Source organism: Siphateles boraxobius, unplaced genomic scaffold (genome assembly GCF_051911475.1).
Source record: "Siphateles boraxobius isolate OS27281-9 unplaced genomic scaffold, OSU_SipBor_1 86, whole genome shotgun sequence".
NCBI lineage: Eukaryota > Metazoa > Chordata > Actinopteri > Cypriniformes > Leuciscidae > Siphateles > Siphateles boraxobius.
The window spans coordinates 5,866,659-6,090,000 of NW_027509215.1; the positions used below are offsets into that span (position 1 = coordinate 5,866,659).

The 223,342-nt window shown below is 39.8% G+C and overlaps 3 protein-coding genes and 1 long non-coding RNA gene across 4 annotated transcripts in view; 3 read left to right on the top strand and 1 right to left on the bottom strand.

Annotated features, from left to right (window-relative positions):
• Positions 1-219: 219 nt before the first annotated feature.
• sema6ba (sema domain, transmembrane domain (TM), and cytoplasmic domain, (semaphorin) 6Ba) lies at positions 220-178,202 on the top strand. Its single transcript, XM_077222303.1, has 17 exons — positions 220-909; positions 83,785-83,908; positions 88,194-88,308; positions 92,504-92,564; positions 92,678-92,740; positions 121,179-121,277; positions 122,849-122,939; positions 123,251-123,370; positions 125,648-125,736; positions 129,288-129,505; positions 156,263-156,394; positions 156,898-157,047; positions 158,889-159,068; positions 166,395-166,535; positions 167,974-168,051; positions 168,616-168,674; positions 172,366-178,202. The coding sequence occupies exons 2-17, from the start codon at positions 83,803-83,805 to the stop codon at positions 173,280-173,282; spliced, it is 2,619 nt and encodes an 872-aa protein (XP_077078418.1). The 5' UTR covers positions 220-909; positions 83,785-83,802; the 3' UTR covers positions 173,283-178,202.
• Positions 178,203-186,347: 8,145 nt separating this feature from the next.
• On the bottom strand, positions 186,348-188,883 carry LOC143731223 (G-protein coupled receptor 35). Its single transcript, XM_077221911.1, has 2 exons — positions 188,762-188,883; positions 186,348-187,345 (listed from the first exon to the last, which is right to left on the bottom strand). Exons 1-2 carry the CDS (start codon positions 188,762-188,764, stop codon positions 186,464-186,466), a joined length of 885 nt encoding a protein of 294 aa, XP_077078026.1. The 5' UTR covers positions 188,765-188,883; the 3' UTR covers positions 186,348-186,463.
• A 13,478-nt stretch (positions 188,884-202,361) lies between these two features.
• LOC143731118 (uncharacterized) lies at positions 202,362-205,365 on the top strand. The gene is made up of 3 exons (XR_013200705.1): positions 202,362-202,554; positions 203,682-203,793; positions 204,465-205,365. It is a non-coding gene; the product is annotated as an uncharacterized LOC143731118 (long non-coding RNA).
• A 1,712-nt stretch (positions 205,366-207,077) lies between these two features.
• Positions 207,078-223,342, top strand: part of rorcb (RAR-related orphan receptor C b) — a 24,349-nt gene continuing 8,084 nt past the window's right edge. The window contains exons 1-4 of the mRNA XM_077222321.1: positions 207,078-207,387; positions 221,479-221,564; positions 221,806-221,947; positions 222,724-223,191. Coding sequence (XP_077078436.1) covers positions 207,381-207,387; positions 221,479-221,564; positions 221,806-221,947; positions 222,724-223,191 — 703 coding nt within the window. The 5' untranslated portion in view covers positions 207,078-207,380. The remainder of the gene's footprint in view (positions 207,388-221,478; positions 221,565-221,805; positions 221,948-222,723; positions 223,192-223,342) is intronic.

The window sequence follows — 223,342 nt, forward strand, 5'->3', positions numbered from 1 at the left end:
TACCGTTTGAGACATTGTTGAGATCTTTGCTAAATCTCTGAGGACGTGTGAGATTAACAGGATTTTTCTCAAGGGACAAATTGAGAATCATGATGGTCTCCATTTCTCCTCATTTAATCTATAGAAGAAACAATTGAGATATTAATTAGATCTAATTATCCGAGGGTGTATACGTTGCCTAACTGATTGTAGGTTATGTGTGTGTGTGTGTGTGAGGGAAGGAGAGAGAGATCCATCCCCCTCTCGGATGGTTAGGTTCCTCATTCTGAAGCCCGCGGATGATGCTCATGTTTACGCAGCGCTCGGCGTCTGACCGGTGGATGTAAATATCAGTTTATACGTCGCACAGACTGATTCATGAGCATCGCCAAAGGAACCGCTGGAGAGACGTTCCGTTCCAGACTGTAGGAGGATGTATGGCGTTATTAACCATCACCTAAACCAATTCCTCCTCAGACATTGATATCTTCATATGCACGTGAATCTTCTGCTTTTGAAAGGCTTTCAGCGGGCGGGCACACACTGCGCCGTGCGTCTTAACGCAGGGCTGCTCTTTTGGACCCGTGCCACGGTTGTCTGTCTCCGTCCGTTAACCCAACCACACCTACCCGTTATATCCCCACCGAATTGCAGCAGCAGCGTCCCCACACAGGATCCCGACTGATCCCGTCGCGAAAGGGACATTGTGTCTGAGTGAGAGGGTGGAAGAACGCGGATCCACTGCGCTATAAAAGCCTGGTGCGCACCGGACCCGTTCAGAGACGCCCGTGTTTTACCGATATGTCAGCCCGGTGCGCGTGATCGCTTTGGAGGAGAGGCAGGTGAAATTACCAGCTTTGTCCCGCATCCTGCGCCAAGAAGAAACGCATCACCTTGAGGATTTAAACACACCGACATCCAACTTACCAGGTGAGTCGGTCAGTCACATAGATTAAATGCAGAGTCAGAAATTAACTTTTTTTTATTTTGAAAATGAACAGCAGCTGCGTTTTGTCAGGGTTTTAATTGCTGATTGAATATTTTCCCATCACAAACACTTCGCTTCACCGTGTCTGATGAGGCACCAACTAAACCCATAACCATTGGCCTAAAATATTAGGAATTATGAAAAATACAAAAACAGAGGGTGAATTAGCCTCCATATTTTTTGCCCCCTGACTGTGGAGCTTTTTTGTCACTTTATCGAGCATTTCTTGCCCCGAGCTCTTGTTAATTTCTGACAATGATGCACATTATATCTTGTAGTTTCATCAAGCCAATATATCCACCTTCAAAAAACCCTGGAGAAATATTTATGAAATGGCAGTAACATGGGAAACCAAACTTAATGTGATTCATACGAATCCTAACTGGATACTGTCATTCTTGCAGGATTTATTATTATTTTTAAGTTAAAAATGTCTGTTTGTGATGTACTGGAATAATGTGATGCTACTGGGCAGTTAAAGGAAATCGGATGGAAGCAAAGAGTTTTTGATGAAGGGCATTCGTTCTATTGGTGATGGTACTTTTTGGAATTGTGTGTTCTGAATGATCAGGATAAGTCCTTAAAGGGTTTAGATCACCCAAAAAAATGAAAATTGTCATTAATTACTCACCCTCATGTCCTTCCAAACCCAGAAGAATTTTGTTCATATTCGGAAAACAAATGAAGAGCGTTCTGACCCTCCATTGACGGCCTACGCAACTACCACTTTTAAGCCCCAGAAAGACAGTAAAGACATTATTAAAGTAATCCATGTGACTACAGTGGATTACTGTAACACAATTTACCATTTTCTTTACAAAATATTGATCTCCAATGCACGTTCATGAGAGCAACATAACTCATGTGTGTTGATGCAAGAGCAGATGATGTTGAGTTAATGCGTGTTGGAGATTAATATTTTGTAAATAAACTTGAAAGTGGTAGTTGCATAGGCTGTCAACAGAGGGACGGAAAGCTCTCAGATTTCATTAAAAAAATCTTCATTTATTTTCCTGAAGAGGAACGAGTCTTCGATGTTTAGAACCACATGAGGGTGAATAATTAATGACAGAATATTCATTTTTGGGTGAACTAACCCTTTAAGATGGTTAATCAAGTAATATTTACATAAAGTACAATTAATAAATCCTGGAGTAATATATATATATAACTTTCTATTTGAATATTGTACAGGATATTGTAGGATTCCCAGGATTGTTTTATTCTTGGAGTCTTATTATTGGCTATAATGTGAAATCTTTGTATGTCTTATACTCAAATAATGTTTTGCTACTGGACATTTAAAGAAAATCTTAGATCCTATTGGTGGTCTGAAAGATCCAGTTTTTGTTTGGGTGATGTTTAATTTTCATTCCAATTATTTATAGGATTGCTTTGAAATAATGATGGAATTGTTCACATTCCTTTAGGAATTTTAACCAGGTGTATCTGGTTGATAGGGCTCTTTTTCTTCTCGTTCACATTTGGGGAGCCTGTCTCATAGTTCATGCATGCAAGATCCATATCTTGCAAAAGTGTTTCGTTTGCAGTTCGCGCACGTGCAGGGTGAGTGATCTGATGCGGTGTGGTTTCACTGGTTCATCGTTCTATTGTTGTGAATGCATACACACTCCAGGCCCGCTGATGCTTCATAATTCTGCGGCTCTTGCTGGTAATAAACAAACCTCTCAGGTGCCGGGCTTATGTAAAGCACGTTTCACATGTCAACGGAGTTCCTGAAGACAAAGCTTTCATATATTGGCTTGGAGGATAGGGGATCATTTCACCATGTGCTTTGGGATAAACATGCATGACTGAAATGCAATCGCCACCTGAATTCAGCCTTTGTCCTTTACGTTCTATATGTGATGATTGTCTGGGTTTGTTACTCTGGTAGGTTTGCATTATTTATAAGCTTAGTTAAGAGGAATTGGTTCCTTTGTTTCCAAGGAAAACCAACCATTTATAACTTAAACTTAACTGAGAGCAACCTTTAAAAAGCTATTGTGGTGGTCGTACCATGGTACAGTGAGGCTGTCAGAATTACCCGGTTAACATTGGAACCATAGGACTACCTTCACCAAAGAAGCTTTCAGAATGTTAACTTTTAATAGATTTTTTTAATGATGTCAAATGGTGTCAAGTTTATTGCAGTGTGTTTTATGCAGCTAACAATAACTGTCAATTTGTGAACATTATAGTTAATGAATAAGGTATCTTGAAGAACTAATAATAGACAATACTGTATGGCTTTTATTCATCTAGGTTAATGTTAATTTCTACATTTAATTTACACTTATTAAAATGTAATAACATTTCAAGTTGTATAAATCAACATTTTAGTCAATGTATTTTCAATAAACAATAAACAGTAGTATATTTCTAAATTAGCATTAATGTAAAAGGGCTGTAAAAATGTATGTATTGTTGGTCCATAATACATAATAGATTAATTATGATTTATTCTAATGTGTCAGTTGTATACTAACTATGCAGACAAGGGTTCAGAATACATATTGCCATTATTCAAGACAGACAGACAGACAGACAGACAGACAGACAGATAGATAGATAGATAGATAGATAGATAGATAGATAGATAGATAGATAGATAGATATTGACATAGATAGAGATAGATTGATACTTAGATAGAGGTAGAGAGCCAGACAGGGCGGACAGATAGAGAGACAGACAGATAGATGGATGGATGGATGGACAGACGGACGGATGGATAGATAGATATGTTATAGACAGTATCTTCTTCAGAAAGACAGAAATGTCCTACATCAAGGTGTTGTAAAATCAAGCTGGCCTTTAACTGCCTGTTGTTTTTCTTTTTGCTGACGTTTTTCTTTGCCCTTTTAGGCACTGCATGATTTATTCATATTATTTATTTATTTTGCCCATAGGTTCCATGACTTTGAAAAATAAATCATATGTAAGGACATTCTAGAGACTTCCAGGGGAGAACAGAATATTTAGATAGCCGATAACAATCACAGATAACAGTGGAAACGTACACTAGCTTCATGTTGTTCAGATGACATGAGCTAAAATGTTTGTGTTTGACTTCAGTGCACAGTAAATAACAACTAGATTTGTACATTTTTTAGCTTGCCTGTGCAAAACTCTCCACCACGATGCTAGAGTGATCTGGGTGGTTGCCAAGGTGTTGCTATGCATTTACTAAGGTGTTCAGAGTAGTTATCATGTTGCTTAAGATGGTTGCTAGGTGACCAATTCAAAAGAGCCTCTATCGTTCACCAAGCGAAAACCATAACTCTGGTCACGACTCACAAAGAAAAGTAATAGCCCCCTTTTTCTCAATAAGCAAAAGGATTGGATGATATAATTTATGTCAAGATACACAAAACACTCAGGGTTAGTTTAAATCACTAACCAAAAGTATGAGCAGTAGTGATAGTGATGTGTCCCTCTAACAAGTACCAATAGAGAGAAATGGAAAGAATGATAAGTTGAATCTGTATTTTGTAACCACACTGAAAAATAATTGGTGCAGGATTTACTTTGAAACAATTTTCACTCAGAGATTGCTATTACATTTCAGAAATAATTTAAAAGAAACAGCAAGTAACACATTTTTGTGTTAAATTTTTTTTTGCAAAACATACTCTTTATCAAGTTCATTTTCACAATGCATTTTGTTACGTGTTGGTTGCCTGCAGATTGTGAGATGCTTTGTTAGAGTGATTGTTATTCACAAAACTGGAAACGGTAATACGATTTTCACATAACTGTTTCCCTTTCCAAGATCAGCTGGCCGCAGTCTGCAGCAGACAGACTGAAGAGTGTGTGTGTGTGTGTGTGTGTGTGCAAAAGGAAGACCAAAGGATACATGGATTAAGCTGGAATTGCTGGTAAGGATTGATGGTGAATTTCTATGAGGAATTTGTTTGTATCTGTGTGTATTTGTTGGGCATAAAGGGAGGGTAAACAGAGCGACAGAGCAGGTCTGGATGTGTTGTGTATGAGAGGGTAAGACGCACACACACAGAAGTGAGACAGGGCTTGACTCTCTCCGACTGACTAGCCGTGAATAGCCCCCCTGTTATCTCTGCAGCACACAGACAGCAGCGCAGCAGGCAGGCCATGCAGGTGCTGCACAAAAATAGCAGGTGTCTGTTCGGGTTCATACACACAGTCCTCCTTCCCATCTCCCCTGGGGGCCGAGCACCCTTCACTGGGCCCTCCTCCTTCACACGCACCGTAAGCTCTAGTGACCAAGGGTGACTCTCGTGCTCTAGTGACTCTAGTGACTCGCTGTTGTCCGCAACTTGTTGCGTGTGAAGATCGGCCTTGTCCTTTTTCGTGGTCTGCCGACCGAAGGATTGCTCTCATAAGGGAGGATTTAAAGCTCAAGGTGTTATTTGGATGTGTGTGCATCTGTGTTTGTGTGTGTTACTCAGTCCGGAGGATGTTTTTTTTATTTCTCTTTCATCGCTCAGGAGAGTTAATTGAGTTCTCAGTTACGTGTCATTTAAAGCCTGCATGAAACGGAAGTTGCGATAGTCTATTGTTCCGAGAGAAACGGCTTCTAGAACAAGAACAAATGTAGGGCGGGACTTGGTTTTCTGCACATGGAATTGATTGGATGGTTGTGGTTTTTTATTGGTCGATCTCATGTGAGTGACAGGTTGCCCTCACCCTCGCGCCAGTAAACATGTCATCAGAGAAGAGAAGAGGCTGCGTTTTCACTTGGCATTAACATGCGACTTGGATCCGGATGTTGTCCACATACACATACACATTGAAAAGACAAGTGTAAACACGCTTCTGATCGGAATGTTATCCAATCAGCGTGTGTTAATGCCAAGTGCAAACGCAGCCAAAGATGTCGCTGCAAGAGGGAGGCGAAGTTATTTGTATTGAAGATTACGAGGGCACATGAATTAAAAAAAATAATGCAATATTCCATACTAATGAAAAATTGTTCATTTTCATTTCATAGTGACTTTAAGTATCAAGCAACTGCCAGAAGTCACAATAAAAATAGAAAATAGACACAAAAGTGACGACTTAAATTTTGGGATAATATAGATAATTTAATTTTAGAAGAATTTGATGGGAAATTTGATAAGATTTAATTGGTTAATGGATCTCTTTTCAAAGGAAAAAAGAGGTTTAAATTGTTTTTAAGGTTTCTAATTGGGAAAAAATTGCATGTGGCAACATTTCTTAAGTAACACACTGAATTAAACATTGAATTTTGAAGAAGCAAGAACTGAAATAGCATTTTCTTGTAAAAAGTTCTACAGCTATCTTTGTTTTATTTACAAATTTGAAGAATTATTCTTTCAGTGTAGTTTGCAAATCTACAAAAAAGTTTTTGAGGTTATAACATAGTATTGTGCAAGAAACTGCAAAATAAGTCTATATTTTTTGATAGTCTGTCCCGTAATCATAGAAATTGGTTGTGTTTTACTGCCACTAGGGATTATTTCAGCTGGAAAATGCAGTGAATTGTATGTATAGGTATGTTTTGGGAGTTTTGCAGATAATCTTTAAACATACGTGTCATCTCAATGCTTTCCAAGAGAAAAAAAATACTGAAAACTTCAGCATTGTAGAGTGAAGTCTTCATATGCTGTCTAGGAGTAGTTGCGATATTAAAGAAATGTTTTTCATTCTTATTGCAATTCATGGCTTTCTTCCTCTGAACACTTCAGTATTTTTAAGTTGAAATAAAGTAAAGCTGTTTTCTGCTCTATCGCTAGTTATATTTTAGAGGCTTTTGCTTTCAAATCCAATATGTTCCAGCTATCATGTCAGAGGCCAAGAATGGACTGAGATTAAATCATTAAGTATTGACAGACTAGAGTCACAGGGAGAGATACAGAATTATGGGAGTAGATACATCAAACACATTTAGAGAAAATTCATTTGACAGTTTATTGATCTTAATAGGCTTCATTGTTCTCACTATTTCCTAGAGATACCGCAATTGGTTAACTGCAAGGCAGTGATATTTTCCCTGGCAAGGCAAGTAAAACTTCCTTTGTGCTCGCAGCTTTGTATTCTTGTTCAAAATTCATATACATTTACGCTTGTGTCCAGTGGACTGCATCACATTCAATTGATGTTCTTAATCAATACTTAATCTGCTTCAATTATCTCTACGTGCCGTTTGAAAGTTCAAATGGGTCACCTTGAGTAATCTACGGCGCTAACAGTGAGCTGAATGTGAGCTAACAAGGTCCTCAGACACGGATCATTCAAGCCAGTCACGGAGTAAAACCAATACATCATATCATATCATATCATAATATAACAGATTGCACAAGAATCCAAAGCAGATTGCACAAGAATCCAAAGAAAGACAGAACTGTCAGAACTGACTGTTAGCAGTGTCCTGATAGGAAATGAAAGATGTTTGTTAAGTTTTGAACATTGGCTTGTGAATGACAACGTTGCCCATTAACTTCACCTACGCATCTGCTGTGAATGTTGTTGGATAATTAAGGTAAAACCTGTGACTGGTGGTGGAATGTTTTTCATGGTTTTCTTGTTGGTAGTTTTTGGGTAAATTATTCCTTTTAAAATATGAAAGCAAAATCTTTTACACACACTGTGACTAAAAAATATGTTGGCTCAACAAGGCAAATAATGCAACAGTTTGCATAAATTGCATAAATAGAGTTATGACAACTTCAAATGATTTTTTTTTTTAAACCAACAAACTATATTCAGTTTAGTATACTATATTCTATATTCAGTTCGATTACTCAAAAAAATTTAGCTCTGGAACCAATGAATCTTTTCTACTTAATCCACAGCTATCATAGAACATGCTAAATGAAACTTATTTAGCATGTATATTTATGAACAAGATGCTACTTGTCACTGGCATTAGCGCAGTCATTGCTTATAGAGTCAATGTACTGTTTACCTTCATGTCATCTTCAAAGCATGCTGGGAACTAGAAATCCACTACCCAATTTCCAAAGTTAACAATACAATTTCAAACCTCTGGGGCCAGTAAGAAGTTTTTTAAAGAAGTCTCTTATGTTCACCAAGGCTTCATTTATGGTCGTTACTGGAGTCCCAAACTACCGTTCAAAATGCTCATGCAGAAACGCATTTTCAAATGCATTCGTCCCCGAGATTTGTTTGCAGCGATCGACCTGAAAGACGCATACTCTCATGACTCGATTCTTCCTCGACACAGGCCGTTTCTACGCTTTGCGCTATCAGTACATATCAGTAGTATCTACACGAAAATCACAGAGGGGGCCCTTGTTCCCATGAGAGAATAGGGTGTTTGCATCCTCAACTATCTCGACGACTGGCTCATACTAGCACACTCTCGAGATCAGTTATGCGAACACAGAGACCTCGTGCTCAGGCACCTCAGCCAGTTGGGTCTTCAGGTCAACTGGGAAAAGAGCAAACTCTCCCCTGTTCAGAGGATCTTTTTTCTCTGTATGGAGTGGACAGAGGAACGTTGGTGCTGAACTGCTTGAACACGTTCAAAGGCAGGATGGCGGTCCTACTCAAATTCTTTCAGAGGCTCCTGGGGCATATGGCAGCAGCAGCAGCGGTAACCCCGTTCGGCCTGCTTCATATGAGACCGCTTCAGCACTGGCTTCACGGCCGAGTCCCGAGATGGGCGTGGCATCCCGGCACTCACCGGGTGGCAATCACACCGGCGTGCCGCCAGACCTTCAGCCCATGGTCAGACCCCTCGTTCCTGCGGTCAGGACTCTCCTTGGAACAGGTGTCCAGGCATGCTTTGGTATTCACAGATGCCTCTGCCACCAGCTGGGGTGCCACGTACAACGGGCATGCAGTGTCAGGGGTGTGGACGGATCCCCAACTGCATTGGCAAATCAACTGCCTCGAGTTGCTAGCAGTACGTCTCGCTCTGAGACGCTTGAAAAGGCCACTACTAGGCAGGGATGTGTTGGTCCGTACGGACAACACTGCGACCGCTGCGTACATCAAACCGACAAGGTGGACTATGCTCCTGTTGCATGTCGCAACTCGCCCGCCATATCCTCCTCTGGGGTCAGAAGCATCTGAGGTCGCTTTGAGCCATGTATGTCCCCGGTGTGCTCAAACGTGTGTCTGACGAGTTATCATGAGCTGTGCTTCCGGAAGAATGGCGACTTCATCCCCAGGCGGTTCAGCTGGACTCCTCCAGGTCTCCTCCCGTGTTCATACCCTAAACGAGTAGAAGCACCTAGAGGTCCGGCTCTGTCGGCTTGCTGCACCCTACTGTGCACCCTTTTTACTCCAGAGTGAAAAACCTGTTGAGTCCTCCAACACCCTCGCCCCGGACATGGCGGAACGTCCGGTTCCAGGCCTTTATCCGCTGAATCCTTGAGAACCGGGTCTAGGCTGGGTCCCATATGTGTGACCCTACGGGGATCTCATATGTGTATATTTTCTCCACGGTTGCTCCTAACGGAAGCTTGTGACTTTCCCTTGGGCTAAGTCACCCAGTATACATATGTAGTACAACCTTTGGGCTATTCCATATGTATTTCCCACATAACTCCTTGAAGAAAGTGGCTTCCGCTGCGTTCTTCTTCCTAACAGAAAGGGCACGCTTTCCCAGTGTTATCCAATATCTCACTGTATGGGTTATCACGGAACAACAGTGACAGATTCACTCTGTGTAAAGCCTCCTCCTATCGTCCTTCCAGGCAAGAAGGGATAGAGGCTTGCACAGGGCGCTGGATGGGGTGCAGCAGCTGTGGTGCTTTGGTTGGGATGCCTATTAGTTGGTCACGGCGTACGTCGAGAGACTGACTGATAGGGAACGTCTCGGTTACATATGGTAGGAGGAGGGAACGGAGGAGGGAACGGAGGAGGGAACGGAGGAGGGAACGGTGATGTACGTCCCGTCGCCACATCTGCTGCCGCCCGCCGGGGCGGCCAACTTATCAGGCTTGGCTCCTCAGCAAAAAACTGTTATAAAAAACCATAACAGAAAAACCATATGTAACCGAGACGTTTTCTATTTAAATATATATTTTAAAATTTTATTTATTCCTGTGATCAAAGCTGAATTTTCAGCATCATTACTCCAGACTTCAGTGTCACATGATGCTTCAGAAATCATTCTAAAATTATGAAAACCATTGTGCTGCTTCTTAATTTAGGTTTTCATGAGTCTTTGATGAATAGAAACCTTAAAAGAAAAATATTTATTTGACAAAAAGAAATCTTTTGTAAAATTCTAAATGTCTTTTTCAATCTATTAAATTATTCCTTGCTGAAGAATACATTTCTTAAAAAAACAAAAAGCTTTCTGACCCCAAACTTTTGAACATTAGTATATATTTTAAAGTGTATTTTTCTTACTTCATCGTTAGATTGTTTTATCTTGTATTAAACATAAATCTTACAATATAATGTGAGGTTTATGCATAAAACAAAAAATCTATTTGATAATGGTGTAAGAAAAACATTATCTGAAAATGTAAGTTTGGAATTTAATTTATTTATTTTCTGCTAGATGTGTGGGTTATATGACAGGCTATTAACACAGCGAGATGAGAGGAAGCTCTTGAAACATATCAGATTCTGAGCACTGCATATTCCCCAAAGCTCCACCACATAAAAGAGTGCACACAGGCCTGTGAAATCAAATAGACACAACCGGTCATAAGGGGCTCATTTAAAAGCAGTTAGCCACCAATTAGCTCTTAAATTTCATCAGCAGTTAAACACACAATGTTCCAGAATTAGCCTCCCAAAACTCTCGCAAATTCTTTATTTGTGCTCCAGAAAACTTTCATTGAAGTGTCACCCTGTACGTATATGTTTTTAATAATGTATTTTCAAAACCCACAATAATCGACATTTAGCACATCTTTAGCATTATGAACTATCATTTCGGAACATTGTGTTTTGACCAGTGAGGGTTTTTGCAACGCTCATAATGTTTTGTGGTGAACAAGGAGACCGTAACAGCCTGTGTAACTCTCACCTCCCTCTTGTTGGAATATATATTCATGCCGTGCGGCTGGCTGGCGTTGGGTAAACAAATAAAATGCTGTTAAAAGTAACCGACTGCTAGCACTGATGCAGAACGAAATATTACTCCCTTGCCTTGACTTCCCAGGGTGGCTCTATTGTCATCGGCGTGCCCAAAACCACAGGTTTCAAATTGTTTTTTGGGTTTCACCTATCAGGATGTTTCTTTGCTGTTTATTTATGACTGTTGTGTGCATGTTCAAAAGGTGCGCATGGCATTTTTGAATTGATTTCACTGCTAAAAAGCTAAATGGAATAATTTGATATTCTATATTATACATATTGAAGTTTGCATTTATGCGTTTTATTGAAATGCTTTGCAGGGAGGTTTTTTAGGGTGATGCTAAGTTAACTGGGATGAGCAAAAACAACGCATTCATAAGGAAAATGTTAGTTCTCAGAGGCTGCTTATATTCTTTACATTTATAATAAAATAAATACATAAATATCTGTTTTTAAGGAATTTAATATACAATTTTAGATTGTATTTGTATTTCATGTATTTCATTGTTGGGTAAAGTTACTTTTAAAAGTACTCCCTAAAAAAGTAACTAGTGTGTTAGTTACATTTTTGGGAAAATAATACACTACATTACTTTTGGGTTACTTTCCCCCATCTGGGCTGGGCTTGTTTGTTTTTAATAACAAAAAACAAAAAGTTGTATTTTTAGCAAAAGTAAAAGATCTTTCACACCATGGCCCTGTCCCAAATGGCACACCTCGAATGCACTTTTGGTCTGTTGGACTTACAATGGCTGCCGCGTGCACGTGTCCGTTAAGTCCATGAGACCGTAGAGTGTGTCATTTATCATTTTAGGTTTCAGAAAGGTGCTAAGCGCCCCCCTTTTTGCGGTCGATATGCGCCTCTCGATGCACACTTTGCGAGCTCCACATCAGACGACTTCTCGACAGTCAAAGTGGCATTATTTCACGAAAGTGCGGACTCGTAGGAAGGCCCATAAGTGGAATGATTAAAGTCGTCATGAAATGGAAGTTGAGATTGTCCTTTTTTCCTTATTGTGACGTATATCCGAGTCAAACGGCTTCTGAAATTATAAAAAAAATGTAGGGCGGGGCTTGATTTCGTCCTTCGGGAATTGATTGGATCGTTTGAGGTTGGGCGTTGCTAACAAAATGGAGGCAGATTTGAATGCCAGTTTACAGTCAGTTGTGGAGAATTTCTAGTAGGCGTAGATAGCAACGCCCTCTAGTAATAGATTTTGACCGAAAGAGAAGAGAAGACGTTTCGAGGGGGGAGGGAAGGGTAACGTATTTGATTAAAGATTATAAGGGTACATGAATTTTAAAAAAAGAATGACGAGCACAGATAAATCACTTATAATAAACACTACAATATTACATATAAAAATACGAGTGGTAAAATTTGATTTCATGACGACTTTAAGACTCAGGCTGAAGGAAGTGCAAATTCACAGCTGTACAATAGAGGGCGCAGCTCAAAGAAACCTTTCAGCTGTGCTGCCATTCTGGGTCGCAGAAGAGGAGTTCAACACTCCTACTTCAGCAATAAAACAACAAAAATATGTGATGATGTTTATCCAAAGTTATTTTTGCTAATTAGTATGGCCATCATCGAAGGTGAGCAGCAAAGACATTGGTTAAGAAAGTGAGATTAAATCTAACATATTTAATTATTGCAGGCTTTTGTAATAGTCTAAGTTTGCATTTCATTGTTTTTATTCATCTTGAGGAATACTTAATCTGTATTAGTGCAATTGAGATGAGTAAAAGCCTTCTCAGATTTAGTCTAGAACTACTATAATCATCATGTTTACGCAGCGCACACAACACCTCTGCACTTATTCCAGATTTCTCTCAACATGGCGACAGAAGAGCTGTCAGTCACAGTCACTTGCGTTACTTGTTTGAAAAAGCAACTCCGATATTTTGTGGTAAATTTAAAAGTAATGCGTTACTTTACTCGTTAGGCTACTTGGAAAAAGTAATCTGATTACGTTAACCGTGTTGCTTGTTACGAGTTTCCCCCAACACTGCGTACATGTATACATACATCAATTTCATTATTTTTTATAACAAATAAATAAGGCAGTCAATAATATTTTAATGTTCTATTTCTGTGGAATTTGTAGGTGATATATATAAGACAAAGTTGACAGTCTTGGGAGGGAGTATCTGTCTATCAAAGGCAATGTTTGTGACCTTGTTGAGCTCTTTTTTGAAACTCTACCGGAGACATGTGAGATTAATCGATTCTTTTTCTCAGTTGCTGGAGACTAGAGCCGAAGTCTCGTTCTGTTCTCTGTTTAACCTTTTCTAATGGGGCATCAGAATCATCACAATTTAAATATAAGATTGGGACAGTGTTTGATGATAATATGCAAAGTTGATGTTTCAGTATCATGAGTTTCTCTGTCAAATAATGTACCATTCTTGTCATTTGAGTTGTTTTCCCTGGAGTTGCTCTTGATGTGTTAATGCACGCTGAGAATAGCTACATCACCCAGTTATGACATGGACATGCGGAATGCTGGATGCCCCACCATGCTATTGTACGGCTTTTGGAAAACGGTTAATGCCCCTTTGAAAAGCGCCTGTGGCAGTATCTGCGAAGAAAGTAGATCACACAAGCTCGGCTGGAGAGGGGCATCAATCCCCTGACCTACTCCCCGAGACACCAGACATACAGGCGGTGGGGGGTTATTCTTCAGAGCGCACATGGCAGCGCAAAAGAAAGAGCGAAAAACTAACTCGGGTCGCTTTGATTCCAGTGTCAGTTCTGAAGCCATAACTTGATTAATGAGACGCGGTTGAATGGGCCTTTGAAAAGAAATGTCTTGAAATTCATCTTTTAGTTGTCAGATGTCACAGGAGTGTTTAGCTTCATGCCCCCCCCCCCCCCCCCCCCCCCGATGGGGAAGAAGAAAGTGAGAGGAATTAAAACTTTCAGAAGTGTGTGTGATGTTGTTTAAGTGGCGAGGAACACAGGAACATCTCCGAGGAACAGTGCACAATGCGATTTTGGAGAAGATTATGATCAATTTCTAGCTTTCTCTCACACACAGTCTTTTTGTTCTCCCTTGTTATTCGTTTTTTGTGGCATTTAGCGTTGCTTTGTTCTTTTCATTTCTCCCTGTGGTGCATGATTGGAAATTTGTCAGGAGCAGTCAACTCTGCAAACAGACTGCTTGCAATTCATTTTCAGTTTAAATGGCAAAATCAACACTGTAGGACAAAGCAGAATCATCCATATCGTCCCATCTCTTGTAAACATAAGGCACCAGAGCGTATCCATAAACTGTCATTTGATATTTTAAAGGGGTCATATGGTACATTTTAATATTTTTATTTCCCCTAAGGTCAACTTATAATGGTAGTAAAGTTAGTTAAATGGCAAAAACATTAATTATTAATATATATATAATATACAAAACCGTTCAAAAGTTTGGGGTTTCGTAAATATTTTTGAAAGAAGTCTCTTATGCTCACCAAGACTGCATTTATTTGATAAAAAAAAAAAAAAATCAGTAAAAACACTAATATTGTGAACTATTATTTCATTTTAAAATAGCTATTTTGTATTTTAATATTTGTTAAAATTCCTGTGATGGTAAAGTTGAATTTTCAGCAGAATTTTCAATTTTTCTATCCCCAATTTTATATATATATATATATATATATATATATATATATATATATATATATAAAATGTTTTAATGAACATTTTCCAACCTCTCTCTGACCCTTAAAGTAACACCAGGTAACTTTTCAACCTTCATAATATATTTCCAAGTCTCTTGTGATGGTACATCGACTTACAATAGGTTGAATGACACGTCTGCCATAGCCTGACGGGGTCTGTAGCGTTTTTAATCGTACTTTTAAACTTCGGGTTTCGGGTAGTAACCGGCGAACAATGAGAACTACAAAACTGGACTGCTTCACGGCATATACGTCACTTCCACCACCACCCCCACTTCCTTAAAATCGCAGGGCTGTCAAGTGTCGCGCATTGAGCATGACAGTCACTCATTTCGGTCTTTTGTCACGCTCTCCCGCCACACATTGTATTTCTCACGCTGAAAAACTATTTGTAATACATTTAATATGCCGCAGCGCCCAAAACTCTGGCCGCGCCGCTCTCACTGTGGAACAGGCATGAATTGGCTGTCTCCTCTGGTGTTGTTCGTCTGGTGTTGTTAGCCAATCAGAAAATAGCACTACTGTATCTGGGTAAAATTTAACGCAACAACCAATGACACCCCGTAGTCTGGGGTGTTTTTTTGTCTGCCTCACTATGTTATGGAAGCTATCTTATCCTCCGTTTATCTTCATGAATCAGGTAATGATTATTTGTCTTGCCTCAAGCTATAATGCATTTGTAAAATTTGCAGATTTATTTATGGTAGCTTGATATTATAATATTGACATTTATTTAATATGATATTTGCTTGATATTTAATATTGATATATGGTTATTATCTACCACTCAAACATTGCATTGAAGTATCATATAGATTCAGTAAAACGGTAACCAATAGCCTAGGCTACTATAATGACACTGGCTTGTAAACGTGATCATCGCGATCATTTGTCGTTAGAAAACAAATAAAACCCATGAAATTATATTCATATGACATGCTGAAATATATGCCACTGTACCTGGGATGAAGACATTTCACACGCGACGCAAGCAGAACACCTGCATGTGACCTCCTCCTACAGTGTTCAGGGCTATCATGGTTGTCAACAAATGCACGATGACGTTTACGACAGTAGTAGAGGACAATACTGTTTCCCAACTGTAGGGGACCCCGAGAGCAAAAGTTACCTGGTGTTACTTTAAAATTGAACGATCTGTTGTTTTGATGCTACACCTTTGATTTACTTTGCTGGTTTGCTCTGAGATGTAATACCCTGACAGTGATGAATATGAAGTCCCTCTCCATCACATTTCAAAATTAAGATTGGTTGCATGCATATGGCTTTTCATGTTCATGCTTTGTGTGAATAAAAGTCTAAATCTTCAATCTGTTCATCATATAAAGCGATAGTGTCTCTTCAGAAAATTTGGGCTAAACCGCTTGTTTAATATGGATTAGTTTTACGATCTCTTTATGAACTGTTTGAAGCGAAGTGGTAGGTGCGTATATGTAGGGACAGAAAGCTCTTTAAGAACTTATTTTTTTGTTAAAGATCTTTATTTGTGTTCTGAAGATGAACAAAAGTCTTTGGAACGACGTGAGTGTGGGTGAATAATTAATGACAGAATTTTCATTTTTGGGTGAACTATACCTTTAAATTCAACAGAGCAGATGATATAAATTGAAGCACTGCCATGTACTGTGTAAGATTTTTTTTCTTTTTCTATTCATTCTTAAGCAAGGTCAGCATAAAAGTGTCCATATTCATTTGAAACTCACAGAGGAGGTAGACTTAACCTTGGAATTGTTAGATGGTTTTGCAGGAATCTAACACATATCTCAAAGGAGTCTTTAGTGATTATTAAACTTCCATCTAATTAAAAGAGATATGCCAGTGAAAGACCCCATACAGACCCATTCCTTTAATTTGAGTCAAATTCATTAAAAGAAAAGCCATTTATATGATTGAATCAGGCTTTTTGTACAGCCTGCTTCCGTTTGCTACCCGCCTCCTTTTCAGCTTGATAGGAAAAAGCAGTCAGTCTTATACACGTCACTTGCTGTTTGGCATCTTGGACCACATGGTAATTATGCAGTATTCGATCATTTATCAATTCATATTTTTTATACAAATCACTTTCATCATCCAGCTGCATTTTCAGTATGTAAAATTTTACTGAATGTAATAGTTGCTACACTCTTAAAAATAAAGGTTTTAAAAAGGTTTTTAGAAGATTCCATTTTGTGTTCCCTAAAGAACCTTCCAGGTTTTAATAGTGGTTTTGTTTTTGGGGTCTTGTCTTTGGGTTTAACATCTGGATGTTTCGCCCCATTCTGTCAGTAACGCTCAGTTTAGTTCCTGTCTCTATGAAGCCCCTCCTTCCGAAAAGCTTAATGTGCTCCGATTGGTTGGCTGGATCAATGTGTTGTTATTGGTCAACCGAAATGTCTCGCCCCTTACCATAACCATGAGTTTCAACACACTACTAATGCAACTCAGACTGGTCTCGCCCCTTTATTTTGCATATGCCTTGGGCGGGAATTATTTAAATGAGCAATATTGTGATGTGTTTGTTCCCGGAAGAAAACCGTCCCCTACACAGTTCAGTTGAATAATAACATTTTCTGAGAATATCCTTAACTTAACAACAACACCGAAATAGGTGTACACAGTTTATCTGTCAATCAACTGCGCGTGAAAGTTGCATTCATTACTATATGATTTATATACATAATGTGCACAGAAAGCATCCCCCCCCCCCCCCCCCCAAACTAAAGTCCGTTGTGTAATTCGCACCCTGACCTTAGCAACTACCTAGCAACACCCTACCATCATGTTAGGTGCTTTTAGTGCTTTTGCATATAGACAAGCACCACTCACACTCTCTTCAGAAAATATAATATTCTCATAAGCAACCTCCGCCCAACCTGTCATTTGATTGACCGGTAATGTGTTTGGTAGGGGCCCATTAATCATTTCATCCGTCTGATGTGTTTTAGTGTGCAGGTGGTTTGTAATCAGACCATTTAATCAAGTCTGTCTCTCTTTCTCTGTATTTTTGAACCTCTCTAACACAGCTCTAATGCTAGTGCCTGCTGCATTGATTCAACCTACGTTCTGGTTACCAATTCATTTTGCCGACGGCAAGTCTCCTGGGGTTTGAGACCGCATCTACACTGGTCAGCAGCTCGATCCCTGCGGTCTATGCTAATGTCTGCCCATTGAAGACGGGGTCCTAGGAGAATTGCATAAGCTGACATCTGGACATTAACCTCTGATTTGAATTTCCTCCTGTCTTGACGACTGATGAGGTGTTTGCTGTGTCTTATTACATCACTTCATTCTTTATGTTGTGAATCAGTGTAATGTGAACACAAATTTGGACACTAGCTAGGGCCCTGATTCATTAAACACTGGTGTACTGATAACACAGTTACAAGTTTTTGTAACAAATTATTTTGTGCATCGTATACATACCCATATGTGTACACAATGTATTAGTGCATTTAAAAATCCTTAAATTAAAAAAGTGTGCATATATATATATATATATATATATATATATAGTTAATAATATTTCTAGGACTATATTCACTGACTGGAAATATTGTCTGGAAAGTTTTTGGTGTTTTTTTATTTTTATTTGTCAATGTAAATTTTTGTTAAACACTTTTTTAGGTATTTTTTACATTAAAAATGTTTATTTATAAATTAAAAATACAATACAAATGTTTTTGAAGAGTTGACAGACTGACAGAAATTGTTATTGAAAAGAATTGTATTTGTTATTTATGAATGTAAAACTTCTAAATGACAAACAAAAAAACATAACGTAATAAAAACAGATTTTTTTCAAAACTTATATAAAATGCTTTTCCCATTTGTTTGTTGATTACAATTATTATGCTTTGCCACAAAATATATTTGAAAAATCTGTTCCTTTGTGACAAAACATAACAATTATAATCAACAATGAAATGGTATTTCAATTTTTAAAATATGTTTTTATTACATCATATGATTTTTAAGGAGAAAATGTTATTGAAAAGAAAAGTATTTTTTATTTATAAATGTAAAACTCCTAAAAGACAAACAAAAAACATGACGTAATAAAAATCGGATTTAAAAAAAATTAAACTTATATAAAATGCTTTTCCCATCTTTTGTGGATTTCACAAAAATATAAATACCAAAAATATATTAAAAAATAGATTTCTTTGTGAGAAAACATAACAATTATAATCAACAATGAAATGAGAAAAGCTTTTATTAAAAAGTAAAAAAAATTTAAATAGGGTTTTTATTACATCATGTGTTTTTTTGGGTTGTTTGTTTTAGGTACATTGTGTGTATTTTTAGTGAGTATTTCAGTACACTGGAAGGATTTGGACATGGGACAGTCCTAAAAATGGCTCCCTGGGCTGTGTATTTAAAGTATAGGGACTGGATTGAAACACCTCTTGTTTAAAACACTCTCTAGAAAGGTTCATTGCTCGTGCATACGCACATTAGCAGGAAACGGTTAGGAGTCTCAGCATGTGTGTGTGTGTGTGTGTGTGTGTGGCAGCGAGCCGGAGCTTAACCTCAGCCTCTATCTTCCAGCCCTTTGCGAACACCAGCAGCGGTGCGCTTGTTGATAACATTTTCAGCACTGCTGACCTCACCAAGTTTCCTTGGCCCAGACATCATTCTCTCTCTCTCTCTTTCTTTCCTTCTTTTTAACCTTTAAATGGATGCTGAGGCTGCTGCTGTTGATCAGTGCTGTAAATGGAGCGTTTCACACGCCACTGTTTGTGGGGAAATGACAAATGCGCCCTCCGATCTCACCTCCAGAATTCAGCAGAATTCAGTCTATAAATGCATTCCAGAAGACCATCGATCATTTTTAGTTGTGAGAGTTAGAACAAAACATGCAAGCATTATTGCCTGTTTAATGTGTTTTATTACTCAATTTGGCTGTATAGCTTGCTGTTAAAAATGAGGGGCTTTGTGAGTTTTGAGGCTGTTATTATTGTTGTTAATGTGATTTTTCCTGCAGAATGTTCTTCACATTAGTAGCATGAATTATTCTTCTTTGTTTACACTGTGACTGGGTATTAGATTTATTAAAACCCAGTCACATTTTTTTTCAAGCAAAATTGCAAGAAAAAAAGTTTCTGATGTCAGAAATGTTTTTACAATTTTTTTTTACAAAAATAGATGTCAATTCAGTGTTCAAGAATACAGTTCGCCCATTAAAAACAAACACATTAAATGACCTCTTTAAAAGGAAACGTTTATGTATGTATTTATTTACATTACACATGTTTATTTATGTTTATTACACAGTATTTATTTAGTATAAGATAAAAATGTATTTAATAGAATCTAAATTTGTAAGTAGTCGTTAATTAATTATAATTACACATTTTATTGATGGAATATGTTAGTGTATAGTCAAGGTTTAACATAGCATTTTTAAATATCACTTTCACCCATACAATTAAACAATATGTTTTTGCCACTGTACCTTTAATACTTCTGTTAATTACTGTTTTAATTGGCTTTCTAAGCATTGATCCAATAATAACACTTTCCCATTCTTCATTTATACACTGTAAACTCGAATAAGTTGGCATATTTAAAAAAAATGTAAGTTATTTTTTTTAAGTTAAGAAATTCAGTTTACGTTAATTTATTTTGTACTTATACATTTTAATTTCTCTTAACTTTAAATATTTGAATAAGCTAATTCATACATTTAACTTAAAATTATCATGTAACATTTTTAGTAGTGGAAACGGCTATAGCTTTAATAAGGTAATTTAGTCATTGTTTTGACAGCATAGCATAGCAAAGCAATTGAATGATTATGGCAATATAGACCATTTAAATATATTTTACATATTTGTTATTTGTATTAGTAGACTGGTAGGGTTCGGATTAGAATAAGTTGACATAGTTGCAAAGTTACTTATAGTCAGTAAATGTCTGTTGGAGGACAATCACAATAAAGAGTTAGCAGATATTAAGCAGACAGTGTACAAATGAGAGTTAGTTGATATAGTTGCAAAGTTACTTATAGTCAACAGAATGTTCAAAAGGTACCATCAAAATAAAGTTTTACCAGAAACATTAAACTCTAAACCGCACTTAAAGGGGAACTTGGCAACTCTAGCTATTTCTTCGCTGATTTTCACTTTTGTTGTCGCATGTTTTCTCAACGAGCTCCCCCTACAGCTGTGGGATGTATATTTCACAACAATGCTGTAAAAAAAACTCACTTGCGGCCCCTCCTCCCACTTTCTACCGCTGCTCATGTGCATTTGTTATTATCGGAGCCGGCCAACTTTATCGTGTGGAGCTATGTCTACCGAGGTGGGTAATACATCATACACATTGAGGGCGACGTGTGTGTTTATGTCGAATTGGCGTAAAGCAGTTTGTGTTTCTCGCTCGTTCTCACTTCTCACGAGACTTCCTTTTTCCAACTTACAGGAACGTTAATCCTCATGTTGCAAGGTTGTTTTTTCCGCCTAGGATCGCTGGGGGGAGTGGGGAAAGTCACCATTCTCACCAGAACAGGCTATTAAACCATCCAAATGATTTCTAAACGGTTTTATTAAGTTGAAATAGTTGCCGAATTCCCCTTTAACATTAATCTTGCACACACAAAAAAAAACATTATTTAACACTTAGCATTTACTCGCCCTTTCGAGTGTCACGGCAAAGCATGCTGGGAAATATAAATCTCATCTCACTTTCAGTTAAACTTAAGTCTGTCTAAATTTATAAAACTCCAAACAATGTAACAATTCTGATAACTTAAAATGTGTCAGTCAAACGAAAAAGAAGTTCTAAATACTCAAAAAAGTTCATTTGATTAAAACAATTTGTTTAATTTAAGTTTACCCTACTCAAACCAATTAATTATTTTGATCATTAGGGTTTACTGTGTCATGTGTTTACATATATTGAATGCTTACTTTAAAATAGCAAGGAAAATTGTGTTTTTCATGTTCTGAGCCCTTTAAAGTCCAGCTCAAAGTCAAGTGTTAGGGGGAAACTTTCAGGTGGTGTAGAACATTATGCAGGAGAAATGTCAAAGTGTGGATTTACTACAGATTGTTCCCATCATCTGTAATGCTGTACGGCTCCCGCTCTTCTTAAACAGGATATGATGGATTTGTTTACAGTGGTGTCTCGCTGTGATAAGACTGCAGTCAGTCTCTGTTATCCTGGCATTCACTCTCCATGTGTGTTGATGATCTTAGCTCTTTCCTTCATCTCCGGATCCTTTGAATGGCACTCTGTCTGTGGTTTATGTCTCTGTAGAAGCAATCAGAGAAGTTAATTTGTTTTTTTATTTTCTTGGCAAATGTTTAGGTTGTTTGTTTTTTCCAAAAGAAAGATCGAATGTTTATCTTTCCATCAGATTAAAGCTTATTACACCCCTGACGGTCAGAGCGGTGAATGTTTTTCATGAAACTGACTCCTTTAAGACCTTTTCAGTCTTCTTGAAATAGACATGTTTATCTGACTATCTTAACTAAGTCTAGCTGAATGCAGCCTTTATGTAAGATTAATGGATGAAGTTTATTGATCTCAAAGGGGAAATTAACAAACATTCTGCTCTGACTTATGTAGAGAAAGTCTGGAATATATAAAAACACTACCATTCAAAAACGTTAAATGTTGGGGTTTTTTTTTTTTGTCCCTTATTAAAAACTGCAAAAAATGTTATATTGCGAAATAATATAACAGTTTTAAATAACTGTTTCGAATGTTATTTCTTCCTTTGATGCAAAGCTGAATTTTCAGCATCAATACTCCAGTCTGCAGTGTCACATGATCCCTCAGAAATTGATTTGGTACTTAAGAAACATTTCTTATTATTATCAATGTTGATTCATTGACACTTTGCATGCTGCAGTACTCTCAAATTTCCATCATTTCTTATTTACCATTTGATCCACGCATGCATGTCAAACCGACTGCAAGTTAGCTTTTGTTCTGTGAATTGGATGTGTTCTCAGATTCAGCTTCCGAAGACAACTGCACAATTCAAGCACTTTGACCTAAAATATTTACTTTAATATTTTCACACATTCACATGTCGGGTTAATGGTTATGTGACATGCAGGTTAACAAATAAAATATGTAATCTTTTTTTAGAGTTTTAGTTTTAAAAGGATTTCTTTTTCCTTTAATTTTACATTATGATTTAATTAATTAGCTTTTTATCAACAACCCCCTGCAGTTCCTTCACAAACCCCAATTTGGGAAACCCTGTCATAATATGTAATGTTTAATGCACTTCATGTTGTTAACAAAGAATTAAATATATTTTCTTTATCTTTGTATTATGTATAATTTTTATATCAATACGGTATGAAATAATCCTATTTAAATCTACACTCTTCGAAGAAAAGTTTCTATATAGAGCTTTAACGGGTTTAGTTTTAATTAATACATTTTGATTTAATTCCTTTTTTATTGTGCTTAAATCTTATGAATTAAAAAGCTTTTACAATTTTTTTCACAAAAAAATTAAGTATCCCGTTAAGCGCGAAAGTATCATTCAATCATTTAAAAAATTTCTCCTTATATAGAACCTTTTTGGGTAAAAGGTTCTTTAAAATTGAACCTTTTAGCCAAAAAGGTTCTATATAAGGAGAATTTTTTAAAATGATTGAACGCTACTTTCGCACTGAGTTGAGTTCTTATAGAACCCCATTGAGCCGTATTTTTCTCAAAGACGGTATGTGACAAAAGACTTAGGTCAAAAGTAATCTAAAACTAATTGAAAAGTAATCCGAGTACATTACCTAAAATGTGTAATCTAATAGACTATGTTACTAATACAATTTTCGTCATGTAATTAGTAATGAGTAACGGACTTCAATTTGTAAGTAATCTACCCAGCACGGTTTCTATGTTTTTCTATATGGGTAGGTAGATATTTGTATGGATCAAAGGATGGACATATTGATGTATTAGATGTTGGATTATAAAGGGATGGACAGACAGATTGATGAATGAATGGATGAACCTCATAAGGTCAGCGTGGTAAACACACAGGTGCCAGTAAAAAACAGCGTGTCTTGTCGGGGCTGGAGGGAAGTGTTTGCTAAATGCAGTTCACCATCTGCTTCCTCCTTACTCTCCTGGCAAACTGCTGCGGCTGTGTGAAACTTCAGAATACCAAAAGCATTTAGCACCTTATACGTCCTGCTTCTTTTCCGTGTTTACGGTGTGAAATTGTATTTGTAAATGCGTTATTGTGCGCAGCCAATATTTACGAAGTGTTGCAAAGTCACTTCCACCTACCATTGTCGTAATTAAACCGGTTATCCCGCACACTCAGAATGAGCTTTTGGCACGACCGCTGTAAAAATCAATGAAACTTGTTATTGGCTAGAAATATTTTTTCTCACATTAAAAGAGGAAGCCTAATATGAACATCAGCTTATAACCCATAAATGACAGTGGGGACATGAATTTTGTCCCTCGCATGTTTTAAAGACCTCCTGTGGGGACTAGTCACCTTCACAGTGGAACACACTGGCTAAATTTAGCCTCATTAAACGGGATTAAACACACAGAAATGTCAGCGTCTGAGGAGTGTTTTGTCCATAATGCTTTTGAGCATCACCAGAGGACGCTGCTTACAGAGGTGGAAACTGTGTAGCACAATTATATGGATCTCAGCAGACAGTTCTTCTTTCATTATCATCCCTTCTGCAACATGGGTGTTTCATCATTCCTTTTTTGCTTTGATTACATTTTTCTGTGTGAGGGATTATGGACGGATTAAGTTTAGCACTTCAAATGGTGCCGTGCGGCTCGGAAAGCATATGTGCGATGCTGCGGAGAAGAAGAGAGAGAGAAACCTGGCAAGGTGTCAGACTGTAAATGCCAGCTTGTTCATAATATCTGTTTGGGGGAAGACAGGTTTAGTTGAAGTATGCACAGACAGCTTCTCTTTCATGATTTTTTGTCACATTCATAAACTAGCTATCCCAGGCCTCTGTGTTCATTAAAAAGCTGTCTCATTTAGGCCCGTGAAGGCTTTCATTCATCCCGGCTGTCGTAGAAATGTCAAATCTTGTCATCGCATCCATCGCACAACTCATGCAGTCACTTTAAAAGTGACTTATCATGGAAAAACAGCATTTTCTTTCTTCTTTTAAAATACAAAAAGTGTGTAGATATACTTTCAGAACTCAAAGTTCCCTAGCAGATCTGAAAGATGTTTTGAAACTTTGTTGCATATCATTCAAAATAACTTTATTTGTGACATAATTAACATGACAATGACAGCTCACATTTACATATTAACACATATTCAGTGTTCCACAACTTGGCCCGTCCTGATGAACGAAACAGTGAATTAAATTAAAATCTTCCTTTTATATTATTTATTCTAATCAATTTTATTATTTTTTTCTTTGTCTTTTATGTTATTGAACAAGTTTAATCTAGACTTTCATAATATTAATTTCCTTTTTTTTCTTTATTATATACACCACCATTCAAAAGTTTGAGGACAGTGCTTTATTATAATTTTCTTTTCATATTTTTTTCTATTGCAAATAAATGCTGCCTTGGTGAGCAAAAGGGACTTCTTTCAGAAACATTAAAAATGGTTCTTTAAAGGGGTCATATAATGGTGCATGCACTTTTAGTGCTTGTACTGAAATGTGTGTTGGCAGTGCCTGTACACAACCATCATATAATGATAAAAATCCATCCAGCGTTTTTGTTTTAATCTCCTTATATGTTTTCCCCTGCCTCAAATTGAGCCGTTCGATCTTGTGACGCGACTAAATCGGACACCCGTCCCACGATTGTTAATTGACAGCAGCGTTTCAACACAGACCCGCCCTGAGCGAGCTGTCATCGTAGTCCGCCATTGTTGATGCACTGGAGCAGAATGGCATCTACCTAACACTGACATAACGTTACGCATCACTGACAAGCCTACACACAGCGTCTGTATCTCACTACTCTACCCTGCCAGTACATACAAAAATAGATCAAAGTGACATTACGGTAACCAACCATTCAGAAACGTCCTGTTCGAGCCTTAATTGTCGAACTTCTTTGGGGCCGTCATCTTGTTCCAGGTCCGACTCCGGTTCAAATTGGTCCATTCGCCATTCTTGTTTCAAAATATACCCTCAACTGTCAAAGCAACACTCCACGGGGTTGTGTCAAACCCCCCCCCCAAAGAACAGAGGGGCGAAGTGACCAAAGCTCATCCTCATTTAAAGGCATATGCACTGAAACGGCATGCTGAAAATTACAATCTTTCCCTCAATTAAGTGGACCGACTATTAAACCAAATGAACCAATTCATTACAAAGAACCAACTCAAAAATTATTCTCAAATTCAACTCACTGAAGTCAACAGCTTAATGGAAGGGACTATTTTCATGGAATATTGATGTAAATTGTGGTGTATTCCTCACACAAAATTATAATATGACTTCAGTAGACCTAAAATATAGCGCAGTTAGTCAATTCAACTGTTTTTATTGTGCTTTTTGGTTTTTTTTCTTGACGAGTCACTAGGGATGATATTAATGAAAAAGATCCATTTGAACATTTGTGAAGTTCTCCTTTTGTGTTCCACAGAAAAATGAACAGGTAATATGAGGGTGATTCAAAAATCTTAAATTCCCCTTTTAATGTTTTTCAGGTTGAAAAATAGCTAAAGGTGGTTGTTACAGCCATGTGTAGTGGACAGGGAAGGAATATAAAACACCACAGAATGTAGATTATGACTCCTTTAAATGAAATTGCAAATATGCAAAAGCATTTTCTAAGTTAATTCCTCCTAGGTTTGAAATAGTGTTAAGGAAGTCCATGTTCTTCATTTCCACTGGCTGCATTCGAGCAAAAACACACACAGCAGCACTGCATCCATTAACCATAGCTGCTGCTTAATGGATGTTGGCTGTTTTCAAGTTGTAGAGCTGGAAAACAAGTTCAGGTTATGACTCTCCACTGGGACCGTGGCAGGCAGAAGAGAGTCATTATCAGGCGGTGAGTGAAATACCGTTATATTCTCTCACATCGACTTTGAATGAGTCTCACTGTGAAGTTTAGCTGAGCGCCTCGCTTCATTTCAGATCCTTGCTGCGGGACATTTGCGACTGGGCTATAGCGGCGCCCGGAGATTGCGAGATGGAAATGGGTCTGCGAATGTCGGAGTGGTTGTGACAGTGAAAAGGAGCAGTTTAGCGGTTAGCTGATAGGCTCCGGAGAGGACCGGTCCCTGAGCCATAAGGAAAGTGGCAGAGGCGTGGAGCGGTTGCCTGGAGACGGGACGACGAGAGAGCAGTTTTAAGGTGTTGTGTGCGGGTCCGCAGGCGCTTTGAGCTCAGATCAGCTGCTGATGTTGTGCTCCTCCAAGGAATTTTAGGTTATGAAGGTGTGAGACAGAGATGCAAGCACAAGGGACGCTGTGCTTTATGGGTAAAATCTCACTATAGGCACCTTTCTGCAGTGTTTTGACTCCCAGCCCATCAAGGTGTTGAATTGAGTCTGACAGGTCAGTTCAAGCAGAGTAATATATTAGTACATTTCAATAAAATGATGCTGACCTTCATATCTGTGTAACTGCAAGTGTTATCACAGGTGGGCTGGAAACAGACAGCATTTACAGAGAGAAAACAAGTTTTTGGTTTTGCTTATTTGGGCCCTACGATACACCCGGTGCAATGCAGCGCCAGGCGCGACGCAAGAATTTATTTGCTAGTTTCAGCCCGACACAGTTATCATTTTCATGGCGTTTAAATAGCAAATGCATCTGTGCGCCCATGGGCTGCTGGTCTGAAAACCAGGTGTGTTCAGGCTCATTGATGGCGCGTTGTTATTTTGAGGACACTGAAATAGACCGCAATATTTTTTTGTTATTTAAAGTGCGCATTAGTAATATGAGCCTATAGGCGGATCCAAAACATGTGTACACTCTGCTTATTACACACACAGGGATGCGCAGCAGCACACAAACTAGACAAATCTTAAAAATAAAAGTATTACAATGTAAAAGATTAATATTGTGTACATAAAGATATGATGGAATCCGGTTTGTCCCGTAGATGGTCTGCTTGTGCGCTTTAACCTCAAGCACAAGCATCAAAGTTAAATAAAAAATTAAAACATAATTTTATTTTTTCCATGCTATAACTTTATTCTCAAAATTGTAACAAAAAAAATAATCAAATGTGACACTGAACAGTTACATTGTTTTGCATGTAGTTCCCAATAATAATACAAATAGTTTGATGTTTTCTAAAGAAAAGTTAATGTAAGTGTCATGCAGTTTGTTGCTGTGTGGTTGCTTAAGGAAATACTAAACTGTACTTATTTGATTGTCGTTGTTAATTTTATAGCTTGTGATACATGCTAAAATGTGTAGCTATAAGACATACACTAGTGTTCAAAAGTTTTGGGTCAGTAATGAATTAATACTTTTAGAGTCTGTTCACGCATGGCATGTTTGGTTCCTGCTCTGTTAGTGCGGTTCATTTGAAGAACGCTGCCATCCGATTCCTGGTGTGCACCAAACAAGTGGACCGAGACCCAAAGGAACTCTGGTGCGGTTCCAATGAAATATGAACACAACACGGACCAAAGACATGTAAATGAATCTAAAACGGGACATGATGTCACAAGATGTGACCCTAAAAAGGACAGAATTCTCAAGCATGCCTGTTTTTTCTCGTCATAGTTGCGATATTGCCCGTCACAGTTCGGTAACAGGCATCAGAACTGAGTCTCCTCACAGCAGATCTTCATTTGTGTGTGTGATGGAGAAATTCCTGCCACAGTTTTAAACTCTTCACGAGTTCTCAGCAGGTCAAAATACCATCATATGTAGGCTACGCATAAACAGCGAGTCCATTTATTAGTGATGTCTCGCATAAACAGCGAGTCCATTTAGTAGTGATGTCTAGAGACCGATTTCTGCTTTCTCGGACTTGTCTCGGACTTGTTCTTTCAAAGACTCGGTCTCGACTCGGACTCGACCCTTCAGAGACTCGGTCTTGACTCGGACTCGGCATAGGCGGTCTCGTCCCCATCACTACCATTTATCCCAGCACACAGCATGGTTTTGGATGTTTGGTAAGTTCCGCCGCAAAATATATGTGATAAGAGCAACCAATCAGGTTGTGAACATATCCCTATGCCTTTTGGTCCGGTGTTTAAAATGCCAATGTGAACATTAAGTGGACCAGGACTAAATGGTTTTTTTTTATTTTTTTCTGGACCAAATGAACCAAGCGAACCAACCAGACTAATGTTACATGTGAACACTGTGAATTGACGAAAAGTGACAGTAAAGACATTTATTATAATGTTACAAAAGATTTGAATTTCAAATAAATGCTTTTCCTTTCAACTTTTTTTTTCAAAGAATCCTGAAAAAAATTGTATCATGGTTTCCACAAAAATATTAAGTAGCAGCACAAATATTTTCAACATTTATAATAATAATAAGAAATGTTTCTTGAGCAGCAAATCAGAATTAAAATGCAGCTTTGCCAATACAGGAAAATATTACTTTATTATTATTGATAACAACTAGAATAATTCAACTAGAAAACAGTTATTTTCATAATATTTCACAAGATTACAGTTTTATCTGATTTGTTTATTTTATTAAGAAAATTGACAAAAGTCAATACACTGCTTCTGCTTCTCCACACAGAACTGTAAAACTGCCAACTCAATTTGAAACTCTTCTAGTCAGATAAGCAGAGACATGAATGCTAGTTTGTGAGCTATTAGTATTTTAGAGCACCATGTTGATTTGCAGCCATCCGGAACGCCTGACAGCTGAGAGCTCGCTGGTTAATTAAGTGATTTAAAGCTGCAAGATGCCAATCAGTGAGTCAGACGTAACGATTCAGTCGTCAGAGGGAGCATCAGCTGGAGATATTCTCAGGCTTTGAATCGTACGTACGGTTTCAAATGATGCAGAACTTTTGGCTGGGGATATATTTAGGAGCCCTGACTCTTTTACACCTACTATTACATTTACAGTACTGTGTTTTCTGTTGTCTCTAATGCTCTGCGTTACAGAGAATTGTCAAATACTTGCATTGGTGGTCGTTCCAGACCTGTTTGCATTTCTTTCTTCTGTGAAAAAAAAAAAAAGATTTTTCAGACAGTTTTGGTTCTCAGTCACTGATTTTAATTATAGGTAGGCCTATATATGTTTCTCAACAGTTTTCGGCAGCAGCGTTTCTACTAATAGCGAAACTGTAAGTGTATCTGCTTCAAGAACAGCAGCGTTATTACCTCGCTAGTGAGAAATGTAATGTGGTTTTTAAATTATTAAACTATTTTACTCATAAAATCATCAGAGCAGTGACATTAAAGTGTAGTGAAAATGAGCAGTGAAAATAGTGAAACAGGAAGTTTATTGAAACAGGAAGTTTAGAATATTTGATGGGGCTTGTCGTACCTTTTTTTATTATAATCAGTTTTAGTAAGAAAGTAGATTTTGTCCAATATTCAGAAGTTCAGTTTTCCTGTTGACTTTAAATGCATAATTGTTATTTTAGCTAGCACATATGTGACCTTGAAGCTAATAGACATGTAATTTAGATTTAATAAAGGTTTTAAATCGCAAATGTCTTTTTTTTAACATTGTATCTGGTTTGCTACATGTGTCATGAACAATCAGTAAATGTGAAGACTGTAATATTAATTCTTGTATTATTTTAGCTGTAATTAGACAGCTGTTTGAATGTTCTCACCTGTCAGATCTGCTCTCTTCAAGGTGGGCCGCTTCTCACTCTCACACAGAATTAGCCTGAGAACGGTGCGGATGATTATAGGTTCCGTAGCTTACGTTAATACTCATGCATCTCTCGCACTCAAATCTTTTCTGCCTGTCTCTTTCTCGCTGCTTTCCTGCTGTGATTGTGTATTCATAAGCACAGCTCTCCGTTCATTCGTAATAACACACTGATCCAAACAGATCAGGGAAAAACGGGCAGAGTGCAAGGAAAACAGCTGTTATGTTACTTACACTCAAAATCCTTATGTCAACAAACAAACAAAGCGTATATTGAAAGATTTAAACCTAGCAATGCGTCAATTGGAAACAGTTTGATGATATGATGAGATATTGTGAACAGAGGTTTTATTTACTGTATGATATAAGGTTTTAAAGGGATTCTTTTGTTTAAAGTCGGCATGGAACGGAAGTTGCGATAGTCTTTTCTTCCCTATTGTGACATATATCCGAGTCAAAGCTTCTTGAACAAGAAAAAATGTAGGGCGGGACTTGATTTTTTCCATCTGAAATTGATTGGATGGTTGTGGTTTACTATTGGTTAATCTTATGTGAGTGACAGGTTGCCCCGCCCTCGCGCCAGTAAACACATCATCAGAGAAGAGAAGAGATGTCTCTGCAAGAGTGAGAAGTTATTTTGATTGAAGATTAAAGGCCACATGAATTTTAAAAAATAATGCAATATTCCATAAAAAATAAGAATTGTCCATTTTTTTATTTTAACGGAGATGAACGAAGGATCTTATGGGTTTGGAACGACATGAGGGTGAGTAATTAATAACAGCATTTTCATTTTTGGACTATCCCTTTAGGCCTTGTCTGTGAAACTGTCCAATGAAGTCTGCCAAGGATACCTTTAAATGGATAACATTTGACAAATGGTTGTTACAGCCCAGAGTTATGATTTTGACAATAAATATGCAAATTGAGTAATTAAGAGTGCAAATGTTATGTTAATAAAAAGTTAAGCGCTCTGATTGCCGCTTTGGAGGCCCCCGGGGGTCCCGCCATCATTGTATCAGAAACATTTCGGTGCTTCACACACACACACACATATACACACATACACAGCTGGACTGAAACTGAAGGTGCAGAAACCTGAAGCTGTGGGCTAAATTTATTAAAAACAACATGTGTGATGTATAATTTGGACCTTGAATGTGAAGTGTGTAATTTCGGAACAATTAGTGGCACCAAATTGAATTGCAAAACTAGATTTTTACAGCTGAAAAAGAAAGCCTGGGTGCTTGCCTGTGTAATTCTCACCGTCACAATGAAGGCTTGACATTAACACCCGTTGAATTTCATATACACACTGTAAAAAGTGTTCAGTTTACTTACGTCCACTTAATTCCACATTACTTAATTTTTTTGGATTAAGCATGAAGTTTACTTACAACGAGTTTCCTAATTTTTTTAAGTTAAGTGTACTGATCGCTTTTTAGTGTAATTTATACATTTTTCAATTGTAGTCTTTTAAAAAAAAACAGCAAACAAACAGCGTTACAGAGCGCGTTTCGTCACTACCTTGAAAGAGAAGCCGCAGAAAGCTAGAAGCTAGCCATAAACACCGTGAGTAGTGACTTTTCCCTTGTCAGTGGTGTAAAATATGTAGTTGGATTGTTTCATGTAACTTAATTCTTCTCTCTCGCTGTGTTATGGCTTTTCTATGTGGGGATAAATGTGCTGGTTACGTTCGTGAGACAGCTGATTAGTACTCTCGTCATTGACCGTAAAACAGTTACAGGAATCACCAACCCCTCGATCTTGGAAGCATTTTAAGTCGATCGAGTTTCCAAAATCAGAGAAAAAAAGCCTATTATGTGTAGTAAATGGTGTCTAGGGGATGCGAGGTGCGCGCGCTGTTACAATCACGTTATTTTTGCCGCACGCATCTTTGGGCTCATGCGGACGCGTCCAGTATAAACAAGGGTTAACGCTTTAACCAGCTCAGCCACAGTAACAGCTCATATTAGCCAGCTAAACTTTTACTACCCTGTTAGAAAAAATATATAGTTGCATAGTTTCATGTGGTTCTTCTCCCTCGCTGTATTATGGGTTTGCTATGTGGGGAGAAATGTGCTGGTTACGTTCGTGAGACAATCAACTAATTACTATTATTATATTATATATTAAAACCCTTGATCCTCACCTGACTATGGCTTTGTAAACTTTATCCATGATGTGGTTTATAATGGACTGTGGTACAGAAACTTGGTTTACACTGGCTATTCTCTGCCGTCTCAGACGACGATATGTTTGTCCCGTTTTAGCCACCGTAGCTTCTTCGAAAGGGAGGGGTGAGCGGTGGGCTGAGCCCTTAGTGTAAACTCGCAACCGAACCGCTAGATGTCGCTAAAAGTCACACACTGCACCTTTAAGCATTTCACCTTAAAGGTATAATTTAAGTCACAAAAATCCAAAAGTTCAAATCCACCTTCATCCTTAGAACCAGAGAGCACCGCTTTTTTTAAATGATGGTGTCTGTATTTCCACTCTCTCTCTCTCTCTCTCTCTCTCTGACAGCGAGTGACACACAAACCCCGCCTCCCTTCACTCACTCATTTCATCTGCTCCAGATGAATATTGTTGCTGTTATACAGGTCTTGAATTTCAATGTGGGATTGCGCGTATTGCGCATAATTCGCACATAAACTACTAAATTGAGTTCTTTTTCACTGCCTATTGTACTTATTGCACTGTCAAATACACACAAAATAATGTCAAAATGCCGGTCTTGGCAAGTATTCATGTAAACACAGTCAGTTATGTTTTAAGTTTCCCCCAAAGCTTTAATTGAATCGCCCAAAATAGACTTTAGTCTTAAATAATATTTTAAGTTTTGTCTAATTCTAATGAGACAAATCATCTAATGATAAAAATCTAATGATAAGTTCTTTGTATTGTATTCTTGTAGTTCTGCAATAAAATAAGGTGATCAGACTCTGAAGTGTTGCACACACACACACACACACACACACACACACACACACACACACACACACACACACACACACACACACACACACACACACACACACACACACACACACACACACACACACACACACACACACACACACACACACACAGAGTAGGGCTTGCATGCTCCCCTTTAAATCACGAAATATACGCTGAATATTATGAAATGTTTTTGCGTTGTTTCACAATACTCAATCAATGCTTGAAAACTGAGGTTGGTGTCTCTAAGTATATGTGCTGAATCTTACATAAATAAATTACAACAATCCCGTGCTATGGCCAAAGCCATTGATACAGGCTGCAGCAGAAGTTTTTTTACGCTCCTATTTGAAGCTTCCGCTTTTCGAACGTGGAAGTGTGATAAAGGCCTATAAACCTTATTCAGAGCAGCGCCATGACAGGCATGAAGGTGAGGCTGTGAGGGATAAACTTACTTTCAATGGCATCCCTGTAAAAAGCTGTATTAAGCTCCGAGATAACTTATAATTTTCCACATCTCATGTTGTCTGGAGTTTTTTACTACTGAACAAAACAGTGTTTAGTCAGCAGAACAATCCAAAAACACATTAAATAACGTGTCTAACATTGAAGAGATGCATGTCTATCCATCACAGCCAAAGAAAGCGCTGCTGTGATTAAGGTCTAGAGCACGTCTCCTCTGCAAGGTTCATGATTTAAGGTTTTTTGACAACACCCCCTCCTGTAGTTTATGCTTTCTGGTAAGCAGATACAGTAGCTTGCTAGTTATTTTGCACATTAAATAAGAGTAGAATCATTTGTCCTATTTTGACATAAAATGACATCACCTTTAATTAACATAAGAGATGACATAATTTCATAGAGTTTGGCTGCAGCTGTTTAATTGTGTTAAATCTTGTGTGAGATTTGAAAAAAAAAAGTAGATTGCAACTTCCTGATTCATAATTCGTTTAACACCTTCATTTCGTATTTTTTTTAAGTTTGCAAGTTTGAGTATCAGGATGATGTTGCTCTTATTATCACTACAAGTCGTTGTGAAGTGTCACATCTGTCAGAATGTCTCACCTTTTAAATCAAACTTGATATATCTTCAAACTTCCTGTTGCTTAATTAGTCTGCCAGCACCTTTCTTTCTGTTTTTCTATCCTTCCATCTTTCTGGCTTTCTCGCTCTTGTTCTACAGTGTGTATGAGTATTTGTCTCATTGGTCTTTCTACAGAGCTCATTTCATCGCTCAATATTGTGTTTTGATGGAATATCACAGTGTTGTTGTCTCTGTGACACACCGGTGGGATATTGCAGGGCCTTTACAATGCTGCGGAAATGTATTTTTTTCACTTTGGAATGGCATCATTGTGACATTGTCATCCTGATCTTATGGCACACTGTCACTTTTTGATGGCTGATTCTGATGATTTGCTGTCAACAGTGAAAGACAAAGTGCAATCGTGTCTTGTATTTTGATGGGGACTGGGTTGGGAACAGGACAAACTGACATAAAAGAACATTATGTCAGGGAAGGTCTTGGACTCAGTTCGTCTGATGGATATTGCATGTTGTAATTACAAAAGCATTTTTAAAATAACAAGTTCAGGCATAATGGGGTCCGAAAACAACATTGAGATATATTTTTCAAAATTACTTTTTCTGTCTCAAACGACATGAGGGTAAGTAAGGAATAACTGATGACAGGCCATCATCAATAACTCTGTTACACCTCAGCTGTGCATTATTTTCAATAATTCAATAACCTGTAGTCAATTATTCCGCTTATACTAAGGTTACCACATCTCAAGACATTGTTCAGATGATGTATTTCAAGACATTTGTCAGGTATTTGTCCTTAAAACACTATTGCAGTTTTAGAGAGAAAGAGAGAGAGACAGACAGAGAGAGAGAGACTTACCTGAGTCTGTGCGTCTCTCAACAGTGTTCAGCAGCAGCGTTTCTATTAGTGAAACTGTAAGTGTATCTGCTTCAAGAACAGCAGCGTTATTACCTCGCTAGTGAGAAATGTCATGTAGCTTTAAGTTGCTAAATTATTTAAATAAGATTATTTAAATTATTTAAATAATTATCGAAATAAGATAAAATCATCAGAGAAGCGCTGACAACATGTATCTGTGCGAGTGTTTGAGTTTTATCCTATTGTTCATTGACTGTAATGCGATCAAAACCTGCCTGGAACTATTTTAGCCGTGCGTTTCCCTGAAAATAATTGCACACCTTAGAACATTCATCAACCAATCAGATTCAAGCATTCTGTGGTATAAATGATGACAATTTACTCTCACCGTTTACTATTAGCATATGTCTGTGTAGTTGTTAGTGTGTTATGAGTGCTTTAACACATTTTTAGGCATTTGTAGGGTGTTCTGTTTGGCTGCTAGGCTGTTGCTATGTTGTTAAGTGTTTTTTAGCATGTTGCTGCTTTTGCTAATGTTGTCTGAGTGGTCTTTAGGATGGTGTTCTTATGCTGCTATTTGAGTGTTTTAGTGTTTTGGGTGTTCTGAGAGTTTTTTAACACTTTTTTAGATGTGTGCTAGGGTATACTGTATTGTTGCTATGGCGTTTCTAGGGAGTTTTGATTTTTTTTGCATGTTGCTATGAGGTTATAGGATGTTCTAGTTTTTTAGCATATGCTATTGCTATGCATTTGCTAATGTTGTCTAAATGTTTTTAGCATGTTTCGATGTGTGTTTTAGTGTGTTCTGAGTGCTTTTAGCACTTTTCTAGGTGGGTTCTAGGGTGTTGCTCTGTGGTACCTAAAGTGTTTTAAGTGTATTTAGAATGTCACTATGTGCTTTCTGAGGTTGTCTTTGTGTTTTTTTTAGAATGTTGTTGTTATCCAGTAGTTTGAGTGTTCTGGGATGTTGCTAGGGTGTTCATGCTGGTTGCCAGGGTGTTGCTATGTGGTTGACAAGGTGTTCTGAGGTTTTTGCACATTGCTACAAAGATGCATGTATATAGGCTGAGTTTTTTTGTTGCTGTGAGTTGCTGGTCTTCTGCCAGGTGAAAATAATATGTTATTTTATTACTCAGAAATAAGTTGTTTATGCTTTTTGGCAAGTCATCCTTCAAAATATCTTAATCATTTTTGCACATTAATTAAGTGTAGAATAATTTTTCAAAATAACTGCTTTTGTGTCTCACAGAAGAAAAGAAACGTTGATGAACGATGACAGAATTCACTATCTCTGTGTAATTGTTACAAAGTCACTTTATTTGCCGGTCAGAAATCGCATACTTCCCTATTATAAAGTAGGTGAAAAATAGTATGTGACAAAAGAAGTATATCCAAAATTAACAGTACGCATAAAATAATTGGCGAAAAGTACCAGGATGACCTGCTACTTCCAGCGAGATTCTGAAGTGTGCATATGATGGACACTTTACTATCCCATGAGGCCATGGGAGAGGATTTGTGAATAGCAGTGAAGCAAAATAACTGACGCTGGTGGGTCACATGATAATGACAACATGGTGGATGTAGTACATCCAGATTACATTCATACTATATAGGACATACTTTTTTTTTAGCTGTCGTGAAGTAATTACTTATTCAAAATAAGTACCTACTCAAGAGAGTATGCGATTTCGGATGCAGCCAAAGTCTCTTCGTGTCTAAGTGGGCTGCTCTTGGCCGGAATAAGCTGCAATGTGGACCAGACTTGCTGAAATGTCAGAGAGAGCTATGATGGCATTCTTGGTTTTATTTGCAGTGTACCATAGAGATAAAGAAGGTGAGAGGACGAGAAAATACAATGAAATAATCGAAGAAAGCTACAGATACTGAGCATTCCTGCCCCCTGATAGCTTTCCCATTCCATCAGCCATAAAAAGAGTGTCCAGACCTGTTAAACCCTGCTGCACACTCGCCATACCAAGCAGTTCTCTCCTATGAAACTGCCCTGGGAAAGACAGAGAGCTAGATAGAGGTGAAGGGGTGGGCTTGCGCAGCCATGTCGAGCTGTTCGTCGGCCCCTTTAATTACACAGAAGGAGAAAGAGAGCAGAAAATCACCTGATCGCCCTGCCGTCTGCCAGCCAATCTAATGGAGATATACCCTGCTCATTAGCATATAAATTGGCCGGAAAATTGAAAAGTGCATTACGACATTTAGCTCCCACCCCAATAAAAAAATCCAGTATTGCCTTAAGTCTCTTTATACGGAGAAATGGGCAGAAAGACAAGCTCTTAAGGAAAAGAGCATGTTATCCAATAAGGCTGTCTATGTGATAAAATAAAGAAAGGATGTGATTCATTCATCAGCTGGTAATGCTGTTTGTGTGGGTATATTCTGAGTGGCACATTACCATACTACTCATACTATTTTAGTAGCATATTTATTCTAGTGCATAGTATGAATAGTTTTGTATGCATGGCATACCTGGATGACCTATTTCAATTGTCAAAATGTGCAGTAAACAAGTAGATTATACAGCCTGGAATTCTGTATCCCACAAAGCAATGCGCTTAACTGGATTTGAAGTGTTCAATTAATATTCCAAGAGATCTAACTTAGAATTATCTGCTCTGGACCATATCTAGAAACCAGAATATCATGACACCTGGGGACTTTTGACTCGGGACAGACAAGAACCATCTAGCAAGCACATGGAAACACTGTAAAACCACTTTGGTATAATGAAGGCAAGGTTTGCAAGGTTTTTTTTTTTTTAATATATATTATTTATTTATTTGCTTGGTGTCAGGATTATGTTCATTTTGGTTTTGCATTTATTAGTTTTAATTCTGTGCTTATTTCTGTTTTCTGTGTTTCCCTTCAGTTTAGCTCCCTGATGTTCGTTTCCATAGTTTCTAATTAGTTTCACCTGTGTCTTGTTCAGTTGACTGTGTTTGCCCTTGTATAGCCTATATAGCATTGTGTTTCTAGCTGTCTTGGCTGGTTCTTGTCTTTGTTTTGTGTGTGGATTACTCTTGCGATTCTCCGATGTTCTCCTACATTTTTAGTTTGATATTAAAAGTCGAGATGTGACAGTTAGTCAGATATTTTGTTAATTCTTTCTTTCGTTTTTTTCTTTTATTTATTTATTTATTTATTCATTCATTATTTTATTTTTTACTATTTGATTATTATTTTATTTATTTATTCTTTCATTAAAATGCTAAATAATATTTACTTCTAAGTTGATAGTTGGACAACATTAAACTACAAATTGACCATTCAATATTATGTCATGTAACGTACTGCCATCTGAAACGTTTAATGTTGCACATTACATAGACCTACTTTTTAACTTTTTTATATTAAGATAGATAGATAGATAGATAGATAGATAGATAGATAGATAGATACTGTAGATAGATAGATACTGTAGATAGATACTGTAGATAGATAGATAGATAGATAGATAGATAGATAGATAGATAGATAGATAGATAGATAGATAGATAGATACTGTAGATAGATATGTAGATAGATAGATAGATAGATAGATAGATAGATAGATAGATAGATAGATAGATAGATAGATAGATAGATAGATAGATAGATAGATAGATAGATAGATAGATAGATAGACTGCACAGTATGCAGTGTGCTGGTATTAGAAAGGTATCTGATGTCTTCGAGTCACTTTATCTAAGCCCCATGTGTTCAGACAAACTAACAGAAACACCATTACTGCAGCTCAGAGCTCGGAAAGGATTCCGGGTTTGTGTTTGCCACAAATCAATAAGAAGAATTAGGAATATGATGAATAGGCCCAGAACACAAAGTCAAGGAGCCAGATAGCGTGTGTGTGTGTCTGTGTGTGTGTGTGTGTGTGTGTGTGTGTGTGTGTGTGTGGATCGGCTGTGCAGACTGTCTCTCTCTCTCTATCTCTCTCTCTCTCTCTCTCTCTCTCTCTCTCTCTCTCTCTCTCTCTCTCTCTCTCTCTCTCTCTCTCTCTCTCTCTCTCTATCTCTCTCTCTCTATCTCTCTGTGTGTGTATTTGATTGAGATGAAGGTGACCTAGTTTATTGCTCAGCTTTAGTCCCTCTTGTTCTATTCAATGGGTTTAACTTCTCATCTGAATATATATGGAGAGAGAGCTAGATTGAGCGAGTGAATATTTATGTTGGTGTGTGTTTGTGATGACAGTTTGCAGGTGAGAGAGAGGGCAGACTGGGAGAGCACTGTTAGCAATAAGAAATTATGGTTTGTGTGTGTGTGTGTGTGTGTGTGTGTGTGTGTGTGTGTGTGTGTGTGTGTGTGTGTGTGTGTGTGTGTGTGTGTGTGTGTGTGTGTGTGTGTGTGTGTGTGTGTGTGTGTGTGCAGCGACACTGGCGTTCTTGAGGTGTCCTTAGCTGTCGCAGTCGTAAGGCATGACTGTGGAATACTGATTTCCAGTACCTTCCCTTTCTCTATCCCTCTCTTCCTCTCTCTCTCTTTCTGCCACTCATCTGTCTGATTGCATCGCAGCTGGAGTGTGTGCTGTCCACCCTCTTTAATACAGCTGTGATCCACGTGAATAGAGATGCATTCAGACTGACTGTTGCTTTTGAACATTTGCAAATGTTACTCTTCTTTGAGTTTTTTGAGCTTACAGGACGTAACAAGTTCTGTCTTTGAGATGCACACCATCTCCACAAGCCCATCTCCCTGTGAAATCTCAATTTGTGTACTAATAAATGTAAAGGATGTATTTTGGAGCAGGTAGCATGTAGTATGGCAGTATAGGGACATATGTTCTCGTAGTGCAAAGTATTGTATGTTAGATATTAGCATAGAAGTATTATAAGATGCATACTTTGAAAACCTGTGACAATAGTGCACCATTCAGGCTTGTTTGACATACTATTTTCAGTGTACTTTAAAGCTACTTTCCATTCAAATGTTTTGAAGTATAGAAACTGTAGAATGTATGTAGTGTGGCATATGATTTGGGATGTATATTTTATATTCATGGATATATGCAATAGGAAGGATATATGAAGTATGCAAATTCTGATTCAGCTGAACTTTCTATCCAACATTATTGTATATTATTATTATTATTATATATGCATGGATATATAGTATGCAAATTCTGAATCAGATGAACTTTAGAACTGATTCCGATGAACAGATGATCTAATGTAATATATATGTATACTGTACATTCATACACACACACACACACACACACACACACACACACACTATATATATATATATATATATGAAAGATTCAGTGTCTTGTTTATGAAGTCTGTTTTGTTGTTTTTTGTATATTTTTATTGTGAAAATAAAGCCAATAAATACCAAAAAATATAAATACCAAGAGCCAACAGGCACAAAAAAACAGCAATATTTTTTTTTAATTAAAATATCCATGCGCATTACCTCATTCATGAATAATAAGTGATGTTGAACCATATTTATCAATCATAAAAGCCCAAAATAATAATAATGTGTTTTAAATGTGTTCTGTCCTCTAAGTAAGACATTTAATTTACGAGCCAATTAATACTGTACACCGGTCACCTCACTTCCTTTTTGCTTTTATATGTATGACCGTTTGTTCGCATCTGTCTCTGTATATAAATAGAACGCTGAACCCAATAGTTTAATTTCAGAGTTGAATTTCAGTTGATTTCCCTAATCACCAGAACCGAAGAGCACTATAGACACCACTGCTTCTGCCTAACAGCTTTTATTGTTACTAAAGACAGGCATTCTATTTTATTACGCCTGTCGTACAGCACAATATTGCCCATGATTCCCTGTAGGAGAGAGTTAATCCACTAACTACTCACTCACTGTGTCTGGAAACGGAAACAGAAGTCACTGCAGGGAACAATGCAGCTGTACACACACACACACACACACACACACACACACACACACACACACACACACACACACACACACACACACACACACACACACACACACACACACACACACACACACACACACACACACACACACACACTCATACACACACAAACAAGCAACCGCGGTTCTTAACTAGGCAGTTAATCTGACGAGACTGTCAGAATGACACATGCAGAGAAAGGAGAGAAATGTCTTTGTTAAAAGGCAGAAAAACACATCTATCCTGCACAGTCTGCTTGAAGAGTGTGTCTGCTTCGAGAATGCCTGTTGCACAGCTAATCGCTTCACAATTTGTCTCACTTTGCGTTTGTAATGTATTGCCATGAAAAGTGTAGATTCTGTAATAAAATTGTTGTTCTCTTTGATCGACATGCCAAACTGACGCAACATTGATTCAACCGATGGTGTGAGATTAGGGCGGGGCTATCTGTTTGTTGGCCAATGGCAGACAGGAAGAGTATGAAACTTAAATCACATTTTAAACTCTATTTTAACAATTCCAGAAGAAACAAAGGATATGGAACCAAGGAACATTAAAAAAGGGATAGATAAGGGTTCTCTGCAGAATTCCTCTATTAAGTTACAGATTTAGGGCCAGATTTACTAACAGCTTGCACCAGCGCAAACCCTCTTTTGGCAAGAAAAACTACTGTCAGGATTTACTAAAGACACACATTGAAAAAGGTGCGCTGAAAAGGTGTAGACGGGGTTATTCTTGCGGCTGACCATATTGTATATGCATTTGTTGGAGTTTCCCTTTCAGACGCAACATTTATGGGAGGAGAATATTTAAATGGATCATGCAAGGTGATTTACTAAGGTGTGCGCTCATCAATTTTCTGGTGTTTGTACCATTATTTAGTGCCCAATAAAAGCATGGTTTAAACTAGACGCTAGTTTGCGCTGCTCTTGGTAGATTGTGTTGGTTATTATGGTTGGTCATCATGATCTGGTTGCGTCTGTGTTCTTTAATTTCAGCATCATCAGTAGATCAAGCACAAAACTTTACACTCCTCTTTTTTGGAATTGCACTCTCACGTTTATTTGATCTGTTTAGTAAATCTGGCCCTTAATGTGTTGCTTTGAGGTTACTATAGGGTGTTCTTGTTGGTTGCTAGGTGGTCACTTATTGGCCCAAGTGGATTGTATACTTTTACATCAAAAATACATTATAAATACATTTAATAATACATGCAAAGACGTATTATATTTTATATACATTTTTTTCCTTCCTTTTTTTTTTGTTAGGTCGGACTTCAAAATGTCATGTGGTGTAACTACCTCAAAATCACCAAAATTTTTCTGCTTTTTCTTTCTTTGGAAACAAGATTAAGATACACTTTAGTAAATATGTTATTACTTTTTACTTGATTGTTACTGTATAACACATGAGTATTCTTGAAAATAACAATATTTTCCAGACCATAAACATCGTTTAAGCTAAATTTTACCTTCGTTTTAAATCATTTTTACCTTTCTAGTCATGGACACTCTTATATTCCCTTGACTGTTAAAGGACAGCCAAGTATATTGGGACATGACCCAGGTCTTAGCAAACACAGAAAAGGCATATGCTCTTAATTTGAATATATTGTTGTATACTAATAATAAAACAATAAGCATGATGAATCAATTAATTGGTCCTGAATGTGTTATAATTTTATTGTATGTCTTTTCATTTGTTTCCGCTCACCAATTGGAGCATACGAGGGAGCTCAGCCAATCAGGTGCTTGCTCATTTAACTAATACAAATCAGTTTCACTGTACACTGTGGCAAATGAGAAACCCCAGCATCAGTGATCGATTTCACGCATACGTGTTTGATCGTCTGATAAGCAAATGATCATTAAGCATCTCCGTGTAACATAATTAAATCTCAGCTGGTTCAGCGCAGCCTCCTATGTAGCGGTTAGCCTGGATATCTATCTCGCTTAAGTACGGTTTGCTGTAATTGCTTTATAACAGACGCAATATGAAGTACGTGGTAACATGGTTCATTAATGACTTGGTTAAGAGTGTTTTTAAATGGTTATCCCCAGTCAACGTTTATGATATGATCTGATTTGACTTCCCTTGCGGTTGCCGTGGGGGTCTCGTCGTAAGATAATGAGTTGGCGGTTGCCATGGTTTCGGCAGGCATCAGGGATCGTCAAGGATTGCATGGCCTCAGGAGTGGAGCAGGAAGAAACCATCAACGTCTCAGCGGCCTTCAAATGTAATTATGTAGAAGTGTAATTATTTTGTTGCAAGGAAGGGAAGAGAAATAAAATGTGATTGTTTATAAATGTGTCTAGTTGAGGAGAAAGGAAATACCAAGTGTGGAAGGAGAACAGAAACTGTTGTTGATGGTGTTGATTAATGTCTATGTGTGTTCTAGATTGAACTTGAACCAAATCTGAATTAAATTGTCACTTCTTGTCACTACCGAATTTATATATGTATATATATATATATATATATATATATATATACACAGCTGCTGGTCATATAATTAGAATATCATCAAACAGTTGATTTATTTCAGTAATTCCATTCAAAAAGTGAAGTTTTGGATATTATATTCATTCATTACACACAGACTGCTATATTTCAAGTGTTCATTCCTTTTAATTGTGATGATTATAACTGACAACTAATGAAAACCCCAAAATCAGTATCTCAGAAAATTTGAATATTGTGAAAATATTAAACACACCTGGTGCCACACTCTAATCAGATAATTTACTCAAAACACCTGCAAACGCCTTTAAATGGTCTTTCAGTCTAGTTCTGTAAGCTACACAATCCTGACTGAGGAAGACTGTTGACTTGGCAGCTGTCCAAAAGACGACCATTGACATCTTGCACAAGATGGCGAGAAACAAAAGGTCAATGCTAAAGAGGCTGGCTGTTCACAGAGCTGTGTCCAAGCACATTAATAGAGAGGCGAAGGGAAGGAAAAGAAGTGGTAGAAAAAGTGTACAAGCAATAGGGATAACCACACTGTGGAGAGGATTGTGAAACAAAACCCATTCAAAAATGTGGGGGAGATTCACAAAGAGTGGACTGCAGCTGGAGTCAGTGCTTCAAGAACCACCACGCACAGACGTATGCAAGACATGGGTTTCAGCTTTGAATGTCAAAAATTGGATGAGAAAATAGTCCATATTACAAAAATCAAGCAACGCAAATATTAAAAAATGTGACATTAAAACGTATATAAATCCCCCGTTTTTCTAAAGTAACACTGTTCAAAAGAAAGACCCGCAGGTAGAGTTACAGCGGGACTCTCTTGCTTCCCCTGATCCCATTGAGTTTTAACAGACCCCTTAAAGCGTGTGCTGGGTTTAGTGGGGGTAATTGAGAATGAATAGGGGAAAGTAGTGGGATAGGAGGCAATGCCTCTGTCGCGCTATGATTGAATATGCTTGGTAATGATTGAATATGACTAGTTTGTGCGATAAATCACGCCTCTTGTTTTTGTGCATGTTTCCTGAATTGTTCTGAATGAACATCAATATGGCGTTAAGAGGAAGACTAATTAACATAACCATACACATTTTCACAACGATAACAACACAAACCCTGGCATGAAAACAATACATTTAACTAACTTTAGAGCCATGGATAAATTTTAGTTAATGCAAAAGAATCCTATTAAACAAACATCACATTGATCAAGACATGCTGGTCCATACCACAACACAACAGATACCAAACATTTCAAGTCATCTTAATTACAAAATGAACTAACAATTTGAGCTATGTTTTTATAAATCACATTTTAGCCAAAGAGGAATTTTAGCTGGTTTTAATGTTGAACCTTAAGCCAAATAACTAAGCCCGTGCACTGACTCAGTACAATGACAAATAAAGATCTTAAACCAATCCATAGTAATGTCCTTTTATTTATAGATCAAATGCAAATATGAATAGATAAAACTTATGTGGCTTAAATACTGGTCATCACATTGGCTCCCTGTTATTAAATACTTTTTGCAACCTCCTTTTACCTAGATAACAGCTCTGAATATTCTTCTATAATGCCTGATGAGTTTGGAGAACAACTGACAAGAGATCAGAGACCATTCCTCCATACAGAATCTCTCCAGATCAAGTTCATGTTGGTGCTTCTTCTCTTCAGTTCACCCCACTTATTTTCTTTAGGGTTCAGTTTAGGGGACTGGGACGGTCATGGCAGGAGCTTCATTTTGTGCTCAGTTAACCATTTTTGTGTTACCTGTTGTTCATGGCCCATTATACAATTTCTAGCAGAGGCAGACAGGTTTTGATTTTTTTATCTGTTGGTATTTGCTAGAATCCATAATACAATGTATCATAATCACCATGAACAAGATGTCCAGGACCACAGCAAAAAAAAATACGCTAACAACATATACAGTAAGATCCAGCAGTATATTTAACCGTATGGGGTACTTTTTATCCCTGTTTGCACCAAACACATCTGGTGGGTTTGCTGCCAAAAAGCCCTTTTTTTGTTTCATCTGACCATAGGATCCAGTCTTTTTTGGAGGAAAAAAAAGGAGCTAGGAGGATTTTTATTGAAACCCTCCCAAACAACATGATTTAGGGGTTGTTTGATATATATTTTTTAGGCTTTTTGACCCCCAAGACTCAAGTAATCTCTGCAATTCTCCATCTGTGATCCTTGGTGAGTCTTTGGCCACTCAAACTCTCCTCCTCAACGTGCATTAAGACAAAATAGACAAACGTCCTCTTCCTGGCAGATTCGCAGACACGTCCTTCTCTTTTTCGAAAAACATTTATTTCATAATGTGGTTTACCCCCCACTTTCAATTCTTTTACATCAATGAAAGGTTAGATTTTTGCCATTTCTTTTAATGAAAGATCAAAAGGATAAACTTTCACGGCTGGTACAATGCAAACAGGGGCGAGGACTCAAGTGCAGGAGAATGATCTTTAATTACAAAAGCACAAAACCCACGAGGGGGAAAACATAACTAATGAATACAAAATAACAACAGAACATGAAACGTGCTGGAGGATCACGGAGAACGGGAAACATTAGACAAAGCACCGACACAGAATGCAAACAGGAGGGGACTAAAAAAGGGAAACCAATCAGGAGGGAACAGGTGGATGAACTCAAAAAATAATCAGATAACTAGGGGGAGGGATCAGACAATGACACGAGCACATGGCCCAAAATAACAAAACACCCATGTGCAGCACAAGACAGGATAGGCATGTGACATAAACATTGCAGATTTATTTTTTACAGCCATTTTTGATCATATTTACGGGTGCCATTAATTCTGACCACAACTGTAGATATCAACGTTTTATCACGTCAAAATCAAATGTGAAATGGTTTTGGTGAAGTTAAAGGTACATCTTCGTGTCTTTGACCAGTATGACTGATGATCTAAAAATAAGTTAATAATCAGTTAGAAATTAGCATTAGTTCACTAATAAACTGTTTAAATTGTTACTACCTTCAGTTATTATTTTGGAACAAATGTAAACTGCTTAAAAAAACCTAAATGTATTATGTTTATTCTTTGTTTTTTTAAACATAGAACTTTAATTAGCCTACATAGCCTAAATAGATGATAGATTTGTATTTGGTCTTTCTTTTTTATGATGTAATGTTTAATTAACCAGAAAAATGTGACAACATTATATGTAACTGGGACATACATTTTTATTTAATTTATATATATATATATATATATATATATATATATAAATTAACATAGCTACTGTACTTGATATTTATCCAAATGAATCGATATTGAATCAAGATCAGAATCGAGTCACAGGCTTATTGATGAGTCAATAACTCAATAAAAACAGTAGGCTACCAGTTATTATATCATATAAACATTGTAACATAATTCTCACTCCAAGCTAAACTCAAAAGTTGACAGCCCACTATTAATTATTTTTATTTTCTTTGCATTATGATATGTTGAAATTTCAGGCAGTATGAACTTCTATCTGGATATCCAGATAGAAGTTCATACTGCCTGAAATTTCAACATATCATAATGCAAAAAAAAAAATAATAATAATGATGATATCTTGGATCTGGTTTAAAACCTGTGATGTCTTGGATCTGTTTTTTTTAGTCTTCCAAAAATACCAGATCCAAGATATCACAGGTTTTCAAAACATTGGCAACCTTCAATCGCACAGTAAAGCTGAGCTTCGTGCCATTACCTCCTCAGCCCATAGGCTGCCATATCCGAACACATATATGTGTCAAACAGAAGTCAAATATTTGATCACACATATGCTCTCAATGGGTGAGAATGAGACTGGCGGCGAATTATTTCTCTCTTCTCCAGCCCTGTTGAACATCGCTTACTGTTTCCACGGCAACAGAAGCGGAGGGGAAAAATCAGTAGGGAGAGCAGGGTAGTCATGTTGAAAATGTTCTTTTTTTTTCGTCTTATTATCTGTTGGAGTGCAAAAGAGGAAAAGGACTCTGATACCTGCGTTTGATTTCCAAAAATATCTTTTTGTAATACTAATAAACTCAAATCCCTTTGTAAGGGTTAGAGATTTGGGGCCGGATTCACGAAACGTGACATTCTTAAGAATAAAAATTTTCTTAACTGCTTTTTTCTCATTATTTTCTAAATTAAAGGATTAAAGACTTAAAGGATTAAGAAATCTAAAGAATTAAAATTTTCTAATAATTTACTCACCACCATATCATCCAAGATATTCATGTCTTTCTTTCTTCAGTCAAAAAGAAATTAAGGTTTTTGTGGAAAACATTCCAGGATTTTTCTCCACATAGTGATCTTCAATGAGGACCAACGGGTTGAAGGTCCAAATTGCCGTTTCAATGCAGCTTCTAAGGCTCTACACGATCCCAGCTGAGGAAAAAGGGTCTTATCTAGCAAAACCATCGCACTAGCTCTGCGATACGCGTTCACGGTTTCACGTATTACGTAATCACGTTGGAAAGGTCAAGCGTGACTTAATACTGACCCAGTATTTACAAAGCGAGTGTACAAAGACTAATTCAAACGGCCTTTACAAAAAAAAGGTAAACTAACAATGTCGTTTTCTTAAGATTGTTCTTAAGGCAAAAAATCATTGTAAATAATGATCACCAAATGTAAGATGTTTAAAGAATGTATTGGGTCGTTTCAAAAATTAAGCATTACTATAACACTATATAATATTACTACTAGTAAGCTACCATATGTGGACGATACTCTGAAGTGACACCGATAGATCACTAGCCAACTATGTCTCAAGTCTCAAGAGAAGCCAGGTTTACGCGATTATATTAAGCGATCGGGTGAATTATGTATATGATATTACCATGCCTTTCTCCACTGACATTCTAAGTTGTTCAAAGCGTTTGGATACTGATTTTTTTAGAAGGCAACTGTCTGTTTCTGAGATGGCGAACGGGAACATGGTCTGTGTAACATTAAAAAACATTTTGAAAGCAGCTAATCCAATTAATTACCGTTATGTGTCTGACGTTGTAGACAAGCCTGTATAATTCACTCTTCCACTTCTTCTTCTGAATCAATTTTTGGTTCAAACATATATGGCTGAATTAAACCAGTATTTCCACTTGCGATTGAGCAGCATTTAATACAGTAAAGTTGACAGAGTGGATCAGGTATTCTGAGCTGGTTTGAGTTAGTGGAGGCGGGGACTAATTAGCATATTCGTTGATGCACATATACTAAATTAAGCAAGGGTGTAGAGTTACATTCAAGCTATGAAGAATTTTTTTCACAGGAAAAAAAAACGTTTAAATATGTAATTTTGGTCACCAAAGATGAGCTTTAATGGATAAAATGATTGACTGCAGGAGGACTTTAAGAAGATTTCCGCGAATCCAGCCGCAGAATGTAATCTCTCACTTAGGGCAGTTATTTGCATATGTTGGTTGAGTGTCTTGCGAATGCAGCAAAAGAGAGAAGAGATCTGCATGCGAGCCAAATTAAAAGCCGTTGATAGACTTAAGCAATTAAGCAGGACATTAATTGCCTGCAAGCGGTCGATGACATTGAGCTATCCTTTCATACGACTCTCGCATCTGACAGGGATGGAGAAAGAGCAGAGAAGCATATAACCTCTTTTTCATTTTTCCCATTGTTTTGTGTCCAAATGTAATTTCAACACCGGCTGCCACCCGTTCTCCATCATAAAGTGTGAAATTTGCAAGTGCAGCCCGTCTCAGTGTCAGAACACATTTCAGGGGTTTCAGTTGGACGTTTTAGCAGCGAGATCACTTGAACCTGCCCACTCACCGTACGATTGGACCAATCTGTTGCCAGCTCACAGGCTCAACAACATGCAGGCGGCCTTCAAACTGTGGCAGGGCATCTGTGAAACAATGACTCGATAATAGGTTCCACTTCTGCTGGGAAATGGGTTTGACTGCATCCCAGCATGCAAAAGTACAGGTTTGTATGTGCATGTGTGTTAGACTATGTTATTGTTAAGTCATGTGTCAAGATTGGTAAAAGTGTGAGTCAGAATAAATGTTCTTGTGTGATATGCTTCTGTTCAAGAGGGTGGGGTCAGTTATATTTTCATTTTATTGAAAGAAATTATGCATATTTTAAAAAAATTATGTATTAAATTGATAAAAAGCAACATTAAAGTCTTATAATTTTACAGTAATTGTATTTATTTCAAACAAATGCTATTATTTTGCACATTCTAGTCGAATCATGAAATAAATGTATTGTGGTTTCCACAAAAATATTAAGCAGCACAACTGTTTTTCAACTTTGATAATATTAAGAAATGCTTCTTGAGCAGAAAATCAGCATATTAGGATTGTGTAATACTGAAGACGGGAGTAATAATCCTGAAAATTCAGCTTTGCATCACAGGAATAAATTGCATTTTAAAATAAATTACAATAGAAAACAGTTTGGTAACACTTTAGATTAGGGTCCAATTCTCTCTACTAGTTGCTTATAATCATGCATATTACTATGATATTGGCAGTTTATTAGCACTTATAAAGCACATATTAATGCCTTATTCTGCATGACCATATTCCAAAAAGTCGTAGTTAATAGTTAGTTAATAGTGAGAATTCGACCTTAATCTAAAGTGTGACCAACAGTTTTTTAAATTGTAATGTTTCACAATATTACAGTTTTTACTGAATTTTTGATCATAATAAATGCAGCCTTGGTGAGCATAAGAGATTCTTTCAAAAACATTAGAAAATCTTACCTACCCCAAACTAACAGCAATGTATATATTGAGAGATAGACAGAAAAAGACATGAACAGATGTGTAGGTGAGAACATTTCCTTATTGTTTCGCCCAAAAAAATTTAAATTCTGTTATCGTTTATGCTCCTGTCACAGTGGTGTTTGGGTTAGTTTGTTTTCTTTTCATTCACATGTCATGTGTCATCTTCACTGTCATCATCAGTTTAGCTCTATCACCTGTGTTTAGTTCATCATCATCATCATCATCATCATCATCATCATCATCATCATCATCATCATCATTTGTCCGCATGTCACAGTCTTTGTCCGATCTCAGTTATATTAAGTGTGTGTTGGTGCCTGTTCCGCTCTCCTGTATTTAATTATCATTAAACCTTCGTGTTGGAAAAATATCCTCGTCTCCGTCTGCCTTCCTGCAACCACCCTTGACAGCACCCTTATGTCACCTGTATAATTAGTAATTATCATAAAAGTTACCTATAAGACTAATGCACTATATTCCAAGTCTTCTGAAGTCATATGACAGCTTTGTGTGAGGAGGAATTGACATATTTTGTTATTCACTAAAATGATCATCTTTTCTGCCATAGCTCTTTAATATATTTTCAGTCAACTCCTCTCACAAAGCTGTTGTATGGCTTTAAAAGACACACAGAATCATATGGACTCCTTTTATTGTCATTTTATCATTGTTGATTCTCAAAAACATTGGTCTCCATCCACTTTCATTGCATGAAAAAGAACAGAGTGAACATTCTGCTATTACTTTGTGTTCAACTGTAAAACAAAAGTAAGGTTTGAAACGACATGAGGGTGTGTGCACAATAACAGAATTTTGATTTCACATCAATTATTTCTTTAATATCTCATTTTCCCCCTGCCTAGACAGCAATGTTGAATGTTGGAAAACAAAACTGAGACTTTATCTCCTTGTAAAAGACCTCAAATGTGTCTATTCTATAGTTGTAGACAGTATGTCAAACTGTGCTCAGATGCTGAGGTGTGTCTGAGATCAAATGTCAGAGATCTCAAACATTTCTCATATAAAACTAAATGATCTGATCTATGAAATCCACATTTGATGAATTGCTCCATAGCAGTTGTCTCATTTGTTTCAAAAGTTCTGTAGGAAACTACAAACTGTATGAAAAAACAAAAGAGAAAAAGTTGATACTTAACTGATATAACTATAAATGAGGAAAGGGGAAAGTGAAAGAGTGTTTGACATAGTCAGAATAACAGAGTCCAACTGTTAGCAGAAAAGTATGTGCCTCAGACACTGCGACAATCTCTCTCTCTCTCTCTCTCTCTCTCTCTCTCTCTCTCTCTCTCTCTCTCTCTCTCTCTCACACACACACACACACAGACACACACACACACACACACACAGCGAGACATCTCATCTCATAGGTGCCCTCCGGCAAACTACACCAGGAACAGAATCCTCCAGCTCTGCTGTTCCTCTCTTCCTCTGCCTGGTTTTGCACATTCATGCTTTCAGCTTTGTCTGCAGTCATTTCTGTACAGTCTGTCAGTGTTGTGTTTTACCCTCGGATAAGCTGTGTAAAAACTATTCGATATGTTGTCCAGTGATTCTCTAGTTTTGCTTGAGGAAATCTGATTTTAGGTTGTATTTAATGTCAATTTACAGTCCTTGCACATTTACATAATATTAAAAACAGTTGGAACTACAAAGCAGTGGTTAGTGTTTGTGCTCGAGAAATTGGTAAAAAAAAATTTTTTTGACTTCTTGGATTAAGTCAAGGCTGCATTGATTGACTGAAAATGTTGATCAAAAATACAGTAAAAACAGGGAAATATTATAATAATTTAAAATAACTGTTTTCTATTTGAATATATTGTAAAATGTAATATATTCCTGTGATCAGAGCTGAATTTTCAGCATCATTACTCCAGTTTTCAGTGTCACATGAACATGATGCGTCACAAATCCCTCTAATATGCTGATTTGCTTCTCAAGACACATTTATTATTATCAATGTGGAAAACCATTGTGCTGCCTAATATTTTTTGGAAACCATTATAAATTTGATACATTAATTGATGAATAGAAAGGTCAAAAGAACAGCATTTATTTGAAACAGAAATCTTTTCTAACATTATAAATGTCTTTACTGTAACTTTTGATCACTTATATGCATCCTTGCTGGATAAAAGTATAAATTTCTTTCAAAATAAACATTACTGACTCCAAACTTTTGAATGGTAGTGTGAATAAATATTGTATGGTAATGTTAGTCAGTTGTGTGTTAAATGTTTTAGTATCATTTCTGAATGAACCGCAGGTTAAACCCAACTCGATTGAAAGAAGCACAGAACACAGAGGAAGAGTGAATAACGCAGGAGCTTCCACCTATTAATCACTCGAGATTAACAAAACAGCCGCCGATATACATTCAGAAAGAAACAAAGCAGCTGATGACTTTGTTCACAATGAACCAGTGAAGCAAGTGTCAGGATGTGTGAACTGCATGATGTAAACACTGTATACGAGGATCCTGTGGACTCGACTAACAAGATACAGTAACGATTATCAGAAAACACTTACGACATTCATTCAAACGTTTCTTTCTTTTCTGGTTAGCGAGAATTACAGAAAATAGATTTTTTCTTACGTTTTTTTATTATTAATTTAATTAAATACTTTTTTTCTCAGCTTATTAGCTTATTATTTTATAAGCTTAACTACAGTGTGAAAATATTTATATAAAAATGTACTAAAAATATTTTCATGATATGTTATCACAACCTTTTTCTTTTGTCAAATCAACTTTGATAATTAATGTGGTTCAGATAACATTTTGAGTTTCTATTGATTAAACCAAAAAAAAAAAAATGTAAACCAATTTCCATTGTATTAACGCATTTTAAATTTCAATGAACTCAATTTAAGGAAACCAGGGAACTTACTTTTTTAAGTTAAACCAACAATATTTTTTTTCAGTGTAAATTTGGTTTTAGATTTATGCTTAAATTATGAAGAAAATTTTATTTTATTTTATTTATTTATTTTAGAAAAATGCTTAATTGAACATAAATTCTCTTCTCAATTTTGGCAGTTGGTGTGCATTGTTTTATTTAGTCAATTTTCTCTTGTTTAAAAGGTACCAGACTGATACAATGAGCCTCATTTATTACACATTAGCAGAAAGAATTGTGTAAATCATTGATTAGCCATGGTTTGTGAATGATTGACACAGAACTAATTTGTTTGTTATAAATGAGACCCACTGAGCTTTTCTGAAGTGGTTGCCATTGCTGGAATTCACTAAATAGTCACCAAAAAGTTCACAGCATTGAAAGATATTTCATTTTAGTTTTAGTATTTAGTTAAGATAGTTAACAGAACACTGCAAAAATCATATTCTTATCCTAATTTGTATGATAATCTTATTTTCCAGTTAAAATATCTAAAAATCCATCATCAAATTTACATGCATAAGTTATTGTTTTCAGAGAATGTATATTTATATGACTGTATTTTGTCTTAAATATAAACAAGTGAATTTTTTTTTTTACGAAATGCACATTTAGGAAATCTATGGAAACAAGCCTTAATGTCTCATGCAGTTTTGCAGAGTGAATGTTTTTAGATATTTTTGACTGGAAAGCATGTCAAAAACCCATTAGTATACTTTCTTCAGTGAAGTATCCATTAACATGACTCATATTTATTCTTAGACTTGATGTCAGATTTACCCATATTGACTGTGAAGGAAGCGATTTCTTTATTTTACTTTATTGCTGAGACCTCGTCCAGACAAGCTTCCCGCGCGACGGGCGTTTCGGGGAAGCTCGGGCTTTAATGGTTGCTGGGACACTGACACAGCTGTTGATTTTGTCATCGTTGTTTCGGTGTGATTTGGTGAAGTGCCCTGGTGGTGTATATTGTGCTGAGCTGCACTAACAGTCTTTGCAGTTTTGAGCCGAGAGGATTACAACAAACACTGCGGTCTTCCTGTGCCGTGATCGTAAATCAACAGGCATTAGGCCACAGTAGACAGATGTGTGTGTGTGTGTGTGTGTGTGAGAGAGAGAGAGAGAGAGAGAGAGAGAGAGAGAGAGAGAGAGAGAGAGAGAGAGAGAGAGAGAGAGACAGTCTGCACAGCCGATCCATCTGCAGCATTTAGCTGCTCTCTTTCTTTCTCTTCCTCTGCTTATTGCATTAAAGCAGTGACACACGGTCAACTAACGGTCCCTGGCTTTCCTTGGGACCTGAGGGGGATGTTTCAGTGTGACACAAGCTGCTGCATTTATCACATTTAGGTGTCTGAGTGGAAAACTAAGTTTAAAGTTAGTTTGAGGTTATGGGAAATGGTCTCCTCACAGCAGCAATTATTAACTTTTAAGAAACTTGTATTTTACTCAGAAATAAAACTTAAGAGGAAATGCAAATAATATACCAAAGGGAGAAATAATGTCAGCCAAAAACTAAAAGAATTATTAAATGTGTGTACTTTGTATAAAAATATAGCACCAATTTCCATCAAGAGGAGCATCAATTTTTGGTCAAGATCTTGTTTTGTCAATGCAAGAGTCCAGCACTGTGTAAAGTCTCCTTCAGCACATCCCAAAGTTTAAGTTCTGGACTCAGAGGTGTTGATTTATGTGTGAACATTATTCTTCATGCTTCCTCCCATCCATTCTTTCACAATTTGAGCCTGTTGAATCTTGACTTTGTCATCCTGGAATATGGCCATGATGTGTCCTCCTACATGGTTAAGAAATGAAAAGCTACACACTCCATCAATAAGGGTTAGAAGAACTGCTGCCAAACAGAACATGCTAAAAAAATAAGAATCACTGCAATAATGATCCAATCATTGACTAAAGCATTTGCCTGTTTAAATCCAAACTGCGACTTTTTTTTTGGTTTAGTTTTCCACACAGCAGCAGACTATGGTTGTCAGTCCTGTATTGTATCCATTAATACAGTTACATTCTCTTACAGTACAGTTACAGTACAGTTATGTACTGGAGTGACAACCGCATTGTATAACTCCCACCTGTACATTTTCAGGACTCACAACTGCATTCTCACACATTCTCTGCTCTGTGAACGGAACCGGACTGGATAAAGTTGTCTGTCACGTCAGTGCGAGACAAAGACTGAGACAGGGACTGAAGATAGTTTTTATTTTAGTTTCAGTGTTCTAAAGGAAAACTTTTAGCATATTAGTTTTTTTAAATTCTAAATGACATAGGCCTATGCGCGGATGTTCCCGTAGGAATCTTTCAGTCACATTTAGCTCACTTCTGAGGGCTGCTGTTGATTCATTTTGTCAGGAAATTATGAGAAAAAGTATTCTTTATGGCTAATTAATTTATGAATCAAATTCAGAAGGGACATTTTTTCATTGTCATTTGCATTCTCAGTCATTTGCTGTCTTGTTAGAAATGAGTAATTACCATTAATTGGATTTTCATTCACATGTTTTTATGCAAATGTTGAGATAAAGCATGAAAAGTGCAGGATGGAAACAACAAATTTCACTTGCTTAAAGTATAGTAATAGCGATGCCACAGCAAACACCACTTATGAAACAGGTTTGGACAAATTGCTTAACTTGCCCCAAACTCAAAGACATGACGAGACACTCAAACAACTCTCAGTGTTTGTATAGGGCTTACCTATAGTCGTCTCTACACATTAGAGCTGGACGATTCTGGATCTTTCAGGAAATCTGGAAACAAAAATTGCAGCTCTACTACACATTAAACTGGAATAGGAGAAAGTATTTTAATATTGAAAAAAAAAATAGAAATGCAAAAGGTTTTATGCTAATGGAAATGTTTAAAAACTTTAGGAAAGTGTTGGTAAGTGGATTTTTAAATAGGAGAGTTTACAAAGAGAGCCTGAGAAATGCATTAGCATGTGATAGATCACAGTTTAGTCTTCCATTGTTAGATAGATTGTGAGTTGAGTTGTGCTCACAGTGTAATGTCTATTAAAGGGTATTTATTTGAAGTCTCTCCCACCATCTACAGCAGAGAACATGCAATGAGACTCGTCTGCGACTCTATCCCGCTCTTCCTCTCGCACTCAGCTTGCGCTCTGGTAATTAGCCTCCCCTCATTAATTATTAAACGAAGTCACAGATCTGAACCCGTCTCATTATTTAAACATCACACTTACGACGACATTTTCTGATGACACATAAATAGGAAATGGAAAAACCAACAGGGAGCTTTTAAAATAGGGACTGACAGCTTGTACAGCGTCTGTGTGTGTGTGTGTGTGTGTGTGTGTGTGTGTGTGTGTGTGTGTGTGTGTGTGTGTGTGTGTGTGTGTGTGTGTGTGTGTGTGTGTGTGTGTGTGTGTGTGTGTGTGTGTATTGTCAAACTAACAGATCTGAAGACTGCAGTGCACATGAAGTCTGTATATGCAAGTTCAAATGCAAATCGTTAAGTTTGTTCTCCATGGTGATGCCGCATTCATGCCAAAGATAGATTGCCTTTCATCAACATGTCTATATGTGATCTTGACTGATCACGTTTCTTATTTATTATATATCGTATTCATTTGAGTTTTATGTGCCTGCGCATATTTACAGCTTGCTCCAGATTTTAAGCTGTCATAAATGCAAATGTTGCTGCACTAATGCAGAGTCTTGGCTTTTGCATCAGACTCTGGCTGTAGTATGAAAAAATAACCAGTGCATCCAGTGCAGCAAAACTTTAGGTTTGTTCATAATACATTGTTTTCATACGATGGTTGTTAGTTTCGTTTTTTGAGTTTAAAATGCCCCTATTATGCTACTTTAAACATCCTAGTTTTGTTTTGGATGTCTCCAAAACAAAATCACAATAGAATAACATTCATCCAAGGTAAAAAAAAAAAAAAAAAAACTCTTCAATTTTCATATAATATACATTGCACATCACCTCATTTCTCACAGTCTGAAACGTTTTGTTCGAAGATAAAGTCTCTCTAAATCTCTCCTTTCCGTGGGCCTACTCTCCTCTGATTGGTTAGATTGCCCAGTCTGTTTATTTGCATTATGCAAATGTTACATTGTTAGGTATGTAACATGACTGGAATTGCTAGCGACTCTTTTCAGCAGTTCAGAATCGGTTCTTTGTTTTGGCAGACAATAGCTTTATTTATTGTGCACTTTGATCTTTAAAACTTTGCTGACCTTTAACACTCACAAACAGCTATATTACACAGTGCATGAAAGGTAATATTCGAAAAGCATAATAGGGGCAATTTTTTAGGTTTATTTAGATTTTTAGTTTAGTTTCAGTGTTCTAAGGTAAAACTTTTTGCTTTTAGATTAAAAAAAAAAAATCATCATAAATGACATGATCGGACATTCCCAAAGAGAGTTTTTAGTCCGATTTAGTTTATATGGAAAAGATTAAAAATATTGTCTTCTTTAGGGCTAATTGGTTTGTACAATTAATTTATTTAGATGAAAATTTTTAAATAAATAATCTTTTAGAAACAAGTAATTGTTAACCAAGTTTAAATTCAGATATTTGCAAGTAACATTTGGGATACAGGCAGCATAAAAAAACAGTATACTTGCTGTCATATGACCTCTTACCTTACATATTTAGTTTCTTTTTTTATCAGAAAGAGCTTTATTGCGCCAAAAACAAGGAATTTGTATTGTTAAAAAGCAGATTAGAAGCGTTATGCCCATTTAAATAAATAAAAACATTTTTACACTCATTTTTTAGATTGGTAGTTTTGTGGGTCTTCCATCCGTACAGAAAATGTGTGTACAGTAATATCATATGTATAGTAGTATGCATGCTATTCCAAGCATAACTCTCCTTTTCTCTTTCTTTCTCTCACATTCTTCATTTCAGTCCTGCTTTTTAGATTCATTTTCATACGCTAAAGAAGTAAAATAATGAGAGAGCAGCAAAGATACGCAGAAGGATTGAATCTCTTGTCATTGAAGAGAAATAAAGCTGAACATTGATTGAAAAGTCTTTGATTGAAGGCTTGTCAAAATGAGCTGTTTCTGTCTGTATTGATTGGCTAATTTTTATTTGAAGGGATTAGAGGTCTAGACAAAAATTGCTTTCTGATTGCTTTATGCATTGTGATCGACTTTTGCTAGGAATGGAGTTGCTTTATGATGCCCACTCCCTGGTAGGCTACCTTTTGAACATTTGTGTTGTGAGTGATATCAGATCCTTGTTGCCATAACGCCCAAAAGACAGCTGTATATTTGAAGAGTTCAGATGCAAAAGCCTCTGAGTGCCATCTGAAATTTTCTTCTAAAATGATCATTTTTATCAAGCTTGAATATTTAAGTTCAGTAATTTCACTTAAATAGCAATGAAAATTACCTATTAGTTGTCATTTAAGTGAAATTACTGAACTTAAATATACGAGCTTGATAAAAATTATCATTCTTGAAGAAAATTTCAGATGGCACTTAGAGGCTTTTGCATCTGAACTCTTCATTTGTACAGCTGCTCCACTTCTGCAATAAAACAAATCTTACAGAAATACACATAAACTTAAACATACCTGCATTCTGCCTTGCTCATCCATCTACCTGCACTTCAAAATTTTAAAGGGGTCATGACTTGTATTTAATGTAGATTGAGGTTAGATTGTGTTCGCAAACCTGGTCTCGACTCGAGAGTGAGCTAGGAGCAGCCAGTCGTCGAGATAGATCAGGATGCGAACCTTGTGTTGCCAGAGTGGCACAAGGGCTGCCTCGACGACTTTCGTGAAGACGCGAGGGGAGAGGGCTAGCCCGAATGGGAGAACCGTGTACTGGTATGCCTGCACCTCGAAAGCAAACAGAAGAAACGGCCTGTGTCGAGGAAGAATGGAGACATGAGAGTACGCGTCCTTCAGGTTGATCGCTGCAAACCAATCCAATGGACGAATAAATTTGAAAATGCGTCAGGCTGTCAACATCTTGAACGGAAGCCTGTGAAGAGTTTGGAACAAGACGCGCAGGTCCAGGATTGGCCGTATCCCACTGCTCTTCTTGGGTACAATGAAGTAGGGGCTGAAGAAGCCGGACTTCATTTCGGCTTGATAGTACCCTTCACCAGTAGGGTAACGACCTCCGCATACATGACAGGGGCATTGCCACCCACTATGGTATAGCGGATTCCCCGGAAGCGGGGAGGAGACCGTGCGAACTGTATCGCATAGCCAAGACTGATGGTTCTCGTGAGCCAGCGGGACAGATTGGAACGTCTGAACCGGCGGCTGGGTGGCAGCAGCTGCCCGCGGGGTCAGAACATATGTTTGATCGGCTCAGTCTGCTTCTGGGCAGTCGAGAACCGTTTGGCAGAGTCCTCGACCGCGCCGCCGAGGAGGTCAGCCTGGGATATGGGGGAGTTAAGGAATTGGGCTCATTCTGCCTTGCGCATATATACAAGTTTAAGCCAGTTTAAACCAGTTTAATGTCTTTCCTGGACACACATGTGGACATCACCCGATCCAAGGAGTGTGCGGTCATCTTTCTCGCTCATAGAGCGAGGTCGGTAGCGGCACACAGCTCTTGCATGAGCCCTGAATCAGCCCTACCCTCATGCATTTCAGTGAGCACCCTGTTCTGGTAGACCTGAAGGATGGCCATAGCATGCAGTGAGGCGGCAGCCTGCCCCGCATCTCTATAGGTCTTGCCACCAGAGTAGACAAAAACCTACAGGCATTGGAGGGGTGCTTAGGGTTGCCACGCCAGGTGGAGGTGCTGTGGGGACACATATGTGTTGCCACAAAACACTCCACGGGGGGAACCCCAGTGTACCCTTTGGCCGTGGCCTCTGCGACGGCAGAGAAGGCGGAAGAGGAAGAAAGGAATTGAGGGCGGGTGCTGAGTAGTTTCAGCACGCCGCCCCCAAAAACCAATCATCAAGCCTTGAGCGCTCGGGACATGGCGGAAGGTTTCACACAAGCAAAAAGCATGGCTGTCAACTCTGGATCAGACTCGGCAATCCTGGCACACCCGAAGGCGGCAGAATAACCAAATCCTCATCTCCAGAGGACTCCAGCCCACCGGGTTGCAATGTGAAAGAGGTGTGTGTGGACCGAGGAGAATTCGTTGGGTTGGTCCACATCAGCTGCCTCAGGTCACCCGGGCCACCTGGCAAAGTATTCCTTCTCGTGGAGAGAATAGATTGGGGTGTGGATGACGGGAATCTCGCTCTACTGAGGTCATTGAGTCTCGACTGCAACATTGCGACGTTCATGGTCCCGCAATGAGAAGATGTCGCATCCACGAACGCTGCCTGGGCGTGATCTGATTCCAAACACGCTAAGCAGCGTTCATGCCTATCAGCAGAATAAATCTGACTACCGCACACAGAAATACACGGGCTAAGCATCTTGAAAAGACGTCCAACATGCAAGCTCTTTTTGTGAGAGGAAGGCTCGCTGCAGTGCTGCAGTGCAGTGCCCAGGGAGAAACACAGACGCTGTTGCAGACCACTGCACAGATCAGCAGGCAAGATTGTGAAACTCGCTGGAACACGGTGTCACACCAACACCGACTTGAAGCCGCTCGTCTTGAAGATTCTCGGAGTAAATCAGAGAATAGGCTTGAGGAGTGAAGAGGACCTCTTGGCTCTGAAGCAGAAACATAACTCGTGTTGCCAGCGTACTTCAATATATACCCACGGGGTGGGGCGGAGTTACGCTACGCAAATTCCGCAGACCCATGGCATTTCTTTGCCATTGGCTCGTTTTTTTAATACTCGAAGTTGATAGGCTTTCTAAGCGAAACCCCATTCGTCGTCACGACGTAACTCGTACTGACTATGAAAGGGAACTATAGTTATATATACTAAAATGCTTATAAGGTTTTTGGTCAAAAAATACAAATATATGTGGAATACCCTCATTTGCAGGCAAAGCATTATATTATATCACGTATGCAATAGTATGCGATGCAGCTCCTGTCAGACCCAATACAGTTGGCTGCTTCATCTTTCAACACGTTTCTTTGCGAACTCTCCTTTACACTGTGCCCCGCTTACAAAACAAATGCTCCGATCAAACATAATCCTTCAACGTAACCTATGATGACATTAAAAACCACCATCCATCCACTTGTTCCTGACGCTGGTATCCTGCTGAAGTCTCTACATAAATGAGCGAATGAGCTGTTTAAACTGGACACGTGAAAGCGAATGTTCCTTTACGCTTCCATCCACTCTTCCATTTGTCCTGTTGTCAGCAGACTCAAGCGCATAGTAGACCATTCTCTATCATTTAATGATAACTGGTTTTAATGACTCAGAAGTGAGGTAAATCTGACTTAAAAACTCCCTTTGGGAGTGATTCAAAAAGTTGGTAACACTTTATTTTGATGGTCCCTTTTGAACATTCTGTTAACTATAAGTAACTTTGCAACTACATGTCAACTAACTCTCATTAGAGTATTAGTGTACAGTCTGCTTAATATCTGCTAACTCTTTATTGTGATGGTCCTCCAACAGACACTCTTCTGACTATAAGTAACTTTTCAACTATATCTCAACTTATTCTAACCCTAACCCTACCAGTCTAATAATACTCTACTAATACTCTAATGAGAGTTAGTAGACATGTAGGTGCAATGTTACTTATAGACAACAGGATGTGTTAAAGGGACCATCAAAATAAAGTGAAACCAAAAAGTTTTATGCAAGTTTTATTTATGTCTTTAATATATGTTGTTTTTCATATATATACCTGTACATGAGACTGGAACAGTATTTTATTTTTCACATATTTAATTACTTAGATTGTCAGAGATAAATATTATTTGAAGTTCCCTTTCAAGGGAACCCGAGCTGCGTTTGAGACGCGGTGGGAACGCTCTGCGTGATTACGTCGTGAAGCACGTGTAAAATCAGTCCAATGGAAGCCCGCTACGACATAGGTGACGTCATAGACCAGGAAACTATAAAGCAACCCTGAAATCAGACCGCGATAGCTTCTGCACCTTCAGCAAGCGCTCTCTGTATATCTGTCCTTGTCTATTTATTGTTGTCTGTCAAGCCCAATATATCTATCATTATTATGGCGAGCAAGCAAGATTATAGACGGTGTGTTGTTCCCTGCCCTCGGGTGGGGACACACACATCAGCTTTGTGTTGCTTGTTTTGGAGTGGAGCATGCTCAGTCAGTCCTCGAGGGGGCTGATTGTGAGCATTGTATGAGACTATCTATGAAGACGCTCCGCTCTCGCCGATCGTTCTTTGAGGAGGACGGTACGGTTTGCGCTCCCCGCGCGGGTCCCACTGTTGCCTAGACACGGCGGCGACTCGCATTTTGGGTTTCGAAATCGGATCTGACAGCGTGGGTTGGGACGGGCCCCGCCCTATCTCAGCTTTCACCTGCAGATCCAGTGTGCTGCGATTTCCAGTTCTGAGGAATTGGTATCGTTAGTGTTTTGTTAAGAAAAAGTGAACAAAACAAATAAAAATATTAAGAAAAAGGCAGATGTTTGATTTTTCAATAAATAGGCAGCTCATAACTCTGTTGAATAAAGAGGAGCTTTTAAAAGGAGGCTTTTCTAACGCTGTTGCTAGTTAAATTTTTACTGGACAGCTGAACATTATGAGAGTGAAAATAAAAAGAGTTTATTAGATGAAATATATCTAAAAAAACAGGAAACTCTGTATCTCAGCCTCCTCGTCGGGGACTACTGTTTTTTCCCTATCTCCACACTGAGGTGTCGAGATCGTGGAATAAACCGGTTTCTATATTCTATATGTTTCTATATTTCTTTATGTGTTTAATACCCAAACGTCTAACTAGAGTAATGTTATGGGTATTAAGTATCATGGTATGACAGTGCATTGGATTATAGAGACGCTTGCGAGCTTTCTCTCTCCCGAGTCGGCGTCATCATTTTTAACCCCGACGTTACCCACCAGCCATCTTTAATAATAAATAAAATTTTATTAGGCAGTACTGGTGGGTAAAGTATTTAAGGACATAGATGAATGTGAGGATGTCAGCATTGACTCTATTCGAGAATATATATATATATATATATATATGTTTATATGTATAAGTTTTTCTGATATAAAAATAAAGAAAAAGAAAGATAAAAATGTCTGTTCTTCTGGACGCTCCGCTTTCAAGAAAACTAAACCTTTCAGCGGCGTTCCAGAGGTTTTTTCCTCACCTATCTATGTTCCTGAAGCTGGCATAGAGTACAAAGAAGAAGACCTGATGCCGAGGCTATCAGGCTTCTAAGGGTGCTCCCCTCCGGGGTAGGGACGGTTTTGAGAAATCGTTTCTCCTCGGCGCCCTCTGGGGTGCGACTCTCTGAGGAGGGTCGCAGCGCTGCCAGTTCGGTTGTTCCCTGCCGGTTCGCCGTTCAGGGCACCGAGGTGTCAGCGTCCCCATACGATCCTCCGAGGAGGGTCGTAGAGCAGTCAGTTCGGTCTCCCTGCCGGTTCGCCGTTTCAGGGTGCCGAGGTGCCTGCTTTTTCCTAGGATCCTCCGAGGAGGGTCGTAGGAACTAAGCTAGTTAGAGGTAGGCAAGATCTGAGGACTGTCGTCATCTCTAATAAAGCTTAGACAATAAGTCCAGTCGAATGAAAAAAAAAAAAAAAAAAGAGGAACGGTTTTGAGAAATCGTTTCTCCTAACGGCGCCCTCTGGGGTGCGACTCTCTGAGGAGGGTCGCAGCGCTGCCAGTTCGGTTGTTCCCTGCCGGTTCGCCGCTTCAGGGCGCCGAGGTGTCAGCGTCCCCGTGCAATCCTCTGAGGAGGGTTGTAGAATGGTCAGTTCGGTTGTTCCCTGCCGGTTCGCCGCTTCAGGGCACCGAAATGGTTGTTCAATCAAATCCAGAGGCCAGTCTCGAGAGACTGGTTCCCTTATCGGAATTTCTGGCAGCGTGGAAACTTCTGCCAAATATTTCTCTATGGGTCCTGCACATAATAGAAAAGGGTTACAGAATTCAGCTCGGTTTTCGTCCGCCCAGATTTCAAGGAGTCCTCCCCACGGTGGTGGACTCACAGCAGGCTCTGGTAATGGAGCAAGAAGTACTGACACTTCTTCGAAAGGGAGCTATAGAAAGGGTTTCTCCTCCCAGCAGAGAGTCAGGGTTTTACAGCCGTTACTTCATTGTTCCAAAGAAGGATGGAGGGCTGCGTCCTATTCTAGACCTGCGCCAGTTAAACAGCAGGGTTCAGAAACTCAAGTTCAGAATGCTTACACTCAAACAGATTGTATCACAGATTCAGTCCGAGGACTGGTTTGTCACAATAGACTTGAAGGACGCGTACTTCCATGTATCTATCCATCCTCATCACAGGAGGTTCTTGAGGTTCGCTTTCGGGGGCGAAGCATACCAATATCGGGTTCTTCCATTTGGCCTAGGTTTATCTCCCCGCACTTTTACAAAATGCGTGGATGCAGCTCTGGCTCCGTTGAGACTCCAGGGCATCCGCGTATTAAATTACATCGACGATTGGTTGATTTTAGCTCAGTCAGAGCAGGTGGCAGTTCAGCATCGAGATGCTGTTCTGTCCCACATAAAGAGTTTGGGGTTGCAGCTAAAAACCAAAAAGAGTGTGCTCCTCCCTGCTCAGAGGACCACTTTTCTAGGTGTAATTTGGGATTCGACCACAATGCAGGCACGCCTGTCTCCTGCTCGTATTTCTGCGATTCTCACAGCCGCAAAGAATGTGAAACTAGGCCAGTCACTCACTGTGAAACAGTTTCAGAGACTGTTGGGTCTCATGGCAGCTGCGTCCAACGTTATTACTTTTGGCCTTCTGTACATGAGACCCCTGCAGTGGTGGCTCAGGACCAAGGGGTTTTCTCCGAGGGGAAATCCGTTCCGCAAGATCAAGGTCACGCGGCTATGCCTTCGTGCCTTGGCCTTGTGGAAGAAACCTTGGTTCCTCACCCAGGGCCCAGTGTTGGGGGCTCCTTGTCGACGCGTCACGCTTTCGACGGATGCTTCCCTCACGGGATGGGGGGCGGTCATGAGTGGCCGCTCGGCGCAAGGTCTGTGGCAGGACCATCATTGTTCCTGGCACATAAATCGTTTAGAGTTGATGGCGGTATTTCTAGCACTCAAATATTTCCTGCCAGACCTGAGAGGCAATCACGTGTTGGTCCGCACAGACAACACTTCGGTGGTCTCCTATATCAACCATCAGGGGGGTCTGAGGTCACGTCACCTTTGCAAATTGGCCCATCAGAGACTTTACCCAGAAGTGGTGGAGTTCCTGTGGGAAAAGTTCGGTCGTGCTCAGGTAGACCTTTTCGCATCATCAGATTCAACCCATTGTCCCATGTGGTTCTCTCTAACGCACCCAGCTCCTCTCGGTCTGGATGCTATGGTGCAGGTGTGGCCGAGGCTGCACCTGTACGCCTTTCCCCCGATATCTTTGCTTCCGGGGGTTCTGGAGAGGGTTCGCCGAGAAGGGGCTCGTCTGCTTCTAGTAGCCCCTTATTGGCTGACCCGGGTTGGGTTCTCGGACTCTGTGTCTCTTCTGGACGGCTCCCCCTTGGAGATCCCAATCAGGGTGGACCTCCTGTCTCAGGCCGGGGGCACGTTATTCCACCCTCGGCCGGAGTTGTGGAAACTGTGGGCCTGGCCTCTGAGGGGGCCAGGGTCAGGGAGACCGGTCTTTCGACCGATGTTGTAGAAACCATTCTTCAATCCAGAGCTCCTTCCACGAGAAGGCTGAATGCGCTAAAATGGAAACTTTTCACCACGTGGTGTGTTGAACGTCAGTTAGATCCTGTTAACTGCCCTGTTGGTTCAGTTCTTGATTTTCTGCAAGACCGTTTCTCGGCCAGGTTATCTCCTTCCACCCTAAAGGTTTACGTGGCGGCTATATCTGCCTACCACACCCCTCTGGGGGGTACTTCTATTGGGAGAAACCCTCTAATTACTCGCTTTCTCCGTGGTACATTGAGATTGAGACCTGCACTGCACGCTAGAGCACCGGCTTGGGACTTGGCCATTGTACTCAAGGGTCTGGCTTTAGCTCCCTTCGAGCCCATCGAGGAGGTTTCTGAAAAGTTCCTCACTCTAAAGACTTTATTTTCTCCTTGCTATCTCATCTATCAAGAGAATTGGTGATTTACATGCTTTGTCGGTTGCTCCTTCATGTCTGGAATTTGCACCTGGTATGGTGAAGGCATTTCTCTACCCCAGGCCGGGTTATATTCCTAAGGTCCCACTGAATGTTGGGGGCCCAATAGTGCTGCAGACCTTCTATCCTCCACCCTTTAATACCCCTGACCAGGAACAGCTGAACCTGTTATGTCCAGTCCGGGCTTTAGATGCCTACGTTCACAGAGCTGCCCTGTGGCGTAAATCTGAGCAACTATTTGTTTGTTTTGGGTCATTCAAGAGAGGATGCCCTGCATCTAAGCAGGTTATGAGTAAATGGATAGTCAAGGCTATTTCATTGGCTTATGAAGCGGCCGGACAGCCTTCACCTATGGCTGTGCGGGCCCATTCTACTCGGAGTACGGCGGCCTCTATGGCCTTAATTTCGGGAGTTTCCCTTCTTGACGTGTGTAATGCGGCAGGATGGTCCTCTCCGCATACATTTGTCAGGTTTTATGACCTTGACCTCTCCATTCCTGGGGCGAGGTTGCTTGCTTCTTAGTGTGCGCAGGACCTCACACAGAACGGGCATTTGTCACTATGGCGTAGTGGGTATAGGGTTCCCACCGCGTCTCAAACGCAGCTCGAGTTCCCTTGAAAGGGAACGTCTCAGGTTACGTATGTAACCCTGGTTCCCTGATAGGGAACGAGACGCTGCGTTTGCCTGCCATACTTCCTGCATGCCCTGATCGACTTGCTTCAGGTTTTTCAGAATCTATCGCGGTCTGATTTCAGGGTTGCTTTATAGTTTCCTGGTCTATGACGTCACCTATGTCGTAGCGGGCTTCCATTGGACTGATTTTACACGTGCTTCACGACGTAATCACGCAGAGCGTTCCCACCACGTCTCAAACGCAGCGTCTCGTTCCCTATCAGGGAACCAGGGTTACATACGTAACCTGAGACGTTTTCATCGATCTAGAGAGCTGTATTTATGCTCTTAAATACCTCATATGATGTTAGCCATTTTGTTGTGATGTTCAGTATTAATAAATATTAGTTAGCAACAGTGGCTAACAGTGGCAGCTTCTGTCCCGAGGGCCTTCTGCCACCCACTATAAAACATCCCTCTCATAAAACAGCCCCATAAACGGGTTTATTATCCTCTGCTCCACAGCAGAGCACATTACTGCAGGCACACTGCTAGCAGCTCCTCCATCTGTAGCGGGAAATTGAAGTTCTTTAACCCAGTGTAACCCTGTTTCCTGCAGTCGTAATAGTTTGGTTTCTTGATGGGGTGGTTGTGGAGAGTTCTTTGAATTTTTGCACAAACACTTTCTAAAATGTTATCTGTGCTCTCACTGTCATTGATGGAAAAAGGATGCATTACCTTGCTAAAACCACAGTGCCACAGCAATATCAGCAGTGTAATTTTAGTATTATATCATATTATGCATAAATATTTTGAATCTTTTATTTTTATACTTTTTGTTTTAATTTTAATTAAACATTTTAGTAATTTTTTAATGTGCGTTTATCTATTTTTTTCTGTTTAGCTTTAATTTATATTTTAGTTTAAGTCATTTTAGTACTTCAACTTAAACTTAGTTGCTAAAAGTACTTTTTTCATCAAATATTTATATTTTATTTCATATTTATTTAAATTACCAAAAAAAAATGTATAGAAATGTATTAGTTTGAATAAATATGGCTTTTTTGATATGTTCCATAGTATTGAATAATTGCTATATATTAATCTAGTATAAAGAGACTATTATATATACATTGTACTCTGGTGTACTTTACCACAGTAAATATCATGTATCTATCTATGTCCAAAAAAATAGTAATAGTATAGTCATATTGTAGTTTCCTCCATAATAACTGTTTTCTAACAATATACTATATATACTATTAGATCCTATCTTTATTTATGATAAAAACTGTAAAAACAATGGTGTTTAGATGGAAGCTATGATTAGGCCTACTATGGTATTTTTTTTATAACCGGTTTTATTTAAATTGTACTACACTATTGCATTTCCTGTACCATGTCGTATTATCCGGATAAGGTTGCATAATTGTTTTGTTTTCCTGAAATATAAGACAATGCACATGAAGTGCTTGTTGTTTGTGCAAAGCAATAGAGGGCTTTTTCTTTTGTTTTACATAAGATACAGTGACAAGGATGTTAGATCAATGTAAGCGGTTTAGGTGTCATCTAAATCTGTAGCACTGATATCCTGTGTCTCTTGCTCTCTTATTCGTCAGCATGTGCCCTTGTGTCCTCAGAAACCAGCTGACTCTATCAAAATGTCCATGATTCATTTCCTTACTGTCTGTCCCACAAGACCTTGTGCCGAATGGGCTATAAACTCACGTTGCAGTGACATGCAGTGTTCAGATGGTGCTTCATTTAACTGCTTTGCTCCTGTATTTATAAAAACACAGGTCAAGCTTAATGTTAGCGCACTGGATGACATCCCAACTCACAGAGGACTCGGAAAACCCATTAAAATGATGTTCCAACCCTATGTGTCTCTCTCAGGAAATTGCTAAATCCTTACAAGTGTCTTTAAAGCTGCTACAAACTTGTACTTCCTGGCCCAATCCCTGTCTCTTTCATTCTTTATTCCATTAGTTATATTGTGAATCTTAGTATGATGGGTGGAGTGTGTGATTTAGTCTAGATCAAAGGCTGAACGCTGCAGGGATTAAAACCTTGTGGGCTTTTTAGGCTAAACGCGGTCTGCTACGAATCACTGCGGGCCTTTGACTAGCACAAATGCTAAAGCTAACCTTCACAAATTAGTCAATACACACTCTAATGAGAATGTTCCATCAATGTGTTTTAGTAAGCCATGTAATGAGAGTGTCTGGGGTCTAATTAGAACGCAGTCTGAGGATGGAGAATCTAGTCTTTCAACTGAATTCGTATCTGTTTTCATTTTCACAGTGAAACTGCCACCTTCTCATCCTGATTCTCTATCTAGATCAATCTATCCATCCATCCATCCATCCATCCATCCATCCATCCATCCATCCATCCCTCCATCCATCGTTCTGTCTGTCTATCTATCTATCTGTCTGTCTGTTGTTCTAATCTATCTATCTATCTATCTATCTATCTATCTATCTATCTATCTATCTATCTATCTATCTATCTATCTATCTATCTATCTATCTATCTATCTATCTATCTATCTATCTATCTATCTATCGTTCGTGCCAAAACAGTATGCCCCAATGCAGCTGGTCTGTGCATTTGCCAGTCATGATTAATCTCTATAATAGGTTTATCAGGAAGTTTGCTGTAGTCGCTATGCTGTGAACATTCTCTCGTTTATTGTGTTCTTCTCACATATGCACTACATAAAATGAAAGGGTAGTTATTACGATGTGCTTTGAGAGTCCAATATTACATAAAGTATATTAAAGAAGCTTACATAAGACACTGTGATTTAGACTGCAAGCTGTGCTGTAATATGACTTCATATATCATATCTGTGCCACATTAAAGCCCATATATAGACTCTAGCTTGTCCTCTTGAATGTAGAGGAGCATGAATTATATAAATTTAGACAATGACTGAGTTATGAATCATAACAGATGTGAGAAAGTAGCTGTCTGCTGGGACCTTTTTTAAGAGCAACACAAATTAGAAAATGTTTAGTGTGAATGACCGAAAAATAGGTGACAATAGACGATAGATGTGTGTGTGTGTGTGTGTGTGTGTGTGTGTGTGTGTGTGTGTGTGTGTGTGTGTGTGTGTGTGTGTGTGTGTGTGTGTGTGTGTGTGTGTGTGTGCATACAGCTTTACAGGGTTTTAATGGATTTCTACAGACGCTAAAGGTGCAACGTTGTTGTATACGTTTGGAGTATGCTGATGAGGAAAACAGTATTTGCATGTGTGTATGTGAGCGAGAGACAGCATGGTTGGCTGGAAAACTGATGAGTTTGCTGTTGCCTTTTTCCCTTCATTTGACAAGGTGTCTCATTAGTGTCTGTATATATGAAAACACGCGCAATGATGTACAAACATGCACAAATTTACTTTACTTAAAGCTACTGAGGTGGTACCGCATATACTAATACCAAGGTACTGTGATATAAACTAATTGTTATGTTACTTAAAGGGTTAGTTCACCCAAAAATGAAATTCTGTCAGTAATTACTCACCCTCATGTTGTTCCAACTCCATAAGACTTTTATTCATCTTCGCAACACAAATTGAGATATGTTTGATAAAATCTGAGAGCTGGCTCACTCCTTCATAGGCTGCAAGGTAATTTCATCAGCCAGGCCAGAACAGTTAGTAAAGACATTGTTAAAATAGTCCAAGTGACTACAGTGGCCAGGGCCGGAGTGGGGCCACTTTTCAGCCCTGGAGTTTCAGGCCTAAGACCGGCCCACTTTTTCCATGGTGGTGGAATTTGGATGAATAAAAGCAACAGTTCAGCTCTTACTATTGTGTAGTTTTTATTAATACCATGGTTCAACAAATAATGTAAAGGTTAAATAATAATTCACTTAAGCTGAGAAGTTAACAAAAAATAGGTCTTTCTTACATGAAATAACTTTAATTCATATAATTTACTCTGGTATCCTCTCTACCTGTCCCTGTAGTCATGGCCTCCTCATTTTTAGCGAGGGACTGCCATATCATCTGCTCAGAAGCTACAAAAAAATAATTAAGAGGTCATTTTTCTGCATACACAGATCAAGCTTGAGTTTTGAAGTCTATGAATCGCCATAGATTGGGTGATACAAAAAGGCAAATATTTTAATTCAATTTAATATTTTGCTTGTGAGTAGGTTAACAACGCTATAATCATAATTACGTTGCAGCGTTGCTTATGCTAATCATTACTAGGCCACTCTCTACTTACCAGTTGCCACTTGTGTTTGTCTAGGCACATTATGCCGCTTCCTCCTCCAATCCCTTTCTTTTTTTCAACCTGGCTTTTTCAGACCCTCCTGGCCTCTTCCTCCCATCCATCCTCCCTGACGCGTACCGTTACGGTAGGGCCGGCCCAGCTATCAGTAGCCTACCTAAGAAAACGTTTTGGAAAAGACGGGCTATGGACCCAACCAACTCTATTTGGGAGGATGGGAGAACTCCGTCACATGGTACAACCCTTGCAGAGGCTGCACGCTGTGGTGTCAGAATGCGGAATGTGTGTAGCCTAATTTAAGAGAAGATAGACTAACATGACAAATGTAAAAAAAAAAATAATAATAATCCTCGACCGGCCCAAAAGTGAAGCGGCCCACTGGGAATTCTCCCGATTCTCCCGATTACCCACTACGGGCCTGACAGTGGCTAAATCATAAGTTTATCAAGCGAGGAGAATACTTTTTGTGCGCAAAAAACGACTTTATTCAACTTTTAATTTTGAATAAAGAAGAAAATGAAAATGAACAGAAGAAAATGAATAGTTGAATACATTTTTTTTTTTTTTTTTGTGCACAAAAAGTATTCTCGTCGCTTGATAAACTTAAGGTTGAGCCAATGTAGTCACTTTGACTATTTTAACGATGTCTTTACTAAATTTTCTGGCCTGGCTGATGAAATTACCTTGCAGCCTATGAAGGAGTGAGCCAGCTCTCAGATTTCATCAAAAATATCTGAATTTGTGTTTCGAAGATGAACGTAAGTCTAACGGGGTTGAAACAACATGAGGGTGAGTAATTACTGACAGAATTTCATTTTTGGGTGAACTATCCCTTTAATGAATATCATGGTATTTACATGACAAAAAAATCACTGATGCATGTGGCATTGATTCACATCTAAACAAGATTTTTACATTCCCTGAAGAGCATGTGAGTAGCTTTTGTAAAAGGACAACTCACTGACAAGATGCTAATTTGTTGTCAGTGGTTGCCAGGGAGTTGCTAAGCGGTTGTGGGCTACACATCGAAGTTTAATGTTTAAGGTGAGCGGTTTGTTCACATCACTAACCCTAAGTATTGCAATAGTAATAGCCCTTGCTTTAGAAAGCACCACTATATAACTTGGTAATTTTTATGTGAAGCGTTCTGTGCAAATATACAGCAATTCCTCATGTACACTCCACTCTCTTCCCCTTCATCCGTCCATCCATCTGTGTTTATGGATGTATTATTCTGTATGACTCACCGTATTTGACTCTAATTTGAGTGAGTCCCGTTGGTCTCCGGCTGGAGGTGACAGACCTGCGTTAGAGAGAATTCTAATGGGCTCATCACAATCAGCACATCATATACACGGTTTGAAATTCTGAACACTGATGATTCCTATTGGAAAATATATTACTGAATAAATCTGCTTCTAAACACACATAATGGATCCGTAGACACATTTAGAGGGTTATTCCACCTAAAACGTGTAAATGAGATTTAAATGCTTCTGTGGAAAGGACGATTTTCAGCTATATTTTTGTCAGAAATATTCTTAAAAAGTGTGTGTGTGTGTGTGTGTGTGTGTGTGTGTGTGTGTGTGTGTGTGTGTGTGTGTGTGTGTGTGTGTGTGTGTGTGTGTGTGTGTGTGTGTGTGTGTGTGTGTGTGTGTGTGTGTGTGTGTGTGTGTGTGTGTGTGTGTGTGTGTGTGTGTGTGTGTGTGTGTGTGTGTGTGTGTGTGTGTGTGTGTGTGTGTTTCAAGGATAAAAGAAAGGCATAGATTTAAAATGTCACGAAAATGGAATAAATGATGACACAGTTGTAGTTTTTGCCTTGGGTCCTATTTGTGGAAGTGATAATGAGTGTTTTCATATCTAGGTATTGTTTTTTTTCTGACCGTTTTGATTATTGACGCTTTCACCAGTGGTTTCCAGTTTCCTGTTTGCAGCTTTAACTTTGTTTATGTGTGAGTCCCTCGGTCACTGTTCGTTATTGATAGGGATTTAAAACGGATACAGAGTTAAAGGTAGAGGCTAGCAATAGCAAGATTGTTTTTAAAGCATAAGATCCCACCCTCCCTTCAGAGTGTCTCCATGATATATATATATATATATATATATATATATATATATATACAGGTGCTGGTCATATAATTAGAATATCATCAAAAAGTTGATTTATTTCAGTAATTCCATACAGAAGTGAAATTTGGATATTATATTCATTCATTACACACAGACTGATATATTTCAAATGTTTATTTCATTTAATTGTGATAATTAAAACTGACAACTAATGAAAATCCCAAATTCAGTATCTCCGAAAGTTAGATTATTACTTAAGACCAATACAAAAAAAGGATTTTTAGAAATGGTGGCAACCTGAAAAGTATGAACATGAAAAGTATGAGCATGTACAGCACTCAACACTTAGTTGGGGCTCCTTTTGCCTGAATTACTGCAACAATGTGGCGTGGCATGGAGTCGATCAGTCTGTGGCACTGCTCAGGTGTTATGAGAGCCCAGGTTGCTCTGATAGTGGCCTTCAGCTCTTCTGCATTGTTGGGTCTGGCGTATCGCATCTTCCTCTTCACAATACCCCATAGATTTTCTATAGGGTTAAAGGTCAGGCGAGTTTGCTGGCCAATTAAGAACAGGGATGCCATGGTGCTTAAACCAGGTACTGGTAGCTTTGGCACTGTGTGCAGGTGCCAAGTCCTGTTGGAAAATGAAATCTGCATCTCCATAAAGTTGTTCAGCAGCAGGAAGCATGAAGTCCTCTAAAACTTCCTGGTAGACGGCTGTGTTGATCTTGGACCTCAGAAAACACAGTGGACATACACCAGCAGATGACATGGCACCCCAAACCATCACTGACTGTGGAAACTTTACACTGGACTTCAAAGAACATGGATTCTGTGCCTCTCCACTCTTCCTCCAGACTCTGGGACCTTGATTTCCAAAGGAAATGCAAAATTTACTTTCATCAGAGAACATAACTTTGGACCACTCAGCAGCAGTCCAGTCCTTTTTGTCTTTAGCCCAGGCAAGACGCTTCTGATGCTGTGTCTTGTTCAAGAGTGGGTTGACACAAGGAATGTGACAGCTGAAACCCATGTCTTGCATACGTCTGTGCGTGGTGGTTCTTGAAGCACTGACTCCAGCTGCAGTCCACTCTTTGTGAATCTCCCTCACATTTTTGAATGGGTTTTGTTTCACAATCCTCTCCAGGGTGCGGTTATCCCTATTGCTTGTACACTTTTTTCTACCACATCTTTTCCTTCCATTCGCCTCTCTATTAATGTGCTTGGACACAGAGCTCTGTGAACAGCCAGCCTCTTTAGCAATGACCTTTTGTGTCTTGCCCCCCTTTTTTCAAGATGTCAATGGTCATCTTTTGGACAGCTGTCAAATCAGCAGTCTTCCCCATGATTGTGTAGCCTACAGAACTAGACTGAAAGACAATTTAAAGGCCTTTGCAGGTGTTTTGAGTTAATTAGCTGATTAGAGTGTGGCACCAGGTGTCTTCAATATTGAACCTTTTCACAATATTCTAATTTTCTGAGATACTGATTTTGGGGTTTTCATTAGTTGTCAGTTATAATCATCAAAATTTAAGTAACACTATGTAGTTTTTCAACCTTCATTATATATTTCCAAGACCCTTGTGATGGTAAATCGACTTACAATAGGTTGAATGACACGTCTGCCATAGCCTTACAGTGTCTGTATCGCTTTTACTGGCACTATGTAACTTCGGGTTTCGGGTAGGAACCTGAGCACAAAAAAAACTACAAAATTTGGATGCTTTACGGCATACGTCACTTCCCCCACTTCCTCAGATTCTGACGTGAGAGCCCAACTAGCGTTTGATACCCGTCTGTATGTAGTTGTCATGACCGAAGGAACAACTAAAAGGAAGAAGGCAAAGGTTTTGTCAGAGGAGACTAAAAGAAGAAAAAGGGAGAGTGACAAATTAAAAGACCGGACGAGGATCACTATTGGAGGGAGAGCAAGACAGTTTGAAGACGGTGAGAGTGTGCGTGCGCACGACCGGCTCTCTCTCTCTCTGCTCGTTCTTTCAGTAACATGCACCCTGTCACAAGCGCAGCAGTCAGTCATCTATAAAGTGTTTATACATTTATAAATAATCAGGGAGTCAGGGAGCTGACTATCGTGCGAAATGTAAAAGGCTGAATAACATGGCCTGGCCATGTTACGGAATCTATCTGGTCCTCCATTTATGTTCATGAATCAAGTAATGCTAGTAGAGGAGCGAATTATCAATCTGGTAGCTACACTAACATGCTAGTTTACGATGGTTATGATAAATAATCTTTCAGGATAACTATCCTAATGTCTGCAGGCTGATATGTTTGTGTATTTATTTTTCTGTTGAAAGTGTCTTGCCTCTGGCTATAATGCAAATCGATTTTCAAATTTGCAGATTCATCTATGGTAGCTTGATATTATAATATTGACGATATATGGCTATTACCTACCACACAAACATTGAATTGAATTAGCATATGCGTTATGTAAAACAGTAGACAATAGGCTACTATAATGACGCTGTCTTGTAAACGTGAGCTACTCGATCTTTTGACGTTTGAAAAAAATAAAACCCATGAAATTATATTCATATGACATGCTGAAATATATGCCAATGTACCTGGGATGAAGACATTTCACACGCAATGCTGGCAGTCTGCCCGCGAGAACTCAAGACAGTATCGGCTTGTCAACAAATGCACACGTGTATCGCCTGGTGTAACCATGACAGATTTTACGACAGTAGTAGAAGACAATACTGTTTCCAAACTGTAGGGGGACCCCGAGAGCAAAAACCGCAAAAACGACATAGTGTTGCTTTAAAAGGAATGAACACTTGAAATATATCAGTCCGTGTGTAATGAATGAATATAATATCCAAATTTCACTTTTTGAATGGAATTACTGAAATAAATCAACATTTTGATGATATTCTAATTATAAGACCAGCACCTATATTTGAAATAAGTCTCTTATGCTCAACAAGGCTGCATTTATTTAATGAAAAATACAGTAAAACAGTAATATTTTTTAATATTATTAAAAAGTAATTTATTTTCTGTGATGCAAAGCTGAATTTTATCATACTCCAGTCTTCAGTGTCACATGATCTTTCAGAAATCATTCTAAAATGCTGATTTGCTGCTCAGGAAACATTTCTTATTACTATCAATTTTGAAAACAGTTTAATATTTGCTTAATATTTCACAGAGGGGCCTCAAGATTTCTGTTTCTCCATTGGGCAGAACATATATAACCCTCCTTTTAGCGATGAAATCCATCTTATATGATTCCTGTATAACTGCCTCATTAGAGATAATATAATGGGAACAGGGCAAAGCAGCAGCATTGTGTGGTACAGTATGTATTCTTGCCATTTCCTCCTAATCTGTGATATCTCACTAGGTTATCTCACTCCATTCACTATTCCTTCATTAAAATAACAAGAACGTTGCCCTCTCTCTCCTTTCCTTCTCTATAAAACACAGAGCTGCGGTTGTTTCCACAGCATTAAACTTCACCTACCACAGACCATGTAAAGAGGTCACCGGCGGTGAGGATGAAGCTCGCGGAGAGATAGCACAGACCCTGCTGAGATATGACATCCTGTGTGTATTTATGGAGGCCCGAAAGCAAGCCTCAAGGGGCACGATAGGAAAATATCGAGGTCTCCTGGTTTGTGTTTGAATGCCACCCGACACTCTACGGATTGTTTGCGGACAGCAGGGCGTCTGTGTGCCAGTCGCCGTGGTTTGTTTTATTTGTCTGACAAATGTTGAGGTTCGACTTTTTGACCTGCAAAGATGTGTTTTGGAAGACTTCAGACTTTTTCGCAAACGACTAGAAGGAGGTCATTGTAATTATCAGAAGGGCATTGATAGAAGAATCAATTATATTTTCAGGTGTTTATTTGGTTTTAGCTAATCCTGAGATAAAGTGTTCCAATACATCAGATTAATCTGGTGATCTTGAGTGTGTACGCTAATGGCGCTGAACTGTTTGAACAGCCCTGTCTCAGCTATGTTTATCTATGCACCACCTAAAATGTCTCTTTGGATGTTATCATGTGTATATGACACAAAATAACAGTAGTATGGTGAGATCATGTTATGGATCTGTTCCAAACAAGCTGCTACACTGCCGAAATAGGCTGCTGTCTTCAGCATCCTTAAAAGGTCCTCAAAAATGACTGATTTGGAACACTCTTCACTACTTGACGAGAGCCAAGGGAATAGGGCATTACTGACTCATGTGTTAGTTTGGGGAGGAAAAAATATTTTTTAATTTTCATGTATGCAATTATATAGCATTGAGTAATAATTTCCATCTTAATTAAAACAGAATGGAAATTAATTAAATGCATAAGCCGTGAAAATTGTATACGTTTAAAACAATATTACAGTTAAGTAGATGGCAAAGCAACTTAGTTTGCTCAAAAACACAGCAAAAATTGCATTGTGAAATATTATTACAATTTAAAATAACTGTTTTGTATTTGAATATATAATAAAATGTAATTTATTCTTGTGATTCAAAGCTGAATTTTCAGCATCATTACTCCAGTCTTCAGAGTCACATGATCCTTCAGAGATCATCCTAATATGCTGATTTGCTGCTCAGGAAATATTTATCATCCATGTTGAAAATAGTTGTGCTGCTTAATATTTTTGTGTAAACCTTGATAATAATAAAAAAATAGGATTCTTTGATGGATAGAAAGAAAATAAAACAGCATTTATTTGAAATAAAATTCTTTGGTAAATGTATTTTCTGACACTTTTGATTGATTAAAAGCATCCTTAAAGCAGTCCTATTATGCCCTTTTACAAAGTCTTGATTTTGTTTTCGGGGTGTACTAGAATATGCTTTCATGCTTGATTGTTCAAAAAACACATTATTTTTTTGCATATTTTACATTATTACAGCACCTCTCTCCAGAGTCTGGCTCGAACGGTTCCTGTTTCGATGAAGCCCCTCCTTCCGAATTACATGTGCTGTGATTGGTTAGCTGTCCCAGTGTGTTGTGAGTGGCACTGCTTAGCGTACGGGAAATGCCCCGCCCTTTCATAACCGCAAGTTTCATTTGCTCAGGTGTAAATAAGGATGGTGTCAATTTCAAACCAATTCAAGCCTGATTCAGACTTAAGAATGTTAACAAACAAGAGGATCGTCCAGAACTGATTTCATGCACAGACTTTGCAAGCACAGATTTCATAGGGCGTTTCAGAGTGGTATGGATTTTTTTTGCGTAATTTATACTCAATCATAATACTTGTCGGAAAATTCTGGTAATAAAAACAGTCATCGATCACAAAACTATGGTTAATTTGTCTTTAAAAAGCGAGAGCTTACAAACGCTACAGTAAACACTATATTAACACTAATGTTGGCTAGCAGGAAAGCGTAGCAACCACATAAAACTGGGGTGGGGTGATGATGGCGCAGTGGATAAGACACATGCCTTTGGTGTGAGAGACCCGGGTTCGAATCCACTGTGAGAGAGAGGCGTGCAACCTCTGAAATATAGCAATTGTAAGTCGCTTTGGATAAAAGCGTCAGCTAAATGAATAAATGTAAATGTAAAACTTATAATTGGAACTGTTAATAGAAAATGCAACAACAAATAATAAGACATACTTACAATTTGTGATCCACAAACAACAGATTGTCCTGACAAAGTGGGAACTGCTCCATTTCAGGAGAAGCTTTCATGCGTAGCCTGAAAATTGTGCTCTCTTAGGTTCTGGAAGCTGTTCTCCATTAAACGTGCAGCACACAGATAAACGTTGGGGTTACGATGTTCAGGAACAGTTCTTAAAATAAGTTTTAACCACTCTAAGTTCGTCATCCTTAGGAAGGTTAAATAAATGTGTTTTGGAAACAGGGTTTCTCTTTGACATAGCAACAACACTGTATTCTCTTTACTGTCTTCTCAACACTTCACAGGAAAATCCGGGTTTGGACTACAGTCCAAAAGGGCCGTTCATTGTAGTTCTTGAAAAGTGGATTCTGTTAAATAAAATATCTCCCTTTGGAGTGGGCTTTGATCTTTGAAACCTTGCAGATCTTTTTATGCTCAAACAGTAACATTACACACTAACTAAAGTTGAAAAGGTAAAAAAGCATAATAGGACCCCTTTAATAAAAAATATCAATTTATTTTTTCTTAATTTTTTTTTTTTTAACTCTTACTGACCCAAAACCTTTATATATAGGAAATATATAGTGGACACTATAAGCTTGGCCTCAATGACATTCCAGTCATTGTTTTCTGTAAATGTTGCCCACGTCATTTGCTTTGGACGGGCATCTGTGAGGGATTTCCAACCACTGTGTATTTGACCGCTGTTTAAAGCATTTCATTTTAATGGCTGTTAGCGCCGTCAGCTTGCCAACAAAGACTTGGATCGTCCCTGTGTTATTCAGGGCTTGTTACTGAGTGTGTGAGAGAGGAAGGAAGCGAGAGAGTTTGTGAGGTGTGTGTGTGTGTTCCATTAATAAGGAACAATTGAGGTGGTATCACTGCTTATTAGGTTTAATTTAAAGCTATCACAAAACCTAATGTGTCTGTGGCTCGGTCACGACCTACTTAAACTAAATTACAGACGCATTCTGTACTAGAGACGTGCTCTCTGCTGCAAGACCCGATGGGAGGATACCTATCCTGACCTCTGACCTTTCCTTCGGGCACGGGGGTTCAGTCTGAAGTGGGACGGGGGGATGAAGGAGATTAGTGAGAGATGGAGGGAGAAAGAAAGCAGTTGTGAAGGCTCTAGACAATGAAGGGTTTCTTTGGGAGATATAGTGAAGCATTTAAGAGCTCTCTGTGCCACCAGTTCTTTTGTCCTTTTAGTGCCCCTTATAAACCGCTTGTAAACACACACACACACACACACACACACACACACACACACACACACACACACACACACACACACACACACACACACACACACACACACACACACACACACACACACACACACACACACAATTTTGTTAAATATGATTTTGTTTATCAACTTAAAGGGGTCATGACATTAAAAAAAACAGATTTTTATGCAGACTACCATTCAAACGTTTGAGGTCAGTAGGATTTTAATAAAAAATATACTTTGATTCGGTAAGGGTGCATTAAATTGATCAAAAGTAACAGTGAAGACATTTAGGCTATGTTATAAAATATTTGTACTTAAAATAAATGCTGTTCTTTTGAACTTCTATTAATTAAAGAGTCTCGAAAAAATGACAGTTTATATAATAATATGAAGCACAACTGTTTTCAACTGATAATAATAAGAAATGTTTCTTGAGCAGCAAATCAGCATATTAAAATGATTTCTGGAGTCATTATACTGAAAATTCAACTTTGATCACAGGAATAAATTACATTTATAAATATATTAAAATAGAAAAAAAATGTAATACATTTTTACTGTTTTTTCTCTGCATTTGATTGAATAAATTAAGCTCAGTCCAATCAGACCATTTACTGAAATTAATCTGCACTAGAAATCTTCATGGATGTAACTGCATATTGTTTTGTGATGACAATATAATGCAGACTTTGCAAAAGATTAATATTGAAGGGGTTTTGAAATGTACTATACTTGACAACTGAAAGTTGCATCGTTTTTCATTTCATATGCAAAGAGTTTTAGCCAATTAAAACAGAAGTCATTTAGTACTTTACATTATTTTAATACCTAGGGTTGGTGATTTGTTCATTTGTCCCTAACCTCAAGTTTGTGCTGCAGTAATTGTGATGTTTGTCTTTGCAGCGCCGCTGTACATAAAACCGTGATCTGGCCTCTTTAAAGTAATGTGTTTGACAATGTTCTTTGTTTTATTTGTGTAGTGGATAAACATTGTGTCTGTGTGCATGTGCGCCTTGTGCTAATGGACTAATAGAGTTGCTCATTCTCTCTCTAATGACATTGAGATTCATTATGAATTTAAATCCTCAAAAGGCTGCTATTCATTTGGAAACTTTTCACCAAAGGCATCTAAAGTTCTTTCCGATAGTTTCTCATCTCTTTCATTACCGTCATCCTGAGAGATGTCTTAATTACAGTATTCATTGTTTCATTTCATTTAAGTGGCAATACATGTATTTGTTGAACAGGCCTGTTGAAAGTAGAAGAATGGATAATTGTGAGAGGTCTCAAACAAATTCTCACCGTTGCTGTCATGAAAATGCTACAGATCAGGTTTTTTGGCTTTAATTATACAAATACAAAACAAAAGCGTGCACTTCATGGCGGATTGCTCAAAGTGGATAAAAATTACTTAAAACAGAAAATAATATATCAAGTCGACACACCACATCTCTAAAAATATAAAAATTTGGCTAAAATCACCACAAGCCGTGGTGTGCCGACGTTATAATATATAGGTATTAGGTATTAATAATGAAATTATGTCTTTCAGACAATACCCTTTAATCGCATATCCATGGACTGCCTTAGTAATATTTTTATACAATTATTACTCGAAACTGCAAACTTTTTTCTTTTGGATGTTTTTGTTTTGTACGTTGTTGAAAGTAATATTTTTTATAATTAAATGAATACTTGTATTCAGCGAGTATGCATTTAACTGGTGAAAAGTGACAGTAAAGACATTTATGTTTTTACAAACGATTTCTATTTCAAAGAAATGCTGTTCTTTTAAACTTTCCATTCATCAAAGAATCCTAAAAAAAAAAAAAAAAAATCACAAAAATATTAAGCAGCACAAAATTGATGAGAATAATACATTTTTCTTGAGCAGCAAATCAGCAGTTAGTAAAATGATTTCTGAAGGATCATGTGACATTAAAGACTGGAGTAATGATGCTGAAAATTCAGCTTTGCATCACAGGAACACATTTTTTATAGAAAACACTTTAAATCACAATAATATGTCCCAGTATTACTATTTTAATGTATTTTAGGGTTACAGTAAAAAGGTAAAACACATTTCCACTGATTTCTTCAACATTCCCTCTTGATTTTAAAACTGATCAGCATCTTTCTACACCCTAAAAATTATTCTTATGCATTCATATTCTTCAAACACTCAGTTGTCTCTTTTGTCTAAGCATCCTTACCCACTCCTACACGTCATGAAAAAATAAAACAAACTATACTTGCTTTATGATGAAAGTCAAAAGTCTGGTTCTGTGAGACTGTTCAGATTATGTGATGTATGTTGCTTGACCATGGTTCACCCTGTTGCATGTGTGTTTGTGTCAGTAATATACTGCAGTGGGAGGGTTGACACGCGCTCATAAATTATCCAATTACCGCAACCATGCTGTGAAATAAAGAAAGGAACAGATGAAAAAGGATGTGTGGAAAAGAAAAGAGCAGATGGTGGCATCGTTCTGGAAGCCACTGGCCACTCCTTCCTCCACAGACCCAATGAAAAAGGTGCTGAAGATGAATTGCGGTGTGTGTCTTTGAGCGTGTGTGTGTGGTCTCGGGACGGTACGGTAATTGAGGGTTGTCGGTGAAAGAGAAGCCCTCAAGACTCTCATCTGGTTTCTGTCCGAAGGATGAACTGATTGTCGGAGATGAAAGCTTTTGTTAACAGTTTTATGCCCCACTTATGCTCACTCGTAGACAAACGGTTTCCTAACACCCGATAAAATCGTGCAAGTCTGTTTTGCTTTACAGACAGGTATTGTGGTTTTTGTAAGCAGTATGTTCCTCATGAAGTGCCCAAATAAATGCCAAATGTCAAATAATAAAGGGCTTCTGTTTTGCCTCACACTCATTTGGAGTCATCTGTGCATTTAGTTTCATTTCAGAATATGATGCTATGAAGTAATTAAGGGAACAAAGCATGACTAACACTTAGGATGTTGGATACTCCTTTGTATCATTAATCATTTTTACCTTTATCTTTTCAGAGACTGGTTGTTTGTTATATTATTAGCTCCGAAATCTGATTTGCTGCCTACCCCGTAGTGTTGGGTTTCATACGAATTTAAACAAATCCGATTCTGTTTATCGATTCCGATTCTTATTGATTCCTTATTTCAATTTTATTTGATTAATGTTAATTACACAAATGGCAGCAGGAATATTACACTGCTGTCACTTTAAGAGCTGCATGGATCCAATATACTGTTATGAGTTTTCTTTGTCAACATGTTTCTGTTCTCTTCAGACATAACTAATTGTGTTTATGAGGATATTTTGACATATTTGTGTTTCATTTGTCCGTTCACTATATTGACTATATTGGAATCTGTGATTGTTAATCAAGACTCTCATGATTTCACTATTTGTGTAACTTTTAACAGAATTGGTGTCCATAAATAGCGTTAAAAATCAGTCATTTAAGAGGTTTTATGTCTGTTAGGGTGCTGAATTACAAGGGTGCTGCTTATGTAAATCACAGCAACTCACTATAGCATTGTGGTGTGTTATTTTCACCATTTTACTTAACCATTTATTTTCTCCTGCTTTCACAGCTCTGGTGTGTCGCTGCCATGGCGACCCTGACCCCCTGCTTCTTACGGATTTTTGCTGTCCTCCAATTGGCTGCCTGCTCGTTTCCAGAGGAACCTGGCCCTTTAATCTCCGCCCCTGCTGAGGGTAAGCACACGCCCCCTCCCCAATTACACTGTACCAGTTTAAGCAATATCTGCTGGTTCGTTTTCAGTTGGACATACACTGTACGACACATTTATGTTCTTTCATGCATGCTCATTTAGAGCATATCAGCATAATCAGCATTTATCTCATAAATTAGCTTTGAGACTTTGCCTTCCAAAAAAATGCACATCAGTTGAATTTCAAATGACTGTGCCAGGTTTCATGATTATGAACATCATAAGAAAAGTTTTCTGTGCCACATTATATATATTATACTTCCAAAGTCCAGTGCCAGTGGTCCATATGATAAATTCATAATGTGAACACATTTTTTTTCAGTGAAGCCTAATATATGATGCTATTATTTTGATACAGTAAATACCATTATATATGTATATGTTTTTGATATTTTAGTCTTTCAAGTGTAAAAGCTAAAGAATTATGACTGTAGGACTTACCAAATTGGCCACTAACTAAACCTGACTTGCTCTAATAAGGACTTAATTGATCCTACCTGGTGAGGGGAGTCTTAAAGGGTTCACTCAAAAAAAAAAAAAAAAAATTTCTGTCATTGTTTACTTACCCTCATGTCATTCCAAACCCATATGAAATTTTTTTTATCTTCGGAACACAAATGAAGATCTTTTCGATAAAATTGACAGCTACCACTTTGACGCTTCAAAAAGTCAATAAAGAGATTGTAAAACTAATCCATATGATTTGAGCGGTTTAGTCCAAATTTTCTGAAGAGACACTATCACTTTATATGATGATTAGATTTAATTTAGGCTTTTATTCACATATGAACAATATCAACTCACACATCAGTTATGGTAAACAAGCTCAAGCATGTTCGCTTGATGTGCGAGAACCAATGAGATTCATTCTTGTGTTACGCAGCACGTTTGATCTTCAGCAATAACCAATAAGGTTCAATCTTGTGTTACGCTGCACGTTTGAGCTTCAGCAAGAACCAATGAGATTCATTCTCGTGTTACGCAGCACGTTTGAGATTCAGCAAGAACTACTTGAATGACTTCAGGGTGAGTAAATGCTAAAAACATTTGGGTGAACTATGCTTTTTTAAAAACTACTCTACATATACTAGTTTTAAATGCATAAACTGGTATTTTACAGAAGTAATGTGTTATGAAATAGATTTACATATACAAAGTTGGCCTGCATCATTAAAAAAAAATAATCATTAAGATTTTGATGTTTGGCTAACTGCACTAAGAGACCATTTGGGTTGCATGAGATGCACCTCAACAGGTTGCAGCATAAGAAAAAATTAGAAACTCTGTTAACTTAAAGTTAACCCCTTTACATTATCGTATAATTCACACTCCACCCTTACATGTGGTAAAATCACGGATTTCTTGTGGTTATGTTAAAGCTTTTACACGGCATGCTGCGCTACCACTGTTATGAAGCCATTTCCAGACTGTTCTTTTAAATGTACATATGTTTGACATATGATGTGTACATGTCGCACTGTTTGTAAATAGTTTAGCACGTTAGTGTTCATGGATGGATGAAATACACCATATGGCTGCAATCTTTTTAAAAGCCTTTCAACATAATGGTGCTGGAATAACGAGACTGTGGATGTGTGTTCGAGTATACTAGGGGTTGTATTCCCTAGATCCCACAAATCAGAATCAGTGATATTGATGAACAGCCACTCATGCATCTCTAATGATTCAGTAGAGACCAGGGGTTAAAGTTCATCCAGCACAATGTGTATATGTGTGTATGTGGGTCAAGTTTTGTCCCCTCAAGGATAGTTAAACCTGATTTCACCTACGTTGTAGGGTCCTGCCAATGTTTGCTCTCTGCAAGGGAAACGCCTTTGAAAACATACTAAATAATGTCTTAATGAGGAAGTAAAAAAAGCAGAAGGGTTTATGTGAGGAGTAGATTTAGAGGTAAAGAACAGAAGATATCATTAGCTCAGAAGTCAGTGAAGATAGAAAAACAAATGTGTGTCTGTCTGTGTGTGTATGAATCAAAGTGAAAGTGACCTTTTTAAAGGTTTCCCGCTTTTAATTGCACTTTCCAAAGCACACAAACATTTAAACACTTGTGAAATGCGTCCAAACAACTAAAGGCAAAACAGGCCAGCAACAACAACAGTATCTCTATCCTTCTCTCCTTATTACAGTGAAATTAATTACTTGCAGAAACTGTAAAAGAATATTATCAGCATTCAGTAAATATGTGGGTGTCCTCAGGCTTCTCTGCCCTCAGACACAGAATGCAGATCCGTCTCTGTGCGGTTTGAGGACACATTCCTGTTTGTTGGGGTTTTTTTCAGTGGTAATCTGTTTTCTAATTGTGTTTAACCTCTTTCCACAGCATTTGGAAAGCAATTTTCCTTATCTGAAATGTGTGAACGCACTCTGAACTGCTAGCGACTCTATTCAACAGCATTTTATGCAGGAGCCTTTTGGGGGACACAATATGAAACTTATCAGCTTTGCTCATGAATATTAATTATGCGACGGGACATTGGCCCAGGAGTCCTAACTGATTGTCTGGGGAGGTTGCATTAGCCATTGCAGGATTAGCGCTTACTCTGTGTGCATCAGTATTATTTTATTGTAATTTATGTAATATTTTCGTATATATTAATATTTTGAATTAGCATTTATTTTTATATTTTCAGTTTTCATTTTAATTTTTGTTTAAGGTTTAGTAATTTTATGTGCTTTTTTTAATTTATTTTTTATATATATTTCCATTGAGCTTGAATTTATTTTTATTTCAGTTTTAGGGTACGTTTACAAGACAACGATGTACTAAATACGGTAAAGTTTTTCCTTTGCATTTTTCTCGTACAGACGACAACGTTGTCAAAAGGATCCTCGTCCACACAGATCCGTGAAAAGTTAAAAACGCTGTATTATGTTGCCCGGCCAGTAGTCGGCGATGACACTTGTAAAGAAACTAAGCGTCTATAGTCTGAACACGTAATACGTATGCGCATGACATTCCCATTTCCACAAATTCACATTCTTGTTGAGACGATTACGGTATAGTTTTTTTTTTTTTCAACTTGCACTTTGAAACACGTTTTGAAAAGTTCGCGTTTTCAGGCACCCAACACGCTGGCCAAAACCGTGTTTAGTTGAAAACGGTATTGTGTAAACACCCCCTTACTTAAGTAATTTTAGTACTACAAAACTTTTGCTGTTCTAATTTTTGTTGGCAGACAAAGTTGAAAGTTGACAGAGGTCATGTGAATTTTTTCATGGATATCCTGATTATGGGGACTGGGGGTTGTCCAGTTCTAAAATCATAAAAAAGTATATATATGTAATATATACATAACATATGATGCATTCATAATGTGAACAAATTGTTCTTTATAATCATTCATTTTTACAATAAATCAGTTCAGAAACTAGTCTAAATAATTAATTCATTAACTGATTCGGTTCAACTCACTGATTCAGTGATTCAGTCTGTTAACAATTCACTGTAATGGATTATCAGTAAGCATTGATGTGTATTCCTTTTTCTCATAAAAAGCTATCACATAACTTATGAAGTTGTATATATCAATCTTCAACGCATTCTCATCCTTTGGCGTCATATTTGACGCCATATGACAAAACGGCGAAATACTACGCACATGGCACCCTTTATCGTCAATATAACACGCACTGTGATGGGTAGGTTTAGGTGTGGGGTAGGGTCTGCGTCTCATATTCACGCTAAAGGATGCCAGTCAACTTTATGACGCCTTGGGTTCGCGTGTTATATTCACGCTAAAGGGTGCCATGTGCGTAGTATTTCGCCGTTTTGTCATATGGCGTCACATATGCCGCCAAAGGATGAGAACGGGCTCCAATCTTATGATGCTTTTATGGTGATTCCTTATTTGTTGTAATTGCGTATAGTCAGAGCGACCAGTATATTATGAAAAAAAGAGAGGTTTTGGAATGATATGATGGCGAGTAAATAATGACACAACTGTTATTTTTGGGTGAACTTTCCCTTTAGAACGACTTGTTGTTGGACTCTGACACAATGATGTATGTCTTTGTCCTTTATTCCTGTCTCGGAGGTCTTCTATCTCTAACTCTTCTGGGAAAGTGATGGACGCATTCCTATCTGTGGTTTAGTGTCTGTTTCATCCATCTATACTTCATATTTTGGCTCTTTTGTTTGAGTGCCCCTAATGTCTCTCTTTTTTTCCATCTCAACAAGTCATTTTTTCCCCACATTTTGACATCCCTGTTACCCCCTTCTGAATTCTCTCTGTTTTTTTATCTGTAAGTGGTGAGGCGATATCCAGTGTTTGTGGGCCGAGCGCATCGCTCTTACACCCGTCAGGAGCCGTTGTACATTCAGACTGTCCTGAAAGTCAATCGTACACTCTACATTGGAGCCAGGTAAAGTCAACATGCATTCACAATGACTCAACATACACATTTAAAATTTTATAATTTGTATGATAATTTTGCATATTGCACATCTTGAAAGGGCAAGCAAAATTGCACATACTGTACTAAGGAACAAATATTAAATCGATTAATTCATGCACTCATTCGAGATTCATTCACTCAGTAACACCACCGTATTTGGTTTTACTTTATAGATTAAAATGACATGAATATAATATCCTCTCTTTTATTAAAAGCTTTCTGTTTCACTAATCCACCTCGGTACCTAATTGGTCTTAATCAGAAGTGACAAGTTATACAATGAGAAAATGTCATTACCGTTTTCAAGCTCTGACATGAACATGCATGTCCTAATAGCTCAACACAATGCGCCAATATAGCAGCATGTTCTTGACACACTGTCAATGTATGCATGTGGAAATCTGTGTCCAGTTCGACTGGTGTTACATTTAGTTTCATCTTTGAAATCCTTTACATGGAATCTGCCTTCAAAGTCCGAGCTGGGAGGATTTAGACTCTCAAGGGAGTTTGCATGTGGTCCTGGTTAGGCAGTGGTTGAAAGTTAAACCTCTGTTCGCTGACCTTTAACCATTACACAGTCAAGCAGCTTGAACGCTTGCTCTCTATCTCTGAAGCTAGAGAACAAATATAGTCTGTCTTGAGTTTCTGAGCTCTTATAAACTCTTTTACACATTCTGAAAAGGTGGAAACTCTGATAAACCAGTTACTTTCACCACAGAACTCTGAGGCTGACATCTCTAGAGCTGAGAACTCAAATTTAAACTTTCTTATAGACAGGTTGATGGATTTGTTTGATCAAAACCCTTTAGTGCTTCAGTGTATTAGGTGTTGCTAAAATATATCTTTACTTCACAGAAACGTTCTGTCTCATCTCGGTTGGTCTCATGATTTCGGCTGCAATTTGATTTGCATACTTCTAATATGCACTACACTGTACTTCACTGGCAGTGGGAAAATATTCTTAAGTATGTAGCAAGACAGCAAATCAGAATTGGTTATTGCTTCAGAAGTTATTGCTTACATGACAGTGTTATTTTAGTATTTTTTATACTTGACTAATTCATATTTAAAAATATTAGCTTATATTTTTATATTTGTTTAGTTTTCATTTTAAATTTAGGCTAGTAAAAAATTTATTTTATATAATTTATTTATTTTACATAATTTTCAAATTTCAAAGTTGACATTTTTCATCCATTATTTATATATTTTTTTCATATCAACTTTGTTATCGGAAACAGTTTTAGTCGCTATATTCACTTGTTGTCAAAATATTAAAGGGCACCTATTATGCCTCTTTTCACAAGATGTAAAATACGTCTCTGATGTCCCCAGTGTGTGCATGTGAAGTTTTAGCTCAAAATACCCAACAGATCATTTTTTACAGCATGTTTAAATTGTCACTTTTTGGGGCTCAGAAAAACGCAGTAGTGTGTTCCTGCACAACCAGAGGCTGCAGTTTCAGGACCACAGTTCTAGGACCTTATGGCGCTTTTCCACTGGATGGTACGGCTCGGTACGGCTCAGTACGGTTTGACTCGGCGCGGCACGGTTCGGCTCGCTTCGCTTTTCCACTGCGTGGTACGACTTGGCTCGGCGCGGCACGGCTCGGTCCGCTTTAGCTCGGTTGCTTTTCCACTGCAGTTAGTACCGCTTCTAAGTGGGTGGGATTATGACTGATCGTTATAGTTTATCCGCTCCTCGGCAACCAACAAGAGGAACGTCTGCGGTTCTCGTCCACTGACCACGATTCAGCCATTTCTTTTTTGGAAGTTTTTTTTCTTCAAGCAAGTCAAGCAAGTAGTTTTAAAACATTGGAGGCTGTTACTGGCTATTTAAATCTAGCGGGTTTGATGTCTCGCAAATACAGTGATGCTGGTAGTGACGATTCCGTCTGTCTGACCAATCAGTGATCTACAGTGCTTCCACGTCACATTTTAGTATCGGTACGGTACGCTTGGAACCTCAACAGAGGTGGTACCATTTAAAGCGAGCCGAAGCGAGCCGTACCGTACCGTACCATGCAGTGGAAAAGCGCCACAAGTGAGCCGTGCCGACCCGAGTCGTACCGTACCATGCAGTGGAAAAGCGCCACAAGTGAGCCGTGCCGACCCGAGTCGTACCGTACCATGCATGCAGTGGAAAAGCGCCATTAGTTCCAGAACCCTAGTTTTTTGTGACAGCACTACCTACAGAACTGGATGATATATTGGCGGCTGCAGTTTCAAGACCACATTAATCGGTGGTTTAGTTTGTACATAGTATCGAGATCTACCTATTATCTTAAGTCTTGTTAAAAAAACAAAAAAAACAACAACAACTATTCTTTGGACCTAATGTGAATTATTTTAACAAATAAGAATATGGAATAGAAAAGCTCCTGCAGCAGGTGGATTAGAGCAACAAGTAGCATCAAGCTACATGACACAATTTAAAAGACTAATATTACACTTTTACTTAGGCCTAAGTATTTGTATCATATTCTGGTCATGGTTTAAAAGGGTTTAAAATGCGGTTTAAAAGTAAAAAAAAGGATGTTGAAATATGTTATATTTAGAATTTTTTATGCAGCTAATGGCTACAATTTGCTTAGCATGTATACTGCAAACATTCTTTATTCATGCAAAAAATACCCCAAATTGCATGAAAATCACACACAAACCACATATACTCGAAATCGTGCATTTATTAGCTTCTTGTTTCAGGTGAAGAGATGCGTCTTTAGCTTTGTTATCACAGAGGTCAGAATGAGGAAGTGTACTCAGAACGCATCATGCAGAAGGGCAGGATTATGGTCACATTGAACCAAGTGAGATTATTGACAGCTGTACAGCGAATGAGAGAGCGCTGAGATCATAACTGAGCAAATCAGGAAGAGGAGAGACAGAGCTCGCTGTGTTCGCTTTTCGAGCACTTCAGATCGTATAATTCAGTGGAAAATGAAAAGAAATGTTATTCTGTATGACGAAATAATTTACAAATATGTGATGATAAATCATTATTTCTCCAAATATGCGCAGCATTGGACTAAGAGTGCTGACGGATGATGTAGCCTACTGTATATTGCATGTATGTGAACACAAATAAACCGGAGAAGACGTGAATGACTGCTTAATGAGTAATGAATTCTATTCAAAACAACGTTACAGATTAATAATTTTGCACTCCTTGCATAAGTTAAAAAATGAATATCACTGCAAACCATCTGTTTATAAACAGTGGTCAAATATCTAAGCTGGAGTCTTAAATCTTAGTTTCTAATGATGCTTAGTTTGCCCAGATCAAGTAAGAGTGTGATGTTTTAACGAGTAATGAATGTTGAACAACAATAATCTTGGGTCGTCTGTGATCTTTCCCGCGAAAGGGGTTAAAATTAGTGTTTTTGGTGATCGAGTTCGGTAGGTGGCGCTGTCACAAAATACTAGGGTCCTGGAACTGCGATCCTAGAACTGGGGTCCTGAAACTGCAGTCTCCGGTTGTGCAGGAATACCCTTCTCAGTGTCTGTCAACATTTGTGGGCCTGGCCTGTGGCTGATGTGACGTCACACCAGCACCGTGGCTGAAAACAGGACGTTGGGAGACACTGCTTATGATTTATGGGGATAAAAAAAAAGGAGTGGGTGGATTTTCATCATTATAGGGTGGTTGTGTACACAAATTGCCAACACACATTTATGTTATTTATCCAAACACCATGTAAAAGTGAATTTTGCATAGTAGGTCCATTTTGAGATATTAAGGTTTGTTTTAAGATGATAAGTTCAGTTAAGTTCATTTTTTTAACCCAATTAGTAATTTTTTCCCCTCTCTTTTTAAGCATAAACCTCATTCTTTTTTGTTAAATTGCTGAACACAATAATGTAATGAGCAGGGTCTATTTAATAAGAAGACATATTCACTGAAAACAACTGTAACAACGTGTTTTTGTGTGTAGTCTAAAGCATACTCTATAGTTTGAAAATGATGTGAATTGGGATACAATATTTGTGTTAAATTAAGTTCCATTTTCATTGTTACTGATGGTCCGTGTGTGTGTGTGTGTGTGTGTGTGTGTGTGTGTGTGTGTGTGTGTGTGTGTGTGTGTGTGTGTGTGTGTGTGTGTGTGTGTGTGTGTGTGTGTGTGTGTGTGTGTGTGTGTGTGTGTGTGTGTGTGTGTGTGCAGAGATGACCTTTATCGAGTGGAACTGGACCACGTATCTGGAGATGAAATGTTCTACAGCAAGGTGAGCTCTTGTGCTGCTCTCTGTCTCTTACACACACATAATTGCATGTTTGAACACTTCGCTTACCCTCCCATGGATGTGGGTGATGATTTTATTCCTTTGTCATTTTGCAGAAAAGGACGTGGGAATCCAATAAGAATGATATCCGCATCTGTAGAATGAAGGGCAAACATGAGGTGAGCGTTCAGTGGCAAATAACACAAAGTTTTTTCACGTTTCATGGCCTTTTTAGAGCTATCTGTGTGGAGAAATTAATTCAAAGCATTTTGAGTGATTTACTTGCCAAGAGCTGGATGTTTCAAACCTGTGGCAGAGCTGGATACAGTCTCATATGAATCATTTTTTCCCAGAGAGTAAATGAAATAAACTCTGGGATTAGGTTTATATTTGCAGTCTCACAAGAGAACTTCACTTGAGCCTCTCTGCGGATGGTCTTAACCTTATTACGGAGGATTACTAACTGTGGATGTTATTGAGGGATGTAGATTTTCCAATGAATTGCTTGTTTTTAATTTCTACTGTAATTATTAGATTAATGTTACTGTCAATTTAGCTGTCAGTTACCTTTTACTGTATGACTCTTGTTGTGTTTTATCACATATGCTATCTTTTTCTTGTGTTAATGTGTCTCTTATGTTGTTGTGTTAAATATTAATTTGATGCGTAAACAGCAAACACTAATACAAATCATGCAGCGTACGGTGTTTTTTTTTTTTTTTTTTTTTTTTTTACATTTACATGCATTTATTCAAAGCAACTTACAATAGAGGGGCATGCAATTTGTCAAAGAGCTAACAGTATTCATAGTATACAATGCCAGGTTTATTTGGAAAAATGTACACATGCTTCTTCTGCACATCCTTCAATCAAAGAAATAATATCCAAAAATAACTAATGTGCGCAATACCTGAAATTGGGCAAAACAGTTTCTCTAAAAAGTTACTCTACTTTAGTCCACATTAATTTACCACTGCATGTGGTATTACAATACATCAATATGAAATTTAAATTATGGGTTTTTATTCTCTAGGCAAACACGCCACTATTCGGAGTTAATGAGGCTCATTGTAGAGTGCACAGGATTCATGTGTTTTATTTTCCTGCTGCAATTACCATAGTGATACCGTTGACGGAAAGCTGGTGGTAAATGTAATTTTATTGAAAGGCAATATTCATGTAGTTTTGAGTGTATCACATACTGGCGTCTCCATTGGAAACAGTTTTGTCTTTTATTCAGCTCATTTGGACCTGACAGCTCCTGCAGCAGTTCACTTAAGAAGCTCAATAATGAGCGATCGACATGCTGGTTTGGTAAAAACAGAGGTTACTCTATTATTACACAATGAATGACAGCAGTTAAGATTTTAAGAAGGTGATTTGCCACATTATTAGGAAACATGGCCTTTGTCGCACAGGATCTGTTAAGGGATAGATCATGATGACACAACACTCTTAAAACAAAGGTTCTTTAATGGCAATCAATGGTTCCATGAAGAATCTTTAACATCCCCTTTTCATAAGTTGGAATAAAATGGTTCTTTTAAAGGGGTCATCAGATGCCCATTTTCCACAAGTTGGTATGATTCTTTAGGGTCTTCATGTAAAGTTTGTAACATACTTTGGTTAAAATTACTCAATGGTTGTGTAAAACAACACCCTTTTACCTCTTCAAAAACAGCTCTGTTCACAGCGACCCGTTTCGGTCAACTCCATCCACCTTCCATGGGGCATGTCGACACAAGACACGTAAAGTGCTGCATTGGGGGACAGTATAGAAATGGCTGAGGGCGTAATACGGGAATATGCTCAAATATGCTAATACAGGAAATATGCTAATACGGGACAGTCCGTCAGTGGTCGTGGGTGGAGCATGAGCAATATGACATCATATTGCTCAGAAAATCGAAACGGCTTGATTATTGAGAGTGTTTAGGCTTTTTGAGGATTAAAAAAAAGGAGTGAAAGGATTTTTTTATTATATGGTGGTTGTGTCCACACATTTCAAAGACACATTTATATGCAAACACCATATAAAAGTGAATTTAGCATCCAATGACCTTTAAGAACTGTTCACTTAAAAGTTCTGAGGGGAATCAAAAATGATTCTATTATGGCATCACTACGAATTCAACCTTTGGAACTTTATTTTTAAGACAAACAACCAACTAGTTGATTTAATAAAATAAATTAAAAAAAATAAAAACAAAATCAGTATTATAATGTGCATTTGGAAATGCAACATGTGCCAACCATCTTCCCTTACTTGTTATGATGAGAAGTGCTTAAAAACTGACTGTTGTCAACAAATAAGAATTTTTAAGGGTTTTCTGCATTTTGTCCACCAAAATAAAAGCTTGGCGATTTGAAAATAAAGAAATCAAGACAATATAAAATAAACATTATATTATTTTTCTTAAATGCTTGATTTTTTTTATTTTACAGTGAATTATTACAATAGTAATATTTCTTATGTTGTTTAATATTTGTATTTAGAAATAATACTAATTATTATTATTATTATTTTATAGTCATATTTAGTAATATCGTCCTGGTTGCGTATGCAACCCACCGTTCCCTGAAGGAGGGAACGGAGGACGTAGTCGACGCCGACTGAAATGGGATCACGCTAGGGAGCCTATCGTCTTCAAGTATTATTGAACGAGCCAATACACATTGGCGTGCGAGATTTGCATCTCACACTCCGCCCCGCAGCGCGGGTATAAATACGGAAGTGGATGCACGCACCATTTGCTTTTCGCTGAGGAGCCGAGCGTAACTCGGAGTCAGCGGTGGTTCAGCGGTAGTGGCAAGGGGACTACGTCCTCCGTTCCCTCCTTCAGGGAACGGTGGGTTGCATACGCAACCAGGACGTTCCCTTTCAGTCGATAACGTCGGACGTAGTCGACGCCGACTGAAATGGGATCAACCATTGAAAACGCCACTAACGCTGCCACCTTCCAGTGCCTAGACAAAAGGCTTCTGATCCTCCCGACGTTCTAGCGGAAAAGGACAGGGCTTAGGCCAGGAAGTCGCTGCTGTTCCACAAGACCCACTCAGTTAGACTTGGTAACACTGGGAAAGCGTGCCCAACATTGGAAGGAAGGGACGCTGCGGAAGCCCAACCAACCCGAAAGGGGGGGGGAAATACACATATGAACTGGGCGGAGGGCCGGGCAGTATAACATATGGAATGTCACTGGGGTGGCTCCAGCCTAGAGAGGGGGGAGACACACCAATTTACAGTGACGGCAGGACTCTGCCAAGGGAAAGACACGGGCTCACCTTGGGGAGCCGTATCGTGGAAGAATACACATATGGGGTCGCCGTAGGGACCGCAACATATGGACCCAGCCTAACAAGGGTTCCACACTGCATACGAGTGGTAGGCCTAACACCAGACGTTCCGCCACGTCCGACGTTGGGGGGGGTACGGAGGAGCTCAACAGGTTCCGGACAAGGGAATTCCACCGGAGCGAAATGGCGCACATATCCGGTCCGTAAGAGGGGAATGGCGCAGCAAGCCGACACTGAACCGGGGCTCACGGTGTTACTGGCTTCTATGAGAAGAGAGCACACGGGAAGCAACCGGCTCGACACGTAGGCTATAGAATCTAGCAAACGTATTAGGTGTCGCCCAGCCCGCAGCTCTACAGACATCTGTCAGCGAGGCACCCTGCGCCAACGCCCAAGAAGCGGCAACACTCCTTGTGGAGTGAGCTCGCAGTCCGGGGGGACAGGGTTCACCTTGGGACTCATACGCCAAGATGATGGCATCCACTATCCAGTGGGCCAACCTCTGCTTGGAGACAGCCTTTCCCTTCCGCTGACCTCCATAACAGACGAAGAGCTGCTCTGAGGTCCTAAAGCTTTGCGTTCTGTCCACGTACAAGCGCAGGGCGCGAACGGGGCAGAGAAAAGCCAGGGCTGGGTCTGCCTCCTCCGGGGGCAGCGCTTGCAGGTTCACCACCTGGTCCCGAAAGGGGGTGGTAGGAACCTTGGGCACATATCCAGGCCGGGGTCTCAGTATAACGTGAGAGTTAGCCGGCCCGAATTCCAGGCACAATTCGCTGACCGAAAATGCGTGCAGGTCCCCTACCCTCTTGATGAAGGCCAAAGCAAGTAGGAGAACTGTCTTTTGGGACAGAATTTTTAACTCTGCTACCTGCAAAGGCTCGAAGGGCGGTCTCTGCAGTGCGGTTAGCACCAGAGATAAGTCCCAAGAGGGTATAGAGGGGGGGCGAGGCGGATTCAACCTCCTCGCTCCCCTCAGGAACCTGACGATCAAGTCATGCTTCCCCAGGGATTTCCCGTCTACTGCATCGTGATGTGCGGCAATAGCGGCGACATACACTTTGAGGGTGGAGGGGGACAGCCGACGCTCCAAAGCCTCTTGCAGGAAAGAAAGAACGGAAATGACCGAACACCTTCGGGGGTCTTCTCCTTGAGAAGCACACCACTCAACGAACAGTTTCCACTTCAGGGAGTAAGCAAGCCTCGTAGAGGGGGCTCTCGCTGACGTGATGGTATCTACGACTGCCTGTGGTAGACTACCTAGAACCTCCGCGTCCCGTCCAGGGACCACACATGGAGTCTCCAATAGTCTGGACGCGGGTGCCATATGGTGCCCCGTCCCTGAGAGAGTAGGTCCTCTCTCAGAGGAATAGGCCAGGGAGGAGCTGTCGAGAGGAGAAAAAGTTCGGGGAACCAGGTTCGGTTGGGCCAATAAGGGGCAACTAGCAAAACCTGCTCCTCTTCCTCCCTGACTTTGCACAGTAGTTGTGCAATAAGGCTCACTGGGGGAAACGCATACTTGCGGAGGCCCCGGGGCCAGCTGTGAGCCAGTGCATCCGTCTCGAGGGAATAAAACAACTGGCAATGGGACGAGTCCGGAGAGGCAAACAGATCTATCTGTGCGGCCCCGAAGTGGTCCCATATCAGCTGGACCGCCTGGGGATGGAGCCGCCATTCTCTCGAGGCCACAATCTGTCGTGAGAGCTCGTCGGCGGCACGATTGAGCAGGCCAGGGATGTGAACGGCACGAAGCGACCTCAGATGCTTCTGACCCCATAGGAGGAGGTGGCGGGCGAGTTGTGACATGCGGCGGGAACGTAGACCACCTTGGCGGTTGATGTACGCAACGGCCGCAGTGCTGTCCGTCCGGACCAGTACGTGCTTGCCGAGCAGCGTCGTCCTGAGGCGTCTCAAAGCAAGGAGCACTGCTAACAACTCGAGGCAGTTGATGTGCCAATGCAGGCGGGACCCCGTCCAGGTGCCAGCTACTGCATGCCCGTTGTACGTGGCCCCCCAGCCAGTGTTGGAGGCGTCTGTGAAGACCACAGCATGCCTGGACACTTGTTCTAGGGACACACCGGCCCGGAGAAACGAAAGGTCCGACCACGGGCTGAAGGTTTGGAGGCAGGCCGCGGTGATTCTCACAGGGAGCGTGCCTCTCCGCCACGCCCACCTCGGGACTCGGTCGCGAAGCCAGTGCTGGAGTGGTCTCATATGAAGCAGGCCGAGCGGCGTAACTGCGGCTGCCATATGCCCCAGGAGCCTCTGAAACTGTTTCAGAAAAACCACTGTTCTGCTCTTGATAAAATTCAGGCAGTTCAGCACCGACCGGGCGCGATCCTCTGTGAGGCGCGCCGTGTGTTGGACCGAGTCCAGCTCCAAACCGAGAAAAGAGATCCTCTGCACAGGGGCGAGTTTGCTCTTCTCCCAGTTGACCTGAAGACCCAGCTGGCTGATGTGCTGGAGCAGCAAATCCCTGTGTTCGCATAACAGCTCCCGAGACTGAGCTAGTATCAGCCAGTCGTCGAGATAGTTGAGAATGCGAATGCCCTGCTCTCTCATGGGAGCGAGGGCTGCCTCCGTAACTTTCGTAAAGACACGGGGTGACAGGGCCAGCCCGAAGGGTAAGACTTTGTACTGATACGCCTGACCCTCGAACGCGAAACGCAGGAATGGCCTGTGTCGCGGCAGGATGGAGACATGAAAGTACGCGTCCTTCAGGTCGATCGCTGCAAACCAATCCTGGGGACGGACACACTGGAAGATGCGTTTCTGCGTCAGCATTCTGAACGGGAGCTTGTGAAGGGCCCGATTCAGGACTCGCAGGTCCAGGATTGGTCGTAACCCACCCCCTTTCTTGGGTATAATGAAGTACGGGATGTAAAAGCCGGCCTTCATATCGGCTACCGACACCGGCTCTATCGCGTCCTTCGCCAGCAGGACCGCGATCTCCGCGCGCATGACAGGAGCAGATTCGCTCGACACTGAAGTGTGGCGAATGCCACTGTACCTGGGCGGACTCCGGCGGAACTGAATCGTGTAGCCGAGCCTGATGGTACGGAGGAGCCAGCCGGACGGGTTGGAGAGCACTTTCCAGGCCTCGACGAACCGAACCAGGGGGACCAAGGGTAACACAGGCATACCCGGGGTGGGGCAGCGCGGTGGAGGGCAGGGACCCGGCTCGGAAGGCCCGTGGGCGGCCCGAAGCGGGGTCTGAGTGAGCCGTGCTGCACTTACCTGTCTCCACGGGGCAACAGAGGACGGGAGAGAAGGCGGATGACCGAGTCCTCGACCGCCTCGTGTTGCGGGCTGGCGAACAAGAGGGGGCTGGGGGGAGCAAGGCTGTTCCACAGGGTCGCAAGCCGCCAGCCTCGCCCTCTTGGGACCCAGGGACGGAGAAATTCGCTCTTCTGACAATTGGGGTACCACTGGACTCCGGAGAACCAATGGTGGAACGGTAACCATCTGAAGAGTTAGTCCCCCCATCCCTGGGTGGCCTGTCTCAGGAACGTTTCTGACACTCGCCCCCTGGCTGGGCGGTGACTGAGACAGACTGGGCGGCCTGCCTGCTGCTGGTTCTACGCTGGGGCCTGGGTGAAGGCTGTTGCGGAGACCCCACGTAACCGGAGGCAGCGGCAGGGGGGCGCCCTCGGCGACGAACGGGCGGAGAGACTATCCCCGGCGGCAGGGTGGAGGCAACAGCGGGCCGCCGGGATAGGGTGTGTCGGGGAGCCTCCGTCCGAACCTGGGTGGCAGAGAACTGTTGGGCGCAGCTCTCCGCCACGTCGCCGAACAACCCAACCTGGGAAATTGGGGAGTCCAGGAACCGAACCTTGTCCGCATCCGCCATCTCAACCAGGCTGAGCCAACGATGGCGTTCCTGGACCACCAAAGTGGACATCGCTAGACCGACCGCACACGCCGCGACACTCGTACCCCGGAGGGCGAGGTCAGTGGCGGTGCGGAGCTCACTCACGAGCGCCCGGTCCAAACTACCCTCGTGCATGTCCATGAGTGTTTTGGCCTGGTAGACCTGCAACAACGCCAAGGCATGCAAAGAGGAAGCGGCTTGCCCGCAAGCTCTGTAAGCTCTGACCGCCAATCCTGACGCGAACTCACAGGCCCGCGAGGGGAAACAAGGATCCCCCCCCCAGGATGCAGCGGCCGTTGGACATAAATGAGTCGCAACAGACCGCTCCACTGGAGGGATAGCCTCATAACCCTTCACCGCTCCTCCGACAAGGGTAGTGAGGGAGGAAGAACTACTCAAGTCGTTTTCAGCAGTAAAAGGTGCCGTCCACGACCAAGTAAGCTCTTCATGCACTTCGGGAAAGAAGGGCACTGGGGCGGCGGGCTGAGAACCAGCACGGCCCGCCCCGAGATACCAATCATCCAACCGAGACTGAACAGGACACGGTGGAGGGTTCCACTCGAGCCCGACAGCCTCGGCGGCCCGTTTCAGCATAGCTGATAACTCTGGATCCGGCTCGGGCAACATTGAACTCCCGGAGGGAGACAACGCAGCCGAGTCGTCATCTCCAGACATCAGCTCACCCTCCGATGCTGCAATCGACATCCTGTCCCCCAGGGGAGCCCCGAGTGAAACCGCTGGCCCACCCATTACAGATGGACCAGCAGATAACACCGGAGGCTCCAATGGTAGCAGTGGAAGGGAGGGGTGAGGAGCCCACAGGGAATGGTTACCGGGCGGGACATCCAACACTACCCTCCGGTCACCCATCCCATGCAGCACCCGGGGGTGGGGCATGGCAATGGGGACTCGCTCTCCGCGGACGAAGGCGAGTCTCGCCCTCAACACTGCGACAGTCATGTTCCCACAGTGAAAACATGAGCTGTCCACAAAAGCTGCCTCAGCGTGCTGTAAGCCCAAACACGTGATACAACAATTGTGACCATCAGAGAGAGACAGGGAACGACCGCACCCAGAAACGCACGGGCGGAATGACATCTTGAAAAAGACGCAAACGCACCCGTGTTGCTCTTTTAGGAAGTGAAAACCTCTCACCAGTGCCGGAGCACACAGGGGAATGACCGCGGCAACACTGACACAGGAATGGTGCACCCTGTGCCAGTGAAGCACTCACTTTCTCGCCCTCAACCGACCGTCAGACAAACAAACACAAACAGAAATTTGGTTGCTGTGAAAACAGCAGTTGAGAGCTTGAAGCTCGCGATCACCGCTGCACTCGCGCTGTAACCACCGACACCAGGAGAGACTTCCCAAAGAAGCGCCAACACATTCGCTCGTTGTACAACAACACTCTTCAGATCCAGACATGAAGCTCGGCTCCGAAGCGAAAGGCAAATGGTGCGTGCATCCACTTCCGTATTTATACCCGCGCTGCGGGGCGGAGTGTGAGATGCAAATCTCGCACGCCAATGTGTATTGGCTCGTTCAATAATACTCGAAGACGATAGGCTCCCTAGCGTGATCCCATTTCAGTCGGCGTCGACTACGTCCGACGTTATCGACTGAAAGGGAACTTTAAAGTCGATTGTTATCAGAAAAATCGCAATTCAAAATTGTGCAACCCTAAGTCGATTAGTGAGTATACTGTATATTTTAGCAACATGGCATAATGCTTTCCTTTTAGTCATGGGTAGTTTAATTATAAAAAAGGCTACCACTGCTATACATTTACATTTATTAATTTAGCAGGCCTTATAGCAAAATGGCCACACAAATTCAGACATCTTTGGATTTTGCTTTCTGCATTCATTCCTTTTTTAATTTCCTGCCTGGGGTGTTGCATTTTTAAAGGAATAGTCCACCCAAAAATAAAAATTATGTCATTTTCTCACCCTCAAATTATTCTAAACATGTGTGAGTTTCTTTGTTCTTGTTGAACACAAAAGATATTTTTGAAGAATATGGGTAATTAAACAGTTGTTGGTCCCCATTGACTTGAATGATACAAGTATGGGGAAGCCAATGGGAACCAGAAACTGTTTGATTACCAACATTCTTCAAAATATCATCTTTTTTGTTCAACAGAACAAAGAAACTCATTATTTTTATACTATCCCTTTAAGACAACATGAAATGAAAAATACTTTTAAATCGCACCACGAGACCCCTGTGTTCTGCAACCTAATTAGTTGATTTTGAAAATATGTAGTTTTTTTCCCCCAAATCCCTTGATCTATCCTGCCCAAATAGTTCTCCTCAACTCTTGGTTTATTATTCTCTTTAAATTGAGGAGATTGTGAAGGCCTGTTTTCTGAGCTGAAGTTGGGCTGAGTTCAGTTCTCATGTCCCAGACGCGATTGTGTCTTTCTTTGATGTTTTCGTGATAAACCTGTTCTCATTCTACAGTTTCAGAGGCTAATTACCTTCTACCTTCTGCCCACCTTCATAATGTAGGAGTCCTGCTTTCCCGCTCTTTCGCAAACCAGGGCGTTTTAATAGATGTGCATGACTGCAGGGGAGAGTACTTCAAGGGACTGAGTGTCAAACCTGGACAAGGATTATTGTTTGGCAAGAGGGAGCTTACAAATTAGACCTGTCTGCCACCCACCCACATGTTCCCAGAAATCTGAGACATCAAACACGCACCTGCGAATCTCTGCCTCCGGCACTTTCTGCAACAGGGTCTCACTCCCTCTCCTTCTTACTTTTTCTTTCTTGCCCTTTCCATATTGTTTTTGTTCGTGATCACTAATTGCCTCATACACTATAAACTGTTTTTTCACAGCATTCTTCTCTAATTGAATGAGATTGACAGAATATTAGAGCAGATGGACAGAAAAGGAGCAAAAAAGGCCAGAAACACTTCAGTTTGAGAAACACGTCCAATTACCCGTCCTTCTGTCAGATATCTGACCGTACACCTCCACACACCACTGATATCAGACTGCTGATCCAGGAGCCAGCTTTTGCATTTCATATGCTCTTGAATAAGATTAGATGGACTTTAGAAAATGCTGTCAGATGAAATGTGTTCGATCTGATCTAGCATGTGTTCCTTCAGTAATTGTGGCCTTGCTGCTTGATTTAATCCAAAATGGTTATATTAAGGCATCACTGCGAAATCAACCTTTGGAAGTTTATTTTTAAGACAAACAGCCAACTAGTTGATTTAGGGCAACTAGCCAACTAGTTGATCAGTATTATAATGTGCATTTGGAAATGCAACATGTGCCAACCATCTTCCCTTACTTGTTATGATGAGAAGTGCTTAAAAACTGACTGTTGTCAACAAATAAGAATTTTTAAGGGATTTCTGCATTTTTTCCACCAAAATAAAAGCTTGGTGATTTGAAAATAAAGAAATCAAGACAGTATAAAATAAACATTATATTATTTTTCTTAAATGCTTGATTTTTTTATTTTACAGTGAATTATTACAATAGTAATATTTGTTATTTTGTTGAATATTTGTATTTAGAAATAATACTTATTATTATTATTTTATAGTCATATTTTAGTCATATTTTTATAGTGGATTGTTATCAGAAAAATCGCAATTCGAAATTGTGCAAATATCTGACCATACACCTCCACACACCACTGATATCAGACTGCTGATCCGGGAGCCAGTTTTAGCATTTCATATGCTCTTGAATAAGATTAGATGGACTTTAGAAAATGCTGTCAGATTAAATGTGTTTGATCTGATCTAGCATGTGTTCCTTCAGTAATTGTGGCCTTGCTGCTTGATTTAAGCTGACATGATTTGATAATGAGGGAGGAAATTCAATATCCTTTGGTGGAGAACAGTGACTGGAACTAAAACCCTCATATCTCGATCGATGTTAGTTATCGAAACCACACATAAAAAACCCGCAACACACAGTAGACACTAGTTTTTCGCATAGCAGAGCTCCTCTCCTGCACTGTACGACTTGACAGACAACTACATGTCGGGCCCTATCGTGCAAGTGTTTTTTGCTAGTTTCAGCTCGACACAGTTCTGTTTTTATTCCTACTTACCGCCAGAGGCAGTGCAAAGCACTAGTGGATAATCGCTGCGCCATCTAGATAGATCGAGAACAAAAAAAAGTCACGTCATGACGCAGACCAAGACGCGAGGATATAAACCACGGCAACTCGGTGCCCAGCCACTTTCACTTTCTCGCTTTTGATAGGTTGTTTGTTTTCACGCGCTCTACACTATCATCAGGACGGATATCTTGAATTATTTTTCTTCATTACGTGAGTGCATACGATTATATTTGTTGTTGTGTCGGCGATACCCTGTGCTTCACGGTACTATCCGGTGGCTGGTTTCGATCGCGCTTAGGTAGCTTTCACCGCAAACCTATAACGTTATATCTGTTTTATATAAATATATACGTATATTTATATTATCATATCTTAGATTCATTGCAAACTCGCTGTTTTGCTAGTTATTGAATGCCACGCGGTTCTATCCGAAGGCAGACCTGACTTTTCTTGTGAGAGCGTTTCATGTTATAGAATTTTCGGTTCTATCCGAAGATTTTTCCGAACTGCTGAGTGGGTGTTATTACAGTTTTAAGTGCCTACGTTGCTAACCGAGGACGTGTTATTGATAGAGTCATGGATCATAGCTCTCTCATCTCCATTTCAAGTTGCAAATTGTGTCCGAAAACGCTTCTTCCCGACGACAGACACGATCGATGCCCATCTTGTTTATGCCCATCATCTGAAGGAGGCCCTGACTGATCCGTGTTTGCATTGTAGTATGCTACCGATGTCAGAGAGACAGCTTCGCCTTGCTGAGTTAGACATTAACTAGCCTGTTAGCCTTGCACAACAGCCGTGACATGCTCAAAAGCATCGCGCGTCAGCAGCTGCTGGCGCTCCTCCAAGCAAGAAGAAATCTGTACTACAGAAAGACACTTCAGAACAATTTTTATCGAAGACTTCTCTCTCTCTCGAGAAATGATGGAGATGAAATGTCTTCTTCAGTCTCTACAATCCCCAGTGTCGGCCCCACATACTGAGAACACACCAGTAGATGAGATTGATTTCCAACCCCTACATGGTATGGATTTTGAAGCTCCCTCCATGAGCGCTCATTGCCGCTGGTGGTTCGCGAGAGCCGAGACGTCCTGCCCATTGGGACAGGATGCTTTAGTCCATGAGTGGCCGAGTTGCCTGTTGTATGCGTTCCCTCCATTTCCACTTCTGTGGGAAACATTACATTGTATATTCCTATACAAGCACAGGGTGCTTTTAGTCGCACCTCAATGGCCAGCCAGGCTATGGTTTCCTCTCCTTCTGAGTCTGTTACAAGGTGAACCATGGCAGCTTCCCATCAGACGGGACCTTCTTTATCAGATGCACGGCTGTGTTTGGCACCCAGATCCAACTCGTCTTCAGCTCTGGGTTTGGCCCTTGGGTTCAAGGAATTGTTTCTTGCAGCATCTATTTGATGACAACAGGGTGGCCTCCACTTTAAAAGTTTATGTTGCTGCTATATCTGCTTATCATGACAGTTGCTGGTGCTTCCCTTGGGTCTCATAACCTTGTTTGTAGTTTTCTGAAGGGAGCGAAGAGTTTAAAGCCCGTTCGTTATACTCCTTTTCCTGTGTACGACTTACCGCTTGTTCTAGAGTCCCTTTGTACACCACCATTTGAGCCATTGGCTGTTGCGGATATTAAGTGGTTGTCCTTAAAAGTGTCTTTTTTGTTGGCCGTTGCTTCCACTAAATTTGTTGGTGAACTTCATGCCTTGTCAGTGAGTGAATTGTGTTAACGCTGGTTAGCAGAGGATACTGAGGTCATTCTTCGGCCTAATCCAGCCTTTCTCCCTAAAGTTTTGTAACCACAATTTGTGAATTTGTCAAATGACGTGACTTTGTTGTTATATTCTTCTCGATCTATCTAGCTGGCGCAGCGATTATCCACTAGTGGTTTGCACTGTCTCTAGCTGTCATCCGGAATCCACAGAACCACAGTTACATACGTAACTAGCGTTTTCCTTTTCGTGTCCTGCACCACGTTGTTTAATTAGCAAATGTCTTTGCGCCCATTTGTATGCTGGTCTGAAATCAAGGTGTGTTCAGGCGCATTGCTATTTTAAGGCAACTGAAATAGACTGCGCCATTGACCAATGAAACCTGGTCTAAAGTCAATGGCGCAATATTTTTGGGGTTATTTAAAGAGCACGTTAGTAATGTGCTCCTATAGGCCGGGCCACAACGCGCATACACTTTGTCCCTTAGATGGTTTGCTCCCGCACTTTAACCTCACGCACAAGCAGATCCATTTCCTCGCTAGAGAAGCGTTCAGTTTTTCCGCTTGCAAATTCCGCCATTTAAATAGCAATCTTCCATGGCAGAAAAACTGAACTGGCTTTTAAAGGAAATGGGAGATGAGACTCTGATTGGTTTATCGCACGTTATGCCCAAAACACCCATTATTCATCAAAAGGTAACTAAACCCCTGGTCAGAGCCTGACTCCACCCACTGGCAATATTTTAAAAATGCTGGAAAAGTGGGCAGAGCCTGAGATGCATCTCTTTGTATGGAACCTGCCTACGTCACCAACAACCGCTGCGTCACGAACCACCGCAACCACCAATAGGAAAATTCAACTGCAGTAGCCACCGTTCAACCTGAAGAGGGCAGCACTCAGACGTTTTTAAACCATACATTGTAGAATTAAAACACTTTAAACCCAAATGTCAAAAAATTTACTGGAATCAATAAACAGCATTTATGAAGCTCCATTCTTACAGATCATTAACTAAAAAAAGTTGTCTTAGTCTTTAGTTACCCTTTCAGAGAATAGGGACTAAACTTAAACTAGCAAAAGTGGATTCAGACACGGCCAAAGTGCACTTGCGCCGTGCGCTTTAGACCATGGGCTTAGATCGTTAAAATAGGGCACGTCCAGTCCGGTTCTGTTCACACAGCACGTGTTTTCAGAGAATGCGGTTGTGAGTCCTCAAAATTAGGAGTTGGTTATAAAATGTTGGTTTTAGAATGCGGTTGTCACTCCAGTACATAAACAAACTGTTTGTTAATTTAGCTGTATTAAAGCTGCAGTAGGGAGTTTTGAGAAAATGTTGACTTAGCCTGAAAATTTGAACAAGCACAACTTACAGCTCCCCTGCTCCCCCCCTGCTCTCTGCTGCGCTACAGCCCTCCCTCCACAGCTCCTCCCCCACAGCGGAGCCTGCACGTTCGTGATCCTGTTCGAACTCATTCATCAAAATGAACAAATCTTTTTTCGAGTCATTTCGTTCGTTGAATGAACGAAATGACTCCAAAAAAGACTCGTTCAAAATTAACAAATCTTTTTTCGAGTCATTTCGTTTGAACAGGAGAGTCACGAACGACGGTACGTGCTCGCGCTGTGCAAGAGAGGGGTGATCAGCGCGTACACGAGCGTGATTGACACTGCTAAGACATTCCTCCTGGCTCTGATTGGTTGTTTCTGACCGGGAGCGGTGTATTTCTGCCAATGGCAATAGGACCACAGGGCGGAGCCAGAGGATTTTGATTTTTTCACAGATTATCTGTCTCATATTCTACTGTCAGGACATCATGTCAGTTTTAACAAATATTTGTTTAAAAAAGTTACCTATTGGAGATTTAGGAACTGACAACTGTATTCTGCTGCTGTGTGAATGTGGCCAAAGTCACCAGTTCAAATCCAGTCAAAACAGTTTCATCATAGTGTTGACAGTGGTGCATTAAACCACAATAACTTCTTCAGAGGTACATAAATTGATCATTCATAATTCATATGAAGGGTCTTCAGATGCAGGAGTTATTATGGAGAATTATTGCATTTGGCTGTCTCTCGGCCTGCTTTGATTGGCTTTTATGAAGCACAAGATAAACAGATTTCTACAGCAACAACATCGTGACTACAACAAGATCACATCTGTCTCCTGTGATACTCCTATAGGGTGTGTGTGTGTGTGTGTGTGTGTGTGTGTGTGTGTGTGTGTGTGTGTGAGAGAGAGAGAGAGAGAGAGAGAGAGAGAGAGAGAGAGAGAGAGAGAGAGAGAGAGAGGCATAATAGACACACACTGCCTCTCGAGAGTCTCGGCAAGTCGTTTTTACTCGCTTGAAGGGCACTGCAGGAAGAGAACTGTATTTGTATGGTCGTTCTGAATGAAAATGAGCAACGGGATTCCATCATGAAGGATTCACTGAATATCTTTTTGTTCAGTCCTGGAGAAAATTTTATTGCTCAGATATTGCCATTTTACAGCTCAAGGCACTTCATGGGTTTCATTGAATTTTGTAACAGATGTTTTGCCTAAAATGTTTTAGGAGTAATAAAGTTGACACAAATGAGAAATTGCAGGGAGCTATAAAGCTAAGTAGGTGAACCCTTTGGATTTTTGCATGCAGTGAAATTCTATCTAATTGTCAGCTCTTAAAATATAGTCACAACAATCTAAATAAACTGTGAATAAACATTCACAATTGCTATTTTAAAAGTTGCACATTTCATGTTTAATATTTGCACATACGTTTAATAATTTCATTTGTGATTTCTCTCTTGCGTATATTTCAGAGAGACGAGACTGTGTCTAAGCACTGAATGTGCAGTTATCCATCTACAGTATATCTTAAAGGGGCAGTAAGCGATTTCTGAGAACGCTGTTGAAAGCAGACCGAGCAGCACAGCACACTTGTGGCCAATCAGCAGTAAGGGGCGTGTCCACTCATGATAGGGCAGGAGAGAGAGTGAGCAAGAGAGAGATTTGAAAAAAGACTGTAGAAAGAGAGATGGTTGAGAGACATTAAAAAAGAGAAAAGCTCAAAGGAATATCACTAGAAAAAGAAGGGTTATGATCAGGCAAGAGCTTTATGACCTGTGTTAATATTAGAAAAGCTTTCCAGTGCTGTAGAGACTGAAGCGTGAAGACCTGAAAGAGGTTGTGTTGTTTCTGCTCCATATGTGAGTGACATTAGCTACGTTTACATGGACACCTTTTGGTGGAATGAAATCAATCCGATTGATGTATCCGAACACGGTGTTTACATGAACGATAAATAAAGTAATCGGCTTGATGTGCGCGTTTATATGTCACAAGCTTAAAATCGGAATAGATTTTTTGACATGCGCACACTGCACGAATATACTGCCTCTGTTAACACATAAATATTCTCCTCTATTGGTTCTTTATTTCTTTAAAACAGCAGGCTTAATATTTATCCGTCTCTGGTCAAGATTTGGAGACAATGAGCATATTACGTTTTGCCGTGCTGCTCATATTTATCACTCAGTAAAACCCCGCACCCAAAACCAGTCGTCTGTGGATGAGAAAGAGTCTGAAACAAGGACTGGTGGGAGTCGTGGGACGTTGTCCTGGTCCACTTCACAGACGCTGAGTGAAATGAGAATTTTAGAATAACACTCATTTAGATGACACTTTATTCAACAGGAAGAACAGCTCGTTCCGTGCGTCATACGTCATTATGCTATTTCAACGTCATTACACATGCACAATCCTTTCAATTTCGGTTTTCAATCCGATCAAGTGTTTACATGTTTTCTCGATTGGATTACAAAAGGAATAAACCACCCCTTTCAATCCTATCGAAATTCCAATCGGATCATGCTCAATCAGATCGATTAAGGTGTTTACATGAAGGTTTTTTAGTCCGATTGAGCCGTCGATCCGATTCTAAGGATCCATGTAAATGCAGCTATTGGTTTTGCTGTTTCACAGAATCAAGATATGCTGTTGTTGTAATGCTAGCTATAGTAACAGGACGGTTTTGAGTGTCATTGTTTGTCTGCTGTCGACTATCAACCTTCCTTGTCGTTCATTTGTCATCTTTGCTTTATTTTTTTGTGAAGCATTATTTTTCTTCGCTTTAGCTATGATAAAGAGACATCCACTCTTGCATTTGGGAGTAGAGCAATGAAGGGAACGGTGTTTCCCTTTCCAGGGAACTCGAGCTGCGTTGAGACACGGTGGGAACGCTCTGCGTGATTGCGTCGTGAAGCACGTGTATAATCAGTCCAATGGAAGAGCTAGACGTCATAGGCGGGCGACGTCATAGACCAGGAAGCTATAAAGCACACCTGAAAACAGACCGCGACAGCTTCTGTGCCTTCAGCAAGCGATCTGTGTATTCTGTCCTTGTCATATTTATTGTTGTCTGTCAAGTTGCAATATATATATATATATATATATATATATATATATATATATATTATGGCAAAAGAGAGCAAGCAGCTTCGTGTTGTTCCCTGCCCACGTTATATCATGTGTGGGGACACACACATCAGCTTTCTGGTACTATTTGGGAGTGGAGCATGCCACAGTCAGTTCTCGAGTGGGCTGACTGTGAGCATTGCGAGAAGCTGTCCGTGAGAACGCTCCGCTCCCGCCGTGCGTTCTTCGAGGAGGACGGTTCTGTTTGCGCTCCCCACGTGGGCCCCGCTGTTGCCGATGCACAGCGGCGACTCGCATTTTGGGGTTCGCATACGGATCTGACAGCGGGGGTTGGGACGGGCTCCGCCCTATCTCAGCTTTCACCTGCCAGATCCAGTGCTGGCGATTCCAGTTCCGAGGAATTGGTATCATTATGGTTTTGTTTAAAAAAAAGAGAACAAAACAAATAAAGATATTAAGAAAAAGACAGATGTTTCAGTTTTCAATAAATTAATAAATAAGTCAGCTCATAACTCTGTTGAATAAAGAGGAGCTTTAAAAGGAGGATTATCTAGTGCTGTTGCTAGTTAAATATTTTCTGGCTAGCTGAACATTATGAGAGTGAAAAAGAGAGTTTATTAGATGAAATATATCTAAAAACAGAAAAACTCTGTATCTCAGCCTCCTCGTCGGGGACTGCCGTTTTTTCCCTATCTCCACACCACACTAAAGAGGTGTCGAGATTGTGGAATAAGCCAGTTTCTATTTTATGTGTTTAATGCCCAAACGTCTAACTATAGTAATGCTATGGGTATTAAGTATTATGGTATGACAGTGCCTCGGGTTAAAGAGTTGCTAGCTTGCTAGCTTTCTCTCTCCCGAGTCGGCGTCAACATTTTTAACCCCGACGTTACCGACCAGCCATCTTAAATAAATAAAGAAAAATATTATTAGGCAGGGCTGGTGGGTAAATTATAAAGACATGGATGAATGTGAGGTTGTCAGCACTGACGCTATTCGACAATTGCGTCGTGCAAAAACAGATAAACTATACTGGGGAGGGACGGATTTGAGAAATCGTTTCTCCTCTGCGTCCTCTGGGGGGCGACTCTCTGAGGAGGGTCGCAGCACGGCCAGTTCGGTTGTTTTCCTGCTGGTGGCCACGGAGTGATATATTTATATATATATATGTACGTTTTTCTGATTTAAAAATAAAGAAAAATAAGATAAAATTATGTCTGTTCTTCTGGACTCTCCGCTTTCAAAAAACTAAGAAATAAACCATTCAGCGGCGTTCCAGGGGTTTCTTCCTCACCGATCTAATGTTCCTGAGACTGCTGGGCGGAGCAGTCTCGGTCTACTAAGCTCCTCGCAGCACAGAGTGCAAAACGAGCATCGCCATTTGGGTCCTCCACAATCGAGGGGGACTTGGGTGGCGGTAGCAGTCTAGCCAGTTAGAGATATGCAAGATCTGAGGACTATTTATCTCTAAAAAAGCTAGGACAAATAGGGTGGTCCCCTCCGGGGTAGGGATGGTTTTGAGAAATCGTTTCTCCTCGGCGCCCTCTGGAGTGCGACTCTCTGAGGAGGGTCGCATCGCTGGCAGTTCGGATGTTCCCTGCCGGGTTGGCCGTTCAGGGCGCCTAGGTGTCAGCGTCCCCATACGATCCTCCGAGGAGGGTCGTAGGAACTAAGTTATTTAGAGGTAGGCAAGATCTGAGGACTGTCGTCATCTCTAATAAAGCTTAGACAGGAAGTCCTGTCGTAAAAACGAGGCTATCAGGCTTCTGAGGGCTCCTCCGGGGCAGGGGCGGTTTTGAGAAATCGTTTCTCCTCGGCGCCCTCTGAGGTGCGACTCTCTGAGGAGGGTCGCAGCGCTGCCAGTTCGGTTGTTCCCTGCCGGTTCGCCGCTTCAGGAAACCGTAGTGACTGTTCAACCAAATCCAGAGGCCAGTCTTGAGAGACTGGTTCCCCTAGTAGAATTTCTGGCAGCGTGGAAACTACTGCCACATATTTCTCGGTGGGTCCTGCACACTATAGAAAAGGGTTCAGAATTCGGTTCTTGTCCGCCCAGATTTCTAGGGGTCCTCCCCACTGTGGTGGACCCCGAGCAGGCTTTGGTTATGGAGCAGGAAGTACTGACACTTCTGCAAAAGGAGCTGTAGAAGGGGTTCCTCCTCCCGGCAGACAGTCAGGGTTTTACAGCCATTACTTCATTGTTCCAAAAGAGGATCTGGGGTTGCGTCCTACTCTAGACCTGCGTCAATTAAACAGCAGGTTTCAGTATCTTAAGTTCAAAGTATTCTTACGCTAAATATGATTGTGTCACAGACTTAGAGGTAGGCAAGATCTGAGGACTGTCGTCATCTCTAATAAACCAGTCCTCAGTCCGAGGACTGGTTTGTCACAATAGACTTAAAGGACGCTTACTTATCTATCCATCCTCCTCACAGGAGATTCCTGAAGTTTGCTTTCAGGGGCGAAGCATACCAGTATCGGGTTCGTCCTTTCGGCCTAGGTTATCACCCTGCACCTTTTACAATATGCGTGGATGCAGCTCTGGCTCCTCTGAGATTCCAGGGCATTCGCGTATTAAATTATATCGATGATTGGTTGATTTTAGCTCAGCCCGAGCTTTTGCCAGTTTAACATCGAGATGTCGTTCTGTCCCACATAAGGGGGTTGGGGTTGCGGCTCAACACCAAAAAGAGTGTACTCCTCCCAGCTCAGAGGACCACTTTTCTAGGTGTATTATGGGATTCAACAACAATGCAAGCACGTCTGTCTCCTGCATATATTTCTGCTATTCTCACAGCCGTAAAGAATGTAAAACTAGGTCAGTCACTCACTGCAAAACAGTCTCTGAGACTGTTGGGGCTCATGGTAGTTGCGTCCAACGTAGTTACTTTTGGCCTTCTGTACATGAGACCCCTGCAGTGGTGGCTCGGGACCAAGGGGTTTTCTCCGAGAGGGAATCCGTTTTCGCATGATCAAGGTCACGCGGCTATGCCTTCGTGCCTCGGTCATGTGGAAGAATCCTTGGTTCCTCGCCCTGTGCCCAGTGCTGGGGGCTTCTTGTCGACGCGTCACGCTATCGACGGATGCTTCCCTCACAGGATGGGGGGCGGTCATGAGTGGCCGCTCGGTGAAAGGTCTTTGGTTGGGGCTCATGGCAGTTGCATCCAACGTAGTTTCTTTTGGCCTTCTGTACATGAGACCCCTGCTGTGGTGGCTCATGACCAAGGGGTTTTCTCCGAGGGGAAATCCGTTTTTGCATGATCAAGGTCACGCGGCTATGCCTTCATTCCTCAGTCATGTGGAAGGACCTTGGTTCCTCGCCCAGGCCCAGTGTTGGGGGCTTCTTGTCGACGCATAATGCTATCGACGGATGCTTCCCTCACAAGTCGGGGGCAATCACGAGTGGTTGCTCGGCGAAGGGTCCGGACAACACACTGATGGTCTCGTATATCAGAGCAGATATCCTGTTGAGGCAGGGGCTGTGGCCGGGGAATGGAAACTTCACCCCGAGGTGGTGGAGCTTCTTAGGGAGAACTTCGGTCAAACTACAAGTCGACCTTTCTCATCGTTTGTACAATGCATTGCCCTTGTGGTTCTCCCTCACGCATCCAGCTCCGCTTGGACTGGATGTGATGTAATAGGTGTGGTTGCCTCTACACCTATATGCTTTTCCCGATATCTTTGCTCCTGAGAGTTCTGGAGTTGTGGATACTGTGGGCTCAGCCTCTGAGGGGGCCCAGCTCATAGATTCAGGTCTCTCGACCGAGGCCGTGGAGACCATACTCCGGTCTAGAGCTTCCTCCACGAGAAGACTAAATATGCTGTTCTCTGCCTGGTGCAGAGCACGCCTTGTGAATCTTGTTTCTGCCCCGTGGGTACAGTACTTGATTTCTGTATGAAGGTTTCTTTACTGGGTTATCTCTGAGGAGAGATCCTTAATTTCGTCTTCTCCGTGGTACATGAGGCTGAGGCCTGCACGTACTTGGATTTGCACCTGCGATGGTGATAGTATTTCTTCACCACAGGTCGGGTTGTATTTCTAGGTCCCTACTAAATGTGCGGGTCATTTGTGCAGCAGGCCTTCTGTCCTCCACCTTTAAAACCCCAGATCAGTAAAAACTTAATCTGTTACGCCCTGTCCGGGCTTTGGATGCGTATGTCCACAGGGCTGCTCAGTGGCGTATATCAGAACAATTATTTGTCTGCTTCGGGTCACCTAAGATAGGTTGCCCGGCATCTAAACAGATGATGAGCAAGTGCGTAGTTGAGGCTATCTCACTTGCTTATGAAGCGGCCGGACAGCCTTCACCTATGGCTGTTCAGGCCCATTCTACAGGAGTATGGCTCCCTCTAGGCTTTAATTTCGGGTGTTCCCCTTCAGGACATTTGTAATGCGGCAGGCTGGTCCTCACCACATACATTGTCAGATTTTATGACTTTCACCTCTCCACTCCTGGGGCTAGGTTGCTTGCTTCTTAGTGTGTGCGCAAGGACTTCACACAGAACGGGCATTTGTCTTTATGGCGTAGTGGGTATGGGGTTCCCACCGCGTCTCAACGGAGCTCGAGTTCCCTTGAAAGGGAACGTCTCAGGTTACGTATGTAACCCTGGTTCCCTGAGAGGGAACGAGACGCTGCGTTTTCCTGCCATACTTCCTGCATGCCTTGATCGACTTGCTTCAGGCTTTTTCAGAAGCTGTCGCGGTCTGTTTTCAGGTGTGCTTTATAGCTTCCTGGTCTATGACGTCACCCGCCTATGACGTCTAGCTCTTCCATTGGACTGATTATACACGTGCTCAACGACGCAATCACGCAGAGCGTTCCCACCGCGTCTCAACGCATCGTCTCGTTCCCTCTCATGGAACTAGGGTTACTTACGTAACCTGAGATGGTTTGTTCATTTCAAATATCAACAGTGTTTCTCAGAAACCCTTTAAACAAGGGTTTCCCAAATGGGAACCCGCAAACCCCTGGAGTTTCACAAGGGAACTGCTGGGTATTTGTGAATCGTTAGTTAATGAAAAGCTAATAATAAATGAAACCTAAAAATAACAAATGGGGCTGCATAATTAATCAAAATAAAACTGAAACCCGATATATTTTATCAAGTAGTGATTTTCAAGTCAAAAGCTGTGATTTATAAATATTTGTTTTGGAACTTGTAGTGTTAGTTTGTTCTTGTAAAGAGTGAAACCAAGTGTGAACACCCTTAAAAGTAACTATTCTCATTTGCAGTAGTCTTTGTTATTTTTGTCTGGGTGTCTCATTAGCAATATGAGACATTTTTATATGAAATCAAACGTTATATCACAATTGAAATACATAAATAATCACAATATAATTTTTGCCAAGTTGTGCAGACCTGTATAAAAATAATTTAAAAATAAAGTATTTGCTAAAAACAGATATTTTATCTGTTTTCTTGCATGTCATTTGACAATTAACTGATACTAGGGATCTGTGACTGTATCATTGAATAATTTAAATATTAACTAACTTAACAGAGCTTCTGGTTGTAAACAACAACAACAAATGTTTTATTCTAGCTTAATACACTCTTTTTATCAACATTTGAATATGGGTAAGTTTCATAAAAAAGCACCATTTTGAACAAAAAGCTTTGTTTTAAAAATGTATTTTTTTTTCAATTCATAGATAAGCAATGCTTTTATCGCTTGTTTCTGCTCCTTTTTTGCCTGTTTTTGGATCCGAAGACTCTGTACTCTTGCAGAAGATGTGTAATAGCGCTGCCTACATCTCAGAGGTTCGGCTGACAGAACAGTCTGGGAGCCTCTGCCTTAGTGAGTGATTTTGGTGCAGAAAGAAGCGAAGAAGCAATTTGAGTGGGAGGAACGGGAGCGAACGAAGACATGCAGAGAGAACAAGGAGTGGTGGAGAGTGAGGACGGTGAGAAGAAAGGCAGGAGAGTAAGGGAGGAGAAGACAGACTTTGATCAGAGTACAAAGGAGTGGAGTCTGCTGGGGTGCGAGAATGTATACTGCCATGCCGCGCGTTCTAATCTGAAGAATAAATCTTGACACTTTCTTGATGGTGTTTCACAGAGACCTGAAGCAAATGTGCTCTTCCCCAGAGCGAAACCTGCTTTTTACACTTCAGACGGGCGTACGGATCGACCTGCTCACAATCCTGCATCTCTGATGAATTCAATTTTACAGTTTATGAAGCGGAACGTAAGATCTCCCCACCCCTGCAGAGAGTTTACAGCGCACTGACACAGCTGGGCCGTTTTGCTCACGTTCAGCTGTTTATTGTGGACCAGTGAGACAGCAGGGAGTCCTGACAGGAATAGATGGTGCTAAAGACATTTATTAAGTTTCTTAATTTGATCTAGTTTTCATCAATTTTCTCAGCATCTAAAGCAGAGTTCCTTTCCTGCTGATGTAACCAAGGCCTTGTGGGCAGGGAAATATAATATTAATCAACTATATGTTTATTTTGAAATCATTTTTAATTTTTTGCCAGTTTTGCCTGTTCTGTGGCATTCTGAGTGTTTTTTTTAGCTTTCATGGGTGGTTGCTTGGGACGATGGCCCAAGATGGTGAACGTGATTTCACCAAGTACCTTCATCTATGTTCCTGGATCAACATTACAATCAACCAATCAGATTTTAGGGACAAGTTTACAGTTTATGCCAAGTTTAGGCTTACAATCAGGGTTGTGCTTCTACATCAGTGTTATTCACTGTAATATCCCTCCCATTTTAGGGATAACTTGTGGGTAGGGTTAGCTTTAGGGGTAGGGATAGGGTTAAGACAAAATTTCCAGACAGGATCAAGAAAATATGTTGATCCAGGATGCCTTACTTGGCAAAATCACAGTAAACATATGTATAGATATGACGTAGTTCAGGATTTTTTGCCTGTTTTATCACTCACAAGATCAAAAAAAAAATGTCTGTAATTGTGGCGCATCACACATTACAAGATCTTCTTAAGATTATCATGCCAGATAAGCACCTGAAGCGGATGTAAACAAAATGGATACTGTGTCGCTGCAACTGGCTGTAGACATTAAATGACGAGACATTATAATGGCAGCAGTGGTGTTGCCGCATTTCGACCAGCTGTTCCTCCATCTCCGTTGTCCACTGGACCCATAGAGCTGTTTCACGGTCGCATTTTTTAAAAAATGATGTCACTTCCAAACTTCTTGTAGACTTGTCTCTCATTGGCTATTGTGGAAGTACTGATGTAATCATAGTCGTCCTGATTTAAAATCATCAATATCAAACATGTGTCTGATGTAAATGCCTCATATTACCAGTTAATCTCGGAACATTGGAACTGACCAATGCCCTGGACACGATTTTTATCTCCAAATACTGGGATGGGTAAACCGGGCATATATCGGCCTGAAACTCCTGTAGTCTGAGCCTGGCTTTACTAGTCGTCTTGTGTAAAATAGCAATAGTCTTTTACAATCCAATCAAGAAGATAAAATGTCAAAGTATAGAAGTTAAATTCATTGTTGATCCACATTGGTAAAAACTATAAAAAATGATGTATTTTGCTGCCAGGCCAGTAGTTGGTGATGTCACTTTGTAAAGAAACACTATGCACCTTTAAACTGAACACGGAATACACATGTGCATGACCTCACCGTTTTCACAAATTCGTCAATTTTTTGTAGTTTACATGTAGTTTACAATGTAACGGTATCATTTTCAAAGATGTGCACTTTGAAACCCATTTTCAAAAGTTTGCATTTTGCAACGCTGTTGTCGTGTAAATGAATAGCCAAAATGCATACAAGGCTTTCAGTTGGAAAACGGTGTCATGTAAACGGTCCCTTAGGGTGAAGATCAGCTGGGTTTTCATCTAATTGGTGGGTAATTATGGGCAAATTGTTGCCTAATTTTGCCACTGTTATTTGCATTGTATCCTGATGACCACCAAGAAAAACACAGAGGGAAAAAACTGGCATTGTTGATGCGGGAATGTTAGAGCACCTCAATACCTCAATCTTTCACAGCATCCAGGTGGAAATACTCACGGTAATAAGAGGTGAAAGGTTGCGTTATTTTATATGCTTAGACACACACTCTTCAGCTTATCAAAAATGAAAAGATCCCTGTCTGTTCTTACAGCATGCACACACATGCTGTAAGTTGATCTATCAATAGGGAGTGTGTGTTTAACGCTGTGAGCAGCTTGAATGCATTTGTAACGACACTTAGATCTACATCTCTTGTGCAAACACACACACACAGTGAAAGGTGGACTTGCATCTGTAACAACACATAGAACCTTGGCAGTCCTGCTAATCACCTCAAAGAGCCTGACCTCAGTGTCGGCCCCCTCGGGTTTCAGCTCCACCAGGGGGCCCAGCCAAACTCAATGGGCAGAGTGGTGAATGGGCCCTATGGTGGAGCTGCGTGTTGGGGCCCACATGCAGAGGTTTCAGCAAAATACACAAAACCACTTCAAAACGTTCCATTGATGTCCATCATGGAACAAAGACATTCCTGATTCATGAGTGTTCGCAGCTGGTTATCCAGTAGGACTGCTTTTATAGCTGGACTCACGTCATGATGCATTCAAGTCCAACTACTTCCTGTTTCTGTGCTACACAAAGATATGCAGCACCATTGTGCCTATTTTGTCCAAATACAATGTAAAAACCAGGAAAAAAATGTTTTATAGGGCAAGGGTCTTCAACCCGGGGTCCGCAGCAGTATAGGAGGGGGTTCTTCAATTAAAGTTTGATAAAAAAATAAAACATGGTTAAAAACATCACAAAAGTCAATTTTAAAATAAGCACCCTGAAAAGAAAACAAGAGCACCCTCAGGTTATACTGTAATAATATAATATTATCGGCGAAACAGATGCTCGTGAAATTTTCCTATTTACAGCTTGTTTTTGCAGCGGTGAGAAATGTAGCCAATCACAGACATGTTTGTTGATCTCTTGAACGCGATGGCCAATCAGAGGTGTTTAAGTTAGAATCCACTCGCCACTCAAACGCCGGAGTTTTTGTTCATGTGCTGAGTTCTGCTCGCTCTCGAGTAAGAAAAAAATTATTATTATAAATATGTAATATAAATAAGTAAATGCAAGTAAGATATTCATTATGCAGTGTGTGTAGACAATTTTATTGATTTTATTGGAACGTTGTGAGATTGCGAACTGAGATGAGTGACAGCATTTTAGTGATTGTAAAGTGAGGCTATATAGATATAATAATCTATTAAATAAAAGTATTGTTTTTCAAGCTGCTAAGAGGACTGATGGCCAATTACATGCTGCAAAGTTTTGGAAGTGACATCTTCACATAAATGCAGGGTTTACTCTCGAAAGTGCAATTGATATAGTGATACTAGCAAGGGACAAAAGTATGGCATGTAAAAATAGAAACGCGCAATGTAAATGCAGACTAATAGATTACTACATAAAAATATTTGTATCTTTAATTTTTTTAGATTCCATTCCGATTATTTGTGAAAGTAATGATTTGCAAATAATCTTAAATGTCTCACTACATTGCTATTCTTGTAATGGTGGAGCCGTTGCTAACACAGAACATCTGCACTTTAACCCACACTTATTTACTTATTGATTTGATTCTTAATTGTCCAACTGACAGTAAAATTAAAATGTTAATTTTTAATAAACTTGTAGCTAAAGTTCAGGTAAATGTTTGTCCATCTGATTAATAAAATATAAATGTATGACGGCAAATCCATTAAAATTATTTACAACTGCAAACAAGTGATGAATTGGGATTTTTATTGCATCGTGTTGTTTATTATGATGCATAAATCTTAATTTTAACAATAAAAGTATTAGAGTGATGCATGTGCAACAAAAACAATGTACATAATTCTGATCTATTGTCTTAACATTATATAACTTATTTTTGATTATAATATGGTTAGTTTCTATTAATATTGAAGGCTAGCCTATGCTTAATATGTAGCTTTGTTTGACAGATTTTGTATCGGGGGTCCCTGTTTCATGGGGTCCTTGCCCTGAAAAACTGAAAAATGTTGTGGGCTCTGTGACGGAGCTGCAAGCTGGGACCTTCTTATCTAGTGTCTGTCTTGAAAAACAAACACAGTTCTCAAAATAATGATGTCTGGGGGAAAATGACTTGTGAAGCTGTGTAAATATTTACAGCCTTATTCTTTTGTCCATCTTATTCTATATGTCTGACCCATTACACACACACACGTACACACTAAGTTTTTGTTTGTCTCTCTCCTACACTAAAATTTTAATTAGTATTCAGATAACTTTGTTAAATGACATGAAAGCCAAATGCTGCCAAGTCATTGTTATTCAAAGAAGACCAGCCCGGCAAAACAAATACACAGAGTTTGAAATCATTTCCGCTGTTCCACACAATAATTAATAGGAATAGTCATTTTTATGTATATTGAGATAACATAATTATACAAAATCTCAATCTCTCTTTCTTTCAGTTTTAATCGCAAAGCTTTTTGTTTATTTCCAGACCTCTCAGAACTTTGAAGCCTACTCTATTAGTAAAATGTTGTGTGGAATAAGGACAACAGAGCAAATGAAAAATACAATTAATGTTAATAAATATTAAATATTAATAAAGATACATATATTTTAATATAATATATTTATCTTTATAAATATTTAATATAATTATATTTTATTTATTTAAATTAAATTATATTAAAATATTTTGTTAATTTATTTTATTGTATTTTATATTATATATTATTTTACTTTCATTTATTACATGGTACATCAGACATGGAATCATAATACCACAAATCACATGTATCATGTTATTCCTATAAAGTACTTTGGAAAGTATAGTGAAAATACTATAGTATAAAATATGGCACTCATTCACTACCATGGCAAAATATTTTATTGTATTATATTGTAAACAACATAAGCAATCAACAAATTTGTCAACTAGAATAAATATTGTAACAAGGTTTGTTGATAAGAGAAGAAAGAGGCGGTAACCGGAGATCCTCACGGAGACTGCCGCATAAACTAAAATAAAGCACCAATGTAAAGTCCCACGCCTGGTCCTCTCTTGCTTTGCACTGTCAGCTTTTATCCTTCCAGAGTTCCTCCGTGGGACTCGAGACCGGTGTGGTGCAGGTGACGCTCATTTGCACGCTCACGCTCCGTTCCCACAGCTCTCGGCCCGCCCTGCTTGCCACAATATATAATAGTACAAACAAGAGTAAATTGTTCTATTTCTCTCTGTTTACCTCAGGAGGAGTGTCGTAATTATATTAAGGTGCTGTTGAGCCATGATGGAGGGCTGTTCGTGTGCGGGACGAATGCTTTCAACCCACTGTGTGCCAATTACACGGTGAGTGTTCCTCTGTGCCTGCAGACTTCACTGGCTCCCCTGTGTTTACCCTCAGCAAACATGTAGAGCATGTAAAGAGTAATATTACACAAACATCACAATATCCAGTTCTGTTCATCCTAAAATATGTAGAAGAATTTCTACTGGAGCTGTTTTCATTTTTAGCTTGGACAGTATGTATGTATGTGTATGTATGTATGTACAATGAGAGATTTCAGCTGTAAGTTGATTCTTTTTTTAATTAATCAATCTACCTTGAGCTCATGAAAAAAAATGTTTTGCGTATTTAAGTACACTGAAAAAAGAACCCGTTTTCAGATATTGCTAGTACATTTTACCATTAATGACAAAGAAATAGCAAGTTACATATAAATATGAAATCCTTTTTTAGAGTGTATATAGTGTATACACTGTATATAGAACCAGTTATTTTTTCATTACTAAAAGAATAAAATTTGATAAATCGGTTTGATCACATTTCTTGTTATTCCCGTTGCTAGTCAACTTCGTAGCAGTGCAATACTTTTTATAAGAATATTATCATATTCTGCATTGATTGCAACGCGTCTCACCTACTTAACAATTTTTTCCCTCATTGTCCAGTCATTAAAAAAGGCTTTTTGAATCAGTTCAACTGAATCATTAAAAATAATCAGTTCATTAGAATCCATGGATTAACACTAATGAAAGAGGAACATTGATGGAAGTGCAATTGACTTAATTATTAAAACTCAATAAATGGATGCACAAAATTACAGCAAAAGAGTTCAGAGGAGATTATGTTCATTTTAAGCGTTTTGTGTCTGAATCTGTCAGGAACATGTCTAAATTATATGTCACCCCAAAATCAAATGTTAAAAAAATAAGAAAATCTATTTTGCATTAAGAAAATGAAGCATTAATTACCAAATAATGTATTTTCTTTAGAGAGATAATGACTTTGGTTACCACTTTTGGTAACATTAATGTTTTTTAATATTGCTAATATTAGTTAATGAACCTCAGCTAACATTGAACTTTTTGAACTATTGAATTGTTCATTGTTAGTTAATGTTAGTTAATGTTTTAACCAATGTTAACTAATAGGGCCTTATTGTAAAGTGTTACCAAATATTCAGTTAGTCATTTGATAATTAATGCATCATTTTCTTAATGCAATATATTTTCTTTTCTTTTTTCTTTGGATTTTGGGATGAATTTTTCAGGCCACTTCTCACATTTTATAGTTAAACCTTAAAGTCTTTGTTTTTACAGTATATTTCGTAATGAAAGCCATACTGATTTATTGTTTTATATATAAAATTGAGAAAACCCTTCTGAAGACAGGTTTTTTGGGGTTGGTTTTAGTTGTGAGATAAATAGACACACACTGAAGTTGCGTTTGAAGGGTCCATCTCTCTCACACATGCACACACTCACTCACACTCTCTACTGTTGCTGGAAGCGTGTTGAAATGATAGCAGCACTTGTGAATGTGTTTGGAGATATGTGTGGTTTATAACAGCTATCATCCTCTCAGAGAGTGTCATATCCCGTCCTCACAAAGAGTGTGTGTGTGTGTGTTTGTTCAGAGAGACACTCTGGAATTGGTTGGCGAGCCCATCAGCGGAATGGCCCGATGTCCGTATGATCCCAAACACGCTAATGTGGCTCTGTTTGCAGGTAACAGGACACATTTCTGGCCATGTAACGACTCTAACATCTAACCTCACATTATTCACATAATGCACTGATTTTTTTTATCAACCTTTAATCTCTGATAATAAGAGCCGTACACCCAGTAGATACACAACATAATATTTAATATCGCCTCATTTATAGTTGTTTTAATTTGCCTCCATAAATGTGTTTAACAACCTTTTCCTAACATCGTTATGCTGAAGGACTTTTCGCTTTGCCGCATATATCATCATGGCACAATGTCGATGCTCACTTCTGGTCACTGACCACTGACCTTTGCCCTTTGCCCTCAGAGGGCAGCTTGTTCACAGGGACAGTTACTGACTTCCTGGCCATCGATGCTGTCATTTACCGCAGTCTTGGAGAGAGTCCGGCCCTGCGCACAATCAAACATGATTCCAAATGGTTCAGAGGTAAGGTTTCATACAGTATATGTATGTATATATATTTTTATTATTATTAAATTATGACAACCCTCTGAATAGTTTTAGCATGTTATTGAATATGGCCGTGCTAATGTATTTGGTCTGATTATTGCTGCTGCTGCAGAGCAATTATGGATATGCTGCTACTGTTAATAGATACACAGACACGCTGCTGTGAGCATATAAGATTTCTCACTGCTGCATAAATAAACATTCATAAATCCCGTAGCAGATCTAGGCAGGTGGACCTGGAGGGTTTCAGAGAAACTCGCTACAGGTACGCTACAGGACTAGCTTACAGCAAACAATGAACCAGACTATTTAAATGTATGGAATATCATTGGCTGTAGGATCAGCAGAGGCCAATCAGCTCCTGCCATTTGGTAGTGATGTGATTGCTTGCAGATTGCATGTAAAGCATCAGCCTGCGCCCCTCTAGAGTTTTATGTTTTGAAACGCCCCCTTTAGTTTTTTAAAAAAGAACAGAAATTATGTTTTATCATGCTTAATGCACTAAAAATTAGAGCTTTTTCAGTGCTTTTAGCTGCCACAATAAAGAACACTCCCATTCAAAAGTTTTGGGGTCAGTGATATTTTTATTTTAAATGAATTAATACTTTTGAACTCACTGATCAAATGTGACAGTAAGGACATGTATAATGTTTGAAAGAAAAAATCTATATAAAATATATCTGAATTTTATATTAATCAAGGAACCTTGAAAAATGTGTCACTGTTTTCACACACAGAACAACTGTTTTCATCATTGATAATTATAAGAAGAAATGTTTCTTACAAAATCAGCATATTAGAATGATTTCCAAAGGATCATTAAAACATTACATCTAAAATAAAAAAATACTTAAAATGATCTTTATTTGGGGCCTTTTCTCAGTAAATATTGATTAATATGCAATTAATTGTAATTTTATTTTTTATTTTGTTTTTTAAATAAAACTTTCTAAAATGATTCAAATAATTTGAGAAGAACCGATCATTTTATTTAAATATTTTATTGGATGTCTAAATTGTCCCTTTGAAGTGAACTTTTTAAGTTACTTGGACTTGTACTGTACAGTTCCTGTTGGTTGAGTTATAAAAGCTCTGCTCCATTTAAACAGTGTTTTGTGGATTTGCAATACTACATATTTTCAAAATCACCAGTCTGTTTGACTATTTTAAAGAAACCCTGTATAATTAGGCTGTTTCATGTCTATTAACTAAACACAGTGCGTTTTAACATTGTGATATATGGACATTAAAGTTGGCCTTTCAATAGGACAACTGACAGATAACCAACAAAGACATTAGCTAAATAACTTTTTGTTACAAAAACTATCCACGAAAACCAGACACCTGTTATGCATTATAACAGGAACATTGGCATCTAGATGACTAGTTGACCATATTGACCCATTCTTAGTTAAAACACGTCCCACATGTCCCCTACTGGTTACTTCACATGAATAAAGACCGACAGAAACTGGGTTGACTTGTTTAGTTGCTCATGACAGTGTCAACACTATATTTAAAACATTTTTTAGTGATACAGCAAGTCAAACTGTTTTTCTGTGCTAATGCTCACATAAACTGTCAACAGAGCAGAAGCTGCACTTAACCTGGATTATTCCTTTGAAGTTGTTTCAGGAATTGTTTAATAAAAAGGATTGCTTCTTTGTCTACCTGTCGGTTTGAAGTGGGGTTTTGTTTTGTGGGTTTTAAAATAGTTTCTGCAAGCAGTTCACACTGAATTTTGAGTGTGATTTCACACCAGACACACAGAGAGTGCTAACAAAACCAAATGGGAATGTTTTTTTTTTTTTTTTTTTTTTTACCTGACTTGTTTTTCACAAATATGCGAGACCTCGTTGCCACGGTGCTTTCGGAGCCTCATTCAGGCAACAACGTGGATGTGTGTATAATTTAGAGCTCTCTGTTTGAACTTTGAAGTTCCCCCTTGAACTTTCAAGACCCCCGAATGTCCTCTCTTCACTCTCTTTGCTTTATTTAAGAGGACATGCATGTTTTATGAGGACTATCTCTGCCTCATTCACTTGTGTTTGTGCCGTTCTCTCGCTGTATATCTCTTTCTCTCCCTGCCTCCCTTTGGGACTGTGCATACAGTATGTTGTTTGTTCAGATTAAATGTCTTTATAATGAGTTATGAGTGTTTACTTATTTGAGCTTCAATTTCACCATAGGACACCCTCAGACTGTTGAGAAAGACTGTTGATGAAAGCCTGTGTTTGTGTGTGTGTCTTGCAGAGCCTTATTTTGTGAGTGCCGTGGAATGGGGACCTCATATCTACTTCTTCTTCAGAGAGATGGCCATGGAGTTCAACTACCTGGAGAAGGTGAGAAAGAAATATACAGCTGGACATTTACATGTGAGATTTTTTTTAATGATTTTGAAAGAAGTTAGCTTACTTTGGTCAAAAAATAGAGTAAAAAAACTGTTATATTGTGAAATATTATTACAATTTCAAATAACTGTTTTGAATATATATTAAATTGTACTTTATACCTTCGATGGCAAAGCTGAATTGTCAGCATCAGCATCATTACTGCAGTCTTCAGTGTCACATGATCCTTCAGAAATCATTCTAATACGTCTTATATAAAATATATAAAATGTCTTATTATTATCAATGTTGAAGGCTGTTGTGCTGCTTAGTTTTTAAACCATGATTTTTTTCAGGATTCTTTGATTAATAGAAAGTTCTAAAGAACAGCATTTATTTGAAATAAAAATCTTTCGTAACAATGTAAAATTGTAAATAGGCTTGTCAAATGTCCCGGTACTACTGGTACCAGTCGGTACAAAAACGGTAGTATGTGTGTACAGTACTGGTAGTACAGAGTATTGGGCATATTCAGTGCCTGCTGATAGACGCTGCTTTTAAACACCCCTGAAAACACACAAGGTTTTGTTTGGTTCAATGCGAATCCTTTCATTATAAGCAACAAAGTGTTAACACGATGTAATTAAGAGATTTATGGTACAATTAAGACTTTCCTTATTAAGGTTTTCCTTATTATAACGGGAGTTTTGGCGAGAGTGCAGAATTCAGTGAGCTTACACTTTCCAATAAGGTCCCATTAGTTAAGATTAGTTAATGCATTTACTACTTTTAACTAATAATGAACAAACAATTATTTACAATCTTTGTTAACGTTAGCTAATAAAATACAACTATTAATTGTTAGTTCGTGTTAGCTCAGGTTCATTGAATAATATTACCAGATACAAATTCTGATTTTAATTATGTATTAGTAAATGTTGAAATTAACATTATCTAAGATTAATAAATGCCTTAGAAGTATTTTTCATTGTTAGTTCATGTTAACTAAAGGCGTTAACAAATGGGGCCTTGTTGCAAAATGTTAGCCCCCCAAAAAATAAAAATCCCTAAAACAACTTTTTTTTTAGTTAATGATCTGTAAGACTGGGGTTTTATTAATGCTGTTCATTAATTCGAGTACATTTTTTGACATTTGGATATAAAGTGTTTTAATTCTATATGGTGTAAAAACGTCTGAGTGCTGCCCTCTTCAGGTTGAACGGTGGCTACTGCAGTTGAATTTTCCTATTGGATGTTGTGGTACTGCCTGATGTAAGCAGGCACCAGCTCACCACGCCCGGCATTTTTCAAATATTGCCAGTGGGTGGAGTCAGGCTCTGACCAGGGGTTGAGTTACCCTATAATAATGCATAATTAATCAAGGTTGTAAGATCATAACATGCAAATTAATATGTGACTGCCCATGAAAAGCCAATACAGTATTCAGGAACTTGACAGTGCCCTGCCCTGTACCAATGAGAATAGAAGAACAAGAGGCGAAACTTCTTCGGTAGCGCGGCCGCCATTTTGGGGTGAAAATTCCAACTGGAGTTACAGGACAACAGCACAGGTAACAGTTAATCCATCATTAAATACACATTTGAGGTAGTTTTTTCTTGCTTTATTGAGTATTTCCATGGTATGAAACTTTACACATTTATTACTATTATTAGTTACCAACTCCACTAGGCCTGAAATATATTTTGTACGTTTTACCCATACAAAAATGTAATATATGGCCATATATGTTATATTTTAAATAGCATGACATCTATATATATATTTGACTTATCTGAGAACACAATATAGCCTATGCCTGCAACATATATGAACATTTATGTGTCCAAACATGTGAAGAAAATATTTGAGTTAACCTATATAGGATACCATACTGTAGCTATATCTGCATATATTATAGAGTATAGTATTGGTTTCTTACATATATGGACAACATTAAGTATAAATATGTGACATATTTGTTTCCCACATATTTAATAAATGTATTTAAACATACATGCATGTGATACTGATGCATTGAAATAAGTAAAAATGCATATATACATATATGCGTCTTAGGCCACATATATTTAAGATTTATGTGCATATACAGGAAAATATATGGCACTTCCAAGAAAACGGCCATTTTTGCTATATTGTTTCATATGTCTATGTGTTTTATATGAATTTTGCATATATTCTCATATAGGCAGCAGACATATGGGCACTGACATTAGGCTATATATGTAATTTACTTATATATGTAATTTACTTATATTACTTATATTTACTTATAGTGGGGTGGTGATGGCGCAGTGGATAAGACACATGCCTTTGGTGTGAGAGACCCGGGTTCGAATCCACTGTGAGACACCAATGTGTCCCTGAGCAAGACACTTAACCCATAGTTTCTCCAGAGGCGTGCGACCTCTGAAATATAGCAATTGTAAGTCGCTTTGGATAAAAGCGTCAGCTAAATGAATAAATGTAAATATTGACATATATTACATTTCTGTATGGGTAATCCCCTGGATCATGCTACAAACATGATGATCTTATAGAACATGATGGACTGTGGCTGTGTTTTTTTGTTTACATAGTCTTGCTTTAATGGTCATTAATATAAGATAGTAGCTACTGCAAAAAAAAAAAAAAAAAAAAAAAAACATTTGACTGTAAAGCTATTTTATTACTGTTATATTGTCCAACATTCCCAATTATCTGATATAGCATGTCCTTTACTTACTGTTATATGTTAGTATTAATTCAGTGTTTGTAATACTAATACTAAAGGTTTTGTGGGAAAAAAGTAGAACACTTGTCTAAGTCTGTGTAATAAACTGTTAAAAGGGATTTGATGATCTTGTGATTGTACGTTATTCTGTGTTGTCATAATTCAGTTTGGATTTGATCTTTAATGTAGGCTACTTAAAAAAAAAAAAAAATTCAAAGCAGCTGATATTGCCATAGCGACAGCAAAAGTGGATGGGAAGTGATGGGAAGTCCGGCTCTTTTCAAAGAATTGGCTTTTAGAGCGGCTTGTTCGCGAACGACACATCATAACCAGTGGACTGCCGAGGTGCTTTCACCCCAAAATGGCGGAAGCGCAGTGCTGCTGCTGGGCGCTGGTGTTGCAATGGAACGTTCTATTGAGTTTCGCCTCTTGTTCTTCTATATTCTTTGCCTGTACTCAGAGCTCAGCCAATCATAACCTGGATAATTTACATATTAAAGGTACAGTGTTGTAAAGGTCCAGTTGCAAAGAGTGTCCGAGAGAGCTTGGATAATGATTGAGTAAAACTAAATTATGACTGCTTTTGGCACAAGACACCTTTACTGACATTATGAGTGGAATTCTGGGGGAGAAAAAAAATGCTACAGTAGTGCAGAATATGGCCCCTTTAAGTTTTTACAGTATTGTCAAAAGACTAAATTCTCAAGATTGAAGTGTTGGGTTGAAAAGCAGTTCTCCAGTGAATCGTCACTTTGATTCTGGCACTGAATAGAGTTTGTCTGGAGTAAAAACTGATCTGTTTTATTTTTGAATGTGTTTGTGTATGCGTTAGGTGATGGTGTCTCGCGTGGCACGTGTGTGTAAAGGTGATTTGGGCGGCTCTCAGCGTGTGTTAGAGCGCCAGTGGACGTCGTTTCTGAAAGCACGTCTGAACTGCTCAATCCCTGGAGACTCGCACTTCTACTTCAACCTTCTGCAGTCCACCAGCCCCATCATACGCATGCAGGGCAGAGACGTCATACTGGGGGTCTTTTCAACACCCTCAAACAGGTACACACACTCATCATACAGGATGAATATTAAAGGGTATGGTGGGATCATTTGCAGTATAGTGGAACGATCTGTGTGTGTGTGAATGATGAATGCAGATGAGACAGTAATGTGATTCAACAGCCCTGATGCAAATAAGGACAAAAACCTCTGAGAAGGTTATTTCCTCAAATCATATTGGCACCATTTATTGTCTTATCAGTTTCCTTTCCAGGATGTTTCCGGTTACTATTATTTGTAAAGCACTGTAAAGGTGAATTTCTCTAGAACATGTCTGGGCCATATTTCACACTACAATCTTGTGAATTATATTTATGTATTTTATTTATCTTTTGTTTTATTAATTCATATTTTTAATTGATTTTAATTTCTTAATTATTATTTATTTGCATTTTTTTTATTTATTAATTTGCATTTATTTATTTTTGTTTATTGTACTTTATTTTATTATTTTACTTGACATGACATTTAAGCACAAAAAAATTCCAAAATCTTTAGTAATTATACGGTTATGAGAATGAGATTTTTTACATTATGCTAATGAGGGTGAAAGTTCTTAACTGTAATTAAAAGAATGTCCTAAAATAGGCTTGTTTTCCTTTAAGCAAAATTGTATTTCTTTTGGTGGTGGTGGTGAAATATGATCTGGACATGTTTTGTGACATTCGCACCGTAAATGTGTAAAGATTAGGAAACTAAATTGAAGGGAAATGGAAAGCGGTTCTACACACGCACGTACGTTCGTTCCTCTGTGATTTAGCTTCTTATTAGTCTGTTTTGAACCCGAGCAGCACGAATGAATCCAATTTCAAGGCAATTTGGATTTTGTTCTTTTGATAGTCTGCCTAAAAGGGCTTTTTTTTCTCTCCAGAAGAAAGACAAAGCGAAGAGTTGTGAGAGTTTGATTGTCTCAGGGAAAAAGACTGTCTAAAATTCAGTAAGCACGGATGTTAATAATCGCCATAAACACATTTTAGAATTGGGCAAATCACTGATTTGCTTTCCAGAGGGTTGGAAATGGCCAGCTCACATTGTGCTGTAGAATACAGTAGCAGTTGTGACATCTGTCAAAATGTGCAAAGAGAGCGAGAGTCAGAGAAAGTGAAGTGCTAGAAACAACCTTTGTGTTTGTCTGTATACATCTAGAGAAATATGCACTTTCTCCCATTCATGAGTAATATGAGTGCACCAACTTTCTATGTATAAAGTCTTGGTAGCACTTTATTTTACAGCCCTGTTCCTTGTGTACATACTATGTACGTATTATAGTAATTACAATAACTAGGTGCTAACCCTGAACTTACTTTCAGTTAAGGTGTAGTTGTAGTTACGTTATATTACACAGTACAGGTAAGTACACTGTAAGGAAGGAAACATAAGGGCGCATACTGTAATATAAAGAGCAATCAAAGTCTTTGTTCTAACTCTCATTTGCTGACAGGCAGGTTAATGACCACCAGAATTTGTTTATGATAATTGTCTCACAAAGTACCATGGTATTACCATCTGATGCCATAACTACGACCACAGACTGATTTGCACGCAAGGTGAGAGATGAAACACTAGAGGTGTGTACACTGACATTTTAAATCTCTGTGGAAACTAAAAGCTCTCAGAGCAAATGGTGGCATATCAATTCAAAAATCCAAAATGAGTATCTAATACTTTAAGAACTCCACGTGTGATTGAAACATACACTAGATGTAAAATGTTGTTGTATCACAGAGTGCTTATATAGTTCCACAGCATACCTGGAAATACCTCAGAATAAATGATCACTGGAACAAGGGAAAAACTAAAGATTTGACGTTGAATTCCACATTGAATTGAACACGCTGCTTTGGCACCGCATGCCTACTGAAACAACACAATTTTTTTTCCCACTTAAAATAAATCCCAATAGAGAATAGATATTTGCATACTGTAGACCCAAAATAAAGGGATAGAGAGAGACGGAGAGATATGGCAGAAGATACTGTACAACAACCAGCCAATAATCTGAGCTTGTGGGTTTATGAAAGGGAATGAATTGGTCTGTTCTGAGCTAAATGGATAAACAGTCAAGTGCATCATAAAACCAGCCCAAATGTTGTTCTATCAGCTCTTTGTGTCGGTCCCGAGAGCTCGTAACACACTGTAAGAGCTCTCACTAGTCTTCCAGGCACCACGGGTAAGTGTGCGTTCAGTATGATATACTGCAGTCCATCAGGCAGATGATGAGGGCTGTTTTCAGTAGATTACCTCTCATTGTGTTCGTATGATTAGAATAAAAATGAGCTTCGTCATCAACTTCCAGTGGAATATTTTTGGTGTTATATCTGCTCTGCTAGATGTAGTCATTTTTTCACAATAGGAAAGAGCAAATTCCAGGACAGCTGTTGAGAAAGGAAAGTGGTCAAGATTAATGAGAAGTTGGATGTTTGAGGAGAAAATGTCTTGAAATGGAAACGTTTTCATACTTTTGTGCCAACATTTTCTGAAATATAGAATTATTTATTTGTGTATTGTGGCTGCTATTGTTTTTTTTGTTTTGTTTTTATTCTCTCCATGAGAATAAATAATAACACAATAAGCCACGAGAGGCTGTCCTTAGGTAAATCATGGTACAAATCACTGTAACGCACAGCCTTGCCAACCTAAACTCCGCCTCTTACAGTAGTGGCCATATTGATTTTGAAAAGTACAGTATTTAATATTTTTCCCCAATTTTGCCCAATTCTTACGAAAATTGGCTCAGATGATCTTTGGATCGAGCCGCACAGAAATGGCTACACCGATTTGGTCACACTTTAGGGTCCAATTCTCACTATTAACTAACTATTAACTACAACCTTTGCCTCAATAAACTCCTAAATACTGCTTATTAATAGTTAGTAAGGTAGTTGTTAAGTTTAGGTACTGGGTAGTAATTGGGTAGGAATAAGGTATGTAGAATAGGGTCATGTAGAATAAGGCATTAATATGTGCTTTATAAGTACTAATAAACAGCCAATATCATAGTAACATGCATCCTAATAAGCAACTAGTTCGTAGTGAGAATTGGACCCTAAACTAAATTGTTACCACCAATCTTTGTTCAAAAGTTATGATGCCCTGAACTAAACGAGGTTGGTGCAAAATTGGTTCAGAGGCTGAGTCTCGGACAAACTTTGATCAATCGAAATGTAAATTTGTATGCTTTATCGGAACCAGAGCCGGACCACAAGGGCACTTGGGCCAGTGCCCAGGGGCACCAACTATTCACAAACACTAGGGTGGCACCACATGACACAAGCTTTAAAAATATTTTTCGTAAATTGTTATATTATTGACTGAAATTCTTGAAAGACCATACATAACTCATTTATGAACACTAATTTAACAATAATAATAATAATAAATTATAAATAAATAAAGATTGCATGACCACTATCACTCCCCCCTCCCCAATCTGTCAGTGTTGAGTTGGTCAACAAGTACGCGCAAATGTGTCATTTTTTTAACGGCTACTGAAAATGAATCTAAATCCAAAATGGACAGACGTCAATTGAGTGGTTTTGCAAAAAGAAAGTTAAAGAAAGACAAGGACACTAGACGTTTAGCTACAATTCAAAATGTTCCAGGGATCGAAAGTTTTTTTGTGAGAACATCACGGGAATTGCGATCACTAGCAGCGCTGAGTCTGACGAAGCTGGAGCTAACTGTGGAGACGGTACCAAAGAAATGGACTTTGGGGATGTAGTTTACACCTTTGCTTGCGCAAAATCGAGGAAGAAGCAGTTCTGCTAAACTTCATACATGAAAACGTTTTACCAGATTTAGTGCTACACTTATTGTCCCTTATTTGTTCCCCACTAAATAAAGTTTTTTTCCACTAAATGTTCAGAATTTATACAATTATTGTGCACTTGTGATTTTTCTAAATTTTACTGCTGAGTTACCCATTAATCTAGTTTATAATGAAAGTTTTGTCATAGATTATGATCATATTTTTTTTGATTTGTTGTTTTTCTTTATAATGAAGTTGTCTGTATTAAGTAGATTGTGTTTAACACACAAAAGAGTGATTCCCTTTCAAAGGAACTCAAGCTGCGTTGAGACGCGGCGGGAACGCTCTGCGAGATTGCGTCATGAAGCACGTGTATAATGGAGACGTCCAATGGAAGAGCGAGACTTCATAGGCGGGTGACTTCATCGACCAGGAAACTATAAAGCAACCCTGAAATCAGACCGCGACAGCTTCTGTGCCTTCAGCAAGCGATCTGTGTATTCTGTCCTTGTCATATTGTTGTCTGTCAAGTTGCAATATATATATATATATATATATATTATGGCAAAAGAGAGCAAGCAGCTTTGTGTTGTTCCCTGCCCACGTTATAGCACGAGTGGGGACACACACATCAGCTTTTTGTTACTATTTGGGAGTGGAGCATGCCACAGTCAATTCTAGAGGGGGCTGACTGTGAGCATTGCGAGAAGCTGTCCGTGAGGACGCTCAGCTCCCGCCAGGCGTTCTTCGAGGAGGACGGTTCTGTTCGCGCTCCCCGCGCGGGTCCCGCTGTTGCCGATGCACGGCGGCGACTCGCATTTTGGGGTTCGCAAACGGATCTGACAGCAGGGGTTGGGACGGGCTCCGCACCTATCTCAGCTTTCACCTTCCAGATCCAGTGCTGGCGATTCCAGTTCCGAGGAATTGGTATCGTTAGTGTTTTGTTTAGAAAAATAGAACAAAACAAATAAAGATATTAAGAAAAAGGCAGATGTTTGAGTTTTCAATAAATGAATAAATAAGTCAGCTCATAACTCTGTTGAATAAAGAGGAGCTTTAAAAGGAGGTTTATCTAGTGCTGTTGCTAGTTAAATATTTTCTGGCCAGCTGAACATTATGAGAGTGAAAATGAAAAGAGTTTATTAGATGAAATATATCTAAAAACAGAAAAACTCTCTGTATCTCAGCCTCCTCGTCGGGGACTGCCGTTTTTTCCCTATCTCCACACCACACTAAAGAGGTGTCGAGATCGAGGAATAAGCCGGTTTCTCTTTTATGTGTTTAATGCCCAAACGTCTAACGAGCTGTGCCACAAGGGCATTGGATGGGATGATCCACTGCCTGAAGGCTTGAATATACGGTGGGAGGAGTGGGAAACCGGCCTCCAAGTGTTGAAGGCAATTGTCATACCCCGATGTTATCACCCTCGGAACTTTGGGAACGTTGTGAGAGTGGAACTGCATCACTTCTCGGACGCCAGTGTGTCCGGTTATGGTTCTTGCTCCTACCTTAGATATAAGAACGAGAAAAATGAGATCTACTGTTGTCTGGTTATGGCTAAAGCAAGAGTCTCACCTACAAAGTCACCAGTATTCCAAGACTGGAAAACTCTCAGCAGCAGTAACAGCAGCTAGGATGAGTGTTTTGTTAAAGGCAGAGCTTCAGATGAAAATTGACCAGGAATATTTCTGGACAGACTCTCAGGTCGTTTTGGCTTACATCAATAATGAAGCAAGAAGGTTCCACGTTTTTGTGGCAAACAGAGTTCAGTTGATAAGAGAAACCACCAATCCAAATAATTGGCACTATGTTGATACAGCACAGAATCTGTTGACCACGCTTCCAGAGGCCTTCGTGCAGTGGACATTGCATCAGCTAGTTGGTTACTGGGCCCAAAGTTTCTGTGGCAAGGCGAAGTGCTTCCAACACTTAAACATTCTGTGGAGTTGTGTGTTGGAGATCCCGAGGTAAAGTTGGCTCAAGTATGTGCAGTACAGGCCAGTGAGCAGATGGACGTCTTACATCGACTGGACCGGTTTTCCACCTGGACCACACTTCTTAAGGTGGTTGCTAGGATTAAGAGGTTGGGGTCAAAGGTAAAAACTAGCAATACAGTGACTGTTGAAGAACGCAGGAAATCTGCGGCCGTGATAATAAAGCTTGTTCAGCAGGACTCATTCCCCAAAGAGTTGAAAGCGCTTCAAAGTAGAGGGGCAAGTGAACAGTTGTCTGAAGACTAGTCCTCTTTTTCATCTCAATCCCATGCTGGTCGAGGGACTGCTTTGTGTCGGTGGGAGGCTTAAGGGGTCAACCCTTAGCCCGGAACAACGGCATCCAATTATTCTCCCTAAAGACAGCCACATTACTAACCTGATTTTGTCGTACTATCATGATCAGGTCTGCCATCAAGGCCGAAACCAAACCTTGATGGAAATTCGGGCCAATGGATTTTGGGTCATTGGTGGAAGCAAGGCAGTTGCTAAGTTGATACATAGATGTGTGCAATGCCGTAGACAGAGAAGACCAGCCGAGGAGCAACAAATGTCTGCATTACCTGAAGAACGGTGTGAAGTTCCAGACCCCTTTTCATTTTGCGGGATGGATTTTTTCGGCCCATTTCATATTAAACAGGGTCGTAAAGAATGTAAGCGATATGGTCTTATTTTCACATGCCTGTCTTCTCGAGCAGTTCATATAGAAATGCTGGAAGAGCTATCCACAGATGCTTTTATTAATGCTTTACGTTGCTTTATCAGTCTTAGAGGTGCAGTTAGTCAACTTCGTTGTGATCAGGGAACAAACTTCGTGGGAGCTGCCAATGTGTTTAAAGAAGCCCTCAAGCAATTTGATATGAATGCACTTGAAGCCTTTCTAGCTGAGAAACAGTGTGAGTTCATTTTCAATGCCCCTTCAGCTAGTCATGCCGGTGTATCTGGGAGCGGCAGATACGCACCATTCGGAATGTTTTGAATGTTACTATCGGTCAGTGTCATGGAAGACTTGACGATGCCTCTCTAAGAACTCTTCTTTATGAAGCAATGGCTATTGTGAATAGTCGTCCTTTGAATGTTGATGGCATCAATGATCCAAAATCATTGTATCCTTTGACTCCGAATCATCTCATCTTAATGAAGTCTAAGATTGCTCTACCACCTCCTGGAAAGTTTGTTGAAGCGGATCTGTATGCTGCAAAAAGGTGGCGTTGAGTGCAGTATCTAACTGAGCAGTTCTGGATTCGTTGGAAGAAGGAATATTTGTTGAACATTTCCTTGAGACAGAAGTGGCATGTTCCTAGTCGTAATTTCAAAGTAAATGACATTGTCATAATCAAGGAGGATACAGTTCCAAGAAACGAGTGGCATTTGGGACGAGTTGTGGAAACCACAGAAGGGTCTGATGGGTTAGTTCGTCGGGTCAAGGTTCAAGTGGGAGAGCGGAGGTCCGCAATTAAAAGAGACAGTTCTTCTAAACCCTCAATTATTGAACGGCCTATTCAAAAACTAGTACTTTTGGTAGAAAGAGATTAAATTATTGTTGTCCTTTGGGGAGGAGAAAAAAAAAAAAGGGGAAAAAGAAAAAAAGACGACAATTGGGAAATGAAAGTTTATTTAAATTAACTGTACTCGCTTAACCGTTTACCAAGGAGCCTTAGAGGGTTGCAGTGTGTTTATTGTAAACTAAAAATCATGTATGATTCACTGTTGAATATGCTGAAGGGATTGTCAAATCATAAACACGATTTGGTGGGAGTGTAAGTGGCCGTTTGCTTTGCTTGTGTCGTTCGTGTGATTTAGTCACGTCCGGGTAACAGACGCGCCCCGGATATAAGCAAGCTTAGTGGTTCCGTTTGTTAGAGAGACATCCACACCGGAGCAGGAAGTGTTTGGCGCGTATAGCATGTTGTCTAAAGGAATGGCGAGGATTAAATGAAGTTTCCCAACCCTCTGTTTGATGCAGGGCTGGACTGGTAATCTGGCATACCGGGCAAATGCCCGGTGGGCCGACGTCCTTTTTGGGCCGATACATCTTATATTTTTATTTTTATTTTTATTTATTTTTTACGGCCCAAAAAACTCGTACATCGGCAACCCATTCGTTTTGTTTTGCTTAATTGACGGCGCTGGGTTAGTGCCGATGTAATGCATTGGTCAAAAAAAAAATCATATTTTTTTCCAATGACAGACCGGCCCATGAAACACTTAGATCAGCGGCCCATTGGTTGTTTTCTTGATTGACACTGGGCTGGCCCAATCAAATCTTGAAACACCTCCCCCTTTGTGCTTTGAGTGAGCGTGCAGTGTCAAGTGTACTGTGTATCTGTCTATAGTCTGAGAGATGGAGAAGAAACGCAAGGAATGTGCAGAGAAATAGCGTGAAAAATAGATATAGGCCCTTCAAGCAGACGCTGTAAAATGTGTCAAAGTATATGCGTTTTCTTCAGCAGCAGGAGCTTCATCAGCTCCAGTGGCTGATGAGGAGGATAGTGAGGAGGATCAGGAGAGAGATGAGAAAGTGTAGAGTCTGTGGTAAGCAGAAATACTTTTTAAAACACTTTGGCTATGAGTGTAGGAACCCATTACCTAGTTACGCATTATTTCCACATCTGCATTGTTGACGATTACAGCAATTTACTAGAAGTTTAATGAGACGCGTTTGTATCCATGTTTTCCGCCAAAATAAAAGCTTGATGCAGTTTCCGTCAAAATAAAAGATCATGTGCTTATCTCTTTCAAGTTTATAAATTAGTACAAAACTAATTATGAAAGTTTTCTTTATTTTTCAGTGCATTTGTTTTACAATATATGTCTATTAGGCTGTCTTGAGATTAATTATAACTATTATTATATAGTAGTGTAATATAGTAAATATAGTTTTATACTAAAAGAGTTTTTTTTTTTCTGTGTTTAATTTGCACACTAAAAATGGGTTGGAGCTTTTAATTTTTAACTCTCAAAGTGCACCAGATTGATGAATTTAACATTAAAATGCACACAATTTTCTTAGGGGGGGGGGGGGGGGGGGGGGGGGGGCATGCCCCCAAACCCCCCTAGAGGGACAGAGGTCCACCCACCACAGTTTTACCAAAGATCCTGTGGGAAACACTGGTATTGCAATGCCAGTGCAGCTTATAGCTTGTTTTTTGATGCATCGCTGCGGAGTATAGTTCAATTGTATTAATAAATTACAATTTTGTACTTATTTCATCTGTTAATTCTCACTCGTTCCTACTCACTCATTACATGCCATTAGTGGTTTTCATGAATAGGAGTTGAACATTTTCAAGGGCGTGCAAAGATGGGTGGTGTTTATGATCATATGTAGTGGGCCAGTCTGTGCCAAAATGCCAGGGCCGATTTTCTGTCCCAGTCCAGCCCTGGTTTGATGTTTGTACCCTTGGTAAGCGGAGCGAGGTAGGTGTGTTTTTTGTTGTTGTTGAGATCGTGAAAATTTGATTGTGTAATTTTAAATCAATGGAAGATGTGTCTTTGCGTGTATTGTAAGATTTATTGTGATTTTGTGTGTTTTAGTTTCACGGTGCATGACAGAAAAATAAAAGATATTTGCACCGGTCGAACTCTACGCTGGTTTATTGATGCCAAAGGCTGCTACAATAGTAAAGCTATGGGTATCACCCAGCGCTGGTGGGTGAATTATAAAGACATGGATGAATGTGAGGTTGTCATCACTGATGCTATTCGAGAATTGCGTCGTGCAAAACAGATAAACTATACTGGGGAGGGACGGTTTCGAGAAATCGTTTCTCCTCTGCGTCCTCTGGGGGGCGACTCTCTGAGGAGGGTTGCAGCACTGCCAGTTCGGTTGTTTTCCTGCTGGTGGCCACGGAGTGGTATATTTATATATATATATATATATATCTTAGCTTTCAAAAAACTAAGAAATAAACCATTCAGCGGCGTTCCAGAGTTTTCTTCCACCCAATCTAATGTTCCTGAGACTGCTGGGCGGAGTCTCAGGAACGGAGCCGGTTCGCCCGCTACTAAGCTCCTCGCAGCACAGAGTGCAAAACAAACATCGCCATTTGGGTTCCTCCACAATCGAGGGGGACTTGGGTGGCGGTAGCAGTCTAGCCAGTCAGAGATATGCAAGATCTGAGGACTATTTTATCTCTAAAAAAGCTTGGACAAATAGGAAGCCCTGACGCCGAGGCTATCAGGCTTCTACAGGGTGGTCCCCTCCGGGGTAGGGATGGTTTTGAGAAATCGTTTCTCCTCGGCGCCCTCTGGGGTGCGACTCTCTGAGGAGGGTCGCAGCGCTGCCAGTTCGGTTGTTCCCTGCCGGTTCGCCGTTCAGGGCACCGAGGTGTCAGCATCCCTATACGATGCTCCGAGGATGGTCGTAGGAACTAAGTTATTTAGAGGTAGGCAAGATCTGAGGACTGTCGTCATCTCTAATAAAGCTTAGACAGGAAGTCCTGTCGTAAAAAAAACAACAAAAAAACGAGGCTATCAGGCTTCTGAGGGCTTCTCCGGGGCAGGGACGGTTTTGAGAAATCTTTTCTCCTCGGCGCCCTCTGGGGTGCGACACTCTGAGGAGGGTCGCAGCGCTGCCAGTTCGGTTGTTCCCTGCCGGTTCGCCGTTCATGGCACTGAGGTGTCAGCGTCCCCATACGATCCTCCGAGGAGGGTCGTAGAACGGTCAGTTCGGTTGTTCCCTGCCGGTTCGCCGCTTCAGGGCACCTTAGTGACTGTTCAACCAAATCCAGAGGCCAGTCTTGAGAGACTGGTACCCCTAGTACAGTGGTCTCCAACATGGTGCCTGCGGGCACCTGGTAGCCCGCATGGAGTCTCTGAGTCGCCCGCTGAGCACGTTCTATAAATAGCCTGAATTGTAATCTTTCATTTCGCTTTTTTTTTATTATTATTTATGATGGCATAAAATGAGAAAATAACTAATGGTAACATTTCATAATACCATTAAAACATAATAAAATAATTTGAAATATTTAGAATCTGCACGTCGAGGAGGTTTAAAAAAAAAACCGCAACGTAACTTCTGTGAGTTGAGGCGGTCGCGGGCAGACGGTACATACATAAGATAAATTGAACTATAAAAAAGAAAAAAAGATTAATTATGGCTGATGATGCAGGTCATGCAAAAAAGAAGACGACTTATTATTTTAACGAGGAGTGGGAAACAGAATTCCTCTTCACTAACGTTAAAGATAAAGCTGTATGCCTCATCTGTGGAGCTAGCATTGCGGTTGCCAATGGTCTATGGCAGGGGTCTCCAACACGTCGCTCGCGAGCTACCAGTGGCCTGATTGTGCTCAAGTTCGTTATTTCAAATGTAGGCGGCTCATAATTGAAGCGCTCATTTTTTCCAGGCACAGCGAGATGAAAAATCCATTAGCTACTAAAACTTCTTTGTCATTGTGGAGAGCGCAGTGCATGGTTGCATAGCAACGACAAACGCCACGGGAAAATCAGACCGAATTTTACTATTAATAATGAAAGATAAGCTAATGTGCATTGTGAACGTCAGTAATTTATCTTTTTTGACTCATTATTTTTATAAAAATGATTTTAAGGCTGAAATATGCAAGCTTTTTATAAAAAAAATTTTGTCAAATCTTTATTATAACTTGTAGGCTACATGTTAGTAGATAAAATGTTGCAAGACACTCCTTTAAAATCTGACCATCATTTTTAATGTTATTATTTTGTTTATGTAAACAAAAAATGCAAATGAATTCTAATTATATTTGTTATTTGCTGTTTTTCGACATAAACCTTGGTGAATTGATTTTATTGTGTAGTATTAGTACTTTTTGAACAGGATTCTGTGATAACCGTGATCAATTTGGTCACTATAATCATGAAATTTTCATGCCATTTCATCTCTAGTTAAGATGCACTGTAAAATCAACTATAATTATGTGTTTTTACAGTATAATATGCAAAGTACAATTTTCTTTAAAAAAATTAATCTCTGATTCTGTTCTTTTCTCTGACATTTAAGGGTGACATATATCGTTCTACAAAAACTAGTTGTTAATATGAGAGTTATGAGACATTATTTAAGAGATGTAAGTATTGTATTAGCCTACATGAGTAGCTCTCGGCCACTATCTTTTTTAAAAAGTAGCTCTCAAATGAAAAAAGGTTGGAGACCCCTGCCCTAGTAGAATTTCTGGAAGCGTGGAAACTACTGCCACATATTTCTCGGTGGGTCATCCACACTATAGAAAAGGGTTCAGAATTCGGTTCTTGTCCGCCCAGATTTCTAGGGGTCCTCCCCACTGTGGTGGACCCCGAGCAGGCTTTGGTTATGGAGCAGGAAGTACTGACACTTCTGCAAAAGGAGCTGTAGAAGGGGTTCCTCCTCCTGGCAGACAGTCAGGGTTTACTGCCATTACTTCATTGTTCCAAAAGAGGATGAGGGGTTGCATCCTACTCTAGACCTGCGTCAATTAAACAGCAGGTTTCAGAATCTTAAGTTCAAAGTATGCTTACACTAAATATGATTGTGTCACAGACTCAGTCCGAGGACTGGTTTGTCACCATAGACTTAAAGGACGCTTACCATCCTCATCACAGGAGGTTCTTGAGGTTTGCTTTCAGGGGCGAAGCATACCAGTATCGGGTTCTTCCATTCGGCCTAGGTTATCCCCCCACACCTTTTACAATATGCATGGATGCAGCTCTGGCTCTTCTGAGATTCCAGGGCATTCGCATATTAAATTATATCGACGATTGGTCGATTTTAGCTCAGTCCGAGCTTTTGGCAGTTCAACATCGTGATGTCGTTCTGTCCCACAGGAGGTTGGGTTGGGGCTCAACACCAAAAAGAGTGTACTCCTCCCAGCTCAGAGGACCACTTTCTAGGTGTATTATGGGATTCGACAACAATGCAAGCACGTCTGTCTCCTGCACGTATTTCTGTGATTCTCACAGCCCTAAAGAATGTAAAACTAGGTCAGTCACTCACTGCAAAACAGTCTCTGAGACTGTTGGGGCTCATGGTAGTTGCGTCCAACGTAGTTACTTTTGGCCTTCTGTACATGAGCCCCCTGCAGTGGTGGCTCGGGACCAAGGGGTTTTCTCCGAGGGGAAATCCGTTTTCGCATGATCAAGGTCACGCGGCTATGCCTTCGTGCCTCGGTCATGTGGAAGAAACCTTGGTTCCTCGCCCAGCGCCCAGTGCTGGGGGCTTCTTGTCGACGCGCCACGCTATCGACGGATGCTTCCCTCACAGGATGGGGGGCGGTCATGAGTGGCCGCTCGGTGAAAGGTCTTTGGTTGGGGCTCATGGCAGTTGCGTCCAACGTAGTTACTTTTGGCCTTCTGTACATGAGACCCCTGCAGTAGTGGCTCAGGACCAAGGGGTTTTCTCCGAGGGGAAATCCGTTTTCGCATGATCAAGGTCACGCGGCTATGCCCTTCGTGCCTCGGTCATGTGGAAGAACCTTGGTTCCTCGCCCAGGCCCAGTGTTGGGGGCTTCTTGTCGACGCATAATGCTTTCGACGGATGCTTCCCTCACAAGTCGGGGGCAATCATGAGTGGTCGCTCGGCGAAGGGTTCGGACAACACACTGATGGTCTCGTATATCAGAGCAGATATCCTATTGAGGCAGGGGCTGTGGCCCGGGGAATTGAGATTTCACCCCGAGGTGGTGGAGCTTCTTAGGGAGAACTTCGGTCAACTTAAGTCGACCTTTCGCATCGTTTGTACAATGCATTGCCATTTGTGGTTCTCCCTCAAGCATCCAGCTCCGCTTGGACTGGACGTGATGTATTAGGTGTGGTTGACGCTACACCTGTACGCATTCCCGATATCTTTGCTCCTGGGAGCTCTGGAGTCATGGATACTGTGGGCTCGGCCTCTGAGGGGTACCAGCTCATAGATTCAGGACTCTCGACCGAGGTCGTGGAGACCACACTCCAGTCCAGAGCTCCCTCCACGAGAAGACTAAATATGTATTGACATGGAAACTGTTCTCTGCCTGGTGCAGAGAATGCCTTCTGAATCTTGTTTCTGCCCTGTTGGTACAGTACTTGATTTCTGTAATGAATGTTTCTTTGCTGGGTTATCTCTGAGGAGAGATCCTTAATTTCGTCTTTTCCGTGGTACATGAGGCCAGGCCTTCTGTCCTCCGCCTTTAATACCCCAGATCAGGAAAATCTTAAATCTGTTATGCCCTGTCCGGGCTTTGGATGCGTATGTCCACAGAGCTGCTCATTGGCGTTTATCAGAACAATTATTTGTCTGCTTCGCGTAACCTAAGATAGGTTGCCCTGCATCTAAACAGATAATGAGCAAGTGGGTAGTTGAGGCTATCTCACTTGCTTATGAAGCGGCCGGACAGCGTTCACCTGTGGCTGTTCAGGCCCATTATTCAAGGAGTATGGCTGCCTCTAGGCTTTAGTTTCGAGTGTTTCCCTTCAGGATATTTGTAATGCGGCAGGCCGGTCCTCACCACATACATTTGTCAGATTTTATGACCTACACCTCTCCACTCCTGGGGCTAGGTTGCTTGCTTCTAGTGTGCGCAAGGACTTCACACAGAACGGGAATTTGTCTCTATGGCGTAGTGGGTATGGGGTTCCCACCGCGTCTCAACGCAGCTCGAGTTCCCTTGAAAGGGAATGTCTCAGGTTACGTATGTAGCCCTGGTTCCCTGATAGGGAACGAGACGCTGCGTTTATCTGCCATACTTCCTGCATGCCATGATCGACTTGCTTCAGGCGTTTCAGAAGCTTTCGCGGTCTAATTTCAGGGTTACTTTAGAGTTTCCTTGTCGATGACGTCACCCGCCTATGATGTCTCCCTCTTCCATTGGACTGATTATACACGTGCTTCACGACGGAATCATGCAGAGCGTTCCCGCCGCGTCTCAACGCAGCGTCTCGTTCCCTATCAGGGAACCAGGGTTACATACGTAACCTGAGACGTTATCAGTTCAACACGAGTTATAGAAATTCGACTTGATTTTTTTTTTTAAACTTTGCTGGTAAAATTATTAGCTAACGCTACGGAGGCCATAATATTTTTGACTCATGGCTGAAGTTAAGTGTCTCAAGCTCTCCCCAGGTTGGCAAAAAATTCATCTCAAAATGCATCAGATTGATTCTTTAAAATATGGATTATTTAAAATTTTCTTACGGCGGACCATGCCCCCGGACCCCCCTAGAGGGGCAATATCCTTCTCACCTTTTCCACCCCTGCCCAGTTTTCAAGCCTGTAAAGGTAAGAAACCTGATAGATTTATTATTATTTTTGGGCAAACGTGAATTGACGCTGTCAATGAACTGATGTACATTTGGATTTGAGACATTTGAGTATAGTGCTCACTGCTCATATGCCTACATGTATGTAGTTGGACAAGTAAGTAAATTACATTTGAGAAATCACCTTGATTATGTCTGAAGGTTGAGGTATAGTGCCCAGGGGCACCACACTGTCTTAATACGGCCCTGATCGGAGCCATGATCTGAGGGTCCATGCCAAAGTTGGGAACAGCGCCACCTACAGGTCATGAGATCTGAAAAATTGCTATTTTTGGTTATTAACTATCGAACAGTTTGGCAGAAAATCATGGTCCGCCATTTTGAAATTTGTTATAAATTGCAGTATATTTTAAACGATCTGATATATTGGCACACAATTTGGTATGGTTCATCGACAGCATGTCCTGAAGGTCCCTGGAAGTTTGAACACAGCGCCACCTAGTTCCCTTTCGAGGGAACTCGGACTGCGTCGATTGACACTTTGGGGGAACGATTGGTGTTGCGTGATGACGTAATGTGTGACGGCATACAAGCGGAAGCTATAAAGGACGCCGGCAAACATGAGATGTCAGCTTTTTGTTTCAGATGTTTCAGCCTCGCACCTGTTGACTTTCTTCTTGGGTTCGAAGCCAAATATATTGTGAACGACTCGAATCCCGCGTTGCCGAGGCAGCGTGTGGATTACGAGACCGTATAGCCTAACACAAAACAGTATTGTCTGGTAATTATGGCTTCATTTAATTTTAAGAAAATAAAATGATGAAATATTTCTGACTTTTGAATATCGGAAGTTAGATATTTTAATTCAGCCTAACATTCAGACCGTGTTTCACTAATACAGTGTTTATGGCTACATTTATTTCTGAGGAATTAAAATGATAAGCAGCGAACGCAGGCTTGTGGCCATGCAGTGTTCCATCTGCACGTCAAAAATCATTTTTCGATTCTTCCCTGCCGGTCCTCCTCTTCAGGGTATCGAAAACGAGACAAAAATAACAGGGCTATCCCCCCGTGGAGGGACGAGCGAGAATTACTCTTCCGCGGAGCCCTCAGAAAATCGATGTTTGTATCCAGCGTCAAGTGCGCTTCGGGACACATCGTTTTTCAGCGAATACGCGCTGCAGTGTCCGCCCCAATGGCTTGCGGCCAGGCAGCGCTCATGTTCGCCCATCGGAAAAGGTTTTCTAATATTCCCTGCCGGTCCACCGCTTCAGTGTGTCGAGAACGAAACCGAAAGAGCCTCCCCTCATGGGAGCCCTTAGGAAGTCGATGTCTGTATCCCGCCGTTAAGTGCGCTTCGGGACACATCGGTTTCCAGCGAACGCACGCTGCTCTGTCTGCCCCACAGGCTTGCGGCCAGGCAGCAATCGCGTCCGCCCATCGAGAATCGTTTTCGGTCAAACCCTGCCGGAGATTTGCTTCAGGGGGTCGAGAACGAATCCCGATTGGTACCCGAAGCCAGGCTCGAGAGCCTGGTTCCTTTGGTAAAATATTTCGATGCATGGAAAAATCTCACAAATATTTCGCCTTGGGCCCTGCGCACCATTCAAAAGGGGTACAGGCTGCAGTTCGGTTTATGCCCACCAAGGTTCAACGGGGTGGTCTGGACTGCAGTCAACCCAGTGCAGGGTCAGGTATTGGAACAGGAAGTAAACTCCCTGCTGGTAAAGGAGGCTATAGAACATATGTGACCAGTCACGGAAACTAGGGACACAAGTCGGTTCTGGGGCATTTTGAGTTATTCATAGATTCTGAGAGTGTAATATCCAAGCTTTCCAACGATGTGTAACATGTGGAAATCTGATAATATTTGGAGAAGTTGTGGCCATTTTAAAGTAGGCACTTAAAAAAGCTCAAAGAGGAGAAAACGAGCTAAAGATTGTGCAGTTCTCACCTGTCTCTGCTGCTGGGGGTGACAATAGGGCTCATTTACATCTCATTTAGATAAGCCATACCCCCTGTAAAGCTCCTCCATGTGCTTTACAGCTTTTTTTACACTTCGAATGAGTGCACTTCTGCCGCACTAGGCGAAAAACAATTGTGCTGCCCCTCTATTTGCAACGTACCAGCAACAACACACAAAGACCAATAATGCCATATAGCCTGCATATAACGCGAAACCAGCAACAACACATAAAGACCAATATGCCATATACATATAACGCAAAACCAGCAACAACACACAAAGACCAATATGCCATATAGCCTGCATATAACGCAAAACCAGCAACAACACACAAAGGCCAATATGCCATATACATACAGTATAACGCAAAACCAGCAACAACACACAAAGACCAATATGCCATATACATATAACGCAAAACCAACAACAACAAACAAAGACCAATAAGCCATAGGCCTACATATAGCGCAAATAGTACGCAACGCTCGTGTGCCCAAAATGTCAACAATATTAAAGTTTATGTAGGAGGCAAATGCCAGCTGGCATTTTTCTTTAAGCAGTCATTTCTGCAATTTTCCAAATAATCACATTTCACCTCCTCAAATTACTGTTGCAAATCTCTTTACACCACTTTCTTATGTGCGTATACACACACAAATGAAATGTCCGCAAGCACATTATATCATCAGCAGGTTCAGCATCTTAAATAACGACTAAAGAGCAAATGAAGCTTAACTTACATTTCAGAAACACGCACGGCAGGCCTTCATCGCAGCAGCAAAGGTCTTAACTGCATCCTCTATTTCGATTCTCCGTCACATATGAAACAGCCAGCCACCGCTGTCAGCGAGCCGAGCCGCCGTATTGAAGCACTGAGGGCGAGCGCGCTGCGCCCATACCTCCGGTTCAGTTTCCCGAGCCCACGAAGTGCGGCGAAAACATTTTCGGTGTAACTGCCAGACGGTTCATCTCGTCTGCGACAATCTTTGCGGCATCCATCTTCATTGAATTTTGATATCAGAGAGAGCTGGCCAGAGCACAGCATAATAAGTAGCCATGTGGTTGACTTGGAGGGCGGGGGCAAAAGCGCCGGGTTATTCAGTATGGAAATACACACAGACAATGACACGCCACGCCCCTACTGCATGCTAGAATCTCCGAAAACAAGCCGATTTCAACCTCAAAATGTAAGCTTTTGAATATACCAATACTGCTATCTCAAACATGGAGAGGCTTCTTCGTGATTTCAATTAACAGATTCTCCAAAAAATTGAAAATCACCAATTTTGAAAAAAAACTCTTCTTTCTCATTTTGCTCGAAAGTTGTGCTGCCGACTTGTGTCCCTGGTTTCTGTGACGGGTCACATATTCCTCCACCGGACAGGGAGTCTGGGCTTTACAGCCGCTACTTTATAGTTCCCAAAAAGGATGGGGGGTTGCGTCCAATAATAGATCTCAGACACTTGAATCGTTCTCTGAGGAGATTCAGGTTCAAGATGCTCACTATTCCCATCATCGTGAGTCAAATTCAACCCGAGGATTGGTTTGTCATGATAGATCTAAAGGACGCATACTTCCACATATCCATCCTTCCATCTCACAGGAAGTTCCTGAGGTTCGCTTTCGGGGGCGAAGCGTACCAATATCGGTTCTTCCGTTCGGCCTAGCTCTCTCCCCACGCACATTTACCAAATGTATGGATGCAGCTCTAGCACCGCTGAGGCTCCAGGGGCATCAGGGTACTCAATTATATCGACGAATGTATTATTCTGGCCCAGTCACTAGAGCTGGCGGTTCGGCATCGAGATGTCGTCCTCGCCCACATTCAAAGCCTGGGGTTGAGACTCAACACGAAAAAGAGCGTGTTGACACCAGCCCAGAGAACCACATTATTGGGAGTGGTGTGGGACTCGGTCACGATGCGGGCACGACTGTCTCCTGCACGAATCGAGTCCATTCTGGCCACAGTGTCCAGGATAAGCTAGGCCAAGCCATTACTGTGAAACATTTTCAAAGAGTGTTGGGGCTCATGGCGGCAGCGTCCAGCATTATTCCATTTGGCCTGCTTCACATGAGGGCCCTCCAGTGGTGGTTGAAAACCAAGGGGTTCTCCCCGAGGGGGAACCCGTTCCGCATGATCAGGGTTATGCGCAGATGCCTTCGTTTCCTATCTATGGGGAAAAAAGCTTGGTTTCTCTCCCAACGTCCAGTGTTGGGAGCGTCATGTCGCCGGAAAACCGTTTGGACAGACGCCTCCCTAATGGGCTGGAGCGCGGTCATGGACGGCCGCTTTTCGACAGGCCTGTGGCAGGACCATCATTCCTCCTGGCACATAAACTGCCTGGAGATATTGGCAGTGTTCCGAGCTCTGAGGAGTTTCCTGCCGGGCCTCAAAGGTCAGCATGTCCTCGTGAGGTCCGACAATATGTCGGTGGTGGCCTATATAAACCATCAGGGGGTCTGAGGTCTCGCCCTCTATGCAGACTGGCGCATCAGATCCTCCTGTGGTCCCAAGGGAAACTGTTATCTCTAAGAGCAACGTATATCCCAGGGAGTCAAAATCAGGGAGCAGACATCCTGTCGAGACAGGGGCTGAGGCCCAGGGAATGTAGACTCAATATCTCAGAGGTTCGGCTCAGTGGAAGTGGACTTATTCGCGTCTCGAGAGACGATCCACTGTCCTCTGAGGTTTTCCCTCACTCACCCAGCCCCGCTGGGGTTGGATACCATGGTGCAGACGTGGCCGAGGCTGCGTCTGTATGCATTTCCCCCGATCGCTCTGCTCCCGGGAGTTCTAGAGAGGGTCCGTCGCGACGGGATCAGTCTACTGCTGGTAGCCCCGTTGTGGCTGGCCCGAGTATGGTTCTCAGACATTGTATTGCTCCTAGACGGCCCTCCGTGGGAGATTCCCCTCAGGAGGGACCTGCTATCACAGGCAGAGGGCTCAATGTTTCACCCTCAGCCCGAGTTATGGAAACTGTGGGTCTGGCCCCTGAGGGGGCACAGTACCTAAAGGGCGGCCTATCAGCTGGAGTAGTGGAGACCATACTCAGCTCCAGAGCTCCCTCCACGAGGAAATTGTACGGCTTAAAGTGGAATGTCTTTACCAACTGGTGTAGAGAGCGTGAGGTGGATCCAGTTAAATGCCCAGTGGCTTCAGTTCTGGAGTTCCTTCAAGATCGTTTTTCCGCTGGTCTTACCCCGTCCACACTCAAGGTGTACGTGGCTGCCATTGCGGCTTTCCCCTCTCCTCTGGGTGATGGACCTCTTGGGAGACAGCAGTTGGTCGTACGTTTCCTCCATGGGGCCTGGAGGATGAGACATCCGGCTCGTTCCAGGGTTCCCACATGGGACCTGGCAGACGTTCTCGAAGGGCTGGCCGAGGCCCCCTTCGAACCATTGGAGTCGGCTGAGGCCAAGAACGTTTCCCTGAAGGTGGTTTTTCTGTTGGCCATTACCTCTCTGAGGAGGGTAGGAGATCTCAAGGCGCTCTCTATATCTAACGGATGCCTGGAGTTTGCTCCGGGCGACATTAAAGCCATCCTACATCCCAGGCCGGGCTATTTGCCTAAGGTGCCATTCAATTCGGCACGGCCTACGGTTCTGCAGGCCTTTCATCCTCCACCTCACGTGGCGGCGCATGAGGAGAGACTTCATCTGCTCCGTCATGTCAGAGCTCTAAAAGTCTATATTCAGAGGTCCTCTTCATGGCGGAAGTCAGACCAGTTGCTGGTGTGTTTCGGGTCGCCCAAGAAGGGTCTTCCCGCCTCCAAACAGACACTCAGCAACTGGATTGTCCATGCTATTTCTTTGGCCTACCAGGTGCGCAGTTTGCCTTCACCTTTGGCCGTGAGGGCTCATTCAACCACGAGGCATGGCGTCCTCTAGAGCCCTTCTCGCGGGGGCCCCGATCCAGGAAGTCTGCGATGCAGCTGGATGGGCCACCCCTCATACCTTTATTAGGTTCAATAGCCTGGACATTCCGTCAACACCTGGCACTCTCGTGCTCTCGTCCTATGTATGCCTGTGAGCAGCTTCACACTAGGACAGGCAGGGCGCGTTGTGCCATAGTGGGTACTCGTTCCCCCAAAGTGTCAATCGACGCAGTCCGAGTTCCCTCGAAAGGGAACGTCCTCGGGTTACGACTGTAACCCTTGTTCCCTGAGAAAGGGAACGAGGACTGCATCCCTTCGCCACGCCTTCCCTTGCCTGGGAGCGCTTGCTTCATCACAGAAGCTGACATCTCATGTGTGCCGGCGTCCTTTATAGCTTCCGTTTGTATGCCGTCACACATTACGTCATGACGCAACACCAATCAGAGATTGGCTTAGTTTCATTCATACTTCAGAGGCGCTACGCTGAGGGGCGTTCCCCCAAAGGGTCAATCGACGCAGTCCTCGTTCCCTTTCTCAGGGAACAAGGGTTACAGTCGTAACCCGAGGACGTTTTCCAGAGATATCCAGGTTTTTTGGGGGGGTTTTTTGCAAAAATATATAACTTTTGAAAACATTGTTCAAATCTTTTTTCTTTATGTCATTATGTTCCTTCGTTTATGCCAATTCCGACGACATCTCATTTGTCATTTTCCAAAATTTTGTTTGCCCGCCATATTGAAGTAAAGGAAAAAGTATTTGTTTTACAAATTTTGTCCAATTTTGTCCAAAATCAGCTCAGATGATCCTTGGACCGAGCCTCACAGAAATAAGTAAACAGATATTTGATACTTGCTACCGTTCCCGAGAAATAACTTTCTGAAGTTGACTTTCACTGCACTTCATTTGTTGTCTTATGTTAAATAGCTTAGCATGCCAATCAGAGGCCATTCCTTTTAATGTGGTTAAACATTAATTAATTAATTAATCAGGTTAAACATAATTTACGTTAGTGGCCAAGTTATTTTAGCTTGCTAATTGTTTAATATGCTAACTAATGCTTTGACATGCTCATTCTTACCTTGAACACTTGAAAACTCCTTGTGCATAGGGTAGGGCAACTGCTAGGGCAAGTAGGGCAACTTGCTAAGCTACAAGCCCCTGAACCTTTCAGGTCGTGGGTTTGAATCATGTGTGGCACATGCCCAGACAGGTACTGTGGCCAGAAATGGTGCAAGAAGTTGCATCTGTTCCAGACATTGCTTCTTTCTGAGAATGATCTAATCTGAACTTATTAAATATAACATGCAGTGCAGTTATATACAAAAATCTGAATAGTATTTTGTCCTTTTGTGAGTCACATTGTAGAGCATTTGACTGTTCAGTGTGATGAGCTTTGATGTGCTTGCTGTGATTGTTGTGCTTGCTGTACATGCTGAATTTATTGTGCTTACAATGCTTGCTCTGCTTGGGGTGCCTTCGGTGCTTGGACCCACATTGCTGCTTGCGGATAAATGTACGATTATTATAATACACATAATAATAATCACAATACAGAAATACTATTGTACAAAAAATAATGTGTTAATAAAATGGCACAATTCTAACTGTATTTTTTTAATACCTTAAATCAAATTTTCATTTCATTTTCATATTTTTTGGCAGTAGTTTTGCATCATCTGAAAGGAGAGCTATTATGTACTTACTCTATAGTTATGGCTGAGCTTCTATGCCAAAGTACAAACAGCATGAAGTCCCTCCTGCTTTCTGCCGTGTCCATTTTTTTCCATTTAGTCCTCATTTCTCAGACCCCCGTCGTGTCCTTTCTCGAATGGACGCGAGAGGCTTCACTACAGAGCTTTGTGTGATGAGGTGATCTTGGCCCGTTCACCTCAAGCCCACTGGGCTGGTCAGTTACACAGGCACAGCGCCAGAAAGCCTTTAAAGTAGTGGACGATAGGTGACCAGGGCCGCTTGCCAGAGAGAACAGGGTGAAAGTAGAGCTCGTTTGTCTAGCTTGAGGTTTACAAGGCTGTAGATCACTACATCTGACAGCTCATTGGCTGGATTAGAGTTGGAGGCCACAAACTTCTAACGGCTTATTGGCTTAAGTGGTGTTCTCAAAATGGCTTCCATTGGGACCCCGTCTGCCTGTGTCAGGCATTAGCTGACAACGCATTTTATAAAAAAAAAAGTTTTTTTTTTTCGTTTTTCGTTTTTTGTTCATATTTTTTAATGTTTTTAAACTAAGTCTTTATATTCACCACGGCTACATTTATTTGATGAAAGATACAGTAAAAAAAAAAAAGTGGAATATTATTACAAATTAATAGTAACTGTTTTTTATTTGAATATATTTTAAAATGTAATTTATTCCTGTAATGCAAAGCTGAATTTTTAGCATTATTACTCCAGTCACATGATCCTTTAGAAATCATTTTAATATGCTGATTTGCTGCTCAATAATAATTTTGTATTCAAAATATCTTAATATGTACTTTAATTTTGTGTTCTGCAGAAGAAAGAAAGTCATACAGGTTTGGAACAACGTGAGGGTGAGTAAATGATGACAGAATTTTGATTTTTGGGTGAACTATACTTTTATTTATGTAAATAATATTATGTTTGTCTCAGAAAGCACTACTAAAAAGTCACAGTGTGCCATCATGGTGTTATTCTTTAAATCACTTTAATTTTTACAGTCACCTTCTGAGATAAAATGAGTGAGCTGTCAGTGCACTAATGGCTCTTGAAGAACAGCACTGTTTGTCCCTTTATTCTTTTAAATAGTTGAGGTAGTTATAAGGTTGTGCTACTCAGGGAAGCACAGGAGAGGTGGTAAAGGAGACGGAGAGGAAGATGACATCCATTGACATCTCTGTTAATTTGGTGTAATCTTTGGCACAGATGTCCTCCATAAGGGTGGCAGGCGGCGGGCTCAGGCCGATCTCCAAATCAGTCCATTAACACCATGCCCACTGCGCCGTTTCTGTCCATCAATCTACGTGCATTTTCCAAATTTTCCAAATGAGACCCTTCATTCCCAAAGCCCTTCAATTACCAGTAGCCCTTATTTAACAGATCAGACTCCATATTTTCCGTGTATCTATTAGTGGGGAATATTAGAGTGGAATTGAGCAGAAATGGAATGATTAGAGTTGAATGAGAAAACCTCATCACATCCGAATGCGATGATTGCTCTGCAACTGTCTTATCTACTTCATTTTTATTTAGTCACTATGTGGAAGGTGGAAGGATTCTGTTCTGTCATTTGCGCTCTCATTATTATCAGGATAATGTAGCTATTGTGTTAGCTCAAGCTTGTATCAAAATTATATTCCCTAAATGATTCTATTGGTTTCCTTTTCTGTGTCTGATTATAAAAATGCAGCCTGTTAATCAGACACAGAAAAGAAAACTATGAAACCAGTGCTATGTAATCATAAGCTCTAAACCTAGTAAGCTGCCATTGTCCACCCAAATATGAAAATTCTGCCATCATTTACTGAACCTTGCGTAGTTCCAAACCTGAATGACTTTTTTTCTTCTTTTTTTTTAATGCGGAACACAAAAGAATACATTTTTAAGAATGTTGATAACCAAAAATCTATTTATCGTCTGTCTATGTACAGTTTCTCATCTATCGATTGTTCTATCATTCTATTTATCATCTATCTATCTATATTAATTTACTGTATGTATATAAACTTCCGCAAGTCATGGGTCACAGGTTTTTGAGGATGAATTATTTAATGGATTTAACAAAGGTTTCAGGGTTTGTATAATCTATGTCTATGTAAGACAGTTTGCTTTGTTTGAGGCACTCAAAACTCACTTTAAATTTGTTGGAGATGCAGGGAATTGGATTTGCCACAACACTGACATTTAAATAAAGGACATTGAGGTTTAGATCATTTTCAGTCCAGCATTGACCCAGTATTGGCCAAATGCTGTCCAGCGTTGGCTCAGCAGGTCTGGTGTCAGGTGAGGGGTGCAGGCAAGCCCTCTCACTCCAGTTCCAGCGGGACACCAGACAGAACTCGCCAAATCTGTCACCGCGGTCCAAACACACACGTTCTCAGAGCAGCTGATGGGACCATGTGTGACCTCAAACCCAGCCAAACATCCTGCTCCTGTGTTTTACAGTCTCATTCTGTTGGTTTCCTCCTTTTTCTTTTCTTTTAACATGTTGTTATTATCACACTGATTTCTGTAATTAACCCCTTGTTGATTTGCACATGTTTGGGCTGCTGTTCTCCTTCCAAACATATCGTAGAAGATAATGTCATTATGGATTTTTTCTTAGTTAAGGCTTTTTTGCAAAAGAAAAGTGAAATTGAGGACAAGTAAAAACCTATCAATTTATTATGAACGAGTCAGAACAGTCTGAAGGCCTGGCCCAATTGGTGGTTGTAGCTTTAAAGCTATATTTTAGTCTAAAAAAAAACGAAATTATATAATTAAAACAATACTCCCATTATCTAATACTTGCCTTTTAGAAGGTACCTGCAATAGAGGACATGGTTAAAATAGTAGCATCTGCTCAAAACAAAACAAAAAAACAAATATAATTTCCATCTTTTAAAATGTATAAATCTAATATAATAGGAAATTTAAATAAGAGTTTGTTTAGATCATTTTACCCGTATAAAATACATTTGAATAATGTTTTATATTACTAATCAAACGTTCGGTAAGATTTTTAAAAAATCTTTTTTTTAAAAGTTGCATTAATTTGCAAAAAAAAAAATTCTGTCAAAACCGTAATATTGTGAAATATTATTATGATTTAAAATAACTGTTTTGTATTTGAATATATTTTTAAATGTAATTTATTCCTGTGATGCAAAGCTGAATTTTCAAAATCATTACTATCTTCAGTGTCACATGATCCTTCAGAAATCATTCTAATATGATGATTTGCTGTTTAAGAAACATTTCTTAGTATTATCAATGCTTCTTTGATGAATAGAAAGCTGTAAAGAATATCATTTATTGAAATAGAAATCATTTGTAAAATTATGAATGTCTTTATTATCATATTCAATATATATTCAATGTATATATACAAAACATCAATTATTTAATTAATTTTAATGTAATTTAATGAATCCTTACTCAATAAACCTTATTAATCAATTACCATTTAATTCACTACTAGCCTTTTGATAAGATTTGTTGTTTTGCCTGAAAGCTGAAATCTGGACAGATAAGAGGATCCAAGTTTCCTCAACAGTCCATCTGACCTCCCACTGTTTGGAGAGAGAGACAAGCTGCCCTGGAACACATGGTGAACACCTGCAGACCAGAACACACACACACACACACACACACACACACACACACACACACACACGTACACACACACACACACACAGCCATTGAGAACACTTGCCCATCATGGCAGGTCATTTTACAGTTTCCTTCTGTGTTTGACTGATCTACGATTTCCTTTGTATTTTAATGCGCGTCAAGCTATAATATTCTGCTGATATATGTTTTCTCTCAGTTTTTAGCTTTTAAAAGGAAGAATTCACCCAAAAAAATACAACTGTCATCCTTTATTCACCCTCATGCATTTCCCAAGATAGGTATTTTCTTTCATGAAACAGAAAATATTTTGAAGAATGAAGCTCCATTAGACTACAAAGCACCATGCAAGTGCCATAAATCAGTCCATGTGTGTATTGTTATATTTATACATAGCCTGTGTATAAAATAGCTTGAATTTGTACTTGAGCTTTTATTAATCTGATGTGAGTGGCTGTCGAGACACTATAATGAGATGCTGTAGAGGCAGATTGGTCGATTAGTCTGTCAGCTGCAGTAAATCGAATAGTCCTGTTGTGACATGTCACTTTGGCTTAGGGTAACAGTGTGTGTGTGCTTCTGTGTGACTGTCTGTGTGTGTATGCGTGTGTTTGAAGTGTTGTTTGGATCAGTGATGTGTCTTGACCCTTTTGAAACTCTGTGTCTACCCAGCATCCCCGGCTCGGCGGTGTGTGCGTTTGACATGCAGCAGCTGGCACGTGTATTTGAGGGCAGATTCAAAGAGCAGAAATCTCCAGAATCCATATGGACACCTGTACCGGATGAACTGGTGCCGAAACCCAGGTATCTTTCTATCTTTCTAGTATCTATCATGTTCTGTCTGTCGGTCGTTCTCTCTGTCTGTCTTGTTCTATCATTTATCTATCTATCTATCTATCTATCAATAGTCTGTCTGTCTGTCTCGTTCTGTCTGTCTCGTTCTGTCTGTCTTTCTTTCTGTCTGTCTGTCTGTGTGTCTGTCTGTCTGTCTGTCGTTGTTCTGTCTGTCTGTCTGTCTGTCTGTCTGTCTGTATGTCTGTCTATTTCGTTATGTCTGTATCTATCTGTATGTCGTTATATCTATCTCGTTCTGTCTATTTCTCTCATTCTGTCTGTCGTTCTGTCTATCTATCTCTCTCGTTCTGTCTGTCGATCTATATATCTGCCGTTCTCTCTGTCTGTTGATTTGTCAGTCTATCTGTCTGTCTGTCGTTTTGTCTATCTATCTATCTCGTCTGCTGTCTATCAAATAGTGAATGTTTGGTTTGGACATTTGAATCGTGAATGTGGTTCTTTTACTTTTCTAGACCTGGAGGATGTGCTGTCCAGGGTTCGAGATTCAGCTCCTCCAACGCCCTTCCCGATGAAGTGCTGAACTTCATCAAAACTCATCCTCTGATGGACGAAGCAGTTCCTTTGCTTGGACACAGACCCTGGATTGTCAAGACCATGGTTCGGTACGATGCATACACCTACGGAACACCGAGAAATCTATCAATAAACCCCAGGATGATTGTTATATGAAGTGTGTTGCTGAGATCTGAAAAGTTGAAGCGAAGTTCTCAAGGCCTCCTAAAAGCTGTGCTGTTTTAACTGAAATTGGTTGAAATCTCAGGAATCAAAGCCCAAGCTCTGCTGTAGTATGGCTAATGTTAGCAGCACTGATACTCAAAGGACATCATTCTGTGAACAATCCTGTTAAGAGCGCTGCTAGAGTGTCTCTCAAGGTTAGTGGGGGAAAACATTAGTTAAAATATAACTCCAGTAGTGCTTCTGCAGAGAGTAATTACCTGAGGCCTTCAGACTCAGTACTTGTGAGTAACCGAAGAAAAACTTCTCTGCAAGGAGAAAAAATCAAGCAATAAAACGTTTTTTTAAATTGTATTGCAATGGCCACTGGGTCCTTTCACAATAACTAGAGATAAATTGTCACAAAGGAGAGTGGTACTCTGGTGAGGGGAAAAAAGGTGGATATTTGATTGATATTCAAGTGCCCGTATTATTATTTTAAAGGTTTCTAATTTAGTTTTGGAGGTCTTCTACAGGTTGAAGGTCTTTGTTTTTAAGTTTTACATGCATCCAGGGTCAAAAACTTTCATTTTCTCATAATATACATGGTAGCGTCAATTCTTTTCTCACAGTGTCTGAAACAGATAAAGGAATCAGTCTCTCTAACTCCTACTCTCAGTCTCTCTAATTCTACTCTGCTCTAATTGGTCAAATGGCTCAGTCTGTCATGACCGGTCTGCCGGTTACAGCGCATGTCGGATGTATAACCAAAATTCAGCTCCAGATCATTCTCAGCACTTGATACACAGTGATACAAACAGTAACAATTAGTTTCCCCATATCAATTCCAGTGAAGTCCTCAAGTGCATGGATTTGCTTTCACAGCACAGAAAAGTGTCTTCTGGACATGTCGACAACACAAACTAAACTTTGCCAGGCCTCCGCTACATCTCATCTATAGTGTTTAAGGGCAGGTCATCAATGAACACAATAGGCTGGAATAATGCAAATTGCATTTTAATGGCTTGAAGAAAAATAGTCAGCTCAGGTTTTCAAGCTTACAACAAAGTAGTAGAAGTACATATAAAGTAAAAGTTGGTGTGAGCTGTCATAAACTCCTCTGTGTTTGCGCTTTTTACTGTAATCCAAATTAAAGTCTCAACAGAGAGAGTATTTACAACTCTAATCTCTCATATCCCTTTTTAATTATTTCTTAAGCTGTCTTAAGAATTATACACCAAGAATTGTTTAAAACAGATAGCGTCAGTGCTAAAATCTAAATAGTTTGAAGCTTTTGTACAATAAATGACAAACATATCTGTGACCATCAGCTAAGTTAAACACAAAATCAAAATAAGGGTTTATTTACTTTCTTAATACATGTTCACAATTCATGAATGTTATTGAAAAAAAAATTCTTTACAAGCTTTATTCAAAATGTAATAACTTGATTTTACCTCTGAAAGGACTCTCTTATTTCTTAGACTCCTAACTAGGCCATGTGGGTTGGAAAAAGGGTTAATTTTTTTTTTCGTATTATATATTATGTTTCTCTTGGAAATATATCACTTTATGGTTGCAAAATGGGTTGCAAATGCAATTTCATGTTGGTTTTAATGCACTATTTTATTTGGCTACTGTAAACAGCTTACACTTAGGATGTTAACTATATTCTTGGCTGAACATTTGTCTTTTATTGTCTTTCATCATACTGATGTTGCAACTGTTTTATAAAAGCAATAAGCTTCTATAATGTTGTGCATATTGCTTTATTTTCCTACCTTTTAAGGTACCAGTTGAACACTATGGTGGTGGACACTGAGGCAGGCCCCCACCGCAATCGAACTGTGGTGTTCCTTGGATCCACCAGGGGAACCGTTCTCAAGTTCCTTATCACACCCAGCCCAGAGAACCAGTACTCCAACACCAACACCTTTCTGGAAGAGCTGGAGGGCTACAACCCTGAAAGGTGATGAGATTTCTTTGCTTCAAACACTATTGTTTTTTCAGGCACTGTTAAATTTTGGTCTGTATTGCTTGCTATTGCATGCTTGCATTACTTTTCTTCTGTCAGACTAGTGGTAAGAAAACATCCAAAATATACATTTACACGGTGGCCGAGAGAACTCAATGTGCTGCAACTGAAAAAACACATGCAAATAGAAAAAACACAGGGAAATTAAGAAAACATTCTCATTAGTCTGACAACACGTGCTGAAAATCCTTACAACGCAACCAAATACAGAAGCGTGCTGCAATAGCACACCATAACACAAACGTTTCAAGGGCACCCCAACAAGTCACAAACTGGCTGGAACATGCTTATTGTTCAGTGTCTACTCATAAGTGGGGTTGTCGATGACCTGCAAGGTAAGTTTGTTGTATATTTTAACGTCCTGATTGTATGTGTGTTGTGAGTATTTGCAGCATGTGTTGTCAAACTGATGAAGATGTTTTCTTAATTTGCTGGTGTTTTTTTCTATTTGCTGGTGTCTTCTTCAGTTGCAGCGCGTTGAGCTCTCTCTGCCGCCATACATTCAAAGGGATAGTTCACCCAAAAATGAAAATTCTGTCATTAATTACTCATCCTCATGTCGTTCAAACCCGTGAGACTTTCATTCATCTTCGGAACACAAATGAAGATCTTTTGAGAGATGAGAGATTTATGTCCCTCCATAGACATCAACATAACTACCACTTTGACGCTTCAAAAAGTTCATAAAGATCGTAAAAATAATCCATATGATTCGAGTCCACATTTTCTGAAGAGACTCGATCACTTTATATGATGAACAGATTGAATTTAGGCTTTTATTCGCATATAAACATTCATCAACTCGCACATGAGTTGTGGTAAACGGAAGATCAAGCATGTTCGCTTGACGTGAGAGAACCAATGAGGTTCATTCTCGTGTTACACAGCACGTTTGAGTTTCAGCAAGAACCAATGAGGTTCATTCTCGTGTTACGCAGCACGTTTGAGTTTCAGCAAGAACCAATGAGGTTCATTCTCGTGTTACGCAGCACGTTTGAGTTTCAGCAAGAACCAATGAGGTTCATTCTCGTGTTACGTAGCACGTTTTGAGTTTCAGCAAGAACCAATGAGGTTCATTCTCGTGTTACGCAGCACGTTTGTGTTTCAGCAAGAACCAATGAGGTTCATTCTCGTGTTACACAGCACGTTTGAGTTTCAGCAAGAACCAATGAGGTTCATTCTCGTGTTACGCAGCACGTTTGAGTTTCAGCAAGAACCAATGAGGTTCATTCTCGTGTTACGCAGCACGTTTGAGTTTCAGCAAGAACCAATGAGGTTCATTCTCGTGTTACACAGCACGTTTGAGTTTCAGCAAGAACCAATGAGGTTCATTCTCGTGTTACGCAGCACGTTTGAGTTTCAGCAAGAACCAATGAGGTTCATTCTCGTGTTACGCAGCACGTTTGAGTTTCAGCAAGAACCAATGAGGTTCATTCTCGTGTTACGCAGCACGTTTTGAGTTTCAGCAAGAACCAATGAGGTTCATTCTCGTGTTACGCAGCACGTTTGTGTTTCAGCAAGAACCAATGAGGTTCATTCTCGTGTTACGCAGCACGTTTGTGTTTCAGCAAGAACCAATGAGGTTCATTCTCGTGTTACGCAGCACGTTTGAGTTTCAGCAAGAACCAATGAGGTTCATTCTCGTGTTACGCAGCACGTTTTGAGTTTCAGCAAGAACCAATGAGGTTCATTCTCGTGTTACACAGCACGTTTGAGTTTCAGCAAGAACCAATGAGGTTCATTCTCGTGTTACGCAGCACGTTTGAGTTTCAGCAAGAACCAATGAGGTTCATTCTCGTGTTACGCAGCACGTTTGTGTTTCAGCAAGAACCAATGAGGTTCATTCTCGTGCTACGCAGCACGTTTTGAGTTTCAGCAAGAACCAATGAGGTTCATTCTCGTGTTACACAGCACGTTTGAGTTTCAGCAAGAACCAATGAGGTTCATTCTCGTGTTACGCAGCACGTTTGTGTTTCAGCAAGAACCAATGAGGTTCATTCTCGTGCTACGCAGCACGTTTGAGCTTCTGCAAGAGGTTTGTTCTCGCACGCCAAGCAGGTTCGGTTGAGCTTCAGTTTATATTCGCTGATCAATGTTTATATGTGAATAAAATATTAAATTCAATCTGTTCATCATATAAAGTGATCAAGTCTCTTCAGATAATTTTGACTAAACCGCTCAATTTATATGGATTAGTTTTTGCGTCAAAGTGATAGTTGCGTGGCTGTCAATGGAGAGACAGTAAGCTCTCGGATTTTTATCAAAAAGATCTTTATTCTGATCCGAAGATGAACAAAAGTTTTTCGGGGTTGGAACAACATGAGGGTGAGTAATTAATGACAGAATTTGCATTTTTGGGTGAACTATCCCTTTAGATGTTTTTTTTTTACACTTTATCTATGCCCACATGTAGATTTCTATTAAAATACATATTGTACCCCAGTTCGTTGTTATGGGAAGAAGGAGACGAGAACCGGCGAACGTTCAACAATTTTAATAATAAATAATTAAACAAATACAAAAACGAAAGTAAAGATGGCATTCCCTCACAATCGACTGCCGCCACACATAATAAAACAAAACATTAAATAAAATAGTCCAGGCCTGGCCTCTCTCGATCTCCACTGTCGTCGCTCCTCCTTTATGCTTCCGCTCCTCTGTGAGAGATACGAGACTGACCTCCCATGGCCCTCGACCTCGTCCTGCTCGCCACACATATGTTAAAGGTCGGTTTCTCGAAATTAGTTTTTTCGTACACTGAGACAGGAATCTCCACTTTAGCAGCACATACATACACTAAACCTTTCCGTTTTATTCCTGTTGAGGTTTTTACAGAGAGGTTTGTTAATATATAATTGCCTGATATTTATTTAACATTTAATTACCCCAAAAAAATAGTGAAAATCATGTGAACCTGGCTTTAATCAATGTTCTGATTTCTGTTCTGAAAATGTATGCATATTTAATTATTTAATTAGAGAATGGCTCATTTGCATATTTAAACAACAAAACTGCAGCACGTCCTTAAAATAACAGAACGATATCGTCCGCTGGTGTGGACGTTAATATAGTTATCGTTATAGTCATCGTTATAGGTATGAACGGACCTTAAGAATACGACATCTCTAGATGCATCTATACATCTCCTGCCTTCCTGATAAGAAAAACTTGTTTCAGTATTTGGACACAGACTTTAAAAAGTAAGGAAGGGAGATCAAGTTGTTTTTGTCCTTAGCGTCTTTTAATCTGCTTCCAGACTGAATTTATTTTGAAAAATCCTTTTTTATCAAGCAGTTTCCCACAGTTGTTTACTCTTGTTGACGTTTAGCCCTGGATTAAAAACTTTCGCACAGTCAAAGAGAAAAAGATATTCAGTATCAAATGCAATGGAAGGAATAAATCCATGCTTTTCATCCACAAACAAGCACACAGCACCTCTGAAAATGTCCTCAAAAGCAAACGGAGGTAAAACGATTCAACAGGATTTCTGATTATTTGAGTGTGTGTGTGCGCTCGCGCGTGCGTGACTCTGTTGCGAGCGTGTGACACTCTGATGGATGAAAACATCGCTGGGGTTTTGAAGATGAAAGGCAATACCTGTCTGGAGGAAGAACAGAGAGATGCATGCTGGGACATGAAGGTGAGTTGTGTGGCGGTTGAGATAAGGTTCTCAGTAGGATGCAGGGCTCGCTGAGAAACACACACACACACCTGAAACAAAGAGATCACTGTGTCTGCTTGACCTTCTGTCTTGCCTCAGGTGTTCTCTGGATGACATCCAAAACTCTCACACAACTTCCTGTAATGCGTCTCATTTGTCTTTGAGCTATTTATCAGTATTTAGATTACATGCTGGATATCTGTGGACCTACTGTTGAGGAGCTTCTTTGAGACATCGTAATTTAATCAAAGATGTTGCGGTAATGTAATGCTTTATTAGCAGACAGTTAATGTGTGTTGGAAACAAACCTTTGACTTACAAACAAACTTTGACTTAATATTTTAGTGTGTATTTTTTGGGCTGATTGCCACTTTTTATAGACAGTCACAGACCGTAGAAAGAGGACAGGAGATTATTGAAGAGAAAGAGAACGGGGGAATTTGATCAGGAAAGTTGAACAAAAGTTGGACAAAACTCAGATTTTAAGAATTTGCCCAATTTCAGTTCATGAGTTGGAATTTGAATTTACGGAATTACAAGTCATTCCATGTATCAAAAATTGTCTGGGTACCACATTTATTATGGTGTTAATTATCACAGGTTTCGTGATTAAATTCGGTTACGATTATCATGTCAACAATTCGATTCAATATCACGATGTGTTGCATCCTCACTTTTCAATATTACTGCACATGCCTACATTTTCGTCAATGAATATAAGCAGTCAGATATGTGAATTCCCTTATTTTTTTGTCGGCTCCAAGAAAGTATACTTACTGAATGTAGCAGACATCAAACGCAACTTAAGTCTGAACACACACTCGCACGTACAAACTCTTGCTCACACGCTGTAAATTTTTAATAGTGTGTGCATTTTTTATTACTCGCTTTTGTGTTTCACCTCCGCCATTTTATACTAGCACGATGCACATATGTGACGAACAATGCATCGCAATGCATCGATTAATCTCAACACCCCTATTTATCATTATCATGTGACCTACCAGCGTCAGTTGTGTCGCTTCACTGCCATTCATAAATCCTCTCGCGTGGCCTCATGGGATAGTAAAGTGTTCATCAAATGCACAGAATTAGTAGGTCATCCAGGGAGTTTTCGCCTACCGTTCTTCAAATACTATGTTTTTGGACATATTACTCTTTTAGCATACTATAGTAAGGAAGTATGCGATTTCAGATTCAGCAATTGAAATTCAATAGGTAATGTATTTTGAGAAAAATAGTCTAGACCAGCGTTTCCCAAACGGGGTGCCGCGGCACCCTGGGGTGCCATCTGGCGAGAGCAGGGGTGCCGTGTAAAAACTCCATTAAACATTTTTAAATTGCTAAAATGTGTAAAAAAAAATAATAATAAATGTATCATCAATCTCGCATCGTCGGAAGCGTCTAATAACAACAAATAATGCACACACATTTAATAAAAAATGCAACTCATAAGTTTTCTGCGTTCGTTGATTTGCGGGGGTTCCGCATGATTTCATTCTCGTGCTTCATTCCCAGCGTCCACACATAAAGCGGCCTCTTTTTCATGGCTTGTTGCGCTTACGGCCAAATACACACGAAACATTGTCACAACGTCCGTCTTGCCGCATATTCACAAACACATCGGTTATGTTCGTGCTGCTGTCAACGGTAACGCGTGCGATTAATGTTTTTCAGTTTTACGCGTTAAAAAAGATTTAAACACAATTAACGCAGCATCCGTTTTTTTCTGTCATCCTTTGGCTAGCCTTACATTATATAATCACGTTCTTATTCATGCAAATGCTTTTAAACCATGCAACCGCGAAAAGACAAAAGAGAACGCGCTGTCTGTGAATGTCCTGCTGACACAGGACGACGCGCATCGCGTGCCAGAATCGACTTCTCTTTCGTGCTTGAACGAATAATAACACACAGTTATGACAAAATGTCCGTTTTGTTGAGTATCCTCATGAGAGCAGTCTTAAATTAGTTAAAATCTTAAATTAGAGTTGTGAGAAGATGGGACGCGTGTGAGATAAACAAGTGCAGCAGTGACAACAGAATCAAAGAACAGGTAACAGAGAAAATTACTCACTGCTCTTGACTAAAGAACGCTTGTAGCTTTAATAAGGATTCATCTATATTTAATTTATTATTTATGCAGTGAAGACTGTAAAGTGTTTGATAACTTTATTCAATTTCTGTGTATTTCCTGACATCAGTAGCAGTATTGGTATCAGTGATACTGGGCTTCATTCATAAAAAAGATGCCATTAAACCATTATTTAAAATATACTGTCTTTATGTTGTTTATACATTAATTTGGAGATTAACTGTGAAATTATTACATTATAAAATATATTAAAGACAAGCTATCTTGTGCAATTATAACAAAATTATCCCAATATAAAAACACAAATAGGCCTACACTGAGTGAGCAAACATTTAGGTGAGATTTGCAATGGTAATTGAGCAATGTTTTGCTGAATTATGAATAAAAGCCTTAATTAAATATGTCATCGTGTAAAGTCATCTCTGCAGAAGAAATTAATGATTTCCTAGACTTTAAATGGATGGACAAAAAAATTGATAATATTAAAAAATATCTATATGACAGTAGGCCTATATACGGCAGTTATTCCCTGTGGTATTGAAAATCAATACATTTCAAGGTATAGTATCAAAGTAGTATCGTGACAACACTAGTGTAGGGTGCCACAAATTTTTTTAAATTTTCAAAGGGTGCCTCGACTGAAAAAAGTTTGGGAAACACTGGTCTAGACCATAAATTAACAGTTTAAAATTTAGGGAACAAATATACTTTTATTCAGGAAGAATGCATTCAATGAATTTAAAATGACAGTAAAGATTCTGACATTGTTACAAAACAATGGAAATGTTTTTCAAGGAAATGCTGTTCTTTGAATTTTATATTCATAAAGACTCCTGCTTCAACATTGATAATAAGAAGAAGAATTATTCAGCTTTGCCATCACAGGAATAAGTTACATTTGATAATATATTTGAATAGAAAACAGTTATTTAAAATTCTAGCAATATTTCACAATATTACTGTTTGTACGCAATTTTTGATCAAATAAATGCAGCCTTAGTGAGCATTCTTTTAAAAACATTAAAACATCTTACCAACCTCAAAGTTCTGAACAATAGTGTATGTTAGTGAAGTTTCTTTTTACCCTCTCTCTGACCCCTTTTTGCTACTGTACCTTTTAGACTAAATGTAAATGACATATACAACATGTAGGTTCTATATGTAAATGACCTTTGTAATGATTGGCTAACCTCTTCGCATGTGAAACGAGTTTGAACGTCTCCGCCAAGCTGCTGAGTACGGGTGGTCTTACTGTATGTTAATGACCTCGTGTCTAATGGAGACGCTGATGTGAAGATGTTGGGTTTTAATGAGTGTGTGCATCCGTGTTCTAGGATGTGTTTAGTTGTAAAAGTACAGGAGTGGTTGTATTAATGGTTTTTGTGTGTGTGTGTGTGTGTGTGTGTGTGTGTGTGTGTGTGTGTGTGTGTGTGTGTGTGTGTGTGTGTGTGTGTGTGTGTGTGTGTGTGTGTGTGTGTGTGTGTGTGTGTGTGTGTGTGTGTAGGTGTGGCGATGACTCTGTACAGGCACGTCAGCCTCTCTCTCTGACCCTGGACAAACCCAGTCACACACTCCTGCTGGCCTTCCACTCTTGTGTGGTGAGAGTGCCTGTCGCACGCTGCCAACTGCACTCCAGATGCATGAAGTAAGAACACACACACACATCCTCAATCTGTACACTGATTAAACACACTCACATTCACACACACGCTCTCATTTTCCATCTTAAAGTAAACTGTGCCACCCAAACGCACACTGCTTCATCAGCGGCTTTGAAATTACTGTGACCCAGCTTTTACAATTTCCTTCAGACAACACACAGTTCTCCTGGCCCGTCTCCCATATGGCACATTTGGAACGGTTTCTTCCTGTGTAGCAGTAAAGCTCTGGTGTAATTCAGCCGTGATTAATGGTAGAGTTTTTGATTGAGTCTGCTGATGCTCTCTCATCTTGCGGGACGTGGTACAGTGAGCGCACTCATACCATCTGCACCAACTCGAGTCTTTCCAATCCACTTTGTACGTCTGCAGCACCATGTGCTCGTTTAAATGACTCCTGCACCAACACATCATTTTACCATGGGTGGCACAAACCTCATTTCCCTCCATGCACAGACTCCCATAAATAAATGCATTGCGTTAAGAATGCATTGTGTTGTTTAATATAAAGTAGCAAATCATAATTGTGAAATGATAATTATGTATAATATTTCTTTATAAGCTCTTTAAAAATATTTTCATAAGAATATTGAAGTAATAACTAAAGAGTTGTCAAGAGTAAAACATCCACATGCATATGAGATTTTTTTTCATTACAGTAATGAGGGAGACGTAATAGTTTAAATTGAATTATAAAAATATGAAATAATTCAAAATAATAAATACGTTAATAATAAAATAAATTGAATAATAAAATAAATTAAGCATGTATTGAATATATATATATGCAGAAATCATTATATTTTACCTTATAGTTACCTTATATTTACTGCAGAAAGCATATTGTTATATTATTCCATTTATTTTATTCATTAATTTTATTTTATTTTATATTTTATTACATATATGTCAGCGTTGGTTGCAGCAGAGATGATACAGGATCGAAGTGGAGCAGTCTTCAACTTTAATATTCACAAAACAGAATCTCAGGAACGGCAACATGCTCAGGAACAGAACAACCAACTAAACAATGTTTAATAGCTAATATACAGGCGTTAGCAAACACTACTAAATGTGAACGTGACCAGACTAATAGTGAAGACTATATAGTGAACTATACAAGGTAATTAATAGAACACAGCTGGAACAAATAAACAAATGATGTGAAATCAAACAAAGGAAGGCATGAACTGAAGAAATACAAACTAAAAGTCCTTGAATTGATTAAAACTGAATATAATGTTGACAATATAATTGCATTTAGAAGAAGTGAAACTGGAGAGCTGGAGAGATAGATATGACAATCAGAAAGTGAGAATGCAGGCGTGTCTGTCTCTCGCTGTTTTTCTCTCGGTTTTGTTTCCTGGAAGTCGGTATAGTCCTCTTTAATAACATTGTAATAACATTGTGTGTGTGTTTGTGTAGAAACTGCATTGCGTCCAGAGATCCATACTGCGGCTGGACCAGAGGAAGTACCTGCTCACTCCTGCGGCCAGGCACCAGGTCAGATAGAAACCATGAACATCCTCTACACAAATATATATGCTTGGCAAAAGCGTTGCAAGCATGCGGGCTCATTGTACATACCTAACATTCATTCAAACCTCAACTCAAGGGGGCGATAGAGTTACCCTCAAATTTCTGTACCATTACCGTCAATAAACGCAAATGATTTTATACAGGTTTCTTGAACACTCATATAGCCAATGCTGATGTGTTAATGTTTTGGTAGCGCCACAGTGTTTGCATGCTATTTTGGGTAAGAAGTACTTTAATATAAAAAATACATTGTAAACCAGATGTGCTATTTTTTAGGTAGCTATCTAATAGTGACAGTTTAGTTAAATTGCTCAGTAAAAAAGTCTGCCATGACACTTGTAGATCTGAAAAAGAATCACAGTCGAATGTGTTTTGGATTGTGTTCGGACCTATTTCTGAATGCAATAATGCATCAAATTGAGTTTGCATAACTAGAAGCGTTTATATTCACTTGCATAGAATGCATGTCATGTATCTAATCTGTGAATTTGCGGTTTATGTTCAAATACGTTTTCTCCTGTTTTACAGATTACCTTTCGTGCAGGATGTTGAATATGGAAACACCTCACATCTCGGAGACTGCGACGGTGAGTTTGTGAACCTGTTTAGGATGTGCCCTTTAGCTTCCCCAAGAGAAATCTCTAGAAACTCCTCAACAATACAGAGAAGATACGGTCTGGTCTGGTTCGAGAGGTTTGCTTAAGCAGTCAAAGTCACAAGAAAGTCACAGTTTGGAGATGGAGGAAGATAATGAGAGAGAAAACCAGCCTTGAGTCTTTTCTTTTTAGAAATTAATTAATTCCTTTAACGTGAGTTAGTGACAGTGTATACATTGTTTAAAAAGACAAAAGATGGTTTATATTTTCTAAACATTCAAAAGCTTAGATTCGCAGTAAAACCGCTCTAAATGGCATTTTGCAAGGCTGGCAGCATATGAAACACTCACTGTCAATCTCTGATGTATTCATGGCTCAAACCGCTTCCAGAGTTCAGATTTAGCAGAACGTGGAACAGCAGTGAAGTTCTCAAGTCTCTTCCTCAGGAGCACTTGAACATAACAGACTGCTCAGACAGAAGCAGTTATATATTGCTGCAGGCGTATAGGTTTAGCTGAGTCATATGAGAGAGAGAGAGAGAGAGAGAGAGAGAGAGAGAGAGAGAGAGAGAGAGAGAGAGAGAGAGCACAGAATAAAATTCACTGGCTTAGTACGCTACTGCTTTCAAGGAATCCGTCTCTGTGAGATAGTCCCAAGATAAAAATGGAGAACAGCAGCAGAATTGTTTGGATTGCTAATGTCTACACACAGTTTAGTTAAGGAAAAGAATGACGGCCGTATCCTACTTTTTGAAGTAACTTCCTGAAGTTTTTAGGAGACACAACTGGATTTTGAGAGTGATTTTGGGTTGAACCAATGGCATAGAATCAATAGCGTGGCTACCGGGGCATGTTGTCACACTATATGTGGTAAGTTGTCACAATAGGAATCTGCCATTAAGAATCTATTTTAGGCTGTTTGGCTCATTTTTAACAGTTCAGAATTTAGACAAAACAACTTCAACAGTATGAATCAGTATGGTTTGTATTACTATTATTTGAAATTGTAATTAGTAAATTACAGCATATAAATGTGACAACTTGACAAAATGTAAAATCTTTTGCGATTGGACTTTTGACTCATACCCCTGAGAAAACATGAGTTATGCGTTAGTGAAAAACGGAAAGGGAATGAACAGAATTAACATGGAGAACAAAATCAACCCGAACATCAAGAGGCAAAAAGGGAGCTAATTGAATTGATCATTGAAGAGAAATTTAGGCACATTCATAATATAACTGAAAATCAACCCATAGACGCGTCTGTAAAATGTGTGAAATGATTTGGGTTTCAGATGTGACTCCGAGTCACAGGCTCATTAAACTCAGCACTCCTGTTAAAACAGCACCAGTCTGCCGGTCAGCCATCCTCTCATCTACATCAAACGGATGTCTTCTTCTGTCCACACTCTCTCCATCCATCGCATAGAAGTTCAGTCATATTTTAAACTTTCTGAGATGAGTGTGACACTGAATGCCAAAACAGATCAGAAGAGAGATAAAGAACTGAGTTTGTTCAGAGGGTGTTTGAAATCACTCAGTTTGATGCTGCATGCTGGAGTTTGACAGAAGCCATATAGCCATATAGTTTATCCAACCATGAACAGTGAGTTATTTTCTCTTTGTTTTGTCAAAATTGCTGAAATATACTAATTTAGTGAATATACAGTATCCAACTTTTTAGAGGTTTGGAGATTTTTTAAATGTTTTTGAAAAAAGTATAAATATAATTTATTAGGTGATGGCAAAGCTGAATTTTTTTAGCATCATTACTCCAGTCTTCAGTGTCACATGATCCTTCAGAAATCATTCTAATATGCTGATCTAATTGCTGCCCAAGAAACATTTCTTATTATTATCAATGTTGAAAACAGTTATGCTGCTTAATATTTTTTTGGAAACAATGATACATTTTTTTCAGGATTATTGGATGAATAGAGAGTTCAATAGAACAGCATTTGCCATCAAGATATAAATAAAAAGTTAGAAAATGCAAGCTACAATCCAGCCCTTTAACTAAAAATGAGTTAGACATCCTTGGACTAAGACAATTATACTATAAATTCAAAGAAGACAAAGGTTTTAGAGAAAATAGTCTGTGGTCAGGAGATTTCTGTCTCTCTCTTTGAAAGGATTGCTACACTCCTGAGAACACACACATTACAAGCAATCTTGTAGAAGTATTTTAGTCTTTAAGAATGTTCAAATGAATGTTCAAGGAAACAAGATATTGAGCAAAGGGTTCAATTGTTGAGTGTGATGTATGCAGCAGACTCATGCTGTTACAATGAACAAATGCGATGAGAGCTGAGATTCCCAGCTGAGAACATTCTTAATGGCAGGAAAAAAAAGGTAATGGGAGAGAGAGAATACAAGAGGAGATCTGAAAATTGGGGTTTGTGTATGTATGCATGTGTGTTTATATTCCTTTGTGTATGTGCATGTGGGTGAACAGACATAGAAGAAATGTGCTCTGTCAAAGAGTATATGTTGTGTATACTGTTGTGTATTTGTGGTAATGCCATGTTTTGGTGGCGGTACTATAGTATTCATAGAAGGGTTGCACACAATATTTGTTAATAAATTGAATGAGTGAGCCACCAAACAATGAAAGGTTCACCTAAAAATTATCATTTACAGTACTCCCCGTCATGTCATTTCAAACATGTCCATCTTCTTTTGTGGCTTACAATAGAAAGGAAATCTTTTAGACTGGCATGAGGGTGAATAAATGATTAAAGGATTTTCCTATTTGGGTGAACTTTTCTTTTAAAATTCCTATTACTGTCAAGCCATTTACTAGTTTGGATACTGAGGTATAGACGCAGAGTCTGACAGCTTTTCATTTCTGAGACAGCTAACAGCCCACACATAAACGGCACTGCTAGAAGAGAGATAGTCAACGTGAAGAAAGCCAAGAAAGGAGATAATAGAGGAAGAGAGGTAGACTGAGAAAATAGAGGTTAAAACCAAGGACATCTTACAGGGAACAGCAGAAAAAAGAGTACAAGAAATGCTGTTAAAAGAAAAGAGAAAGGCCAGTGCAATGCAAACGCCAATTCGAAGAGGAGTGATTAGAAAGTAGGGTATTTAAAGCTTGAGTCATCAACTCCAAAAATCGCTGTGTTCTTTGAATTTGCCGAACAATCTCTCCAGACCTATCTTGTTATAATGTTTCTTACATCTACGCACGCTTTCAGAATAAAGCTGAAGTGCACAGGTTACTTATGGCCGGTGTTTGACATGCAGTATTCACTGCTAGGACTTTTAAGTGTAAGGTTTATAAGGTCGTATTCCATCTCTTGTACAGAGCGACCCTGTCTGTGTCTACTAAAACACACACTATATCTAGTCTACTGAATTAGAAGACACTGTAGGCAACAGTCTCTTGTTTTTTGATCGATTGTTGGGGCTGTAATGTACAGAAACTCAATAGATCAATAGCACACAGCTTCATAAGTCAAGAGGAGCTACTTTGATGTTTTTGTAAGCTTTTCAAGTGACAATTTTTAAACGGTTGGCCTTCCTGAGCTTAATCATATCAATAGTTGTAGATGTTACAGTGGTTTTTAGAAGTCCTAAAGCTGATTCCCTTCAAGTCGCTAAAACACATACAACTTGTGCAAATAAATTGCAAGTTACTATTTTGGGAATTGTAATGTATTTTTCTATCTTTCATGCAGGTCTGTTACGTGAGAGCTTTATGGATGAGCCTGAAAGTCTTGTTACTTTGAACCTGCTAGTTGTTGCTGCAGTCTCTGCATTCTCCACCGGGGCGGCACTCTCTGGTCTGGCAGTGTGCTGGATTATGGGTCAGAAACACCGTCACCGTTCCCATAGTAACACTCCGTCATCCAGTAGTCAGCGGAAGAGCGAGAAAGAGCGTTGCATGATGGGACAAAGCAGGAGCGGCTCCGTGATGAGTGTATCCCGGCACAGCGGCACAGACCGGCCGCGCTCACAAGGTGAGACACTCTTCGTCATGCCCAATGGTTGGGTCAAAGCGGGCGACTTGGATCCAGGTCTACTTCCCACACCCGAGCAAACTCCTCTGCAGCAGAAACGTGGGCTACGCCTGTCTGATTCTGGATCCAGCTGGGACCAAAGTCAGACCTTCTTGAGCTCAGTTGGTACCCAGTGCCCACCTCCACCATCCACCTTGTTTCTCAGCTCTAAACTCCTGCAAGGAAATGGCAGACGCCACGAGGAAGCCATCGAAACCGGTATCGACCGCCAACGCTACGTCTCCCTCTCCAAGTATCGGGATCAGGGAATACGCCCAGGCACTCTTCTTCGCAAGTCAGCAGGCGAATACAACTACCCCATGACTCCCCAAGACTCCCCCGACCGGCGGAGAGTGGTGTCGGCCCCCAGCACCCAGATAGAGTACAGCGGAGAGCCTCTTCGCTGGACCCACGAAGGCTACATCTTCAGCAGCCACGGCATACCTCCAACGGGCCATCACTACACCACGTCCTCACAGCATCCCACGGGACTGACGCGCTCCGTGCTTCATGGATCCCGGGGGCTCATCGATCTGGCGGACTTCAGCCACCTTCTCGGGAAGGGAGGGAGCGATCGGACGCCGACAGGCCAGTGAATGAAGAGAAGCAAGGATGCAAGTAGCAGGAAATTGTAGAAACGTAAGCGGCTGAAACCTCACGTGGACTGCAGAGCGCAATCTGGCCAACCACAGTAGCTCACTGTAACTCTCTCTCTCCCTCTCTCTGTTTTTTTCTTTTCTCACCTGCTTGTCATCCTTTTCCTCATTTGTCTGGAACGGCTTGCATAAGGACGAGCCAAAACGGACCTCACTGACTACAGGAAGAGTGGCCATTTCAACTGGAAATACCTCTTTCTCTTCTTCTCTCTCTTTATCACTCACAATTACACAAATATGTAGGCAGAGATATGCTTTTCCCAGTAGCTCTCATTCTTGCTGACTGACTACGAGTGTGACTTACCAAACCTTATTGCCCCTTTATCAGATGGAGGAAAGAACCATAGCCATCCTGAAGACTATCTATATTTGAATATGTTCACACCTAGACTCTCTTTAGCAGGTTACCCTTTCAGCAAATTTGTAAGTTTGATATAACGACAGCATTTCATTTGGGAATTGGGACAATTGTTCAATACAAATACAACCGAGAACCCAATAGTTCTTTGAAGTAATGACTCTGTAAATGGTGGTCAGTCTCGTCTGATTCTGCTCGATACCAAACTGAGGACACCTTATTTACATTAGTGTAAATTTTGTAGGAGCAGATTTGGACAGATGGTCCGGACAGAACTGGTCAGAAGGAAATATTTGGATCAGAACTTTCGCTTCGGAATTGCTTTTCTCCCTTTTGCGTTACTGATTTATAAAAAAAAATATAACTTGTTGTAGTAGCCCATCAAATTTACACTTTATAAATAACATAAATAGCAGTGTTGTAGTACTCGAGTCTAGACAAGAGCAGACTCAGACTCAAGTCTGACTAAAGTCCGAGCCCAAGACCATATATTTATGACTAGTCAAGACCAGTTCATTTGAGTCAAAATGCTCCTGAAAATTTGGGCTTGGACTTGGATATGGTGATGGTCTTAAAAATATTTTTTGCATATTAAATGAAAAAGTAGGAGAAGCTGATTATATAGCCCAAAATAACATCAACTGTCTTTCTCCATCTGCGATGCTTTTTCCATTACAAACGCTTGTGTGTGACATCACTTCTTGTGGGCGGGGCCCCGTTTGCTTTGTAAGATTTGCGGTACACCATTTGCTCTGATGCATCACTTTGACCAAAATATATGGATGTATGGATCGAAAAGATGTTTCTTTTGTATGCTTGGAAATTGTGTTTCTTTGTTGAGTGAGCTGAGGCATTTATCTCAGTATTACCTCAGCCCTGAATTCAAACTTTACAAGAGAGAGAGACGGAAAGAGAGAAAGCTTTGGTCGGATGAGTTTCATGGCCTCAACCACATGAATTTCTGTGCAGCTCTGTGAGTTTTATCAGAGGACACTCTGAGAATTTATGAACACGCTGGATTCCAAGTTTTTTGTCTTTTTGTTTGGTTTCTTCCTTTTTGTACAGTGAATTTTTTACACAATATGTTACACTTAACATGGAACACAGAACTGAGGTAAATACACCCGCTGTTTTCTAGAAAGACACGATTAGAGACAGAGAAAGGAAACTCTGTCCTGAGGACTCTTGGACTTCTTCTTGAAGATGCTGTTTCACCTTTTATTTCTCCTGAAGTCTGAAGGAGAGCAAACGAAAATGCCAGAGAAGAGGAATCACATTACGTGAACTAAATGGTCTACAAAGTCAAGAAATGGCATGTGATTTGAAGCCAGTTATGTTATTGGATGTGTGTCTGTGAAATAATCATTTTGTTTATCATATCCATCATAATATATTTCCCCTCCTTTTTGTATTTATTTGTTTTGTTTTTTAGTTATGAAAGTCCTTTCAAAAGTTCTAGATCATCAACACAGATAATGGATTAGTTGTTTTCAGTCATGTACCTGGGAACTGTCAGAGTGAAATCCCTGTGTCCTTAAGTCATTGTGTCCCTATATGAGAATACTAAAAGGGTAGCATAATCAAATCTACACCAAAAGACTCCCTGTTGACTCCCTGTCTCTGTTCCAAACCCTAGAGCTGCCTACCTAGACAGCATTAAAGGTTGTTAAAACAGTAGGGTGAAAAACTATTCTGCCTTGCCAAATTCGAAGACAGTTTAATCCAAGATGACAGACAGAGTACATTGATGCATCTTGTAGACATTTTTACCTGAAGTGACTCAAGCCCTATTTGGACGGGATTAGTTTTACATGGAGAGGTGTGGTAAAGTAATTATTAGTTCTGTCTAAATGTGCCATCTCAGTTATAATTTCGGACAATGTTAGTAAAGATTATTGCAACTTTTACCTTTTGTAAAATGGTCCAGAAAAAATACCTCAGGTAATGCTAATCCCGTGTGAATAGACTTTTTTAAATGTAGTTGTCTGCGTTTTTTCAAGTATGGAGGCGCTTGAAGAAGCATTCAGTTTCGTTTTTGGCGGTGGGACAAGTCTGTGGTAAACCTCAAGTGTTTTCCGCATACAGTACAACTCAGATCAAACAGAAGGACGAAAGCACTTGTTATATAAACTTCTTTTAGCTTTAGGTAAGTGCCTATTACCAACAGAATCCAATCAGTTAATTAATGGACCGTTTGACTGGACCAAACTGCAATATCAGGAAGCAACGTAATACACACATCACTACAGGAAGGTGACAGCAATGCGTAAATTACATTACTCCATCTACACTTGTAAAAGTAATCCCGTCCGAATAGGGTTTTTATATTGCATATATATATTTATCAGTTCATGCATTCTGTGGGAATCAAACTCATGACCTTCGTATTACTGGCTCCATGTTCTGCTGTTTGAGCCAGAAGAATGCTTTACCTCAGTCCTAAATTCAGACTTTATAAGACAGATGTATGCATTTGGCAGATGCTTTTATCTGAAGCAACTTACATTGCATGTAAGGAATACATTTTATCAGTTCATGCATTCCCTTAGAATCTATTAATGGCCCAATTAATGGAGTTTCTGTCTTAGAAGATGGTTTCAAAACTAATTTTGAATAAGATTCTGCCTTTAAAAGACAGTAGGAGGCTCACTAGGGTTTGGAAAAGAGCCTCTTTCTCACCAACTTCATCTTTCTGCATGACCCACGCACCCAAGTGTCCGTCTCCACATAGGCTAGCTTTGTTATTAAATGTCTAATAGCATCAGTCTGCGAGATATTGAAAGCAGATGTCTGATTTGATGAGTTGCCACACACACTTGAGTTCACTGGAATGCATTTAATAATGGTGCTCATGCACCTGCAAGATGTCTCTTATTAAAAGCATGTGCTACATGCATCACTTAAGCAAACTCCCCATCCTAGAAACCATATGCCTTTGATGATGCTCTCAGAAAACACACTCCTGCAGTTGTTTGCTGCGGTCGGTTGAACATTGATTAGCTCATAAATCCAGCTGAAAGGAGAGTCATGGTTGATTGCACTGTCTCTCTGTGTGTATATGTGTGTTTATGTGTTTAAATTACTGTGTGTATGTATTTCTGTCTCCTCTCTTCAGCACTAGAGATACACCCGGCAGGAAATAGGATCCATAACATAGGAAATATATCCCGGTATGCAGGAAATGCAAGGATATAGCCGCTTACCTGTAGGTCAAGGACACAAAAGCAAGTAATCAAGCGCAGGAAGTAGCAAATGCCGCTAATATTCTGATGTGAAAAGCACATGTGGAGAAAGAAAGAAGATATCATATACTTTCAGCTAACATTTCAACTAAGTTTCAACTAACTTCTCAATCTTCAAAGAAATTGTGCCATATCCATCTTCAAAAGTGTTTGCCAACAGAAAATAAAATCGCTAAGTTTGCTAATAAGCTACAAAGATGCCAAAACAAGTGTTTCTTCAGAGTGTGACTTGTCACGCCGTTCGTGCTTGATACCTCAAAATTTGCAGCTTATTGAGGTGTGCTTTTCTTTTTCTAAGTGCTCAAAGTTTAGTTTCTCGCCGTGTGGATACATAGCAACATAAACCACATAGCTATCACATATTTTCTTTTAAAAAAAGTATAATTCTTAATTATCCTTTTTTTCACAGACAAACTGCCTTTTCCACACATTAACTTGAAAATTCAGTGCCTAAAGCTTATTTCCTTTGTAGCAGGAAGTCACTCGGTGTAAAATGGTTTTCAATTTCCCTGACTTTATCCCTCACAATATTTTTCTTTTTCGTTCGGATGCTTTCTGGTGTTTTTATGCCTTTATTGCTCTAAGTGATATTGAGTGACATTGACTTTTTCACACAGTGCCATTTGTGTTAATTCTGGTCTATTATTGTCAAGGAAAGTGTTGAATGTGCTGTGAATGTATTCAAACGATTTTCCCCCATACGCCTTCCTTTCATAATCTTGGATCATGCTTCAACAAGCACAATATTGTACAATAATCAAGGCCAATAATGTAAGTTTGACTTTTTCCTCTTTTGTGTTCCACAAATGATCACATTTATTGGTTCTCACAGACTTTGCAAAGGATGAGGAAGGATTCTTGATCTCTTGATAACGACTGGAGGAAGCATTTTGAAAGACAGTGTATTTGGCGACGCAGATTTGCCTTCGACGTGAAGGGCTGTGTGTAAGACTGAATCAGTGTTACGTTGAGTTGTTTATTTGACTCAGCTGCTCTGTACATAGCTCAAATCCTGAGTTTCACCCCTCCGCTGGCGATGATGTAGTGTCCCTGTGTATAGAAGTCGAGGGGCAGTATACAGTGATAATTGTTTTGTTCGTTGGTTGGTTTTTAAATAACCTCACCTGTATAGAAGTACACACTTATACATCCAGTATCACACATGAACACACACGACTCAATACTGGAGCACACACTTATTTTCAAACGTCAATCAACATGGAGATTTTATCATTCTAATAAACACATTTGATTGTTTGACCTTTGTCTCTGTGAAATGTGTTATGATTCCTGTGTCTCATTTTGCAGTGAGGCTTAAAGGAATAGTTCACTTAAAAATGAAAATGACAGAATTTAAATTTTTAAGTGAACTATTCCTTTAAGTGGTTGCCAGTTGCCTAAGATACTAGGTTGTCAATTATGACAGACTTTTACAAGCTACTGTATCAGTATGAAACACCCATAGAGGCCAACTAGAGACTATTTATTCCAGCAGAATGTTGGCATGCAATGAATTTTCTTTAAATAAAAAAAATATATACTTTTTTAAATATTTTATGTTTTCTAAAAGTAATAGGCTCACATCCCTTTGCAAAATGAAATATATTTTCATTGTCCTCATCATGTATGTCTAAAAAAATAAAAGATAGAAGATAGAAATCATATTAGTTTTAATCATATTAGTTTTTCACTGTTTGGTTTGAGTAGATGTTGCCATTTTTCATGTCTCAAGGTTCTAAATAAAAACAGGCGATTTATTAAGCAATATTTAATTGTTTTCCAACAAAAAAAAATTTTAATAGGTAATAAATGTATAGGATTTTTGGAATTATTCTGGAGGATATTTCATATTATCATTTTCCATCCTGTTAGTCTTTTGTACAATCCCTTCAACAAAAATCAAGTTCCTCAGTGACATCATCCTTCAGGAAGTGTCATCATTTTGGAGGGAAAACAGCACAAACACTAGTAAGCAGCAGCCATGGATTTGATTGCATTCAGTGATGCTTTGTGGTTTTAGTTGTTTTTCTTATTCCATTCAGTTGATCAAATTATAGAAATTGGTATCAACATTTAAAAAGATGATTCAATAGATATCAAAATGAATTTTCTGTAAGATAACTCTTAGTCCCTCACTGGTAATGGCTAACTTTAGTTGTTTATTAGGCATCCTGTTAGTTTTTAATTAAAAAGTTTGTGTGTTTGTGCATATAGTTCTGAGTAATGTTTACACATGATCATCAAATGGAAAGGTTGTTGTTGCCTTCACTTGCAATTTCACAGAATGCACATTGATATTTCACAGAGCATCTCTCTGTTGCTATGGAGAACCATGTCACCATAGCAACATCTGTGCATCTAAAAGACTAGAGTGATGTTGTTTTGAAGGATCACTACTTGGAAGTTAATTAGACGCATCAACATATCAATTACATCAGGCATTTAGCATCAATGCAGTTTAATTTGACTTATTCATGTCCTTTGCCTCATAATGGATAGGCCAATTAATAATAAAAATAAGTCAAATGTGTAATGTATGCCTACTATTTGATGTGCTGCAGTAGCCTTTTTTTCATCTTAATAAGTCAAATTCATCATCCCCTAAAATCCCCTTGCAATTTTGAAGAGAAAAAAAGGTGGTAAAACAACAAATTGACAGAACAGACAGGTCTAAAAAAATGTCTCAAAACCAACTGAGTTGCCTAAAATACTGTGGTGGTGGTGGTGGTGGTGGTGGTGGTGGTACCATGGTACAGTGATGCTATCAGATGGTAAAACCAAAATACTTTGATATGCCTACTTTAATAAAGATATGGTTTTACTATGTTAGCTTACGTCTTCAAAACCATTGTATCACCATGATAGTATGCCCAAAAATCATGGTTGTACTAATGATATGAATTGTTTAGGTACTCTCTAGGGATGATGTGGCATTTAAAATTAGGGCAGTTTTCAGTTTAGATGACAATATAGAGTAGCTCGCTGTCCATACTGCCACGTCCATATTGTATGAGCACGAGACTGCAGAGGCAACGCATGTGAAATACAGTCGATGACCACTAGAGGGCAGATTAACCTCACATAACATCTCGTGCAAACCGTCTCAGAGCTGAAGGCCTGTTGAATGAAGGACCAACCCTGAGAAAATTACAGAAGGGATGTTTATTTATTTACTAACAACTAACGTTAACAATAAGCAATATGTTTGTTACAGTACTTATTAAGCTTTGTTAAAGGGATAGTTCACCCAAAAATGAAAATTCTGTCAGTAATTACTCACCCTCATGTTGTTCCAACCCCATAAGACCTTGTTCATCTTCGGAACACGAATTAAGATAATTTTGATTAAATCTGAGAGCTGGATCACTCCTCCATAGGCTTCTAAGTGATTGACACTTGCCAGCCCCGAAAAGTGATCAAAGACATCGTTAAAATAGTCCAAGTGACTACAGTGGCTCAATCTTAAGTTTATCAAGCAATTAAAATACTTTTTGCGCGCAAAAACAAACAAAAATAACGACTTTGTTTCAACTATTCATTTCCTTCTCTGTTGGCCTCTAGTCAGTTAACGTAGTGTAATTGAGTAGAGCTACGTCACACTATTGGCCGACGCTGGTCACGTGGGTGATCCGTGTGATGTACAACAACAGAAGCTTACGCTTTTACACTAGTGAACTGACTGGAGGCCCAGAGAGAAGGAAATGAATAGTTGAAAAAGTCGTTATTTTTTTTTGTTTTTGCGCACAAAAAGTATTCTCGTCGTTTGATAAATTTAGGATTGAGCCACTGTAGTCACTTGGACTATTTTAACGATGTCTTTAATAACTTTTTGGGGAACAAGTGTCAATCCCTTAAAGGGTCATTCCACCGGTGGAGACATGAATATGTATTGAAAGTGGGTCATATATGTAGTAGAATAGTATCATTAATTTCTAATTTGGGACCTTCTTGGCCGATAAAAGGCAGAAAATGACTTTTTAGTGCACTAAAAATTCTTATGTAGACAACAATCCCCATAGTGCATTGCAATGCTCAGCTCCGCAGACCACTCCCACTACAGTAGCCAGCTTAACTGCAAGATATTTGTGCAATGAACCTGCCACGTTAGCGTGTTAACAAAATGAAAATAAACTTACTTTACAGAAAGACGACCATTTGACCCTGTAGGCTTTGGCTGACATTGCCAGTTGACCGTAGGTATTCTAAAGTAGGTCTCCAGACGCCGCTATCCATATGGGGTGCGAAACTCGTGTGAGCAACAACACACACCTCCGTGTCATCCTCCGATTCCGTAGCACCACTGGAATTCTCGGCAGCATACAGACTCTTGTTCTGTGTCCATTGGCGCACAGTGACAGCACAGGCACCACCAATCTGCCCCAGCTCGAGCCATTGCGGGCTCCTCGTCCGCGGCAGGCAGACGCGCATCCGGTTCCTCCATAGCCCTCAGCTGCTCGTCGCTATACTGTGGCTCATAAAGGTAGCCACGAACATCCGTTTCTACCATAACTTCGTCAAAATCCAGATCCTCCATAATGCATCCGCCTGTGTATTCAGTACCTTCGTCCATATTTTCTAAAAGTTTCTCCCGGTGAAATCAAACGCACTGGCACTGATCTGATAGGTCTGTTAGCGCATTAGGTCCAACCCCCTATGGGCGGGTTTGAAAGGGTGGGAACTAGTGCTTGTAGTCTTCACAGAAATCCCCCCCTTTTACGCTTCCTCCTACAATGACGTAAAATGACGATTTTTGCATCATTGTAGGAGGAAGTGAAAAAGGTAAATAGAGGATTTCTCTCGTCTCAGGGGAAAATGAAAGAGTGTTGCACGACCATTCAATAGTATGACTGGATTTCTAACAATGGAAATCTTAATGCAAATGGGTGGAGTGACCCTTTAAGAAGCCTATGGAGGAGGGATCCAGCTCTCAGATTTAATCAAAAATATCTTAATTTTTGTTCCAAACATGAACAAAGGTCTTACGGGGATGGAACAACATGAGGATGAGTAAATACTGACAGAATTTTCATTTTTGGGTGAACTATCCCTTTAACATTATTTTCTAGTAACGATACAATACCCTAATGTCACGATTCGAGTTAACAAATCACAATACTAGCTCACAATATGATATTATTGCGATATACTCCAAGACATGTGGTAAAAGGTCAACAATAAATGTTTAAAAAGCTAAATTTGGTATTACATTAGGGGTGGAAATGAAAAGGCTTGCTTGGACTTGGTGAAACCCAAAGCACAGGACAATGGTGACACCAGAATAAAAATATTCATGATTCTGAAGCTGAAAATACAGAATTATTTTAGACGAATATGCTTGCACTCTTGTCACTGACTAGATATTTAAAATAATGTAGGCCACTTTTTACTGGTAACACATAAGACATGTAGCATTATCAGGACCCACTAGTATTCCCCCATTGCATTATCATACATTATATTTAACATTATAAATAGTAGTTTAATGTTACAAACACTAAAACTTTGTAAATTTAAGTTTGTTCTCACACACTAATTTTGACTAAACTATTTTTTGAACTAAAAATTATGAAGAACTGCAATGTCACATGAGCTTGATTTAGTTGATAATAAAAACAACAACAAACAAATGTTTCAGGTTTTTTTTTGTTTTTTTGTTTTTTTTGCAGAGTATCCGAGAAACTCGTGTTTTATTGTGATTCATCACTCCACACACACATTTTCTATATTCTACCAAAACCTTAATTCTGACTTTTCTGAGATTGCAAATTGCATTTGCTTAAATTCAGCACATTTCCTGATCAATAATTTTTGGTTAAGACTGTTAAAAGCTTAGCCTTATGTTTAGCCATTTTGGGCTTGGCCCATTTTTATTTATTTAATTATTGTAATTATTTTTAGACAGCATCAGTGATTAAGATTAATAAATACTTTAGATGTACTTTTCATCGATAGATCGTGTAAAGTATTGTTAGCAAATGGAACACATTCCCTTTATTACTTTTTCACTTCATCATGTTAGAACAAATAAAGCTAGAATAAGTGCAGAGGATAATCATTTAGACATTTTATTTAGCATTCATTTCATATTTTCACAAGAATATAGGCTACTGTGGTGGTACCATGTTATGCATACCAATACCATGGTGCATGGGATCTTCTTTATGCACCATTATTTAATAGGAAATGTGAGGTAGTTCCAGTGATATAGCAACACAATCTCATGAAAGTGCGCATCTATACCACGAATGTTATTTCTTGTGCCAATTATACGCCAAAAATGTTTTTTGCGTGCATATGCTACGAACTGAAAACCCCTCGGTTATGATTAGGGGTTCGGAGTTCGTGCGTAGCTATTACACGCCATAAAATGCGTATCGTATGCACGCGAAAACTGCGTATCATATGCACGCAAAAACTTTTTTTGGCGTATAAATGGCACGAGAAATAACATTCGTTGTATAGATACTCACATTCATGAGATCGGGTAAATCGGTAACACTTTACAATTAGGTCAATTAGTTAACATTAGTTAACTACCTTAGTTAACATGAACTAAGAATGAACAATACTTCTTAAGCATTTATTAATCTTAGTTCATATTAATTTCAAAATGTACTCTATAGGTACTATGTACTTACATTGAAATTAATAATTTGATACAATGGACTTAATGTGTACATACATGTTTTTACATTGTACATATTTTGAAAATACCTGCGTGTAATTACAACTGTAATTAATGTATGTAATTACATATTTATTTACACAATTGACCCTTCCCTTACACCTTAACCCACCCTTAAACCTAACCAGACCACCACACCTGACCCTAACCTTACCAGTATCACACCTCAATAGCAGCACAAGTGTTTTACAATACAACATCAACACAATAAGTACTTTGTTAAAGTGGGACCTAATAAAATATTAAAATCATAGGTTGTATTTGTTAACATTAGTTGATCCACTGTGAACTAACATGAACAAACAATAATAATATTATAGTAATTCATTACACTTATATAGTGCTTTTCTCAGCACTCAAAGCGCTTTAGCCTACATGGAAGGGAGAATCTCAAACCACCACCAATGTGCAGCATCACCTGGATGATGCTACGGCAGCCATATTGCGCCATAACGCCCACCACACACCAGCTTACTGGTGGAGAGGAGACAGTGATGAAGACAATCAGTATAATTGGGGATGATTATGAGGCCATGATGGATAGAGGCCAAGGGGCAAATTTGTCCAGGATGCCGGGGTAACCCCGGAATCCTGGACAAATTTGCCCCTTGGCTACTCTTTTGAAGAACATCCTGGGATTTAACATTTCATCCGAAGGACGGTGTTTTTTGACAGTATAGTGTCCCCAAACCTATACTGGGGCGTTAGGTCCCACACAGACCACAGGGTGAGCGCCCCCTGCTGGCCTCACTAACACCTCTTCCAGCAGAAACGTAGGCTGCATTTACACTGCAAGTATAATGCACAGATCCGATCTTTTGACCAGATCTGATTTTGGGGATTTTTTAAATTACTGCGAAGTTGTCACCTCATTGCTGAGAAATATAATGTAGTTTTCAGTAGTGAAGCTGTTTTATTTATAAAAGTCACAGGCAGAGGTTGAAAACTAGCTCTTGAATGTTTCGGTGTTTGCGCAATTTCTTTTTTTTACAAAGATAAATATAAAGTTCCTACCTTAATGAAAAGCTGTGAGCGAGCGCACACAAAAAGCTATCTTTGTGAATAGAGGGGTTTCACCGACATCACATTCTGGGCGGTAACACGGATGCGCGGCCATTATGGAGGGACTCGGATATAAACAACAGCATGGATTGCACTGTGTATGTACTACTGAACACATTGTTACACTAATAAACCATGGAAAAACACGTGGAAGCCGTGAAATCATATAGAGAATGACTTAGTAGGCAGGAAAGAGCGCGAAATTGACAAACTAAAGTTAAAATGTGGTATCCGAACGAGCTAGCTTCTCTAGCCCTTACTGCAATTCTTCCTTCTATTTCTTATCCTGACATAGTATACGTTCAGATTGTCAGTCCAAAAAAGCACATGAAATGTGGTTTGAAATCCTATTCAAATCAAATATCAGGACATCAGCTAGCTTAAGTCTGAACGCTCTGATCGGATCTCACGTGGTAGCCTATGTGACTTTCTCACGTAAAATATAAACGTCAGACATTGTTATAGGGAACATGCTGAAAGTCGCTGCCGAAACAAGGCTGTGTTGTTGCAAAGTGCCGGATGAGCAGAAAATTGTTATTTTTGTAACCGGCGCAGACAAGAGCGCGGAAAAAAAGCTGTATATACAGTAACAGCCTCCTGACGCTACAGTTCTGCATCAGCTCGAGACGCAGGACTCCAGCGCGGAGGCTACACATTTCAATGTTGTAAAATTTAAATAAGACAACATCTTTATTGCAAATGCAAACCTCTCCATCAACGCAACGTCATTGCCATATTGCCAAAGAGCTGCATGATCACACAAATCAGATCTGAACAGTTGCGATACACAGTGTGGACATCATTTTAGATCAGATTCAAATCGGATACAAAGATAATCGGATTTGGACTGACAGTTTGAATGTAGCCATAGTTAACTACGTCAACATTTTAGCCATAGTCAATGCTTCATTTAAGTTACACATGGATGATGCAGTACCTCTCTCAACCACAAACGCCTTCTTTCATCAGTTTTTTGCACTCTTTTCTTTAACTTTTGGCAGTCTATAGAACTCAAAATGTTTTTTCCCGGTGCGACCGATTAGTACACCAAAACTCGACCATTTTTCAGCAGCAATAATCAGCCAAATTTGCGAGTCCGTTCAGTTCAGTGGCATTGTTTACGTTCAGTACCTCCAAAATGGCCGACTTCCGGATTGATGACGCGTCGTGAAACCCCTCTATAAACGTGTCGTCCTCGCTTCAAAGGGAAATCGGATATGCGTGTTTAGACGTAGGTCGGATGTCCAGATATCGGAAATGATCTGATTTAAAACCACATTTGCAAGTGGCTCAGATCGGATGCGAAAAAAAATTGGATCTCATGCGGATTTTTGTGTTTAGGCTACACGTGGGCAACCAATTCCGATCTGTGTCAGATGTGAGTATAAGATCGGATTTGTTGTGCCAGTGTAAACGCAGCAGGAGGTTTCCCATCCGACCAGGCTCAACCCTGCTTAGCTTCAGTGGGCAACCAGTCTTGGGCTACAGGGTGATATGGTTGCTGTCAAACAATGAACAGCTGTATTTTTATCAACTAAAATTAACAAAAAAATAATAAATACTGGAACAAATGTATTGCTCATTGTTAGTTCATGTTAGTTGATACAATAATTAAATGTTAACTGATGAACCTAATTGTAAAGTGTTACCGTTAAATCTTTTATCTGTTGTATATAAACCTTTATTTTATGGGGTTTCTCACATATGGCCTATGACGGACCTGCTTCAATCTATCCATAGATTAAGCAGGCTTTGCTTTGCTGACTTTTAACAATCAGTATGAACCTTGCTCTCTTTTATGTACTCTTTTTAGAAGAAAGTAATACCCAATAGAATCCAGACCGCAATTGGTAATAGCGATCCACTCGGCCACATCAAGAAACACATTCACAAAGTTTTTGCCAGAGTCATCATATAAATATTGCAGTAAAAGACCAATGTGGACAGGTGTGAAGCAAACTATGAATGTGAACATGTTTGCGGTGATAACAGCAGCAATTTTTTTTCTTTCCACTCTATCCCTACCCTCAACATGCCGAAGAGATCTGGCCAGGATGTAGATGGTTTGTGTGGAGCAAAATATGACGATGACTACTGGTATAAGATACCCTAGAATCTCCAAAAGCAAGAAAAAAGTTATTTTGAGCTTTAATCTCAGCTTTCGGTCATAACAGCTCTCTAAATTTTCTGGGAGAAGGTCTTCGTGGTTACAAGCACAGATCACCGCTACGATCACCCAGATGATAATGCACTCTGTTGTGGCGATAATCTTACTTTTGGGTGCCAGTGCCTTGGTCAGAAACGGAAACCTGACGGATATGAACCGGTGGATGCTGATGGCTGTAATGATGAAGATACTGCAGTACATGTTGGAGTATTGGGTGCACAGCAGGAACGAACACAATATGCTCGGGTTTATTGGACAGAAGGCCTCCATTATCCTGAAGGGAAGAAAAATAATGGCCAGGAAATCGGCAGCCAGCAGGTTGATCATGTAGATGTGCGTGTCTGTCCAGCACTTGATGTGACAGAAGATGTATAGAGCAGTGATGTTGAAGGAAAATCCCACTATGAAGACAAGTATGTAGGCCCCACGTTCAAAGAGATGGAGCGATGCATCTGGGTGGTTCAACGATGAACTGCAGTTAAAGTCAATCTAGAAGACAACCAGTAATATTGTATGAAGGGTTAGTAGTTATTTCAGTGGGGAAGCAGCTTGCAGAGGTTTCACCAAACCCAACATAAAATGATGTGAATGTCATTGCATTACACACTAAATATTAAAATACATTTAGTGGTTTCTGATACAAAGGCTGCTGATACTTCACTTTTCTTTGTAATTCCTGCTCATTCTTCCTTTAGAGAAAATGTCAACCCTTCTCTGAGAAATACATTCTAATCAAGAGTCTAGTCAACTGTTGTTTCTGTGGTTTTATTGGACGTGTGAAATCAGTTCTTCTCAAGTTCACATAGCTGTAGTGGAATAGTTTATCACATTAAAGGGATAATTCACCTAAAAAATGTACATGGAAGTCAATGGGGCAACTGTTTGATTACCCATATTCTTTAAAATATCTTCTTTTCTGTTAAGCGGAAGAAAGAAATTCATACAGGTTTAAAACAACTTGAGGGTGAGTAAATGATGACAGAATTTTCCTTTTTTGGGTGAACTATCCCTTTAACTATGAACATGCTCCACTAACATTTCACAACCTGAAAGTGACCAAATACATTTCGATGAACAACTTTTTTGTGTGTAATATCTAGCTTGAGAATGTGCTTTCTGCTAAATAAGTACCACATGGTTTGATATTTTGTTTTCTAATGCAATGATTTTAACAAATATGGCTTAAGCATCTAAATAAGTTTAGCGCCACTGTACAGAGTATACAGAGCAAAGTGCAAATAAGCATGGTGAAACATTGAGCTTGCTACAACAAACCCTGTGGTTTGATTGGTCACGTAGGCCCATCTTTATACGCAGAAGAGGAAAGGAAGTGTAGAACAGTGAGCTTAGACACAACTTTAACAACTAGATCTAGGTTTGTAATGAATAATAAGTGGATTCGCAAAAAAAGTGCTTCAATTGTTTATGATATGATGTTTTGGTGTAAAATTGTTTTATATGATCAGGTAATTTGTAATATTTAGCATGTAAGTAGTATGTAATATTTTTCTTTAAAGCCCTGAATACAAAAACATAGCATGTACAAAGTTTTTAATGATCTCACATTTATAATAATAAGTTTTGCTAGTATATTTTTGTAACAGTGTGTATGATTACATTCATAGAGAATTGTTTTAAAATTTGTTAAATGATTTTAGTGTTTATTGTTATTTTTAATAACTCTTTATTTTTATTGTTGGTGCTATATAAATGTTAAAGGCATAAATAAGTATATAAATAAAATTGACACTGGCATTGAAGTTATCATAATCAAAATAATTCTGTAAACTACTCTTGATCAATTAAACTCTTTCCATTACAAATCTTCAGTTTTCATGTTAACGAAACAAAAATATATTTCCAGTTATTCCTTCATTTCCATGATTAACAGCAAGATCAACTCACCATAGTTCACTGCTTGTTCTCTCAGCACCGCTGCTTTCAATGGTGTGATAAGTGCTGTGTTTTAAAGAACTGAAACGTGTAAGTCGGCTGTGTGTTGCGTGACCTGACAGCGTGCGTGTATCCTCTGCTGATGCTGAATGATGTGGTGAGTTCTGATTGAACTGTAATGAACTGTAAGATGTCAGAAAGATCACCTAGACTTTTACTGCTCGTTACAGTTGTTCCATCCGAAGTTCTGGTTACATGCAATTCTTACATGGTTTGCCATATGATGTTAATTGGAAAAAAGAACTTCCCTTGTGAAATGCAAATGCATGGAAAAACATTTGTGGTGTTTGCTCATTCAACACTCCACCATGACGTTTAAAGGCAGAGTAGGCGATTTGTTTCTGAAACATTTTTTCAGAACTGTCTGTTTCCTTCCTGTCAAAATATGTATTTCCATACCTCCGTTCACCTGCTCAGTGCACATGCAGACGTCACACATTATCAGCGTTGGTTAAGAATGAAATAGCTAAAATTAATTCACACCTCTACTATTGAATCCAATGTACCATCAGTGCTCGGATTCACTTACATGGAGCTGTCAAGTACAACTTCCAGTCTGTCGGGTCAATTAAACGCTATTGGCTATTTGAAAGGGGGGAGAAGCCATTCAATATGTCCCGCCTTAGCTTCCTTTCAGTGGAAATTACGTCAACGCATCATACAAAGCTGTGCATTCCAAGGCACTTAAGTGGGCCTTTAATATAAATCTTTTTTTTTGTGCTATTTTATTTGCAAACCGCCCTCAAATCTTGTAGATTGTTAATATAATGAGTTTATTTAGTGTCTAGTGAGTAAGTAATAGAGCAAGGAATACAATTATTTCTTAAAGCCGGCATGAAACTGAAGTTTTGATAGTCTTTTCTTCCTTATTGTGACGTATATCTGAGTGAAACGGCTTCTCGAACAAAAAGAAAATGTAGGGTGGTACTTGACTTTGTTCATGGGGAATTTATTGGTTGGTTCTGGTTTGCTATTGGTTGATCTCATGTGAGTGACAGGTTGCCCCGCCCTCATGCCAGTAAACACATCATCAGAGAGGAGATCTTGCTGCACAGATAAATCATTTTTAATAAATACTGCAATATTGAATATTCCGTAAATTAAAAAAAAGAAACAAAAACAATTGTCCAATTTGATTGTATGGTGACTTAAAAGATATTGTGAAAATCAGGACGTCTGCCAGCATGACAGTCTGGTTTATTCATGTCAACCTCGTACACAATGTACACATGTACACTTTCTTTTCTTCTTTAAATTAGTTTGTCTTCTTGTCTCTCTCTCTCCCTCTCTCTCTCTGTTTTCTTTCTTTATTTGTTCGTGTACCATATTGTAGTTTGAATGTAGTGTTTTTCCAGTTTTTTTCCAGACCACTCTTTTTATTCTTTCTCAAAATTGCTTTTCTTCGCATCTTTAGAAATCTCCAGGGGACGAAAAATAGATAGATAGATATGTATTTAAAAAACACATTCTAGGGTCAGAGTCTGGGGTCTCTGTGATTGAAAAAGGGTAAAAATGAATGGCCGGTTTCTCTCTTGCTGGAATGGTCTGGACGGCATATTTTTTTCCCTGATGGAACATCCAAAGTAGGTCAGCTAAACACTTCTGTTGGAGAATCAGGTAGGAGACCGGGGATAGTTGCAACAGGGGATGGTTGCAACATGTCATTTTTCTCCAACCAGAAACAAGCTAGATGAATGACACTCACACTGCACATGCTCAATTGGATGTGACGTACAACTACTTACGCTATCACACTAGTGAACTGACTCGAGGCTCACAGAGAAGGAAATGAATAGTTGAAATAAAGTCGTTATTTTTGTTTTTTTTGCGCACAAAAAGTATTCTCGTTGCTTGATAAACTTAAGATTGAGCCACTGTAGTCACTTGGACTATTTTAACGATGTCTTTAATAACTTTTCGGGGAACGAGTTTCAGTCCCTTAGAAGCCTATATGGAGGAGTGATCCAGCTCTCTGATTTAATCAAAAATATCTTAATACGTGTTCCGAAGATGAACGAAGGTCTTACGGGGTTGGAACAACATGAGGGAGAGTAATTACTGACAGAATTTTCATTTTTGGGTGAACTAACCCTTTAAGCTAGTATGGTTAGCATGTATCAAGGTCAGTTGTTTAGCTAGCACATGATGTTTTATCATGGCTGACAGGAACAAGGACAGTTGCAACAATGCATAAATATAAAAACAGACCACATAGCAGTATTTTTAACATTTTTTCCTAAGTTTTTACTTAAATATAATATAGTTCATCAAGTTGGAGCAAGGACAGGAGGTTTATGTTTATGTATGTGTGCATGTGCGCGCACATGTGCAGATGTCTGTGACCATGTGTAACATATTGTTAAAATGAAAAATGATAATATAAAATATAGTTTTAAAATGTTTTACATGACAATAGGCTAAATAAAAGTTAATTGCCTCACAAATTGTTCCATTCTTCCTATGCCACTAAAAGCCTACTGTATTTTATATCAATTTGAATATATAACATTTGCACAAAAGGCCTACTCATCTAGACAAATCTATAATTGTCATCTAATCAAAGCGGATGAATAAATAACACTGTAATATTATTATAACTTACATTTTTGATAATAATAATTTTGCTAACACTGACATATATTGTAATATATTGTATTTGTAACATGTTGCAACCATCCCCAAACAATGTTGCAACTGTCCCTGGGCCCGGGGTCAGTTGCAACATCTGACTCCTTACATTCAAATGCAAATTGTGAAAAATTTAGATTCTGTAATTATCTCTAAATGGTTTAGACTATTATCATACAGATGTAGGTTTATTGTTTAAACAATTCATTTGTCTAATCCAAATTGTCTCTGAGTAACAGAGACAAATGCAAAAAGTGTTGCAACTGTCCCCGGTCTCCCCTACATAAACATGCCTGTATCAAATCAATCAAAACTTTCAATGAAGCTTTACCGATTTTTTGCAGACACATTTATTATATTACCTTGAATTAAGGTATGAATTAGAAATGTGAAAAAATCTGATTAGCTGAAGCTTTTTTTCAGCTTTCAGAAGCTCACAAAGCTTCTGTATCTCTACAGTGGTTCTTGGTTCCTTAGGAGTATATCTATCTTGTATGAGGAAAGCTCATTGTGGGACTGGCATGTAGTGGCTATAATTCTGTACCAAGGCTGAATTTTGGGAAAAGCATTTCAGATACAGTACTAGGGACCACTAAGGCCTATATCAAAGCCTACAAAAAGAAGCATGTCATGGGACCTTTAATAAACACCGGAGCTTCATAGCGAAGGATTTTAGACATAAAAAATTGTTGGTAAAAGCAGGAACTTTAGCAAGTTCTGTTCAGCAAACTTTTTTCAGACCCTCTCTTCCTCTAGAGTTTCCTTTTTACATGTGTGTGTCATGTTTTTGTGTTTCTTTCTTTGCATATGATCTCCTTGTGTCTTCTTGATGTTATCTTTGAGGAACGTCTGTCTGTCTATCTGTCTATGTATCTATTCTGTCAATCATTCCTCTGTGCGTGTGTCTGTCTGTCTGTCTATCTATCTGTCAACCATTCCTCTGTGCGTGTGTCTGTCTTTCTGTCAATCTATCTATCTGTCCGTCTGTCCATCCATTCTTTTCACCCTCATATGGTCATGTGGTTTCATTTCCTGCTAATATGCTATAAATGTTTTTTCTCTCTCTCTCTCTATCTCTATCTCTCTCCCCCAAGTGTTTAGTGCTGTGTGCACGCTGTCAGAAAGTGTTAAGAGATTACCATATATGCTGTGGCTGCTGCATGCGCCACTCGCTGTGAATACTGATTCTGAATCTTACATCAGCTCATGTGCTGTGTGAATATGCTAAGCTAGCACTAACACTGCAGAGTTGTTATGTAAGCCCTGACCATCGAGACTCATTAAATCTCTCTGATTCTCACCAATGATTCTCTCTCTCTCTCTCTCTCTCTCTCTCTCTCTCTCTCTCTCTCTCTCTCTCTCTCTCTCTCTCTCTCTTTTATAGAATAGTGGGAGGAAAAATAAATGAAACTGCGTAACCTCTGAATGACCTCCTGAAGTCTGAGAAAGCTCAAGACGAGAGCGCGAGAGAGAGAGAGGGAGAGAGGAAACACTGAAAGTGAGAGTGTCTTGTTTAACTGAAAGTGAGAATGATGGTTTTAAAAGGAAGTAGATTAGCTGTAACCATGGACACCAGCTAAATGGAAATATTATGTTTTTCTTTTTTTGAATGATGGGTTGGTATTGTGTGAACGAAGGACAGGAGGGCAGCAAAAATATAGAAAATATAGTGTTTTAGAGTGACAGTAACTATATGTTTAATTGAGTTAAACAGGAAGAGAGTGTGAGATGAATTAGAACCCATTGTGGTCTTTGTAGGGGTGAGACTGGGCCTGTGGGAGGTTACAGTAAAATTAGGTCACCAAACAGAGAGTTCTGTCATTTTTTTAGTTCATCTGTACATTGGTGTTGTTTCGCTTTGATTTCAAAGTATTTGGATGATATTAGATACAGCTGCTTTCTTTCTTTCTTTCCTTCTTTACTGAGTCTCTAAAGGGACATGGTGATAAAAAAAAATTATTAGAGGTTATATGCTGTTAATATGAATCAAACAAGAAAAGAAAAATTGAAAATCACTCACTGCTCTTGATTGAATAACTTAGTAGCTTTAATAAGAATACATGTCTTACTTGAATGCTGCTGTTAAATGCTCTGGTGAGGAGATAAACATGCAGACTGTGTACAGCTCACTCAGGGCGGGTCTATGCTAATAAGGCAGAGTCCGTCAGCAGTCGTGGGCGGGACATTTATGTTCAAACACCATGTAAAAGTGAATTTTGCATAGGTCCCCTTTAAACGAGACAGAGTGTAATGTAGAGTTTGCAAATACATTTTTGTTGAAAGATGAAGCAGCCAACTGTATTGGATTTGACAGCAGCTGCATCACAAACCCTAAGTGATTTAATAATACTTTGTAAAGGACGCTAGGCCTAATATATGGATAATGTTTTCAAAGCACTTACTCTCGTGCAATACATCCAAGGTAGGAAGGCATCAATACATCCGAAATCCGATTCCAATGTTACCTTCACTTCCTGTCTTCCGGGATAGCCTACCTTTATCTGAGCAATTTTTGAAGGCAGCATAAACAATTACATAAACGCTATTAATATGATAAATAAATGTAGGCTACATTTATAATGAGCTTTTAAAAAAGTGTTTGTGTGTGTGTGTGTGTGTGTGTGTGTGTGTGTGTGTGTGTGTGTGTGTGTGTGTGTGTGTGTGTGTGTGTGTGTGTGTGTGTGTGTGTGTGTGTGTGTGTGTGTGTGTGTGTGTGTGTGTGTGTGTGTGTGTGTGTTCCCGGAATGTGTACCTTGGATATTATACAATTTGCATACATACAAAAGTTGTGAAAAAAGACGTTTCCAACTCTGACTTTGAACCAATTCTGTAAAATGGCCCTTATATTAGAATATTAGATTTTAAGATTAGAGGACAAATTACATTTTAATGATTTTGCATTTACTTAAAAAACGTTTGCGTTCATTTGAGAAAATTTCTGTTCACACACAAAAGGATTGAAATAGCCTATATTTTTCGTCCCAACTCACATTATTTTCATCACCAGTTTAGCGAGTAAATGCAATTTAGCGAGTTGTTTTTTGCGATAAAGTTCCGTACCAACATTCTTCAAAATAGATTATTTTTTGTTCAGTAGAAGAAAGATATTTATATAGGTTTTGTTCAACCTTTATAAATTGAGTCCAAAGTGTGCATCGAGGGAGCATATCTGACGCTCCCGAACACTGAAACCTAAAATGACAAAGGTCCTGTCCCAAATGGCACACATATGCACTTTTGGTCTTGCTGCCGCGTGCGCATGTCCATGTCCACACCGTATAGGGTGTCCCATTTGTCATTTTAGGTTTCAGAAGGGTGCTCATGAGCGCCCCCTTGCGGTTGATATGTACCCTCAATGCACACTTTTGCAGAGCCCGCACTGATGCGAGCTCCACATCAGACTTCTTCTCAACAGTCAATCTGGCGTTATGACTTGTAGGAAGACCGTGAGTGTTTAGGGTGCCACTTGGGACAGGGCCACACCCTACGGTCTTGTGGACTTAACTGACATGGACACACGGCATTGAAAGTCCACAAGATCACAAGTGCACACATACCATGCTGGCTTTTGAGTAGGTCAGAGGAACACAAACATAACTATATGTAAGGAATAATTGATGCGGGCTGTTGAACGCATCCCTGAAGTGCCAGCCTCATCAGCCCTGTGAAGGCCTCATGGACAACTCAACAAACTCGTCTCCATACCGGCGTGATGACTTCGACCCCCAACCAGATGAACTGGATAAATATTGTGAACGTTCTGATCCCATCTGTCTTCTGACCTATAATGCTGCCTAAATCATAATCATACACTGTTTCGTTCGTTGACCAAAGGAGGACTGGCCTCCTGACTGAGCCTGGGTTCTCCTAAGGTTTTTTTCTCCATTCTGTCACTAATGGAGTTTTGGTTCCTTGCCACTGTCGCTTTTTCGCCTTTCTTCGCCTTTGTCGCAATTGGCTTTTGGCTTGCTTAGTTACGGACATTTAATTTTGTATTTAACAATCCTATTACAACATTATTTTCCTGTTATCTCTGTAAAGCTGCTTTGAAACAATCTGTATTGTAAAAAGCGCTATATAAATAAAGGTAACTTGACTTGAATTATTAGAAAAATAATGCACACCCAAGGTGGTAATGTGGCCACGACGCAAATATAATAATAGCGAAACTGTAGGCTTTACGTTGTTAACTATTTTACTGATAGAATCATCATAGCAGCGCTATGATGACAACACGTTTCTGTGCGAGTGTGTCTGTACTGTATGTGTGTGCTTTTGAGCATTATGCTTTTCCATAATAAATAATAAAGCATGATTTTGTGGCAAAAAAACATGGAAATAATTAGTCGTTTTGATCCTATTGTTTACTATATTTATTTGCTGGTCAGTGTTGCTGTGGGTTTTGGTTTTTCTGCTCTTGTTGGCTGTAAAGACCTTTGAAATAACTTAAATAATTTGGCGAAGTGATATGGAACTATAATGCGGTCAAGACCTGCCTGGAACTACTTTAGCCGTGCGTTTCCCTAAAAATAATTGCACACATTAGAACATTCATCAACCAATCAATATTCAAGCATTCAAAAGCCCCATAGTATAAAGAGAAAACAAACAGAAAGAAAGTAAATCATAACAAAATATGAGGATTAATATACAGCTGTGATTTTTTTCAGTGGTATTTAGGTGTTAGTCAATTCTATCTGTCTCTTTGAGCTCTTTAGTGTGCACTAACATGAAGGCGACATGTTGCTGCTAATCACCCAATCCCTGCTGTTATGGGTCAGTCTCACATGGCAAGGCATGCTGGGTGACTCAACGGCAGTAAACAGGCTCACTAGCTCACCCGTTTTCACAGCAACACCGTCCCTGCCCTTTCTACGTCTTCTCAATGGCTCCGCAGGCATCTGCTTCCTCTCACCAGCCGGAACATTTGTAGGGAAATTTGCCTCACAAATCAGAGACACATCACTCATGCGTGTTTTTGTTCATCTTGTTGGTGACGTGTGATTATGTTCTTTGCCAAATGGGTCGAAATTCTATGATTCTACTTGTTTTTCTCTTTCAGTTTTTCTAGATGGGTGTGACACATGTCCTTCCTGACATCTGTCATTTAGTATTTACAAAGCAGGCGTATTGTTCACTTTGAAAGGTACAGGTAGAAGTAATGTCGTTGTTGACCAAAGCCACACATGCCAGTCATACCACAGATATCCTACAACAATACTTTCTCATTTAAATACTCCTGGTTTCTATTTGCATTATAACAATTTCTGTTGAAGGTTGCAATAGGTGGTGGTGATAGAAATGTGTTTTTCCCTCTCACATCACTTTGAAAATGGAAGGTCTTGGTGTTTTCTCACTTTTATGTTCAGGTGGTGAAGGACAGATCATTCTATGACAGTCAAACTAGCTGTTGTGAGATGGGTTTGGCTATAGCTAGCAAATTGGTGCATGCCCGCAAATAACAATTACATAATGTTCTGATATTTAACAAGTGTGAAGTAGGTGTAGTTTTGTTTAGAGTTTTTCCCCAAAGGTGTGTCAAAGCTACATTGCTATTGCTTTGTGTATGGACCAGGCTTGTTATTGATGACTAAAACTAAAATCATTAAAATGGTTTTCATTAATTTAATAAATTTAAATATAAATATTAGATCAAAATGCCCTTAAACTTATAAAAACTTAACTGGAAATGAGAAATGTTGCTTTAGCAACAAAATTAAACAAACTAAGTTTAATAGAAATATTTAAAGGGGTGGTTGATTATTATTTCACTTTTAACTTTAGTTAGTGCGTAATGTTGCTGTTCGAGCATAAACAACATCTGAAAAGTTACAACGCTCAAAGTTCAAAGCAAAGGAAGATATTTTCTTTTAAATAAATCGTTTTTTAAAGGGGTCATCGGATGCAAAATTCACTTTTATATGGTGTTTGCATATAAGTCTTTGCAGTGTGCGGACAAAACCACCATACAATTTAAAAAAAATCCATTCTCTCCTTTTTTTTTATCCTCAAAAAGCCTGACTACTCTCAATAATCAAGCCGTTTGGATTTTCTGAGCAATATGACGTCATATTGCTGCTCCGCCCAGGACCACTGACAGACTGTCCCGTATTAGTATATTTCCCGTATTAGCATATTTCTGCTCTCAGCCATTTGTATACTGTCCGCCAAGGCAGCACTTTATGTGTCTTGTGTCGACATGCCCCAGGAAAAGAGCAGTGGGGTGAGTAGTTGTGAGTATCATTTCACGAGTTTACATGTTATTGATATCTGATGTAATATTATAATGCGTATTTGGCTTGCTGTCCGGGGGGAGGGCTCCGAGCTCAGAATTCGGCCCGACCCCAGAGTACTCCCCCCATGACCTTAGAGATCATAGGTATCTATGAGCGGACCCAGCCGAATGGTGAAGGGGTGGTGGTGGGATGCTGAGAAATTAGTCATGAGACAGGAGGTAAGGGAAGGCTTTATTTATACTGGCTTCTTCTTGTGCTGATTGGATGATTACCTGAACATGCTCCTCCCGAACTTTGTTACATAAAACTTCATTTAAAGAGACATACGCCGAAACGGGTCGCTGTGAACAGAGCTGTTTTTGAAGAGGTAAAAGGGTGTTGTTTTACACAACCATTGAGGAATTTGAACCAAAGTATGTTACAAACTTTACATGAAGACCCTAAAGAATCATACCAACTTGTGGAAAATGGGCATCCGATGACCCCTTTAAGGACTACAACAAATGGCTGGTAGGGACTACACTACATTCCCCCACCCCCGGGAACACGTAGTCCATGTTGACAAGAGGAAGAGTTGTTGTAGTAGAGCACATTTGTGAGTCTGCTCATGCCTTCGCATCCGTCTTTTCACATGCAATACAGTAAGTAACACAAATACAATAGCATAAAACTCTGTAGGAATCTTACAACAGTTCCCACACAAGAGACTTATAGTTTATCATGACAGAATATGCTAATCAATGACTTGAAGATAGTTAAAGGGATACTCCACCAGTTTTTCTTATTAAACTATGTTATTCCCTTAACTAAGACGAGTTGATACATACCTCTCTCGTCTCAGTGCGTGCATTATATCGCTCTGTATTGCCGCAAAACTATGTTAGCACTTAGCTTAGCCCATGCATTAAATATGGGCCAAGCAGAGAAGCGACCAAACACTTCCACGTTCTTACCGGCTCCCGCTTCCTCTCCCTCTGACATTTCCGTCAATACAACGAGAGGAAGCGGGAGCCGGTAAGAGGACTTTTCACGAGTGAAGATATTATTGCGCCAAGTCGAAGTGCTCAAAAGCACTTGTTATGGTATTCCGCCATACAATATAGTCATCAATTTTAAACGCTTAGAAAAGCGCAACGGTTTATTTTGTGTCACCAGCCCAGGTCAAGTTACACTACTCGAGTAACTGTGTTTACATAGGGAAAACGTGGAAGTGTTTGGTCGCTTCTCTGCTTGGCCCATATTTAATGCATGGGCTAAGCTAAGTGCTAACATAGTTTTGCGGCAATACAGAGCGATATAGTGCACGCACTGAGACGAGAGAGGTATGTATCAACTCGTCTTAGTTAAGGGAATAACATAGTTTATTAAGAAAAACTGGTGGAGTATCCCTTTAACTCCACATCAGCAACAAATTCATCCACTAATCATTCAGAAACGTCCTGTTCCATTCTACATGTTGTCACTTCTTCTTGAGTCTCTCCATCATTGTCAGACTCCGGTTTTAACATAAAAGGCAACAGTTTCTTACATTTTAGTGCTAGTCTGCGTGAGGCTGCTAACACACACACACACACACACACACACACACACACACACACACACACACACACACACACACACACACACAACACACACACACACACACAAGCAGCAGTTAATTTGCATTTAAAGGGACACATGCGAAACAACGTTTTTACTGACCCTCAAAAAGAGACAATTTTAACATGCTGTACAAAATTATCTGTGGGGTATTTTGCGCTAAAACTTCACATACTCTGGGGACAACAGAGATTTATTTTACATTTTGTAAAAAGGGGCATTATACTACCCCTTTAAAAAACTGCAAAAGCACAAAAAAAACTAAAACCTAAACTATAATTAAAATTAAAATTAAAAGTAAAATATTTACATAAAAGCAAATTCAAAATAATAAATATTATAATAGTCTAGCTATATAAATAATACTAAAACAACACAGGTATTGTCAAGTCAAGTCAAGTCATCCTCATTTATATAGCGCTTTTAACAATGTAGATTGTTTCAAAGCAGCTTTACAGAGATAAACATATAATTTAAGGTAACAGAGATTGGTTTGGTTTTATAGTGGTTCTTGAAAAATGTTTTTTCCAGCTAAAGTTAGTTTTGATTGATTCACTTCCGTCTAAATGATCATTTGTTATTAAATTAGGGGCCGCTAAGACGACACCGTTCTCTCCAAACAGACTTTAAACGTGAACCTGTGATAGACGCTGATGGCTTTCACATGCGCATTAAGAATTGATTCTATAGTTATGTATTATTGTCACAATCCTTAGTCACCAGACCAGTCACCTCAGCACACTATGTTTCCCATAATCCTCTCTGGCTACCACCATTGCACACTCAACAATTACCACACCTGTCTGCCATCAGCCTCATCAGTCCTTCCATAAAGGCCAGCACCAAACACAAATGCTTGTCTGGTCTCGTCATTCAACCCTCTACGATCTACCTTCCAGTTACTCACCTTTTTACATCCCATGTGTGTCTCGAATAAACTCTGTTTGGAAATTACCTTTGTCTGCATTCTTCTGTTCCATGACAGAAGACCAGACCTTAGGTGGATAATGCAACTCGATTTGCTGTTGTGGCTCGTGAGAGCCTGGACTTTTTTTTTTTACAGAGAAATTCTGCCTTCTTGTTGTTACCAGCCCCTTTGACGTAGAGACCCTGAAGTCCCAGACACCTATGGGCTGAAGAGTGTTTACCCCCAATCCAGAACACATCCAAACACAGAGTCCTTTCCACCACCATCAACCACGGAGGAGACGTGTTAGCCCCCCACAGACAGAGAGCTACCACCCGCTGCGACACGGCAGCCAGTGCCCGAAGATAAGAGGTCAGCGCGGACCCTCGTCCCAGAAGAGGAACGCCCCAGTGAGTCTGACCAGGGGTGTGAGCCCACAACATCAGTGGCCGAGGGTATTTTGGTGGATTCTGAGACTGAAGACTGGCTGATTGACTTCAGTGTGGGAGTATCGTCTCCCACACCACTTCTGATTTTTCATAGCGGTTCCTAGACAGTACCATGGACTGAGGGAACTTTTTTCCTGTTTCCTTTGAACCTTCCTCGCTGCTTCCTCGCACATTCGCTTACAATGTGTTGTTACATTCATACCTTCATCTGCCTTCGTCACTGCCGTGCTCAGCCAGTCCTCCGCCTCTGCTGGAAGTTGTCAGCTCTTTGCCATCTCCTGCAATGCCAAGCACTCACGTCAAGCCTCAGGTCCTGCAACCACCATCAGCGCCTGAGCGGATAGATTCAGTGGCTCAGCCTCCGGCCTGAGATCGTCTTGCTCCATCTCAATCCGTTGATTCCACCAGACACCCTCAGCCTTTCGACTCTCCCGGGTTCCCTCATCCCACCGGCTCCCCCTTTGTCAGTCGTCAAACCACCTCCGCCACGGACTTGCGGATCTTCTTCTACACTCCGTTCCTCCAACCCTACGGCTGCAGTGGGCTCCTCCTTCCCTTCGGGTACGCCTCGGTCCTCCATCACACAGGCATCGCCTCAGTCCTCGTGCAGTCTGGCTCCTCCTTAGAAAATCGTCGCCGCGGCATTGCCTAGGCCTCCTGTGCCAGCGTTGTCTCTCTGCTCCATCGACTCTCCGTCTGCACCCTGGGATCCATTGGCTCCGCCTCCGTCGGTCGTACCCTAGTAGAGGTCAGCCTCTATTCTACCTCGGATCCTCCCTCCTTCGACACTGCCGTGGGCTGCTGTCTCTGGGCTCTGGGTCTGTGCTTTCATCATTGCTGCCGGGCTGTCATTGCCCATCTGTCACCATTCCTCCGCCGCATGCTATCACATCCCTTCGCCTGCTCCTCTTACCATCCCTGCACCATCTTCACGCCCTCCTCCGCCTTCACCTCTTCAAGCCGTGAGGTCGCGCCTCCTGGGAGGGGAGAGTATTGTCACAATCCTTAAGGCCCTTACACACAGAGATTCCGGAAAATACACGGATAAAGCGACCCGGGATTTGGCCCGGGTTCGTCTGATTTTGGTTCATTCACACTGCCAGTGATTTTCCGGAATCAGAGAGTGCGTTCACACACAACCCGTAAAAATCCCGTAAAGACACGTGACATCGATGTGACATGTAATGTCTCACCAGCGTCTATAGTTTGCTTATGAGCTGCGATTTCTCTCTGGAGAAACCACGCTTGTGCATTTTTTTCTCTGATTCGATCATAAACTAGCACACTGCGTACCGTTTCACTAGCCTGCTTTCACTTCACTTCAGCGTCGTCATTACGACACGGCATTGATTACAGCTTTTGTTCACACAGCGCGCATTCCGGGACTAAATGTTACTAGGTCCCCAACCCGGCATCGATCCCGGCATCAATCCCGGGTCGTGTTTGCGTTCACACAGAAGGCGTTATGGCAATTTCCCGGGATCAACGCGCTGTTTGAAAGGGACTTTAGTCACCAGACCATTCACCTCAGCACATTTTCCCATAATCCTCACTGGCTACCACCTGTGCACAATCGACAATCACCACACCTGTCTGCCATCTGCCTCATCAGTTCCTCCATAAAGGCCATCACCAAACACACGTTTGACTGGTCTTTTGTTCAACCCTGAACGTTTACCTGACGACCAACCTGTGGATACTTAACTGTGTGCTTTCGTCTGTCCAGTCTTCTGTCTTCCTCAGTCTTCAGTGATCATCTCGTCTTCAAGCCATCCTTTTAGTCACCTGTTATCTCCGCCTGCATACAGATAAGAACAGTCATTACCCTGCAAGTATCATCTCAACGATCTACCTTCCAGTTACTCAACTGTTTACATCATGTGTGTCTCAAACTCTCTTTATCTGCGCTCTTCTATTCCACAACAGGTATGGACAGAAATAGGCATTTTTGCTAGCAAAATAAAATTTCTTATGCCAATTTTCCTTTACCATCTATACTAATAATAATAATTATAAGTAGTATTGTGGTTATCATAATTAATGAATTATTTTCTATTGGCCGGGATAGCTAAGATTTGATCATGTTGCTATGCATTTTGGTTGTTTTTAATATCGCTCAGGTGCTGAAACACTATAACGTTTTTAAAGAGCAAATTAGAAAAATTAAATGGGGAAATATACGGGTCAATAGACGCCATTTGTGGGCACACAATGAAGATCATAGGCTAGCATATGCAAATGTGTTACATTGTTATATGTAAAAGTAAGTGAGACTTGAATTGCTGCCGACTCTTTTCAGTGGTTCAGAATCGATTCTTAAATAAATTTAAATTTTAAATAAACGAAACAATAAATTTACTGCTCGATCACTTTGATCTTTAAAACTTTGCAGACATTTCACATTCACAAACAAGATATTAAACAATGCATGAAAGGTAATATTTGAAAACGCATAATAGGGTCACTTTAAATTAAAAAATAGATTCTGATAGTGATATCTAAAGGTGGCCCAAGAGACAAAGTGGGGGAGGGAAACAGGAACAGAGAACATAAGATGAGAGAGTGTGTTTTCACTGTCACAACCTGGTAGTGTGTTGCCTGGAGTCACATCAGATAACCAGGCTCAAGCCAGTGGAGATTAGAAAGCTTTTGAAATGGTGGAAAAGCAAGGGATTAGAGGGAGCGATGGAGGGAGCGGGATTAGGGCACAATGCGAACACAGGATCAAACATAATCCCTGTGAATGCTGAAACCTCCATCTTGGTTAGGGAGAGCGAGAGTGAGGATTTTTGACCCATTGAACATTGGACCCATCAACAATGAGTTTATGATCCGTCCGTTCACTCCTCTCCTCCGTCCGTTCACACACGCCTCTGTTGCATTGTTTGTGTGTTTTTTTAATGCATTAATATTATTTGTTTTAGGAAAACATTATTAAACTATAGATTTAAATGTGAGTGGTTGTAAAACTCGATAGCAGCATGTTGCTATGGTTCCAATGGTTTTCTGGGTCGTTGTTAAGTCATTGGTATGGTTTTCTGGATAGTTACTAGGTGATTGTTTACAGGCCCAAGTTAAAAAAGCCCACCTCCATGGTATTCTGGTTCCTAAATGTTGTGTCCCTCCTTCAATGCAAGTCCAGTTATCTTCCATCAGGAAGAAATTGTAAGTATGAATGCCTCGAAAAGTAATGACACACATAAGCTACATGATTTGAGGTATCATTCATGTCCAAAGCACAAATGGTTCTTCTGTACTAGAACAAACAGATCATTCCCTTTACATTCTCTTTCCATCAAGCAGAACTGAAAGAGGTAGCATTGTCTTTTGAAAGAAAACAGCACGACTTTAATCAAAGAAGATAAGTCAAATAAGTATATTAACAGATTATTTTAGGGGATCATTTTAATTTTAAATACTTTGTTTTGTGGAGATGATGTTGTGGTTGATAGATGTATTTTAAAGTTATTTTTTAAAAGTTTTGTATATTTATTTATCAATTTTGCATTGAAATTCTGTCTGATGTATTTACATTGTTACTTAATACTTAGACTAAGGGGTTTGTTTAAATCAAAGCGTTGGCAAATAACTATTTTAATATTATACACAGTACTTTATATCTGTAAGTGCTTGTCTTACTGATCAAGAACAACCTGCTTTATTGACCTTTTGTAACCAAAATAGATTTTAATGCATTGTTTATTTGCAGCGTCACATCCTGATTCATGTTTTACTGAATGTGTTTTTTTAAATGTGTCCATCCCCAAAACATTTTATTATTCTTAATATCCATCTGTCATGAATCATAACTGCATTCTCTCTCACTGTTTCTACAGATAAAACCTGATTCGCTCAGCCCTGCCCCCAACGCTTTCGATAACTCTGCGTTTACGTAGGTTTAGGATCAAAATGTCACGGCTGTTGCTATTAGTTACCGAACACGCATGAGGGAACACAGGAAAGGTTGAATGAAGAGAATCGAACGAGCTTAACAACCAAACAAAAGATGTAATAGTGGCGTACACATTTTAAACTCTTGGATTTGTACTGAGAGTTTTCTGTTATGATATGGCTGGATTATCTTCTGCAACCATGATGTTTATTGTATGAAATAGACAGACATATGAGTGGAGAGATGAAAGACAGAGAGTAGCAGCAGGTCAGTCTGGTGAACGAATAGAAATAAATAGATTGAATCAGAAAAAAGGCAACAAAAAGAAAAGGAGAAGAGCAGATCCTCCAGGGCAGAAAGCCTTGAGATGGACGGGAGAAGCGGACATGGATGAAACAGTCATAGAGCGACAACAGCGACGGATGGGGGAGGAGGAGGCCAAACAGAGAGCCGCTTTGAGCGGTTGTTCCACTAACCTATTTACTGTAATCTTTGTGTGTTTCATAATAGCCCTGCCAGAGAATTGCATAATCAAGCTCTAACACTTGCACTCGCTGCTTGTCATTGTCATTTAGGATTTTGAAAGGTGCATAAATCATATGCACATGGAGGCACATGTATTTTTTTGTCTTACATATTGGCTCATAATTTGGTGCCCAGACGCTTGAATTGTGTTGGAGCATGGAACACAAAAACAAGTTTGATTGGTTGATTGATTTTTATTTCTGGATCCAAGACATAAAACAGTAATCCAAAGGATAACATGCTGAAGTAAAATACTTATTTCCAGCACGGTCCAATAGACAAGAAGCAAACAAACGAGACTAACTAAATAAAAAAAATAAAAAAAAACTTACACTATGAGGAGGGGGGTAAAAAGACATCACGTAAAAACAAACAAAATAAAAAACAAAAACGCTGTGAAAACTCTCCAATTTATCAATAAATATTCACCTTGTTCCATAAAAGTTTCTTGACCTGTGTTTTAAAAATCCCTCGTGATGATAGGAGTTTTGTAGCAGAAGGAAAGTTTGTTTGTTTTCCTGTCAGGAATGAGTCTGTGGTTGTCTAAAATGTTAAAATGTGATTCATATATTTTCTTTTGCAATATAAGTGATTGATTTTAGTTCTTAAGCTATAGGGTTAATGCCCCCCCCCCCCCAAATAAATAAATGAATTATGAATAATTAGCCTGTTCAAGCCTCCGGCAGGCCTTCAACGATTACATGACCTCTGTCATAACTATCGGACCAGCTTGTATTTATACCATATGACTGAGGGATTTCTTTTGCCTGGTTTGAATAATAAAAGAGCCATTTTGCAGAACAGTCCTTCAAATGTCGCTTTAATGGGTGTTTGGGGGTGTGCATGTAGGAAAGAACTGGCATTGATTATAGTTTTAAACACATCCAACATTTAAATGTGACATTTATAATGTTTCCAGTTGTACACTGTAAAATGACTCTGTATAAAATACTTCATTCACTATAATTCACTGAAATATATAGAAAACATATGCTGTTGGATGGAATATAAATATTTTATGTTACCAACTTAATTATTTGTTGGTCAGCCAACATATTTTTAAAAACTCTAATAAATCCCTTTATTTCCTGTTTAAAATTGACTTAAGACATAAGTTATTTGGCTAAAGTTTGACTAAAGTTATTTCAACATGCAGAGCTTTGCATTATGCACAGACCCTAAACTTTTATATTCAATTATGTTTTTTGAATAAAACTAGTTAATTTAGATGTTACCAAATGATGCATATTTTTAGACAAGTGTAACCAGATCACACTGCATTACAATGGAGGAATACCATACATAAGCCCTTAAACCCTGCTTGCACTTTAATTAATGAATTATATGCTAGGACAATATATTGAGGACTTGTGTGGAGACGTGTATGAAAATGACGAATCTGTAAATATCTTTTTTAAAGCTCTATTTACTACTAGATACCATGATTTTTCAGAGTTTTAAAGGGATGGTTCACCCAAAACTGAAAATTATATCATTAATTACTCACCCTCATGTCTTTCCAAACCCGTCAGACTTTCGTTCAACAAAAGAGGTTTGTTCTCACGCGTCAAGCAGATTCGACAGAGCTTCTGTCTATGTTTGCTGATCAATGTTTAAATCTGAATAAAAGCCTGAATTAAATAGGCTATATTCATCATATAAAGCGATTGAGTATCTTCTGAAAATTTGGACTAAACCGCTCGATTCATATGGATTGGTTTTATAATTTCTTTATAAACTTTTTGAAGCATCAAAAGGGTAGTTGCATAACTGTCTATGGAGAGAAAGATTTCAGATTTCATCAAAAAGATCTTCATTTGTGTTTCGAAGATGAACGAAAGTCTTACAGGTTTGGACTGTCATTTTTGAGTGAACTATCCCTTTAACTGGATTAAATAAATCAAAAATTACAGTCCAGATGCCATTTGTCCTCTGGGACCTTCTTTACTTTAAATTAATATGTATTTCCGAATTCAGTGTGAATTCTAGTCCTACCTTAAGAGCTGATTGGATGCGCGTCCCCGTGAGTAGTGCGCGCCGCTAGTGAGATCATGTGAGAGTCCACGCTTCTGAAAGTAGGTTAGCAGGGTAGAGTGAGAGGAGAGGGAGGACGACGGGTTTCATACCGCGCCATAACACACGTCGAATGGGACTTGAATTTGTTGCTGAAAGTGAAGACCTTTAGACACGCGCATTTACTTCTTTTTTCTTTTCTTAATAATGCTCACAGTCGGAGTTGAAAAGTTTAATTCGGGTAGCTGTCTCAAGTTAGCTACTTAGTTCGAATATATTTCTTCGCCAGTGAACTTTGGAGACTCAAGAAACTACGATCAAAATGAGAGGTAAGATGTTTGTAGCATTGTATGGCATGAAACTATTACATTGGCATTGCATATTACTTTTAAATGGTCTCTAAACATTTAGCCATATAATAATGCAGGTATGTTTTCATGCACAGATTTGTGTGCTGCTGCTTCCCTGTGACATTTGCCACGCGGGCAAATTACTTTGTTACTTTGTAACGCGTTTAAATGTTCGTTGCCATTCCATTCTGTGTCAAATGTTACAATGAATAGGCAGATGTCAAAAATTAGTTTGGAATTCTGAAGCAGAATGATGAAGCTTTCAGCGGCAGGTCGTGATGCTGGCTTGTGTGACAGGTTTTATTACATAATGAGTGTAAAAGTATTATTATTTTCTCCTGTATGAAGATAAGCAGTAATATATCCTCTAAAAAATATTGATACAACTTGCATTCGGTGAATAAAATGTCTCACACTATGGTGACGCATATAGTCTCTTTAAAACTAAATATTTCTGCTGAACGCGCTTTGTTTTTGTAATGTCAGTTATATCCTCGCCTTATTCGGTTCTCGTGATACTGTTGTGTGTAAATGTTCGGTTGCGTGTTGTTGTTTTCGCAGGGCAGCATGGCCGGCTGTGTGAGCAGCGCTCAAACCTGCTGTTCCACTGACCTAGTTATGTCATGAACATTACACAGCATTCACAGGAGGGAAAGAGGGACGATAGTGCGCGCCCGAGAGAGAGAGAGAGAGAGAGAGAGAGAGAGAGGGGGGGGGGGGGGGGGGGGGGCTTTGCTGGAGTCGTGTAGACCCATGTGGTCTGTTATGTGTTATATGGACACCGCACCTTCATCTCCATCATGAACTTGAGTTTGAACTTGAACTCCGTTCTTGATACAGAAAATAACCATTTATTAGCACAATCTCACCAATTTATGTAACATGCATGCAATGCGGGGAAATGCTGTTATTACTTATCATCAACATCTGTTTTATATAAACAATTTTATAATTATTTGGCAACAACAAATACACTAAGTAAAAAATATACTAAAATTGTCATTACTTAATTTTTTTAACGGAAATATGGGTACACTTTATTTTAAGATGTCTATGTTACAGTGTAATTATACGTTTACGTACCTAGTAATAATAATTAACTACCTGTACTTACTATAGGGTTAGGGTGAGGGTTTGGTTTAGTATACTATCATTTTTACTTTTACTATAATTCATAGTTATTTATAGAGTAACTACATGTAACACGTGTAACAAGGACACCGTAAAATAAAGTGTTACTGGAAATATTTACATTATTATATATATTGTTTTGTAACAAAAAAATGATGGTTAGTGACAGTGCCAAAACTGGCCAAATATCTCCATTTTATTTATTTAGTTAGTTATAATTAAGTGAAATATATAATAATATTAAATTATTATAAGCAGTATAACAATTATTTAAAATGACAAAGTTTCCAGCTTAATATCATTAAATTAATGAACGTTACTACTCTCATCTAAACTAGATGAGTAAATAGTCAACATTCTCTTGTGCTTATAGGTGAAAGTGCAAAAATTCTGATGAAATGTAAAAATAAATTTCTCAAATGACAACAGTCATGAGGGGTAATCAAGATTACAGTTTTGAGCAATTTGTTATTTCCTTCAAAGAGTTTTTTCACAATACGTCTGTTTGAAAAGTCTGAACAAAAAGAGTGGGTAACACTTTATTTTGACTGTGTCCTTGTTACATATGTTACATGTACTTACCATACTAATAACAGTAAATTATGCATAATTGCATGCAACTAACCCTCAACCAAATCCTAATCCTACTCTAACCCTATAGTTTGTACATGTAGTTAATTTTTTTTATTACTCAGTACTAAACACGGACACACCTTAAAATAAAGGGTAACCAAAGAGTGTTCTTTAGCTTGGCTTCTTAAAAAGAACGGTTTACCTTTTACCTGGAGTTGAGCAAATATTAAATAATTTCTAGTGCCCCAAACTCTTTTTCTGTAAGTACAAAGTGAGGATTTTGTCTCAACCATTTTGTTTGCTCTCTGGACAACAGTTAAAGCCAGTTGCAGACGTACATGTCCGGACATACTGTCGTGAGGTGGGGCTGTGTTTAAATATACACAGCGTGGTTCATGTTCACAGGGTAACGGGAGGACAGGAGAGCTGTAGCGGATGATATATACTGAAAAAGAGCAGATCTGCACTCTGTCAGGAATATTCTTTTAATGTAAATCCTGGAAGTTTTGTGTAGTCTGTCTTGTGTCATTGGTCTTAACGTACCTCTAATCCCCTCTGTTCTGATTCAAGTCTTTCACGAAAATTATGATAATCGATTCACATCAAAGAAAACGCACACAAACAAATGCATGCATAAATGAATCTGTTTTCCCATTGAGAGCCATTAGATGACATAAGTGCAGTCTTTAAAGTGACCTTTGCATGTATGACCTTAATTTTATGAGGATCAGACGGCAGGAACATTTGGCAGGAGTCTCATCAAAAGTGACTCACTGACACACTGACCGTTTCACACACTCATCAGTCTTATCAGAAACTACTGTTTACTTCTGTTCTGTCTGCGTGAAGCCGACTGGATTTCACATCGCTTGGGTGAAACTCAGGATTTATTATGTAAAATATGTGGGGTGTTAAATCATTGTTCTTTACTCTGGCCTACATATGCCAACCATGACGGGAGACACACCATTCGTGGAAACATTGTGATTAAAAACATGACTACACCTTATTACTGCGTTTGTCAAAATAAAAAATTACACGTTTGACTAAATTAAAAATTTTACCTTTTACTTTTTCCAAGTTTATGTAGCGCCATTACTCCAAGACTTTTAAAAGTTTAAGGTTGTTCTTGTGATATTTGTTGGGTCAGTGGCTCCCCTTGCATTATCCTTAACGCTTACGGTAAAAATCGGTTACGCACTCCTATCTAATCTAATCTGCTGTCTTGTGTTATGTCACCACAATAGACTTTACTGCTTAACACAATGTTCTGTACTCAAAGATGATTGCATTATGGTCCGCAAACACAGATAACAGAGGCTGCTTCTCAAAGTAGATTTGAACCATTTTCCTTAATTGCTCTGAGTCTGCACGTAAATAATTAAATGTTTCATGTCTGTCTTCATTGTTTAATTTTTTGTCTGTGATATCACACATATTTAGAATATAAGGGACTGTGGAATAATAAAGCATTATGATCCCTCAGTGATGCTAATATGAAACAGATGAGAAGGCCTGTATTAGGTATTTTGGGGTCATATTATACTTCTGCAAATCTTCGGTACACAGGACTTGTTCTTGCTTTTGAAAACTGCTAAAAGAAGTGCAGCAGATCAGAATGGAGTCAAATGCAGGTCTCTTGAGAAATTTTGCTATTTTAAAAGTTCCTAATTTTGTTTAGGAGGTCTCCTACAACAGAGTTACGTGCATCAAAGGTCAAAAAATGAAATATACATTGAACATCACCTCATTTTTTCAAAGAGTCTGAAAACAGTTTGTCAGGTACTCTAAAACCCTCCTTTTCGAGACCCTGCTCTGCTCTGATTGGTCAGTGGCCTAGTTTGCTGTGATTTGCTTTTACAGTGCATGTCGGAAACGAAAAGTCCATTATCATATCTGAATTTCAGCTTCGGAGGCTTCCTTGGCACTTGATACACAGTGATACGAACAGTAACGATGGCGTTGGTTTTACCGTATCAATTCTAGCGCAAGTCCTCATCCCTTTGAAGAGCTGCAAAGTGGATTCACAGCGACATCATGAAGCAAACTCTTCCAGGCCTCAGCTACAACTACAGTACAGTCCCTCCCTCCATTGACAGGCTACGCAACTAACACTTTGTCACTTCAAAAAGTTCATAAAGAGATCGTAAATCTTATCAATATGAATAGAGACATTTCTGAAGAGACACAATCGCTTTATATGATTATTTGATTAGGCATTTATTCTCATAAAAACATTGTCAGCAAACATACACAGAAGCTCATTTACCTTATGGAAATGAAAACAGCTAATGTTGGACTGATCTTAGTCTTCTTCCCTGAAGCACTTCCTCACCACTAGAGCTTCTTGGACAATCTGAGTTTAAAACATGACAACAATACAAGTGTCAACTTAAGACTAGTAAAATTATGGAAGGGAATTATTATTACATTGACAACAAGTTAACATGAAGAAAAACACATGCATACAAACATACCTGTTTTGCCTTATCAGCATCTACTGTATGCTAAAGTTGGCGCTCACCCTTTCTGATTGATTTTGCACTGCTCTCTCTGTCTCGTTATGGTCAGTTGAAGAGAGTTAAAGAGTTTCAGTGCGTGTGCTGGGGGTTAAAGACCTTGTGGGTGACTCTAACTGTGCGTTCACACCGGACGCGAATAGCGCGTCAAATTCGCGTCTACCGCGTCTAGTTTGACGCTTGACCACTTTGTGTTAATTCGCGTGTCAAGAGAGAAACTGACGCGCGTAAAAACAAAAGTTTGAAGCGAAATTTACGCGCGTCACACGCGTCAGAATCGAAACCCGTTGGCGGCCATCTTTTTTATGTTGATCGAGCATTCATCGGAGAGTCACCCCTCTGTATTTGCTCTGGAGAGCAGAACGGCGGCGTAGGGGTAATCGTCGCCGTATTTGTGTCCACCAGACCCTTCGAAGGCGAACCCAGTGTGGCGAGTTTCACCATTGGCTCGCTCCAGGAGCTGCGCCTGGATGACGGCGGCTTTCAGCGGTACTTCCGCCTGTCCCGCGCCCAGCTTGATGACCTGTTGTCCCGCATCGGAGCGAGGAGCACCCTCGCCCTCATCCACCTAATCTGTCATTTGTTTTTGTTTTGATGATAAATGGAGCCAGCCTCCAAAAGTGATTAATCTGTCCTGTGATTTTTCTCTCTCTCTCGTACAACACTGTCCAGACACGAACTTATGCAGTATGTTGGTTGTCTTTACATTAATAATATTTCATATATCTAGATATGGAATAAATAGCATTCAATACAAAATGAATATGTCTCATATATCGAAATCAAGTTTTATGTGATAAAATATTTGCTCTGTTGTGCATTAGAACCAGTCATATTACAAAATAATTTATTGAAGCCTCCAGATACTTCACCACATGACAGCAGCATGCAGCTAGGCTCCGGATTGGTTAACGCGGCGCGAATTGACGCAGAAGTTCAGATTTTTCAACTCGGGCGGCAGACGCGAATTCGCGTGAATGCACAAATAGCACTAACTAAATCATTCGCGCGTAACGCGCTTAACGCGCCAGCCGCTAAATTCGCGCCATTCGCGCGAACTTGACGCGCGAATGAGGCGAATTCGCGTCTACCGCGCCGCGCTCTACGCCTCATTCGCGCCGCAGGAATTTTTTACGCGCGTAACGCGTCTTTGCATTGACTTAACATTGAAATCACTCGCGCCTGACGCGCTATTCGCGTCCGGTGTGAACGCACCATAAGAGAGAAAAGCAAAACATTATTTTTATGTTGTCTTGTCTCTAAAGACATTAATTCAAACAGTGCTACAGATAAACTTTTACACTAGCATATTGAAAGTATGGAGGCCGTGAAAGAATGTCTGAAGTGTTATATATATATATACAGGCATGCCAGCAGAAATAATTTCTTCCGGACATCTTACAGTAAAGTATAAATGTGTACTGGAAAATGTTCTCTTCCACATTGGTGTCTGTGTCAAAGACTTGAAGAGCTGCAGTTCTTGCAAACATGAATTTGCTGTTAACAGAAAAGTCAATTTAACAATAGCAATAATATAGACATTTCAGGGTTCCCTTTCAAGGGAACTCGAGCTGCGTTTGAGACGCGATGGGAACGCTCTGCGTGATTACGTCGTGAAGCATGTGTAAAATCAGTCCAATGGAAGCCCACTACGACATAGGTGACGTCATAGAGCAGGAAACTATATAGCAGCCCCTGAAATCAGACCGCGACAGCTTCTGTACCTTCAGCAAGCGCTCTCTGTATATCTGTCCTTGTCTATTTATTGTTGTCTGTCAAGCCCAATCTATCATTATCATGGCGAGCAAGCAAGATTATAGACGGTGTGTTGTTCCCTGCCCTTGTTATATTACGGGTGGGGACACACATCAGCTTTGTGTTGCTTGTTTGGGAGTGGAGCATGCCCAGTCAGTCCTCGAGGGGGCTGATTGTGTGCATTGTATGAGTCTATCTATGAAGACGCTCCGCTCTCGCCGATCGTTCTTTGAGGAGAATGGTTCGGTTCGCGCTACCCGCGCGGTCCCGCTGTTGCCTAGACACGGCGGCGACTCGCATTTTGGGGTTCGCAAACGGATCTGACAGCGTGGGTTGGGACGGGCTCCGCCCTATCTTAGCTTTCACCTGCAGATCCAGTGTGCTGCGATTTCCAGTTCCGAGGAATTGGTATCGTTAGTGTTTTGTTAAGAATAAGTGAACAAAACAAATAAAAGTATTAAGAAAATGGCAGATGTTTGATTTTTCAATAAATGAGCTCATAACTCTGTTGAGTAAAGATGAGCTTTTTAAAGGAGGTTTTTCTAATGCTGTTGCTAGTTAAATATTTACTGGACAGCTGTGAGAGTGAAAATAAAAAGAGTTTATTAGATGAAATGTATCTAAAAAAACAGGAAAACTCTGTATCTCAGCCTCCTCGTCGGAGACTACTGATTTTTCCCTATCTCCACACTGATGTGTCGAGATCGTGGAATAAACCGGTTTCTATTTTATGTGTTTAATACCCAAACGTCTTAACTAGAGTAATGTTATGGGTATTAAGTATCATGGTATGACAGTGCCTTGGATTATAGAGACGCTTGCGAGCTTTCTCTCTCCCGAGTCGGCGTCATCATTTTTAACCCCGACGTTACCCACCAGCCATCTTTAATAATAAATAAATTTTATGAGGCAGTACTGGTGGGTAAAGTATTTAAGGACATAGATGAATGTGAGGATGTCAGCATTGACTCTATTCGAGAATATATTCGAGAATATATATATATATATATATATGTATATATATGTTTATATGTATACGTTTTTCTGATATAAAAATAAAGAAAAATAAAGATAAAAATGTCTGTTCTTCTGGACGCTCCGCTTTCAAGAAAACTAAACCTTTCAGCGGCGTTCCAGAGGTTTCTTCCTCACCAATCTATGTTCCTTAAACTGGCATAGAGTGCAAAGAAGAAGACCTGATGCTGAGGCTATCAGGCTTCTAAGGGTGGTCCCCTCCGGGGTAGGGACAGTTTTGAGAAATCGTTTCTCCTCGGCGCCCTCTGGGGTGCGACTCTCTTAGGAGGGTCGCAGCGCTGCCAGTTCGGTTGTTCCCTGCCGGTTCGCTGTTCAGGGCACCGAGGTGTCAGCGTCCCCATACGATCCTCCGAGGAGGGTCGTAGAGCAGTCAGTTCGGTCTCCCTGCCGGTTCGCCGTTTCAGGGTGCCGAGGTGCCTGCTTTTTCCTACGATCCTCCGAAGAGGGTCGTAGGAACTAAGCTGTTAGAGGTAGGCAAGATCTAAATAAAAAGAGGACTGTCGTCATCTCTAATAAAGCTTAGACAAGAAGTCCTGTCGAAAAAATAAAAGGAGGGACGGTTTTGAGAAATCGTTTCTCCTCGGCTCCCACTGGGGTGCGACTCTCTGAGGAGGGTCGCAGCGCTGCCAGTTCGGGTGTTCCCTGCCGGTTCGCCGCTTCAGGGCACCGAAATGATTGTTCAAGCAAATCCAGAGGCCAGTCTCGAGAGACTGGTTCCCCTTATCTCCTTTGAGATTCCAGGGCATTCGCGTATTGTATTTTATCGATGATTGGTTGATCCTAGCTCAATTTGAGCATATGGCAGTTCGGCATCGAGATGTCGTTCTGTCTCATTTAAAGATGTTGGGGTTGCCACTCAACGCCAGAAGAGTGTGATCCTCCCAGCTCAGAGGACCACTTTTCTAGGTGTAATATGGGTTTATCTAGGCCAGTCACTCACTGTGAAACAGTTTCAGACTGTGGGTCTCATGTCAGCTGCGTTCAACGTAATTACGTTTGGCCTTCTGTACATGAGACCCCTGCAGTGGGGGCTCAGGACCAAGGGGTTTTCTCCGAGGGGAAATCCGTTTTCACATGATCAAGGTCACGCGGCTATGCCTATGTGCCTCGGTCATGTGGAAGAACCTTGGTTCCTCGCCCAGGCCCAGTGTTGGGGGTTTCTTGTCGACGCATTATGCTATCGACGGATGCTTCCCTCACAAGTCGGAAGTGATCATGAGTGGTCGCTCGGCGGAGGGTCCGGACAACACACTGACCATCTCGTAAATCAGAGCAGATATCCTGTTGAGGCAGGGGCTGAGGCCCGAGGAATGGAGACTTCACCCCGTGGTGGTGGAGCTCCTATGGGAAATCTTTGGCCAAGCTCAGGTCGATCTTTTCGCTATGGTTTTCCCTCACATATCCAGCTACTCTCGGACTGGACGCTATGGTGCAGGTGTGGCCGAGGCTGCACCTGTACACATTCCCCCCGTTATCAATGCTCCCGGTAGTTCTGCTGGGGTGCGACTCTCTGAGGAGGGTCGCAGCGCTGCCACTTCGGTTGTTTCCTGCCGGTTCACCGCTTCAGGGCGCCGAGGTGTCAGCGTCCCCGTGCAATCCTCTGAGGAGGGTTGTAGAACGGTCAGTTTGGTTTTTCCCTGCCGGTTCGCCGCTTCAGGGCGCCGAAATGATTGTTCAATCAAATCCAGAGGCCAGTCTCAAGAGACTGGTTCCCTTATCGGAATTTCTGGCAGCGTGGAAACTTCTGCCAAATATTTCTCTATGGGTCCTGCACATAATAGAAAAGGGTTAAACAGAGTTGTGGAAACGGTGGGCTTGGCCTCTGAGGGGGCCCAGCTCATAGAATCCGGTCTCTCGACTGAGGTCGTTGAGACCGTCCTTCAATCCAGAGCTCCTTCCACGAGAAAACTATGTACATTGAAATGGAAACTGTTCTCTACATGGCGTGGAGAGCGTTTTTTAAATCTTGTTAACTGCCCGGTTGGTACAGTTCTCGATTTCCTCAAGACCGTTTCTCTGCTGGATTATCTCCCTCCACCTTAAAGGTGTTCGTAGCGGCTATATCTGCTTATCACCCCTCTCTGGGCTTCTTCTCTTGGGAGAGATCCTCTTATTATTTGTTTTCTCCGTGGTACATTGAGGCTCAGGCCTGCACTGCAATCTAGAGCACCGGCTTGGGATTTGGCCATTGTACTTGAGGGTCTGGCCTTGGCTCCCTTCGAGCCCATCGAGGAGGTTTCAGAAAAATTCCTCACTCTAAAGATTATATTTCTCCTTGCTATTTCGTCTATCAAGAGAATTGGTGATTTACATGCTCTGTCGGTTGCTCCTTCATGTCTGGAATTTGCACCTAGTATGGTGAAAGCATTCCTCTACCCTAGACCGGGTTATATTCCTAAGGTCCCACTAAATGTTGGGGGCCCAATAGTGCGGCAGGCCTTTTATCCTCCTCCCTTTAATACCCCAGATCAGGAACAGCTTAACCTGTTATGTCCAGTCCGGGCTTTAGATGCCTACATTCACAGAGCTTCTCTGTGGCGTAAATCTGAGCAATTATATGTTTGTTTTGGGTCACTCAAGAGAGGATGCCCTGCATCTAAACAGGTGATGAGTAAATGGATAGTCGAGGCTATTCATTGGCTTATGAAGCGGCGGGACAGCAGTGGCGGTTCTAGAGGGGGGGCCAGGGGGGCCCGTGCCCCTGTGACAACAAGCTTGGCCCCCCTTGTGGCCCCCCTAAATGTGGAGTGTGAAATATTTTTTACAAAACTGTTTTTTTGCTATCGTTGTATGCGTATTATTTTTTTTTATTATTCTATCTTTGTGGATTTGCTTGTTCACGTGACAATTCGCATCACATTCGCGGGAATCGCGGCAGAATAACGTCTGTCTCCTGCACGCGAGAGAGGAGAGAAGGAGAAAGCTGGTCAGTTGCAAGTTCATTCTTTATGTGCGTATCGGGTGTGCGATATGCATTGTCTATTATGATATTGTAATCAATGTTTTAACTGTATACGAGGCACTGTGAGCTGACATCGCGTTTATCTCTCGTCCTTTCACTGCTGTGTGCGGTTCATAGGCTATGTCCCCAAATTAGTTTATGTCTTATATTTATATCACATTATGTTCTTATATTAGAATATCAGATCAGCAAGAGTGCCGTTTTCCCGTGCACAATTGCAACTGTGATATTGATGTTTTACAACAGTTAAATTAACAATAAGTGAACATTGGGAGTTACTTTTTAGACACAATATTGTCAATATTGTTTGTTTTCCCTTTATTTCGCCGACTAGAATTTCAAAATGAAACCGTAGCAGAGTCTCAATGCAACAGACAGCGATGATTTATTGACTGAAATCCGCGTTTTGAAGGAATCACTTGCTCCTTTCCTGAATGAATCAGCCGTTTGAACGAATTGGTTGAATGAATGAATCCCTCAACTCACTTATGAAGACCGTGACTTGCCGCCGCCTACTGGCGTTTTTAGTTTCATATTTAAAGTACCCTTTAATTAGAACATTACAATTAGAAATCATTTCATATTTAAATATTGATTTAAAAAAAATCTCATAGCTTTATTTATGCAATTATAAATGGAGTGTAAATATATTAATGCCGCTTCTGTGTCACCTCTGCACTGCAAAGATGGATATTGATTAAATTATTTCATTTGACTGGTAACAGTGGTACTGTATAATTATTGTATAATTAAGTATTATTGTATAAATAAGTATAATTACTGTATAATTTGAATGTTAGTATTTGACATAAAAGGTGATTCATAACTCTAAATAAGTTTAGAAAGAATGTCCATATATAGGTGAAAATGCCCCTGGAAATCAATTTAAGGTGGCAAATTAAATTAATAAAAAATGAATAAAAAAATTAATTTCGGTCCCTGCTGTTAACTGACCACTGCATAGAATATTAAAAAATATGAATATCTTTGTAAGTCTGCTGTCAACAACAGGCCTAAACCAGCCATGGCACCAGCACAAAAACACAATCAGTAAAATATCATCTAATTATCAACAAAACATTGAAAATATTGAGATATATTTTTGTCAATATTGCACACCCCTAATGTACGGTATGAATTTTGATTTCTTCAGGTCTTAAAAAGCCTTAAATTTGACTTTGAAAAGTGTGCAGGAACCCTGTAAACGGTTAGTAGTTACCTAGCAAGTCAGTTATTTTCAGTAAATGAATTCATACGCTTCTTGGTCCCCATTGCTTTTGCTCTATAGTTCTCACCAAAATGAAGAGAAAGAAGGACATCATGTCAATTACAGTTACTGTGACTAATACTGAATATGTAATGCAAATGTAAAAATATAATGGAAATGCAAATACATTGTTGAATGATTATAAACATGGTATTTTGCCTGTTAATGCCTGCAGTGCAGTGCAGAAAATGATATGACAACAATAAGGTCTAAATGTAACTGGCCCCTCTAACAGCACAACTGGCCCCAGCTTGGCCCCCCCAGTTGAAATGGTCTAGAACCGCCACTGCGGGACAGCCTTCACCTATGGCTGTGCGGGCCCATTCTACTCGGAAAATGGCGGCCTCTATGGCCTTAATTTCGGGAGTTTCCCTTCTTGACGTGTGTAATGCGGCAGGATGGTCCTCTCCGCATACATTTGTCAGGTTTTATGACCTTGACCTCTCCACTCCTGGGGCGAGGTTGCTTGCTTCTTAGTGTGCGCAGGACTTCACACAGAACGGGCATTTGTCACTATGGCGTAGTGGGTATGGGGTTCCCATCGCGTCTCAAACGCAGCTCGAGTTCCCTTGAAAGGGAACGTCTCAGGTTACGTATGTAACCCTGATTCCCTGATAGGGAACGAGACGCTGCGTTTGCCTGCCATACTTCCTCCATGCCCTGATCGACTTGCTTCAGGTTTTTCAGAAGCTGTCACGGTCTGATTTCAGGGCTGCTATATAGTTTCCTGGTCTATGACGTCACCTATGTCGTAGTGGGCTTCCATTGGACTGATTTTACACGTGCTTCACGACGTAATCACGCAGAGCGTTCCCATCGCGTCTCAAACGCAGCGTCTCGTTCCCTATCAGGGAACCAGGGTTACATACGTAACCTGAGACGTTTTTCATATTTGACTAGAACCTAAATTAATATTTGCACACAATAAAGCTTTTAAAAACCTGAAAACATCCCATGTCAGCTCATGGCTTAAAGGGATAGTTCACCCAAAAATGAAAATTCTGTCAGTAATTACTCACCCTCATGTCGTTTCAAAACTGTAAGACCTTCGTTCATCTTCGGAACACAAATGAAGATTTTTTTGATGAAATCCGAGAGCTCTCTGACCCCACATAGGCAGCAACGTAACCACCACTTTCAAGGCCCAGAAAGGCAGAAAATGGTCCATGTGACTACAGTGGTCCAACCTTAATGTTACGAAGCGACGTGAAAATGTGGACCAAACCTTTGCAGGAATCCACTCTTGCTGTGTGATGAATGAAGCTTAAAAGCAGGGAAAGTGAAGTAAAGGAATAGCGGTACTAGTGGGTTAATTTGTATTTACTTTAACGTAAACAAACAATTGCAGATGAAGCGCACATGTCAGACACGTCTCATGAACAGTTCTTTTCATACTCTGCTAGAAAATATAAAATCCATCTATCCATCCATCCATCATAGCATATTATATAATATATAGACTTTGTGTCCATGTCATTTTTTTCATTAATATCAAGATTTCAGTTTAAACATTTATTATTAAATATATTAAATATTAATTAATTTAATAATAATAGTAAGGACAATGTAAATATTCATATCCAATTTTATTTATACAGAGTATTATCTGGCCAAAATTTTTTACATTTAGTTTGTCTTGTGTCTGTTCTTAAGTGTCAATTCTTATGTGTTCCTGTTAAGACCACCTTAACAGAGAGAAGGGAAAGGCCTATTCAAATGACATGCACTGGGGATCCGCCCACAGCCGCCCTCCCCTTTTCACTGACAAAGTATGTCAGTAGGACAGCGAGTCCACATGGGCTTACAGCCAAGCCAAATTGAGCGACATTTAGAGCCGACCAATCGAAGACACATCTGCCCGAGCATCAACCAATAGGCTGTCAGAAGTGCCAGGGAGGCGGAGCATCTGCATTATTAGACTGAGCCGCCCTGAATGGCGTGTTTGTGGAATGTTTGCAGACGAAGGTTATATAACACTACACAGAGAGCGGTACGGGAGGGGCACCCGAGGGCTTACAGATTTTTCCATTGCATGCCACAGTGTATCTTGGTCATTGCTTTCAGCTGACAGAGCTAGAAAGACAAAATGGAGGATGTTGTTTTTCCTACTGAGCATGTTGTTGCAAGCTTAGTTTTTTCCATGCCACCACTACATGCAAAATATGCTACAAAATATAATTTTTATTGCATAATTCTTGTGTAACTGTACAACAAAGCATATTTATTTATTCATTCATTCATTCATTCATTATGCCCTTCAGTTCGTTAATTATTTATTTAATGTAATTAATTAGATATATATATGGGTAGTTGTGATGTTCATGATGTGTTTTTTCGTCTATAGTAATATTTCAGGTTAAACCGCTATTATTAAAAAGGTACATGAATATAATACAATGTATTGCATAATAATTGTATAACTTTTATCACACATTTATTTATTTATTTTGTTTATTCTTTTTCATTTATTAATGAATTCACTTTTTATTTTCATACTGTATGTAAATATTTGTTTACATACTTTTCCCTTTTAATTAGGAGGCATCTAGTTTCTAAAAGTCCCTACACTGTGTTCCACTGATCATATGAGTTGCATCAGAAGCTCTCGTAAAAGCCAAGACATAATACACCCTTCCATCAGAAAATCAATCCTCTGGCTATTTCTGTCCTTCATGCCATGCAGAGTGAGAGAGATCTCTCTATCTGACTATATTGGTTGATATTATTTGTGGTGTATTTCAAAAATCTATTTGTGCATATGCACTTTTCTATGTGTTCAGGACACGTTTTTGCTTTTAATTCTTAAAATTATTTTGTTTTTATTCCAGCTCAAATTGAGGTTATACCGTGCAAGATCTGTGGTGACAAATCCTCCGGGATTCACTATGGCGTTATTACGTGTGAAGGGTGCAAGGTGAGAATTCAACTATAATTCCCTAATGATTACTAAGTCATATTATCTTCTTTTCTTACCATAGATGTACAATTTCCTGTTATTAAACTCACAGTAACAAAATTATCCTTTTGTGCTATATACCTTTTGTGCTCTATCCTTCCTTTATGTTCGTCATTCAATGCCAGGTCACACCCATGCAAAGCCGCACCTGATATTATCTGTCCTGTAAACCGAGGTAACGACGTTTCTTTTTTTGCAGGGTTTTTTCCGACGCAGCCAGCAGAACAATGCCATGTACTCATGTTCACGGCAGAGGAACTGCCTGATCGACCGAACCAACCGGAACCGCTGCCAACACTGTCGTCTGCAGAAATGCCTGGCGCTTGGCATGAGCCGTGATGGTGAGCTTGAGTCTTAATGTCAAACTAACCCACCAGCTGAATTTTTAGGGATAGGGACTCAAATATAAGTACTGAACAAGGAGGGTAGGGTCAAAGGGCAAGTGTTATTATATTTGTGACTACGACTATTTTTTCGGTTTTAATGGATCCTTGCTACGGAAGCTTGTTTCTGCCACAGAATAAATTTAAAAAAAAGCTAATTGCGACTTTTTATCTCACATCTCTGACTATTTTTCTTGCAATTTTGTCTTTTTATCTCAGAATTGTGTGATAAAGTTATAAACTTTTTTTGTAACACGCAATTAAGTGTTATAAAGTCAGAATTGCCCGATATAAACTCACAATTGAGAAAAATAAAGTCAGAATGGCGAGATATAAACTCGCAATTCAGACTTTATAACTCTAAACTGCAAATTTATATCTCGCCATTCTGACTTTATTTTTCTCAATTGTGAGTTTTGTATCTAGCAGTTCTGACTTTATAACACGCAAATTTCGAGTTTATATCACTCAATTCTGAGAAGAAAAGTCAGAATTGCAAGATGTAAATTGTAAAAAGTCACAATTTTCTTTTAAAAAGTTTTATTTTGTAGCGGAAACAAGCTTCCATGCCTTACAGAATAAGTTTTAATGAAAAAATAATAATTTAACCCCCAAATTTATATAATAATATAAATAAATTTTATAATATAAATAAATCATATAAATGCTATTTAAATAATTAGTAATAATAAGTGAAGTAAAAGTAACTGTCTCTCACTTTTGGGTTTCTGTAGCGGTGAAGTTTGGCCGAATGTCAAAGAAACAGCGTGACAGCCTGTATGCAGAGGTGCAGCGGCACCAGCAGCTGTCCCGAGACTGCCTGGCAGGTTTAGGTGGCGGTCTGGCATCACGTGACTGTGAGGATACGGGCGAAGACAGCGCAAACAGCCGACCGTACAGCAGTGGAGGATCCAGCTCCAACCTCAGCGACCTGGACGACATCGCCACGCTGCCCGACGGCTTGCTCTTCGACCTGCCGCTCACCCCAGAGGAGGCGGGCGAGTACTGCACTCTGGAGATGCTCGGCGGGTCTGGGAGAGCAGGAAGTGGAAGTTCATCCAATCAGAGCTCTCCGGGGCCCAGCTCTGTAGATTATGCAGAATCTGTGAGAGTGAAGCATGAGTACATCCTGCCTGAAAACAGCCTATTTACACACTCTCTCCTGAGCTCTTTACCAGACAACTGCTCTCTGCACGACATAGGTGAGCTGCCATTATAGATTCACATTTTATGATCATAATTTTAATCATTATGCTAATATAAGTTTAGATTGAGATTCTGACATTATTTTAATAAAAATTTTCCCTTAAATTCTCATTACTGAAAATCCTCCTGTTCGGACACAATTACATT

Excerpts from the sequence above, each read along its gene's own strand:
- sema6ba (XM_077222303.1), top strand. The coding sequence starts at position 83,803 with ATGGCGACCCTGACCCCCTGCTTCTTACGGATTTTTGCTGTCCTCCAA. Across the intron at positions 83,909-88,193 it reads AATCTCCGCCCCTGCTGAGG|TGGTGAGGCGATATCCAGTG; the intron begins GTAAGCACACGC and ends TTTATCTGTAAG. Across the intron at positions 166,536-167,973 it reads CTGCACTCCAGATGCATGAA|AAACTGCATTGCGTCCAGAG; the intron begins GTAAGAACACAC and ends GTGTTTGTGTAG.